General features: G+C 38.9%; 1 protein-coding gene and 1 pseudogene across 1 annotated transcript; both read right to left on the bottom strand.

Moving 5' to 3' along the window:
• Nucleotides 1-31,056: 31,056 nt before the first annotated feature.
• On the bottom strand, nucleotides 31,057-31,631 carry LOC138849194 (large ribosomal subunit protein eL21-like). The gene has a single exon (XM_070071570.2). The coding sequence runs from the start codon at nucleotides 31,579-31,581 to the stop codon at nucleotides 31,099-31,101; it is 483 nt and encodes a 160-aa protein (XP_069927671.1). The 5' UTR covers nucleotides 31,582-31,631; the 3' UTR covers nucleotides 31,057-31,098.
• Nucleotides 31,632-106,780: 75,149 nt separating this feature from the next.
• On the bottom strand, nucleotides 106,781-107,327 carry LOC149127522 (transcription factor BTF3 pseudogene; annotated as a pseudogene).
• Between the last annotated feature and the right edge of the window lie 181,031 nt (nucleotides 107,328-288,358).

Here is a 288,358-nt window from a genome sequence, read left to right on the forward strand (position 1 = left end):
CAGAGAGGATGAGAGAGAGCTTCCATATATTGGCTCAATCCCTGAATGGTTACAATGCCTGCTGGTAGGCCAGGTTGAACCTAGGAGCCTAGAATTGCATCCTGGTCTCCTATTTGGATGTCAGCATCCCAAGTACTTGGACCATCCTCTGCAGCCTTCCCAGGTACATTATCAGGGAGCACAATCAAAAGTGTATCAGCCAGGATTTGAACTGGCACTCCAATATGGAGACTGATATTGGATGCAGTGGGTTAACTAGTTGTGCCACAATGCTGTTCCCAATATATGCATGTATTAAAGTGAAGCTAATTAAATAATAGAATTGGGATTTATGATATGAAGAGAAGTGTGGTTTACCTGTAATGCTTATTTCTATAAAAATTATTCATATATTACATACAAAGAACAGAAAGTAATAGTACATAAAGTAGAAATATGCTATTAATCATAAGTAAAATAGGCTGAATCACTCATACTTAAATAAATGCAAAGTAAAATAGCAATTATACATTGTTTTGTCTGTCACAGTCATATGGACTAGAAGCTGCGGTTATATACTCAGGAAAGCTCTAATAAGAGGGGCTTTCAAAACTTCTTAGAAGGAGGGATGTTGCTGCAGCTTCTTTGGAGGGTGCATCTCAGAGTAACTTTCTTTGCAACATAAACACATTTGTAGTTTTTGAGATTTTTTTTTTCCTTTTTACAGTGAACATGTTGACAGAAAATATAAAAATTAAAATGACATTAATTATGACTTAAATAAACAATCCAAATCTAAACTTCAGAAAGAGAGCTTGGGTAACCATATATGGAAAAGACAAGGGCTTTACTGTTTATCTGAATATAAAACAAATAAATATTAAAAATCCAAAGACCCAGAGTCAGGGTTGAGCCTCAGAGTACCTGAGTTAAGTTTCCAGTTCTGGTTCCTGACTTTGATGTCTAACCAACACAGTCTTCCAGATATCATCAATGACTCAAGGAACTGGGTTTCTGCCACACACATGGGAGACCTGGGTTGGATTTCTGCCTCCAAGCTCCAGTGTCAGCACAGCCCTGTCCCAGTCCTAGACAGCGTGGACATTTAAGGAGTGAACCAGTGGATGCAAGATCTCATTGTATCTCTCTGTCTGTCTTTCTGTCTATCTCAAATAAAAATCAAACATTCATTAGTGTTTTGAATGATTAAGGATATATCTAGAGGGTGACATAAGATAAATATGCACACACACACATACAATCATAAATTATGAAAATGGCAACTAAAAAATTATGGTGGAAGCATTTCAATTTTAAAAACTATGTGGGGCATGAGTAATGGTTAAGGTTCTGCATAAAACCCCCAACGCCATATTGGAGTGTCTGGGTTCATGTCCTGACTCCGTTTCTGATCCCAGCTTCTTGTGAATGCAGGCCCTTGGAAACAGTGATGATGGTTCAAGTACTGAGGTCCCTGACACCCAGGTGCAACTCTTAGATTGAATTCACAGCCACTGGCTTTGGCCTGACCCATTCCTGGCTTTTGATGGCATTTGAGGAATGATTCAGCTGCTAAAATCTCCTCTCCCGCTCCTGCTCCTCTCTTTCCTTCTCCCTCTACCTTCTCACTCCCTTTCCCTCTCTCTCTCCTCCTTTTCCTCTCCCTCTCCTCTCTCTCCCTCTTCTTGCTCTCCCTCTCCTCTTTCTCTCTCCTCCTCTTCCCTCTTCTCCTTCTTTCATCTCCCTCTCCTCTTTTTTGTGCTCCCTCACCCTTTTCCTCTCCCTCCCATCTCTCTTCCCTCTGTCCTCCAGATCATTAAAATAATTAAATTATCTAAAAGTCAAAGAAATATGTAGAATGAGTAGGTGACTAAGTTCATTTGTGGCCTGCATATATTCTTTGTTTCTTTTGAAAATTTTATTAATATTAAGAGAACAGATTTTATGCATTCTGTAGCTATAGTTCCAGGAAGACAACCACATTTCCTGAACTCCTCTGTTCCTCCCAATAACCCTCCCTCCCTCCTCTTCATCAGTATTTGTAGGCATCACTTTAGTCTACTTTATATTCACAGGATTAATACACCCATAATTATAATATTCAACAAGTAAAAAGAAGGATGACCACAGTTTCACAGGAGTATAAACATGACTTAAAAATGACAACCATATTCCTAAATGACCATTTCATTCCTATGTATTTTTGGTATTTTGTATTTGCTGCCACATATCAGGGAAAGCATATAGTATTTGCCTTTTTGAGACTGGCTTATTTCAGAAAACAAAATGGTTTCCAGTTACATGCATTTTGTTGCAAAAGATGGGACTTCATTTTTTATGCCTGAGTAATATTCTGTAATGTATAAATACCACATTTGCTTTATCCAGTCATCAGTTGATGGGCATCAGGGTTGATTCCATATATTAACTATGGTGACTTGAGCTCTAATAAACATGGGGGTACAAATAACTCTTCATGCTGATTGCAATTCCTTTGGATAAATTCCCAGAAAGGAATGGCTGGGTCATGTGGAGCATCGATTTTGAAATCTCTGAGAAATCTCCATAATGTCCTCCATAATGGTTATACTAGTTTATGTTCCCGTCAACAGTAGCGTAGGATACCTTTTCCCGACATTCTTACCAACATTTTTTGTTTTTGATTTTTGGATTTTACCCATTGTAACAGGTGAAGTGAAACCTCATTGTGTTTTTGATTTTCATTTCCCTGATGGCTAGCTGTCCTGAGCATTCTTTCATGTGTCTGTTGGCCATTTGAATTTCATCCCTTGAAACGTGCCTGTTCATCTCCTTTGCTCAGTTCTTAACTGGATTGTTTGTTTTGTTGTTGACTCTTGAGCTTTACATAGATCATGAATATTAATCCTGTCAGTTGCATAGTTTGTAGATATTTTCTCCCTTTCTATTAGTTGCGTGTTCACTTTGTTGAGTGTTTCTTTTGATATAATCCTATTTGTATGTTTTTGCTTTAATTGCCTGCAGTTTTTCCAATGAGTCTTTGCCTATGCCAATGTGTTACAGAGTTGCCCTGATGTTTTCCTCTAGTAATTTAATGGTTTCAGGCTGTAGACTTAGATCTTTGATCCATTGTGGGTTGATGTTTTATAAGGTTTAAAATAGGGGTCTTTTTTCATATATCTGCACACATAGATCCAATTTTCTCAGAACCATTTGTTGAAGAGACTTGTCCTTTTTTCAGGGATTGATTTCAGCTTTTTTGATAAAGATGAATCGGTTATAGATACATGGATTCATTTCTGGAGTTTCTATCTAGTTCCGTTAGTCTACATGTCTGTTTTGTGCCAACACCAGGCTGTTTTGATTATAACTGCCCTCTAGTATGTCTTGAAATCTGGTATTGTGAGGCCTCCAGCTTTGTTTCCTTTGTTTATGATTTCTTTAGCTATCCACAGTTTCTTGTGTTTCCATATGACTTTGAGCATCACTATTTTTCTAGATCTTAGAAGAATCTCACTGGTATTATGATTGGGATTACAGTGAATCTTTAAATTGCTTTTAGAAGTATGGACATTTTGAAGATAATTCTTCTAATTACCAAACATAGAAGATTTTTCCACTTTTGTGTCTTCTTCTATTTCTTTATTTAATATTTTGTAATTTTAATTGTAGAGATCTTTCAACTCTTTGATTAATTTTTTTCCAAGAAATTTAAGCTTTTTGTAGCTACTGTGAATTGACTGATCTTAAAAATGCTTCTCAGCCATGGCATTGTCTGTGTATTCAAAGACATTGATTTTTTGTGTTAATTTTTTATCTTCCCACTTTACCAAACTCTCTAATGAGTTGCAATGGTCTCTTAGTGGAGTCTTGGTTCCCCTACTTATAGAATCATGTCATCTGCAAACAGGAATGATTTGACTTCCTCCTTTCCAATTTGCATCCCTTTGATTTCTTTTTCTTGCCTAATGCCTCTGGCTAAAACTTCCAGAAGTACACTGAATAGCAATGGTGAATGTGACCATCCTTGTCTGATTCTTGATGTTAGTGGATATGCTTCCAGCTTTCCCCATTCAATATGATGCTTTCAATAGATTTGTCATACATTGCCATGATTGTGTTGAAGAATTATCCTTCTATACCCAATTTGATTATGGTTTTATCATTTAATATCTTGTAATTTATCAATGTTTTCTCTACATCTATTAAAATAATCATATGGTTTTTATTCCTCAGTTTGTTAATGTGATGTATCACATTAATTGATTTGCATATGTTGAACCATCCCTGCATAAAAGGGATCAATTCCACTTGGTCTGGGTGAATGATCTTTCTGAATGTGTTTTTGGTGGACCAGCATCTTTTCTGATCAGTGATGGGTCCACTCTGAGTAGTCTGCATTTATGTCATACTCTTTTATACACACACCCACACACACATATATACATATATATATATATATATACACTCTATTATCTTGGACTTTGAGTGAAAGGATAGCTTCTTTTAAAAAAAATTACATCTTCTCACCCTGACCTTTAGTACAGATTTACGTTTTACTACAGAGCTAAATACCCTAAAAAAACTTTCAGAGTGAAACTTTTATTTTAGATGTGAGGTACAGTATTTATCTTACAAGAAAATTTTTTATTCTTTTTACAAAAATATCTTTTTGCAAAAAATATATGTATATAATAATATATAAAAATTATCTATCTATCTATCTATCTATCCATTAGGAAGGGAGAACAACAAAGAAGGGAGAACCAATAAGAAAGAGATCTTCATCCCCTAATTCGCTCTCCAAATGGCAAAAACAGCCTGGTCTGGACCAGGTCAAAGCCAGGAGCCAGGAACACCATCTGGATCTCTCATGCAGGTGGCAGGAGCCCAGGTACTTGGATTCTCTTCTACTGCCTTTCTAGGCTCATGATATGGATGTTGGATCTGAAGCAGAGGTGCTAGGACTTGAAGCAGTACTCTGATGAATTGAAAGTAGCAGCTCAACCTGCTGTACCCTAGAAATACTTTGATGAATCATCTGGAAGAGGGTGGCTCTGGTGTTGAGCACAAAGCAAACACAGTAGCAGTCAAGGAGCACTATTACACAAGAACATCATTTGAGGGAGAGGAAAAGGCCAAGGTGGCCAACATAGGAGGCAGCCGATGGTAAGAGGAAGGGCACCTGTGGGAGACTTTGTAATGGCCAGAAGAAAACGGGGCTGTGTGCTACTTGCCCAGGCTAAATCTGAAAACTGCGGCTCTACTGAGGGTAATACAGAAAGAGCACATGTCCAGAAGTACCAAGCATTGTTCAGGGAAATGCTCCCAGATGCTATTTAGACTTCCAGACATTTAGAGATCCACTAAAGGGAGAGGGATCCTCCAAGACCTGCAGGCCTGTCACCCCATACAGCAGAGAGAGTGAAACAGAGAGTTTCAGATTCAGCTGCTTATGTGTCCCCATGGACAGCACCAGGGTCTGGGGGACTTTGATTTCCAAGTCTCCAGATGTTGACAGTATTATTAATGATAACAATATATTTATGGGGTGGCTAAAAAGTAAAAGATCAATAAGATAAAAGCTAAACAAAGTTGACAGTTTCAACAGCCTGCAATTCTCTGACCACTGAACAAAGCATATATCAACTCAAATTGCACAGAGGAAAGTTAATCACCAGAAAATTGAAGTCCAGCCTACTCATCTGCTCTGCTTTTGCCAGTGCTGCACAAGTGTCAACACCATGGCAAGGGGGAGCTGCAAGGATCAATAGAGAAAGCAAGCAGGCTGAATGGAATCACAGCGTATCATAGAGACTTATCCCCTCGAGTGAACGGGCAGTTAGCGAGGCAGTGAAGCAGCAGGTGTATGTGTGTGAGTGGACTTGTGTTTCACAGACATGCATGTTTCGAAGTACAAGCTATACTGGGAAAAACAAACATTATGAGTAACTAAGTGGCAAGGTAGTGCCAAGTATCAAGGTTTTTAAAATTTATTTGAATGGCAGAGATACAAAAGTTCCCTTCCCCTGGTTTACTTCTCAAATGCCTCAAAGGTTGGTGGGATAGGCGTTGAAGGCAGGAGTTGGGAATTCAGTCCAGGTCTCCCACCCATGCTCGAACCATCACTGCTGCCTCCAGTGACTATATTAGCAGGAAGCTGGCATCCCAAGCTAGAGTTGGATGTAGAACCCGGATACACCAATGAGGGATGTAGGTATTCTAACCACTAAACAAAGGGTTCTCCCTTTCAGAACATTTTTTTAAAGATTCATTTATTTATTTGAAAGGCAGAGTTACAGAGAGGGAGAGAGAGAGAGAGAGATCTTCCATCTGCTGGTTCACTCCCCAAATGGCTGCAACAGCCAGAGCTGCGCAGATCCAAAGCCAGGACACAGGAGCTTCTTCCAGATCTTCTACATGGGTGCAGGGGCCCAAGGACCTGGGCCATCTTCTACTGCTTTCCCAGGCCATAGCAGAGAGCTGGATTGGAAGTGAAGCAGCCAAGTTTTGAACTGGCGCCTATATGGGATGCTGGCACAGCAGGCCACGGCTTTACCTGCTATGCCACAGCCGCAGCCCCCTTTCAAAACATTTTAAAGGTTTTATAGTCTCTATTACCTATAGGACTTCTCCTTTCTTCATTTGGTTCTGTGATTCTTTCTTCTTTACAAATACTTTTCACAAGACTACTAGGTGTTATTGCTAAAATTAAATTCGACAATATGAATGCACTGAAAGTTGTGTCAATCAGAGTTTCAAGGAAAAATCCTTTTCTTCATGAGTGTTAACAGTGTGTTCAGTTCCCCAAAAAGACACAGTTAAGATGTATTGGGGCATGGGATAAATGCCCTCCGTGCTCATATAAGTACACACTCATATTGACACCTGTAGTGCTGCAGTTATTTAAAAACAAACATACTCTTATAAATGGATGGAACTAATGAGGATTTGGGGCAGGCATTTTGCCTAATGGTTAAGATACTGCTTAAGATGGTTGCCTCCCATATCAGAGTACTTGGGCTTAAGTTCTGCTTCTGCTTCTGACTCTAGGCTCCTGCTAACAAACACACTGGGAACCAGAAGGTTATGTCTCAGGTACTGTAGTCCCTGCCACCTGAATAGGGATCCAGGATTATGTTCCTGGCTCCTCGTTACAACCTGGGTCATCTCCAACTATTGAAGGCATTTGGGGAGTGAGCCAGTGGATGGAGATTTCTCTCTCTCCCCCCCCCCCCAACCTCTTCCTCTCAGTGCCTCTGAAATAAAATAAATGAAAATTTTGAAAAGCAACAATGAGAGGCCAGCACTGTGGCACAGCAGGTTAACGCCCTGGCCTGAAGCGCCAGCATCCCATGTGGGCTCCAATTCGAGACCTAGCTGCTTCACTTTCTTTTTTTTTTTCTTTTTTTTTTTTTTCAATACAACTTTCTGCTGTGGCCTGGGAAAGCAGTAGAAGATGGTCCAAGTCCTTGGGCCCCTGTACCTACATGAGAGACCCAGAAGCTCCTGGCTCCTGGCTTCAGATCGGTGCAGCTCCGGCTACTGGGCCAACTGGGGAGTGAACCAGCAGATGGAAGACCTCTCTCTCTCTCTCTCTCTTTCTCTCTGCCTCTCCTCTCTCTGGGTAATTCTGACTTTCAAATAAATAAATGAATCTTTATATAAAAAAAGAAAAATCAACAATGAGCACCTCTTTTGGGATTAAAGGTGGACAAGCAAAAATTGTAACAGAAGTGTATTTATTGATTCTTTCAAGTAAAAAGAAACCACGGTAAAATATTTATTTTTTTTTTAAATGATATAAGAAAAAGCACTAGGGCTGGCATCGTGGTACAGTGGGTAAGGCCACCTCCTGCTATAACAGCATTCCATATGATCATTGATTCTAGTCCTAGTTGTTCCGCATCTGATCCAGCTTCATAACACTCCTGGGAAAGCAGGAGAGGATGGTCCAAGTATCTGGGCTTTGCCACCCATGTGGGAGAACCAGATGGAGTTCCAGGCTCCTTAATCAGCCCTGGCCATTGTGGTCATTTGGGGATTGACCTCTCTGTCTCTCGGTTTCTGTTTCTCCCTCCTTCTCTGCAATTCTGCCTTTCAAATATATAAATAAATCTTTCTTTAAAATTAAAAAGCATTAAATATACATTAAACAAACATTTCTAAGTAAATGCTTTGTATGTGCGCATGTGCACATGTGTTAAGAGAAAAAAGAAAATAGAAGCAGCTTGCATTGAATATACCATTTCAAGCATCATGCAATGTAGTTTCTTGAGAATCATTCTGTGCAATAAAATGAGTTACCTGTCTTTTACAGATGAAGGGACGGCTAAAGGCATTGTTAAGATGCTGGTAGTTTAACATTTATAAAATGTTCTGCTTGAAATTGAATTTGCAAGTCAGATTATTAGGTGGACACCATCTCCTGTGCTAAGTATTCACTTGTCAATTTATAAAATCTGTTCATTTTAATACTGAAGTCATAGAGTGGCCTAAATTTGAAAGGAAATAACATTTCTATCTGATGCCTCTCAAATGTAATTCTTAAAATATATAACAAATATAAAATGTCAACAAGTCACACAAAATGAATGACATGATGAAGAATGATTGGAAGAAATTCTGAAAATGCTGTCTTTGATAAAAAAGAAAATGCACTGCTTCCATGTGCTAGCAAAAGAGTCAGTTATGTCCATGGTACCCTGGTGGTCATTTTGAGGATTTGCTAATGAGAAGCATAAGCCTCAAGTTTTTAGGAGCCCCATATTGTGAAGCATCTGCATTTTAACTGAGTTAATGTATCAGGTTGGCTGAAAAAGATGAATATTGGTCAGATTTACACATCAGAAGGACCTCAGTCTTCACCCTTGCCCTTGTTCACATAGCTGCAAGGATGGAATTTAGGAAATGAGTCACTGGTTTTACCAAGGCATAGCAATACAAAGACAAAACATTCCTCAGGTGTCAGCACGGAATAACAGTAACCAGGGGGCAATACAAAATTACAACAGAAACAGAGAACAAGGGCAGGTTAAAAGGGACCAACATATAGGGAGCTAGCATTGTGGCAAAGCAGGGTAGCAGGTTAAGTCGCCACCTGCAGTGCCAGCATCCAGTATGGGACTGGTTCTTTTCCAAACTGTTCCACTTCCAATCTAGCTTCCTGCTAATGCTCCTGGGATAACAGTGGAAGATGGCTTAAAGTGCTTGGGTCCCTGAACCCATGGGCAAGACCTAGAGAAAGTTCCAGGCTCCAAGCTTCGGCCTGACCCAGCCCTGTCCACTGCGGCCATTTGGAGAGAGAACCAACAAAGAGAAGATTTAATGAAGAGAAGATTGATTCTCTGTCTCTCTAGCTTTGCCTTTCAAATAATTTTTTCAAAGATTTTATTTATTTGAGAAGCAGAGTTACAAAGTGAGGGAGAGACAGAGAGAAAGGTCCTCCATCTGCTGGTTCATTCCCCAAATGGCTGCAATGGGTAGAGCTGGGCTGATCAAAAGCCAAGAGCCCGGGGCTTCTTCTGGGTATCCCACATGTATGTAGAGACCCAAGCACTTGGACCATCTGCCACTGCTTTCCCAGACCATAAGCAGAAAGCTGGATCCAAAGTAGAGCATCCAGACCCGAACTGGTGCCCATACAGGATGCAAGTGTTGTAGGCAGAGACCTAACTTGCTATGCTACAGAACTGTCCCTTCAAATAAATTTAAAAAAAGAAAAAGAGACCAACAAATACTTCTCAAGAGGAAGATCTTAGAAGAAGGGAATGTCAAAGAGGGTGGTGATACTAAATAATGGACATTATAAGTGAGGGCTAGTGGTTAAAAATGAAACTGGAGGTGGACACTATGGGAAATGGTGGCTTGATCAGCATAGCCCTGACTGTTAATGAACAACTTAATACATTATCCCTCTTAGTAGTTTTTTTATCTGTTCTACTTAATATGACTGGTTTAGATCTGTAATTGATGCACAGTTATTCTTAAGTGTTGAAAATTAACTGAAATGTGATCCCTGTTGAACATGGTGGTGGGAATGGGAGAGGGAAGAGACGTATAATTTGGGACATGCTCAGGCTGACTTGCCCCAAGTGGTGGAGTTGGAAGCATACCAGGGGATTCCAATTCAATCCCATCAAGGTGGCATGTACCAATGCCATCTCACTGTTCCAGGTGATCAGTTTCAGTTCACAGTTGGTCATGGTGAAGGGACTGGGAGTCAAAGGGAGCACATAGACAAGTCTAGTACCTGCTAACGCTAAATGATGGAGTAAATAAAGGGGAGAGTGATCCAACATGGGAAGTGAGATACTCAGCAGACTCATAGAATGGCAGATGTCCTAAAAAGCACTCTGGCCTCAGAATCAGCCCTAAAGGCATTCGGAGCTGGCTGAAAAGCTCATGAGAGTATTTCAGGCATGGAAAGCCAAGACACTCTGGCAAAAGATCTCTGCGAGTGAGATCCCAGTGGAAAGAACAGGTCATCAAAGAAGGAGGTACCTTTCTCTGAAGGGAGGAGAGAACCTCCACTTTGACTATGACCTTGTCTAAACAAGATAAGAATCGGAGAACTCAGAGGGCTTCCATAGCCTTGGAAACTCATGACTGGAGCATAGGGAGATTACTGATGCCATAGACAGGAGTGTCAATTGGTAAAGTCAACAACAGGAGTCACTGTGCACTTACTCCTCATGTAGGATCTCTATCCTTAATGTGCTGTACATTGAGATTTAATGCTATAACGAGTACTCAAACAATATATTTCACTTTGTGTTTCTATGGGGGTGCAAACTGTTGAAATCCTTACTTAATGCATACTAAACTGATCCTCTCAAAAAAAAAAAAAAAAAAAAAGAAAGAAAAGAAATTATCAATTCCCAACTTGACTCTCACTGGGATTAAACATGACAATAGGTCTGATCTGATTTCATCATCATTTAAAAAAAAATCATCTATTATTTTTCACTTTATGTTTCTGTGTGGGAGCAAACTGTTGAAATCCATACTTATTGTATACTAAGCTGATCTTCTGTATATTAAGATAATCGAAAATGAATCTTGATGTGAATGGAAGGGGAGAGGGAGTGGGAAAGGGGAGGGTTGTGGGTGGGAGGGACGGTATGGGGGGGAAGCCATTGTAATCCATAAGTCGTACTTTGGAAAATTATATGCATTAAATAAAAGTTTAAAAAAAAATAAAAAAAATAAAAAATAAATAAAAAAAATAAAAAAAAATGAAACTGGAACTGGTGTTTGACACAGTGACGGAGTGGCCATTTGGGACAGCTACATCTCATAGCCAACTGTTGAGGTTGCAGTCCTGGTTCTGCTCCATTTCCTGCCTCCTACTGATGAACACCTCGGAGTCAGCAGGTGATGGCTCAAGTTCTTCAGTCCTTGCAATCCTTGTGAGAAAAAAACATTGATGTCTGCACTCTCAGCTTTGGCTTGGCCCAGCCGCTGCTATTACAGGCACTTGGGGAGTGAACTAGCTAATAAAATCAATCAATCTTTCTCTCTCCCTCTTTCTCTCCACTCTCACTCCTCTCTCCTCTCTAGCCCCTTCAAATAAAATTAAAAAAATAATTTTTTATTACAAAATCCTTTCAAAAGCATCTTTGAGGAATTTTTAAAGAACTGAATGTTAGAATATGTACATTTATTGTAACTGCAAATTGAAGTATGGTAGAATCAGAAAAAAAACACACATTTTTTGGAAGAATGTCTTCAAATATTTTAAAAATGAAAATATAAGTATAATTTGCAATTATCATAGTCTTGCTTTCCAATGCAGCACATGATTTTGGGGTGATTGAAAATTTCTTTCTTGGAAAGAAAGCACTTACCAACCTGTTTTGCCATTAATGTACTCACTAAATTTTATTTTACTACATTCTAAAAGAGATATTGTATAATTCCTTTCAAAATTATAAATATACATACACAAGCCATTGAAATCCAAATTAATGAGTTTCCACTATATTTCATTTATGACTCGGAATAAAAATCTACTTATTCACTAGAATAAGCAGAGAATTTAGTAAACACAGTGAGGCTTTGAGCATTCCATTGGGTGTTCCATGCTAAAAAATTTTTCACAGTAACTATCTGAACCTTTGCTGTTGTATCCACAACAGCATCTGGGTTCAGCAAGTACCTTTCTAAGGCACAGAATTTGTTAAACCATCTCATGTGTTCATGAGTTTCTGGATCCACAGGCACACTCAGAGGGTTCAACGTTTCTCTGAGAAAATTTAGTATTTCTCAGAAACGGCTCCTGCAAAAAAACCTAACAGTGTCATTATTTACCATAATTTCCCCCATCACCTATTTTCCTTTTTTCCCAAAGAGTGTAGGTGAAAAAAGTTGTTTGTAAATTTTTGAGCTGAGGCAATCACCAAAGCAAAGAAAATTCTTCATAGTATCTCTGTTGATGACATTAGCTGGCTGCCTCTCCTCTGTTTTAGACCTTCATATTTGCTGGATCCCTGCAGATTTCCTTTTGGAAAGAGCCAAGATTCATTGGAAAACATCTCTCTCTCTGGTAGTTACTGGGCATGCTCAGCAGGCAACATCATTTTTTTAATTCTCCCTGGATTCTTAAAAATTGAATACAATATTTCAGATAACAGGGTTTCTTTCTTCACTTATGAATGCCCTTCTTTGCAATGATTGCTATTTCCTACTTGGAACAAAGACTTGAAAATGTCCTTCTTCTAGTGAGCGATTCTTTTTTCACAGTCAAGTGGAGACTGAGCCCTTTCCTCTACATAGAATTGGTGTATTGGAGGGTGCTGTGGCACAGCACATAAAGTCACTACCTGCAATGCAGCATCCCATATGGGTGCCAGTGCCGATTTGAGTCCTGGCTGTTCCACTTCCGATCCAACTCTCTGCTATGGCCTAGGAAAGCAGTAGAAGATGGCCTGCGTCCTTGGGGTCCTGCACCTGTGTGGGAGACCCAGAAGAAGCGCATGACTCCTGGCTTTGGATCAGCCCATCTCTGACCATTGCGACCATTTGGGGAGTGAGCCAGAGGATGTAAGACCTCTCTCTCTCTCTCTCTCTCTCTCTGCCTCTCTGTAACTCTGCCTTTCAAATAAATAAATAAATCTTTAAAAAAAAAGAAAGAATTAGTGTATCATCAAAGAGATGACTGGGACAAATAGAAAAAAGAGAGGAACACTATCTCCTGAGTAAAAACTATTTAAATATGCCACATTATGAATCTAAAGAAAACATGCATTTCTTTGTGAAAAATGTCCATAGATTGTAGCTATTACTTTGCTAGAATAACTCCATAAGTCACCTAATAAATTAGGTGTTACTAAGAAGTCACAGCATCAAAAGTCACATGTAAATCAGGGAAGGGTGATACAATTCTAAAACTTACAAGCATTACACTATTTACAGAGTTTTCATAATTTTTCCAGTGAGACAGATTTTCCCCAAAGGAAGGGGAGCTGACAAAACAGTTTCAGAAAATTCCCTTCCTTTGCAAATGGAACAATTTTTGCCTTTGCGTTAGAATTTGCACGGTATGACTTTAAAGAATAATATTTTTTCCACATGTTATTCAGAGCATCAGCTACCTATGTATAGGTGGGATATCTCTTTCTAAAAGTTTTAACTTAAAACTTTAGTTTTATAAATCTCTTTTCAATGAACATTCTTTAAAGATTTATTTATTTATTTTATTTGAAGGGCAGAGTTACACAGAGAGGAGAGGCAGAGAGGGAGGGAGGGAGGTAAGGAAGGAGGGAGAGATATTCCATCCGATGATTCACTCCCCAGTTGGCCAACAGCCAGAGCTGCACCAATCCGAAGCCAGGAGCCAGGAGCTTCCTCCTGGTCTCCCATGCGGGTGCAGGCACCCAAGCACTTGGGCCATCCTCCACTGCTTTCCCAGGCCATAGCAGAGAGCTGGACCGGAAGAGGAGCAGCTGGGTCTCAAATTGGTGCCTATAAGGGATGCCACCACTTCAGGCCAGGCGTTAACCTACTGCTCCACAGCGCCAGCCCCTTCAATGAACTATTTAATACCACAGCAATTTATATGTAGTGGATGAGGGAAGGGTAGAGAAGTAATCAGAGAAAATGCAGAGCTGCAGTAAAGGACAGGAAAAGCAAGAGCTCTGGCCCAAAGAAATACAGGGAATCTGAGTTGTTATTTTTTTTAAAGGTTTATTTATTTATTTTAGAGAGTTAGGGAGAGAGAGAAAGAAAAATCTTCCATCCAGTGGTTCACTCCCCAGATAGCAACAATGGTTGGGGCTGGACCAAGCCACAGCCAGGAGCTTCATCCACATGGGTGGCAGAGGTGCAAGCACTTGGACCATCTTCCATTACTTTTTGCAGGCACGTTAGCAGGCATCTGCATCTGAAGTGGAGCAGCTCAGAACCAGCACTCATGTGCTGGTGCAAAAGAGAGCAGTCTTACCGGTTGTGCCACATCATCTTGGGAATATGTTTAAATTCTGTCTACAGTATTTTCTTTCTGCCATGTATGATTTAAAAGACCTCAGATATCTGAACCTCAGTTTCCTAATCTTGCACATGGGTAGAACCCTAGATTTCATGCCATGGTCTCCTTTGTCTTTTGAAGATTGCTTTCATGTTTGAACAGATTCCAGATGTGCTGGGTTATATAATCTGGGGGCTCTAGGTGTTCTTGTGGAGGGGAAGGCAGGCTCCTCTGTCATCTCAGGACCTTTCAATTATGAGCCTTATGTGCTGCCTGCTCAGCTCAGAGCACTAGGATTCTCAAGTGATGGATTTAAAGATGCGTTGGGTAAATCCCTTCAAGAGGATGGGAGAGCCTATATTGGCCAATGTGAACGGCTACAACTAAAGTAGTTAGATGACTTCAAATTACCTTCTAATGCAAACTAAAGTCACTTTTTCTTTAAAGACTTTTCAGATGTTGGTTTGGTTTATTTGGTTCAAAGTAATTACTGCTTGCTGAGTTGAATTGACTCAACATTGAAAGAGATCCCCCAAACTAAATGCAATTCCAGGTCTTAACTTATAACTCTCGTATGTTTTTTAAGATTTTTTTCTCTAATTTCTCTGCAACCTTTATGGGTGTCTGTTTCTAAAGCCCCAGAACTAGGTAGGCCTAGCTTCCTAAGTGTCAGTGGCACTTTAGGTAACAAATGTGGTCTATTTCGATGCATCTCTGGAGATATGAGCCCCCTTGGACTATGTTTGTATTTCAGTCCTGAGGGCAAAACAAATTATTTAATGTTATGGTATAGATTTTCTAGATTATAAACTATGGTTTGCTTTCATTAGCATTAGTAATGCTTAAGTTTTAGGGCTGCTTAGTTAGAATGGGCCACTTTCAAAGCCAGGCATCTATTTTTTTTTTGTAATTTTTATTTTCTTAAAAAACAAAACACCTAAAACTGCATAAGCGTCAGACACTACAAACACTAGATCTTTTCCAATCCAATATAAATGGTGCTTTCTCTGAGAAAGATTTCTGATGCTGTTGTTCCTGAAAATGACAATGTTTATTGTCAGTGAGTTTTATTATTAGTTCTTATTATCTATTTTCTGAGGCCCTTATATTTTCTGGTCACTTAAAGATGTTTTACAAACATCATGCCCAAATCACAGAGTAACCATTACATAAGTGTAAGAAATCAACAGCCATGACCCAAAATATAGTAATACAAGGATGTGGATATGACTCAATGCATGATCTGACTACAAAATATTTTTTAAGTCTTTTATACTACATCATCTTTCAATGTGATCATTGTGGCTACTTTAAAAAATCTATTTACATGTCACTAGGCACAAACTGAAAATCAATAGAATAGCAAAGTAAGTTGGCGTATGGCTTTTAAATTGTTTATTTAGTTATAGGTCATGCCATGTAAAATCACATCTGACTTTTACACACCAAATAATCCATTTACAAGTAAAGTAATAGTCTGTCAGGTCTGCATTCTGGGAACATTAGTGGAAGATGAATTAACCAGTCAACAAGGTGGTTAAATGTTAGCAGCTATATGATCCGAAAGGGTGAGTGTTAATTCAAATAGTGTTAAATGGTATTCATGGAATAAGTGAACTGTGTCTCACTCTTTCAAAGTAACTCAAGTATGGAATGGTCTAAAAATGCTTCCTTGAGGATATGTATAGGCACACCACAGTTTTATTTCTCATTTGAGGTGGCATTCCATTCAAGACATTACACTTAATGTGCATAGGAACATTTTGTGAATCTAGCCAATGGGAAAGATTTTCCATACATTTTTGAGTAATAAAAGTCCCTAAGTGTCTAGTAACCTTCATCATTCAGGCTCATAGAACTCAGTAGGTAATTAGCCAATGCTTATTAGCCCCATATATCTGGATAAATCATATTTTCTTAGGTAAAGATACTGATTTGTAAAGCTAGAATGCAAATTAATGTTGTTCCAATGAAAATCTAAATGCCAGCTCATTCCTACAAACTCATGTCCTATGGTCTGTTTTTCCATGTAGGAAAGCTACATAAAAATTTAATTAATGAATAAAATGACAGTATGATGGTATCAGAAAACGGATAGTATTAAAATTCTAAAATTTAGACTTAAGCTTTTTGGCACAAGAGTTGTGTTCAATGAACATTTTTGATGAACACATTCAGAAGCAAGAGCGAGTAAGGTACTCTGTCATCTGGGGCTTTCTTGTTTCATTTGGTTAGTTTTGTATTGCCCACATAGCCTTTGATCAAGACATAGAAAATCACTGCAAAGTCATCATCCACATATGCCTCTCTGATTCCCTCGCTTCTGCTTTCAGTCTCACTTATCCTGCTCTTTTTTATGTTTTGACACATAGAATTTATACATATAGTAGATACACTGTGATAATTTGATACGGGTATACTGATCAAATCCCAGTTAAGAGCATTCTCTCTCCTTAAAAATTTATCTTTTTTGTGTTTAGAGCTATACCATTCTTTATACAATATGTCATAAGTTATTGTAAACTCTAGTCACCCTACTGTGCTAGAACTTTTGTCTCCCATCTAGCAATAGTTCGATATTATCCAACATCCCACTATCACCACCTCCCCTCCCCATCCCTTCCAAGCCTTTAGTAATCTCTATGGTACTCTTCTTCTATGAGAACAACATTTTTAGTTTCCATGGATGAATGAGAATATGTGGTTATTTGTCTCTCTGTGATGGCTTACTTCACTTAACATAACCTCCTTTGGTTCCTTCTATTTCACGTCCAATTCCTTTTATACTCTGGATCATTCTGAATGCCTGCGACAGGTAGGGCAGAGCCACACGGTGGCCAGGAGCCTGGAACTCAGCCTGAGTCTCCCCTTTGGGTGACAGGAGCTCAAGTACCAGGCTATAACTGAAACCTTCTTGGGTGGCATTACCAGGAAGCTCCAATTGGGAGTGGAGCTGAGACTTGAACCCAGGTGCTCAGATATGAGATGCACAGATCCCAAGCAGTGTTGTATTACTGTAGCTCTGTTTTTATTTGTTTGTGGAAACTGCATGCTGTTTTCCAAAATGCCTTTTGACTGCTAAATTCTTTTTTTCTGTATAACTCCCTACTTGAGCCTCAAACTGTTGCATATTTTCTTTTCCCATGAATAGTAGCACTATTCATGTAAGTCTGAGAATCATCCGTTGCTCTTTCTTTTCTTTGCTTCCATCTAATTTATTCCAAAGCTGTCTGTTTTGCCTCATTCATTTCTGAAATCTGTTCCTTCCTCTTCATCCTGACTGCATCTGAATGAAGCTGCCATCTTTTGTTACCTAAATTATCATCCTGGCCTGCTAAATGTACCCCTGTGTGTACTCTTTCACTTTCTTCAATTGTCACACTACTGCTGGAGTGTTTTAATTTGTTCCAAAGGTAAATTGAACTGGGTCACTCCCCCAACCGCCCAGCTTTCTCCTTGTCCCACACTTTGATTTCATCTGTTTGGGGACTCACACAGACATGTATCAGAGCCTGTAACATTTGGCATTGTCTGGTTCCTGGTTGGATGCCGAGGAGTCCAGAGTCTGTCTATGACACCCAGAAGAATTCCAGGACAAAATATAGGTAAAGGTTAGCAGAGGAGGATGATTTATTAGCAAAGCAAAAGTACCTACTCAGATGGAGTTCAGGAATGCTCTACAGTGAGCCGCAACTAATGCAATTTAGGGGAACCTCTGTATGTGATCTGAAGGTACAAAGGGTGGTACTTTGAGTATTTTCCAGCAAAGGTTGGGAATTTCCAGTCATTTGGTAACTGCTGGATTTCTGGTTGTTAGGTTTTAGGATTTTAGGGTTCAAAAAAGATGAAGTGATTAGTTAAAGTAGAAAAGACTTTTTTTAAGGAGGGCAGAATGGGGGAGGGGGAGGGAGAGTGGGGCAGAGCCTGTCTGGACAGAGAGCGGGGGTTTGAAGCCAGGCTCATCCAGTTACAGCAGCAAGCAAAGTCCTTTCTTCAGCCGCTTTTGCGGGGTGGGAGGGTGCAGAGCACCATGGGGACCCCGATAAGGTGAGTGGGAGACGTGCAGAAAGGCTCCTTGGTGAAGTTTACAGTGCATCTTACCAGTTTGGAACGTACCAGGTGCAGGGCTTTCTAGAGCAATAGAAACCCCACGAACCTTTAGAGGATCTCTCTGCACCCAGTTTCAAAGGGCCTGAGGATTCAGGATGAGTGACTTAAAAGGTTCTGTCTGGCCTCAGTGGCCTCATAAGTTCTACCACTGGCCTTTTTAGGAAGTCTTGAAAGTGTGAAGAGGCCAGGAGCATGATGGAAGTAGGAGTGCCGCTCATGGTAATTTTACTCTAATGATATTACAATAGGGTGTTTGCCATCACACAGTCAGCAGCCGTGTTGTATAGCTGGGCCAGCACTGGTCTGGGCATAGGCTTCCCTACAATAGAGATGTGGGGTTGCTGGCCGTGGAAGGAGTTATAGGAGGCAATACTAGAGGGAGAGGATGAGGTGATATGTTTTCTCCAGCTCTTTTTACTGATCCCTGCCTGTCTCCTTACCTACAACAGCTCCTAGTTATCAATCCTACTCCAGGCTGCTCCTTGCTTCTCCTAGCTCCAGCCTAACTTGACTTCTCTTCTTCCCGTGGCCATATTCCCTTAGGCCACAGGACCCTTTCATTCTGCAGAAACCATACCTTCTTTCCCAAACTCAAACCCATTTGTAATTAATTCCCACTTTTCTTTCAGACCCCAGATCAACCTTCTGTGACAGTTTTTCCTTGCGACCCCTCTGACCTATGCAACATTTCCATTACATTTTCTCATACTGCTCATGGATCTCTCCTCAGCAGCAACTGTCCCAGTTGAGGGTTGAGTTCATCTAAAACAAAAATTTCACTGAACAACATTGTATAAGCAAGAGTGACTTTATTCAAGGAGACTGAAATGGAAGGACAGCACAGAGCTCAGTCTGATCTCAACTCTGCGAAATCAATGGGCTGGAGAGCTTTTCAGAGCCGGGTTGGGAGCTCTTAGGCCATCAGTGCATGCTAATTGACATGACCTAAAGGAAAAGTCAATTTTAGCAGGTCCTCACAGCAGGAGGTGTCTTTGCAGCCTGGAGTAAGGCCCTGCAGAAGTTAGGCTGTGCCCTCTCACAGAGCCTGGGAGACTGGGGCCCTATCTTCCTTGTCTACATTCCAAATCCAGGAGGTGAGGGGTGGCTCCCAGGTTTTTGGGGAAAGCAGGCCTCAGACATAACACTCAATGTGCTTTTAAAACTATCTGGACTTCAAATGGGGGTAGAAAAAGATTTTAGAAGGTTTCTAAAACATATCACCCTACAAGAGGGAAGTCTGGACCTACAGACAGGAGGACGCCTATCTCTAAAGTCCAGTCCAGCCCCAGGGATACATGAAGGTGTTTTGATCATTTTGTTAACTTCCCTGATTCAATTGCCTGAATGGCTTCTCACCCTACTAAAGATTGAATTCAGGAGACTTACTGTGTCTTAAAGGAACAGGAAGAGTTGAATCCTTTCTCAGTTACAATTCTCATCTCCTACTCTTTTCCCATTTGCTTGTAAAGCTCTCATTACCCTGACTTGCATTAAGTTCCATAACTTGCCCTGCTCATTCTTTTCTCTCTCTGTCTCCTCATGGGCCACTGAAGGCAAGGCCATTTGCATCATTTTCATTTTTGTTCCCTCTGTACTCTAAGCAGGGCTGAACACTTGGAAGGTGCTTAACGTTTGTTAATGACATACCTAAAAGACTAAATGACCCAATGACTGAATGAATTCAAAAGCATTTTATGATCACCACCTGTTGGCTATATGGTCATTCTTTTTATCTTAACTTTGAATTGTTCGTGCCCGTCTGATTATCAGTAGTTACTTTCCAACTTAAACGTCACTTAAAAATCTCATGTCTTTATACCTTACTTGGTTTTTTGTTTGTTTTTTTGTGAAGTCTCAAATCAGTCCCGATGTATTAAGTACAGTCCCAATATTTAGAGAGTCCACAATTTTAGAGATTAACATTGTGGCACAGTGGATTAAGGACTCTCTGATACTTGCATCCCATGTAAGTGCTGGTTCAAGCAAGTCCTGGCTGCTCCACTTCTGATACAACTCCCTGTTAACACACCTGGGAAAGCAGTGGATTATGTCCCAAGTGCTTGTACTCTTGCCACTCATGTGGGACACCTGGATGGTGTTCTAGAGTCCTGGTTTCAGCTTGGCCCACCCCTAGCTGTTGCAGCTATTTGGAGAGTGAACCAACAGGTGCAAACTATTTTTCTCTCCCTCTCTCTCTTTCTCAAATAAACAAGCAAATGTGTTTTTTTTAAAAAAAGAACCAAATTTAAAAAGCACTTTTAAGAAGGCAAAATAACAAATAAGTTACAAAAAAGTATATTCTGCAACACAGAGCAAATACACATCATAGGCCTGAAAAAAGGTGCTCTTGGCTACTCAAGCAACTTTCAAAGGATGCAGTAGGAGTCAAAGAAGTCAAAAAAGGAGTCAAAGAAAAAAAGCCAAAAATAAAAGTGGAGTCAAAGAAGTGACTGGAAATCAAGCTATGCACTTGCAACACTGATTCTATGATGCAATAAATTCTTTTGAACAATATCTATGCAGGAATACCATACCCTTATGAAGTGGTATCTAGACTCCAAACTCTATGAAATCTCCTATGGTCTAGCAGATCATGAAAACACAGCTTCTCTACCTTTCAGTGTTGTCTTCACCCAGAAAAGCATCAGAGCATAGAGGACATTGAATATGTGGTACAGTTCCTGCTGATGATGTAAATGAAGTGGGCTTTTTTTCGTTCAAAAAGTGCTGCATTCATCAACACAAAGCTTTGCTATTATAAACATATTGTCTCAGTAAGAAATTTGAGATGGGGATAAAAGCTTGGGTTGAAATAAACAAACAATTAAACTTAGTCATTCATCCAATAAATAAATCAAAGTCTGATATACTATTTGGATTACTGATTTTTCTGACTCGTTTTACAAATATTATACCAGGACTAAAACTGTATTTTTAAGTATTTTTGCTTTCGTGGTCATCTTTGGAGTGAATTGATATTAACAGCAAGTAGAACCATGAAGAGAATGAAGACTGAGCATGTTGGTCCACTGCTATGGCTTTGATACTCATCCCCCAGAAAAACTTTTCTATACAGAACTGCTGCCTGGAAATGAAAGGTCTGAGTGAACTTGACTCCTTACACAGGCAAATATCATTGAGAAATAATGAAGATAAGCATCCTTGACATTTCCTGGATCATTCAAAGAGGAAAAAGAGTGTGATCATTATATGAAATGTCACCATTAAGTGCTTAGATAAAGCAGATATGTCTTCCCTGTGTTTACTTTTAAGCAACTCATCAAAAAACTATGAATGGAGACAAAAGAGAAATATATTTGGTTATGAGGGGCTTCTAGGATTGACCAAAATGTGCTATACATTTAATTATATGAAAGTTTTTTCCTAAAAAGGAAGGTAGAGACTCTACTAGATATTTTTGTAATGAAGAATTTGCAAGTAAGTGACTTCTTGTCAGCAGCTTCTTTGAAAGCATCAAAACATGACATGGGTTAAAGGGTGAAAAGAGACATGAATAGCTAGCTAGATACGTGATGATGGTAACATGTTATGTGTATGGTATAGGCAATGATTATTTAAGTGTCTATAATTAAAGGTTATAAAAATTTCTGTATGTTTGAAATTTTTCATTAGAAAAATATTAGAAAAGGAAATATAGTATTAAAATTATTCTTAGAATAAACATTGACTCTATAGGGCATAAGGAGTTTTAATCAGTGCTAGGAACATTATATTTCTCATTCTGGGTGCTGTTCATTGCCAGAGTTTACTTTGTGAGTGCTTTCCAAAGTGAACAGTTAATAATGTTCAGCTTTTTCTAAATGAATTTTATATATCTCAATATAAAGTTCAGGGATAAAACAATAGCAATGAAAAATTACCAGTGCTGGGGCCAAAATTGTAATGCAACATATTAAGCCACTGCTTATGATGCCATTTTTCCATATTGAGTACTGGTTATATTACAAATATCCTAAGATAGGCCCTCTTCCCTTAGCAGGCCACATAACCTTCAGTGGCCACATAGATCACACAAACTTACAAACTTTGGGCTAGAGAAGTTGTTTATGGTGATATTTGGTTGATGGCCACAGGAAGAATGCAGCTTAGCTTGAGTCATTTACACTTGAGGAAATTAATACTGAGGATTTTGAGGTACTTGTATTGGCCTATACTGGTGTATTCTTGAATGTCCTAGAGATAGGCCTGAGAAGCCAACTTCACAGCAGGTTCAGCATGGAAAGGAACAGAATAAATTAGAGAAAAGCTGAGAAAAACTAGGAAACACACACACACACACACACACACACATCTTTTTTTATCTATCACACACTCTGAAATTGAAGCAAAAAATTTTAAATAGTGGAGATCTCAGGGGCCTGAATTCTGTGACAGCAGGTTAAGCAGCCACTGATTATATTGGCATCCTATGTCAGTGCCAGGTCAAGTCCCGGCTCCTGCTTCCAATCCAGAGTTCCTGCTAATATGCCTGGGAAACTAGCCAGTGATGGCCCAGGTGCTTCGGGCCCTGCTACCATGAAGGAGAACTGGACGGACTTCTTGGCCCCTGGATTTGGCCTGGCTCAGACCTTGCTATTGTGGCCACCTGGGGAGTGACCCAGTGCATAGAAGATAACTTTCACTCTCACTCCCTCTTTCTCTGTGGCTGTCTGTCTGACTCCCTTTCATTCTGCCTTTCAAATAAATACAACTTTTTAAAAAATGGTGATTTTGGGAAAAAAGGTTGAGATAAAAGGAAAATAATTTGGCATCCCAAACTTAGCCAATATCACCACCATTGTCTACACAAAACAAAATGAACTAAGCTGGATTAGACATTTAGTCTAGCACTTAAGGTACCTGTGTCCATGTTGGCTCATTTGGGTTTGAGTCTCAGCTCTGGTTCTTGATTTCAGCCAAACCTTGGCATAAAACCTATGCATTTTAGTATGGGATATGTGCATCCCAAGTGGTGTCTTAAATTCTACAATAAATGTCTCCCCCTACGTTATCTTTTAATGTTATTTTTTCCCATAATTTTTGAAGTACTGCTGTAAATTCCTGTACATGCATCCATGTATCAAATATTTGTTACTTTAAAATTTCAGTACTGTGAGGAACACTCTTCTTTTGGCTTTGCAGATAAAATGGGACTTTTAGTTTTAGAGATAAAGATTTTGGATCTCTTTCAATTATTTGCCCTAAGAGTTGCAGATGAGGAGAGAATAAAGAACTTGGAAAGCAAACTCAAATCTAAACAGACAGTTCAGGTGGTAGAAGGATTTATAAACCCAAATAAATACTGGGTTGGACTTAAAGATACCCTAATTACTTACAGAAGAAAATTTGGAATAAAATTAATGTCTATAAAAAATAAATAATGTGTGACTACTTCAAAAAGATAGCAATACATCCTGGGATTTATAAGTTAGACAAGGTTCTGCCAGCTGGAGTTGAGAGAAAAAAAGTGTTGTTGCCACATCAGTCCTATGATGACTATAATGATTCAGTCCTTCATTTTGCATAAAGAGCCAGATAATACTATTATTCCCAGGGAGGAAAAGACTATGTGTGCAAAAGAGACACCTACTCATCTGGCATCTGTATTGTTTTTATTCTTTTTTATTCTTCTAATATTTTATTGAAAAAAAAAAGGGTATAGAAGAGAATATAAAAATCACCTGGGTATTCAACAAGGTTAAAACAATCATTAAAATTACTATTGGTGCTCCTCGTTATACCAAATTAAATTTTATTTGAATGTTATGTACATTTATGTAAATGACATAATTAATGTCATCATTCAGGAATGTAGTGTTATAAAACTTCTAACTCTGGTTCATTTATTTCTATGGCTATATGGCATCCCATTACCTGTATAACCTGTGATTTGGCTGTCCATTATCATGCTTATTATTACTTAAGGTGACTGAAATCTTGATTTGATACTATTAAAGCCATGCTCATTTTATTTTGGTCATTATATACCTAGTACACTTTTTTATACTTTGAACATCTCTTTTATGGTTTATTTGAGTATGTATCTTTAAAATCTATGAGTGCAAGATTTTCTTTTTAATGAATATACTCTGAAAACTACTTTATTTAACTGATGACTTGATAAATTTATTTTTAAGCTTCTATTTATTTATTTTGTATTTTTTTGAAAGTCAGAGAGAGAAAGAGAAAAAGATGTCCTATCCGCTGGTTCACTCTCCAAATGCTGACAACAGCAGGATGGGGCAAACCTAGGCGCTAGGAACTCAATCCAGGTCTTCCACATGGATGGCAGGTATACAATTACTGAAGCTATTTCCACTGCTTTCCAGGGTGCATTTTAACAGGAAGCCAGAATCAGAAGTGCAGCTCAGACTCCATCCCTGGGAATCTGAAAAAGTATATGAGCATTCAAAGCAGTATCGTAACTGTTGTGCTAAACTTCTGCCCTAACAGATGACTTTATTTAATTTTGTTGAAAGCACAGTATATTTGTGGTGACATATGCCTGTTAGTTTTATTTATCTAGACTTTTCTTTATTTACCCTTTGGAAATGAGTCCCAATGTTTCTAATCTAATGATTTAATCTGACTACCATTTGTTGTTATATATGTCCTTTCTTCCCAACCTAGCCATTTAATACCACCCAATGCTTTCTTATATGTATCCATGTATATTTCAGTTTATAAACTTGTCATTTCTTCCTTCAAATTGTGCTCAATTATTCCCTTCATAAGGGATATTCTGTGGAAGCCCCTTTAATCAAGGATAATAGGAATAAATTTTCTGAGTTCTGAGTATCTGAACATTTATTTCCATTTCTTCCATGAATAATAATTTGCCTTGGCAAAATGCATGCATTTTCAGCAATTTTTCAGCTTTTTCAAAATACGTCTTTGTTAAAATTCCATCTTTCATTTCACAAGCTTTGTCATGCAGTTCTCTTTTTCTTTCTGGTTTCTTGTCTCACCTACCCTCCCTTTTCTCCCTTCCTCTCTTCAGTTTCCTTACGGAGCATTGTTTCCCCTTCATTCTTTCCTCGCTTTTCATTTTATTTCTATTATTGCTGACAACATAATTTATATAATCATAGCCATTTGCATATATTAATAGATATTGGCAACACCATTTGACCTCTCTTTGGATAAGTTAGTTCAATTTTTTCAGAATGTATTAAAATTTTTTTTCTTCTATGTATTACAGGAAATTTGCTCTATGACATAAAATCTAGACCTTTAGATATTGTATTTTAATTTTTATTTTACAGTTGCTTACATGAATCAATAAAGCTTAAACATTTTATACATATGAAATGTTAATAAAGTCAACACATCTTCACAATTCAAGAAATCAAATTGGAACATTTTAATGAATATAAATTTAATGAACAGGTAATATGTTAGTTTTTAAGAAAGTAAAACAACAGAGTTTAGTTTCTGACAGGGGTGTATTAGACACTCAAAATAACCCCTTTTTCAAAATATTAGAGAAAAATCAGATGCCAAGAGTTCTAGAAAATAAGTAACTGGATTTTTTAAGATACACACAGAATCCTAGTAAATCAGCCTCTATCATATTGTAGTGATCCTACAGAGTACTGAATATGATGAAAAGATCTTAAACCAGCCATGGAGCTGCCAGAGCCAGTTGATCAGGCTGCTTTACCCTGCTTTTCTGTAAACCAAAACAATTCCTTAATGAATGTATTTGAAGATCACCCCAATAAAAATAATGACAACGAATTGTTCTAGTCACTCTCTTCCTGTAAATCAGAACTTACAGCCACCTACTGCTCCAAATGCTGCTCAGAATTTAGTGGTTAGGTGACTTTGATGCATAGCTTTATGAAGCAGTCTCTCCACCAATATCCGTTGCTGACAGAATCTAATACAGTAAGGTGAAGAGAAACCTGTGGAATATTTGGTAAAAAACATGCATAATAGAGTTACTCTTTGCCACATAATCATACCAACGCAGTCTTCAGGATAGGGCTGCTGGCTCTTGGAAAATGCAGAATTGCTCAGTGTTTGGGATCAACGTGTCCTCCTGACTCCTTGATTTGACCCATACCGTGTTCTTACCAGCATTGATGATTGCACTTACTGCTCCCATTGTCTCACGCTGCCAAAGGATACTGCCAATGTGTGTTCCCCAAAGCTTGAAGATCTTGGCATCCCACGCTTACCAGTGCTGGCATGCCAGACCTATCTGCTTGTTGAAAATGACAAAGAGAAAGGGGGAAGGAGGTGAGGAGGAAGAAAGGCAGGAGGTGGAGGGGGAGAGGGAGAGGGAGAAAAGGAAGAAGGAAGGAAGAAGGAAGGAAGGGAGGGAGGGAGGAGGAAGGCAGGCAGGCACTTTTCCATTCTCACACCATATATATTTAGTATATACAGGCATATATTGATAATCGTCATGAAATTAATTGTGCTAGAGGTAGTATGTTCCTATTATTGTTGTCATCAGCAGCAGATACCTGCCTGTGGGCATGTGGTTGCAAAATTTTTTTTAGAAGAAAAAAGTTGAAGATGGAATGTTGAATTTTTTCCAATTTGATATTGTCTTAAATATCCCTAAGACTAATTTGTTCAATATTGTTTTTCTCTGTTCTATAAACGTATAATTTCTATTGATGTCTTCAGTAGCCTTGCATCTTTCCTCTGCCATTTCATTCTGATATTGTGCCCCTCTAGTAATTTTGTTAAATTTTTTCACATTCATATTTACATTGTGTCCTTAATTTATAATTTCTGTTTCTATGTCGATACATACTACATTTTCATTGATTAAGGAATTCAACAATATGTCATGACCATAGTTATAATGTCATCTTTAGAATCTTTATGATTCCAACTTTTACATAGTCTTATTTCATTTGTTGATAATAATTTCCCTTGGTAATTGCTCACATTTTCCTGGTGTTGTATATGAAAAATTTTAGAATATACCAAAGTCATTTTTATACTACCTTGTGGAACTTTAAAATCATCTGGAGAAAGGACATTTTGTTTTATGTTGTTTATGTGTCCATCAAGCTGGTTAGGTTCTAACTGAAGATCTTTGCCATCTTCTTAAAGCTAGGTTCCGCTGTGAGTTCAATTTTCTGACCTTTGTGCCACTGCTATGAGTCTATCTCATGCATGCCTATCGCCATGGGTTAGGCTGTACCTAGGATCTCAGTTTACACAATGAGTTCAGTCTTCGCTCCTGCACGCAATGCCTTGGGTCTGTTTTCATGCATGTGTATGTAAATCGTGAGTCTAGAACTTGTGTCTCACATGCATAGACTCATGGGTTCTCTTTCTGCAGCTCAGTTCTCCACAGTCTCTCTCAAACACTTAACAGCTTTCCAGGCTCTTTTACTCCCTCCTGGATAGGAACACAGCTTTTCTCAGCCTCAGCTACCTGCTCTGTTGATTCCTCAATGTTGCGTGACCAGGTCTATCCAGGGACACAAAAGTGACGAGGAAAATAATGGGGGTCCTCATTCTGTCACTCTGGGATTCAGGATCCTCATCTCCCAGTTCTAGTCAGAAAGACAGGTATGCTCTTAACAGCTTTAGGTCTGCTAGCTCTTGACATTGCAGCCCTATGATTAGGTCTACCCTTGAGGCAGAGCCAGAAAAACACCAGCAAAAAAAAAAAAAAAAAAAAAAAACAACCATATTCATCTTCCCACCCTCCCACCCCTGGCTCATGGCAGCTTGCACGGGCTCTTCATCCCCATTCTGTGGCCAGAAACCATTCATCTGAGAGCTTTTGTCTATTGCCTTACTGAAATTGTGCTGAACATATTAATTCCAAGTCAATATCATGCCTATAGTTCAAATGTTTCCTTGCAGATTCATGAAGAAGCTGCAAAGCTTTTACTGTTTTTTTTTTTTATTTCAGCAACATAATACAAAGTTATTAGTGTCTGTTTTGTGTTTTTTTTTTTTAACTGTTTACCAAGGAGATTATCTCCCCATCATTCCAAGAGATTAACAACTGAACACAGATAGAAAACAAATAATTAGAGGTGGCTAGAACACTAAAATCCATGGGTATAAATCAGAGGTGGAAATCCCTACTCATCATGGGGGCAGTCTTTCTCCAGAGCCCTCCCCACGGATCCACTGTTAGAACTGACAAAAACAATCAGTTAGTCTGCTTTTTCCTTTGCTTCGCTCAAGTGATGTGGTACCTAGTGCATTAAGCAATCAAATCAATCAACCACCCAACCGATACCAAAGCCATTCTTAATGCACTCTGAATATTGCAGAGGTGAAACAGAAGGAAAAATTGTGATTTTCAATTTGTACTCCTTTTCTTAACAGCAAAAAGTGAGAGATTGAGGAGAGCTCATTCAACCAGGTTGGGGAATACATTTTCACTCACATCTCATTTGTACTCTTACATACTTAGAAGAAAAAGTAGTCAAAGTCAATTAAGTGCAATTACACACAAAGAAACCATAATTACCTTTCAAAGGAATAATTTTTAAATGTCAGTTGGGTTCAAGAAATACACTTCTTGAATAAGCCAAGTTATAAAACAACAACTCTTACACTCAGTAATATATAATCTCTTTGGGAAACTCTACCTACTAGGTTAAAGTTAAAGTAGCAAATAACTGAAAAAAATTTATGACTATACCTTTTTGCATTCTCATCCCAGTTAGTTTGCATGCTTGCATGAATTGTCCTTGTCACTGCTTTAACTATTTCTAAAGTTATGGCATTCTAGTAAGTTTGGATTAGTATATTATTATGGTTCTGATTTGAATTTTTCTAATAGATTGTAGCATCAAACCTATTTTCATGTACTTATTTTTCATCTACATATTTGTCCTTTAAAGTACCTGTTCAAATATTTTGCAATGTTTTGATTATTTACTGTTGAGTTTTGAGAGTTTTTAAATATTTTCATGTACATTCTGTATAAAAGTCCTTTGTAGGATATGCAATTTTCATGGACTTTCTCCCAGTCTACAGCCTGCACTTTCACCCATGTAGCGATGTGTTTTGCAGAGAAACAGCTTTTTATTTTCATGAAGTCCAAATTAGTATTATTTTTTTTAGTTTGTGGACCATGATTTTTGTTGTCTTAGGGGCATTTGCCCTAACCTCAGATCATGAAAACTGTATTTCCTCAAAAAATTTTTAAAATATTATATATATATATATATTTAACAGAAAGAGTTACAGAGAGGGAGAGACAGAGAAAGAGAGAGAGATCGTCCTTCTGCTGGTTCATATCCCAAATGGCCCCAACACCAGGGGAAAGGCCAAGATGAATCTAGAAGCCCGGAACTCCATCCAGTTCTCCCACATAGGTGATAGGGGCCCCAAAACTTGGACCATTATCATCTTCTGTCTTCCCATACACATTGACAGGGAGGTGGGTCAGAAGCAGAGCAATCATAACTTGAACTGATGCTCATATGGAATTCCAGCGTTGCGGGCAGCAGCTTAACTTCTGTTGTCAGCAGGAGGAGGGTATGATCACTCCCGTTAGCATAATCACAGCCTTACCCCTCTCTTCCAAGGTGATCAATGCCCAGGGTCAGGCCACAGTAGGTACAACCGTCTCCCACAGTGGCACATGAACTGAACAAAGGAGCTGTGCTCTCCTCATTGCAAGCAATGACCCTCCCCAGTACATTAAGGAGCTCTGAGCCTCTAATGCCAGACACAGTGATTGCCTAGAGACCTAGCTAAACCCCATGCCCTATTATGCAAGCACAAAATTCCCATGGTCACAGCAAGCAAGGCTCCCAAAGTCATAGGGTACACACGATCCCCTGTCTGCCCTGTGAGCCTGCCCCATCCACAGAGAGAGCAGAGTTGTTTCCAGAGCCAGCTGCCTATAGGTACTCTGCCTTGGAAGTTTGAGCCCTGGAGCTTGTGATAGATCACAGTCCTATGTGGGAAATGTCACTTCTTCTCTCTGATAAAATCCCTTGGTCATTCTGCAAGAGCTACCGCAGCCTCTACTAATGTCAAGACGGTGCCTTCACCCCACCAGTTAGTTGCCATGTGCCATTGTGGGAGGATGGGGAGTAAGAAATGTATTTTTCCTTCCCTGGATAAGGTGAGTACCCTGCTCCCTGCTAGGGCTGCAGGCTTGGTTCTCCCTCATGCGATACCACCAGTGGCATGACCTGACGCAGTCTGCCCCCACCTCACTCGCAGAAGCTGACATCTCCCTCTGCCCCTGGCTGTGGGTTTCTTGCATGGTGTCTCTGCTCACTGCTGTGTGTATGCACTTTCCATGCTGCTCCATGGTGTTTTTTTCTTTCTGTAGAATTTCCACTGCAATTATCTCTCCAACTCTCTCGTGGGAATACATTTCCTACGCTTTTTTTCTGCTATCATCCCCTTGTCAAGAATCAATACATCCTTTCCATATTCAGCCATCTTGGAATAGGAGATTCATTCATTTTCTTTGGTCTTGGAAACACATGGAAGTCCCCATATTTAAACCCAATGACAGCAGGCTGCTGTAACTCTCTAGCATCACATCCCTGTACAGGGTCCCCTGAGCATTTTTTTTTTCAATTAGGTCTTGTTTATTTATCTTACATTTATCATGCCATGAATTCATAAGGAATGGGTTCCAGCAACTCAGGCTCCTTTCCATTGGTTCTGACAAAGTGGGCTTCTCTGGGTGGAGCAGGCTGACGCTTTAGTTGAACCCAGGTACCCTTCTCTTTGGCTTCCTTCTTCTTCTGATCATTTTCCTTCACACGTTTCAAGAAGCTATCTCGGCTCTTAGAGTGCTTAATGTGTTCAATACGCACATTTATTCTCTTGGCAAAAATCTTGCCCTTCACTTGTTTGTTTACAACAATGCCAACAGCATGCTGGGTAACATTGTAGACTCTTCCAGTTTTTCCATGGTAACATTTATGGGGCATTCCTTTTTGAACAGTACCCATTCCCTTGATGTCCACAATGTCACCTTTCTTGTAAATGCGCATGTATGTGGCCAAAGGAACAACTCCATGTTTTCTGAAAGGCCTGGAGAACATGTACCGGGTACCTCGCCTCTTTCCCTTTGTGTTCGTCATCTTGGCGAATTACTGGAAGATGGCGGCTCCGGCCGAAAGGAAGCATCCTTCCACTCCTCTTGGGTGAAGTTCACAGCCTGGTCTTCAAATGATGCCAGTACTTGCTGTTTTGTTCCTGGTCTTTGCCTATAATAATCAAATAATCAACTAGTATGTTAAGGAAGATCGGTAGACATGTGTATGTATGAAGGAGAAGAAGAGACCCACAGCAGTATTTTGAAGTTCTTATGAGCCACCCAAGCACTGTTTATTGATATGTGACTAAAAATGTGCTTTCCAAAATATTCCAGCCCTATTGTAAGGCATGGAAATACGAGCAGCTCTGGCCAGTGAGATATAAAGGGAAATGAGGTACGTCACTTCTAGACTAAAGCCTCAGGAAGAGGCTGCATTTTCTAAAGGGTACAAGAATAATACTGTGGAATCTCTGTCAGCCAAAGTTGCTGAGTGATATTATGGTGCAGGGACCTGCATTGATATTCATGACATCCATAATCTAAATAAGAAATTACCCTCTGCTGTGTTAATTCATTGAAATTTGGGGAATGATATCTTATTATAGCCGTATATAGTCTAATAGGACTAATGATATTTGGAAAAAAATACTATCTATTCTTTTAATGTTCCCTAATGCTTATATTTATTAAAACACGGTGAATCTAATAGACTCATCCCTAGAAAGAAACATATATGTAAATTTCCCATGCAATTATGTATGTGTACATATATATACACACACATCCTCAGAAATGCATTATGACTTATTCTTTTTAATATTATTTACATGAAAGGAAGTTACAGAGAGAGACAAACAGACACAAAGAAACAGAAAGAGACAAAAGAGAGAGAGAGAGAATCTTCTATCTACTGGTTCACTGCCCAAGTTGAAGCCGGGTACCAGGAATTCCATCCAGGTCTCCCACAAGGGTTCAGGAGTCTAAGTACTTGGGCCATCTTCCACTGCATTATCTGGCACATTAGCAGGGAGCTGGACCAGAAGTGGATCAACCAGGAGTTGAACAGGCACTCATATAGTATGCCAGAATCACAGGCAATGGTTTAACCCACCGGTCCACCACACCAACCCCAGCATACTGAATTTTTGACAATGAATCTAACCTTTGGGAAAGGGCTACAATAGGATTTAGGTATGATGAGGACATTGTCTTTTGTTTTTAATGTGATGCAGCCCATGTTTCTCTCCCAACACCATCCAAGCAGGCTCCGGTCTTGATCACTGTGTTCCTTGTCATGTATGTCTCCTCCATAAAACCCTGTTAATTTCCTGTTGCCTGCAAAGGTTTTCCCCAGGTAGCCATATAATAGCCTCACCCACTTCCTTTGGCTTTCTGTTAGAATCAGGTTAAGAGAAAGGCAACTCCCCTCTTTATTAAATAGCAACCTCCTCACCACCAACCTTAACACTCCCATTCCCTGTATTCTGTGTTTTGTTTCTCTAACATTATTTGCCACAAAGAGATAATATATTCTGTTTTGTTTATCTTACTCTATGATTTTATACTCACTGCCTGGCCTGCAAGAGCCATCCATAAATATTCATCAAATAAACGGATGAGTGAATAGATGATATTTTTCCTAGAATTTTGGTTTCCAAGTGTTATCTGCTGACCTACTTTTTTTAGAGACTAAATTTCCTGATATTTTATAATAAATCCCCTTAATTATTTTCCTATCAAGAATGAAATATAGTTTTTTTAAGAGAAGATTTTTGGCTAATTGTATAATACTTTGATAGACTAGTGACTGTTAACACCAAATTTACCACGCCATATAATGCTTCCTTTATATTTCTCTTATTTTAAAATTAGGTCCTTATTAAATTAGGTTCTATTACTTCTAGTCTGAAACTACAGCAATACTCCAAAACTAGCCTTCTTTCTCTGATTAATCTTCCTAAAATTAAGTATTTCTAATACCAAGACAAATTGCCAATAGAATGAATAGGTGGTAGACAAAGTAGCTTTTGACTACTGAACATATTAAAAATACTGTTATTTAATTTGCCTACATTTTGACTGACTATTTAAACAATTAATTACAATAAAATATCTTTAAATAAATATCAGAATTTGTGGTGTAAAAATAGAATAACAGAACCATTTTATAAGAACCTGCCAGTTCATATTTCAAGATGTATGTTGAAAATTGTATGGCTTACTCATTTTTATGAATTTAAACTGCCCCTCAAGAAAAAAAAGAAGATATATTGAAATCCTAATTCCCAGTATCTCAGAATATGACATTTGGAAATAGAGTCTGCTATGGTTTGAATGCTTTTCCCCCTGTAAAACTCGATTGAACATGATTTGCCATGGTAACAGTACCTGGAAATGAGACTCTTAAAATGCTATTAAAGCCATGTGAGTTCTGCCCTTAAGAATGGACTGAAGTCATTATCATGAAGTCACTTCACAACCTTGTGCAAGCATGCACTTGCTCTTGCTATCTCTCTCTCTCCCGAACTTTTCCTTCCCTCTTCCTTACAGTGCCTTCTGCTGTCATAGTGATGTAGCACAAATCGCTGGCCACATGCTGGGTTCTTAATCTCGCACTTGCCAATCTCCAATCCAGTGAGGAAATAAATATCTGCTTCTTATGAATTACCAGTCTGAGGTATTCTGTTATAGTGGCACAAAATGGACTAAGCCAGGTCCTTACAAATTTTGTAAGTTAAAAGAAGTCACTCTGGAGTGTGGTAGGTCCCTAACCCAATTTGACTGGTGTTACTTTATGAATGTTACAGGCATTCAGCCTAGCAGGTAAGAAGCTGGCTAAGACTCCTTGGTCCCATACAGGAGTATTTAGGGTCAGCATCAGGCTCCAGCTTCTGACTCTAGCTTGCTGCTAATGCTGACCTTTGGAGGCAGTGGTGATGGCTCATGTAATTGTATAACTGTCACCCATGTGAAAGGGCTGGATTGAGTGCTTAGCTCCCAATATGGCCCCAGAGCAGTCCTGGCCATTGTGGGCATTTGGATAGTGGACCAACATATGGGACCCTTCTCCCCTCCCTTCCTTTCCCCTCCATTCTCCTCCCCTCCTCTCTCTCTCCTCTTACCTCTCCCCTGCTCTTGCCTCTTTTCCCTTCCCTTCCCTCCCCTACCCTACCCTTCCCTATCTCAAAAAAAAAAAATAAATAAAAATTAAAGCAGAGAAGACATGAAGATACAGATATACAAGGAGAATATAATTTGATGATGAAGGCAGACACTGGAGATCTGTAATTGCAAGCCAAGAAAAACAAGAATTCCTTGCAAACCATCAGAGGATAGTAAGGGGCAGGGAAGGATTTCCATTTAGATTTCAGTAGAAGAACAGCCTTGAGGTCTTGATTTCAGACCTCTGATCTCCAGAACTGTTAAGGTAAGCATTTTTAGTTTACAGCCACCCATTGTACCACCTGTACCTGAAAGGTCCGTGCACAAGGCTTCAGGCAATTGCAGACTGACTGACAATATTCAGAAAAAAGAACTGCATCTGGACTGAACATGTACATATTTTCTTCTGTCCATTTACATAATGAATTATGTGATTAATCTAGAGATGATTTAAAGTATATGGGAGATTGTGTGTATCTTATATGAAAATACCCCAACATTTAATATAAGGCATCTATGGATTTTGGAACCAATGGCCTTGGATATTGAAGGACCATTGAAGTACCATTGTTTCATTGTAGCAATCCTTTTAAAAAAAATAACTAATACACTCTCCAAGCAGAACTGACATGTGGAAAAAAAATCATTGTCCATTTATTTGTAGTGCAGTCTCATATGGTAAAATAAATAAGAGCATAATAGTTAAACATTTTTCTAGAATTTGCCTGTATTGTTGAATGCAGTTTTGACACCAAAACTCATAAACAAATCCCACAAAATGATTCTGTGCTGGTATGAGGAAGTAAACATTAATGATGCTGATAGACATTTATTTACTTGTGTTTATAGGGAAAAAATTCTAAAGCAATTTGTTTCTTTGACATTTGTTCACAAAAGTCAGCATTATGAGTAGATTAAGTTTCTGTGTACCTGTGAGCGGGAGTTTCTAAGTTTGGACCTTTATGTTTCTGGATGAACATCTTTCTTCCATTATAAAAATATTATGGGCCGGCGCCGCGGCTCACTAGGCTAATCCTCCGCCTTGCAGTGCCGGCACACCGGGTTCTAGTCCCAGTTGGGGCGCTGGATTCTGTCCCAGTTGCCCCTCTTCCAGGCCAGCTCTCTGCTGTGGCCAGGGAGTGTAGTGGAGGATGGCCCGAGTCCTTGGGCCCTGCACCCCATGGGAGACCAGGAGACGCACTGGCTCCTGGCTTTGGATCAGTGAGGTGCGCTGGCCGCAGCGCGCCGGCCTCAGCGTGCCAGCCGCGGTGGCCATTGGAGGGTGAACCAACAGCAAAGGAAGGCCTTTCTCTCTCTCTCTCACTGTCCACTCTGCCTGTCAAAAAAAAAAAAATATTATGATCTAGGCATGGAAAACTCAATTTCAGAGCTCTGCCTGTAGCTTTTACTGATCTAAGCACACACAGGTAAATATTTAACACAATGGGATAGTCTTCCAAATGCTAAGTATACATTCTTCATCTTGCCTTTAAAACCTCTCTCTTCTTGTCGCTCCCCCTCTTCGTGGAGGAACGACACAGGACCCTGCGCTGTTCTTTCGTCTGCTCGCCCCTCCCCGGGTTTGCTGCTGGTTCTTCCCGGGTTGGCTACTATCCCCTCCACCTCCGTGGAAGGGCAGTTCCCCCTGGCCACATTCCCCACTTCCGCAGGGGAGCGGCACACCGCCGGCCGGCTCTCTCGGGGGCTGCACAGGTGTTCCCTCAGATGTTCCCCCCAGATGTTCCCGGTGCATGCCGTCTCTCTCCTCCTTTATAGTCCTCATCTGCCAATCCCAACTCGGCTGCCCACACGCCGAGCACGCTGCTCTCCTCCAATCAGGAGCAAGTCCTACAGTTTATTGGCTGAACTGGAGGCAGCTGTGTAAAAGCTGTTTTCTTCTCTCCCAGCGCCATATTGTGGGAGAGCAGATGCATAGAATAAGTCTTAATTCCAATAACTTAGTCTAGTCCGAGTTGCTCCCCACACTTCTTACCCCGCATGTAGGATCTCTGTCCTTAATGTGTTGTGCATTGAGATTTAATGCTATAGCGAGTACTCAAACAGTACTTTACACTTTGTGTTTCTGTGTGGGTGCAAACTGTTGAAATCTTTACTTAATCTATACTAAATTGATCTTCTGTATATAAAGATAATTGAAAATGTATCTTGATGTGAATGGAATGGGAGAGGGAGCGGGAGGTGGGAGGGTTGCAGGTAGGAGGGAAGTTATAGGGGGTGGAAGCCACTGTAATGCAAAAGCTGTATTTTGGAAATTTATATTTATTAAATAAAAGCTAAAAAATAAATAAAACCTATTTCTTGTTTTCCTAGATTATAGAGAAGTTCTGTCCAGTTATCTCAGAGCAGAGCTTGTACTTAATAGTCAAACAGTAAATATTTAGCCAATTGAAAATATTATATCTAATATTGAGTACAGAGTATATCTGTCTCAATGTGCTAAACACATTACGACATCATACATCCTTCTTATCTATAATAAACCATAGTAGAATTACATAGGTAGAGAAATATATAACTGTACTAGTGATTATATTTTTCCTCTCACTGTTAACATGAAATGGCCATCCCTTGTGCTGGTTACACTGGTTGCCCTAAAGTCTGCTTCCCGTCATTCCCTGCTTCTCTCAGTTCCTGGGGGTGCTGATCCCTGCAGACTGCATCTTCTGGGTCCCTTCTTGACTGGCTGCCCATGTGTTTTCCCAGTGGGAAGTACCTATTTTTTCCTTGCTGAGAGAGCAGCCTTTAATAGATGCTGAATTCTTAAATGATTACAGTTTCCATAGGAAGCCCTGCTCTCCATGGCTCTAACTTCATGCAGCTCTGATGATGGGCATTTCTTTCCCTTCTTGATTCAATCTTAGGTGAGGTAATAATGTCAGACTGTTATTACCTATGGGCACGGTGTTGTTGTTTTTCTTGGTGATGTTTTTCACATTTGTTTTTTATTAACAATGCATATAGTGCTGAAAAGGGGTTCTTTTTAAATAGTCCTCATTTGAACCATCTGTTTCCTGCCAAAACATATGACCTAAACATTCTTCACGGAAGTGACTTTGTTATATAAACTGAATTCCACATCATTATAATGTGTGTCAGATGTACCTCCTAGGTTAACCTCTGATCTTGATTTTGCTCATTTTCCACTTGCTCTTCAAATCCTACCAGGAAGCCCATAAGTGATTAGACTTAGTCAAAATAGCAAGCAGCTGTGAGTGTTTGGATGACTCAGTTAAAAAAAAAAATTCAAGTTCATTTAATTATGCAATGCTTGATTTAAACAATGCAGGCTATCTAATTTCAGCACACACAACCAAAGTCCTTTTATCACCCTCCTACACAGCTCCAAAATATTTTCTCCATTTACTTGGGATTGGAGTCTTCAGAAACAGTTCAGCCCAGTAAGTGTTAAATGTGAATCTTTAGGAAGCAAAATTTTTGACAAGCAGAGATTGTCCATACTATGGTTTTTGTAGTACATTCAAAATTGCATTAGGAAATTATTTCTGGGTCTGGAACTCAAATTATATTCAAGAGAGACACTTACATACTCCTACACTTTCAATTTAAGTTTTAAAGTATTTTTTGTACCCAATACATACTTTTAATCTTTTGTGGAAAAAGGCTTCTTGTGGGAGCAATTCTTCCTTTATGGATTCCCATCTGGGATGAAGATACTTGTCTTAATTGCATCAACCCATTACTATTCATTTCACTTTTAAAAAAACAAACCCTGTTTTGATATTTAATTAGCAGATATTTTTGATTGCATTCAATTGCAGAGAAAATGTTTCTTCTATCTTCCTTGATAACATAGGAATGTTTTCTTAATCCAATGTTTCTGTTCTTTAAATTTTGTAGACCTTTGTTTGGAAAGCATTTTAAAAACACAATTCAACATAATTACTATTCAACTGTTAATATTTTCAAAGGTAATTTTAATTTATGAAGCAGGATTAATTAAGTTCCTTGTGAGATTGATGGAAAAAGGCATGGGAACATTTTAAAAGGTGACAGAGTCTTTATGTTGACGGAATGTTGATCGTGCAGGTATATGCATTGCTTAGGGCAATAATATGAATTTGAGATTTGTATACCTTATTGTAAGCAATTTTATAATAAAATAAAATATTTTATTAATTTTCTACACATTAAATACTATACTTTAAGAAATTAAATTAATATTAACATAATTGCCAATATTACTGACATTTTATGAGCTAATTTTATGGAAAAATTTCTATTAATTATTAGAAGTCTCTGTTTTTATTTTAATTAATAAAAACTAAAAATCCACACCAAATCACAAAATGCCAGCATTTGAATACATATAATCACAGCAGGCATAAGTCAAATGTGTTTCTACATAAATATAATTTAAAAATGGATTCCACTAATCTACCTAAGTAGTCAGGTTAAAATAGCTGTACTATTTATACAGTCTTTTAGATTTATTTTTCCATTTTATATGTAAGATTTTCATAATCAGCATGAGCAAGGAAAAATAGGATCTTTTGAAGATAAAACATTTTTCTGTTTTAATGGAATATTGCAGCTAATAAGTTAGTCAGATGAGTCATAGGCAATTTTTTGGGTGATGTAAGATGTTTAATATGTACTGATAAGCTTTTTAACTGTGGGATGCTGTTTCCTGCTTAATATTTTTAGATCCAGAATATTCTCTCATAGATTGACTTATTATAAGCAAATACTTTATGGCAAACTACCTTAAGTAAAGGATTACACCATTCCTTACAGGATATTTAATTCTTGTTCTGCTTTCCAGATTTCTCAAGATCTGGTGATGTACTGATATTTTCCCTTATCGTGATCATGATTGATAAATAATCATTAGGATAAGAGAGTCATTCTTTCTCTGGTATTTTCACCAAGTCTTGGAGGCCTCCAGAAAATCTCTTGGACTCTGGAGATCTGCTACCCAATTCTTTTACAATTCAATAATCATCAGATTTCACCCTGGCTACTGCCTGCGTGGACTAGTGCTTTTTCAGTCAGAAATAACTCCAAGTCTTATCTAGTGTTGCTGACAAGAAGAACCCAGAGATGATTCCTTTTTCTCCTTCTCCCCAGTATCATTTCTCCAGTCTCCCAGGATATTGTTGACCAGTTTCCTTTCCAGAACCATGGCCACTCCGGCAGGAAATAACCATTGGATTTTCCTGTTTGTGGTTTACTAGTGCATTAAGATTGTATGGCCATGCCTGAGCACAGCAGTTTTTTTTAATAACATTTGTCTTATATGCATAAATGTTAGATAAATGGTATGAACAAGCATACCAAGTTCTGCATAATCTCCATACTAAACCAATGATACTCATGAAATTATAAAAAAAAATCAAGTCACTAGACAAAGCATGCCTGTGAACAGTAATAGATGTCAGGATCATGCTCATGAAAAAATGCTCCCTTTTTGACTCCCAGCATTTCATAAACGTAAATGAAAAATACTAAGGCAATATAAGTAGTGTTAAATATTTTATTTTTGGCCATTACTTTCTAAGGCACACAAGTTGAAAATGCTTTCATTTCAGAAAGCTACTTTGTGATAATTATATGCCATTACTTTTAATCTAAGTTTCTTGAGGGCTGTAGTTATTTCTTACTCATTTTAGTTACCCCTTCGACATAACATAGTGTCTTGTAAAGAGTAAGCAGTTGCCAACGGAATGAAATTAAATTAAACATAGTTGTTACTATTGCATCATTATTATTTGCAAATAATACATTTATAGTAATTTAACATTTTCAAATAACTTTTGCACTTAGTACCATTTTATTCATTCATTAATCAGTTCACCCAAAAATAATTAGAATTCAAATGCATAGGTAGTTTTAAGGACCTTGTACTCCACAGGAACACAAAATGGACACAGAGTAGATTCTGAGGGCTATAATAGAGCTCTTCAAAAAGCTCACAGAAAATGCATATTATGAAAAAATATTCTTGGGTTTCAATTTTGGAGGCATAAAAGCACTTTTAATTTTGCTTTTTTCCATGAGCTTTTTGCAGCTCCTCCATTCTGTATAGTCAATTATGACTTAGGGCATATGGCAAAGAACTGTAAGCAAGCTTCCCAAATAAAGGGAATAGTGTGATGCAATGGGTTAAGCTGTCATTTAAAATGCTGGCGTCCAATATCAGAGCATAGTTTGGGTGTTAGCGTCTCCTCTTCCAACCCAGCTACTTGCTAATATGCCTGGAAAAGCAGCAGATGATGGCTCAGCTACCTGGACCCCTGCCATGCAAATGGGAGACCAAGATGGAGTTCCTCTCGGCTTTGTCTTGACCCAGGTTTGACTGCTGCAGCCATCTGGAGTGAACCAGAAGATAGAAGATAATTCTGTCTGTCTGTCTGTCTCTCTCTCTCTGCGTGTGTGTGTGTGTGAGCTCTCTCTCACTGTACTTCCCAAAAAAAATTATTTATTTATCTGAAAGGCAGAAAGAGAGAGGAAGAATCTTTTGTCAGCTAGTTCACGCCCCAAATGACCAAATTGGCTGGGGCTGGGTCAGGCTGACTCTAGAAGCCAAGTGCTTCATTTAGGTCTGCCATAAGGGTGCTGGGGTCCAAGTACTAGGGCCAACTTCCACTGCTTTCCCAGGCACATTAGCAGGGAGTGAATCAGCGAGTATTTGAACCAGCATTGATATGGGATGCTGGCTTTGCAGATGGTGGCTTAATCTATTATGCCACAATCGTGTTATTATAAATCTTTTTTTTTAAATTTTATTTAAGGTATACAAGTTTCATGTATTTCATATATACATATTTAAGAACATAGAGATACTTCCTGCCCTACTCTCCCTCCTGCCCATGCTTGAACACTTCTTCCTCCTCCGTCTCCTATTCCTACCCTGAATTTTTACAAAGATCTATTTTCAGTATATTTTACACTCATAAGGATAACCATAAACTAAGTAAAGAGTTCAACAAATTGTATGAAGGAAAACACTGTACCTCAACATAGAGACAGGGAGTGTAAACAATCATTGAATCTCAAAATGTCCATTTAATTACAGTACATTACATTTTAGGTACTCTATTAGTTACCGTAGATCAGTGGAAACATATGTTCTCTGTCTTTTTGGGACTGGATTATTTCACAAAGTATAATGGTTTCCAGTTGCATCCATTTTGTTGCAAAAGAAAGCATTTCACTTTTTTTACAGCTGGGTAGTACTCCATAATATATGTATATATACCAAGATTTTTTTATCCAGTAATCAGTTGATGGACATTTGAGTGCGTTCTATGTCTTAGCTATTGTGAATTGAGTTGCTATAAACATGGAGTAGAGATAACTCTTTCATATGCTGACTTCTTTTTGTTTGAGTAAATTCACAGGAGTGGGATTGCTGAGTCATATGATAGGTCTATATTCAGATATCTAAGGTCTTACACAGTGGAAGCACCAATTTGCATCCACCCAACAGTGGATTAGGGCACCTTTCCCCCCCCCACACACACTCTCACCAACATTTGCTGTTTGTTGATTTCTGTATAAAAGCCACTCTAACTAGGGTGGGATGAAACCTCAGTGTGTTTTTTTAATTATTCAGTTCTTTTTCATTTATTTGAAAGAGTTACAGAGAGGCAGAGAGAGAGAGAGAGAGAGAGAGAGAGAGAATCATCCATCCCCTGATTCACTCTCCAGATGGCTGCAGTGGCGAGAGATGTGCCGATCCGAAGCCAGGAGCCAAGAGCTTCTTTTGGGTCTCCCACACGGATACAAGTGCCCAAGGACGTAAGCCAAATTCTACTGCTTTTCCAGGCCATAGCAGAGAGCTGGATCAGAAGTAGAGCAGGCAGGACTTTAACTGGTACCCATATGGGATGCTGGCACTGAAGGCGGCAGCTTTACCCACTACACCACAGCACCGGCGCACCGCGCTGATCCGATGGCAGGAGCCAGGAGCCAGGTGCTTTTCCTGGTCTCCCATGGGGTGCAGGGCCCAAGCACCTGGGCCATCCTCCACTGCACTCCCTGGCCACAGCAGAGAGCTGGCCTGGAAGAGGGGCAACCGGGACAGAATCCGGCGCCCCAACCGGGACTAGAACCTGGTGTGCCGGCACCGCTAGGCGGAGGATTAGCCTAGTGAGCCACGGCGCCGGCCCTCAGTGTGGTTTTGATTTGCATTTCCCTGATGGCTAATGATCCTGAGCATTTTTTTTCCCAGTGTCTGTTGCTCTTTTGAATTTCCTCTCTTGAAAAATGTCTGTTCAAATCCTTTGATCATTTCTTAATTGGATTGTTTGTTGGATTTATTGAGCTCTTTAAATATTCTAGATATTAAACCTTTCTAGGTTGCATATTTTACAAACATTTTCTCCCATTCTATTAGTTTTCTCTTACTTTGCTGAATATTTCCTTTACATTCCCATTTATCAATTTTGGTTTTGATTGCCTATGTTTCTGAGGTCTTTTCCAAGATTTCTTTGCCTATTCCAATGTCTTGCAAAGTTTCCCAATGTTCCTTAGTAATTTGATGGTATTGGGTTATATATTTAGGTCTTTGATTCATTTTGAGTGAATTTTTATATGTTAGGTGTCATTTTTCATCCTTCGCATATGGAGATCAGTTTTCCCAGCAATTGTTGTTGAGACTGTTTTTATCCCAAGGATTGATTTTAGCTCCTTTGTCAAAGATAAGTTGGTTGTAGATACATGATTTATTTTTGGAGTTTCTATTCTGTTCCATGGGCCTATACTTCTGTTTTGGTGCCACTACCAGGCTGCTTTGATGATAACTGCCCTATAGTACGTCTTGAAATCTTGTACTGTGGTTCTTGCTTTGTTTTTGTTATAAGTTTGGTTTAGCTATTCAGTATCTGTTGTGTTTCTGGATGTATATTAGCATAATTTTTTTCCTAGATCTGAGAACATCATTGGTGTTTTCCTTGGAATCACATAGAATCTGTAAAATGCTTATGATGCTATTGAGTCTTCAACGAACATGGAAGATTTTTGCCATTCAAACTTTATTCATTCTCCATACTGGCTGTATGTTTGTCATAAATTACCTTGATTTTCTTGAGGAATGTTCCTTCCATACCCAATTTACTTAATATTTTCATCATGAAAGGATATTTTATTTTACCAAATGCTTTCTCTATTGAGAAGGCCTCTATTGCCACTATTGAGATACTCATATGCGTTTTGTTCTTTAGTTCATTAATGTGATGTATCACATTTATTGATTTGCTAATTTTGAACCATCCCTTCATACCAGTAATAAATACCACTTGGTCCTGGTGAATGATCTTTATGATATGATGTTGGATTCGATTAGCTAGTGTTTTTGTTGAGGATTTTTGCATCTATATTCATCAGAGATACTGGTCTATAGTTCTCTTTCTCTGAGATATCTTTTATGGTTTAGGAATTAAGGTGGTGATGACCTTATAGAAGGAGTTTGGGAAGATTGTCTCCTTTGAAGTTGTTTTGAACAGATTGAGATGAATGGAATTAGTTCTTCTTTAAATATCGGATAAAATTCAGAATTGAAGTCATCCGTTCCTGGACTATTCTTTTTTTGGGAGGTTATTTATTACTGATTCAATATCCATCTTGGTTATTGGTCTATTTAAGTTTTCTGTGTCTTCATGACTCAGTTTTGGTAGATTATATGTATCTAGGAATCTCTCCATTTCTTCTAGGTTTCCCTGGTTGTTGGCATACAGCTCTTTGTAGTAATTCCTAATGACTCTCTTTATTTCTGTGGTGTCTATTGTACAATTTACCTTTTCATTTCTGATTTTATTGATTTGGGTCTTCTGCCTTTTTTTTTTTGGTTAATTGGGCCAATGGTGTGTCAATTTTGTTTATTTTTTTAAATTCCAGCTCTTAAATTTGCTGATATCTTGTATTTCTTTTTCATTTCAATTTTGTTTATTTATTTTCTAATTTTAATTATTTCTTCCCTCCTACTAATTAGGGGTTTTGTTTGTTTTTGTCTTTCTTGGTCCTGGAGATGCATTGATAGCTCATTTATTTGGTACTTTTCTTGTTTCTTTATGTAGGCACCAGTTGCTGTCAATTTCCCTCTTAACACTGCTTTTGCTGTATCCCATAAATTTTTATATGATGTATTGTCATCTTTATTCATTTCCAGAATTTATTTTTATTTCTCTTATGAGTTCTTCAATGACACATTGTTCATTCATGACCATGTTGTTCAGTCTCCATGTATTTTCATACATTCTAGAAATTCTTGTGTTGTTGATTTCCAGCTTCAATATATTGTGGTCAGAGAAGATGCATGGCATGATTTTTTGAATTTGCTAAGACTTGCTTTATGTCCTAGCATATGGCCTATCCTAGAGAAAGTTCCATACACTGAGGAGAAGAATATTTTTCTGCAACTGTGGGATGAAAGGTTTTGTAGATAAAAGTTAGGTCCATTTGGTCCATAGTGTAGATTAGCTCTGTTGTTTCTTTGTTGATTTGCTGTCTAGTTGATTCATCGTTGATGAAAGTGTGTTATTGAAGTCACCCCTTGCTATTGTATGGGAGTCTATATCTCCCTCAAGGTCCATTAACATTTCTTTAAAATAGCCAGGTTCCCTGTAATTGGGTGCCTATACATTTATTATAGTCACATCTTCCTGTTGAATTGATACATTAATTATTACACAGTACTCTTCTTTGTCTCTTTTAACAGTTTTTATATTAAAGTCTATTTTGTCTGTTATTAGAAAGACTAAATCAGCCCTTTTTTGCTTTCCATTAGCATGGAATATATTTTTCTATGCATTCACTTTCAGTCTGTCAGTATTTTTGTGGGTGTTTCTTGTAGGCAGCAATCAGATGGGTCTTGTTTTTTATCCATTCAGCCGGTCTGTATCTTTTAACTGGAGAGTTGAGGCCATTTACATTCAAGGTCGGCCCTGCCATTTTTCCATAAATATTCCTATTGTTTATTTTGGATTTCTTTTGTACTTTTACTGGGAAATTTATGCCTTCACATACATTCATAATGATGACATTCTTTCTGTGTCACTGTGTGTAGCACATCCTTAAGCATCTTTTATAAGGCTGGACAAGTTCAATCTCTGCTTGTTATGGGAGGTCGTTATTTTAGCTTCTTTCATAAATGAGAGCTTTGGAGGATACAGTGTTCTGGATTGACAGGTTTTTTTTCTCTTAAGGCTTGGAATAGTTCCTGCCATTTTCTCCTAGCCTGTAGGATTTCTGATGAGAAGTCTGCTGTGAGTCTAATTGGAGATCCTCTGAAAGTAATCTGCCATTTATCTTGTAACATTTTAGAATCTTTTTCTTTATGTTTTACTTTGAAAAGTTTGACTACCATTTGTTGTAGTGAAGATCTTTTCTAGTCGTGTTTATTAGGAGTTCTGTGTGTGTCCTGTACTTGGAAGTCCCTTTCTTTCTCCATATTGGAGAAGTTTTCTGTAATTATTTCACTGAATAGTCTTATAATCCATTCAATTTTTCTGTTCCTTCAGGAACTCCTCTAAGACCCATATATTTGATCATTTGATACTATCCCATTAATCTGAATCTGAACACTATTTTAACCAGCTGTCTGTTGGTACTCTGCCTAGGTGGTTAGAGCAAAAGATTCTGTGGTATTTTGGGAGGCTGGAGGCCCCTCCCATTCCTACGTGGGTACTAATTCCCTTTCAATCCCTCTAAATCTTTTTAAAAATGAAGAAAATCCTTCTGAATGAAGAGATACTCAAAGGGTGAGTTAGCCTTGAGAGAGGAAGCACAGGCTTCATGAATAAGATAGTACATGCCTGGGCCTTTAATAAAATTAGCTATTCAAAGAACTGTAGTAGATTTATATATTTCAATACCTTTAATCTAAAATGAACATAATAATACTTATATGGTGAAAATTGAATGAGGTGGTATATGTATAAGTGTTTGATAAAATCAATTAAGCAATGTATCTGTAATTTAGAATATGAGAAAAGACTAATTCAATATAATCAGATGCCAGACAATAAAAGAATGATCTAGTGAAAATTATACCACTTAGAAGTTTAAAGGGGCAATGGGAGAGAAATTTATCAGTACATTTAATTGGCATTCAACACATGTAGTAGGATTGGCAATAGAATGTTTGCATGGAGTGAGGGATACAGGAAAGAGAATTATATACATATTTTGATTGGCACAATATACAAAAAATGGTAATCAGGAATCCCCTAAAACAATCTCCTATTCCCTTCTCCACATTTTTTCTGGGGTATTATTTTCATATTAATTAAATTGAATTTATGTCTTTTCTCATAGAAGCCAATATTTCTTCCCTGCTTTGAGCTTCCACATGACTTGTTTGCCATTCATACAGATTCTTTCCTTCATTCCTACCCAACTTCATCTCAGCTTATCTATCATCTTTTCTGGTCTTGAAAGTTATCTATCATCTCTTCATATGTTGTGACTTCACTATCTCTTCCAGTTATAGCTTCTATTATAGGACACTGGAGAATTTTCATCATTTATGTGGTGATTTACTTACGGTTACTTTTCTTTCTAAAGTATAAACTATGGAAGTGAAGGAGGCATGTTACTTGTTAAAATGCTGTCACTACTACTTCCCCACTGCCTTCACAGTACTTAGCAATAATATGTCCTAATGAACATCTGTAGAATGACTGATTACTGACAGAAAAATGACCAGAGAAGTTGGTGATAAAGGCTGAAAAATTCAGATTTGTATCTATAAATTTTTAGGAGGCCATTGGAAATCCAGTGGAGAAAATTGTTAGGAAATTACATATTCAAATGTAGGAGTCTAGAAAAAGCTGTAAGTATGTAATTAACATATGCAATCCTCACTTTGCATGACATTTTGTTACCTACATTTTGCGCATATAGGAGATATGTGTACTTCCATGTTACCATACAATACAGAAGCTTGCTAAAGTATGCATCTGTTTGAATTAGCACCATGAAAAGCTAGGTCTATAGTTAATACTAATACCATGCACAGATACAGCTAAGATTGCAAAAGGACAAGGTGCGTAGTGGAATCTATCAGCACATAGTTTATACAATAAGGAAACTAAAGGGAACAGAATAAATGAGGTAAGAAAAAAGGAGAAGCCAGAAAAGGTAGAAAGAAACTCAGATTTTTTTCCCTTAGAAAAGTTAAAGGAAATGTTTTCTGTGGTTATGTCACTATGGACAGAATCAAGATATATGTGGGTAGAAGTTAGATTTCAAGTAGTTAGTGGAAATAAACTGAAAAAGAGAAAACTGGAGAGTGATTGCAAACAATGCAAGGAGTTGGGTTATTCAGTAATAGGAACGGGGATGACCTCTGAAAAGAAGAAAGGTTTTGTAGGGACATTTCATTTGGGGATTTGTTGGTTGCTTTAATGATTGATAAGATTTGACAGTACTTAAATAAAGGACTGTTTACTTTAGAAAGAAACGAGACAGTGAAAATAAAGAGGATAACACTAAAAAATAAGCTATCAAGCCATGAATAAAACATGGAAGAACTTTAACTGACTCTTACTAAATGAAAGAAGCCAGTCTGGAATGGAAACCTATTATATGACTCCAACCATGGGACTTTTTGACAAAGAAAAAAGTGCTGTCACAGGGAGAAGATCACTGGTTGATGGGGGGCAGCGTTAGAGAAGCGGTGAATAGATGGAGCTCAGGCAGTTTCGTGTCAGTTCATCTATACTTGATTTTACTACAATGGTGGCTGCATTTGTCAAAACCCATAAAATGTACAATATCAACAGTGAAACTCAATGTAGACTGTGCACTTTGGGTGATAATGATGGGTCAATATAGGTTCATCAGTTATAACAAGGTACCACATAGTAGGGGATGCTGATAGTGTGGGGGTGGCTACGCTTGTATGGAGACATGGACATCTCTGTATATTTTGTTTAATTTTGCTGTTTACATAAAATTGCTCTTTAAAATAGGTTATATTTTAAAAATCTAAAGATGATGACATATACAATGAAAGACATCATTTTCAGACTCAGGTCACTGAGCAATCAGGCAAGAGGGTACTGTAAGCACAGGCTGTTATTGACAAGAATGAGTTCATCTTTCTATTCTGGATTTTTTTAAAGTTTTTATTTAATGAATAAAAATTTCATATGTACACCTTTTAGGAATATAGTGGTTCTTCCCCCCATTCCGGCCTTCCTACCTCCACTACAATCATACCTTCTACTCCTCCTCCAATCATCTTTTTCATTAAGGTTTGTTTTTAATTGATTTTCTATACAGAAGACCAACTCTATACTAAGTAAAGATTTCAACAGTTTGCACCCACACAGACACACAAAGTATAAAGTACAAATTACAATTTGAAGACAAGTTTTACCATTAATTCTCATAGTACACCTCATTAAGGACAGAAGTCCTACATGGGGAGCAAGTGCACAGTGACTCCTGTTGTTGATTTAACAATTAACACTCTTATTTTTGATGTCAGTGAACACCCGAGGCTCTTTACATGAGTTGCCAAGGCTATGGAAGCCTTTTGAGTCCACAAATTCTGTCGGTATTTGGGAAGGGCCATATGCAGTGGAAGATCTCTCCTTTCAGTGAAAAGTACCTCCTTCTTTGATGGCCTCTTTTCACTGGAGTCTCACTCACAGAGATCCTTCTTGCAGAAGAGTTTTTGCCACTATGTCTTGACTTTCCATGCCTGAAATGCTCTCATGGGATTTTCAGCCAGATCTGAATGCCTTAGAGATTGATTCTGAGGAGAGAGTGCTGTTTAAGGCATTTGTCATTCTATGAGTCTGCTGTGTGAACTGCTTCCCATGTTTGAACTTTCTCTCCTTTTTAATTCTATCTATTGTTATTACCAGGCCCTTGGTCTTATTTATGTGATTCCTTTTGACACTTAATCCTAACTATTTGATCAATTCCACACTTAATATGATCACTTTATCATATAATATGGGATTAGTACCACCCAGCTTAATGGGAATTGGAGTCCCATGGCAGGTTTTTAGCTACACCGTTAGGGATAAGTCAGGGAATGTGTGCCATAATGTACAGCTCTCTCTCTTACTCATTCTTATTTTTAACTGGTACCTATTTCCAATTGACTTAATACATCTATGATTAATTCTATGTTAAGTAAAGGGTGCAACCAATGATAGCAATTAGAGAAACAAAGAATAAATAAAAAATAAAATGAAATAATAAACTGTTCCTCCACAGTTAGGACAAGGGCTGTTCAAGTAATTGCTCCTTGTAGTATCAGTTTCACTTCTACAGGTTACATTTCAGGTGCTCTGTTAGTCATCACAGATCAGGGAGAACATATGGTATTTGTCCTTTTGGGACTGGCTTATTTCACTAAGTATGATGTTTTCCAGATTCATCCATTTTGTTGCAAATGACTGGATTTCATTTTTTAACCTCTGTGTAGTATGCCATGAGTACATATCCCATAATTTATTTATCCAGCCTTTGGTTGACAGGCATTTACGTTGATTCCATGTATGAGAGGGATGGCTGGGTAGTATGGTAGGACTACATTCAGATTTCTGAGGTATCTCCAAACTGTATTCCATAGCGGTTTTACCAGTTTGTATTACTACGAACAGTGGATTAGGTTACCTTTTTCCCCACATCCTCACCAGCATTTGTTATCTGTTAATTTCTGTATGAAAGCCATTCTAACTGGGGTGAGATGAAATCTCATTGTGGTTTTGATTTGCATCTCCCTGATGGCTAGTGATCCTGATAATTTTTTCATGTGTCTTTAGGCCATTTGGATTTCCTCTTTTGAAAAAAAATGTCTGTTTAATTTCTTTGCCCACTTCTTGACTGGGTTGTTTGCTTTGCTGTTGTTGAATTTTTTGATCACTTTATATATTCTTGTTATTAATCCATTACCAGTTTCATGGTTTGCAAATAATTTCTCCCATCTTTTGTTTACCTCTTTACTGTTCTGTTTCTTTTGCTGAACAGAAGCTTCTCAATTTGATGTAATCCCATTTGTTAATCTTGATTTTTATTGCCTTTGCCTCTGGGGTCTTTTCCAGGAACTCTTTGCCTATGCCAATGTCTTGAAGGGTTTCCCCAGTGCTCTCTAGTAATTTGATGATATTGGGTCATAGATTTAGGTCTTTAATCCATTATGAACAGATTTTTTTTGTAAGTTAGGGGTCTTGCTTCATATTTCTGCATTTGGAAATTCAGTTTTCCAAGCACCATATGTTGAAGAGACTCTCCTTGTTCCAGGAAATGGTTTTATATCCTTGGTCAAGTATAAGTTGCTTGTAGATGCTTGGATTGATTTCTGGTGTTTCTGTTCTGTTCCATTCATTTATCCTTCTGTTTTTTGTACCAGTACCAGGCTGTTTTGATTATAACAACCTTGTAGTATGTCTTTAAATCTGGTATTGTGATGCCTCTGGCTTTGTTTTTGTTGTATAAGATTGTTTTGGCAATACAAGGTCTCTTGTGTTTCCAAATGAATTTCAGCATCATTTATTCTAGATCTGAAAAGAATGTTTTTTGGTATTTTGATTGGCAAATTATTTTCAGAAGAATGGACATTTTGATGATATTGATTCTTCCAATCCATGTACATGAAATTCTTTTCCATATTTTTGTGTCTTCTTCAATTTCTTTGTTTACAGTTTTGTAGTTGGCATCATAGATGCCTTTGACCTCCTTGGTGAAATTTATTCCAAGTTATTTTTTTTTTGTAGCTATTGGAATGGGACTGATTTTAGAAGTTCTTTCTCAGCCATTGCACTGTCTCTTTATACAAAGGTTGTTGTTTTTTTGTGTGTTGATTTTATATTCTATTTTACCAAATTCTTCTATGAGTTCCAGTGGTCTCCTAGTTGAGTCTTTTAGAACCCTATATATAATAATCATATCACCTGCAAATAAGGATAGTTTGACTTCATCCTTACCAATTTGAATGCCTTTGATTTCTTTTTCCTTCCCTGATAAAACTTTGAGGAATATATTGAGTAGCAGTGGTGAGAGTGGGCATCTTTGTCTGGTTCTGTATTTTAGTGGGAATGCTTCCAGCTTTTCCCCATTCAATAGGATTCTGGCTGTGGGTTTGTCATAAATTGCCTTGATTATGTTGAGACCAAAATTGCTTAGAGTTTTCATCATGAAAGGCTGTTGCATTTTATCAAATACTTTATCTGCATCTATTGAGATAGTCATATAGCTTTTGTTCTTCAATTTGTTAATATGATGTATCATGTTGATTGATTCACATGTTGAACCACCCCTGCATGCCAGGGATAAATCCCACTTGGTCCAGGTAAATGATCTTCCTGATGTGTTGTTGAATTGGATTGGCCAGAGTTTTGTTGAGGATTTTTGCATCTGTGTTCATCCGGGAAACTGGTCTGTAGTTTTCTTCCTCTGTTGGATCAATCTATCCGGATTTAGGAAATAAGGTGACGCTGGCTTCTTAGAAAGAATTTTCAAGGATTCCCTCCCTTTCAATTGTTTTGAATAGCTTCAGAAGAATTGGAGTTAATTCTTCAAACGTCTGGTAGAATTCAGCTGTGAAGCCATCTGGTTCTGGACTTTTCTTTGTTGGGAAGGCCTTTATTAATGATTCAATTCGCATCTTGTTTATGGGTCTGTTCAGGTTTTCTTTGTCTTCATGGCTCAATTTAGGTAGGTTGTATGTCTCCAGGAATCTGTTCATTTCTTCTAGGTATCCCAGTTTGATTGCATACAGCTCTTTGTAGTAATTTCTGATGATTCTTTTTCTTTCTGTGGTGTCTGCTGTTACATTTTCTTTTTCTTCTCTGATGAGAAGTCTCGGGTGGGTTTCCTTTGAATGCAATTTGTCCTTTCTCTGGTGCAAATTTTAGGATCTTTTCTTTTGTGTTATTGAGGAGAGCTTTGCCAATATGGGTCAAGGTGAGGCTCTTTTCTGGTCGTGTCTAGTGGGAGTTCTGTGTACTTCCTGAACTTGGAACGTCTCTTTCTTTCTCCAGAAGGGAGAAGTTATTTGCTATTATTTCATTAAGAAAGCCTTCTAATTCTTTCTCTGTTTCGATGCCTTCTGGAATTCCTAGGATCCATATGTTGGTTCATTTGATAGAATCTTGCAGATCTCCAACAATGTTTTTCAATTTCCTGATTTCTTCTTCTTGTGTTTGGTCTGACTGTGTCATTTCCAGAAATTTGTCTTCTACTTCTCATATTCTTTCTTCTGTTTAATTTATTCTATTATTGAGACTTTCCACTGTATTTTTATTTGCTCTTTAGGATTCTTCATATCTAGTATGTCATTCTGACTTTTCTTCAGTATCTCAACTTCTTGGGAACACTTTTCATTTAGATTATAAATTTGTTTCTGATTGATTCTAAGTAATCTGACTATTAATTTTCTGAATTCCATTTCTGGCATATCCTCAATCTCTTCTTCCACTTCTATTATTGAAGAGAAGATGTAGTGTTCCTTTCTGGGGCTCATACTGTCTTCCTTATTCTTATTAAAGTTTTTCAGCATTTCTGGTTCCTTTTAATATGTGTCTTGGTGCTTGTGGCAAGATTTCCCTCTGCTATGAGCTGCTATGTGTCTGTGCATTGCTAGTGGAAACATGCAGCCCTACATCTGTACGTCCTGCTCAATTCTGGATGTTGAAGGGCGGGGGGGAGGTCAGAGAGGAAAGCTCTGGTGCACTAAGCCCTGCCTACTTGGGCTGGGCTCTGATATGTGAAGCGAGCTAGGGATTTCACGTTTAGAACTTCTCCATTGTACAGCTTGTGTTGTAGTGGGGGGAACTTACTCTGAAATGTTGTGATCCATGTTTCTGGGTGGGGGGTGTGGTGAAGTGGCCCCCACAATTGATAGGCATGTGCACAAGAGTCAAATGAGGTAGCACTCTGTTTGTATTTGGAGATATAAACATACAATATGGCTTCTCCCAGCCAGCTGCAGGTCTGGTTGGGGGGAGAGGGAGATGTGGATGTGCACGGGTGTGCCAGAGTTCTCCATCTATTACCCTATTCTTCCAGCTTGGAACTTTGAACAGCTCACCCAGATATGCCGCCCACTGCTAATGGCAGTTCTGTAGATTCAGACCTCCTGTCTCATTTGGTCTGCCCAGGGAGGGGAGGGTGTGGCATCAGTCTTCTGGTTTGGCTTCGCCACCACACCTCTGTCGCACCTCTGTGACTCTTGGCTCCCTCTGCATGGACCTGCTCAGTCTCTGCTGGACTCCTGGGCTTCCCCTTGTGAAACTCTGGAAACTCTGTTGCCAGCCTGTGTCTCTTTTCCTTATTAACTATCTGTTTTCCCCCTGTGTCTCAGAACACCTTGTTGCTATACTGCCATCTTCACTATTCTGGCTTAAAATGGGGAAAATGTGCATGAGAATGTTAGCAATTTTGTAGACTCAAAACATAGCTGTGGAAGGAAAAACAGTAATAGCCAAATTTGTCTATGGTTGAAATTTTAACATCTAGCAAAATGACAAATTTGGAACAAGAAAGTCAAAGAAACTACCAAGATATTCAAGTGGCAAATCATAGGGAGATATAGAGGGAAGAATCAAAATGAAAATTGATAGAAAAGGGAGAGAAGTGAGGAACCAGAAAACCATTTATTCTGATTACATCATATCCTGCTAAAATCACTTTTTGGTCCTTGAAACAACCCTATGAGGTAGGTAGAAAAACTACCATGACTGTTAACCCTGAAGAAAAAATTGAAGAGCAAACACATGATTTGCCATTCAAATGTCACCCAATGTCCACTTGATTCAGAAGTGTCATACTCAAGGCTGAGTCCCAGACCTTCTGCATCTAGGCTTCAGACTTTGTTTTTCCCTGCAAGAATCTCTATCAAACAGTTTATGGGACTGTACTCACCTGACACACAGCAAGTTGTCCCTCTCTTCTTTAGAGTCATGGGAGTTGTCTTCATATGTGTCACTTCCATCCTTCAGGTCATTATCAGGGTTCTCCCACTGAAAACTTCCTCATTACAGGGCATGATACTGTCCATTCAATTCTAAAACCACTTACTTCATCCTTTTCATGTTATTGCACATTCAAATTGTCAAATTATTCTGAATAATGCAACTTTATATGCTGTAACATACTAGAAAGTCTCTCTCAGTGGTCAGAACCAATGTCACAAAGTCACATTTAATTGAGTCCCAAAGGCAAGAACCCAGAATGTCATTCCCAAAGCATAAATAGCAGGTGAAAAGAATCAGGAGCAAAAACGTGTTGTATTTGAACTAGAGACCTGGTCCGTATAGCTCACTGAAGGACTGGGTGCTCTGAGAAACAGGTAAGAGAAATTGACAAGGGGTGAGGCAGAAATATGTGGAGAGCAGCTGATGAACAGGCAACACAAAGGCTCAGAATTTATTATGTGGCCAGTTGGGAACCAACAAAGGAAATCAGGTGCCTGCAGCTAATAATCAAATGAACAAATAAATGAATTTATGCATCAGTGATTCTACATGGTAACACATTTAAAATATTTCTGTTATGATTGTCTTAACATGACACTTTCATGAACTAACCAAAAATTTTGTTAATATATTTCCCTGAATTTTTTTATCAGAGATATAATCATTTTTTGTTTCAAATATTATGTAGGCAAGACAACTTGAATTAAAATTAAAACCATATTAGTTCACATTTATCATATTTTCAGGTATTTCTCTTAAACTGAAAAACTGTTCCTTTGTTTCTTTACCACTAAAGTACAATGGCACAAAGAATCATGTGTTATATATTTGCTAATAATTTAAGCTCAAGTTTTTCAAGTGGATATTCTTTATTTTTATTCAAGTGTGCATCTTATGAAACTAAGAGCCCTAGACCTCTAAAGCCTGAATGTAATTTGAGATGAATTTTATATACCAAATAATGATCTTGTGGGAAGAGAAATTAAGAAATAAATCCCTTTCACAACCGCTACAGTAAATTACATATTTAGGAATAAATTTGACTGAATAAGTGAAAGATCTCTCAATGAAAATTATAAAACACTGAGTAACGAATTCATCAAGGGCATGATAAAAATGAAAAGATAGTCCCTGTGCATGATATGTAAGAATTAATATCATTAAATATCTGTAATTAATAATTTAGAGATCCAATGTAATTGTTATCACTATATCAATGACTATCTACAGATTTTTTTTTAAATCTGAAAATTCATATTGAACTGCAGAAGAATACAAATTGATCCTGAGCTTAAAAAAAATTAGACTGGAAGAATCCCAATACCTTATTTCAAAGCATACTACAAAGCTATGGTAATCAAAACAGCATGGGAGTGGCATAAAAAAAAAAAAAACCAGGATCAATGGAATAGCATAGAGAGCCCAGAAATTAATCCATGTACATACAGCTGACTTCTGACAAAGGTGCTAAGATCATATATTGTAGAAAGGATGTTCTTTTTTAACAAAAGGTTCTGGCAAAATTGGACATATATATATATAGAGAGAGAAGAATTAAGTTAGATCTCTACCAATCACAGTGTATAAAAACCAACTCAAGATGGATCAAGGATAGTAGGTAAGAACTAAACTGTGAAATTACTAGAAGAAAATATAGGGGGAACATCTCAGGATATTGATGTAGGTGATGATTCCCTGGGGATGCAAATAACAAAACAAACAAACAAACAAAAAAAACTAGATAAATGGATTTTATCAAATTGAGAAGCTTCTATACAGTAAGGGAAACAATCAATAAAATGAAGATGTATCCAACAGCGTGGTAGTGATACTTGCAAGTTACTTATCTGAGAAATGAATAATATCCAAAATGTATCAGAAACTGAGAAAACTCAACATTAGCCAAAAAGAATAATCCAGTCAATAATGGAAATAGGACCCAAATAGGCAGTTCTCAAAAGAAGAATTACAAATGGCCATCAGATATATGATAAAATGCTCAAAATCATTAGCTATCAGGGAAATGCAAATCAAAACCACGATGATATCATATTATGAATGTTAGAATGACTATTATCCAAGGGACAGAAATCAACAAATTCTGGAGAGGATGTGGAGAAAGGGAAGCTCCTATATGACGCTGGTGGGAATGTACATTGATTCATCCATTATGATAAGCAGTATGGCAATTAAAAACTAGAAATAGGTCCTTCATATGATCCAGTAACCCCACTACTGGGTATATATCCCAAAGAGATTAAATAATAACAACAGGATATCGGTTCCACCATTTTGATTGAAACACAGGTCACAATAACCAAGATACAGAATCAACCAAGCTTTCTACCATCAGATGAATAGATACAGAAAATGTGTGTGTATATGTTTGTATAATACAGCCATATAAGAGAATGACGTCCTATCATTTGTAGCAAAATGGATAGAACTGGAGGACCTCATGTTAAGTGTACTATGTCACACACAGAAAGACAAATACATGTTATCCCTCGTTGGAGCAAAAGGAAAATGCTCAATCTGAACACAGAATATTAATTGCTAGAGTCTGAGGGAATTGTTAACAGTAGAAGGAATTTAAAGAGAAGCTGGGTATAGTTCTTAAATTTTGATAAATCCACAAGGATAAGTTGTTAGTAATAAGAAGAGTTTTTTGGAGTTTAATGACTCTGACAAATGTATCATTCTAATATAAGAGTTAACAATAGGGAAAGCTGGTTGTGTAGTATTCTTGACTCTTGCAGTAATTTGACAAGTTGTATACACTGAAAACTGTTGTGAAATGAAAATCTTTCTTCTTTAAAAATTGTTCACATACTCATTCTTTAAACTATTCCAAAAACTGAAACAAGCATCAGTTTTCAAGGTCTGAATTACAATTAGATAACATCCAAAATTTCAGATTGTTGGTCACATGATGGAATTTCAAATACTCAGTGGCAACATGCAGTCAGTGTTTGCCATATTCTGCTTTGCGCTTTAGTTCAGCTTTGCTCAGGTGCTTCCCCACCCTATCCTGCTTCCTTTTCCTTCTCACATTTTCACTTGAGAGGACTCCTTTAGTAAGTCTCAGATGCAGCTTTTCTGGAATTCCTTCTACAGTCTTAATCTCCTCTTGGAGATTTGCAATAAAATTTGACATTTTAAAAAGCACTGGCCGAGAAGGCTGCTGGTGAACAACCCATGCTTAAAAGCTTTAATTGAGAGTTTATGAATGTATTTAACTGTTTCTTCTCACAACAGAGTTCTTAACATTTCTAGGAACTCTAATTTTCCAGGGAAGACACTTAGCAAATATACTAAAGCATTATTCTCAAGCAATTTCAAAGATACTTACAGCAAGCAAACTAACATATATGAAGTGACAGCAAAACCATTGAGAAATATGGATGTAAAATGACCAACAAGTCAACAATTATTTCCTTAGAACATCAGTCACAACTCTGCCAGTAACCTAGTGGGTGATTAAGGCAACTGCTGTTTTTTTCTTTATGGACTTAAGTTATCTCTAGTATAGAACAGAAATTTAAAATAACACATATGCTGACAGGTTATCATTTTATATCAAAGAATTTAATATTCTGGGAATATTTGCATACTGCATTTAGTTATCTGGTTGAACCATGTTGATATTATCATTATAATAAAATCTGCTAAACTTTAGCTAAGATATTGTTCCTATATGGCATTTTTGCTTGAATTTTCTGTAATATATACTCCATATTTGATAAATAGGGAGAATGGCAAGTGCTGCTAATTAAAAAAATGTCTATTTCCATTTAAATTATTGTTTTTTCAATTTTACGGTTCACTAGAGATGATCCCAATTCAGTGTCTGTTGCATATCCATATCTAATTTCAGGATAAAATGGTTCACGAATCATTTGTTTCATGCATGTCATCCTTCAAGTAAAGGAAATATTTGTTTAACATATCACACTGCATGTGCTCTAGGAAATGTTCATAATATTTGAGAAATTGATTTACATTCACTGAGAAACTAAGTTCATTTTTGTTAAAAAAAAAAAAAAGACCCTGAGACCTGCGGGAACAGGTGCAGTAAAAAAATTGTGGAACTGTGGAGTAAGAACTTCTCAAAAGCTATTCCTCAAAAGACAGATACAAACAATGAACAACATTATGAAAATCAACTTTATCAGAACACTACAGATTAACTGAAAAATTTCAACAGTGTGGGGAGTGTTAATTTTTTTTTTTTTAAAGACAGCATTTCAGTATGTGCAGAAGACCTTTTCCCATGTGGGTGCAGGGGCCCAAGGACTTGGGCCATCTTCTAATGTTTCCCAGGCTATAGCAGAGAGCTGGATCAGAAGTGGAGCAGCCGGGACTCAAAATGGTCCTCTTAGGGGCTGTTAACACTGCAGGTGATGGCTTTACTCACTTAGCCACAGCACAGGCCCCTGAAGCTTACTTTTGAAAATTTAAAAAACTAGCCATATAATAAATTAGCCCTAATGTACATATTTAAGAAATGTCAATCACAATGGAGAAGGAGATTCACCTGGAGGTTAAGACAATGGGTAGGACACCCATGTTCCATAATGATTGCATGGTTCGAATATCTGTCTAAACTCCTGATACCAGCCTCTACTAATACAGACATTGGGAGCAACATCAAAGGCTTATGTGATTGGGTTCCTGCCACTCATGTGGGAGATCTGTAGTGAGTTCCTGGTGCCTGGCCCCTAGCCAGGTGTCATTACAGGCATTTGGGGTGTGAAACAGATGTGAGCTTGCTCTCTCTGCCTCCCAATAATTGAATAAATGATTTAAAAATTTTATCAACCACTGTGCTGTGACATGAGTGGATATGGAAGATACTGTTCTTGAACTTGAGCAATTCAGTTTGAAAGGAATTGGCAACCAATTTTAAAAAATCAAAACAGTGATATAAACAGGACTGTGATGAAGGGAATACACAGGTTAGTACCTTGATGTAATTTTTTTAACAAAATCATTATGGAATATACATTAGAATGGAAAACTATAAGAAAAATGGTTGAGACCATGAGATATGGTAGCATTCTGTGGCAAGGCAATGACTCTGGAGATTGAGAGATATAAATCAATCAGAAAGAGTGTCTTGCAGACAGATTTAAAAGAACTTATTCATAAACAATTAAAGGGATGCATATTACAGCATATTTCAGGCATCTGTTATGCACCAAAATGTATCCCAAACTGTAGCCACAATAATTTCTGCATTTATACACTAAAGTTAGGACAGATTTAATAGATCGGGTTTGGTGTAATGAGTTAAGTTTTTTTATATATACACAACATACACCCCCACACACAGCAAGCCATGTAAACACATTCACTTATTTTACCTTATTTTTGAAATAATTTATACTCCAGAAGTTGATGAAAATAGTATACAGATTTCCCATATAAGGTTCACTTGGCTTTATCTGAAAATAACAACTTACGTAACTACAGTACAACCCTCAAAACCAGGTGATTAACATTGTTCTCACACTCTTAAAATAAATAGAAGAGTTTGTTCTAATTTCACTAGTTATTCCCCCAATGTTCGTTCTCTGCTCTAGAGTCTGATCCAGGATGACTCCCAAACTGTCCTTAGTTCGTGTGTCTCATTCTCCTTCAACCTGTTTCACTCTCCTTATCTTCCATGGTCTTAATACTTTTCATGAATACTGGGCAGACGATTCACAGACTGTCTCTCATTTTAACATTGCCTGATATTTTTTCCTGCTTAGACATACATTTGGAAAGATGATGATGGAAGTGATGTTATACCCTTCTCAGGGCACCTGTCAGGTCCCTGATATGGATGTTTCTCATCACTGGCAAGGCCACCACTGATTGTGAAGTGAAGCTGACGTGTGCTGGCTTGCTCACAGCTTCTTTCGTCCTTTCTAATTGTGAAATATTTAGAGAGAGATACTCGAATTCTATATCATGTCCTATTTTTCCTAAAACATTTACCAAGTGATTCAGAATCTACCAATGTACTTCCTGGAGCAATTAATATTGTAGTGTTTACAAATCTTAATTTTATTTCATTCATTCCCTCTTCTTTAAAGATGTATTTTTTTGAAAGGCAGAGTTACAGAGTGAGGAGTAGGGAGAAAGAGAGAGAGAGAGAGAGAGAGAGAGAGAGAGATCCACCTAATAAAAGAACCAGTGTTTGATGTTTTGATCTTGGTCACCTACTCCTAACTTGAATAATTTCTGAGAGTATAGGATCACACTAGATTCTTTTGCTATATATTTGTTAAAAAGGCATACTCAAAGCCAAGTAGGCATTCAGCTATTCTCTCTTAGAACACACCAGACTAAATTCAAAGACTACTATCAACTGCACCATGTCACTGCCACTGGATTAGTATGGTATGTGGAGATGTAAGGGGAATTGATTTCTCAAATTCTTCATTGTGTCTCTAGCCATCCTTGTTCTTTGACTCATTTTTTTATACTTTCTTCAACTCATTCCTAATCCAAAAGATCAGTGTACAGTACTTTCTGAGCCATTACAAAGCACTGAACATTGTATATAATCAGCTCCTTAAAGAAGCCTAGTATGATAACACAATCACTTTGGTTAAGAGCAACTAAAGCCAAGCCATGGAGGCATTATTTTTAAATGACTAAGACTCACACTTTGCTACATGTCATCTAAACTGGAGTGAAAGGAAATTCTGCTACAGTAACAAGATTATAAATCTTTATCAAACTGCCCAAAGAAACTTGAGTTAGAAAAGCATTTGACAGCAAAGACCATGCTAGCTGTTTTTCTAACTGCTGTTTTAAGAAAATTCCTCTACCCCTAATTACCTAAGAGTTTAAATAAATGGGCAATAAATTTTGCTATTAAAATGTTTTACATAGAATGACAATTTTTATATCTCTTAACTCAAAGTTCCTTTAAAAAACTTTTTGCAAATATTAATTCACAAATCCTCTAAATATTACCTAAAATATCACTGTGTCACCATTATGGCAAGTAATTTGTTTGATCAAATTTCAACTCACTATACTATACCATGAAATTTGATTATTGTTATATACCTTTCTGAACTACCAATATCTATTTTGCTCTTAATACTTTTTGTTTCACTGTCATGCTTATCAAATATAATAATGTTCTTAAAATCTCTTGGTACCTATTTTCAGGCATGCATTGATTAGAAATGTTGATGTTTTGGGTAAAAGTCATTTTGGAAATTATTAACATGCATTTTGTGAGAAATTATAAACTTTTAAATGAATGGCTTTGGAGTCACACTACCCACAGTATCAGTAATAGAATGAGTTTCTACTTTAGGGTGTCAAACTATATGTTCTGCCCTAACCTAGTCTTTTCTCCTGCTTCTTACTAGCTCACTGAATTTGTGCTAATAATGTCTTAAAGTTCTCATTTCCTCATTTACAATATGGAATGAAAATAGTACATAATCTCAGATCTGTGGTATTGTTGGAAAAAAAATCAACTAACATGTTCATGGGATTTTTCTAGCACATGGTATTTATTAAATGGTAGCTACTAAAGTGGAAGATGAATCTGATAAATAATAAATATGAATTTAATAATAAATACTTTAATCATATGTATTCCCCCATTTTCTAAGATACCAGGTTGGTGTCCTAATTACACCCAAGTTTAAATAAGGCATGGTCCTCTTCGTGAAGAATTTTGCAATCTAGCATCACAGAAACCAGTGTTAAAAATCAAGAATAGACCTTTTGCAGTACTTTCAATAGCGTGAAGGCAAACAAAATGACCCAGGGGCCAAGGAATGAGGATTCCTGAAATAGATAGCATTCGAGCTAGGCCACCTCATGAATAGATAAGAAAGTAGGAAAATGGGAGACAGATGGACAGGTTACTCAGTCAGAGGAAAACAGGACTCAAAGGGCAGAGAGGTAAGCAGGAAAGCTGGAGTACTACCACATTTGCTTCAATTGGTGGCGGTGCTGTTAATTACGATGGCTGCATTTGAAGACAGGAGTTAATACCTTGCTTTAAGAACCAATGTCAATAAACCGAGGGATGCTTTCTTGAATAAAACTTGTTTATATTATTTTAAAATTTTCTTAGCTACAGGTGTACAAAATAGTCAATGATTTTACTGGAACAACTATGCTTTCAATAAGTATTTATCATCTGCCAATGATAGCATTTGGAAATATAATTATTTTAGACACCATTTAGATACTTCAACTCCAGAAGCATCAAAGTACATAATATCTTTTTTCCTACTTCAAGTTCCCAGTGGAAATTGTAACTGTTTCCTATTTTGTGGCTTAGTGCCAAAAGTAATTTTATTAGTCAAATGAAGTTAACACATTTTCATTTTTAACTAAGGGCAATTTACTTCCTGCTGGTCATTTACAGTTTCCTCTCTTAATGACTGACTTAGTAAAAGTGAAAGATTGCCTAAGGCTGCTGCTCAGCAGGTCATTAACAAGTTGTAAATGAGAGGGGCATTTAAACTATCACTTCAGTCCTATGCACGCGCAAAATAATAGATGGTATTAGATCATGAGAACTTTTACCTAAAATATCAATTCCATTCTCAGTGTCATGATGCTCTGTGATTTGAATAATCTAAAGGATATCCTGGCAAGGAAAAGGGCCTTAAACTTCTATATTTCCATTTATTTTATCAAGGCATTATCACAATATGAACTCCATGCAATCATTACCCACATCAAGAGAAAGTGTAGCAAACAGCACTCTATGAAGCACAATTGTATCCTGTCTTATCCAAACCACTTGCCACCTCCTGCCCATACAAAGGTAACCACCATCTGGATGGTGCCTTCTGCTTCTCTTTAGAAAGCAAGTGAATTCATTAGAACCTTAGTAAGCATGTACTTAGATATTATGGCTGTGTTTCTTCTCAATTTGAATGTTAAATTTATAGGACCACATAGTATCGCTTCTTTTGTTTAACATTGGTTTTAAAAGTTTAACTATGGTGCTGCATGTAGCAATACTTGTTTATTAATTTTCACTGCTGCACAGCCTATTTAATTTAAAATAATTTGTATTATGCATTTTAATGTTGAAAGGCTATGCAGTGTCCCCCTGTTGTGCATATTGCTGCCATAGGACATCATTTTACACATCTCCAGTGCATATGTACCATGGATTGGGTCATTGTTAGATAGCTAGATATAGGATCTTGGCTCTTGGAACATGTGCAGCTTCAAATAAAGCTGCCAATGTGAAATATACCCAACATACCAGCAGTTGATGTGAGATCGCAATACTATTTTTCTTCAATGACACATGGCATTCCTCAGATTTTTAATGCTTTATCAGTCCTGGTAATTATAGAGGTACTTTTTTTTTTTTAATGCTCCCACCACTTTATTTTTTTAAGATTTATTTATTTATTTGAAAGTCAGAGTAACGCACAGAGAGAAGGAGAGAGAGAGAGAGAGAGAGAAAGGGAAGGAGGGAGGGAGGGAGAAAGGTCTTCACTGGTTCACTCCCCAATTGGCCCCAATGGCCAGAGCTGCACGGATCCGAAGCCAGGAGACAGGAGCTTCTTCCAGGTCTCCCACTTGGGTGAGGGGCCCAAGGACTTGGGCTGTCCTCTACTGCTTTCCCAGGCCATAGCAGAGAGCTGGATTGGCAGTGGAGTAGCCGGGGCTCGAACCTGTGCTCATATGGGAATGCCGGGAACTGTAGGCGGTAGTCTTACCCGCTACGCCATAGGGCTGGCCCCCTCAAAGAAGGTTTAATTTTCAGTTTCCTTCTTACTAATAAGATGCAGTATCTTTTTGTTCTGTTTTTCTTTTCTTTTACATTTATTTATTTATTTTTTTGACAGGCAGAGTGGACAGTGAGAGAGAGAGACAGAGAGAAAGGTCTTCCTTTACCGTTGGTTCACCCTCCAATGGCTGCTGCGGCCTGCTCGCTGCAGCCGGCGCACTGCGCTGATCAGTAGATTATTTTTAAAAATATGCGTCTTTTTGTGAATCAGACAGGCACAGAGAAACATACAAGCACAAAGAGAGAGCTCCCAGGCACTGGTTTACTCCCCAAATGCCTGCAACAGCCCTGGCTAAGCCAAGCCAAGTCTGTCATTCTGGAACTCAATCCAGGTCTCCCTCATAGATGGCCAGGAACCAATTAAGCTATCACCTGCTATTTCTCAGGGTCTGCATTAACAAGATGTTGCAGTCAGGCACTCGACTTGGATTTGAACCCATGCCTTCCAATATGGGAGGCAGACATACAAACCAGTGTCCTGATTGCACGGGTGAATGACTCCCCCTTGTATCTCTGTAAATTCTTGTAAGGAAATAAGGTCGTACTTTCAGTTTAGTCCAATTTACTTTATGTTTTTTCTTTTTGGCTTTTACTTTAATAAGTCATTTCATGACTTAGATTTTTGGAAAAATAATCTCAGATATGATTTTACAGAATCTTTATGATTTTACATTTTCATTTAAATCAACCTCTTTCTCCCCCAGCGTGATGTGGTTTAGTGTTTCTATCTAGTAGGGGCCAAATGTTTTTCTTCATAGAGATGTGCAATTGTCCAGCACTATGTGTTGACAATAGTGCTGTTGTTGGGCAATCTACAGTAGTTGTCTTCCCACAAATCAAGTGTCCTTATATGTGCAGGGCTATGTCAGAGTTCGCTATTCTGCTTGCATTGTTTTATACCACTAGCTGGTTTTCTTCATTATATTTGGCTTTTTCTATTTTGGAATTAGTCATTTTTTTTGAAGTTACCCACATACCTATACCTAAACCTGTAGACAGGCATTGGCTTTGTGGTGGTTTTTAAGCTGTGCCTGTGATGCCAGCATTCCACATAAGAGCACTGGTGTAAGTCCTAGCACCTGTACTTTGATCCAGGTTTGTGCTGATGTTCCTGGAAAAGCAGTAGAAAATGGTTCAAGTGCTTGTGCCCTTGCCAGCCAGGTAGAAGACCCAGATGGAGTTTTGGGCTCCTAGTTTTTGCATAGACCAGCCCAGCTGTTGTGGCCATTTGGAGAGCAAACCAACAGATGTGAGATCCTTCTCTTAGCCTATTCATCTCTCTCTCTGTTACTCTGCCTTTGAAATAAGTTAATAAATCTTAAATTTTAGAGAGAATCATATAACTTTTAAAAAAAAATGTAGAGATTCTTATTATATTTAATTGAGTACCTGGATCCACTTGTGGAGAATAACATCTTTAGGATATTGTCTTCCAGTTCATTAATAAGAAATCTCCCTAGAGATTTTCAAAAAGGACTTATTTATTTACTCATATATAGTTCATTTTTGTGGAGCCATCTTGTGTAGCCCAGGTACAGCTACCTGATTTTGTGTTTCCTGATGTTTTGTAGGATACAGATGAGTTTTGTATGATTGGTGTCCCTAGCAACTGTTTTTTACAGTCATTGTAATCCTACTAATTGATTTGTTTTATTTAAAAACTTTCATAAACATAATTATATCCTTTAAAAACAGTGTTTTTCTTTCACAAAAATCCTTATAACATGTGTTTATTTTTATTTATTTATTTATTTTTTTGACAGGCAGAGTGGACAGTGAGAGAGACAGGGATAAAGGTCTTCCTCTGCCGTTCGTTCACCCTCCAATGGCCGCCATGGCCAGCACGCAACCAGGACAGAATCCGGCACCCCGACCGGGACTAGAACCCAGTGTGCCGGCGCCGCAAGGTGGAGGATTAGCCTATTGAGCCGCGGCACTGGCCATAACATGTGTTTATGTGTATTACATCATTCTATTGGCAAGTCAAATATTATATAGTATTTGCAATAGCAGACATCTTTGTCTCACATCAAAATACATGGCAAGGTTTTTTCACTATAAACAAATACTAAATTATTTTTATTCCTGTAATGAATTATGAAATACATTTTATTTATCTATTGATATTATCTGACGGTTCTTCTTTATTTTGCTAAGATATGACTTTGATTTTCAGAAAATGTTAAGACAATTTTTATTCCCACAATCAACCCAACTATTCCATGATATTTTTATTATCTTCATATACTAGTAAATATTGTTTCTTAGCATCTTCTTAAAATTTTTGAATGTAGTTATTTTATGAGTTTGGCTCATGATTATACCTTACTGTGTTATTGATTTTCAATAACGTCAGTATATCTGATAAAGGAACACACATGTTTATATTTCCTTTAGACCATCTTGTACACAGACACACATATATGCATGAAATTTGTCCAAGAATCCCTGCAGAAATGTTCAGTCAAATCCTCTTCCATCATATCACATCATCATTTATTTAACATGAACTAGTAGGCTGTTTATAAATTATTATTTAACTTGATTCCCACTGAAATCTGGATTTAATGACAATTTTTGGGGCAATAGGGCAAGGATACAAGAGGAAGAATTCTGTAAAATTTAAATTCTGTTTTAAATGCCCTATTATTCTATAATAAATTCCCTTTATTGAACCATTAGTATAATGGCTAATAACATAAGTTTTAAGATCTATATGCTAATACGAAGTGTTCCTTTGGAAATTTTTGTATTTGCTTTCTATGCTCATATTCCAGTATTTTGTTATGATCCATGTCAACATATTGAAAAATGTGAAACAGAAGCATCATTTAAATGTCTTTACATTTGAAACAAATGTACTTAAATCACAATTAACTTTTTATGGTCCAATTGTGAATTAGGTCCTTCTTTTATCAGTAATTAGAATGAAGAACAGATGGTGTAGACTTTAGCAAAAAGTGATAATCTCGCCAAACTAGGATGTTGTCAACTGATTATTCACAAGATAAGGATCTAGTCCCTTGATCAAGTGTCTGTTTTAAAGGTTAGGAAATGAGACATGTGCTTGAACTACAAAAACTTGGAACTTCACAAACAGAATAGTTTCCCAGTTGTATGAGTCTTAGGAGTACTCTGTTGGTTGCCATTCATTGAGAATAACTTCATTAAGTCCTTGTATGATCATTTGGAGAAATTTCCCTTTACTGTCAGAAAACCATTGCTACAATATATCCTAACCATTCTTATCAGTTATTAGTAAGTTTAGGAAGAAACTCCCTCTGTTTTCATCATGTAACAACCCTAGACAACTCTTCCTTTGAATTCTCCACAGAAATTTTTCAGGGGATTCCAGGATCCTAGGAGCTGTAAAGAATTTACCAGTATCCAGAACATGTTCTCTTGCCCATGGACTTGGCCATGCTCCCAACAGAAAAGCAGCAGATGATCCAGGTGAGTAGGAGGCTCAGACAAGTGCACAGTGAGACTAAATTTATAAGTACCTCAAGTGATGCTGAGAATGAATCTCCTGATGAGTTGGAAAAAATAATCAGGTGAAACACTGACGGCAACAACTTGCCAGTGCTGATATTTAGAACTAACTCCACAGATCTAGGATTCTAGGGCATCATCTGTCTCAATCCATACCTCACCACTCTGAGGCCATACCATGTTCCCAATGACTGCCTATACTCCTGGCTATTAGAAACCAAATCATTATAATGTTACAGGTGGCTTAATCTTTCTAAATCATCCTGACTACCTTCTAGTATGGAGATACAAAGAGAAAAACAAGAGGGGGATGTGTTAAGGGATGCCCGTACATTTATGTATTTCTGTATAGAGTGTGACTGTGAATGTGTATGCAGGGTGATGAGTATGGCATATGGTATCAGACGGCGGAGGGAACACATGTTACTTATTACATCAGGCTGGCTGTTTCTGTGAAGCGAAAAATAAAGCAAAGCAATGGGTCATCCATAAATATTTAATTTCAGATCAGCTAAAATTTTTGTAACTAGAGAATTACCAGAAAGTTTGCAAATTTTAGTCTTTAAGAGATATGCATATGGGCTGGCACATGGCTCACTAGGCTAATCCTCCGCCTGCGGCACCGGCACACCGGGTTCTAGTCCCAGTCAGGGCGCCGGATTCTGTTCCAGTTGCTCCTCTTCCAGTCCAGCTCTCTGCTCAGGCCCAAGTCCTTGGGCCCTGCACCCCATGGGAGACCAGGAGAAGCACCTGGCTCCTGGCTTCGGATCAGCGTGGTGCGCTGGCCACAGCGGCCATTGGAGGGTGAACCAACGGCAAAGGAAGACCTTTCTCTGTGTGTGTCTCTCTCTCATTGACCACTCTGCCTGTCAAAAAAAAAAAAAAAAAAAAAAAAAGAGAGAGAGAGATATGCATATGAAGTTAAAATTAAAGGTATATTCAGGAAATTAATCTAACTTTTCTTGGAGAGGCATTACCTTCCTGAAACACTTAATACAACATCTGACAGAGTTTCATAACTCCTTTGTGTATTAAAGTTACATTGCTACCATGTGTGTTGCTGTTTGGAATTTCTTCAAATATTTGAAGTTAAGGAAATTAAGCTTAATGTCATCTAATTGGACACTCTCAAACTTCTCATCAAATTACCCATGGAAAAATGGTGAAAATATAAAAATATACAGGAGAAATTAGAAACAACAATCAACAATAAGCTAGGCTGGCGCCGTGGCTCACTAGGCTAATCCTCCGCCTTGTGGCGCCGGCACACCGGGTTCTAGTCCTGGTCGGGGCGCCGGATTCTGTCCCAGTTGCCCCTCTTCCAGGCCAGCTCTCTGCTGTGGCCCGGGAGTGCAGTGGAGGATGGGCCAAGTGCTTGGGCCCTGCACCCCATGGGAGACCAGGAGAAGTACCTGGCTCCTGCCATCAGATCAGCACGGTGTGCCGGTCACAGCGCGCTGGCCGCGGCGGCCATTGGAGGGTGAACCAACGGCAAAGGAAGACCTTTCTCTCTGTCTCTCTCTCTCACTGTCCACTCTGCCTGTCAAAAAAAAAAAAAAAATTGTATAACAAAATACCATGGCTAGTTAAAAACCTAATGAGCTTTTCACCATTCTTAATGTATACTCCTACTCAAAGACTAAGAATATTCACTGCTTAGGGGAGGGAAGGTATATACTGAAATGCATGGAAAGCCCTTCCAGAGGTGATCAGACAATTTCTCTTCATTCCAATAGCATCATTAAGATTCTGTCATTTTGTAGTTATTTGGGACGTTATAATTTTCAAAAACAAAATATGTCTTTAGTTTCAATTTGATAGTTTGGATAAATTGAAATACTGAGAATGAAATAGTTAGGAAATAAGAGGAAAATCTTGGAAGCAATGAATTTTAAGCATTCTACATGCATTTAATATTTTGGCTATGCTAAAATCTATAGATTTTCCAAGGGCTTCTAATTATGAAGAGATTAAGTTACAAAACATTTTGTATAAATATCTTTGTTGATAATTATAAAGTCCCAAAGAATTTTGTGAATATAATTATAAAAATTTCTAAAATACAAAAATTACTAACATAATTTGTTATGAAAGGAAGAGTTGATATTTTTGCTCCTCCTCACTTTTATGGAATTTATCAGCATTTGGAGTTTTATTTTTAAAAGTATCTTTAAGTTAACTTGAAAAACAGTGTTCCAGAGTTAATCATATTATTGGGGAAACAAACATTCAATCAATTCTCAGATTAATAAGGACACAGATAAATAGCTATCTGATTCCATAATTTTAAAGCAGATTTTGGGTCACTAAACACTGAAACCTATACCCAGCAAGAGAATAGATCAGCATCTTGATCACTGGTAAGAGAGAACAATGGGAAAAATGACCCAGGACTGAGAGACATTGCTCTTGCAATGAGGAATTCATAAACAACATTTATCTAGGTCCATTAGATGACAACATAACAAAATTCTTTAGTCTCTTCAAGTTTCACAAAGCAAACTATATTTTAAACGTGTGTTCATGTATTTTCATCTACTTGAAAGGCAGAGTAACAGAGACCTAAAAGATAAAGACTGTGTGTGTGTGTGTGTGTGTGTGTGTGAGAGAGAGAGAGAGAGAGAGAGAGAGATCATCCGTCCTCTGGTCCACTCCCCAAATACTGATAACAGCCAAGTTTGGGATAGACCAAAACCAGGAGCCTAGAATTCCCTCCAGGTCTCCCACAAGGATCATAGAGGCCCAAGACATTGAACCATCATCTGCTGCATCCCAGGATACAATAACAAGAAGTTGGATCAGAAGCAGAGCAGCCAGTACTCAAAGTAGGCACTGTGGTATGAGATATGAGCAACCCAAATGGCAGCTTAACCTGCTGTGCCATAATGCCCACCCTTCAAAATGTATTTATATGGGGGCTGATGCTGTGGCATAGCAGATAAAACTGCTGCCCTCAGTGCCAGCATCCCATATGGACATCATTTTTAGTCCCAGCTGCTCTACTTCCTATCCAGCTCTCTGCTATGTCCTAGGAAAACAGTAGAATATAGCCCAACTCCTTGGGCCCCTGCACCAACATGGGAGACCTGGGGAAAGCTACTGGCTTAGGATCAACCCAGCTCTGGCTGTTGCAGCGATCTGGGGAGAAAACCAGTGGATGGAAGACCTCTCTCTCTGCTTCCGCCTCTCTGTAACTCTGCCTTTCAAATGAAGAAAGAAATTGAATCTTTTAAAAAGAAGATTTACTATGTAAAAGAATATTATTTTTTAATTTTTTAAAATATTTAGAAAATTGAAGAAATTGATAAATATAAAATTAAAAAGCAAAAATGTGATAGAATGGTAAGAAACTAAAGAAAGCAATTTTTAAAATTTTTTAAATAAATTTTTAAAATTTATTTGAAAGGCAGATTGACCAAGAAAAAGGGAGAGATAGACACAGACATATTCCATCTACTGCTATATCCTTTATCAGTTGCCTAGTTTGCAAATACTTTGTCCCATTCTGTTGGTTGCCTCTTCACTTTGTTGACTGTTTCCTTTGCTGTGCAGAATCATCTAAGCTTGATGCAATCTTGTTTGTCTATGTTTGCTTTTATTGCTTGTGCTTCTGGGGTCTAAGTCCCCAATTAAACTTTTCAAAAAGATTTAGCCCTAAGTTTGGAAACATATCAAAGAAAATCAGTCAAAAAGTAAAAACAAGCAATAAATAAAATCACACCTTGTTTTAGAGGGAGTAACAGAAATAGTACATGGGGCCAGTGCCAGGGCTCACTTGGTTAATCCTCCACTTGCGGCGCCAGCATCCCATATGGGCGCCGGGTTCTAGTCCCAGTTGCTCCTCTTCCAGCCCAGCTCTCTGCTATGGCCCAGGAAGGCAGTGGAGGATGGCCCAAGTGCTTGGGTGCCTGCACCTGCATGGGAGACCAGGAAGAAGCACCTGGCTCCTGGCTTCGGATAGGCGCAGCGCTGGCCACGGCGGCCATTTGGGGAGTGACCCAACGGAACGAAGACTTTTCTCTCTGTCTCTCTCTCTCTCACCTGTCAAATAATAAAAAGAAAAAGAAAAGAAATAGTACAGAGACAAAAATATGTGATAACCTGTAATTATACACTGGAGTATTAGCACTGGCCCCAACAGACATGCAGGGAACTGGATTAGAAGTGGAGCAGCCAGGACTCAAACTGTTGCTGTGTTGTTGGATGCCATCACTGCAAATGGCTGCTTAACTCAGTGCCGCAATGCTGGCCCCAGTTGCAGATAACTGTTGTCAGGGAACTAGAGGCTGATCGTGACTATGATGAGTGTGAAAATTTTTTACAAAATAGACCTAGAACTCTTGCTTTTATGAGGTTTACCTATGGGAATCCAAGAGGTTCTAACAGTAAAGATATATGGAAGATCTCAGCATTGCTCTGTCAGGGGACCATTTAATAAACAGCTAAAATCTTTTCATTGCATATATCAATCCCACTCTTAGGTTTTTACACAACTGATCTGAAAACCCATTTGTGGACTTCCAAGATGGCTGAATAGGGTGGAGCCACAATAGCTTCAGCTTCTCTGGGATATGAAGAGAACGAAGGAAGGACAGCATTTCTAGAGGTCTGACTGATGGAAGTTTTTGGCAAAAAGAGAAAAAAAAAAAAAAAAGACTCTGGGGGGGGGAAAATAAGAGAGAAGACAGAGACGCCGCTGCAGCCAGTGACGTAGCGCAGCCAGCTGCCTTTTGCAAGCTTCCATCTTACCTCATCATGGCAGGAAAAAAGAGCTTCATGCCCCGCCATTTGGGTCTCACCGAGAGGGAATTCCAGTCTCCCACTGACTCTCACTTCAGCCGTGGGAACCAAGTGGGGTCTGAGGAACAGCCAGACCTGGAGCAGGGAAGCTGCTTTGATTCCTCCCCCACCCACACTCCCCAAGTGCCACATTCAGCAGTGCGAAGTTAGGCAGTCAGGAGGAGACAACAACTTCTTGTAAGTCAACAGTGTTTGGCAGCTTGTGTCCCTGTTGATATTGCCTCAGGGAGAACCTTGCTGACTTTTGCATCTGTCCTGGAGCACTAGCTGGGATGGAGGTGTAGGTCCTAGAGCACTAGATGGGATGGAGGTGGGGGCAGGGTGCCCACCTAACCCCATGAATAGAGAGTACCTTGCCTGCTTCTCAGTCCCCAGCAATGGCTCGCAGCAACAACCAGGGAAGAGGTGCCATCTGGAAAATGCCAGTGAAGGCAGTCCCTGATCATGAGCTTGCAAGGACGGGTTTTTACCTGACAGATAAATTCCCAGTTCCTACTAACTCTGAGTCTAGCCTGGAGGGTTCACAGGGGGAGGGGCTCCCACGTAAGCCTGTGAAGAGCTCTCTTCCCCTAAAGCCAAGGCAGAACACTGGCAAGCGCAGGTTCTGGGAGCAAAGAACAAGCGGGTTCCTGGGGCTGAGTGGATCCCCTGTTCCCTGTGACTGTGGGAGCCCTGCATGCTATGTGGGAAATCTGTGACTGTGTGATCGGTTATGGCGTGTATCTGGGTCTCGGACAATCACTGTGTCTGGCTGAAGAGGCTAAGAGTTCCCTGAATGCCTGGGGTAGGTCACTGCAGAGTATTCTGTGTTTCCACCGAAGACTACACAGATGCTCTGTGTGGTTTCTGTGCAAACCTTTTCATCTATGTCATGTGTGGGTTTATTTACCCCAAGAATTTGCTGCTCACTGTTTTTGCGTAATCTTATGATCATCTTTTGCATTCCTTTTCAGTCATTTCCTCAGTATCCTCACATTCTAATACTGCAGTGTTGTTGTGCTCTTTTGCGGATGTCATAGTCTCTTCCTTGTCCATGTTTCTCTTACTTCTACATTTACTTTTAGGCATTTGTGGAAACACTTGTTGGTTTTCTCCTCCGATGGCTTCTACCCTTGAATCATGCATCTGTGTCTTAGTGCAATGCCTGCTCCTTCAGTGGATTTCCAGAGGCATGTGCTGGCCGGGACAGGCAGCAGGCAGGTGTGCTCCAAGCATCCAGGCTGACACACAATTTGGGCGTGGTAGATGTCCTCTAATGTCAGCAGCAGTGAGGATATGCTCTCATCAGCTGGTGTGATCACTGTCTCACCTGCTCCCTCCCAAGGTGATTGATGTCCATGGCAAGCCCATGGTACCTACACACCCCACCAACACAGGCCCATGACGATAGAAGCAGAGGGAGAGATGGTTCAATAATTAAAATGGATATCAATGAGGTTACTACTGGAATGCCTACAAGTCAAGCAATGTTGGCACACTCTTATAAGCTGGAGCAGACAGGAAGTACATTCTCTTCATAGAATATTCCACAGAACACAACTCAGTTGACAAAGTGATTGTAGCCTAAGAGATCCATATTTATACTGATAACTTCCAAAAAATTATGTGTTTAAGCTACCAAATTTGTAGCATCTCATTAGAGCAATAAAAGAAAATGAATACAGAATATAATAAAATCAGTCATTGCCAATTATAGTATGCAATTACTTTTCTAAATCAGTGACTTAGCACTTAGAAAAGACTTTTTAAATATATATTAAATATATGTATAATAATTATAATGTATATTTTATATGACACTTTGTAACATATATTTGTGTTATGTAATTGTATTTATATGTGATATGTATTATTTTATATAATTGTGTTTATATGTGACATATATGATATGTATGAGGTATTAAATATATACAAAATTGTATATGTACTAATGTCATACCACATAATTATAAATATATTATTTATAATATATAATTGTAATTACAATTATTACTATATAATGAATAATATATACAATATACAATATTATATGTAAATCTACATGTAAAATATTTAAGATAGAAATGATTATATGTAATATATACTCTAAATTTAATACAAATACATATTTTCACAATGTATATTAGATAATGTATGGATTTTAGCATAATAAATATTGAGTATAAAAAGTCATATTTATAATATATAATCTATTTAATATATTAATATATAACAGTTATATATAATGTACAATATTAATATATTGCTCTTTAATGTATATATTATATATTCAATATATTATTTAATACCTAAAATATATAATTAATAAAATGTATATTATATCTGTTGCAAATATATAACATGTGATGAATAATATATAAAACATAAATTATATTATAATACAAATATATGGTATGTTATATTAATATAAGAGAAAGGTACCTCCCTCTTTGGTTATCCCATTCTTTCTGCTGGGCTCTCACTCACAGAGTTCTTTCATTTAGGTAACTTAGGTAACTTTTTTTTTTTTTTTTTTGCCACAGTGTTGGCTTTCCATGACTGAAATACTTTCATGGGCTTTTCAGCCAGATCTGAATTCCTTAAGGGCTGATTCTGAGGCCAGAGTTTTGTTTAGGACATCTGCCATTCTATGAGTCTGCTGTGTATCCCGCTTTTCATGTTGGATCATTCGCTCCTTTTTAATTCTAAAAGTTAGTATTAGCAGACACTAGTCTTGTTTATGTGATCCCTTTGACATTTAATCCTATCACTTGGACTAGTGAGATTGCATTGGTACATGCCACCTTGATGGGATTGAATTGGAATCCCCAGGCATGTTTCTTTTTTTTTTTTTATTTTTTGACAGGCAGAGTGGACAGTGAGAGAGAGAGACAGAGAGAAAGGTCTTCCTTTGCCGTTGGTTCACCCTACAATGGCCGCCCCGGCTGGCGCGCTGTGCTGATCCGATGGCAGGAGCCAGGTACTTATCCTGGTCTCCCATGGGGTGCAGGGCCCAAGCACTTGGGCCATCCTCCACTGCACTCTCGGGCCACAGCAGAGAGCTGGCCTGGAAGAGGGGCAACCGGGACAGAATCTGGCGCCCTGACCGGGACTAGAACCCGGTGTGCCGGCGCCCCTAGGTGGAGGATTAGACTAGTGAGCCGCGGCGCCGGCCTATTAATAGATATTATCTTACATTTATTATAAATCAATATATTAAATGTATATATTTAAAATAATATAATTATATTATGTAAAGTATACTGTGTCTAATAGTATAAAATTTATATATATGGTATATAATATGTGTACGCATGAAAATATATATTTAATGTATATTATATCTATATAGTTACAAAATATAAAATATATGTAAACATTTTGTTAGCATTATACACATCGTATATATAATATTTGATCATTATAAGTAAAATATGTTACCTATATAAAATAATACATAATGTACTTATATATATTACACATTCATATGCATTACATATGTGACATAATTATATACATAATTATACATAAATTATAAATATTTTGAAATTATACTTTATATTTCTTACATGCAATTTTAATTATTATATATGTAATATGTAATATATAGTGCATTTTATATATAATATATGTATATCTTTAAAAACATGTAAATACAGCATGTGTATTATAAAAATGTCATTTATAAATTGTTATACATATCAATACTATATTTTATATTTTTGATTTTATGTTAAATTTATGTATATATTTATGTAGGCCTATAATTAAAGCATGTGTTAGATATTATATATATTAAATATTGAATATATAAAATTAATATACATAATATATATTTCCATATGTAAAATATTTAATATGTATCAGCCCTTGTCCTGTCAAGGAACAACTTTCTACTTTATTCCTTTTAGTATTTTTTGTACTACTTAATACCATTGGTTGAATTCTTTCATTAACACACAATTATTCTTAAGTGTTTAAATCTAACTGAAAAGTGATCTCAGTTATATATAAGAATGGAAATAAGAGAGGGAGGAGAGTTACAGTTCGTCACATGCTCAATCGGATGTACACCTAACGGTAGAGTTAGAAACGTGCCAGAGGCTGGCGCCGCGGCTCACTAGGCTAATCCTCTGCCTTGCGGTGCCGGCACACTGGGTTCTAGTCCCGGTCGGGGCGCCAGATTCTGTCCCGGTTGCCCCTCTTCCAGGCCAGCTCTCTGCTGTGGCCAGGGAGTGCAGTGGAGGATGGCCCAAGTGCTTGGGCCCTGCACCCCATGGGAGACCAGGATAAGTACCTGGCTCCTGCCATCGGATCAGCACAGCGCACCAGCAGGGGCGGCCATTGGAGGGTGAACCAATGGCAAAAGGAAGACCTTTCTCTCTGTCTCTCTCTCTCACTGTCCACTCTGCCTGTCCAAAAAAAAAAAGAAACATGCCTGGGGATTCCAATTCAATCCCATCAAGGTGGCATGTACCAATGCAATCTCACTAGTCCAAGTGATAGGATTAAATGTCAAAGGGATCACATAAACAAGACTAGTGTCTGCTAATACTAACTTTTAGAATTAAAAAGGAGCGAATGATCCAACATGAAAAGCGGGATACACAGCAGACTCATAGAATGGCAGATGTCCTAAACAAAACTCTGGCCTCAGAATCAGCCCTTAAGGAATTCAGATCTGGCTGAAAAGCCCATGAAAGTATTTCAGTCATGGAAAGCCAACACTGTGGCAAAAAAAAAAAAAAAAAAAAAAAAAAAAAAAAAAAAAAAAAAAAAAAACAAACCTAAATGAAAGAACTCTGTGAGTGAGAGCCCAGCAGAAAGAATGGGATAACCAAAGAAGGAGGTACCTTCCTCTGAAGGGAGGAGAGAACTTCCACTTTGCTATGTCTTTGCCTAAATAAGATCAGAGTTGGCGAACTCAAAAGGCTTCCATTGCCTTGGCAACTCACGACAAGAGACTTGGGTGATTACTGATGTCATAAATAAGAGCATCAATTGTTAAGTCAACAACAGGAATCACTGTGCACTTACTCACCATATAGGATCTCTGTCCTTAACATGTACTATGTGAATTCACTGTATAACTACTACTCAAACAGTACTGTATACTTTACTATACAATATACTACCTTATATATTTTTATCTTATACTATATACTACTTTATACTTTACTATACTATGTATTACTTTATACTATAATTACTATAAAATATAGAATTATATATTCATCAATTATATATTATCTATATTAATAATGTAAATATATTCAATTAATTACATATATCATTATATATTATATAATTATATATTTACACAATATTTATAATTACATATATCATTATATATTATAGACACATAATGATATATGTATAAAATATAGAATTATAATTACAGAATTCATGTATTTGTTTTATTATATTTATGAAACATTCTAATATTATATCTATAAATAATTATATACAATAATATATATGAATATCTATGTTATAATATATATTATGAATGATTTATAACATTCTTATGTATAATTTAATATATAAAATGATTATACACATATATTACATAATCATATAACTATATAATCATACTTTGATATCTTTTATCTGTAATACTAGATATATATTATTTAATTTTATGTAATTTTAGAAATGTATGTACTTATATAGATGATATATAAATATGTAAATATAATTTGTTATATAATATGCAATGTTTTATATTATCTTTGATTTTATATTATATTCATATGTATATATTAATCTAAATTATTAATCTGTCATAGCATATTATATAAGTGAAATCACACTAATATATATTAATGCAGTTATATTCATTCATTACATATTACATAATAGCTAATATATGCAATTTATTGCCAGTGCCGTGGCTCAATAGGCTAATTAAAAATTCAAAAAAATTAAAACAAAAAAATGAGACAAGGGTATTTTGTAAAATCAGAGGAGAAAAAGGACACTACAGAAATAAAAACAATCATCAGGAGTTACTACAAAGAGCTATATACCAAGAACTGGCAAACCTCAAAGACATGGATAGATTCCTAGACACATACAATCTACCAAAATTGAGTCATGAAGATATAGAAAGCCTAAATAGACCATTAACCAAGAAGGAGATTGAAGCAGTACCAAAGGCCCTCCCAACAAAGAAAATCCAAAACTGGATGGCTTCACTGCTGAATTCTCCCAGACTTTTAAAGAACTAATTCCTATTCTCAAGCTATTCAAAGCAATTGAAAGGGAGGGAATCCTCCCACACTCCTATGAGACCAGCGTCATCTTAATTCCTAAACCAGAAAAAGATGCAACAGAGAAAGAGAACTATACACCAATATCCCTGAGGAATATAGATTAAAAAATCCTCAAAATGTCTAAACTCTTGAAGAACTGATTTTTTCTACTTACTACTTGTTGAATTCTTTATTTGGTTGAAGGTTATGCTTGTGGTTGTACAATAAACTTGAAAGTATGTCAATTTAAAATCTAAAATAAAAAAATAAGGAAGGAGAAGGGAGCATGGGAGCATTGGTGGGAGGTAGGATAGGATGGGAAGTACCATTATGCTCTTAAATGTATATTATGAAATACAGGAAGTTTGTTCACCTTATATGAATTTTAAAAATTAAGAAAATTACTTGTGTTTGTTTGCATGTCTGCAGAAGCTCTATTAATAATTATTAAACACTTCAAACAACCAAAAGATCCTTAACAGGTGAATGGAAAAGCAAATTTTGGTACTCCCATGCAATGGAATACTATTGAGGATAAAAAGTAATGAACTGTCAATATTGAAAATGCATTGAATAATCATCAATGCATAATATTGATTGTAAGAAGTCAATCAGAAAAGATTAAATACTGTGCCATATAAACATTTATATGGCAAAAATATGCATACAATAACTAGATCAATGAATCCTTTAAGGCCAAAGGGAGGATGGGGTATGACAAGTACAGGGCATATTTTACAGCAGCTAAACTATTCTGGTACACTGTTATGGTGAATATATGACAGTATGTGTTTTTAAAACCCACAGAAATTTAAGAAAATAGAGTGAATCCTAATGTGTGAAAATATTTTTAAAAAGAAACATAAACATTCAGAAATCTCAAAATGGAATGAAGAATATGAATGGCAAATATGTAAGTATATTTATATCTATTTTTTTGACAGGCAGAGTTAGAGAGAGAGAGACTGAGAGAAAGGTCTTCCTTCCATTGGTTCACCCCCCCCAAATGGCCGCAACAGCCGGAGCTGTGCTGATCCGAAGCCAGGAGCCAGGTGCTTCTCCTGGTCTCCCATGCCGGTGCAGGGCCCAAGCACCTGGGCCATCCTCCACTGCCTTCCCGGGCCACAGCAGAGAGCTGGACTGGAAGAGGAGCAACCGGGACAGAATCCGGTGCCCCAACCGGGACTAGAACCTGGGGTGTTTGCGCCGCAGGTGGAGAATTAGCCTAGTGAGCCACAGCACTGGTGTATATCTATTCTTAAATATATACAGACAATTGTAACAAATAAATGTTTTACAAATATATTAAGCATCCTAACTGAAGGGAAGAGAAGAGTGCAAAGTTTTTTTTTTTTTTTTTAATGTATTTACTTAAGAGACAGAGAAAGAGACAGAAAGGCAGAGAACTCACACTCCACTGGTTCACTCTCCAAATGTCTAAGAACAGGGAATAGGCCTGAGCAAGTATTGGAACTAAGTATTTAATCTCCGTCTTTCACATAGGTGAAAGGAACTCAAATATGGGAGCAATGACTGTAGCGTAGAGTCTGCATTAGCGGGAAGCTGGAGTCAAGAATCAGATTCAGGTGTGGAACGAAGGTACTCCGATCTAAGATGCACTTTCTTAACAGATCTACTGCTGGGTCAAATGCCCACCTTTAGACCAGAAATCTACCCAGTAAGTGTTTGTTATTTAAATGAAGTACCAAGAATAAGGCAAAAAGGACCACAAATAAGTACTGTACTCCACTTGATTGATTTGTTTTTCAAAGAGGTAAACGACCTAAAACCACTGCACTACATAGTCTGAAATGAATAAAGTATATTAACAGGATGGTGAGGAAAGACTTCTCACCATTAGTGTGGTTACAGATAAGCAAGAAGAGAAGGCTAGCCTCATCCACCTGGTTGAAGATATCAGTGTAAACTCCTGTTTAACTTAACATATATGCAGATGACTACATACAGAAGCATTTATATACCTGTATATGTTACACACACACACACACACACACACACACAGACATACACTTGCTTCCCTTTCAACTGAGAGGCTCTAGAAACAAAAATATACCAGTAGCAATGAGAACACTTAGCACTGAGATCTTTGTCCTCATTACCTTTCTTAAATAAAAAGAACTGGGCTCCTTGAAGAAGTGCCTAACCCTAGCATGGAGAAGGAAATATGTAACATGAGGCTGAGGCATCTTGCAATGCTAGAAAGTAAGAAAGTACTGTATTCAGTATCTTCACAGTCATGAGAGGATGTTGAAGGGACACAAAATTGCAACCAAAAGAACTTCTGTCTGCCAAAGCTGCTACAATTTGGGCAACACATAAAGCAAGCACTATTTAAGCCCTCAAATATAAGGTAAATTCTCATGAATCCATAATTATATGTAAAAATCAATTAAATACATGGAGAGATAAGACTAATTGTTTATGCAAAATTTTTCAAATAATCCCATCGATATACTTACCTCTAAGATCTCTCTCCAAAACAGAATAACCCCAATCTGAACACAAGAAAACACAAATCCACGCCAGTTCCACAAAGTACTTGAACAGGACTGTTCTAAACTTTGAAGTTCATCAGACAAGACAGTCTGAGAAAAGTTCATGTCAAAAAGAGCCTAAGAAGACATGTCAACTAAATGCTGTGTTATATTTTAGATGGAATCTTGAAACAGAATAGGTTCCTTGAGTAAAACTAGCAACATTTGAATACAGTATGGCCTTTAGCCATAATAATGTGTCAATATTGGTTAATTGATTATAACAAATGTACCATATTCATGTAAGATATTAATAATAGGGTAGACCAAGTGTGTGGTATATATGAACTCTATTATTTTTATAATTTTCCAGTAAATCTAAAAATATAAAAATAAAAAGGTATTTGAACAAGAAATGAAAAGAAATACCAAACATTCTCACCTTTGACAAACACAAACCTTGGACTGAGTCACTGCATTCATTTTTTGACAGCAATTAATAAAATATCAAATGATTTGCACTCCTATGTATTACTGTGAAATTCCAGAGCACCAGAGTTTTTACAGCACCGTATAAGTTCCCAGAGAGTGCTAATTCAACACAAATACAGACATACACAAACACACACTCTCATGTAAAAATATATACATGTAACATCAAATAAGAGATCAGACAGATATACATATTACTAGAGACCAGAATATCGTCACTTTCTTGATGGTAAGATGCTAGAGCATGATGAAATATTTTTAAAATTAAAGAGAAATTTTTTTCAACACTGTATTCTATTTCTATGTAAATTATCAATTGTGTCTGAGATTAGTGCTATCCCCAAAACAAAGAATATATATTTGTATATATACATATATAGAGAGAGAGAGCAAGAGAGAGAGAGAGACTCCAATAATCTACTTAATACATATAGTTTGTTGGAAAGTGGGTGACATGCTATAATAGCAAAGTAAGTAAAGTGTACAATATGAAATTTTAGAACCATACAAGAACAAGAACCATACAAGAACAACCGTTCTTGTAACTTGACTTCTGAAACAGTTATTAAATTGTTAAAGAAGTAATACATTAACTATTTTACCATCATCCTGGATCTACTTGGTGAATACAACAGAATCATTTGTTTAAGTATTGTTTTTAGTTTAAATTCTAACAACTAAAGTAAATTGTTAAAAAAAAAAGTGGATCCTGTGGTATGTCCTGGAGGTACTGTTGATGTCTTCGAGTAGTGAGGACTAATGAATTCATTAAATCACAATCAATTATTTTATAAGGATGTAATTTATTTGATTTATATAAGTATTTTCCAATTGGTGGTAATTGAGACCATTAATGTAAAAATATTAAAATTAAAATATATATAAAAATATATATTTATTAACAAATTAAAACATCTTATTGCACTTTAAAACACTTTAGAAATATAATTTGAGTCACTTTTTAAAAATATGTGAATAGCATGATACCAACTGAATATTTCTCAGTAACCACTCTCGAGCCAAGACTGCCTGTCCATCCACATTTTTTAAAGATTTATTTTATTTATTTGAAAGACAGAATTCCAAAGAGAGAGAGGGAGAGACAGAATGAAGGATCTTCCATCTGCTGGTTCATTTCTCAAATTGTTGCAACGGCCAGGGCTGGGCCAGTTGCAAGCTAGGAACTAATTCCAAGTCTCCCATATGGGTGCAGGGGCCCAAGCACTTGGGCCATCTTCCGTTGCTTTTCCAGGCACATTAGCGGGGAGCTGGATTGGAAGTGCAGCAGCCAGGACTTGAATCGGCACCCATATGGATGCTGGCACTGCAGGTGGAGGGTTAACCTTGTGCACCACAGTGCTGCCCCATCCATCCACATTTAAAGCAATCGGGGAAGGCATTTTGATCTAGTGCCTGGTTAAGATACTGGAGTGCCTGAGGTCAATCTCCAGCTCCAGTTACTGACTCCACTTGCCTGCATACAGGCCCTGGGAGGCAGCAGGTGATGATTCAAGTAATGGAGTCCCTGCCACCCATGTGGGATACCTGGATTGTGTTTCCTGGCTCCTAGCTTCAGCCTTGGTCTAGCCATTGCCATCAATGGCATTTGGGAAATGGATTAGCAGGTGGGAACTCTTCTGTCTCTGTCCCTGTATGTCTCTCCACCACTCAAATAAGTAAATGAAAGTCAGAAACAAATAATAAAATAATAGTCGTTCATTAAAAATTTCATTTCAATAATGAGGGAACACCCTTCATCTTCCTCCTCAATAAGGACTTATGTAACTTTTTTTTTTCTTTGTGAATTTTCTTCTCTGTAACAGCTGTGCCTTGTCCTCAAAATATCCCAGGGGAATGATTTTAACTTGATAGCATCCAATATCCTGCTGGGTGGTATTACTTTCAAAACTAATTACAACACAAGCTAAAAGAATTGCTTTGTCTCAAACTTTACACATGAAAAATGAGACAAATTTGGAGTAAACACTTTACATTCTCATCCTGAGGAAAAAATGGTGGTAGAGGGTGTGAGGCAATGGAATTAAAACATAGAATACTAGAATATCAGCCTAAAAACTGATATCCATTTTTTAAAAATACAGTCATTCGTGTTTATTTTTATTTGAAAGGCAGGAGACAGAGAGGTGGATGGAGATAGATCTTCCACTTGCTAGTTCACTCCTCAAATGCCTCACACAGCCAGGGCAGGACCATGCAGAAGCCAGACGCCCACAACTGAATCCTGGTCTCCCACCTGGGTGCAGGGAGCCAAGCACTGGAGCCATTTTCTGCTGCCTCTGAGTGTTTACATTAGCAGGAAGCTGGATCAGAACTTAGACTAGTTGTAGCCCAAACCAGGCACTCTGACATGGGGTGCATGTGCCCCAAAGTGCTTATTAACTGCATTGCTACAAACCTGCTTCTTTACTCATTTTTAGTAAACTGTTTTGCAGAGGAGATTAGAGGAAGGAAAGAAAAGTTTTGTAGTCAGGCAATGGGGAAACGATGTTAGTCTTTAGAAGAGGATTAAATGAAGAACGGAGATGATGGTAATAACATAGTTTATGAATTCATAAAAGCTCAGGTGTGGAAGATTTCTTAAATATATATTTATTAGATAATGATTTCAGAATATTTAAATTCCATATTAAATATGATTAATGAGACATTTCTATTTCATTCTAAATCACTCCTCTTTTTATCTCCTTCAAATTATTAGCATCCCTCATTTAAAAACACTTTAAAAAGTTTTTTCTACAATATGAAGCACAAAATTATACATTCACTGCACCAACTCTTGCATGAGGAATGGCTTACAAAATGTATTTATTATTTCTGATTCATCATCTTCATTATGTTTATTGGAATTATTAAGTTTATATTTTGGGGGCAGAGCTGTGGTGCAGTAGGTTAATAATCCACCTGCAGTGCCGGCTGCTCCTCTTCCAATCCAGCTCTCTGCTGATGCCCTGGGAAGCAGTAGAAGATGGCCCAAGTCCTTGGTCCCCTGCACCCGCATGGGAGACCTGGAGGAGCTCCTGGCTCCTGGCTTTGGATTGGCATAGCTCTGGCTGTTGCCGCCTTTTGGGGAGTGAACCAGCGGATAGAAGACATCTCTCTCTGTCTCTACCTCTCACTGTCTATCACTCTACCTGTCAAAAAAAGTTTGTATTTCTCACTTGCCTTGAAATTATTTTTTTTTAAAGAGGAAATTTTACTTTTTATGGTATATAAAAGAAAATGTTATTTTTTAATATTAGAATACTTTCCTCATGTGTCAAGTAAATGACAATAGAGAATTGTATTTCCATATTTTACTGAAATTTGATGACAGAAGAGGAAACATGGTTATAGTAAAAAGCACTATCATTATAGATCATGAACTATTTTTATTAAGGCTCAGGTATGAAGCAGTATCTTCAGATTTTAACACAGATTTAGAAATGATACAAGTTAATAAGTAAAATGATAAGATAATATAGAAGCAAGTACATATTTAGAATAGAAAACTTCATACTCTGTATAACAGAGGTAGCATTTTCACACCTGATAATAGGTATATCATTTATGCCTTAATTTGTAAAAATCTTAATGTTAGTTTCCTAAGGTAGTGACTGAACACCTCTGGACACTAATTAATGAAGGACATACTCTTGCCCATGATATCTTTAAAATAATTACAAGTCTAGTTAAATCATATATTGTTCTTGTCCAGTAGAATATGCAGGGTGAAAATGAATTGAGTAGAGAAAAATTATTCACACATATGAAATGACGATGTTCTTGGCAAAACTATGGGACAGACTTTGTGAGGGGGAAAATGGGATATAGTCCTGTGGACAGTGATACTAACACGTCTCATTATAATTTTGAAAGAGTTGGAATTAAATTTTGGTTTTATAATCTTTTGTTATCTTTCTTTGCTTTATTTCATTAGTATGATCATTTTGAAAATCTCTCTTAGTGTTCATTAAGAGGGACAAAAAGAGTGTGAATGTAGACGTTTTTATTCATGCCTAACCCTGAAAGGTAAAGAAAAGAATTAGTCGTGAAAATCAGAAATCAGATTCATGAAGAGCCTGTCATTTAGAATCTTATTTAATATTAAAAAAGTTATGAGGCCAGCGCTTGGCAGGTAAGGCTGCTGCCTGTAATGCTGGCATTCCATATGGGCGCCGGTTCGAGTCCTGCTTCCTCCACTTCCCATCCAGCTCTCTGCTATGGCCTGGGAGAGTAGTAGAAAATGGCCCAAAGTCCTTCGGCCCCTGTACCCTCTTGGGAGACCTGGAAGAAGCTCCTGGCTTCAGATTGGTGCAGCTCCAGCTGTTGCAGCCTTCTGTGGAGGGAACTAGGGGACAGAAGTCCTCTCTCTGCCTCTACCTCTCTGTAACTCTGCCTTTCAAATAAATAAATAAATCTTTTTTTTTTTAAAAGAAATATACAGGGACCTGGAATGAGGATCACTGTTTCTCTAGGAGTTATTTCTCTTTGCCAGTTCATTTAAAGATATTTGAGATGTAAATGATTGCAGTACTCATGATTTACTCCTTTCCAGGGGTCTTCATGGCTCCTATATGGACTGTCATCTTGTTATAATATTTGCTAAGTCTAGGCATAATCTTGAGTGTTCAACATTCATTATTTCACTTTCACCTCCCAAGAATTGGAGACATAGTCTTTATATTATCTACATTTTATATTTAATAAAACAGATTTAGATATACTTCTACCAGTTAATGAGGCATATGGGAATTTTGCTGTATTCAAGGCAATATGTTAGTATATTTCTAGTCATCACATTGATTGAAAAATATCCTACAATTCATATTTTTTAATTTTCACTTCTCTTTTAATCAAGTGCTTTACATAAGTATATTTTTACTACTTCCAAAAATCCCAGAAAATTAACAGTTAACATACACGATTTAGAATAACTCTGTATGTAACCTTATAATTATCTGAAAATAATTTTAATTTAGGATTAAATTTAAATTAATGTCAACATAAATGATCTATTCAAGTAGATGTCAAAACTTCCAGATATTGGATTTTCAGCCAAACTTATATTTTCTAAATTTACTGAAAGAGAAATTTGCTTCCTCAAAAGGGTTAACAACTCAGGGAGATCATTATCAGGTAAAATTTAATTATCCCTAATTCTTGTTCCAAATACTTTCTAGTGAGTAAGTCAATAATGTTAGAAAAATACAAAGATTACACTTCTAAAAATAAATATTTGCTGTATTCTACACTCTGAGGAGTTTGGCATTAACACAATCATTTCTACATAACTATAATCAGACAGTTTACATATAATAATGAAAGATTACTTGTTACTGTATATGAAATTGGGTGTTGTGAACTTTTCAGGAGTACTGTGACACTTACACTGGGATCATATATATTGACTTTTGGGAAAAGGAGCCATAGAGAGGCATTCATTCATTCACTGGATAATTATTCATTTGGTATGGCCATTGGGCTAGAACTTTTACTAGACTTTGAGGGTATTCACACAGTCCAGGAACCAAGAAGTTAGCAGGGACCAGCATTGTAGTATAGTGGGTTAAGCCATTGCTACTAGCAATGTGGGCATCCCACATCAGAGTGCTGGTTCAAGTCCCAGTTGCTTCATTTCTCAAGTCAGCGTCATTGTAATGCACCTGAGAAATCAACAGAAGATGGCCCAAGTACCTATACTCTTCCCACCCATAGAGTAGACCAGGATGAAATTCCTGTGTTAGGATTTGGCCTGGCCCAGGTCTGGCTTGTGCAGCCAGTTGAGGAGTGAACCAGTAGATGGATGATATTTCTCTCCCCCCCTCTCTCTGTTGCTCTTTTAAATAAACAAATAAATCTTATTTTAGAAAAGAATTTGGCTACTAGTTAAAGTGATCAGTTTAAGTTCATAACTGATCATAAAGATAGGTGTTAGGGACCCATTTGCGGAGAAAATAACCACGCTATAGCGCAATTTGAAAGAGGAAACGGCCTAACCACAAAACCGTTATAATGGCCTAACCACAAACCGCAAATCAACTGTCATAACCGTCGTTGCTATGACTTCAGGACCCTGGGAGGTCAGCGCAAGGGTGGGGCTGACCTCTAGAAACCATATATAAGGGGACCATCAGACACTGTAAAGCAGAGGTTGCTCAGCCTCTCTCCCTGGTCCATAGCGCCTTGTGCCCGCAGGAGTAGGCTTGAGAGATCTCTCTCCCTAGTAGCCTAGAGTACCAATAAAATGTGTTTAGCTTGACTTTCCTCAGTCTCTTCGACACTTTCTTCGCAGCAACCAGGCTAGTTCCCGGAGAGGGAGATCCTGGCAGATAGGATTAAGTGTCAAGGGGATCACATAAAAAAAGACCAGTGTCTGCTAATAATAATTGATAGAATTAAAAAGGAGAGAACAATCCAACATGGGAATTGGGATACACAGCAGACTCATAGAATGACAAATGCCCTAAACAGCACTCTGACCTCAGAGTCAGCCCTTAAAGCATTCTGAACTGGCTGAAAAGCCCAAGAGAGTATCTCACGCATGGAAAGCCAAGACACTGTGGCAAAAAATTACCTAAAAGGAAGTTCTCTGTGAGTGAGATCTTGGTGGAAAGAAGGGGCCATCAAAGAAGGAGGTACCTTTCTCTGAAGGGAGGAGAGAACTTCTACTTTGATTATGGTCTTGTCTAAATGAGGTCAGAGTTTGGGAACTCAAGAGGCTTCCATAGCCTTGGCAGCTCATGACAAGAGCCTCCGGTGATCACTGATGTAATAAAGGAAGATATCAGTTGTTAAATCCACAACAGGAGTCACTGCACTTTCTCCCCATGTAGGACATTTTATGTGTTGTACTATGAGAATCAATGGTAAGACCAATCTTAAAACAGTACATTATACTTTGAGTGTCTGTGTGGATGTAAACTATTGAAATCTTTACTCAGTATAGAGTTGATCTTCTGTATATAAAGCTAATTAAAAATGAATCTTAATGAAGAATGGGATGGTAGAGGGAGTAGGAGATGGAATGGTTGGCGGGGGGAGGGTAGCAATGGGGGGAAAAATCACTGTAATCCAAAAGTACTTTTGAAATTTATATTTATTAAATAAAAGTTTATATTTTGAAAAAAAGAAATTGATATTCTGGTGGGTAGGAAGTAACCTAACAACTACAATGAGAGCTAGCAATTAATTTAAATTAGTAAAATGTATCATGAAAGTAGATAAGCATTACATTGTACATCAACCGTCAGGACAAGAGCTGATCAACTCACTGTTTCTCATAATGTCCATTTCATTTCAACAAGTTTCCCCTTTGGTGCTCAGTTAGTTGTCGCCGATCAGGGAGAACATATGATATTTTTCCCTTTGGGACTGGCTTAATTCACTCAGCTCTTGTCCTGACGGTTGATGCACAATGTAATACTTTATCCATTTTAGTATTTTTTTTTGTTCTAGTACCATTGGTTGAACTCTGTAATTAACACACAATTATTCTTAGGTGTTTAAATTTTAACTGAAAAGTGATCCCTGTTAGGAATTTGGAAAACATTATGCTGAGTGAAATAAGCCAATCCCAAAGGGACAAATACCACTTGTTCTCCTTGATAGGTGACAACTAACTGGGCACCAAAAAGGAAACCTGTTAAAGTGAAATGAACACTAAGAAATGGTGACTTGATCAGCCCTCACCCTGACTGTTGATGAGCAACTTGATATGTTATCCCTCTTAGTATTTTTTTTTGTTTGTTCTACTTAATACTTTTAGTTGAATACTGTAATCAATACACAATTCTTCTTAAGTGCTGAAACTTAACTGAAAAGTGATCACTGTTAAATATAAGAGTGGGAATAAGAGAGGGAAGAGATGTGCAATTTGGGACATGCTCAAGCTGACTTACCTCAAACGGTAGAGTTAGAAACATACCAGGGGACTCCAATTCAATCCCATCAAGGTGGCATGTACCAATGCCATCTCACTAGTCCCAGTGATCAATTTCTGTTCACAATTGATCATACTGATAGGACTAAGAGCCAAAGGGATCACATAAACAAGAATAGTGTCTGCAAATACTAGCTGATAGAATAAAAAAGGGAGAGAATGATCCAACATGGGAAGGGAGATACACAGCAGACCCATAGAATGGCAGATGTCCTAAACAGCACTCTGGCCTCAGAATCAGCCCTTAAGGCATGCGGATCTAGCTGAAAAGCCCATGAGAGTATTTCAGGCATGGAAAGCCAAGACACTCTGGGGAAAAAAAAAAAAACCTAAATGAAAGATCTCCACGAGTGAGATCCCAGTGGAAAGAACGGGTCATCAAAGAAGGAGGTACCTTTCTCTGAAGGGAGGAGAGAACTTCCACTTTGACCATGGCCTTGTCTAAAAATTATCAGAGTCAGTGAACTCAGGGGGCTTCCATAGCCTTGGCAGCTCATGACAAGAGCCTAGGGTGATTACTGATGCCATAAACAAGAGTGTCAATTTGTTAAGTCAACAACAGGAGTCACTGTGCACTTACTCCTCATGTAGGATCTTTGTCCTTAGTGTGCTGTACATTGAGATTTAATGCTATAACTAGTACTCAAACAGTATTTTTCACTTTATGTTTCTGTGTGGGAGCAAGCTTTTGAAATCTTTACTTAATGTATGCTAAACTGATCTTCTGTATATAAAGAGAAACAAAAATGAATCTTGATGTGAATGGAAGGGGAGAGGGAGTGGGAAAGGGGAGGGTTTTGGGTGGGAGGGACGTTACTGGGGGGAAGCCATTGTAATCCATAAGCTGTACTTTGGAAATTTATATTCATTAAATAAGAGTTTAAAAATAAATAAATAAATAAAAAGAAAGTAGATAAGCAAACACCATCAAAATTTAGACAAACACTTCTTCCACAAAAGTAAAACTGGTACGTTAGATGGAGGAGAAAAAAAAAAAAAAACAGCAAAGGCATTTGGCAAACAGCAAAATATAAGTATATTGTATCAAAATAAATTCTAAAATCTAAATGCAGCTTTTATAATTGGAAAATTTAAAGTTCTAAGAAACAGGAAGTAGAATGAGATGGTAGACTGAGATACTCTCATGGTCATCACACAATGATTCACCAACTTGAACAACTATGTACAAAGTCATCTTCACAGAGCTATGGAATCCAGGTGAGACACTATGGAATTCAGGTAAGTACTATAGTACCTGGTTTTATTATAATAAAAAGAAAGGTTTCATTAAACAATGCAGGAAGTAGAATTGCCTATATAACCTCTGGCCCAGCTCTAAGTGGTGTAGCATGCAGAAAAAGACCTCACACTTTGGAGAGGGAGGAGGGAAAAAATCTACTCTTGAGACTTCACTCCCAGTGCCAGGAACACGGTGATAAAACTCAGAATCAAACAAAGCCCCAGAACCTTTTCCCTAAAATCAGCACCTGCAGGCTGAGTATTTGGAGACCATCCTTAGCCAGGCAGCCTAGAAAAATTCTCTGTCATACTTCCTGCAACAAAGTGGAGCAAGACTTGCACCGCTGTGAAATGGGGTAGAAGATCGGGCATAGGACCCTGCCTAGGAGCTCAGAACTGACCTGAAGTAGAGAGATCTAGCACTCATTAAAGCCCAAACATCTCCTGCCTCAGGCCATTGCTCACAGATGGAACCCCTATATTTTCCCAGCACTGAAAATAGCACTGGGGCAGGTGTTCTGGCATAGTGGGTTAAGACAACATCTCAAGTGCCAGCATCCCATATGGGTGCTGGTGGGAGTGCCAGCTGCTCCACTTCTGATCCAGCTCCCTGCTAATATGCTTGGGACACCAGTGAAAGATGGCCCAGGTGCTTGGGCCCCTTCACCTACATGGGAGACCTGGAAGAAGCTCCTGGTTCTTGGCTTCAGTCTGGCCCATTCTGGCCATTATGTCCCTCTATGTCTTGAGACGCAGTAACAGGCTGGAAAACCCCAAAATTGGACAGTTTCAGAAGGTTCCTGCTCTCAGGCCAGTACCTGCAGACGGAACCCCTGAGCCTGTTCTGGTACTAAGCAGAATTCCATGGCCCCAGTTTATCAGTCCTATATCCTTACCAGCATTACGAGTTGCTGTTAGGAGTGGCATCGTGTGACTCTACCCCAGCAGCAAGCAGACCCCAGTAAAGTGTGTTTCAGCCCTACCTGCAGGCAGTGCTGGTCTCTTCGGTCTGTGAGTTGGGGTCTGATGTAACATGGCATTGGTGACTACAGGGTAGGCATCTCAGCTAATCTCAACCCCAGGTGAAGGCTTGTAGGGATAGATGGCATTGTTTAAGGTTTTTCCCCATTTCATAACAACACTCCAAATGTGACCTGGGGATGAATCTGAGCTTGGGGATTATTTTGGTACTGAAATAGTGAGAGCACACCAACGAAAGTCTTGGAGAAAACCTCAGCTCAAGGAACCAGGTAGTGCTGAAATAATAGCAGTCTACATAGGCGCTAGGATTTCTGGAAACATAGCTTCAGAGGAAGCCATAGTACTACAATTAATACCTCAACGCACACACAATCTCATAAAGCATCAAGCATCAAAAGATTCAAACGAATTTCTTGAATTCACATAGATTAAGGTGCCAGAAAACTATCTAGGAATTGAAAATGTCAGCGTCTCAGATGAAGATTTCAAAATACCTAATTTCAGGAAATTCAATGAACTTCAAGAGAACAGGGAGAATTGTTTAATATTGTAACAGAGAATTGAAAGGAGATGGAAGTGATTGTCAGAAATCAAACAAATCCTTCAGCTAAAAAGTATACTAAGCAACATTAAAAGTAAAAATTGAAAGAAAAATAAAAAAGGTAGAAGGATGGGGGATGGGAGGGAAGGAAAGTAGGAAATATCTTAAAATTGTATATATGCAATGCAGGAAATCTGTTCTCTTTATAAAAATAACTTCATATAGAAAAAATGATTTGAAGCATCAATAACTGCATAGGTGAAATAGGTAAAAGAATCAATGGACTCAAAGAATTTGGATTTGAAAATTCAGAATTAGAAGGATGCCTATTCTTATTACTATTATTCAACATATCTCTGGAAGTTTTAGCCAGAGCCATTGGGCAAGAAAAGGAAATCAAATGGATACAAATTTCAAGGGGAAAGTCAAATTTTCCCTGTTTGCAGATGGCATGATCCATTATATAGAGGAACCAAAAGATGTCATTAATGGGCTCTTAAAAGAAAACTTGGCAAACTTCCAGGATATAAAATCAACACACAAAAATCAATAGCATTGCTACATACAAACAGTGCTCTGGCTGAGAAAGAACTTATAAGATCAGTTCCATCCACAGTAGCTACAAAAATTAAATATATCAGGATAAATTTAACCAAGATCATGGAAGATCACTACAATAAAACTACAAAACATTAATGAAAGAAATAGAAGAAATAGAAGAAGACATAGGAAAAAAATGGAAAAAAAAAAAAAAAACTATGTTCATAGATTGGGAGAATCAATACCATCACAATGACTGTACCACTCAAAGCAATTTAAAGATTCAATGCAATCCCAATCAAAATTCCATAGATGTTCTTCAGAGAAGTAAAAAAAAAAATCATAAAATTCAAAGGACCTCAATACACAGTTCTCAATGACTAAATGCCAATGGCTAACAAATTGCTTGACATCACAAGCCATTAATGAAATTCAAATCTAAAAATACAATGAGATAGTACCTTAACCCTGTGAAAATATTTGTTATACAAAAGACAGAGTAACAAATGTTGTGAGGATGTGGAGAAAGGGGAATCCTTAGGCACTGCTGATATGAATGTAAACTAGTCCAGCCACTGTGGAAAATAGTATGGAGATTTTGTTAAAAAACACACAAACAAACAAAAACTAGATACAGACTTCCTTTACGATACAGCAATCTCACTGTTGGGTGTATTCTCAAAAGACATGAAGACATTGTATAAAAGAGATACCTGCATCACCACGTTCACAATCGCCAAAATGAGGAACCAACCAAGGTGTCTATCATCACATGTATGATAGAAATATAATTCAGCTGAAAAAAAAAACAATGAAATTCTATCATTTGCACCAAAATTGCTGCTACCACAGGATACCATATTGACTGAAACAAGGCAGATACAGAAAGGTGAATAGCACATGTTCTCCTTTATATCTGAAGGCTGAAATTAAAAAACAAAAATACCTGTTTGTATCAGTTTTTCTTCAAATGTAATGTTTTGCAAATTTTGTTTTAAGTCTTTGTAAAAAATTGTCAGGAATAATATATTACCATAATTTAAATGATCTGTGAATATTGTAAAATCTACCATATCTGAGTGAAATGTATAACTTTTCATTTATCGATTATAACCCTTACCTACATTCCTACTGAACCAGTTTGCCTCTATATTTTGTGGACCATTAAGCCTTTGAGTATCATGTAAAATAAAAATGCTATCTCAAAAACTTTTCTTAATGAAAGCGAAAGACTAAACTAAGAACCCTGGGACTTATACTTAGAAGTTGTAGGGGCCTTGCTGTGTTGTAGCGGGTAAAGCCGCTGCCTGCAGTGCCGCCATCCCATATGGGTGCAGGTTCCAGTACGATCCAGCTCTCTGCTATGGCCTGGGAAAGCAGAGGAAGATGGCTCAAGTTCTTGGGCCCCTGTACCTACATGGGAGACCTGGAAGAAGCTCCTGGCTCGCAGCTTCAGATCTGCGTGGCTCCAGCCGTTGTGGCCAATTGGGAAGTGAACCAGTGGATGGAAGACCTCTCTCTCCATCTCTCTGCCTCTCCTTCTCTCTCTGTGTAACACTGCCTTTCAAATAAAAATAAATAAATCTTTAAAAAAAAAAACTTGTAACATTTTTGTCATGGGTAATTAAAAAAGTTTAAGAAGTTTCTGAAAAAAAAATTTATGTGGAAACACCAAAGACCCCAAATATGCAAGGCAAAATTAAATTAAAAAAAAAAGCAGAGCCATCACAATCACTGCTTTTTTTTTTTTTTTTTTTTTTTTTTTTGGACAGGCAGAGTGGACAGTGAGAGAGAGAGATAGAGAGAAAGGTCTTCCTTTGCCATTGGTTCACCCTCCAATGGCCACTGCGGCCGGGGCACCACGCTGATCCAAAGCCAGGAGCCAGGTGCTTCTCCTGGTCTCCCATGGGGTGCAGGGCCCAAGCACTTGGGCCATCCTCCACTGCACTCCCTGGCCACAGCAGAGAGCTGGCCTGGAAGAGGGGCAACCGGGACAGAATCCGGCGCCCCGACCGGGACTAGAACCCGGTGTGCCGGCGCCGCAAGGCGGAGGATTAGCCTAGTGAGTCACGGCGCCGGCCGACAATCACTGCTGTTATAATCAAAACAGCCTGGTACTGATACAAATATACACACGTAAACCAACGGAACAGATGAAAAAACAGAAATTAGTCCAGGCGTCTAACACCAACTAATCTTTGACAAATGAGCTGAAAATCATTCCCTGAAGAAAGGCCAGTCTCTTCAATAAATGGTGTTGGAAAAATTTGGTTTTCACAGGCAGAAGTTTGGAACAAGACACCTAACTTTTGCCCTATATAAAACTCAACTCACACTGGATCCAGGGCTAAACTTTATACCTGAAACCATCAAATTACCAAAACAAAACATACAGGAAATACTGCAAGACATCAGCACAGAGAAAGATTTCTGGGATAAGACCGCAGAAGCACAGGCAAAAATAGACAAATGGGATTATATCAAGCTAAGAAGTTTCTGAACAACAAAGGAAACAATTAACAAATCAAAAAGGCAGCTGACAAAAGTGATAAAATATTTGTGAACTATATATTCAATAAAGGATTGGTATCTGGAACATATAAGGAACTCAGGAAACTCAATAACTACCTAGCAAACAATCCAGTTAAGAAATGGGCTAAGAATATGAATAGGAATTTTTCCAGAGGATGGCCAATAGAGACACATTAAAAAATGCTCAGGATAAGTAGCCACCACAGAAATGCAAATAAAAACAACATGAGGCATCATCTTGCTCCAGTTAGAACAGCTATTTTTGAAAAATCAAAAAAATAACAAATGCTGGCAAGGTTGTAGAGAAAAAGGTATGATAATATACTGTTGGGGGAGTGTAAATTGGCACAATCATTGTGGAAAACAGTGTGAACATTTCTGAGAAAATTAAAAGTAGATCGCCCATATGACCCAGCTATCCCACCCCTGGGAATATATCTGAAGGAAATGAAATCAGCACATGAAACAGATACCTGCACTCCCACGTTTATAGCAGCTCAATTTGCAATAGCAGAGGTATGGCATCAACCTAGTGCCCATCAACTGATGACTGGATAAAGAAAATGTGGCATAAATACATGGTGGAATACTACTTGCCATAAAAAAGAATGAAAGCCTGGCATTTGCAACAAAACGGATGCAACTGGAGATCGTTAAGCTAAGTGAAATAAGCCAGATACAGAAAGACAAATATTGTATGTCTTCTCTTATCATTGCAAGTTCACACATAGAGATTATATAAAAACTGTGTGGCTGTCATATCATTTGGTATATATTTATCAATATTGCTGCACTGAATCATACTTTGTAAATGGCAATACATTCTTCTTTCCCCTCTATTATAAAAAATAAATGGAGAAGCCAGTGCCGTGGCTCAATAGGCTAATCCTCTGCCTGTGGTGCTGGCACAATGAGTTCTGTTCCCAGTTGGGGTGGATTCTGTCCCGGTTGCTCCTCTTCCAGTCCAGCTCTCTGCTGTGGCCCGGGAAGGCAGTGGAGGATGGCCCAGGTGCTTGGGCCCTGCACCCACTTGGGAGATCAGGAGAAGCACCTGGCTCCTGGCTTCAGATCGTTGCAGCATGCCAGCCGTACCAGCCACTTGTGGGGTGAACCAACGGAAAAGGAAGACCTTTCTCTCTCTCTCTCTCTCTCTCTCTTTCTCTCAAACTGTCTAACTCTGCCTGTCAAAAAAAAAAAAAAAAAAGAAAGAAAGAAATGGAGAGAGACAAATGTGAGGACTCTCTGGCTACTAGTAATTGCTCTTCATTTGGGTATTGGTTATGAACGTGCTCAGAGAACAACAAACTCATTTATCTGTATACCTATGTGCATTTATTGGTATGTTGCTATGTATTTCACATTATGTATTTCAATAAAAATAATAAAGGCAATATATTCAAAAACAAAAAATACAGAATTGAAGGAGAAAAGGTAATAATAAAAAAGCTTATAGAATATTGGGACAGCTTGAAAAGAGAAAATATTTGATTTATTGAGGTTCAAGAGTGACTTGAGAATGGCAAATGTGTATAAAGCATATTCAAAAAATAATAATATAAAACTTCTTAACCCTGGAGAAAAGCACAACTATCTATTACAGGAATCTCTGAAGTCACTAAATGCATTCAACTCAACCACGTCTTCCCCTGGCCAAGTTATAATCAAATGTTCTGAAGTTGAAGATATGATTTTTAAACCTCGATGAGAAAAGAAGCAAATATCAAAAGGGCTCACAACTCACTGACCGCATGCTCCCCAGCAGAAAACTTTCAGGCCATGATGGAGCAGGATGAGAGTTCCCAGGACTGAAGGGGAAGAGAAAGAAACTGTCCGCCAAAAATACTAAAGCCAGCAAATCAGTTCTTAGGCTATGAAGGTTGAATAGACACTCCCAGACAAGTAAAACCTGCTAGAATTAATCACCATCAAACTTATCTTACAAGACATGTTAAATGGATTACTTTAAAGTAAAAGAAAGAGACGTTAGCAAGAATAACATATCAGAAGGTTGAAAATGCATTGGTAATAGTGACTACATAGAGGCCAGCTTGTAGTGTAGCAGGTTAAAACCCCAGCCTGCAGTGTCAGCATCCCATCTGGGTGCCCATTTCATTCCCAGCTTCTCCACTTCCAGTCCAGCTCCCTGCTAATGTGCCTTGGAAAGCAGCAGAGGATGGACCAATTCTTTGGGTCCCTGCACCCACGTGGGAGACCTGGAAGAATCTCCTGACTTCAGCCTGGCCCAACCCTTGTCGTTGCGGCTATTTGAGGAATGAGCCAGTGAAAGGAAGACCACTCTCTCTGTCTCTACCTCTCTCTCTAATTCTGCCTTTCAAATGAAATAAAATAAATCTTAAAAAAAAATAAAGTAACTATACTCCAGAGTGCTTGTACGCATGGTGCATAATCTATACATATCTTTAGTAGGATGCTAAAGGAAGACAATGAAACATAAATGTTACATTAATATGTTATGAGAAAATATAAAAAGATAAAATGCAACACGAAGAATTCCAAACATGGAGAGGAATGCAGGACAGAGTTCTTTATTAGTATTCTTTAAAAAAAGAGATTTATTTACTTATTTGAATTGTAGAGTGAAGACAGAGAGAATCTTTTGTACCTTGCACTGGTTCACTTTCCAGATGCACACAACAGTTATCCTTAGCCAGGCAAAAGCCAAAATCCAGGAACCCTATCTGTGTATCCTAAATGGGTTACAGGAATTCAGGCACTGGGCCATCAGGGGCCAGTCTCCCTAGGGAAATAGCATGAAGTCAGATCAGAAGCAGAGGCAGGACCCCATCCCAGGTATTACATTGGATGGAAGCCTGCTAAGTGGTGGTTTAATCTTCTGAGCCACAATGCCAGCCCCATTAGTATTTATTACCTCATTTATGGGAGAATTCTTTTTAAATATGTATTTATTTTATTTGAAAGACAGAGTTATAGTGAGAGAGAGAGAGAGAAAGAGGAGGGGAGAGAGAGATCTTCCATCCACTGGCTCACTCCCTAAATGGTTGCAACAAATGGAATTGGGCTAATCCAAAGCCAGGAGCCACTTCCGAGTCTCCCAAATGGGTGTAGGGGCCCAAGTACTTGGGATATGTTCTCCTGCTTTCCCACACACATTACCAGGGAGCTGGATCAGAAGTGGAGCAGCCTGGATTCGAACTGGCACCTTTATGTGATGCCAGAGCCGCAGGTGACAGCTTTACCTGCTATGCCACAGCACCGGCCCAGATGGAAATTATTTTCTATTACTAAAATAAATGCTAAGCTAAGCTTATAATTATAAAATAAAATTAAAGTATGTCTTTAATTGTAAAAATTAAAAGAAAAAATAAAATAAGAAAAGACAGAAGAGCTAGGTTGGGAGTATGGGCAGAAGGGACGGTAGGGTGGAAAGTTTCACTATGCTCTTAAATCTATACATAAGAAATACATGAAGGTCTAAGAGTCCAAGGGATCACACAAACAAGACTAGTGTCTGCTAATAGTAACTGATAGAATAAAAAAGGGAGAGAATAATCCAACATGGAAAGTGGGATACACAGCAGACTCATAGAATGGCAGATGTCCTAAACAGCACTCTGGCCTCAGAATCAGCCCTTAAGGCATTCGGATCTGGCTGAAGAGTCCAGGAGAGTATTTTAGGCATGGAAAGCCAAGACACTCTAGCAAAAACAAACAAACAAACAAAAAGACACCTAAATGAAAGATCCCAGTAGAAACCAGTAGAATGAACGTGCCATCAAAGGTACCTTTCTCTGAAGGGAGGAGAGAACTTCCACTTTGATTATGACCTTGTCTAAATAAGAGCGAAGTCAGCGAACTCAAAAGGCTTCCATAGCCTTGGCATCTCATGACTAGAGTCTAGGGAGATTACTGATGCCATAAACAAGAGTGTCAAATTGTTAAGTCAACAACAGGAGTCACTGTGTACATACTCCTCATGGGGGATCTCTGTCCTTAATGTGTTGTCCAATGTGAATTAAAGCTATAACTAGTACTGAAACAGTATTTTACACTTTATGTTCTGTGTGGGTGCAAACTGATGAAATCTTTACTTAATATATACTAAATCGATCTTCTGTATATAAAGAGAATTGAAAATGAATCTTGATGTGAATGGAATGGGAGAGGGAGCAGGAGATGGGAGGGGTGTGAGTGGGAGAGAAGTTATGGGGGCGGGGGGAAGCCTTTGTAATCCATAAACTATACTTTGGAAATTTATATTTACTAAATAAAGTTAAAAAAAAGAATTGTACAATTGAAACATCAATTAACAACAAAATAAAAGGTTTTTGTTTTATGAAGAGTCAAATAACATGCCTGCAGAATTATATCCTAAAAAATAAATAAATAAATAAATAAAAGAAATACATGAGGCCAGGGCAGCGGCTCAATAGGCTAATCCTCTGCCTGTGACGCTGGCACTCTGGGTTCTAGTCCCGGTTGGGATGCCGGATTCTGTCCCGGTTGCTCCTCTTCCAGTACAGCTCTCTGCTGTGGCCCAGGAGTGCAGTGGAGGACAGCCCAAGTGCTTGGACCCTGCACCCACATGGGAGACCAGGAGAAGCACCTGGCTCCTGGCTTTGGATCAGCGTGGCGTGCCGGTAGCAGTGCGTCGGCCACAGCAGTCATTGGAGGGTGAACCAACGGAAAAGGAAGACCTTTCTCTCTGTCTCTCTCTCTCTCTCACTGTCCACTCTGCCTGACAAAAAAAAAAAAAAAAAAGAAATACATGAAATTTTTTCACCTTTTATAAGTAAAAAATATTTAAAAATCAATGCTAAGGTGCTATAATTTAAAAATATCCTATTATAACGAAAATATTTTTATAAACTTTATAGTAAACACAAAACAAAAAAACAAAAATAGATATATCAGAAACAATAGGCAAGAAATAAAAATATGCTACTAAAGAAAAAACTTGACCACAAATGAAGCTTTCAAGAGAGGGCTCACTTGGTTAGTCCTCCGCTTGTGGCGCTGGCATCCCATATGGGCGCTGGGTTCTAGTTCCGATTGCTCCTCTTCCAGTCCAGATCTCTGCTGCGGCCTGGGAGGGCAGTGGAGGATGGCCCATGTCCTGGGGCCCTGCACCCGCATGTGAGACCAGGAAGAAGCACCTGGCTCCTGGCTTCAGATCGGTGCAGCGCCGGCCGTAGCAGCCATTTGGGGAGTGAACCAACAGAAGGAGCACCTACCTGTCTCTCTGCCTCTCTCTCTCTCTGTCTGTACTCTACCTGTCAAATAAAAAAAAAAAAAGAGGGAGAAACAGAAGAAATGTAATAAAACTGGAAAACAGGTATCAATACCTCTGAATGATTGTCTTAAATATAGGTGGATTAAATTCTCTAATTTATGATGTAGAGTACTCAGTGGACTAAAAACAACGACTACAAACAAGGCTTAACTATATTCTGCTTATAAGAAGCTCATTTCTCCTGTAAGGATGTGCTTAGTTCAAAAGTGAAGGGAAGAAATAAATTGAAACTTGCAAGTGGAACCAAAATAAAGCAAGAAACGCCATAGTTCTATCAGATGAAATAGATTTTAAGTAAAAAACAATAAAAAGAGACAAACAATGTCATTTTATAATGACAAAGGGATCAATCCAGGACAAAAATGTAACAACAGTAAATGTTAAAATGTACCCTTTTACAGAGCAGCCAAATATATAAAGCAAATATTGACATAAAGGAAGATATAGATTCTATAGGAGCAGTGTGTTTCAACACTTTCCTTTCACAAATGGACAGTCCAGACAGAAAAATCAATGAAGAAACAGCAGAGTTAAATTGTACCTTATTATCAATTAATCCTGATAAACTTGTAAAGACTATTCCATCTAACAGTTTCAGAATACATTTTCCCCTCAATAACATGGACCATTCTCCAGGACAGATTATACAGTAGGTCACAGAAAAACTCAGCAATTTTTAATATCAAATTAATATCAAATACCTTTTCTGACCACAAGACAATAAAATTAGAACTCAACAACAAGAACAACTTTGTGGCAGTTCCTCGTCCTTCAAGCTTCCCTGCATTTGTTCCTTGGGTATGTATTTTGCTTTTAATAAACCTTGCTTCTCTACTTGCCTTTAAAAAAGAGGAGATGAAAGAGAGAAAAATAAAAACTTGGGCAACTACATAAACACAGGGAAATGAAACATCTTATTCTTGAACAAATGGATCAAGGAAGGAACTAAAAAGGAAATTTAACATATATTTAAATGAATAAAAATGAAAAGATAACTTTCCACAAGCTATGGGACACAGCAAATGCAGCACTAAAAGGAAACTTTATAGTAGTTGATGCCTATATTTCAGAAAGTTTAAATATCTCAAACAGCTTATTGTGGCACTTCAATGTACTAGAAAAACAATAAACAAGTCAAATCCAAAATTAGTAGAGGGAAAGAGATACTAAAATTCAGACATCAAATAAATGATGTCTAGACTAAAAGCCATACCAGTATATCAATGAAATAAAAGGTGTCTTTTTTGAAAAAATACACAAAATTGACAAACTCAGACTAACTTTGAATAAAGAAAGAATATTCAAATACATAACATCAGAGATGCAGAGAGGGATACAACGACTGACACCACAGAAATATGAAGTGGTATTAGCATCTACTATGATCAACTATCTGGCAACAAATTTCATGCATTTCATGATCTAGAAGAAATGGACAGATGCCTGTACACACACATCTTAATAAAATTTAATCATGAAAACATAGAGTTCCTTAAACAGACCAAGAACAGATAACAAGATTGAATCATTAAGTAGACTGCTACCATCAAAGGGAAGCCCAAGAACACATGGCCCCACTGCTGAATTCTATATATTTATATAATTAACATCATCCTTCTTAAATTATTCCAAAAAATAAGAGAAAGGAATTCTTCCAATATCATTTTATAAGGCCAAAATTGCCTTGACAAAAAAAAAATGAAGACACAATAAGAAATAATACTAAAGGTCAATATTCTTGAGGAACATAGTCTCAAAAATGTTCAACACAATGTTAGCAAACTGAATATTATAGCACGTTAAGAAGGTGATTCACCATGTCATTTCAGGGATGCAAGGATGGTTCAACACACAGGAATGTTTAAATGGGATATGCATCATACAGAGAAGGACAAAAATCATATGATCATCTCAACAGATACAGAATGGCCTTTGATAAAATCTATTGTTTATGATGAAGTTTCTGAAAAAAAAAGGAGTTAGGATAGAAGGAATGTACTCCAATACTGTAAAGGCCATACATAACATTATAATATAATATCTAATATCATACTGAGTGAGGAAAAACTAACGGTTTTCTCTGTAAACATCTATAATAAGGCAAGCACGCCAAATTGCACAACTTTGTGTAATAACTTTTGTGGAAATCCTAGCTAGAGCAATTAGACAAGAGAAGCAAATGAAGGGCATCCAAATTGAAAAGAAGGAAGTTATGGCCTAAGCTGTGACACTGCAGTTGTAGCCACTGCCTGTGACGCTGGCATCCCATAGCAGCATCAGTTACAGTCCAGCTTCTCCACTTCCAGCTCCCTGCTAGTTTGCCTGGAAATCAGTGGAAGATGGCCCAAGTGTTTGGGGCCTTGCAACCCATGGGGGAAACCTCAGTGGAGTCCTAAGATCCTGGCTTTTATCTGGCCCAACCCTGGCTATTGCAGCTATTTGGAGAGTGAACCTGTGGATAGAAGATTTCTCTCTCTCTCTCTCTCTCTCTCTCTCTAATTTTGCCTTTCAAATGAATAAATAAATCTGTAAAAAAAAAAAGAGAGAGAAGAAGGAAGAGTTAATCACTGTTGTCAGATGGCATATTGCGTATATAAAACCTCAAAACTGGGGCTGGGAGCCAGGATGATGGCTGGGTGGGTAAAAGCTGTGGTGTGCAGTGCCAGCTTCCCATATGAACAGCAGTTTGGGTCTTGGATGCTCCATTTACAATCCATCTCCTTGTTAATACATCTGGGAAAGCAGTAGAGGATGGCCCAAAAGCTTTGTCCCTTTACCCATGTAAGAGACCCGGAAGTAGCTCCAGGCTCCTGGCAGTGGCCTGGCCCAGCCTGGATCACTGCAGCCATTTGCATTATGAACCAGCAGATGGAAGATCTCTCTCTCCTTCTCTACTTCTCCCTCTAACTGACTCACCAATAAAAAAAATAAATCTTTAAAAAAATAAAAACTGTTCTGAAAATCTCTCTGCCAATATACCCATGGCACAACCAAAATTTGTATGGAACCCAAGAAGACTCTGAACAGTCAAAGCAATCTTGAGTAAAGGAATAAAATGACTTCAAAATATATTATAATGCCATAGTAATTAAAATAGCATCATATTGACATTAAAGCTTATCTATAAATCAATGGAACAAAATGGAGACCCTAAAAGTAAGCCCATTCATCAACAGGCAACTGATCTTGGACAAGGGTGCTAAGAACATGTGTTAAAAAAGGTCAGTCTATAAATGATGCTAGGAAAACGAAACCTCATGCAAAAGAATGAAACTATATATTTTTATCTTAACAGGTAAAAAATTCAACTTGTTTTTTTTATTTTTATTTTTTATTTTTTTTTGACAGGCAGAGTTAGACAGTGAGAGAGAGTGACAGAGAGAAAGGTCTTCCTTTTCCATTGGTTCACCCTCCAATGGCTGCTGCGGCCGGCATGCTGCGCCGATCTGAAGCCAGGAGCCAGGTGCCTCTCCTGGTCTCCCATGCGGGTGCAGGGCCAAGGACCTGGGCCATCCTCCACTGCCTTCCCTGGCCACAGCAGAGAGCTGGCCTGGAAGAGGGGCAACTGGGACAGAACCGGCGCCCCAACCAATACTAGCACCCAGAGTACCAGCACTGCAGGCAGAGGATTAGTCTGGTGAGCCATGGCACCAGCTGAAAATTCAACTTGTAACAGATTAAAAACCTCAGTTTAAGACCTGCGAATTTGAAAATAACAGAAGAAAACATGGAAGAAATGCATTATGATATTTTTATGGGAAAGAACTTGCTTGTTTTTTAGATTAGAACTCAAATGCACAGGAAACAAAAACAAAAGTGGACAAATGGGATTCATCAAACAAAGGAGTTGCTGTACAGCTAAGCAAACAATCAATAGAGGGGCTGATGCTATGGCATAGTGGGTAAAGCTGCCGCCTGAAGCGGCATCCCATATGGGTGCTGGTTCTAGTCTCAGCTGCTCCACTTCTGATCCAGCTCTCTGCTATAACCTGGGAAAGCAGTAGAAGATGGCCCAGATCCATGGGCCCCTGCACCTTCGTGGGAGACCCAGAAGAGGTTCCTGGTTCCTGGCTTCAGATGGGCACAGCTCTAGTTGTTGCAGCCAATTGGGGAGTGAACCAGTGGATGGAAGACCTCTCATTCTGCCTCTCCTTCTCTCTGTGTAACTCTGACTTTCAAATAAATAAATAAATAATTTAAAAAATGACAAGCAATTGCATTAATCAAAGATGATACTGAATTATAAATGCAGTAAAACTATAAAAATAAATACATAATTAAAAAGGTTTGTGACATAACACTATAGTTAAATAATATTCAAAAGTCAAAGAAAAGGATATATATTGAATATATATAAGTTGCAGGCAAAACATATATTTTTGTAAAAGAATATGCTGTAGTGTTAAAAAATTTGTAATATGGTGTTTCTATGAGCAGAAAAATTGGTAAAAAAGAACTACTAAACCAAAAACATAGATTAGCTAGTAAGAAATGTTAAATATATCAAATTCAAATTATTATGAAAACAGACCTATGGAGTCCTATTCATAAGCACTTTAAACTTTTCAGCTATACAGAAAGAGCTTTCTTACATGCCTATAGTGTTATTATATGGAAAAAATCTTTGTTATAAATATATTCAAGTATAAAAGCCTTTGGAATAAAGTCTAGTCAAAATATGAATTTATTTTGTAGAAAATGATAATTTCTAAAATTTTAAACAGTATTATAGAAGAGGATTGAATAAATTAAAATAATCCATGCTTTTTCGTGTGCATTCCAATATTTGTTATTTTTATCAAATTAATGCATATAATAAAAGCTCCTCTGACTTCAACAATTTTCTCAAGTGATTTATGTTTAATCAATGCAAACAAACTAAATGAAAAGCTTATGATAGAGAATTACATGCCATTGCCTTTTGCAAAGTGATCTGCAATAGAAAGAGCCTGGTGGATGCCCCCAACCTGATCCCTTCCAAACAACGGTGTTCACAGTGTCCCTGGCACACTGACTCAGGAAGCAGGAGACTCTGCCAGCTCTCTGTGTTGGGGTCCTCTTGTTGACCAGTCACTCCTTTAGATTGCCAGAGTCAGGAGCCCCACCTTGCTGTCTCTGTTCATCAGTCTTCATTTTTTGGCCAAGATGATGTTAGTAATCCAAAACCATAGAACTGCCACCTCCACTGCTGTCTTCTACTTTTGCAACTCCATGGGCAGTGGGTCTCACATGCCCACTTTTTTCGTATCTGCAAAAATATTTGTCTCGCCAATTAATGCATAGGTCTCACAGTTCTCTTTGTGCATGGTCCACAGGTATGTAAGTAGACTGATGGTTCTGGCCCCCACAGTTCTGGATCAGGGTAGAAGGTGGACCTCTAGGGCCCGGGCCACAGACCTTTGTGGTCCTTGTTCCAAACCAGCCATGGCCTCAGGATTTTTTTCTGTGAAGCGATAGGTCAAAGCCTTTGCAGAGGCACCAAATCCCAGATAGCAGCTGAAGGGCCAGCACAATGTTGTGACACACTTGCATGGCATCTTGGAGGTTGTGTTCTGCTTCAGAGAGAATCTCTTTGCTGACTCCCTTGATGAGAGTGGTGCAGGCAAAGAAATTTATTGACCTTGTTTCAAACTTTATTCCCAGGCTTCTTCAGCTTAATTAGTTGGAAAGAATGAACTGTGTATATGCAAAAACAGAAAAGAGCTGCACTGTCCAAGGGGCATGGGCTTAAAAGCATAAGAGGTCTAGATTTTATTGGATCCCAAGCAAAATATCTTTAAAACACAGTCCTAATGTAAAACATCAGCTCCTGGGAACTTCTTCAAGTTTTACTTTCTTCGGAAGTGAACTCCCATTTTGCCTCATTCTTACAAGTCTCAACAAAATTCTCCAGGAGATCTCCAGCCTCATCATCATCATCATCATCATCTTCATCCTCTCCAGATGTAAGTGGTGCTTTTCCAGCCACAGTTGTTTGCGCAGAGCTTCAGCCAGCCTCCTGAATCTGTTCAGATGTCTGACCACGCTGGTTTCCGACGCTGGAGAGCATTTCTACCAGCTGCTTTGTCTCATCACGGCCCATAATGGTGAAAGTGTTTGCTGCCAGAGAAGCCTGAATTTTGGGGGTTGTTACAGTGGAGCCTTGTTCTTTGATGTGTAAACATATTCACCTCTTCAGTATCAGAGATGTTGTTTACCTCGATTTCTTGAAAGAGAACTGAAGTCGTATGTTTGTTATTTTTTTTTAAATCATCTGCAGCTGCTGTTCTATGAACCACCTTCTTTCTGCAAGCAGTTCCCTTCCCACCAATACGCTCTTGTGCCTGCAGGTTGTTGAGTTTTTCCTGGTTCATGACAGTTTCTTCCATCGTGCCTGAGTGGAAATGGTGCTGTGTGAAGGACTAGCGTTGGCACACAGGGGTCTCAGGCAGACCAGCTGAGATGAAGTGCACACATGTGGGGATGCAAGATGGAAGCTCTCTTCTTCTATTGGACAAGTCAGGCATAATCTTCTTCTTGTATAATCTATGTCAGCCTTGCTTTCTCCTTGTACTCCAGAGAAGAATCCAGCACCACGTGCAAGGATTCCTGATACAGCACTGCATTTGTAAATGGGTCACATCCTTGGTAACCAGGACTCCACATAAGTCATAAGACACCCAGATATCTTTTCCACCATTTCACACTTTTTTATGGCATTCTCTTTCCGACCATTCTCCTCTAACAGTCCAGTCTTGACGATTTCTGGGGCAATACTGCCAGCCAAAGAGGTCCACCACCTGATGACGTTGGCATTAATGGAGCTGTGGATAATTTTAAGCATCATATCACAGTTGTTGATGTTAACAGCTGCACTGATTTTCTTTGGGGTGCTGATAATATCAAACCCATGTCTTGCAATAAGCACCGATCACCACCGCCGGGTGCATCTGTTACTCTAGGAAGATGTCCCACACACAAGGCATTTCTCCTGAAAGAATTACTGATGTGGTCCCAGCTCCAGATCCATTCTTGGTGTTCTGCCTGAGCCCAAGCCTGGTATGATGGCCTATCATGGTGGTGTGATGCATAGCTGGGGACAAAGAGCTGGGGGAGCCAGCAAACTTTCTGGAGGGCCAAACTCAGTATTTTTTGGAGTATTTTATTATGTAAAGTCATTTCTTTAGAAAAGAGTAACAGAGTCCATTCGCACAGATGGAACGAAAATACTATGCATGAGGGGGACTTCAAAGAGTTTGTGGAAAATATAGTGAAAAAGTTTTTTATTTTTGTAGAAAAAACTTTAAATCCACATACAGTTTTTTTTTTTTTTTTTGACAGGCAGAGTGGACAGTGAGAGAGAGAGACAGAGAGAAAGGTCTTCCTTTGCCGTTGGTTCACCCTACAATGGCCACCGCGGCCAGCGCGCTGCTACTGGCGCACCACGCTGATCCGATGGCAGGAGCCAGGTACTTATCCTGGTCTCCCATGGGGTGCAGGGCCCAAGCACTTGGGCCATCCTCCACTGCACTCCCTGGCCATAGCAGAGAGAGAGCTGGCCTGGAAGAGGGGCAACCGGGACAGAATCCGGCGCCCCGACCAGGACTAGAACCCGGTGTGCCGGCGCCGCAAGGTGGAAGATTAGCCTAGTGAGCCGCGGCGCCGGCCCCACATAGAGTTTTGTCACAAAGCATAGTCTCCATTACACTTCTCCCAATTCTTTATACAGCTTCAAAATATTTTGCATCTTGGAAAAATTTTTCCATTAAATTTGGAGTACCCTTCACATACTCTAATAATGTTAATGAATCAGAAATATAATTTCAAAACCACGATGAGAGAGAATCTCACACCAGCTAGAATAGCTTTTATGAAAAATACAGTCAATAACTAATGTTGGTGAGGATGTAAAGAACTAAGAATGCTTATACACTGTTGCTGGGTATGCAAATTAGTATATACCCACTGTGAAATAAAAACAACTTACAACTAGGGTCAGGCATTTGGCACAGCAGTTAGGCGCTGTTTGTGATGCCTGCATCCTCTATCAGAGTGCTTGGGATCAAGCCCTGACTCTGCCTCCAATCCCAGCTTCCTGCTAATGAGAACCTTTGGAGGTAGCAGGTGATTGCTCAATGACTTAGGACACTGTCACCCAACTGGGATATCCATTCAAGCTCCAGGCTCCTAAGTCCTGGCTGTTGCAGGCATTTGGGGAATTAACCAGCAGGTGAAAAGATCTCTAACTTGGTCTCTTTTTTATCTCGCTGTCATTCAAATAAGTAAAAAATATAGAAATATATATATATATATATATATAACTGAAAATACATCTACTATATGATCCAGCAATTCCACTCTTGAGCATATTTCCAAAAGAAATGACATCATTACATCAAAGAGATACCTTCACTCCCATGTTTACTGCAGCACTGTTCACAGTAGCCAAGAAATGAAATCAACCGAAGTGTCCTTAAACAGATGAGTAAAGAAAGAAAACATGATATATACCCAATAAAATATTACTCAGCCTTGAAAAATGAAACCCTCACACTGACAGTAAAGTGGAAGTCATTACATCAAGTGATTTAAGCCAGACAGAGAAAGACAAATATTACATCCTCACTATGTACAAGCTAAAAATAGTCAATCCATCTGGCGCTGCGGCTCACTAGGCAAATCCTCCACCTGTGGCACCGGCACCCCGGGTTCTAGTCCCAGTCGGGTCGCTGGTTCTGTCCCAGTTGCTCCTCTTCCAGGCCAGCTCTCTGCTGTGGCCTGGGAGTGCAGTGGAGGATGGCCCAGGTCCTCTGGCCCTGCACCCACATGGGAGACCAGGAGGAAGCACCTCGCTCCTGGCTTCAGATCAGCGCAGTGCGCCGGACACAACACGCCAGCCATAGCAGCCACTTGGAGGGTGAACCAATGGCAAAAGGAAGACGTTTCTCTCCCTCTCTCTCTCTCTCTAACTCTGCTTTTCACCCCCCCCCCCAAAAAGAAAAGAAATTAAAAATAGTCAATCCAAACACTGTGATTAGGAGAGGCTGGAGATGGCGGGGGGAGGAGAGATATGAGTTGGAAAAGGGGAATCAAAACTCAGTTATATAGAAGTAAAAAAAGTCAGTGTTTTGCAGCACAAGGTGCTACAGTTGTCCACAGTTTACTGATGAACTAGAAGAGAGGAACATGGCAACGCAGACCAGGTAATGATAACAAAATCAAAGTGCTAAGTGCTCTGATTTTATCGATGCATGCTGTGTATATGTGTTGAACTCACACTGTATCCCTTAAATGTGTACAATTGTTATATATTAATAAAAGTAAGTTTCAAAAATTCAACTAGAAAACTTAAACTAATGTGTACCCTATCTTGGCATAGTAGTTTTTGTTTTTTTGTTAAAGAGGCAGAGAAAGAGAGAGAGAAAGAGAGGAGAGAGAGAGAGAGAAAGAGAAAAAGAGAGAGAGAGAGAGAGAACACTCAAGGGAATGCCTCAAATGTCTGCAATACCTGGGGCTGGCTCAAACTAAACTCAGGAGCCAGGAATCTCATCCAGGCCTCCCACATGGATGGCAGGAACCCAAGTACTTGAAGCATCACTGTCTGTGTCCCACAGTACACATTAGCAGAAAGCTGGAATGGAGAGCCAAGCTGGGACTTTAATTAGGCATTTCAATATGAAATGTGGGCATCCCAAGTGGTAGCTTACAAGCTGCGCCAAATGCGTACTCCTAAATAATTTTTATGTCACTATCACTAAGTAACCGATCAGACAAAAAGATGATAAAGTGTGAATGCCTAACAGATAGGATCAGCCTTCCATTCATAATTCCATTCCTAGGTCTAGAAATGCAAGTTTATATTTTAATTTAAACAAATGTGTTATTGAGGCACAGCTTACATGCACCAGCATTCAATGTCAAATTGTAAAATTAGATTTGGATTGCACACTTCAGTGAGTTCTGACAAAGACACAGCCACGAAACTACCACTGCAAGCAAGAAATAAAACAATTTCATTACCTTCAAAATTCCCTTATTAGTGTTTGCTGCATACTAAACATTTCATTCTGATTTCCATCTTTTGCATCTGTGTTATTTTTTAAATGAAAGGTATCTTCCCACTAATAGATAAACCATTGAAAATCCCTAACCATTTTCTACTCTTCAACATATGAATACATATTAATTTGATTTTGTACAAATTTAGTAGATACATATATATTGTTGAGATTGATATAAGGCTATAACAGTAAACCCAAACCCTCTTTTTCAAATTTGGGTCTACCATTTATTGCATAGAAATAATGTATTTATTGGTAGAATGTATTATTAGAATACATAGAAATAATGAATTAAACATTTTTTCTAGATTTTCTTTCTAACTAGGCAGAAAACTATTATGATAGTTTAAAATCTTATGACTTAATTAATCTATTAACACCTATATAAAATCTTTGCTTAAAAGTATTCCTGCCATTACATGTAAAAAATAATATGTTCTCGCGTGAAAATGGCAGTGGCGACTCACTCTGGGTTGCTTGCATCATGACCTGGCTGAAATCTAAGCAGCTGCATTAGTCAGGGATATACTACCCACTGGCTCCCCACACCTCTGGTGATCTCTTCCACCCACTAGGACGACAGAAACACCCCATCAATCAAAATGTGCTGAGCACATGCTCTTTGCATGGAACACTTATCTGTGGTGCCTGCAATGCCCTCATGGTAGCATGACTGTGATATTATGGAGAGATCAGGGGACTTGTCATTTCTAGTCTCTTATTGCCACTGGCCTATGTACTAGTTCCCACTAATCTCATTTTCAATCATGAAGTATGATGTGGATTTTCGTAAGCCAGTTATCTAGGATCTACCTGGCATAAAAATGCACTGTCATGTTATCTACTTGAAAGTATCTATGGCTCTATAACATTTGTATGATGCAAAAAAAAAGTGATTATTTTTTCTTCTTTTTTTTTTTTTTTCTTGAGATGCACATAAAGAGAGAGAGAAAATGAAGACAGGGAGTCCTCATCATCTGGTTCACTCCCCAGATACCCAGAAGTCAGGAACCCAGTCCAGATCTTGCAGCTGGAGGTAGAGAGGCAAACGCTTGAGTCATCGCTCTTCACTTCTAGTACACACATTAGCAGGAAGCTGAAATTGGGAGTCGATCTGGGACTAGAACCCAGGCACTTTCCAATGTGGGATGTGGGCATTCCAACCAGTGTCTTAAACACTGCTTCAAGTGCTGGCCTCAAAGTGGGTCTTTCTTGTTCCAAAAGGTAACCGTGAAGCTATCAAGTCAATATGATGGAAGAGGCCTGACTGCTGCTCATGTAAGTCTATGGGAACTTTCTCTTTTCTCTGGTTATAATTGCTATTGTTGTATGATAATGAGCCTGGAGAGCATGTTTCTGAAAGAGTTTCCAAGTTGATTACCTTCAGTTCTTGTTACAAGATGTAGTTAAACTTCAGGAAATGGACATTAGTGCATTGAAAGATGATTTTAGGGGCCAGTGTCATGGTATCACCTGCAATGCTGGCATCCTATATGAGTGCTAGTTCAAGTCCTGGCTGCTCCACTTCTGATCTAGCTCCCTGCTAATGCTCCTAGGAAAGCAACAGAAGATGACCCAAGTGCTTGAGCACCTACCTCCCACATGGGAGATATGAATGGAGTTCCTAGCTCCTGGAATAGGCCTGGCTCAGCCCTGGTACTGTGACCATTTGGGAAGTGACCAGTGCTGCTCGTCATGGGACAGCAGGTCCGATAGAGCTCCTCAGGGCCAGCCTGGGGAGCTCGGGGGCTGAGCGAGATGATGAGTGTCGGCGGCAAAGGAACCACACCAGAGCCAGGAGATCAGTCAACGCCCAGGGCGCAGCCGGGTTCTCGACTTCATTGGGAGGGGAAGAGCTTTTATAGACACAGAAAGGGGGCTGTCCAGGGCACAAGGGAACCGAGCCAACCAGCTGAAAGGTAAGGCAGGACACCAGCCGGGCATGCCCTCAAGGGCCTATCACAGCCCAGGACTTATACTGTTCATGAATACGGAAGTCTCCTGATGGGCTAGGTACCTCCCCTGGGAGCCATCTTGGATTGTTGGAAATGCTGAGTCACTGGGATGCTGGGATGCGGAAGTGCGGCAAATTTGAGCAAAGGCTCAGCGGCCTTGTCGAGCGAAGGCTTAGCAACTTTGTTTCCTTTTCTATTGGAGCCCCCAACCCTGCAAACCAGCAATTGGCAAATCTCTCTCTCTCTCTCTTTTTGTATGTGTGTGTGTCTCTCTCTCCCTGTGTGTGTGTGTCTCCCTTTGGCACTCTGCCTTTCAAATAAATATATCCAAAATAGCAATATTAATGATCCTTGAATTACAGATGGTAAGTGTTAAATTTCTCAAATAATCTTTACCTGTGATCCTCAATTTGGCTGCACAGAATCACCTGGGAAGAGAGGGTGGTGATGCTTTTAAAAATGCAGAGACCTAGGCCCCCTTAGGGCGGTTAAATCAAGCTGTCTAGATGAGACCAGAATACCAATGATTTGACAGCCTCCCCAGATACTCCTAGTGTGCAGCCAGTGTTGAGTTTCTGATGTATGAGAAAAAAAATGTAAAGAATTTGCACAAATCAGCTCCCAAATTTGACATGAAATGCACAAGAAAAAGAAGAGGTGGATATGAGCCTCTACAATATTTTATAAGAAAATATTTTGGAAAAATTTCCAATGACTTACATTGTAGAAATATTTAAAAATAGGCAAAGGCAAAAGGTCAAAGTCCAACTTTCAAAGAATTTGTATAAATTGCAAAAGGGAAAAAGAAAACAAACTAGTAGGAAAAAAATCAAGATAGATTAAACAGAAAATTTACAAAATAAAATAATAGTTGGTTTGGTCCAACAATTCACATGTACAAAAGGAAGTATAGAGTGCTATTCACTGAAACAATGCAAGAATAAAAATTTGAAACTGAAATAAATGGCACTCATATATTGTAATGACAAGACGCTGCAGGTTTTAATGTCTCTGGATAGGGAAGATGTGGAAGCAATAAACATCCCAAACCTTGTGGCTTTTAACACAAGTAATATATCTTATCAGTGCTTCTAGGTCTTTGAGGCACAAGAAACATATCTGGGGAATCTGTTACCAGCGATTGAATATCCTGGCCAGGAGGTAGCACAGGCTGTTTCTATTAATAGAATGTAGTGGTACTATGTTTACAGTGAGGACAACATTAATACAGGGTTAAGGAAACAATGCTAACTTGTATGACAAGGTAGAAAGTGTAGTAATATTTCTGCCTTCTGTGTATTTGTGCGTGTTGTGTGTGTGAGTGTGTTCACATTTGAGTGACATTGAATCCAGAGGGCCACTTCCTATTGCCTGTCAAATGATAGCTGAGGTGAGATCCCTTTCCTGGGATTAGTAAGACAAAGCAGAAATTCTCTGAAGCTCCATCTCCATCTGCCCCTCACTCTCCCACTCTGCTCTATGAGGACAGAGTTGAGAAGACAAGAGAGAAGAATGGGCACCTTGCTGTAGAACAAAGGTGGTATTCATGAGGGGGCATTAGAGGTCAATGGCCACTTTATCAGGGTAGGGAGTTTGCATCCCAGAAAAGATAGCTCTGGTAAATGAGCTAAGAGACTCTGAAGATGATTCTCATCGCACATTTACCCAACTGCTGAAACCTAGGCCTCTCTCTTGCTGCCCAAACAGTGAAATGTGGTGACATAGTATGTGAAAGAACAGTACTGTGCTGCTGGAGTTTGGGGGAAAGTATGGAGTTTAAGACTGGGGACATGGCCCATGCCGTGGCTCACTTGGCTAATCCTCTGCCTGCACACTGGCACACCGGGTTCTAGTCCCTGTTGGGGTGCCGGATTCTGTCCGGCTCCTCTTCCAGTCCAGCTCTCTGCTGTGGCCCGGGAAGGCAGTGGAGGATGGCCCAAGTCCTTGGGCCCTGCACCCGCATGGGAGACCAGGAGGAAGCACCTGGCTCCTGGCTTCAGATTGGTGCAGTGCCGGCCATAGCAGCCATTTCGGGGGTGAACCAACAGAAGGAAAACCTTTCTCTCTGTCTCTCACTGTCTAACTCTGCCTGTCAAAAAGAAAAGACAAGACAAGACTGGGACAAAATCTTGAGCAAGGCTTTTGAACATAGAAACTTTTTCCATCACATTGGAAAAGCTCCCTGGAGGATAACATCCCAGAGAAGGTGAAGGCCTCAGACCTCATGGCCATCTGTGCACCTGTTGGGAAGAAGCGGGTGTCATAGAGCAGTGCAGAGCCTGTGGCATGGGTGGGACCTGCATGTCCCCAGGGAGGTTATGCCGTGCAGAAGGCACGGATGCTGATCAGGATCGAGAGAGAGATGGGCCCTTCTCTCCAAGAGGCATTTGTTCAACAACCAGGATTCACAGTGAAGCTAACATTCACCTTCAGAAGCCACGCACATTGTGCAGTCAGAAAGCACACAGCAACAGAGAGAGCCTGAGGAAACAGGAATAATTGACTTGCGCCAGGGAAGTCTCCCATCCCTATTATAAGGGACACCCTGGCCCCCACTTTTCCTCTTTCTGTCCCATTCCAGTGTGTCTAGACTCAGAGGGGTGCAGGCAGGGAGCGGAAGACCAAATGGGTGTCTCTCTTCTGCCTGATTTCGTCTCATGGCTTCTCCCTCCTAAAAACCATGAGAGAAAAGAAAATTCCTGAGGAATGCTAGAGAAAGCAAACTTTTGAATTAGATGCACTATTAGAATCTTCAAATGCTCTGAACACTGACAAAAAGTTTGATAAGTAAACAGAAATTTCAGAGATGAATTATGTGGTAGGAGGGAGAAGAACAGAACATTTATTTTGTCAACATTCTATTTGCAGGGAAGTGAGCATGCTCCCATCTGCTGATTCACTCCCCAAAGGCAGGACTGGGCCAGGCAGGGTCCAGGCTGAGAGTGAAGCCAGAACTGAGAATGGAACCAAGGCGCTCCAGTGGTGGACGGGGGCTTCTTGATTGCTAGGCTAAACAAGTACAGTATTCATCAAGAAGGAAGAAGCACACCTAAAACTGCATTATGGTCAACATCGAGTAATCTTCCAATAAGCAAGTTACCTTTTAGGTAGGATTACCATGTTTCTACATTCGTGGGGAACATTCTGGCAAGTTCCACACTGAACAGTTAACAGTGGTTGGTGACCAGCAGACAGTGGGATCAAAGAGGGTGCACTGTGAAAAGAAATGATTGTATTTCCAAGTGTTAAGACTACTGTGCCGTATTGATATTTTTACAGCAAAATATGTGTTTACAGTTGCAGATTATTAGAAAAATGACTTCACAAATTCAATTTCAGAAGGAATGGGATAATGTCTGCCCCCCCCCGAAATAGTTGGATTTTTTTACATTTAAGTATTCACTGGTGTAATAAAAAAGGATAATTCTACAAACTGAAACTGTTAGAGTCTTAGCTAATGCATTAGTTTCGATTGTTTACAGAAGACAAGAAGTTTTTTTTATTAGCACCTTGTCATGAATGGCTACTTCTCAATTATATGCAGTAATGAGAGACGAAAATTGCATGGATAATTAAAAACCACAGATAATCCCCCAGTGTAATTTTAGATAGTATTTTCAATCTTTTCTTCTGCCTAAGCTCTTTACAGGACAAGTGTCATTAGCGACTGTAAACACTAACTGGCTGAGGTTTTACAGCGTCTCTGTCATTCCCTTCCCACACTTTGATAAACCCATTGGCATGAAGTGAAATGATCAGAAACAGCTATTGACAGTGAGGAGGGGGAGAAGGCAAGGCTCTGTGAGCACACAACCATGTGGTCAGGCTATGAAACCCAGAAGTTAAATGTAAAACCTTAATTGTCCTGAATGTATGTGACTATTTCTCAAAATTAATAGTATGCAGATGTCAATAGCTCACTTACATTTTATTACTCAGGCGGTTCTCTAGTTATCTACAGCTTCTCACATCCCTGTTGTGGATTATGGCATCATACTGCAAGGGGTAGTCTTAATGATGGTAAATTTAATCAACGGACAATATTTTTGATTGCCTATTTCCTCCATCAATTCGGTTGTATCAATTCCGGCCCATATGAAATCAACCATCGGTTGGTAAAATGGCTTTTTGAGTGACATATCCAGTGAAATGAAAACAGCATGTCAATAATTGTCTCTTAGCACTAGGACATTCTTTTCTCATGACGGCAGATGCTCTCTCCTTCTGTCTCTTATTCTATTGACTGAGTTTAATTGTAATGACTAATTCATCTAGCCTCAGCAGCCTGGTTTTCATAATCTTTCAATATCTGCTTTTATTTCCTGTCCTCCCTTTCTCATTCTTTTTCCTCATGAATTTGAAGTATATGAATTATTCTGGCTTTTTTCCCCCTTTTCTTCAGTTCCACATGAAAATATATGGCAATTTTCCCTGGTGGGTCTCCTGGGGACAAGTAAAAAAGGACATTCCCATTCCTTTTGCTGTGCTTTCTTTGAAAAATACTAACCAACTTATTTGTATTCAACTCTCAAGTAAACAAATAACTTCTCTGCATATAAATGCCAGTTTCAATGATTACCCTGTCATCAGGATTAATGTAAAGGCTTATCCTTATATACTAATAGAACTGAAATTTAAAATACAGCTTTTATCTTATTTCTTTGTGTCCAAAATTCTAGCTCCAATGTGAACTCCACTGTTATCACTTCAATTTAAATGACAGAATTGTTTTGACTTAAGGGTCAAGTATTAAAACACCCTACTACTATCCACCTACTACCTAGGGCTTCAAAAACATTGGTGACACATCACAAATTCATTTGACTAGTTTTAAGAGTCACAAAACAAAACATTCTAATAAGATGTGTTTATTAAGAAGTCATCATCTTAATGCTATAGCCTTTCTAATTTTGTTTTCTTTTGACTGATCTTCCACGATCACCTGATGTATAACATACAAGAAGTACCTCTCAACAGGGTCTGCCGTCTAAATAAAAACTGGCATAAACCAATACATTGAAAAAGCACACCCTGTGGATTTGAACACAACATTATTTTATTATTAAACTGGATTCAGTAGGAAAAGTTGTTTGTCCCCCCACTGGATTAAATTCTGTATTCAGTCGTGTTGCATCTAAGACAATAAATACTTGTAGCCTTACCTGAAGTAACAAAACATGATCTTAATTTAGAGGTCAAAATTATTCAGATTAAGAAACTAATCAGTATTTCAGTCTGCCTTCAAAGCATTTTAACTGCTCAATTACACACACACACACATACATACACAAGCTTCATCAAAACCATTGTGTATCTCCAAATCTGACACCTTTTTTTGCTCTTTTCTGAGAGGTTCTGAGAGGTTCTGAGAGTCTTGGATCCAAATCCTTTTTTCCTGTGTTGGCACAACTGACCTAGAATCTTTCTTTGTGTTGCCTAGACTGAAATTCCAGTCTTGACATCTTTTTAAACGGACATTTTTATGGTTTGCAAAAACTTCTTCACCTCTGAGTGTACAGGATTCATATTTCAAATATCAAGAGAAACCATTTAAACTACACAGATATGTAACACATACAATAGCAGAAAATGAAGTGAATTTGTAAGAAAATCTATGTATGAATTTAGATGCACCAAATCATTTATAGGCTATACAGTTATAAAAGCCACAGAGTCAAAGTTGAATCTGGCCCTATAAAAAATAAAATATTTGTATATCACAGGGAATAAATTCAGATACCTAACGCTTCATCTTATAAACATTAAATGAAAGTTTCTAGGAAAATTAATAGCTTGAGTATCAAAACGGGGACAAAATGTCACACTCACAAAATCTAAGTAGACTACAATGACTAGCACAGTCATAAAAATCAACCAGCTTTCTGAACTTGAAGTTCAGAGAAAATAAGCAATAATGTAACCTAAAGTCGTTCTATAAAAATAAAAATGTCTGTTGATCAGTTGAAGGTTAAGGAGTGTTTGCCTTAATGACAAAGCTTCGACAATAAAAAATTCCAGAACTTTAGTAAAAAAGGACTCACCCAGACAATACATGGATTAGTTCAATAAGACACAGATTTCTATTATCATACATAAAAATGGAGAGAGTAGCAGACTTCAATTATTACTATAATTGTGTAATATAATTTTATATTTTCATTATAATTTTATATTTTCATTATAGCAATTTAAAATGCATTTTTTAACGGATATGCTTGGGGTCAGTACTGTGACGTAGCTGGTAAAATTGCCACCTGCAGGGACCAGCACCACTGCTCACTAGGCTAATCCTCTACTTGTGGCACCAGCACCCCGGGTTCTAGTCCCAATTGGGGCGCCGGATTCTGTCCCAGTTGCCCCTCTTCCAGGCCAGCTCTCTGCTGTGGCCCGGGAGTGCAGTGGAGGATGGCCCAGGTCCTTGGGTCCTGCACCTGCATGGGAGACCAGGAAGAAGCACGTGGCTCCTGGCTTCGTATTGGTGCAGTGCACGGGCCGTAGTGGCCACTTTGGGGGTGAACCAACGGAAAAAGGAAGACCATTCTCTCGGTCTTTCTCTCTCACTGTCCACTCTGCCTGTCAAAAAAAAATAAAATAAAATAAATTGCCACCTGAAGTGCCTGCATCCCTGGCTGTTCCACTCCAGATCCAGCTCCCTGCCAATGTGCCTGGAAAGTAGCAGGAGATGTCCCAAGTGCTTGGACCCCTTCACCCATATGGGTGACCCTGAAGAAGCTCCAGGATCCTGGTTTCAGATCGGCCCAACTCTAGCCATTGCAGCCATTTGGGAGTGAACCAGCGGATGGAAGATATTTTCTTTCTCTCTCTCTCTCTCTGCCTCTGCCTCTCTCTCACTCTTTCAAATAAATAAATTAAAAAAAAAAAAAAGTCCTATTTGCTAAAAAAAAAAAAAAATGTCCTTGTTTTAGCCAGGGTTTTTCCAGGTAAAGAAAAAGCAAATCCCGGCCGGCGCCGTGGCTCACTAGGCTAATCCTCCTCCTTTCGGCGCCGGCACACTGGGTTCTAGTCCCGGTCGGGGCGCCGGATTCTGTCCCGGTTGCCCCTCTTCCAGGCCAGCTCTCTGCTGTGGCCAGGGAGTGCAGTGGAGGATGGCCCAGGTGCTTGGGCCCTGCACCCCATGGGAGACCAGGAGAAGCACCTGGCTCCTGCCATCGGATCAGCGCGGTGCACCGGCCACAGCGCGCTGGCTGCGGCGGCCATTGGAGGGTGAACCAACAGCAAAGGAAGACCTTTCTCTCTGTCTCTCTCTCTCACTGTCCACTCTGCCTGTCAAAAAAATAATAATAAAAAATAAATAAATAAAAAAGAAAAAGCAAATCCCACTCAAAAGGAGATAGAGCAGTGTGTGTTAAGGATGAAGAGAATCTCATGGATCCGAAGGGCATACGTTTTCAGGCTTTACAAAAACGTGCATGGAAGCACGGCAATTCTAGCATGAAAGAGCTGCACAATAATGAAGTTCCAAGTTTGCTTTCACATGTGCTACATACTCCTTGTTCTTCTAATTGACTATTTTCCTTTTTTTTTTTTTACTTAGGCATCTACATACATTTATTTTGCATATTTTTGCTCTCCACTGACTCCAAATTACCATGTTAAAAATCAGTTATCTTTCCTTTTTTATCAGTCATTTATAATTTTTTTCAATGAAATAGAACCAATGACAATGTAACATCTAAATATTTCCTGTATGGATGCAAGATAATAATTAAGTTCATTTAAACCTTAAGCCATTTCCTCTCAACAGTTTATGCACAGGAATAACTTTATGCAGATTGCAATGCAAATACTTATACACTATTTTTTGTACTGTGTTACCGAAGAACAGGGAAAACATGGTATTTGGCTTTTTAGGACTGGCTTATTTCACTAAATATAATGGTTCCAGTTGCATCCATTTTGGTGCAAAGACAGAATTTCATTCTTTTTTATAGCTGAATATTAATAGTCCATAGAGTATTTATACTGCATTTTCTTTATCCAGTCATTGGTTGATGAATCCTGGGTCGATTCCATATATTAGCTAATGTGAATTGAGCTGCAATAAACATGGCGGTACAGATAACACTTTCTTATGCTGATTTCATTTCCTCTGGGTAAATTCCAAGGAGTGTGATGGCTAGGTCATATGGTAGGTCCATTTTGAGCTTTCTGAGGGATCTCCATACTGTCTTCCACAAAGGCTGTACTAGTTTGAATTCCCACCAAAGGTGGATTATGGAACCTTTTATCCCACAGACTCACCAGAATTTATTGTTTTTAGTTTTCTATATGATAGCCATTGTAACTGTGTTAAGGTAAAATCTCACTGTGGTCTTGATTTGCATTCCCCTGATGGCTAGTGATCCTGAGCATCTTTCCATGTGCCTGTTTCCCATGAGAATTTCCTCTTTTGAAAATGTCTACAGGCGCCAGCGCTATGGCACAGTGGTTAAAGCTGCTGCTTGCAGTGCTGGCATGCCATACAGATGCTGGTTTGAATCCACTTCCAATCTAGCTACCTGCTGTGGCCTGGGAAAGCAGTAGAAAATGGCCCATGTCCTTGGGCCTCTGTACCTACATGGGAGACCCAGAAGAAGCTCCAGGCTCCTGGCTTTGGATTGGCACAGTGTTAGCCATCTGGGGAGTGATCCAGCAGATGGAAGACCTTTCTCTCTCTGCCTCTGCCTCTCTGTAACTCTGCCTTTCAAATACATAAAAAAAAAAAAATGAAGGAAAATGCCTGTTCAAGTCCTTTGCCCAATTATCAACTGCATTGTTTGTTTTGTTGTTGAGTTTCTTGAGCTCTTTATAACTTCTGGATATTAATCTTTTGTATATTCATAGTTTGCAAATATTTTTTCCATTCTATTGGTTGCCTCTTCACTTTGTTATATGTTTCCTCTGCAGTGGAGAAGTATCTTAGTTTGATGTAATCCCATTTGTCTATTTTTTCCTTTGATTGCTTGTGCAACCAAAAGGGTCTTTTCCAAGAAATCTTTGCCTATGCCATTGCCTTGCAGAGTTTCCCCAATGCTCTCCTCTAGCAATTTGATGGCATCAGGTTGTGGATTTAGAGCCTTGATCCATTTTGAGCTGATTTTTATAAGGTGTAAAGTGGGGTCTTGTTTCATACTTCTGCATGTGGAGATCCAGTTTTTCCCAAAATCATTTGTTGAAGACTGTCCTTTCTCCAGGGATTGAGTTTAGGTTTTTTTGACAAAGAGCTGATTGTACATGCGTGGATTGGCTTCTGGGGATTCCACTCTGTTCCATTGATCTACATGTCTATATCTGTGCTAGTACCAAACTGTTTGGATTATAATCGCCTTGTAGCATGTCTTGAAATATGCCATTGTGATGCCTCCAGATTGGTTTTTGTTGTATAAGACTGCTTTAACTATTCAGGGTTCCTTGTGTTCCATATAAATTTTAGCAGATTTTTTCAAGATCTCAGAAGAATGTCGTTGGTACTGTGATTAGAATAGCGTTGGATCTGTAAATTGCTTTTGGTAGTATGGACATTTTGAGTATATTAATTCTTCCAATAAATGAACATGGAAGATTTTTCCAATTTTTTGTGTTTCTTATATTTCTTTATTTAGTGTTTTGTAATTTTGATCATAGAGATCTTTCTTCTCCTTGGTTAAATTTATTACATAGCATCTAAAAAGTTTTTTAGCTATTATGAATGGGACTAATCTTACAAATCCTTTCTCAGCCATGGCATTGTCTGTGTATACAAAGGCCGTTGATTTTTGTGTTTTGATTTTATATCCTGCTACTTTAGCAAACTCTTTTATGAGTTTCAATAGTCTCTTAGTGGAGTGTTTTGGTTCCCTATACATAGAATCATGTCATCTGCAAATGGAGATCAGAAGTTGAGCAACTGGAATTCGAACAAGTGCTTACATGGGATGCTGACACTCTAGGCAGCAGCTTTACCTACTGTGCCACAACACAGCCTCTGTTTGCTTCTGATTCAACTTCCTGAAAATGCACCCAGGAAAGCAGTGGAAGATGTCTTAAGTACTACTTGGGCCACCGCCACTCATGTGGGAGATACAGATGGAGCTCCCAGATTCTGGCTTCAGCCCGTCATACTCAGCCATTGTGACCATGTGGGAAGAGCCAGCAGGTTGAAGATTTTCTCTCTCTCTCTCTCTTTCTCTCTCTCTCTCTCTTTCTCTCCAATACACCTACTTTCTTTCTCTCCCTTTCCCCCATCTCTCTCTTTCACTCTGCCTTAAATAAATATTTTTTAAAAGTATTTATCTCATATGATTTTACCTTTAAAAAACTATATCAATTAATTCAGCCAGTATTTGAGTGTCTTGGAGGAGAACAAAGAGGAACAAATATCAGCAACACATGACCTCTGGTCTTGAAGAGTAGAGAAGACATAAAATAGTTACAGGACAGAATGATCAGTGCTAAAATACAGTTTGAACTGAAAAGTAAAGTGGGCGTTGTGGATACAGAGAAAGTTTCTAAGCAAAATCCTCCAATCTGAATGTTGAACACATAAGTGAGATTGCTCATAGCTGCTTAACCTACATTCTTTAAAATACAAGTAAGTACTCTCTGGACCTGCATTAATTACTTAACATCCTTAAATAGCAAAAACAAACAAACAAAAAAAAACCAATCATCAATTAAGTAGTTATTAACCCCTACATGAATACCATGGTTTTAGAAACTACAAAAGATTCAAAATATTTTAAAGCAAAATTATTATTCATGGAAGTGTTCCTGTAGTTCAACACATTTAGTACATTATTCTGTAGTTTCATCCACCAAGGACAAATATTTGTAATGCATTTGATTTAGATATATCTGTTTGCTTAGCAAATGTCGCCAGGAGGACAGTGAGATGATTCAAATTTGAACATATCTGATGACTGCCAGATTTTTGGCCATGTTTCCCTTGTGAAACTGCCTCTTTATCCTCTTACATGTTTATAAGCCAAAGAAAAACCAGAAGAGGGCCAATGAGCCAAGCAGTACTAGCCTGGATATCCTGCCCCAAACAGAATCACAAGGGGTCTTGATCTGTTGAGGCCAGCAGCTTTTACAGGCTGCTTTTCCAGGATCTGGTAAGAACTACCTCCACAAATTCCAGGGACTAAAAAAAAACTATCTAGAATGTAAAACTGAAATGAGACATTTTATAGATTATCCTGGCAATCTACAACAAATAATCCTTTGCAGTGATGACACATCATTGCTAATATTGATGCATCTGAGTGCTGACAAAGACCTGGCACTCTTATGAGCATCTTACATGTACTAACTCACTTAATCTTCACATCTACCCTATGAGCTTCATAAATTCATATTACAATCTCAATGGCAGAGATGTGTTTTTAGAGGTATATGTCACACAATAGAGTTAGAATTAAAGGTCCTAATTCAGAGAAGGCTGCAGACTTGCCAATCCAGAAATATTTTGCAGAACTAGGTAACTTAAATACACATAGTTCTAGTCTGAACCCCTGGGGACTTCTAAGTCAGTTAGTCGGGGTTAAGTTCCAACAGTCTTTTATAAAATTGATGAGAGTGATTCTGAGGTAGTCAGGTTTAGCTGGCTCTGTTAAACTGCCATACTCCTGAGGCCCTGCTGTTGGAAGAGAAGCAATGTTGTAGAATCTATCATGCTAGTAAAGAAATGAACCATGCACCTCATCTAATTTTACCCTCAAACAAAATGATGGAAGGAAATGTTGCTGAATATACTGAGAACTAATTACAAAAAGACTCGGAATCTAAGGTGTTAGCCATGAAAATTCCAGAGACTTTTCTGCAAAATATAATATGGGTCTTGATATGGAAATGCAACATTCAGCACAACCCTGTGGAAAAAAATGCGTGGAATCCATAGAAATACGTAAGTAGAATTTTAGATGCTGAGCAAGAATTGTGGAGCAAATTAGAAAAAGAAAAGGTCTGTCACTTTTTCTGGACAGGTATTGTCACTAATCCTAAGGGATGGGAGTTTTGAAATTTATATAAAAAGCCCACAGCATTTTATTTGTAGAAATAAAAGCAGTAATTATATTAGCATAAGCTACCAACTTGTGAGTGATTACTGTATGCTAAAGTCTGAGAATTAGCAGGTGGCTACGGTGATCAGAATTGTGCTTTTGAAAGATCTAGTGGAAATTAGATTGGAGAAAGGCCAGAATGGAACAGGGAGAAAAAGATGGAGGCATTTTCACCATTAGAAATACAGTGAATGATAGAAAGGAATAGGGAATAACAATTGGGATGGGAGGAAGTGAATAGACTTGGGAAATAGCTACGAGGTCAAACTGAAAATATATAAATGGATTAGACATGGTTTTCTGTGGGAAAGAGAAGACATGGACTTCCATGGTTCTGTCTCAAGCACTTAGATAAATGATGGTGCCATTTCCTGGTTTGCTACATTAGGTATAATGTTCTATGGAAAAACGAATGAGAAACCAAGGAGACAGCTGGATTGTGGGCCTGGCGCTCCGGAGACACTACTGGAATAATAATTTGGAATTATTTTATAAATTATGGTTCATGCCAAGTGAAAAAACCAGACCCCTCCTAAGGAGATATGAACAGAGTGGGAAGAACATACAAACTCATTCTTCATTACCATAGTCTGTGAGATATATTTGCTAGATCTAGTTCACAGTGGGCACATGGGTTCAGACAGGATTCAATGAGGTAGTCAGCGATATGTCTGAGACACAACCCAACATAAATTTGATTCCAAAGTCTATACATACATGTTGTGACTAAATTTATACTGTAACATAAATCTAATTCTTATGCTATAGTTTACAGTCAGTTACACTTAACAGATTACTGTTTTCATTATGAAGATCTGAATTAAAGAATTCAGTCAGGTTTTTTGATAGTTCAAAATCTGACTTGAGAAGTTATGCATATTCCAATCAAATTCCTAGAGCCAAGGACATACTGCTATCCACTTCAACAGGGTCTATTTTCAGTTTCTATCTATCAAGCACAAAATAAATTCAGCTCTCTACTCAGATTTTTTAAAGATTCTTCATAGAATTCAACCCATAATTGAGAGGAGCAGGCATCTCTTCTAATGCAATGGTGAACACACTCTGTAATGACTGACCAAGATGACCTGAATGTTCTCCGCAGTGTGACTAAAGTTCAAACAGATTGACTCCTGAGAATAAGTCCCTGACCTCTCTTTTCTTAGAGCACTTACTTCAGAACATTTGCAAATGTGAATTTTTCCTCTATTCCTTTGAAATGCACCTGCATATTCTTTCCCAGTCATTTGCCAGGTTTACAAACCAGGGAATGTCTTTCTCAAGAACCTGCAAACCACTTCTTTGAAATGTAAACAGAGAAGGGGAAAGTGAGCCTCTCTCCATCTCTCTGTGGAAGTACAGAAGTCTAACTTTAATGGGTGACATTTACTTAAATCGATGGCCTATTCACAGAGAAAAACATGGAAAACTCAGAAATAACTTCATGTGCTCTACACATTCCACATCCCATTGATGAACTTGTTTAGTCTGCCTCAACCTCACCCCTGGAATGAACTCCAGTACTTCTCTGCTAGTTAGCCCCAAAACTTAAAATGTCATCCTGCCATTTTGTTTGTTTTGTTTTGGTTTCGTTTTTCAAATACAATGAGTTCAACCTCTCTCCTCTATTGCAATAGTCTTGAAAAAAAAAAATCTTCCTTGCTTACCTAGGGAAATGTTTACCTTGACATGAAATTATAAACACAGCTTGAGACAAAGGATGGCAGCAAAAAGTGTCATAAAAATCCTAAGGAGACAATCCTCAAAGAACACATGAGCCTTAGCTTCTCAGATAAAAGTGGGAAGAGCGTGCTAATTAATGAAAAAAATCTAAATAAAAGTACAAATCTCTAAAGGAATATGACAAATCCATAAAACGGTACAGAGAAAAGGGATACTAAGCAAGGAGGCGCATGTTAAAGATGAAGAGTTTTGCAGTCCCCACACGTTAAACATTTTGTTCTAAGGGTCTTTCTGTGCGTTGTAAGAAGTTTAGCACCACCCATGGCCTATGTCCATTAGAAGCCAGTAGCATATCTCAGTTGTGACAGTCAAAAATGTTTCCAGACATTGCAAAATGCCTCCCATGGGACAAAATTGCCAAATTGAGAACCATTGGTATAGAGTGAAACCCAGCTTTTATACGTATGAATTGTATTCCCTACAGTGGTTCCAATTTTCACAACTGTTGGAACCCCTCAATGCCTCGCAGTGTTCCAAGTGATCTGTTTCTATAAGGAATGCAATGATCCATGGCACACACAAATGTGAAATAAAACAATTCCTTAATAGAAAAAAATTAAAACTATTTACTTATTTTGGGGCAGGCACTGTGGTGAGTGGATAAAGCTACTGCCTGCAATGCCAGCATCCCATATGGGTGCTGGTTTGAGTCCTGGTTGCTACACTTCTGATCCAGCTCTCTGCTATGGCCTGGCATAGCAGTAGAAGACGGCCCAGGTGCCTGGGCTCCTACACCTGTGTGGGAGACCTGGAGAAGCTCCTGGCTCCTGGCTTCAGATCGGCGCAGCTCTAGCTGTTGTGTCCATTTGGGGAGTGAACCAGCAGATGGAAGACTTCTCCCTCTCTGCCTCTGTCTGTCACTGTGCCTTTCAAATAAGTAAAAAAATCCTTAAAAAAATTACTTACTGTATTTGAAAGGCAGAGTGACAAACAGAGAGACAGAGATCTTTGCTTTGCTGGTTCACTTCTCAAATTGCTGCAATAGCCGCAGCAGAGCTGGAAAGAGCCAAAACCAGGAGCCTGGAACTACGTCCTGGTCTTCCACAGGGGTATTGTGGTCCTAAGCACTTGGACCACCTTCCACTGCCATCCCAGGTACGTTAACAGCAAGCTGGGTTGAAAGAATAGTAGGCCAGACTCTATTTGAGAAGCCAGCATCACAGTAGAGGCTTAACACACTAGGCTACAATGCAGGTCCGTGGAATTTCTTCACTAGTTGGCACAGTCCAAACGGACGGCTTCCAGTTACTTTGCAGTCATAAATCTGTGCTCATGAAACTCCGATGACTCAATCAATGCAGTAGATTCCCTGGCTCAGTACGAGTCTGATTCTGTGATGGAGTCTAGAGTTAGAAATATTTCCACGCATTCAATCCCATCAAGGTGGCATGTACCAATGCCATCTCACTAGTCCCAGTGATCAATTTCTGTTCACGATTGATCATACTGATAGGACTAAGAGCCAAAGGGATCACATAAACAAGAATAGTGTCTGCAAATACTAGCTGATAGAATCAAAAAGGGAGAGAATGATCCAACATGGGAAGTGAGATACACAGCAGACCCATAGAATGGCAGATGTCCTAAATAGCACTCTGGCCTCAGAATCAGCCCTTAAGGCATGCGGATCCGGCTGAAATGCCCATGAGAGTATTTCAGGCATGGAAAGCCAAGACACTCTGGGGGGAAAAAAAAAACCTAAATGAAAGATCTCCACGAGAGATCCCAGTGGAAAGAACAGGTCATCAAAGAAGGAGGGGCCTTTCTCTGAAGGGAGGAGAGAACTTCCACTTTGACCATGGCCTTGTCTATGATCAGAGTCAGTGAACTCAGGGGGCTTCCATAGCCTTGGCAGCTCATGACAAGAGCCTAGGGTGATTACTGATGCCATAAACAAGAGTGTCAATTTGTTAAGTCAACAACAGGAGTCACTGTGCACTTACTCTTCATGTAGGATCTCTGTCCTTAGTGTGCTGTACATTGAGATTTAATGCTATAACTAGTACTCAAACAGTATTTTTCACTTTATGTTTCTGTGTGGGAGCAAACTGTTGAAATCTTTACTTAATGTATGCTAAACTGATCTTCTGTATATAAAGAGAAACAAAAATGAATCTTGATGTGAATGGAAGGGGAGAGGGAGTGGGAAAGGGGAGGGTGCGGGTGGGAGGGATGTTATGGGGGGGGGGAAGCCATTGTAATCCATAAGCTGTACTTTGGAAATTTATATTCATTAAATAAAAGTTAAAAAAAAAAACTCACAGGCACACACACACACACACACAAAAGAAATATTTCCACGCTCAATAGCTTTTCTGAGAACAGGTGTGTACGTTTGCAGTAAAAAAGCAGCTTACTGGCGTCACAGCTCTTCAACATTGTTTTCTAGAATATCTATAATTATCTTTTCAAGTTACCTATTTTTTACTTTTTAGGTGCTGTAACTAAGCTCAAATCAAATGAATCCTAATCTTATTCCCTTCGGATGATTTCTCTCAAAGGAGACAGTCTGCTAGGAACTAACTTTGCCTATTACCTTTTACTTTCCAGGATGGCTTAGAAAAATCTCCATATCAGAGAGCGAGTATTGTGGTGCAGATGGGTAAGCCTCTGTTTGCAATGCCAGCATCCTGTATTAGAATGCTGGTTCCCTCCCAGTTGTTCCCCTTTCTATCCAGCTCCATGCTAATGCTCCTGGGAATCCAGCAAAATATGGCCCAAGTGTTTGGGCCCCTGCAACCCACGTGGGAGAGCCAGATGGAGTTTCTGGCTCCGGGCTTCCGCTTTGCCTAGTCCTGATCATAGCGGCCATTTAAAGAGAGAACCACAGGGTAGAAGATATGTATCTCTCTCTCTTTTAAATAAATTAAAAAATGAATGAATAAATAAATACATAAATAAAATCAACCTGTAAAGAAAATACCTTCATATCAGAAAAGATTTTTTCTTAATCTGCTTCCTCTGAAACAGTGACTGAAAGTTCAGTGACTCTTTAGCTGATAAACAGAACTTAACATGCCTGTAAAATGATTCCTTACTGATTTACTGAACTGCTATACATTTCTGAGTGATCATGTCAACATCTCATTTAAAAGGCTATAAAGCCTCAAATATTGCAGTTAAAATTCTGCTAACATGACTTTCTTAAGACTCTTCTTGCAAAGTAGAGTTTCCAGTAATGCTTCATTTTAAATAATAGCCTAACCTTTGGTGTAAATTAATGTTTATGCCATTAAATTGGCTGCACTGCTGACTGTGAAACAGAATTGCTAATTTTTACAAAAAGGGGAATGTAAATGCAAATAATGTGCTTGATCTCAGCAAGCAGAACTAAAAATAATCCAATAACAAATAATACCACATCAGCAACTCTGAGGTGTGGAGATTGCTGGCTTCCACTACAAATGCATTTCAGAGTACTCATATACACTTTGTGGATGATGAATTTCCCAGACCAATAAAGTACTTTGTACTTAGAGAAAAGATAGGCTTTTTATTTGTGTTTTTCCAGTGTTTTGAAAGAAAAACTGTATTTCCTACTGGCTTATAATACTTTTTGGAAACAGAACAATTAGAGGTATATTGAAAGCATTGCGCAGATTTGTATGAGAGAGAATCAGACGCTATTTTTCAGTGGAAATGAAAATTCATGTCTGTTATACTGGCCACTTCAATGTCATCATACCCAGGTATGAACTATTAGTCATCTCCTGAGTAATCCAAATGAAGTCTCCTTGAAATAAGGTCATCCAGAAGAGCAATTTCTCTGTGCCAACTAAGAAATGATTGACCTTGAATTTTTTAAGATACCATTAAGAGAGACTTTTATGTTTTGGTGGTTGGGGATACCATTAACAAGGGATAAAATGGAGAACCCATTGAAGGTCAAGGTTATGTTCCTCAGCAGTTCATGGAAAAAACAATGCACAAGTCGAAAATGTTAAAAATCTATTCAATCTCTACATAAAGGCAATTTTTCTTACCTATTGAAATGGAAAAAAAGCCATAAAATATTATACCAAATGATGTCAAGAATGAGGTGACATGAACAGTTTTATTCCCAACCACCACAGTAATCTGTGCAAATGTCTTAACTTAGAGACACTATTTTTTTTAAAGATTTTATTCATTTATTTGAGAAGTAGAGTCACAGTGAGAGGGAGAGACAAAGAGAAAGGTCTTCGTTCCGTTGGTTCACTCCCCAGATGGATACAACAGCTGGAGCTGCACCGATTTGAAGCCAGGAGCCAGGAGCCAGGTGCTTCTTCCTGGTCTCCCACATGAGTGCAGGGGCCCAAGGACTTGGGCCATCTTCCACTGCTCTCCCAGGCCACAGCAGAGACCTGGATTGGAAGAAGAGCAGCCTGGACTAGAACCAGCGCTCATGGGATGCTGGTGCTGCAGGCAGAGGATTAACCTACTGTGCCACAGCGCTGGCCCCAAGAGACAGTATTTTTAAAAAATTCTAAGAAAATAACCTCATTATTGGGCAATACATTTTTTTTTTTTTTTTTTTTTGACAGGCAGAGTGGACAGTGAGAGAGAGAGACAGAGAGAGAAAGGTCTTCCTTTGCCGCTGGTTCACCCTCCAATGGCCGCCGCTGCAGCCGGCGCACCGCGCTGATCCTGGCAGGAGCCAGGAGCCAGGTGCTTTTCCTGGTCTCCCATGGGGTGCAGGGCCCAAGCACCTGGGCCATCCTCCACTGCACTCCCTGGCCATAGCAGAGAGCTGGCCTGGAAGAGGGGCAACCGGGACAGAATCCGGCGCCCCAACCGGGACTAGAACCCGGTGTGCCGGCGCCGCAAGGTGGAGGATTAGCCTATTGAGCCACGGCGCCGGCTGGGCAATACATTTTATAAAAGATGGTAAATGATATAAAGGATACAGCATCGTTTTTTTTTTTTAAAGATTTATTTATTGATTTGAAAGTCAGAGTTACACAGAGAGAGGGAGAGGCAGAGAGAGAGAGAGAGAAAGGTCCTCCATCCACTGGTTCATTCCCCAACTGGCTACAACAGCTGGAGCTATGCCGATCCAAAGCCAGGAGCCAGAAGCTTCTTCTGGATCTCCCGTGGGGATACAGGGACCCAAGGACTTTGGCCATCTTCCACTACTTTCCCAGGCCATAGCAGAGAACTGGATTAGAAGTAGAGCAGCCTGGACTCGAAGCAGTGCCCACATAGGATGCCAGCACTACAGGCGGTGGCTTTACCTGCTATGCCATAGTGCGGACCCAAGGCATAATTAATCACAAAACACTAGGGGCCGGTGTTGTGACTCACTAGGCTAATCCTCTGCCTGCAGCACCAGCATCCCATATGGGCGCCTGGTGGGTTCTAGTCCCAGTTGCTCCTCTTCCAGTCCAGCTCTCTGCTGTGGCCCAGGAAGGCAGTGGGGGATGGCCCAAGTGCTTGGGCCCTGCACCCGCATGGGAGACCAGGAGGAAGTACCTGGCTCCTGGCTTTGGCCACCTGGCTCCTGGCTTCAGGTCGGCATAGCTCCGGCCGTAGTGGTCATTTGGGGCCGTAGCGGCCATTTGGGGAGTGAACCAACGGAAGGAAGACCTTTCTCTCTGTCTCTCTCGCTCACTGTCTAACTCTATCTGTCAAATAAATAAAACAAACAAAAAAGCAAAACTAGTAGTGCAGCTTATTTTTTAATTTTCTAGGGTTTTATTTTTGGATTTTTATTAATATAGAGTTCACGTACCTTAGAGGTACGCTAAGAAGGTAACCATAATTCCTTCCCTCCCTCTTACAATTTATTTTATTTATTTGAAAGCATGAGAGAGAGAGAGAAACACATTTCCATCTTCTGATTCATTCCCCAATGCCCACGACAGCCAGGGTGGGGCAAGGCTGAAGCCAGGACCCAGGAACTCCTTCTGGTCTCCCACATGGGTGGAAGGGACGAAAGTACTTGAGTGATCATCCACTATATCCAGGCACATTAGCAGACAGCTGGTCAGAAGCAGTGTAGCTGGGACTTGGACTGCACTCCAACACAGGATGTGTGCAGCCTGATCATTGTCTTTTTCTTTATGATTTGTTTTTTTGAAAGAGTTAGAGAGAGAGAGAGAGAGAGAGAGAGGAGAGACAGAAAGAGAGAGAGAGAGATTCTGCATCCACTGGTTTACTCCATAAATGGGCCAGGCTGAAACCAGGAGCCAGGAACTTCTTCCTGGTTTCCCACATGTTGAGTGCAGGAGCCCAAGGACGTGGGCCATCCTCTGCTGTATTGCAAGGCACATTAGCAGTTAGCTGGATTGGAATTGGAATAGCCAGGACTCAAACTGGTTCCCATATAGAATGCCAGCCCTGCAGGCCATGGCTTTAATCAGCTGCGTCACAGCACCGGCCCTAAGCAGTGCAATGTGCCACAACACCTCCTCCAAAAGCCTGCTTTTAGTCATTTAAATCATATATACAGAGTATTTTTTATTCAGAGTATTTTTAATAAAACATTAGCATCTTTATGCTTTAAGGAGAAATCCTGAATAAAGTCTTATTATTACAAAAATTTTAAGAATTCAAAAATATTTTATAAACAACAACAAAAGGAATACAAAGAAATACATCTGCATGCTATAATTTTGTATCTCAAATGAGATAAGAGATGATTTCGTTTTTTTCTTTATTGTACCTTTTCTATTTCTACAAATATAAAGCAATAATTTGTTTTATTATTTTCCATATATATGCTATTTGTATATAACATGTGTGTGTATGTGTGTGTGTCTTTCTTTTGAGAGACGGAGAAAGAAATCAACAGAGAGCTTCCATCTACTTGTTCACTCCTCAAATGGTCCAAGCAGCTGGGGCTGAGGCAGGCTGACATAAGAAGCCAGGGATTCAATCCAGGTCTCCCACATAGGTGGCAAGACTCTAATTATCTGAGCCATCACCACTGCCCCCCTGGCAATGCAATGGTAGGAAACTGGAATCAGGAGCCAGAGCTGAAGCTGTGCATCAAACTGCAGTACTCCGACACACGACGCAAGTATCAAAGCTCCAGGCTAAACACCAACTACCTGATTTATTATTTTTCAAAGAAAACACCTTGATAAAAAATAATAAAAACTAATTGTATGTTTAAATGAAGGTCTGAAAAATGATTTAAGATATGTTTCATACAACGGACAATTATACAATTTCCAGGATGTGTGCCCCAGTTAAACCTCAGATTATATGAGGTGATTTCAATTGAGCATTAAAAGCTGGTCTCTCGGAGGTAATTTGCATTCTTTCCAAAAATCAATGAAGATAAACAATACCCACCTGCTTGAATGTGTAACAGCATCTGTTTGTTTGTACTTTAATGTATACCTGAAGAGCTGTCAATATCTGTTGCATTTCCATATATGTGTGTGTATATACACAAATACATACAATGGTTTATATATTATATATTTTACATTTCTGCCAACATAAATGCTGAAGAGCGTGGCTTGCAGAAACAATCAGTTGAAAACAGGAGACACATTCTTATAGCAGTTATGCAATTATTGTGAATATGTTGTGAACTGCACGCACTTGATCATACTGATTTTTTGTCAAAAGTTATTTTTAATGGCCAATCTGCAGATGCATCTACAATTATGTTCTCTGAGGTAAGTCTTAATATAATTCCAAAGATTCATTCTGAAGACTACCGGGTCAAAGTATTAACTCGAAATATTTTAAAATGTGTCTGACTATATAATGCATGATTATTAGCCTCTTACCAAATATGACTCTATCGGTAGTCCAGGAAAGAGCAGAGCTCTGTGCTGCTGGAGTCTGCAGGGGCAGTGATGGGCTTGGGAAGAAGGGGCCACACGCAGGGAGAAGTTTGTGAAATGAAGATGCACTATCCATGTGATAAATTTACCCTGAATCTTTTTATTAGAAGACCAAATCTAGTTGAGACTTTAAAAAGGATCCCCATGGACTTTGTGATGGACAAGACTGAAGATAAACCTTGGATCTCTTACTCTAGGCGTCTATTGTCATACAACATAAAAGTACCAACATTGGGGCCTGTAATCCCTGTTCAGTGTTCATGAAATAATTTCCAAATAAAATGTGGAACAGTCTCCCATTTATTCCAAGGGCCACTACTAGATATTACGGCGTCTTTCCTTTGTAACACTACTACTACTTCCTCTCTCAGACAGTTTGTGTCTAGTTTTCTTTCTCTCTCAGTAAGATAACTTGCAGAATTGGATGAATAAATTAATTAACATACATTATTTTCTGCTTTGTAGTATCAAGCTTAGGCCAAGATTAAAATGCATGATCTGGTACCTCTGATTTGAAAAGTGATTGCTTTTTGAATTAACAGGTCCAGCTGGTTGCCCACTTTACATCATTTCTATTCTAACTATATCCCACAAAGAATCAATTAAACACTTTCTCAACAATTTTATATATTACAACTCACTATTTTCTTTCAGATAGAACTTTGAAAAATTTTCCTTTTCCTCAGTTTTGAAGGATTCTGCTATTTTCTTTACTAATAAAAAGGAAAGATTTTTATATTCAGAATCACTCATTGAAAGGGACTGGCTTCTGCTATCTATAAATTAATCTTACTACAGTTATTTCCTTGAGCAGCCATCAAATACACAGGATTAGCATAAAACCATAATTTTGCTTTTCACTTTTGCCAATATTAAAATTATGCTGCCATCTGATTCATAGGCAGGTTTGCATGCATCCATCATGTTAAATACACTTTAGACTCTAAGAAATTACTCCTCAGCTTTTTATTAACTCATGTTGTATATATTCAGATGCGTGGGCATGTGGTCAAAACAGGCACTGCTTCATCTTACAAGAATATGAAGGATTTAAATAAAATCTGTGTAGGTTGTGTAGCTACTTACAAATCAGTTACAGAGGAAAACATAATCTTGAAAAGGAAAAAAAAATTATATTGTGGGTGGGATAACAACGAAAACATGAGTGTCTTTTGCAGATAACAAGGTGCATGATTGAATTTCTGAGTAAACTACTTAACTGATTATGAGAATGGAACTACATATATTTGTTATAAGCACATAATAAAAGTAAGGAGAAATCATGTATTAGGACCCTGCTAAAATTTGAGACTATATTAAGCTTTTCTTCCACACCCACATTTCAGTATAACACAAGTGTGATAATGATGGCTGTTTCCACCTTTGACTAACAACATGACTGTCTTAAATATATAATGATAATGACATCAATTTTTGCAAAGAGATACTCATTTTTAAAAATAGCAATATTTTAAATACATTGGAAGATACATCACATAGTCAGGAGATTAGTAATTAAAATTTGTTGAGTCTTTTTCCACATGTCATAAAGCAAATGAGAATATGAAGGAGTAAATTCATCTATCCATTTAATAATATGCTTGATATGCACCAGAAACTCTTCAAATGTCTGGAGGCACATTGTACTACAAAACTGCTAAGATTTGGGGCCCGGTGTTGTGGCATGGTGGGTTAGGCCATTGCCAATGATGCCGGCATCCCAAATGGGTGCTGGTTTGAGTCCCAGATGCTCCACTTCTGATCCAGCTCCCTGCTAATACACCTGGCTCTCTGTGACTCTGCATCTCAAATAAATAAATATTAAAAAAACCAAATAGGATTCACAGCACTTGGTATTTATGGAAAAGAGAGGTAATAAGCAGATAAAAAAATGAAATTTCAGGGCCAACGCTGTGGCATAGCAGGTTAACACCCTGGCCTGAAGCGCTGGCATCCCATAGGGCACCGGTTTGAAACTCAGCTGCTCCACTTCCAATCTAGCTCTCTGCTATGGCCTGGAAAAGCAGTAGAAGATGGCCCAAGTCCTTGGGCCCCTGCACACCTGTGGGAGATCCGGCAGAGGCTCCTGGCTCCTGGCTATGGATTGGCGCAACTCAGGTCATTGAGGCCAATTGAGCAGTGAACCAGGGAATTGAAGACCTCTCTCTCTCTCTCTCTCTCTCTCTCTCTGCCTCTCCTCTCTCTGTGTATCTCTGACTTTCAAATAAATAAATAAATATTAAAAGAAAAAGGGCAGTTAACAAGTTGATTTTCCAAAATGTAGTATTATTTTTAAAGATTACTTTTTTTACATTAACAATAAAATAGAAAATTAAATACTACTAAAAGAATTTTGAGCTTAAAGTAAGATAGCAAATACATTTCATGAGAAGGAGAAGTTCTAAAAAGCCTACCCAAACTTCTGAAAATTTCTATTAAGTTTACAGGGAGTAATTAAAAGTAATTGGAGCATGTAAATAAAATTCACACCAGTCAAAGAAAAAGAGTGGGGTGCTTATTCGGCTGAATTAGTTATTGTTTTTACAAGTAATGAAGATTTTAAAAAATAAATCTTTTAAAATAAAGACATTTTCAACACAATCAAAATGCAAATTTGGTGCAAAATTAATGGGGAGTCAGAGATGTTGAATGTGATACCAGAATGCAAGTGATAAATAACAAATCTATTACCCCAGAGCTACCACCATAGAAATGACTTCACTCAGTAAAAGTCAAAGATGAATTACCATCACTACTGAGTCTTTAGAATACAAAACAGAACTATTATGTTTATAAAAAATCTACCTACAATACACATAAACTAGTTAGTAATAATTGTTTGGCATTAAACTCCAAGAAAAATCGGAACATAAATACATGGATGACCCAATACCTACTACAGATGTGAATACTAAAATGCTGTGTTTGGGACACACCTAAAGTATTTATGAGCTTGATCGTTGTCCGTTGGTATCAAATTCCTATTGTGTTAGTATCTTCGCATTTAGAACAGATCACATAATATTGCTAATCCAAGACTATTCTAGGCTACAATCTCACACTTGATCTTAGCCAAAAGGCTGAGAAGCGAGAGGCTACAATCTCCATGTACAATTGACTCACTTTTTTTTTTTTCAAAAAAAATCACTACATTGCTTGAATAACCAAGAAATTTAAAATCTGATTAATTGAACATTTATTCACAATGTTGTTGTTTAAATCACAACAATCTTTTAGCAACCAAGAAACTTAGAGTCAAATTGAGTATGGTAACCATTTATTCTCAGAGCCTTATTGAATTTTGTTATTTTTTAATATTCCATTTAATTTAAACCTATTGTTTTTACACATTTTATTCATTCTAACACGAAACCTTTTGAAGACAAGTGTAAATGACGGTTAGAAATAATCTCATTTTGTATAAAACGTAACATGTGCACAGGCATGTTTTTAAAACCTTAAAGCTCGGGGCTGGTGTTGTGGCACAACAGCTTAAGCCATTGTCACAACGGCAGAATCCCATATCGGAGTGCAGGTTCCAACCCAATTCCCAGCCAATGTGGCTGAGAAAGCAGTACAAGATGGCCCAGGGCCCCTTGCCACCCATGTGAAAGACCTAACTGCAGTTCCAGACTCCTGGCTTCAGATTGGCACAGCCCTGCCTAGTGTAGCAATTTGGGGAGTGAGCAAGCAGTTGGAAGATCGTTTTTTCTCTCTGACTCTCCCTCTCTCTCTTTGACCATGCCTTTCAAATAAATGAATCTTAAAAATTAAAAAATAAATCCTCACAGCTATAATGTGATTAGAGTAGTCAACAAAAATCAAACAGAGGCTGAAAAGGACAAAGCACTTGCTGATGGTCAGAAAAACTAATTGTGGATGGCATCAGAATACAAAGCCAAGTGTTTGATATCCTAACCAAAATTTATTTTTGTCATTTCTATTGAGGACTTCAATGGTGTAAGAAAAGAGGACGGCTAATATTAGAACAGGAGGTGATTTTATATAGTGTGATTTTTAAAACTAAAATTGACCAGATTAAAAAAGATTGTCAGTGTATCAACTATGTCATTTAATACAAGTAGATCTTTTTGAAAGAAAAATAAACTATGAAATATCAAAGTATGAACAGAAGAAATTTACACAAATTACTTTAAAATTGACAAAAATTATAAATACGGCATATATCATGGTGTTTAGATATATGTTTACATTGTGGAATGGATAAATCAAGCTAATTAAACATACTCATTACAAACATTTGTTTTTTCAATAAGAGCACTGAAAATCTACTGTTAGGGCCTAGCACTGTGGCATAGCAGGTTAAGCCTCCACCTGCAACACTAGAATCACATACAGGCACCAGTTCAATTCCCAGCTGCCCCATTTCCAATCCAGCTATCTGCTAATGTGTCTGGTAAAGCAACAGAGGATGGCTCAAGTCCTTTTGCCCCTGCACCCACGTGGGAGATCCAGAACAACTTCATGGCTCCTGGTTTCCATCTGGCCCACCTTTGGCCATTGAAGCTATTTGGGGAGTGAACCAGTGGATGGAAAATTCATTCTCTCTCTCTCTCTCTCTCTAACTCTGCCTTTCAAATAAAAAATAAATACATCTTTGAAAAAACCTTACTCAGCATTTTAAGTATATAAATGGAATTAACTATGTTCACCATGATGTACAAAAGATCTCTTGAATTTATACCTCCCAATTGAAATTTTGGGTGTTTCAACCAGTACCTCCTCAATTCTCCCACCCCCTTGCCTGTAGTAACCACCATTTTAGAAGATCTCTAATAATTATTTTCTAATTCAAACAGTCTAATTGTGGGTTAAGAGGCACAATTGTTCTTCACCCAATCCTTAGTTGTTAAGCGAAGATATTGTAGTTTCTGGACTGGAATTAGTGTGTCCTCTTCTATGGAAGTCCAGTACCAGATTATTCTTCCACATTAGGAGAACCGATTCCTGTTTTATGAGTACACAGGAAGCTTCCTCACGTTGCCTAAGTGGCTGCATCATTTGGCCCATGTCCTATCCCATCAGCATATCTCCCCTGTGGAAGAGGGATGCTCACAGCCCATGGCTGACAACCTGATGTCCATGGGTGATAGGTATACTATCATCACTGATCTCACTGAGCCTTTTCTCTCAATGGGTAATGCCTTATAACAACCAATAAACTGTCTGTTGAATTCTTCTCAGCAACTCTAAGTCCATAGGACAAGCAGGGGCTGACATCTGGGGGCTACTGCATTGGCAGCTGGTGCTGCGATGATCTTTGCTGATCTCTGCAATAGGAGCCCGCACATGGGACTGCTCACTGCATCTTCCTACTCAACAAAAATCTTTATTAACTTGGTGAAAGATTACTGACCTCACCTGGGAAACCACTTTCCCTGGATAGCAGTCGCATCACCAAAGAGAATGCACTCAAAGAAATGGAGATGGCTTCATCTGAATTGACAGTACAGTGTATGTCAGTGACGTTTGCCTTGCCAATGAATGGGTAACAGAGAATCCTTCTGGAAGCAGCGAGAAGGCACTGCTGAATTTAAAGGACAGGACAAAGGAGAACTCAGTTTCAAAACAGGAAGAAATATTTCAGGCTTGCTGCAATACTAGGTTCACATTATACCACTCAATAAAATTTACATCATCACTACAGATGCAAAGATGAGTGGCCAAAGTTTCTTAATGGCCATTCTAAGTTGTCATCAAGGGATCCAGGCAGGGCAGGGAGTCAGGCAGCAAGGCTAGCACATGTTTGCATCTCCATCATGCCAACTGAGAGGTTATGCTCAGTCAACACATACAGTTTATTTGAGTGATGAACTAATTAGCTTATTAATGAATGAGCTGAATCCTAAGCTCATTACATTATAATTATATTAAAGGATTATAAAAATAAAAATGAATATTATTAAAAGCTGCATACATTTTAATGACCAATGATATCAAGAATCTTATTTCTGTACAACAAATAAAGCTTAATCCTAAATTTTTCACTGCTTATGTGGTTTATCAGCTTCAACTTGAGTATTCTTAGAGACAATGGTTTCTGAATGATTGCCAGTGTTCTCTTGAAAAATCCAATCATGATTAAGGATTAATGTATTTCTTGGCTTTAAAAAAAGTCTAAAAATATTCTATAGAAAATATGAAAGAACGTCTTTACAAAATTAATATCATTGAAGAATCCAAAACAGAGATAATTGCCTGTTTAATGTTTGACTTAGTTTCAATTGAAGTACTTCTTATCACACAGCTGGTTACTATTAGCAAAGGGCTCTTCTATCTGAGCCCATTCAGTCTCTGGTATGCAGCTATAATTCTATTACATTTAAACACCAGTTTTGTAATGTTTTCAAGAATGTTGAGTGCAAAGAACTATTTTACTATTCAATTTAATTCCGTAGATCTCTAATTCTTATTTGAGAAACAACAAAAAATGTCAAAGGACTAGAAGCCCGAGTTGGTAGACATAATTTGCTCAGATTTATCTCTTCCATGTATAAATAAGAGGTTTCTTTCAAAACAAAAAACCACGAGAAATATTGATAGATAACATAATGATTATTATAATACAAAATTATATGTTATAATTTTGATTATGTTAATATTTTGAGTTTTCTGGTTGCGTAATGAAAATCAGCCATTTTTAATATGCAGCCTGGCACTATACTTCAAACATTAGACACTCTTCCATAAATGTGAATTCTGATTGAATAAAATGTGAACTGTAGTGCTAACACTGTCTTCATCGAACAGATGTGATCACAGAAGCTAAAGAGGGCAAACAACCTGCTGATGTTCAGAAGAAATAATGTTTGCATGGCATCAGAATGCAACCCCAAGATTTTGAATTCCTAGAGCCAATATTTCCCATGACCATTCAAAGTTGCCTGTCAAGGAAATTGGACAAAGTTTGTGGATGTTTGCAACTCCACCATGCTTTGCTTCACATAAAATAAAGTATTTTGATGAATGCCATCTCATGTTTAAATGCAATGGAAATGCATCGCACTACAGGTCACAAACATAGGGCAGTATAGCAGTGTATGGAACAGTTATCCAAGTACAATACAAGTATAAATATGAAATTGTAAGGCAATGAAAGTATGCTGACGCTGACATTATCAAATGCAACAAGAATGTAGTCCTCTTTATGAAAAGAATTATTCAACTCCATAGACAACTTCAGTGAATTAGAAAAAACCAACTGCTGGTCAACATGGTATGAACGAATGCAATGAAGTCATTGTAAGAATTTTTTTTTTTTATTTGACAGGTAGAGTTTTAGACAGTGAGAGAGACAGAGAGAAAGGTCTTCCTTCCGTTGGTTCACTCCACAAACGGCCGCCACGGACGGTGCTGTGCCAATCCGAAGCCAGGAGCCAGGTACCTCTTCCTGGTCTCCCATGTGGGTGCAGGGCCCCAAGGACTTGGGCCATCCTCCACTGCCCTCCCAGGCCACAGCAGAGAGCTAGACTGGAAGAGGAGCAACCAGGACTAGAACCTGGCACCCATACGGGATGCCAGTGCCGTAGTCGGAGGATTAACCAAGTGAGCCACCGCGCCGGCCTGACATTGTAAGAATTTAAAGCATCTGACCAGGATTCAAATATATATTTCCAAATTCTCTATTTAGCAACAAATACCACTTGAATGAATAAACCTGGAAGATGCAAACATATGTGATGGCTCTTGTCTTTCAGCTCTTGGCCACTGGCCAGAACCAGGGTGTCACTTCAGGGACAGATGCTTACAAGTTGACTCCCAAAAAGTCACAAAGGGGCCTTTTATTACCTTAGTGACTTTCTTATAACACAGAACCTATTAGCAACTCCGAAGACTCTGCAATCCAATTGTTTCAAAACACTGAGTACACCACTCTCACAGAAAGCAGTTCTCAATAACCAAGATGACCAGACTAATTTATGAAAAGCAGAATGGCGATTTACTCATTTATTTATTTACTTAATGTAAAAAATTATTTCAGAAGCAGAGAAGGACAGAGGAAGACAGAAACGGAGACAGGCAGAGGACTCCCAACCACTGATTGACTATCCAAATGCCTGCAGTGACCAGGGCTGGACCAGGACAAGAACCAAAACCAGGAACCATGAGCTCAAACTAGGTCACCCATATGGGTGGCAGTAGTCTAATTAATTGAGCTTTCACTATGGCCTCCTAGTATCTGAATTGTTTGAAAACTAGAATTAAGAACCAAAGCTGGGCTTCAAATCCAAACACTCAGATCCAGGATAGCAGTGTCTGAGTCAGCAGTTTAAATGCTAAGCTGAGTTCCCACTCCCCAGTTTACTAATTTTAAATAAGGTATTTTGTCACATGATTTTCACATTCTCTTATTTTTAAAAATTGAAAGGCAGAGTTACAGACAGAGAGGGAAATACACACACACACAGACACACACACACACACACACACACACACACAGTTCTTCCATCTGATGTTTCACTCCCGCTTCCCAAATGGCTACAATGGTTGAGGCTATACCAGGCCACAGCCAGGAACCTGGAACTCCTTCCATGTTTTACAGTTGGGTGACAGGGGCCCAAGTACTTGGGTCATCTTCTGTTGTTTTACCAGGCACATCTGCAGGGAGTTAGATCAGATGGGGAGCAGCCAGGACTGCAACTCATATGGTGCTCATATGGTGTGCTAGCATCACCTGAGGCATCTTAACCTTCTGCACCCCAACACAGGCTCCACATTCTCTCTTTATTCGTAGTAGTTTCATGGAGAATACCCAATCATAAGCCTTGATTACAATACAGAATCAAAGAAGTCCATTTTGGAACCAGGGATCTCATTCTTAACAGGACAGGCCGTTGAGAAACGTGGCAGCTAAAGCACATTCTACTAGATCTCATGACCAGAATTTGCCACTACAAAGATATTTGTTTTTAGCATTGCAATCACCACTCTTTTTGATTAATGCATTTTTCATTGAATGTCTAATGAGTAGTATCAGGTCTTATTACCCAATCACCTACAAATTATTCATTCTGATCCATATTCTCTCCCTCTCTCTAATGCCATCTAACATTTTTCTATTGCACTGCTCTCTATGAATATTGGTCTGTCCACTAAGGCTACTAATCTAATTATTATTACAAAACCTGCATTAAATGTCTAGCCATAGTTACTCCTATTCTTGTTTTTAAAGTTGTTGATTAAAATGTAATACTTGCACATTTTCATAGAGTGTAGTGCAACATTTCAGTGTAAATTAATCAAACCAGGCATTTTCAGTTGGTTCTCTGCATTTTTTTTCCAGGTCTTGATACAATATATAATATACTGTGCTCTTACTGTTGTATCTACAACTGTAATTTAAAATGCATCTCCTTAGATGCTAAAATACACCTTTTAGCAAACTCTTCTTATTCTTCTCAGATTACCATATCTGTCTCAAAATGGAATATTTCTACATTGCGTCCTGTGGAATCATTAGTATATTTGCATGTCTAAAATTATCTACCTCAGTTGGCCCTGTGGTATAATGGTTTACACCGCTGCCTGCAGTGCTGGCATCCAGATGGGTGCCAGTTCGATTCCTGGCTGCTCCACTTCCAATCCAGCTCCCTACTAATGCTCCTGTGAAAGCAGTGAAGGATGGTCCAAGTGCTTGGGCCCCTGCACACACAGGAGACTTGAAGAAGCTCCTGGCTGCTGGTTCTGATCAGCTCGGCTCCAGTTGTGATCACTTGGGGAATGAACCAGCAGATGGAAGATCTACCCCCCCCCCTTAACTCTGCCTTTCAAATAAAAAATACATCTTCTACAAAATTATCTATCTCTATTTATAATATCAGCATTATGAGAGACAAATAGACAAATTCTAAAGTCATTGACATCAAAAGTTCTACCTCCATAAAGACTCTCCGTGTATTTCTGGATATTCTCATCCTGTTCATTTGAATTGTACTAACTGGAGGGAAGAAATAAAAAGTCAACTGCTCTCTCAGCTGCCAGAAATTGAGGAAGAAGTAGAAAAAAGTGATGATCACTCACTAACCAATTGACCACCACATTCATTCATGGCATATATGTCATCAGTGTGGTACAAACCACTTTTGGTTGGAGGTCAGACTATCACAATGAAGTCTTTTCTGTCTCTGAAAAAAAAGATGTTTGACCCTAGATATACTATTTAATCTCACTTGTAAATGGAGTTACAAATTATCAGAAGTTCTCCATAGTATCATATTTGTGTCATTCACAGAATTCTATCAGTAACTTTGGCCAGTGAAAGCAGTGATTCTTGTTTTTTGTTTTATGTTTTTTTTGAAAGGCACAGTTACAGAGAGGTAGAGGTAGATAGAGAGAGAGAGAGAGAGGCCTTCCATCCTCTGGTTCACTCCCCTAATAGTCACAACAGCCAGAAGCCTCTTCTGCGTCTCCCACATGGGAGCAGGGGCCCAAGGACTTGGGTCATCTTCCACTGCTTTCCCAGACCATAACAGAGAGCTGGACCAGAAGCACAGCAGCCGGGACTTGAACCAGCATCCATATGTGATGCCTATAATGCAGGTGGCAGCTTTACCAAGAATTGATATGAGATAACAAATCGTGGCAGGTATTGGTCTCTCTACATTTTCTCAATTATTACATTTCTGCTTAAAAATCGCTGAATATACTCACAGATTGATTGTTCTATGTGAGATCTTGATTACTTATAACCCATGGGTTAAAATATGTGATGGTATAAAATGATATATTTATAATGATTTTAAATCAAACTAAATGTGGATTAAATTCCACTGAAAAGATATCTTTTTTCCTTGAGGTATTTTCATTCTTAGGACAAATAGATGAACTGATATATAAACACAATTTCTTGTGAAATACATGGACATTTAGTTACATCGCTTGTGAGAGAAAACAGCTTTCTTTGATTACATTATAATTGGTTTCCAAAAAGGAGCAGAGAATCACATGTGAGACAGAGGGAGTTAGAGTCTCAGAAATAATATTTTCCAGTTTGCTACATCAAAGGCTAACCAATAACCATTTGGCCTCAGTTCAGTCCTCAATAAAGTATTGAAAAATTAAGAGAAACACAAAGGAATATTATAATTTCTAAATTTTAATAATATTTATAATATATGTTAAGTAATGCCTAGCAAATAAACAATTAACATAAGGGTTGTTGTTTTTTTTCTTTTTCTTTCTCTTCTTTCCCTTTCACCTCCTTATATAAATTATTATCAAGAATATATCAAATTTGAGTTTGGCAGAAAAGAATTATACTAATTTAGTGCATCACATTTCTGTAAAGATGGGCGAGTTTGATCAGTCTGATTGGAAATAGTAGTTCTTATTAAACTGAGTAGCTCCATCTGGATAACTAACAAAAGGTGAACAACCAAAAGTATTTTGTACCACTGACCTGCATGCATTTGGAAAATAGCTTTCTGCCCAAGTAAACTCTGCTGTCTGAAGGCCCACTTTTTGGTAATTATATAAAAAGCCTTCTACCCCTGAAGATTAAAGACCCAAGTTTATGTTTGACTTTATTTCTTTACTCTGTAGACTTGCAATGCCTGTAATAATTAATCAGTGTAGTTACAGTTACACCCTCCTTTCACATCCCACAGGCACATCTGAGTTCAGGCACTTTTTCTCAACTGGGCATTCACAAATAGCATCCTCAAGGTACTGTTTATTAAGTGCTGGCTCGCTTTATGTCCTTGTAGGCAAGAAAGCCAAACTGAAAAATAATTCCAGAGACAGACTTATAATTGCTAAAAAGATCAGAAATAAAGACTGATAACAAGATAGTCAGGCTTTCACGCATGCTAAAAAATTGCCTCTTTAAATGCTTAGTAAAGCTGGTTGGGAAACTTCTAGTAGTATATGTTTAATAGGTCAATTTTTATTAATTAAATTTTTGGCAATAGAAAACAAAATCTTCATATTTTGGTAATTTTTAATAAATTGGTGTTAAGATTCTGTGTCAAAGAGAACTTGTATTTATACCCTGTTCTTATAGTCCCTTATATTTTGAATGTGCATTGTCATTATGTCCTTAGGATCTGGTTTTCCTTTGTTGCAATTTTACACTTCACTCCAAGTCCAATTTATTTCAGTGGTGTCACAAAGGTAGAAATTGGAAACACATTACTGTGCAGTTTAGCTGACTGAATTAATGTTTGACAAATAAAGGTCGACACGTACAATAATTATAGTGCGATATATTAGCACATGCATTCGATTGCCCTACATAAGAAACAAATTCAAAATCTCAGTGACTTAAAAAATAAGAGGTTAATGGTTGCACCCAGGTTCAGTGGATCCAGCCTTGGCTGGGCCTGGTGGCACTGCTTCATGTCAGGAATGTCTGGGCCTGCCTCCAAAATACTGGCTGGAATGAGCTCTGTTCTCTGTTTCTCTCATCCTCTTTTTACCAGTGGCCACCTGGGGCGTGTTCTTCTCATGAAAGATGGCACGGGTGCAGAAGAATAAGCCAAACCACACAGGCACATATAAAACCTTTGTGCACCTCCGCTCATATTCCACTGTCAAGATCAAGTCACATAATCACGTGTGTGTACAACCTTATGAAAGAGAGAGAGGACTTAAGGCCTGCCAAGCAATAACTCAATGCATAACCACACTGTGATAGCAAACGGACCCCTTAAGATCACTGGCAGCTAGAAGTTAGGCTTTCCTGTAGAGTGAATAAAAGGTTTTGAAAGATAGTTGCATTACCTCGCCTGCCATGGTTGCTACTTTGAATGAAAATCAGATGGAGTTCCATTCCAGGGTATGGACTAATCCACATTTCTTGTGGATTTTGGCAAACATCTGTGGTTCTTTCTCTATTATGTTTTACCCAGTCTAGTCCATCTATTAAATTGTCTCTGATGATGCTCTTCCACATCCTGGCCCCATGATAAACTGATCCAGGAAGAATTAGTTTATAGCAGGATATGTCACCTCAATCATTTTCTCGCTTTTCATTCGTTGAACACGTCCATAGTCGTTGCTTGCTGTGATCTGAATGTTTGTGTCTCCCAAAATTCACAGAAAGTAGGGTCTTTAAGAGGAGATTTGGAAATGCTTCTTTCAAGTGCACTTGTATGCCACTGCTCTGAACAAGTGGCAGGTTTAAGCCCATGTAGTACATGAGTGTAGATAAGCCTCAACAAGGAAGGAGAGGGAAGACCTCATGAACAGTATTAATGCTCTGATAAAAATAGAGCCACAGAGATTCCACGACTCTTCTACCATGGCAGGGTAGACAGAGATGCCGTGTATGAGCCAGAGAAACCCCACCAGACACTAAATATTCTGGCAGCTCGATTTTAGATTTCCCTTTCTCCAGAACTGTGAAAAATACATGTCTATTGTTTAAAAGCAATGTAGTTTGTGATATTACATCATCTGGACATCTTAATGGAAAAATTAAACAGAACTCAATCTTTCGTTGAGTGTTAAGCAGAGGAGAGAAAAGAATTGATTTCTGATTTCTAATATTTCCAAAAATAATCATGATGTAGTGTGAAAAGCAGAGACCATGGAGGCAAGGAAATCATTAGGAAGTAATCAGGTACTTAAAGTAAGAGTAAAATGAAAAGGAAAGGGGATATTTAAAAATTAATGATGGGGACCAGCACTGTGGTGCAGAGTGTTAAAGCTGCCACCTCCAGTGTCAAGCATCCCATATGGGCACCAGTTTGAATCCAGGCTGCTCCACTTCTGATCCAGCTCTCTGCTATGGTCCAGGAAAGCAGTGGAAGATGGCCCAAGTCCTTGGGCCCCTGCACCCACATGGGATACCCAGAAGGAGCTCCTGGCTCCTGGCTTTGGATCGGTACAGCTCTGGTTATTGCAGCCATCTGAGGAATGAACCAGTGGATGGAAGACCTCTCTCTGCCTCTGCCTCTCTGTAACTCTGGCTATCAAATAAATAAATCTTTAAAAAATAATGAAACTAACTGTATTTAAAAAGTGGTAGGTAAAGAGGTATGAAAACTCTCAAACTTTAAACTTGGATTACTCTTTTGTATTCAGTAGCAACAAAATATTTTCAAAAAGTTCATTCATATTTACTACTCAAACCAGTAGTATCTTACAGGTTAGAAATACTAATAAGAGTCACCAAATGGGGCCAGCATTGTATTACAGTGCATTAAGGTACTGCTTATGAAGGAAATATACCATATGAGTGCCAGTTCTAGTCCCAGTTGCTCCACTTCTGATCCAGCTCCCTGCTAGTGCATCTGGGAAAGCAGAAGATGGCCTAAATGCTTGGGCCCTGTCATCCATGTGGGAGACCCAGATGGAGTTCCTGGCACCTGGCTTAGGTCAGGTCAGGCCCCAGCCAGTGCAGCCTTTTGGGGAGTGAACCAATGGATGTAAAATCTCTCTCTCTCTCTCTCTCTCTCTTTCGTTCTCTTTCTCTGACTTCCTAACAGATATTAAAAAATCTTTAAAAATTTTCTTAATAGAAAATCACTAACTCAGTACTTCACTGATGTAAAAATTCCTTCCTAGCATCCCAAAGATATTTATATTTTTGTACAAAGTGTTTTTCCAAGGATGGGAAGCTAATTTTTATTGTATTGTTCCTTATTAATTGGTTATTTTAACTGATACTTAAACATTGTAATAAAAATATGTTTTTAAAAATATAACTTCCAGCTCTCCCATATAGAATTGTTCAAGAATGAGACTTATGAAACCAAACAAATCACTTCAAAGCCAACTACTTTCTCTTTAAATTAAATGGCTACTCATAGATTTAGATGTATAATTCTTGCAGAATTTTCAATATCAGTTATTTTCTCTAGAAACCAATACCATATTTTTCCTACATATTGATGAAAATTGTTGGTTCATATCTCCTTCTCAGATTGAAATGATCTTCTTATTATTTCTTCTGAAGTTTCAGTTTAATGTTCTATATGAGAAACTCATTTGCTTCCTCTCCAAAGTCTGATCTGTCTGCCCATTCTGCTTTGGGCTGTCTTGTTAATCTCATTAGTATCTGTGATTCCTTGAAAATTTCTCAAAAATTTCTTGGAGTGTGTTTAACTCTACATTTTATTGTGTTGTCTGTGCTATTCCTTATCTTGTCATCCTCTCCAGTAAGCCAAGTGGAGAGTGTCATTTCTTATAAGTTTCCCTAGCTTCCTTTGGGTAAATTATTGTCTCTACTCATGACACTTGGGCTCATTTACAAACAAATGCCACACATCCGCCAGGGTGTTCACGTGTGAACCTGTGTCAGATGATTTTAGATTGGCTCCTGGTTTCCTCAGCTTCCCTTCTAAAGAATCATGGGATTTGTTGTTCTTGTTCTCTGGAAGTATTTTAGAAAGCTGTCTTTCATTAATTTACTCATATTTTCATTTCTATCGCATGTTACCTGCTAATCACAATCCTAGACACTGGCACAGGAGGTTAGGGAGACAGACTTCACTCAGGCTGCAAACACTGTGGCACAGTGGGCGAGACCACTGTCTGGGAGTTTGCCCCCCACATCAGAGATACTGACATCATATCCCACGTCTTCCTGTCCTTCCAGTGCAGCCTCCAGCTAGTGAATCTAGGAGGCAGCAGATAACTGCCCAAGTATTGAGTTCCACGTGGGAGCTGGGATGGAGTTCCTGGCTCCAGGCCTCAGCCAGGCCCACTCGTGTACATTGCAGGCATCTGGACAGTAAACAAGCATACAGAAAATCTCTGTCTCTCAGGCTTTGGGTCACTTTGCCTTTGAAATAAATACAAATGAATAAACTTAAAAAACAACAGATTTTATACCAAGGGAGTTTGGATCTTCATAGGGCAAAGAAACTGAAACGTGCAATAACAAGGCAGCAGGGGTACGTGATAAAATACACAGGGCCGAACAGAGAACTCAGCGAAGGAGCCTCCCGGAGGAAGGACTTGCCTACGGAAAACAAGGCGTTTGTCTGTCAAAGGAAGAAAGTTCCCGACAAGGTGGCTAATTTGCACTTACTAAGTACCAGTGTTTCCTCATGCAGCGGACTACAAACATATAAAATAACATTCTAAAGACCTTGTTTTCTGTCAGATTTTTTCATGCTATCCCTGGCCCATTTGCCCGGTTGCTTGTCATCTTCCAGTTAAAGAAGTGGTCAGGACATTTATATATGTTGTCAAATTCTGTCACTTTATCTCATATCACCTGATTTAGAATATCACAAAAATGCTTGTCAGGAACAAAGATATTTATGAAAAAATGCTTAATATAATTTGAAGGAAATTCGGTCATGATTTTAATTTGGTCATATTTTTGATCAGAAAGAAAGAGGGAAAGCTACTTTGAAGAATTTATTCCTGCTTTCTAAAATAAATATCTCCAAAGAGCTTGGTTCTCCTTTTGAAAGGCTGTGCTGAAATGCACAGTTCTTTTAGTTTAATGTAATCGTTTCTTTATGTATGAATTATGTCTGTGAAGCTGCGTCCACTTAACTGCCTTGTTCACACACCATCATACAGAAAGGGACGCCAGTAGGCGAGGACTAAAAAGCCTGCCTTTGCATGTTCATGACAAAACAAAGCAACAAGAAAGCAGCATCAGCAGAACATACAAAAGCAGCAAAACGGAACTGCCAATCGTCCCATAACCTTAAGAACATTCAGTCATTGAAAATAAAATGAAAATCCATCCTTAGCTCTGGCGGAAAAGAACAGCACTCAAATTTAGGCTCCTCTTGGAATGAATGGTTTCTTGACAGGGTAACAAATGAAAATTGGATCAGGGACACATTTTCAGCAAAAAAGACACAGTGCCAGATGGCTTCTTGGCAAAGGAAAGGGAAGAGTTGATTAAACTGTCACGTGATGACTTCAAATTCCAAAAAGTACAGCTTAGCAACTTCTCCCGGAGAAGGATAAAGGAGCACATTCAGTCCTAGCCACGCTTTTGACATTATTAAGGCTTAAAATTACTTTCCAGTTTCATTGGTTTCCAGCCTTTGCTTTCAATAAAAAAAAAAAAAATAGAAAACTAATCTCAAACAAGAAAAAAAAATTATCTGCGAATAGATACCTTGAGTTTCTTTGTCATTAATTCTTGGAAATCTTGATGGATACACACTCCTCAAAGAGCACATTTCAGTTATCAAAACAAACATGATGTACATGTTGATTTACATGTACTAGTCTTTCAAAGCCAATTGGGATATTGTACCCTTATCTTAATAACAATGAAAGGTACTATAAATTATAGCATGTTACCTGTGTCTGTCTCCTCTCTCCTTTCTTCTGGTGGGAGATCAGCAGTTAACTTTCATGTATACTGGATCCATCCGTGGGAGTTTTTGGATTTGTAATTTTCAACCCACCTGTTTTGGGAGAGGCAAGACAATATTCGATCATCTTGGGTTCAGTGCTTGTTCCAATGCTAGGCATATCATTTAGGTGGACCTATCAGTATCAATCTCGAATTGGACTTTGGGAGAAGGTCCTCTGCTAATTACACTTGTAGGCACTAAAGTGTGTGTTAGCTCATTAGCCAAATAGTGAAAGTCTGCCTGAGAATGAAGAAATACCTAGCAAAAGAGATAAAATCTGAAGAAAGAGAAAGACCTTGTTCTGATGGAATTTTTGCTTTGCCAGGCTGGTCTTCCTTGAGAGCATCTCTGACCATATCATTTACAACTACAGAAACAGTAATTTTGGGACTGTCATTAGACAAAAATCGTCTAGACTGCTTGACTGATATACTAAGAATCTGTGGGAGGATCTACAAATTCATTTAAGAGGACGGGATCTATAATGGAGCTAAGTAAATAGCATCCCAAAACAATCTCACAAAAAGAGGAACATTGATAATCTTCGAAGTGTATACGTAATCCGGATAGTCTAAGATAATTGATGTTAGAGACTATATCATATGCAAATGTGTATGTTTCCATAAGTTGGGCTCATAAGACTTTTTTAACGTGATTAAATACAGATTTCTGTGTCCACAAAATATTATATTCAAACTCATCAGGGAACACAATTTGTACCCATTATACTCAAGAGTCAACTTATTTTCATTGCAGTATATTTCTATCTTGTTTTCTTTTTTTAATATTCTTTCTGACTCCCTAATAGTTGGCAGTGGAAAATTAATTAGAAATTCAATTAAATAGTGTCTACAAGACTAAAAATTCTTCTATTCATACTCTTCCAGAGAAGAATACATAAAAATATTAAGGGGTATTGTCATTCACAATTATGATAATACATGGTTATTGTCATTATACTGCTGTACTTAGTACTTTCTCCCCTTCTTAAAGCAGTTTTATATGACATATTTCATTTGCCTTCCACACTGTCTTCTCAAGGAATCTACTGCTTTGGAATAAAATAATTAATAGAGTATAATCCCGGCACAAAATCTTTAACAAAAAACACTTCTCATCCGGCGCCACGGCTCACTAGGCTAATCCTTTGCCTGCGGTGCCTGCACACCAGGTTCTAGTCCCGGATGGGGCGCTGGATTCTGTCCCGGTTGCCCCTCTTCCAGTCCAGCTCTCTGCTGTGGCCCGGGAGTGCAGTGGAGGATGGCCCAGTGCTTGGGTCCCACACCTGCATGGGAGACCAGGAGAAGCACCTGGCTCCTGGCTTCGGATCAGCCTGGTGCTCTGACAGCAGCGCACTGGCCGCAGCAACCATTGGGGGGTGAACCAACAGAAAAAAGGAAGACCTTTCTCTCTGTCTCTCTCTCTCTCACTGTCTACTCTGCCTGTCAAAAAAAAAAAAAAAAAAAAAAAAACCTCTCACAGAAAGCATTCTTACATAGTTTGTGCTGTTGTTTTGGTGTTCCACAGTATAGCTATATTTTTTTCCTGGAGCTTCCATATGGAGGTAGAGAGAGCATTTACATTATACACCACTGTATTTCAACTGAGAAAGTCCTCTCAGAAATCTTTTCTCAATTTTCAATTCTCATTTTGAGGTCAGAGTCTCTGTTATCTTCTGCCTTTATGGGGCATGCTTTGTCTAATTTCTCTTTCTTTTGTACCTTCTGTGTTTTATTTATATACAGAAATTTAGCTTCAAACTAACTCTTGACTCCTATACCTGCATTCTTCAGTCATCCAAAGGATCCTCATATCTTAAAACCTTTTTGTCAAAGCGTGTGTGTGCATGCGTGCATGTATGCGCATATCAGTCTCCTGGGAACCTATGAAAATAGAGATTCATACTCAATATATTTGGAAAGAGAACCCATCCGGGGACTTCTGATTTCTAGCAGCCTATGTGGCACCAATGTCTTTGAGCAGCAAGGATTAGAAAATTGAAGATGACCATTAATTGCTGAAACCCAATTTCTCCCTTTCTAAACCACTTTGCACCAGTCAATTTATATGAAACACAAGTCACACATCTATAAAATAAGAATAAGGTGCTCATCCTGCTCACGGTAATTGTGAAGTTAAAACATGCTTTTGTGCGAAGAGTGCTTTGAAAATCTTAAACAAGTGCACAAATTGCCACAGGAAGCAACTGATTGAGGCCCTTGCAGCAGAGCAATCAGAGTGAGTAGATTTACTGGACACACTGCAAGAGTGCAGTGGCAAGTCAGTTGGTACATGAACTAACACATGCTTCGAACTGCGGTATCTTTGCAGTAAGGATGAGTTTTTCTTCCCAGGATCCAGCAGATTTTCCCAGGTGTGGGGTTGCTTTTCTGGGTGCAGTGGGGCAGCCTGCATCACCCTTAGCATTGAGACTTTCTCAGTGCCCTGTGGTGAGCCTCCACATAAAGGTAAGGTGCTACACTATTTAAATTCTATTTATGTAACCTTACAATCATTTAATGAATAAAGCATCTACACATGTGAAGTCCTGGTCTGTGATAAATGTGCTTCAATGCCCAAGACGTGTTCTCTCTCTCTATGAAATGTGTTATAGAAAAAGCTCCAAACTGGCTGGAGGAGTTGCTATAGAACTCCCCAAACTAGGTCTGCTTGCCCGACAGGCAGAAAGTCAGTCAATGACATGGGGTGATGGGAGAAAGGACACGTTTATTGCAGAGCCCAGAACAAGGAGCTGAGCAACTACACTTAATTCCCAGGTTCCCCAAGAGAGTAGGGAAATATATCTCAAGTCGGGGGGGAAGGGGTGCTTCTTCACCACATGCCCAGGTTCCTGGTTGGGCGGTGGTGCTCATGGACCATTTCCATTACTCCACAGTCCTGTGTTCTTTAGGAGGGAAAAGTGAGCTTCAGGCAGTCTAGGGACTACATGCCAAGCGTGGTTGCTTCCGCCCATGGGCCAGCTCCCCCCAGATGTGAGACTCCGTGGAGTGGGGTTTAACATGCTACACCACTCTCTCGGTTTAGTGAATTACCTTTCCCTGCGTGGAATGGCAAAGACACCTTGAGCTGAGGCCTTGGCCCTAGGGACACCTGTGTAGGAGTTCAGTTTCAAAGTCATACTCTTACAGGAGAACAGGTGCTGATTGCCATAAAATTAGTGTTGGGATTATACATTGTGGTATCTTTTAGTGAGAACAAGCATGCGACAGCACTTAGAAGTCGCTTCCTCAAATAACTCTAAAGTGACATTTGACCTTTCTATAGACAGATGAGTATTAACCAAGAGAAGAACAGAGAATATTCAGTTAGAAGGGAAATAAATATGCAAGTATTCTGCAATGGAGGGACAGGATTTTCCTACAACAGTTAAGATACCTGCTGAGACAATCACATTCAATATTCAAATGCCTGTATATGGGTCCTAACTCTACTTCTGATCCAGCTTCCTGCTATTGCGCATCTTGGATAGCTGTGATACTGGCTCAATTATTTGCATCCCTGTCAGTCCCTGGCTCTTGGCATTGGCCTAGCCCAGACCTATCTGTCATAGACATTTGAGGAGTGAAACCGTGGATGGAAGATTTCTCTTTCAGCCTAACCTTCAGTTCAAACAAAAAAATTAAATTTTTAAAATCTGTTCTGTGATTGTTGAATCGCATGGCTTATTCACACAGCTGTTATGTTCAACCCTTCATGATTTGTGTCTTTCACACTTATTATAGTTTTAAATATTTATTTACTTATTTGAAATGCAGAGAGAGAGAAAGAGATCATCCATCTACCAGCTTAAGTCTCCAAATGGCCTCAATAGCTGGTATGAAGCCAGAATGAAGTCAGGAGCCTGGAACTCCAACTGGGTCTCCCTCATGGGTGGCAGGATCTCAAGCACTTGGACCATCCTCTGTGGCTTTCCTGAGTGCATTAGCAGGAAGCTGGATCAGAAACAAAGCACCTGGTATTTGAAATGGAGCTCAGACATGCAACGCCAGCATTATAAGCGGTAGTGCCGCAATGCTGGCACCTCATATGTATTATTATGACACAAATTGTAAATTCATTCTTTTTTGGGGGGTAACTATGAAGTCCTTCTACCACAAAAAATAGCAGAATGGTGCCCAAATCATAATTCATCTGACAGATTATTAACTGTCCACAACATAGTTTTCTAAACATCTGCATCTATATTTTATAGCAGACTCACTTTGCTGTAATAATATTTATTTATTTATTTTTCTGAATTCTTAAGTTTAAAATTCTTAGAGCCTTATTTTAGGAACAATTGGAGGAAACTTAGAAAGATTTGGCAGAAAACAAATGTTTACTGGGAGTTATTCACAAGGAAGATAAAGAAGAGAGAGAGTACAAATGGTCAGGAAACCTTCAGACCAAGATGTCCATGTAAAGATGGTAAATTTAAAATAGAAGGAGAGAGAACTTTCTAAGAATGGCTCTGAGCAAGCCAATGCAGTTCAATGGAGAAAGATGATACAAAACCTGTAATATCTAGGGAACAACACCGTAGCTGAGCTGGTAAAGCCACCACCTGCAGTGCCAGCATTGCACTTGGTGCCAGTTCAATTCCCAGCTGTTCCATCTCCTTGCTAAGGGTTTGGGAAACACTGGAAGACAGCCCCTGTGCTAGGGCCACTGTACCCACCTGAGAGACTTGAAAAAAGCTCCTGGCTCCTGACATCAAATTGGCCCAGCTCCTGTCATTGCAGCCATTTGTTGAGTGAACCAGCAGATGGAAGATCTCTCTCTCTTTTGTCTCTCCTTCTAACTCTTTCTGTAACTCTGCCTTTCAAATAAATAAATCTTAAAAAAAAATACATGTTATGTGCAAGGCAGAAATAGCAATTATTGTACGATTGCTGTGAAGAGCTGTGTGGTAACAGAAATGGATCCAGAAAGCATTTTCAGATAAGGTTGCTGCTATATGTCATCACTATGGAAGGTTCTTTCTTGAAGGAAACTGAAGAGCAATGACTGAATGCTCATGACAATCTCCTTCAGCAGCTTTTCTCAGTTGGGTTGTTAAGTCAACTTTATGATTTGGGTGTATTTTGTATACTGCCATGTTTTATCTTAGTATTCATTAAAAATTTTTCTCTGTGGTATATCATTTGACTTCATATATATATATATGTATATATATATATTTAATGCATTTTGTTTATATTTATACTTTGAAAGTCTCTAGTTTAAGAAAATATTACTTGTTCTCAAATTATACAATTTTCAACAAATATTATCTAAAAATTATTATAATTTAGATATTTATTTTATTAAAATTAGTATCTTATGGTATTAATATTTTTGGTAGATTTATTTTACCCCATTTCTTCTGGAGGGATAGCCACAATTTATTAAATAAACTACCCTTTTATCTATTTTAAATAATACACAGTTTGAGCACACATAAAGCAGAAGTTTTCCAGTCAGAATTGTATAGATTGGACAAACTGTGATGTCTATGCTATTGGCTATTTGTCTGTTGCTACTCATTAGACTACTCCCACTAAGGCGCAAGCAAGATAATTTTCCTACAAATTGTTCTGAATGGTCGGCTGTTGAAGCTTCATTTTCTCTATTGTCACCTTCTTAAAAGAATTATCTACTTGCAAACCTGCTTTCTTTGAGGCTTTGGGCCCACAATCTTTTTATAATTATCTATGATTTCACCTATCTTTCACCCAATCTTCACCATAAATTTTATGTTTGTTCTCGCTTCAGTTCTAACAGAAAAAGTCATGTTGCTCTGATTCCAAGTTCTTTTCAAGCTGAAATCTTATCCTTTCTTAGTGCCTTAATCATTGCCTGTTCAGAAGTATTATAACAAGCCAGTTGGAGTTTATTTTGATGTAAAAATGTGAAATCTTTGCATAGTTTTGCATAATATATACTCTCAATGAACATTTTAGAAGATCTGTCATATAACCTAACATGTCTAGTGTACAACAAGATTATGACATATAAAGAAAGAAAAATATGACCCATATTCAACAAATAAAGCAGCCACATAAATTTTCTCTGAGGTACAGATGTTGGAAAAGAAGCCATGTATAAAAATTAGAAGAAAATCAGTGGCCAATGAAATCGCCAAATAAAGAACCTCAAATATGAAACAATCTATTTAAAGAAGATTAAATGGTATTCTAAAGCTGAAAACTACTATAATCACAAAGAATAGATTGTCTCAACAGCATAATTTAGATGACAGAAAAATAACAGCAAAGCTGAATGTGGATTTATTTAATATTTACACTTCTAATAGAAAGGAGAGGTTTTTTTTTTTATATATATATAATAGAATGAAGCCTCAGAGTTATATGGGAAACACTAAGCATACCAGAATGCATGTACCAGCAGTTGCAGAAGAGAGAAAATAAAAAAGAAAAAAAAATAATGACCTAACAGGTCTCACATTTGACAATATTATTTTACAGAGAGGCAATAAGATAAAAAAATTCACATAGGAGAAAGATCTATATCTAGACACATTATAGACGCAAATACACAAAAATCTTGAAAGCAGCAAGAGAAAGAGGATTAATCACATACAAGGAAACAACAGTTTGATTAATGGCTGGCTTCCCATCATAAGCAATGGTATCCAGAAGGCAGAGAGATGCCTTTTTCACAACACTAAAAGCAAAAAACAAACAAAACTGTCAACTCAATGTTTATCTAATAACATTGCCCATCAAAAATGAAGAAAATAAATATTCTCAGAGATAAACATAGATTAAGCAATCATTGCTACCAGATATGCCCTAAAATATATTAAAGGATTCTTTTCAGGCTCAAAGGACATGGCATCATATGGTAACTAAAATCTATAGGAAAAAGATAAAGAACACTAGAAAATGGAAAAAAAAATGGATAACCATATACATCTGTAATTATTTGTTTTTCTGTCTCCCCTTAAATGGTAAAATGTTATCATAAAAACCATTAATTATAGCACTGTATTATTGGGAATATTGTATGAAAAATTATCTATAAAATAATAGTTTAGAGGATTTAAAAATAAAATTATACTTAAGAAAATTTGTTATCTACTTCCAGAATTAACTTAGTATTGTGAGATCGATTATGATAAGATTCACACTGTTTGGGCTGGCACCGTGGTTCATCAGGTTCACCACTGCTTGGGAAGCCTCCACTCCAAGTTGGATCACCAGCTGTAGTCTTAACTCTTCCACTTCTGATTCAATTCCCTGATTAAGCACCTGGGAAGAAGCAGATGTGGGCTCCAGTTTGTTTGTTTTTTTTTGTTTTTTTTTTTTTTTTTTTAGATATATCTATTTTACTTGAAAATCAGAGTTACACACAGAGAGAAGGAGAGGCAGAGAGAGAGAGAGAGAGAGGACTTCCATCCACTTGTTTACGCCCCAGTTGGCCGCAAAACCTGGAGCTGTGCTGATACAAAGCCAGGAGCCAGGAGCTTCCTCCAGGTCTCCCACACAGGTGCAGGGGCCTAAGGGCTTGGGTCATCTTCCACTGCTTTCCTAGGCCATAGCGGAAAGTTGGATGGGAAGTGGAGCAGCTGGGACTAGAACCAGTGACCACATGGGATGCTGGTACTGCAGGTAGCAGATTTACCTGCTATACCACAGCCCCAGCCTGGCTCCAGTTCTTATTGCTACCCATGTGTGAGACCTGGAAGGAGTTTCTGCATCTTGGCTTCAGCCTGGCCTAGTCTGACTTAGGGAGTAGAACCAGTGGATGGAAGCCGTCTCTCTCTCCCTCTGCTCCTTTTCTTTCTCTCTCTCTTCCTCTCTCTCTCTTTCTCTCTTTCCCCCCTCCCTCTCCCTCTCTCACTCTCCCTCTCTCTCTTCCTTCTTTTCAAATCAGTCTTTTAAAAAACAAAAATATCTGATTCACACTATAATCCCCACAAGTGACCACTAAAACAGTAACTTATTTTTTTTTTTAATTTATTTAATGAGCATAAATTTCCAAAGTACAGCTTCTGGACCACAATAGCCTCCTCCCCCCCCTCCCCCCGTGTCTTCCCTCCCATCCACAACGCTCCCCTCTCCCACTCCCTCTCCCCTTCCCCTTCACATCAGAATTAATTTTCAATTATCTTTACATACAGAAGATCAATTCAGCGTATGTTAAGTAAAGATTACCACATTTTGCTCCCACACAGAAACATAAAGTGTACTTCTATGGTTATTATCATTGTGTCTTCTAAAAGTTCACGTGTTGGAAACTTAATCCCCAAATGTCCATGTTGATGATATTTGAAGAGAAGGGAGGGCAGTGGGAGATAATGAGGTTTGGATAAGGTCGTGACTGCAGGGCTGCTCTTGCTGGAACAAATGGCTTCACAAGGAAAGGGGGAGAGACCTGAGCTAGCATATCCCTGCGCTCACGACGTGATGCCTTCTTCCAAGTTTTAAGGGAGTAAGACGGCTCTCACCAGATGTGTTCCCTTGATCGTGGGCCACCCAGCCTTCAGAACTGTGAGAAATCAAATTTGTCTTCTTTATAAATTATACACTCTCAAGTACTCTTTTTTATTTTCAACAAAATGGACTAAAACAGAAAATTGGTCCTGAGAAGTGGAGTTGTTCCTATAACAAATATCTAACAAGTTAGAAGTGGGTAGTGAAGAGTGGGCACAAGAACCTGGGAGAGTAGGCTAGGAAAAAGTCCTTATTCTGGAAACAGAATGATAAGAGTGACTCTGGTGGACGCTCAAAACAAGAAAAGATTAGATAAAGTCTAGAACTTCTTCATGATTCCTAAGAGGTAATTTACCTAAGAGGTAATACTGATAGAAATATGGACAGGAAACGCCATGTTAATGTGGTCTCAGATGGACATGAGCAGCAGGGTACCCTAAACTAGAGTAAAGGCCATCAGTATTACATAGCTAGAAAGAACTCTGCGTTCTGTGTGCTAGCACTTCGTAGAGTACAGATATTAAAAACAGTGAACTAGGATATCTGTGCAAGAAATATCTAAGCTTCAGAGCTTTTAAGCTGTTATGTGGCTGTTTTTAATTCCTTGTTTAAAGACAGAATTTATAAAGACATGGAAAACAAACAGAAGGACAATTGAAGAATTTGCAGCCTGGCCATCTAAAGAGTTAAAAGGCATGTTAAGGAGAGAATGCTAAGGGTGTGGCCAAGTGAATTGTTCCATAAGAGATTAGCAGGACAGAAGGAAGGAAGCCAGATGCTGTTCAGGGAGACAAAGGCCTTCAGATCATTTCAGAAATGTCAGGCTCTGTCTGAGTTCTAGAAGCGCAGCATGGTTTTGGGGGAAGAGCCCAGGGCATTCTCTGTGGGTCACTGACCAGAGTTGCCCAAGAATTCTGTTTCCCACATTTGGGGACGGTGTACACAGCCACTAGTTAAGGTTTAAGTGGGTCAAGCTGTGGCTTAGGCTACCACTCTAGAGGGTGCAAATATAGCCCTGAGTGGTATCCACTTGGTATAACTCTGTAGGCATGCAGAATTCAAGAATTTGGGGGCCATGGCTTCTTCCACCTGGATTTCAAAGGATGTTGTGAACTACCTGTGGGCCTTTGGTAGAGACTGTCTCAGGAGAGGAAGTGCTAGGTCACCGCTAGACTGTCTGGGTGACCCCTGGGTGTGACACTGCTCTCCAGACTCCAGAACTATAGAACTGCTACAGGGATAATTGCAGACACAAAACTCCTCCCTTACTTGATGGTAAAAGACTAAATATTTTCCTCCTAAGACTCAGGGAGAGAGTCAAAGCTATCCCAACACTGTTTTTATTCAACCTTGATCCATAAGCTGTATCAAGAGCAATAAAGCAGCAGAAAAGAAGAAAAATCCCAAAAAGAACAAAGTAAATCACAGATACTAGAAAATAAGAATATAATAAAATATAATCCCACATTCTATAAATTCAAAGATCAAAATAAAAATTACTATAATCACATTTAACAATGTCATGGGATCAAATTCCAATATAAAACACTTTATACTACATAACCAGAAAAAATAAGATTAACAAAATATTCCGCTTAAGTTTCTTTACTGTCTAGAGTCCTATTTCAAAATTGATAGAGAACTACAATAAAAAGAATTAACAGTTCTATGCCATTATATTTGGTCAATTAATTCTTGACAAAGTCAGTGGAGGGATGGGTTATTTTTTCAATAACCCCTGCTGGAACAATTGTGAATCTCTATGGAAAAAAAAAATGAACTTTTACCCTAATTCAAACAATAAGCAAAAAATTACTCAAAACATGTCTTAGACCTTCCTGTAAGGGCTACATTTCAAAAACTTGCAGGAAAAAAAAAAAAAAAAACAGTAGAAATTCTTTGTACTTTTGGTATGGTGAAATGTTGAGTAAGGTGAATAGAATAAAAGCATAATAAATTAAAGAGAAAAACAGTAATAACTTGAATCTTATCAAAATTAAAAGATTTTTAAAAGACAATATTAGAAAATACAAAGACTTGCCACAGGCATAGGCTATCACCATAGTTAAGTCACTCCCTGAAACACCCAAATCCCATACCAGAGTACCAAGTTCAAGCCTGGCTACTTTCAGTGCACATCCTGTGAGGCAACAGATGATGGCCCAAGCTCTTGGGTCCCTGTCACCAATATGGATTTTGGGCCCCTGGCTTAAGCCTGGTCCAACCAAGCCTGTTCTAGGCATATGTGGAATTAGTCAGATGACAGAGGTCTCTATCTCATCGCTTTTTCAAATAAAATTCAAATAAAAAAGCAAGTTAGACTGATAGATGTACAACTTAAAAATCTTGCATTCAAAATGTATAAAAATTACTTTCAAAAGATGTAAGACAAAAAATATTTGAAGTTGGGATTTTCAATGTTTTCACTTTCAATAAGTATTTGTTTTTTGAAATAATAGGCATATTTACCAATTAGACAATACACGTATATATGTATCACCCAGTACCTCGGAAATATGTACAATTTTATGTGTCTGAATTTTTAAGAGAAGAAATTGAAGCAGCAAATTTGAATGGACATTTTGTTGAAGAATATATATCCGTGCTGGTAAGCACTTGAAAAAATTTCCACCATCATTTGTCAATAGGGATGCAAACTAAAATGAACCGTAATGAAATCTACTATACATCTCTAGAAAGATTATGAAAAAGTCTAAAAATTCCAGTTATTGGTAAGGATAGAAAAAACCCAGAAGCCTTATTTAGCTGATGAGAATCAAAACTTGTGCGACTACTTTGAAAAGAACTAGACAGTTTGTGAAAACATTAATCAAACAATCAAGGAATTTCATTTATAAGTATCCATCCAAGAAAAAAAATTTAAAAATCCACATAGAAATTTGTATGCAGATGTTCACAGCAGTGTTATTTATAGTAGTCCCAAACCTAAAGCAGTATAATTACTCATGAATAGGTACATAGACAAATACTGTATGATGTATACATATAATAGAGTATTATGTAGCACTAAAAAGGAGAGAATTACTAATGAGTGCCATAACATGGGTGATTTCCAAACATGCTAATGGAAAGAAAATAGATAGCAAACACTATATGCTTTATCATTTTCTTTATATTATATACTCAGAAAAGGCAAATCTTTAGAAATGGAAAGCAAATCAGCAGGTTCCTGGAATTGTGCTATATAACATGAGAAGTTTTTGTTTGTTTGTTTGTTTGTTTAATTTTTGTTTTTGCTTTTTGTTTTTTTTTTAGGGTACTGGAAATGTTAAAAAACTGAATTGTGGTAATGGGGACACAATTTTGTAAATTTACCAACAATCATTAGATTGTACTCTTGTAATCAGTGAATTTTATAGTATATAAATCATACTCCAGGGGCACGGGTTGTGGCATACAGGGTAAAGCTGCAGCCTGCAATGCCGGCATCCCATATGGGCACTGGTTTGAGTCCTGGCTTCTCCAGTTCTGATCCAGCTCTCTGCTATGGCCTGGGAAAGCAGTGGAAGATGCCTCAGTACTTGGTCCCTGCACCTACGTGGGAGACCTGGAAGAAGCTCCTAACTCCTGACTTTGGATTGGCCCAATTGTGGCCACTGAGGCCATTTGGAGAGTGAACCAGTGGATAGAAGACCTCTTTCTCTCTCTCTGCCTCTGCCTCTCTGTAACTCTGCCTTTCAAATAAATAAATAAATCTTTAAAAAAATTTATACTTCAATGAAACTTAAGAAAAATATGTGTTGTATGTGTTCCATTTCTGTTGCTATGCAAATACCTAAATGCAGGTACTTTATGCAGAGGTTTATTTGGCTCACAGTTGTGGAAGTTGCCCCATGTATCTGGCACCTGTTGAGGGCTCCTGGCAGATGACATCAGGGTGGCAGCACAATATTCAAAGGGGAAAGATCGCATGGTGAGACAGAAAGCCAGGGATATCCGGGGGCCGGACGTGCTCCTTCTTTAAGGACTCATTCCTGGAAAAAGGAACCAGGGTCTTGCAAGAACTACACTAATTGCTGCTGACGGTGGCACCCCGAGTGACCAAGTAAATTTCCGCTAGGGCCATCTCCTACGGGTTCCACTGCATCAATACTGCAACAGTGGGGTGAACTTCCCGCATACAAGCTCTGGGGGATACACTCACAGCTGACCCACCACAGCAGCTTCTGGACGTCTCCCCTCTGTGTGCATTTCAATATGATTGAGACCAGCTCCCAATAGTCATTAATTTTGAATCTGAAAGATAATAAAAATAAAATGAGGATGTAAACATATCCTTAGTGCCTGAATGTGGAACTTAAATAATTCAGAATTTGAATTTTATGTATAAAGTTCTTTTTTTACTTTATTTTCTATATGACTAACAAATATACACTTCTAAATCTAAGAGTCCCTTCTACTCCTGTTGTTTCTCATGTCTGTGAACTGCCTTAATGGTTGCTCTGTATATATTTATTTCATTTTCAGTTCTTTAATTTTTGATTTTTTGGCCTATTGTCACTATTAACTTTTTTCCAGCTGTCTCATCTCGTTACTGGAATATAACAAGGTTCTTAGACTTTCATTTTGAACTACTTTTAGATTCACAGTAGAGACACAAAATTATGGAGAGTTTGTTCCCTCATTCAGTTTCCTCTAAGGCGAACTTCTTAATTTATAATGGTATAATTGCCAAAACTAAGAAATTCATGCCACGTGAATATTTTTAACCAAATGAACTAATTCAGTATTCATCAGGTTTGTCCCTAATGATTATTTCAATAGGATCCCATCCAGGCTTTCACATAGTATCCAGCTGCTATTTTTTTAAGATACATTTTTATTTATTTGAAAGGCAGAGGTAAATAGAGAGAACTGGGGTGGTGGGGGAGAAGAAGCAAGATTCCATCTGCTGGTTTACCCCCCAGAAAGGCCACAATGGCTGGGAGCCCAGCCAGGATGGAGCCAGGACTTGAACAGGGGCTCATATGGGACGCCAGCATCACAGGCAGCTGTTTAACTCACTGCACCACGCTGGCCCATTTGTTGTTATTTCTTTAGTTTCATTCCATCTATAATCGCTTTGTCTTTGTCGTCAGCAACCTTGGCACTTTAAAAGAATTCTGAGGCAGGCTTTGTGATGAAGCGGGTTAGACCAATGGTTCAAACGCCTGCTTCCCATATCAGAGCACTGGAGCGCACATTTGAGTCCTGCTGCTTCTGCTTCTGATCCAGCTTCCTGCTAACGCATCCTGGGCAGCAGCAAATGACGGCTCGGGTGATTATGTCTGTGCCACGCATGTGAGAAGACTGGAGAGGGCTCCAGGTTCCCGGCTCGGACGCGGCCCAGCCCTGGGTACTGTAGACGCCGAGGAGTGAACTAGCAGGGAGATCTTTCTCTCTGACACTCTGCTTTTCACATAGTTGAAAATAAATAAATAAGCATTAAGGGAATACTAGTCAATTTATTTATCTCCTGTTCATTTTTATAATTTTATTTTCTACATTTTGCATTAATATTTATATATAAGGATAAAATAATCACAAAAAGTAAATTATTGGGAAAGTAGTAAAGTCTCACACATAATATATCAACATAAGTTATGGATTGACTTAAAATGAAAAAACAAATGAATTATTAATATGTTAGAGGAAACACAGTTACATGATCTTTGCTAGAACAAGATTTCTTATGCTGAAAATGTCAAGACTATCTTTTTTATTTTATTATTTATTTATTTATTTTTTGACAGGCAGAGTGGACAGTCAGAGAGAGAGACAGAGAAAGGTCTTCCTTTGCCGTTGGTTCACCCTCCAATGGCTGCCGCGGCCGGCACGCTGCGGCCAGCACACCGCGCTGATCCGATGGCAGGAGCCAGGTACTTATCCTAGTCTCCCATGGGGTGCAGGGCCCAAGCACTTGGGCCATCCTCCACTGCACTCCCTGGCCACAGCAGAGAGCTGGCCTGGAAGAGGGGCAACTGGGACAGAATCCGGCGCCCCGACCGGGACTAGAACCCGGTGTGCCGGCGCCACAAGGCCGAGGATTAGCCTAGTGAGCCGTGGCGCCGGCCAAGACTATTTTTATTTTTTAGCAATATTACATTATGGATATCTACCACATTTTTCTTATCAAGCCATCCACTGATTGGTGCCTAGGTTGATACATTTCTTGGCTACAATAAACATGGGAGTGCAGGTACCACTATTCCATTGAACTACATGTCCATTTTTATGCCAGTTTCAGGCTGCTTTACAATAGTGCATAATATGTCTTGAAATCTGGTATTGTGTTGTTCTCATTTGTCAAGATTGCTTTGATTGTTTTGAGTCTTTTGTGTTTCCACATTTATTTTAGGATTACTTTTCTAATTTTGTGAAGTTTGCTTTTTCATGGAGATTGAGTTGTACCTATTCATAATTATGGGAAGTACATTTTTATATTCAATATTTAATGATATTCTTATAATCCTTGAACACAATAATTCTTTTTGTTTTTGTGTGTGTTCTTCAATTTCCTGCTTTAATGTTTTGTAACTTCATATTTTTTTAAGTTTATCCCAAGGTATTAAATTTTTGCAACCATTGTGAATGCAATTTCTTTTATATTTTCTTTCTCAGGAAATTCATTCTGTGTAAAATTGCTACTGATTTTTGTGTGTTGATTTGCATCCTGAAATTTTACTAACTTGCCTCTCAGTACTAAGGGACTCTTAGTGGAATGTTTTGGTTCTCTGTAAAGAATCTAGTTTTTTATGCAAACTAGAATAATTTCTTTTCTTCCTTTACTATTTGTGTGCCTTCTATTTCCTTCTCTTGCCTAATGACTCTGGCTAAAACTTCGAGAATTATGTTAACTAAGAGCAGTAAAATTGCACATCCTAATCTAGTTCCAGATCTTAGTGGAAATGCTTTGAGCTTTTCTCCATTCAGTCTGATATTGGCTTTGGGCTTGTCAAATATGACCTTCATTATGTTGAAATTTGTTCCTTCTACACCCAGTTTGTTCAAGGTTTCAGTCATTACTGGATTATGTATGTTAGTAAATGCTTTTCTGCCTCTGTAGAAACGGTCACATGATTTGGATCCTTCATTCTGGTCATGTGATCTGTTAGGTTTACTGTTGAAACAGCCCTGCTGGAAGTGGGGGATAAATCCTACTTGGCCAGAATGAATGGTCTTTTTAATGTATTGCTTAATTCAATTTTCTAGTTTTTTTTTTTTTTTATAAATTTTACATCTATATTCATCACAGATTTTGGTCTATAGTTTTCTTCTTTTTTTTAATCTGATGTTGGAATGAAGGTAATACTGGCCTCAAAAAATGACTTTAGAAGGATTTTCTCTCTTTCAATGCTTAGAATAGTTTGAGATGAATTGTTGTTAGCTCTTCTTTAAAAGTTTAGTAGAATTCAGTAGTGAACTCATCTCGTCCTGGGCTTTACATTGTTGGGAGAGTCTTACAGATTCCATGTCATCTCTCAATAATGACCTATTCATATTTTCATGATTCACCTTTGGTTATATATATATATATATATATGTGTGTGTGTGTGTGTGTGTGTGTGTGTATGTATATCCAGAAATTTATTCATTTCTTCTAGGGTTTCCAATTTGCTGGTGTTTAATTTTTCATAACTTCCTATTCATCCTTTACATCTTTGAATTATCAGTCATAATATCTGTTATCTTGAATTGTATTGATTGTAGTCTTCTGTCTTTATCATTTCAATGAACTGTTTTATTGTTCTTTGGTTTCTATTTTATTTGTTTGTTCTCCAATTTTTGTTATTTCTTTCCTTTTACTGCTTTGCAGATAGACTTTTTTCTTCTTTTGTCCAACTCTATGGGGAGCATTGCTAAGATATTTATATATCTTTTCCTTTTTTAAAAGTAAGCAATTAGGGGGGCCAGCGCCATGGCTCATTTGGCTAATCCTCCGTCTGCAGTGCCAGCATTCCATATGGGCGTTGGGTTCTAGTCCCGGCTGCTCCTCTTCCAGTCCAGCTCTCTGCTGTGGCCTGGGAAGGCAGTGGAGGATGGCCCAAGTGCTTGGGCCCCTGCACCTGCATGGGAGACCAGGAGGAAGCACCTGGCTCCTGGCTTCAGATCGGTGCAGTGCCAGCCATAGTGGCCATTTGGGGAGTGAACCAATGGAAGGAAAACCTTTCTCTCTATCTCTCTTTCTCACTGTCTATCTGTCAAAAAAAAAAAAAGTAAGCAATTATTGCTATAAATTTTCCCCTTAGTACTGTTTTTGGTATAGCCCATATGTTTTAATAGGTGTGTTTCCATTTTCATTAGGTTTCAGTAGTTTTAAAATAGTTTAAATTTAATTAGCAATTTAAATTTATACCACAATGAAGAAATCAGTTCAGATGTCTTTACTGGTAATCCTACCAAATATTAAAAGATCATCATATGTTGCTCACAAACTCATCCCTAAAACATTGGGGAAAGAATACTTCCCAACTTACTCTACCATTACCTTGATTCCAAAATTTGACAGTGATATCTCAAGGAAAGTAAACCATAGACTAATGTTTTATGAATATAGATGAATAAATAACACATTAAAATATCATGACTAAGAACATAGAATGCAAGTTTGATTTAAATTATATATTATAAATTATATATTTACAATCAATGTAAAATTCTGTGTTAATAAAACATGGTCTTCTTAACAAATGAAGAAAAAAGTGTTAGACAAAGATCTAATACTTCTTCATGATAAACAAAACCACTACAAACTAGAAATAAAGTTATTTTAACCTGATAAATAATACTTATAAAATCTTATAGATAACACCATCATACAATCAAGAATAAGACAAGGTCAAGGTCATCTGCTATCCATTTATGTTGAACATAATATTTGAAGTTCTATCCAGGTCAAATAAGAAAAATAGATAAAAAGAACCAGGGAGACCTTGGTGATGATCCTATTGCATCCACCTTAAAGTCACAACACTTCTTCATAAACTGGCACTGATTAGAACACTGTGGTACTTACAGACACTACTAACATTGATTAAAGCAAAAGCAATCACTCAGAAGTTATACCTCTGGGCTTACTTAGAACCAAAGCCAAAACAACAAACCAAGTGCTAACCTGCATTTGGTCTAACCAAACAAAACAGGATTTTTAAAATTTCTCTTTTGATTTCTTTAAGTTACTTCATTTAAGAGTATGATGCTCAATCTCCATTTATTTGTATATATTTTAGTTTCTTTTGTTGTTGATTTCTTATTTTATTCCAAGGTGGTCAGAAAAGATATGGTTTTAATTTTTTTTTCAATGCCATGAGATTTGCAATGTGGCCCATTTTCCTTGAGAATGTTCTCTGCGCTATGAAAAGTATGTGTATTCTGCAGCTGGGGCATAGAACACTGAAAATTTCTATTAGATCCATTATTTCTATACTGTACTTTAAATCTTTTTTTGTTGTTTTGATTGTTGATGTTATGTCTGGTTGACTTATCCAATGACGAAAGTGTTCTATTGAACTCCCCCAATATTATTGAATTGGTGATTTTGGGTCCTTTTAGTATAACAATCATTTCATAAAACTGGGTACTTCTTTATCAAATGCATACACCTTTACAGTGGTCATAATTTCTTTTAAATTTATCCCTTTATTAGAACACATTTAATTTCTATCACTATTAAGTTATGTCTATTTTGTCTGATATAAATATAGCTATTCTTGCTCACTTTTGATTTTCATTTTTGTGGGGTATCTTCGCTATCCTTTCAATTTTTAAGTCTATGTGTGCCTTTATTGATGAAGTAAGTTTCTTGTAAGCAGCATAACACTGGGGAATTATTTTTTAATACATTCAGGCAGGCAGTCTGTATCTTTTAATTGAGGAATTTAGTCCAATTACATTTAAGGTTATCTTTGATAAGTAATGATTTGGTTCTGCAATTTTTATTTAAATTTTCTCCTACCTTTTAAATTCCCTTTGTTCTTTTTCTACTGGGCTTTATAATTTCATACATTTTTATGTTAAGGTTATCTTTCCTTGTTTCTGAAAATAGGACATCCTTAAGTATTCTTTATAAGTCTGGTCTAGTGGTGCTGAATTCCCTCAGCTTTTGTCAATCTAGAAACTCCTTTTTCCATCTCCACTTATGAAAATCACTTCACTGACTACAGTGTTCTGGGTTGGTAGAGTTTCTTTCTTTCATAACATGGATTTTACCTCTTTATTCCTTCCTGGCCTACGAGGTTTCTGCTGGAACATCTTCTGTAAATCTAATGGGAGTTCCCACAGAGGTAACCTGGCAATTTTCTTTTAAATGATAGTATTCTCCATGCTGTACTTTTGAAAGCTGGATTATAAAATGTCCTGGTGAGGTACTCTTCAGATCATGTCTATTTGTGGCCCTGCAGAATTCCTGTATTTGGATGTCCATGTCTTTTTCCAAATTGGGGAATGTACAGCTGTTATTTAACTCTATATGTTTTCTCTACCTCTCCTTTTTTCCATTCCTTTGGGAATTACCGAAAGTTAAATATCAGTTTGCTTAACAGTCTCCCAGGGAGCTGAACGTGTTCATCCTTTTCAACTGTTTTTGTTGTTGTTGTTGTTGTTGTTGCTGTTGCTGTTTTTCCTTCTTTTTCTGAGGGAGATGTTTCAAAAACCTATCTTAAAGATCAGATAGATATTTTATCTTCTGCTTGCCCTAGTCTGTTATTAAAGTTTTCAACTATATTTTTAAATGGCTTACTGAGTTCTTCATTTCCAATATTCTTTTCAGAATATTGTTGAATTTGTCATTCATATCTTGCATCAGTTCCTGATTTTGTTTAACTCTAAACCTGAATCCTCATGTTTTTTGAGTAACCTTATAACCACTATTTTGAAAAATTTTATCAGGCATTTTGTAAATATTTTTCTTCATAATCTGATATTAAGCATCATTTTGTTCCTTTTAGGGTATGTTACCTGGATTTTTCTTACTTCTGTTTCTACATTGTTTTTTGCCTACATGGGGAATTGGTTATTTTTGGCACTTTTGATAAATGGTTTGTGTGAAGTTTTGTCCCTGAAGATGATGTATCTTTGAGTGCCAGTTTGATTGACTGCTTTAGATTTAGGTCCAATTGGATGAGTTTAGTATAGTTTCCCTACATGTATTTTCATTGTGGTTTATGGTAGCATTAGCAGGGATTGGGGACATTCCTGGAGGCAGTGGTGTTACCCAGAGCCCTGTCATGCGGTTCCCCAATCACTTCCTGATGAGGGACTGGAGTCAGGAATCGGGTTGGGAGCAGGCCTAATGGTTCTGCACGTGGGCCTAGCACAGAGACCCCAGTCACCACCTGTGTCGGGAGCTGGAGCTGTGACAGCAGGCTGGTACCAGGAGCAGGCTGAGCTCAGCCACTGGCCTGCTCTAGAGCCCCGACAACAGTGCTAATGTTTAACAGGGCAGAATTGTCACTGTGGTGTACCCCTAATCAGGATGTTGCATTTTCGTTTTTTTTTTCTTTGCATGTTAGTAATGTTAACATTTTCAAAAAGAGAAAATATTTTACACATGTAAATCTTTTAAAATTATTTTTATCAGCATCCTCACTAATACTTATTTTGTTCTGTGAATTAACATGCCAACTATCACCTTGTATGTTGTTATTCAATTTTTTTCCAGTTCTGATACTTCGGGAACTGCTTCAGGTTAGCTCCTGAATTCTATTGATAAGCTCTAATTCTTTCTGAACACTTATTTACTGTTTAGAATCACACAATGTGTTCTAGGTTCATTTCGTATTTTCCTTGCCCTAGTCCTGGACTCAATCACCCGTGCAGATGAAGAGGAAGTTAGGCTGTGAGCAGAGACAGGGAGAGACAAGAGCCCTGAGGAGGAAAGATGGCCTAATCTTTATTTACTATAGCCCGATTCCAGTTTCCAGTAGGTATTGCATACGTCTGGGCACTCACCCAAATCTCTGTTCCTCATAGGTGTCACCGTGTCTGGGTAGGTGTCCTAACCCCGGTTTTCCGCCACTCCCTGGTTCCAGTTCCATGTAAGTGTGCTCTCAGGTTCCTCATAAGGGGTGCAGAGTCCCACAGGCTGCAACTAAGCCCTCCAATGCCATACCTGTCAATGCATGATGCTGATGGACCTATAAACATTGTAAGGAACCTGGATTGGATGCCCTGTCTTACAAAGTGATTCCACTGTACCCACCAATGTTAATAAACTACTTTTGCCAATCCTCCACCCAGCCTCTGGTGCCAGTTTGAACTAAGGGGATTTTTCCAATCCAATTTTCTGTAACACAGTGAGTCCGTGTTCCTTTTACTATAGAACCCTATTAGGAAACCAAAGTCTGAGGGACTGGCATTGTGGTATAGTGGGTAAAGCTGCAGCCTGCAGTGCCGCCATATCATATGGGCGCAGGTTCGAGTCCCGGCTGCTCCACTTCTGATCCAGCTCTCGGCTATGGCCTGGGAAAGCAGTAGAAGAAGGGCCAAGTCCTTGAGCCCCAGCACCCACTTGGGAGAGCCCAGCTCTGGCTGGGGATCCCAGCTCCTGCCTTCGGATTGATGCAGCTCTGGCCATTGTGGCCAAATGTGGGAGTGAACCAGCAGATAGAAGAGCTCTCTCTCTCTCTGCCTCTGCTTCTCTGTAATTCTGCCTTTCAAATAAATAAGTAAATGATTAAAATGAAAAGAGACAAAAATCTGGGTACTTTAATTAAGCTTTCAAACCAACTACTGACAATAATCATTTTATCAGAATTATATAGTGATCTCACCATTACATGTCAATTAATTTTAAACATTTTTGAAGTGTCTATTTCTGTATTACTCATGTTTATCCAAAAACACTCAGATATTTCAGTTTTCAAAAATTAATAGAAAAAAAGGTGTACATAGTCAACAGAGATAGTATTGATTTTACCAAGCCTGCAAATTTATTTGCAATGTATAATATCACTTTGTTCTCTTTTTATTTATTTTAATTTTAAAGAGGCAAAGACACAGAGAAAGATAGAAAAAGAGCTTGCATCCATTGATTCACTCTGCATTTGCCAACAACAGCCAGTTCTAGGCCAGATCAAAGCAAGAAGCTTAGAACTCTATGCAAGTATCCCATGTGGACGACCTATACACAAAATATTTGCCTGCTTATGTAATACACATGCTTTTAATAATCAGAATCAATTAGTTTAGAAGTAAAAGTACATCCCATCCTTAAACAAGAAAGCAGATTCTTCCAGATCATAGCTAATGAAGTGATATATTAACGAGGTTGTCTAGTCTCTTCGTTTTCTATGCTAATTTCAATACCTTACCTAGAAGACTGAAGCCCCACCGAATTGTTGTAACTATAACATTTAGTTAAAATAATCTGCTGCCTTCTATCTTCATTGATGAGACATGGGTTGTAGGAGAAAATGATATAAATTTCTAATGGAAATAATCCTTAAATCACAGTTTAATTTTAGTCCTAGGGATTATTTATTGATTCTAAGTATATAGCACCACATTAAAAATGGTTGGAAGTTGGTAATTTATTTTTTACTTCACTTCTTTTTTTATCAATATAAATGAGTTAGCTTACAAAGCAATGTAATTTTAAATCACTATTATACATGCTCTAGTTCACATAACAAGTATTAAAAATGTGTATCTGGGTGCATCACGGTGTGCTTAGGTATCATCTTGTCTTCCAGAGTGAAAAAAAAAAGCACCTTTGTCATACTGTATGAAACAAATGCACTAGTTTCTGTTAACTAAGTGATATTTTTAGACATGAAAATGCAATAATATTTCAAAGTGTGTGCTCCCTGATCAGCAGGTGCAACAACTCTACTGTGCTTTCCTTTAACCAATGTTTCAATGCCCTGTCCATGTGTACAGTACATTCAAACAAAGAAGCACCTAGCTAGTCAAATCAATGGAATCAACTCTGACAATAGTGCCCATCAGACATCCTCAAAATAAATAGGGGAATTAATCACTATTAACTTCCAGATTCCCGAGGTGAAGTTTATTCTGATGATGGTGAGAGGACAAGTAGGGAAATACTGCAATCTGCAAACTGTCCAGAATATTCCCAAATCCAAACATTCTTCCTGTAGGAGGATCTTGACCATCATGGATGTAAATCCAAAGCCTCTCTGTGCACGAATCACAGCTGTACTGTCTAAACTGCCAACTATGGGGCAGGCGTGCGGCATGGTGGGGTGACATATGGGGAAAAGGCAGCTCAGTGAAGCCAGCTATTTCAAAACAGAGGTGTGCATTAGAGCAGTCGCAGGTGGTGACTAGCAGTCAACAGATCCCGCCCTACGTGGTCTCAGAAGCAGTTTGCCACATAAGAATTAACAACTCACTCTTAATTGGCTTATTTATCACTGAAATTTCACCCCGTGAAGTGAAGGACTACTACTTTTGGCGAAACTATTTTATTTTGCCTGAGAGGACAAATTTACTGAGACTGAGTAAAAGAAAATATACTGCCTGAATACAGGCTTACTTTAATTGCTTCAAAGGAGTGCACCCAAAATATTTACACTTGTTCCTTTTTCCCCAAGGCAAGTTTGGAATATCAATTCTTTATGAAAACACCTTATAATCCATCAATCTCTTTTGGTTTGATTTTCTTTATGATAATAAACATTTCTTAAAAACACGGCATATGACTTCCTGAGCTATCACAAAATGGTACTCTTAGCACTTAATGTTATTTATTTTCTTATTTTTTATTCAAACGTCTGTGGCATGATGAGTAATAGATATTCATAAGATGTGAACTAAAAAAAAAAGCATATCTTTTATATAAGAAGAAGGAGCTTTATCAAATTTAACTAACAGGCATGAGTTGAGTTCATAAACTCAGGATAAATATTTCAGATCAGTCAGACTGTAGGAAGATAGAAACTAAAGAAGAAAAAAAAACAGAACTTTGCAAGCTGCTGTTCTTACCATAAAAATGAGTGGCAATTGGAGCTTCAAAGAAAACAATACAAGAAAAGTTTTGTTCAAATTTGCAACGGGATTAAAAGGCTCTTGCTGCCACAGAAATGGAAAAAATCTCACATGGTATCAACATTGTAGAGTAAAACAATCAGTATGCCTCCTTCTACAAATAGGTCTTTCACTGGTGCTCAGTGTTTGATGCAGAGGAACGCTGAGCAGCTCTCACAGACGTGGAATGAGAGCTCAGACAGCTGGGCACACCACCACCAGTCTACCACAGAGCTCTAAGGGCCTCAACAACACTCCCCCTGGCCCCTTGCTTAGCTTTCCTAATCCTGAATGTCTTATAGTTACATTGCAATTGTGATTTTTTTTCCCTCTAGGTATAAACACTATATATCAATAAAACAAGAGTGAAAAAATATTTTGTTTTCGTTGTTAACAAAGTCAAACAAGTTTAGTTCATTTAAGTGATTCCTGAATTTATAACATTTTTATAAATATATATTTATTTTGAAAGAGTCACAGAGAGAGAAAGATAGAGGGAGCGAGTCAGTGAGATCAACAGAGAGAGAGATCTATCTACTGGCTCAGTACCCACATGGCCACAACAGCCAGGGCTGGGCCAGGCCAAAGTCAGGAGCCAGGAACTTCATCCAGGACTCCCACTCGGGTGGCAGGGTACTTGGGTACTGAGGCCATCTTCTGCTGCTTTTCCCAGACCATTAGCAGGGAGCCAGATCTGAAGTGGAGCATTCAGGACATGAACAAGCACTGATGTGGGATGTTAGCATCTCAGGCAGCAGTTTAACCACTGCACCACAACTCCTGGCCCCAGAAAGTCATATATTAATCAGAAACAATTATAAATGAGTGAATAAACACAAGTTTGTTTTTTTTTTTTTTTTTCCCTTTTGAGAACCATGAAATGTTCAGGAATGGTAACTATTTTGGCAGGTACATTTTCCAAAGTTGCTACTAGAGCTAAGCATTGTGTCTGAGTGAGTAATATAGAATACATTTTTGGGGTTGCAGTTTTTATTTTTCATATATTTTTTCCTTTCTGACGAGGGAATTAATTTCCCTTGCATTCCGTCGCGAGACTCAAGTCAGAGACTGCAGCTATGTACCTCTCTATCCTGGAGCCTAGCAAATTGCCTGGCATGTAAAAGGTGCTCAATCAATATTTTTCAATAAAAATGAAACATACCAAGGACATTTTTTTTCCTTTTTCATAAAAATAAAGCTGGTGATTTTGCAGAAATATTTTCAAAATGTCTTATTTTTGAGGACTATGGCAGTTACTGCCTATGTCCTACAATTTTTTTTAAAGAGAAGGAAGAAATAGCTAACAGTTCTTATTATATACAGTAATGGGTTTCACCATGTAATTTGAAAATAGACTGATTTCCTTACATTTTCAGGGCTTGCTCCAGGCATCGAAGCACATATTTTAAAATAAAATGCAATTAGTGATTTTCATAAAGCAAGAAATCGTTGCCTTCGCTTTATACTCCCCTGTGAGCTGATGCTTGGTGACGGCTCCTATTCTCCACGGACTTGTCTAACAATTCTGACTAGGCAACTTTATATTGGAACAGGGTTGGAGTATAATTGTGCTCTTGTTAAAACATGCTGTAATGTCAGGCACACTGAATTTTAATTCCCATGGTGGATCCAGATATCAGGAAATTCTCCAGCTGCCGGAGGACTTTTAAATAGCATGTGACATTTTTACATCTGGCCATAATTTCATGCTTTGCCACCTCTGATCAAAGTGTCACCTTAAATGAAGGCAAGGAGACAGAAAATGCAAGTGTGAAATCTACAATGTAACAGATATTCACCTGAATTGAAAAACACATGCCATGATGATCACTCCCCCCATGGAGTTAGGAAATTTCTATAACTAATGCTTTATTTTAAATGACCCTAATTTTATAAGATTAATCCATCACAAGTAACCTCAGTGTGTGGGAATTACTGAAAGGATATTCCAATTAACAGAGAAAGGCACATCATTTATATACTGGAGTGCTCACATGAGGCATAAAAAAATTAAAAACACAATCTCTGTGATCAATATTAAATGAGTAAGCAGTTTCCAAACTACAACTATTACCTGACAATCCAGCACTTGAGGAACAAGCCACATGTATTGATTCTTTCCTGTAAAAGTGGTTCTCATTGGAAAATTTTCAAGGGTTTGTTTAGGAGGACGAAATATTCAAGAGTGCAAGAAGTTTTAAGGTACTGTGTTACTGAGTGGTAGAGGAAGAAGTTATTTGTTCTAAACCTCCTAGGTTTGGTTTACATTTGTATTGCAACATGTTACAACTCCTGCAATCTAATGCCACAGCAGAGGCTGAGAGATTTTTTTCAGTAGTTGGAAGCTATCTTATACATAGTCAATGAAATGACTCCTTTTATATGTAAAGTAATTAAGACCCTCAAAGGCAGCAGCTGCATCAAAATTTCCAAGCTTACATGTAGTGGAATAAATCTTTTATCTCAGAGTTTTTGACAGAGAGCTGTCTTAGTCCACCATATACTTCTACAATAAAATGTTGGGGACTGGGCATATTATAAAGGACAGAAACGTGTTTTTCAGAGTTCTGCAGGCCAAGACTAAGAAGCCAATGTCTGATGAGGACCTTCTTGCCGTGTTAGAAGACAGAAGGGCAAGACAGGAAAAGTGCTGGCTCCTCCTTATCCTGCAGAGGAGCGAGAGATAAGCCACTCCTAGGAGCCCACCTTATAGCAGCTGGCATCTCCATGAGAGCAGACTTCTCACATCTCAAATGCCTCCCAGAGGATTCCACACTCCAACGCTGTTGCCTTGGAGTTTAAGTTTGCAAAACATGAATTTTGAGAGACAAAAACATTCAAACCATAGCAATAGCCTAGTAATATTTTCTCTAAATATAATATGCTGCCCCTCTAAGTCTCCTGTTTTCCTATATTATCTCATCATTTTTACTACCTTACTGTCAGTCTGGTTTATTAAGGGTATGCCCCCACCACCTATCCCTGAAACTTGGTGGGGAATAAGGCTCTGGTCTGGAGAAAGCTTGGCAGGAAAGTGAGCACAAGACCTTGCTTGGAGCCTCGCTCTGGTCCCACTGCAGTGAAACCCAGCACCCCATAGAGTCCAAAGGCTCTCAGGTTGCTGCTCACACACTGAGTCTCAAGACCCTCCCTGGTATCAGGAAGATATCTGTACCTTGATGGAACAGATGGGTGTTTCAGCCTACATCACTACCCACTGCACACAGCCCTGGTGCATAGTCCTGGGCCGCACAGGGCCCTGGGAGTGTAAGAATCAGATAAGACCCAGCTTAGTGTGAGCTCAGAAAACTTCCCACAACCTTGGACTGACAGAAAGCAGCAAGAAGCCAGCAATTTTTGGAGTAGGGCAGGAAAGTATGCACAGGACTGTGTTTGAAAACTCAATGATTAATGGTTAAAAACTAACACTGGCAGTCCCTATTCCCAGGCCTCTGAACCTGACCCAGTAACGAGTGGATACCCATGGTCCCAGCTGGTGAGACTTGTAGTCTGGCTCAGCATCACCTGTTCTGGTTACTGTACTTGTGGTCCAGCAGGCCACCTCAGCAGCAGAAGGCAAGAGCCAGGTAAGCGCTGGCCCTACCCTTGTGCTAAGGTGTTCTCAGTGCCTGGCAGTTCTGAGTGTGATCTGGCGTTCCTTGTAGCATCGTTTATCACAAGATAACTCATCATTTTGCTTGCTCAAACCCCCAAGTACCGAGATGCTAATTGTCCACTTGGAGATACCAAAAGGAAGTAGCTATCAAAGCCTTGCCAGGAGCTTGAGGTCCCTCCACAATGAGGTGGAATGCCACAGTGCTTGACTACAGGCTGGTGTCTGTAGGTGAGGTATCTGGGCCTGACTTGGCCATGGGCAGAGGCCTATGGGAATGGACTACCTTTGCAGACCATCCCCTGTTCAGTATAAAAAGCACATCAGCTGCAGATTTGGGACCACCTTGGACTTGGGGCATTCTGTGGCTTGAAACGACAACACAACTGCAGAGTCATGGCAAATCTGGGCTTAGGATGCCATCTAGTTCTGTAATAGCAGAAGTCTGCAGCTTAGAGAAAATAGGCAGATTGTTTTTGGAATTCCTGGAAGAAGAGTCAAAAACAACCAGGTTATGAAGTCTGAACCACGCACCTGTGTAGATCACATAACACACTCACAGGCATCAGGGACATGTAAGAGACCATGGCCTCACTTACAGGAGAAAACAAAGCAGCTGACTCTACCCATGCAGCCAAGGTAGAACACAGAAAGCAAAAGAGCTGCTTTAAAGAAACTCAATAAGCTTCAAGAAACACAAAACAATGATAAAATACTCAGAGAAGATAAACAGTAATGGAGTTCCTAAAAGGGATCAAACATAAAGTTCTCGAGCTAAAATGTACAGTAAGCAAAATTAAACACAATGGAAGTTATCAATAGCACAACAGATAAAACAGAGGAAAGAATTAGTAACCTTGAAAATAGAGTGCATTAAAATAAGCAGTTGGAGGAGGAAAAAAGAGTTGAGGAATGGATAAAGCTTATGGGAATGCAGGGACAGTAAATGACCTGAGTTATTGGGGGTTAAGAGATCCTTAATATGGGAAGGGGGAGGCTGGTGCTGCAGCTCACTAGGCTAATCCATTGCCTGCGGCACCGGCACACCAGGTTCTAGTCCCGGTTCAGGCACCGATTCTGTCCCGGTTGCTCCTCTTCCAGTCCAGCTCTCTGCTGTGGCCTGGGAGTGCAGTGGAGGATGACCCAGGTCCTTGGGCCCTGCACCCACATGGGAGACCAGGAGAAGCACCTGGCTCCTGGCTTCCGATCGGTGCAGTGCCGTAGCAGCCACTTAGGGGGTGAACCAACGGCAAAGGAAGACCTTTCTCTCTGTCTCTCTACCTCTCACTGTCCATTCTGCCTGTCAAAAAAAAAAAAAAAAAAAAAAAAAAAAAAAAAAAAAAAGGAGGGGGGAGAACCACTATATTCCTAAAGCTATATTCCTAAAGCTGTACCTATGAAATTTGCATTCATTAAATAAAAGCTTTCTTAAAAAACATAAAAAATTAAAAAAGAAAGTCCAAGGAGTTGAAAGAATATTTAGAAGTAATGATGGAAAAGTTCCTAAACTGAAACACACACACTGTCCAAGTATTGGAGAGTTAAAGGCCACCCATCAGAATCAACCAGGTTTACCCCAAGATACATTATACTAAAGCTCTGAGAAGCTAAAGAGTGGATTTTCAAAACAGCAAGAGAAAAGAAACAACACACAAAGAAATGCACCTGAATGCAGAATTCTCAGCAGAAACCTTACAGGCCCGGAGAGATCGGAGTGAGACTTTCACAATACGGAAGGGGAAAAACTGCAGGCCAGGGGAGACAGAGATAAATAGGAAGACAAAAGAAACACTCAGCAAAGGGAAGAGGCAGCCAACAGAATGCGAGAAAATATTTGCAAATTATGCAACTGATAAAGGGTTAACATTCAGAATCTATAAAGAGCTCAAGAAATCCAGCTACAACAATACAAACAATCCAGGTAAGAAATGAGCAAAGGTCTTGGATATGCATATTTCAAGAGAGGATATTCAAATGGCCAACAGAACATGAGAAAATCCTCAGGAGCCCTAGCTATCAGGGAAATGCAACCAAAACCACAATGAGGTTTCAGCTCACTCCAGTGATAATGGCTCTCATACAGAAATCAACAAGCAACAAGTGCTGGTGAGGATGGGGGAAAAAGGCACCCTGGTCCACTGCTGGAGGGAATGCAAACTGGTACAGCCACTGTGGAAGACAGTGTGGAGATACCTCAGAAACCTGAATATGACCCAGCCATTCCACTCCTGGGAATTTACCCAAATCAAAAGAAATCAGCATCTGAAAGAGTTATCTGTACCCCCGTGTTCACTGCAGCACAATTTGCAATAGTGAAGATATGGAATGAACCCAGATGTCCATCAGCTGTTGACTGGATAAAGAAATTTTGCTATATATACACTATGGAGTATTACTCAGCTGTTAAAAAAAAGATAACATCCTGTCTTTTGCAACTAGATGGTCTCACCTGGAAACCATTATACTTAGTGAAACAAGCTAGTCCCTAGGGGCTGGTGGTGTGACACAACAGGTTAACACCCTGGCCTGAATTGCCAGCATCCCATATGGATACCGGTTCAAGTCCCGGCTGCTCCACTTCCTGTCCAGCTCTCTGCTATGGTCTGGGAAAGCAGTAGAAATTGGCCCAAGCTCTTGTGCCCTGCACCCACATGGGAGACCCAGAAGAAGCTCCTGGCTCCTGGCTTCGGATTGGCACAGCTCAGGCGGATGCGGCCAATTGAGGGAGTGAACCAGCGCATGGAAGACCTCTCTCTCTCTCTCTCTCTCTCTCCTCTCTCTGCCTCTCCTCTTTCTCTGTCTCTCCTCTCTCTGTGTAACTTCACATAAATAAATAAATATTTTGTCAGATAGCATGTATTTTCCCTGATCTGAGGTAACTAGTAGAGTACCTGAAATGTAATGTATTAGAGTGAAATAGACACTTTGAGAATCGATGATTCTTTATAGCCCTTGTCTCTTTCATTGAGGAACAGTGTTTTTTTTTGTTTGATTGCTTTTTCTGTTCATACTGTCTGTTGAATTCTTTTACTTAGAGTAGAGTTAATTATATGATCATTATGTATATTGAAAATAGATCATTATAAAAATTAAGAATGGGAATCCGAGAGGGAGGGGAGGAAGGGTTGGAGTGTTGACAGGAGGGAGGGTGGGGGTGGGGAGAGAATAGCCACTATGTTCCTAAGTCCGCATATGTGAAATATATGAAACTTGGAGAACTTAAATAAAATTTTTAAAAAGTAGTCTGTACAGTATGGCATCAATTCTAAAAAGAGAAATATTGTATATAATTCTGTAAAGAGTGTCATTTATTTTATGTGGTTTCATTAAATTTATAGATTGCATTAAGCATTACAGACATTTTAATGATAATCTTCATATTCACGAGCAGGGAAACTCCATTTTTTGTGTGCTGAATTATAATGAGCGACTACCTATAGAAACCAATAAGGAGTAACAAATTTGAATCAATAATAAAAAGTGTGTGTCAAATACAAACCTAGGACAAGATACTTCACTGTTTGATTCTACCAAACATTTAGAGAACAAACTTCAATTGTTGATGAAAGTATTCAGAAAAAATAGAAGAAAAGGAAAACTGATCAAATTCAGTCTATGAGACCACCGAGTCTTTGATACCAAAACCAGGTAAGGACACACCGATCACCAAAAGTGTTACAGGCCAAAGTCTCTGATATGTGATGGAGACCGAGGGGTAGGCAGTGTTGCCCAGAGGGGTAAGCTGCTGCCTGGAACACCAGCATCCGAATTCAGAGTGTTGGTCCAGGCCTGCTTCCTCTGCTTCAGCTCTAGCTTCCTCACACAACACAGCTGAAATGCGGCAGGTGCTGGGTCAGTTACCTGTGTTCCTGCCACTCACGTGAGAGACCCAGATGGACTTCCTGGTTCCTAGCTACAGGCTGGCCCAATCCTTGCTGCTCTGAGCATGTGGGGTGTGAACAACCATCTGGGAGAGATCTGTGTGTGTGCACATTCGAACGTGTGTGTGTGTGTGTGTACATCTTTCCCTTTCTGTCACCCTGGCTTTAAAATACATAAGTAATTCTCTTTAAAACTAGCTATAAATAAAACTGAGATTGAAGCAAGATTCCACTTCTGGTTATTTTGTTGAGTCTCTACTGACAAATTAAGTAGAACAGATCAAATATTGCAGACATCGAAGTTTCAATGTGGATTCTGATTTCAAAACAGTAGTTTCTGACTTCATATTTATAACAAAACAGTTACATGGGTGGTTTATTACAAAAGCCCCTAACTCAGATTGAGCTTAAGGGGATTATGCTGTGATGCTTCTGTGGCAGACCCTGTCCCAGGAAACAACTCTAACCAAAATCACATTTTCTCTCATGGAAGATTGTGAAACCGCTAGAAACACTAATAATATCCAAGGAAACAGTTAGGTGATTACCAAGGCTAATCAGGATTTCTAAGGACTCAGATAAATTTGAGACTATAATAGGATTACATCCTCCACTACTCAAGGTGCCCAAGATTTGCATATTACACGGTAGGGTTTTGAAACTGTGATGACTCTAATAAGCCAGATTAGTGCCAGAAACAGCCAGAACTTTTCTTGAATTTCCTTTCTGCAGAGAAAATACAGGAGAAAACTAAGCCTTTTCTAAGGAGTTGTTTTGAATCCTCATGATTAGATAGGACTCCACCTGATACCAGGGCAGATAGCACGATAATCATTTCAAGTTGCTAGTTGCAGGGAATTCAAAATTAGAGAAGAGTCAGAGTATACTTTTGTTAAATGAAACATGTGATTTTTAAAATTACAGTACTGACCAAAGTCACGTGAGGCAGAATTAAAATAAAAGATAATTTTGTTTTATACTAATAAGTGGAAAAACAAACATTGTAAGACATTATATTGAAATATCTGTTACTGAATTAAGAGTGCATATTTTATAGAAATATTTTAACACATAATAGTAAAAAATAGAATAGCATGGCATTAAATATTATGAGTTATTTCTTTATCATTAACCAATGAAATTACATTAGAGAATACTTTAGCATCTAAATGCAAAGTCTAACTGCAGGCAATACATGACTATTCAAATTTGCCCATAAATTCATCAAAACAAATAACATCAACTTTTTTTTTTTATTTGCACAGAATTTATATAGAACTTTTGTAATAATGATAATTTAAAGCCCAGGCAGTAATTATAGTCCCAAATTCCATCAATAAAGAAATATTTCTGGAAGGATATTAAGATATAGAGTGCTGATGAATGTCAGAACCTATTTTCTAGAATAATGTTATATCATTTTTATGTAGAACAGATGTACCTTAATGACACAGTTAATTATGTTTTTCTTGAATATTTTATTTGAATTTTTTAACATATTCAATGTGATTTGTAGATACCATATTAAGAACATAATAATATTCCCTTCCTCCTCCTATTTCTCTCCCACCCTCCTCCTTTCTCCCTTTTAGTTTTTGAAATAACATATTTTGAAATTTCATTACAGCAAAAAGGCTTACTACTTCATAGAATAAGTTAAGCAAATAAAAAGCAAACAGACCCTAGTTTAGTATGAATATAGACAATGGCAATATACAACAATTGAATGGAAAAATGACCATTTTACCTATATATAGTAAGTTATAAAGCAATCAAAGATCATTAAAACTACAGTAGTATAAAATTCTTAACTATTGGTTTGACAAAGATGTAAAACAAAGTTACAAAACTAATCTGCAGTGCTGGTGTGCCTGCAGTGCCGACGTCCCATATGGGTGCCAGCTCATGTCCCAGCTGCTTCTCTGTTGATCCAGCTCTGAATTAGAAAATGGTCCAAGTGCTTGGGCCCCTGCACCCATGTGGGAGACCCAGAAACTCCTGGCCCCTGGTGTGGGATCAGCTCAATCCCGGATGTTGAGCCACCTGAGGAGTAAACCAGTGGAAGGAAGACATTTCTCTCTGTCTCTCCCTCTCTCTTTCTGTAACTCTACCTCTCAAATAAATACAAATCTTAAAAAAAAAGACTATATTTCAGCAATACAGATACACACAGACATTTCTTTTTTGTTTGTTTGTTTTTAAATTTTAGCTCCCACATATATGGGAGAACATGCAGTATTTTTCTTTCTGGGTACCACATATTTCTTTTATTTTTGCTTAAATATTTATTTATTTGAAAGCCAGAGTTACACAGAGAGAGAAGGAGAGGCAGAGAGAGAGAAAGAGAGAGGTCTTCCATCCACTGGTTCACTCCCCAGTTGGCTGCAAAGGCCAGAAATGTGCCGATCCAAAGCCAGGTGCCAGGAGCTTCCTCCGGGTCTCCCACGTGGGTGCAGAAGCCCAAGGATTGGGCCATTTTGTACTGCTTTTCCAGGTCGTAACAAAGAGCTGGATCAGAAGTGGAGCAGCCAGGACTTGAACTGGCGCTGATACAGGATGCTGGTACTGCTGGCGGCGGCTTTACCCTCTATGCCACTTCATTCAATAAGATGTCCTCTAATTGCGTCAATTATACTGCAAATGGTAGAATTTTGTTCATTTTTATAGTCGAATAATATTTAATTGTTTATATATACCACATTTTCTTTATCCATTGATCTGTTGATGGACACCTTGGTTCGTTCCAAATTTTGGCTATTGGGAGCAGTGCGGCTCTAAGCATGGTGTTGCACATATTTCTGATACACTGTGTTCGTGTCTTTTGGGTATGTTCCCAATAATCGCATCACTGTATCCTATGGCAAATCTACTAGTTTTTGTTTAAGAAATCTCTACACTGTTTTTCATAGTGACAGTACTAATTTACATTCCAACAGCGTGTAAGGGTTCTCCTTTGTCTACATCCTTGCCAACATTTGTTACTCTCCGTGTTTTGGATTTCAGCCATTCTGATGGGGTGAGGTGATATCTCACTGTGATTTTGATTTGCAGTTCCTTAAATAGCTCGTTATGTTGAGCAGTTTTTTCAAAGATTGGTTGGCCACTTATATTTCTTCTTTTGAAAACTATTAAAGTCCTTTGCCCATTTCTCATATGGATTGGTTGTATTTTTTATTATTGTTGCTGAGTTTTTACGTTGCTGATATATTTGGCATAGTAATCACTGGTCAGCCAGTTGGCAAATTTCTTTTTCCCATTCTGGTGGATTCTCTTCACTCTATTGATTGTTTCCTTTGCTGTGCAAAAGTTTCTGAGTTTGATATCATTCAATTTTTTTTCAGATATATGAAACTGTTTTATTAGAATGATAGTTATGCAAATGCTTTTTTAACTTTTATTTAATGAATATAAATTTCTGAAGTACAGCTTATGGATTACAATGGCTTCCCCCCTATAACATCCCTCCCACCCGCAACCCTCCCCTTTCCCACTCCCTCTCCCCTTCCATTCACATCAAGATTCATTTTCAATTCTCTTTATATACAGAAGATCAGTTTAGCATACATTAAGTAAAGATTTCAACAGTTTGCTCCCACACAGAAACATAAAGTGAAAAATACTGTTTGAGTACTAGTTATAGCATTAAATCTCAATGTACAGCACACTAAGGACAAAGATCCTCCATGAGGAGTAAGTGCACAGTGACTCCTGTTGTTGACTTAACAAATTGACACTCTTGTTTATGGCCTCAGTAATCACCCTAGGCTCTTGTCATGAGCTGCCAAGGCTATGGAAGGCCCCTGAGTTCACCGACTCTGATCATATTTAGACAAGGCCATGGTCAAAGTGGAAGTTGTCTCCTCCCTTCAGAGAAAGGTACCTCCTTCTTTGATGACCCGTTCTTTCCACTGGGATCTCACTCGTGGAGATCTTTCATTTAGGTTTTTTTTTACCCTCCCAGAGTGTCTTGGCTTTCCATGCCTGAAATACTCTCATGGGCTTTTCAGCCGGATCCGCATGCCTTAAGGGCTGATTCTGAGGCCAGACTGCTGTTTAGGACATCTGCCATTCTATGAGTCTGCTGTGTATCTCACTTCCCATGTTGGATCGCTCTCTCCCTTTTATATTCTATCAGCTAGTATTTGCAGACACTATTCTTGTTTATGTGATCCCTTTGGTTCTTAGTCCTATCATTATGATCAATTGTGAACAGAAATTGATCACCAGGACTAGTGAGATGGCATTGGTACATGCCACCTTGATGGGATTCAATTGGAATCCCCTGGTATGTTTCTAACACTACCGTTTGAGGTAAGTCAGCTTGAGCATGTCCCGAATTGCACATCTCTTCCCTCTCTTATTCCCACTCTTATATTTAACAGCGATCACTTTTCAGTTAAGTTTCAGGACTTAAGAATAATTGTGTACATTCCATTTGTTTAGTTTTGCTTTTGTTGCCTATGCTTTGGGGGTCTTGTTGTAGAAGGCGTCCCCTATACCAAGGTCTTGGAGTGTGTCCCCTACATTTTCTTCTAGCAACCTCATAGTGTCAGGCCTTAAATTTAGGTCTTTGATCCTCTTGAGTTGATTTTTGTATATAGTGAGAGATACAGATCTAATATCATTCTTCTACATACATAAGTTCATTTTTGCCAGCAACATTTGTGGAAGAGACTATCCTTACTCCAATCTATGGTTTGAGCATTTTTGTAAAATATCAGTTGGCTATATGCATGTGGATTAATTTCTGGGCTGTTTCTATTCTGCTCCCTTGATTTATGCATGGTTTTTATGCCAGTATCAAGCTGTTTCTTTCGACAAATAGATGTGAAGAATAGATTTTCTTAATTGGATAAGAATAAAAGAGGTAGAAGTTTAAATAGTAAACTAGAATATGAAAATATGCACAGTATAATGCATAGTCCCATAAAATAAAGTTAACATCTTAATAGTGTCTTTTTGCAATCTATAAGTTTGGCACTTTTTAAAAATTGTTATTTTTGGGTGGCGTCGTGGCTCACTTGGTCAATCCTCCGCCTGTGGTGCAGGTATCCCATATGGGAGCTGGGTTCTAGTCCTGGCTGACTCCCTTCCAGTCCAGCTCTCTGCTGTGGCCCGGGAAGGCAGCAGAGGATGGCCCAAGTGCTTGGGTCCCTGCATCCGCATGGGAGACCAGGAAGAAGCACTTGGCTCCTGGCTTTGGATCGGCATAGTGCCAGCCATAGCAGCCATTTGGGGATGGAACCAACGGAAGGAAGACCTTTCTCTCTGTCTCTCTCTCACTGTCTGCAACTCTACCTGTCAAATAAATTTTTTTAAAAATTACTTTTTATTCATGATTATGGGGATTAATTCAGCAGTGCTATTAATTAATTAGTTAGTTAGATGGAGAGAGACACAGACATTGGGAACAATTTTCCTAGGCCTGGCCCCCAGCACCCCTGGCCCCTTGCACCAGGCACCACCTCTTAAACATTTCACCACCTCCTAACAAAACTACCCTAGAGACCAGCCTTTTTCACCTGGGCCTTTGGGGAACATTCAGCATCCAAACAATAGCACATACTCATCTGTCTCAAATAGTAGCATTGAAGAGATGGCACACAGATACTTTTCAGCTTACACAAAGCAGATCAACATGATCAAATTACATGAAACCTATGTATGTCCTTAGACCTCATCTGTTAGAGTGAAGCACGTACATCCTTCAAATAATAAAAATAAGAAAGGAAATGGGGAGCACTGGCAAAGCCAGAAAGGGAAAGGAAAGTACAGAAGGGAATAGAGGGGCATACGGGGGAACAGGTTAACATCTTCCTTTTTCCAGGTGGGGAATGCTTGTTGAAAACAGGTTATACTAACTTACAAATAGTGAGGCACAAGTGTGTGAAGCATCACATTGTTATCATAAATAACCTGAGGTAGATATGTGCAATATTTATTCAGAAATATAGTCATATTTAATTTTTAAACTTTCCTTAGCTTTTATTTATTTGAAGGACAGGGAGCTGCAAAGGGAGACAGAGACAGAAGAATTCACCATCTGCTCATTCCAACTGCTCAACAGCCAGGGCTAGGCCAGGCCAAAGCAGAAGCTAGGAATCCAATCCAGGTCTCTCACATAGGTGGTGAGGACCCAACGACTTGACCAATGTCCTGTTGTCTCCCAGGTTGCACGGCAGCAGGAAGCTGTTAGAAGAGCAGAGCCAGGACGGGAGCCAAGGCACTGAGATATGGTGTACGCAGGTGTCCCACGCAGCTTCTTCCATTGCTCAACCAAATGCCTGCCTTAAAGTTAACATTTTTAAAATAGTAATGAATGAACAGGAGTAGAGGGTTCTTTGGTTTACTCCAACAAGTTAACATCATTCAAGTCATTTATAAACAACAGAAATGTATTCCTCACAGAACTGGGGCTGGGAATCCCAGACTAAGAAGCCGTCAGATCCTGTGGTCTGTGAAGTCCACTTCCTGATTTACAGCCCGTGCCTGCTCAGGGTCTCCTCACAGAGCAGAGGTGAGTATCCAGGGTCTATTCTACAACATTATGTTGTGATCCTATTCATGAGGGTTCCCTCTAACGACCTACTCACTCCCAGCGGCCCCACTTCCAACAGCCTGGGCGCCAAAGCTGAGGCTTCAAGATTTTCAGTTTTGGGGGAACACAAACATTCAGCTCATAGCAGTGAGATATTTAATTTCTCATACAGAATTAATCAAGTCAATCCCCCAATTAGTTGTTCATCATGCTAAGTTATATGGGATTATTTCACCTCTATTTAACCATTGATAAATATTGTCATTCCCTAAGGGAATTTTATTTATTTACTTAATTTATTTGAAACACAAAGGCAGAGAGAGAGAGAGAGAGAGAGAGAGAGATCCCATCTAATGATTTATACCCCAAAAGCCTGCAACAGACAGAGTTAAAGGGGCCAGGCTGAAGCCAAGAGTTGGACACTCAATCCAGGTGTCTCATGGGGGAAGCAGCGACTCAACCACACAAAACATCAACTTCTGCCTCCTAGGGTCTGTACAAGAAGATTCCTGAAATCAGGGGCAGAGCTGGAAACCAAAGCCAGGCACTGTGACTTGGGATGTAGGCATCTCAAGTGGTAACTTAACCTGGCATCAAATGCCTGCTCCAATATTATCATTGTTTACATTGGCACCATTGAGCCGGCGCCGCGGCTCACTAGGCTAATCCTCCGCCTAGCGGCGCCGGCACACCGGGTTCTAGTCCCGGTCGGGGCGCCGGATTCTGTCCCGGTTGCCCCTCTTCCAGGCCAGCCCTCTGCTGTGGCCAGGGAGTGCAGTGGAGGATGGCCCAGGTGCTTGGGCCCTGCACCCCATGGGAGACCAGGAAAAGCACCTGGCTCCTGGCTCCTGCCATCGGATCAGCGCGGTGCGCCGGCCGGCCGCGGCGGCCATTGGAGGGTGAACCAACGGCAAAGGAAGACCTTTCTCTCTGTCTCTCTCTCTCACTGTCCACTCTGCCAGTCAAAAAATAAATAAAAAAAATAAATAAATACATTGGCACCATTGAAAACAAAGGACACTGAACATGAGCCATTGAGAACACCAACTGAAAAGGACTACAGCACAACACTATGTGCCTTCCATGGATATGGAAGCCACCTCTAGCTCAGCTCTGTCATTTGCTTTTAGTTCAGCCTCTCCTTTCTTTGTAGTCACCATGGTAACGGGGTTAGTATTAATGAGACAGTTAGCAAGATGCTCATTTACCCATAGAATTACTGAAAAATTTCCCATAGGAAAAATGGGCTGAAATATAGTGCCTGAAACCTGTGAGTCTCATTGACAGTAAAAGAAGACAATGAAAGGTAGAATAGGGAGGAAAAGAAAAATAGGACATGCAGGGGCCAGCATCGTGGCATAGCTGGTGAGGCCACTGTCTGTGACACTGGCATCCTACATGGGTGTCGACTTGTGTCCCAGCTGCTCCACATCTGACTCCGCTCCCGCTGGTTGCCTAGGAAAAGCAGTGGAGGCTGCGTGTTTGGGCTCCTGCTACCCATATGGATAACTGGCTCCTGGTTTCAGCCTGGCCCAGTCCTGGCCATTGTGGTCATCTGGCAAGTGACCAGCAGATGGAAGGTCTCTCTCTCTCTCTCTCTCTCTCTCCCCCTCTGTGTAATTCTGCTTATCAAGTGAATAATTCAATATTTTTTCTAAAAAGGGCATTTGAGGGCCAGTGCCATAGCACAGTGGGTAAAGTCACCACCTGAGGTGTTGGCATCCCAAATGAACGCCAGTTCAAGTCCCGGCTGCTCCACTTCTGATCCAGCTCCTTGCTGGTGACATGGGGAAGCAGTGGAAGATGGTCCAAGTACCTGGGCCCCTGTTGCTATGTGGGAGACCTGGAAGAAGCTCCTGGCCTTGAGACAGCCCAGCTCTATCCCTTATGGCCATTTGGGGAGTGAACCAGCAGATGGAAGCTTTCACTTTCTCTCTCTGTGCGTGTGCGTGCGTGTGTTTGTGTGTATGTCCCTGCAGAAATGCCTTTCAAAGAAATAAATTTTTTTGAAAAGGACATTTAATTAAAATTCTCCAAGTGACTGAGAAATCTAACATCTTTGATTTTCCAGGTAATTGCCACCATTCAATGCTGACTGCATTAGTCTTAGCATAAGCTTTCAGTTGAGTTCTTTTGTTTTGTTCACACAGGTGTTTTCCAATGGCAGCATGCTCCAGGAAACACTGTTGGAAATGAATGTATCATGTGTCTTGTTTTTTTGACAGGCAGAGTTAGTGAGAGAGAGACAGAGAGAAAGGTCTTCCTTCCGTTGGTTCACCCCCCAAATGGCCAAGCCATGTGCTTCCTCCTGGTCTCCCATGGGGTGCAGGGCCCAAGCACTGGACCATCCTCCACTGCACTCCAAGGCCACAGAGCTGGACTGGAAGAGGAGCAACCAGGACAGAATCCGGTGCTCCAACCGGGACTAGAACCTGGTATGCCAGCGCCGCAGGCGAAGGATTAGCCTAGTGAGGCACAGCACCGGCCATATAATGTGTCTTAAAAAATAAAAATGAAGAAATGGTGACCTCATGAACAAAAAAAGATAAAGATAGTAAACTGTCATAATGAAACCCAATATTTAAGCTCCAAAGAATGAGAAAAAGAATTGGCATTGTCACATTTGTAGACATTCCAGTGTGGGTTCCGTAATACACGACAGAAATAACTGAAAAGATAGTTTATCCTCATTCCACAAAGCCTCATGTCATGCTGTGGATCCATGTAATTCCAGTTTCTTTGTGTTTTCACATTCAGATGGGAACAACACAGCTGCTAGTCGAAAAGGGAAAAAGAAACAAGAAAGTATCCTGAAGATTTTATGAAATATTATTTACAGATGTAACTTGGAACACAGGAGTAAAGGAAAATTCAAACATTATTGCTGAACTCATGAAAATTTTCTATTTCTGTAAGCGTGAAAGACAACTGTTTTAAAAAGCAAAGTGACACACAGAGAGGGTGAGACAGAAATAGAGAGAAGTCTTCTGACCACTGACTCACTCTCCCTGATGGCTGCAACAGCCAGGTCAGGCCAGGCAAAAGCAAGAAGCCAAGAACTCTGTCCTGGTCTCCCACATGAGTGGCAAGGGGTCAGCTTCCCCTGTCTTCCCAGGTGCATTAATAGGGAGTTGGATCAGAAGCAAAGCAGCTGGGACATGAATCAGCACTCCCATATGGGATGCTGTCTTGCAAGCAGCAGATTAACCCGCTGTGGCACAACACCAGCCCCTATGGTAAACATTTTGTTGTCTTCAGAATCACTTGTTAATGCTGTATATACTGCACAGATATTAGATACTGCATCTATGGAGAAATAAAACCACATCTTTAGTTTTAACAGTAAAAGTTGAAAATTTACATTCTAATTTCCGTGTGCAATACAATTTTTACAATGACTTACTGGTACCTATTATCATAGATATGAGATTTCATTTTTCCCATTTTAATGTCTATTACACCTTGGTTGCAGATTTTCTCTAAGTTATGGAAGTTGTCTACTCCATATTATTCATTCTGGGCATAGTTTTGAGTTTCTGTAGCTTGTTAGGCCGTCCTGGATTGTAATTCTAGTGCCAAGAATCTCCACATTAGAGGGATCCTTGGATATTGAGGACCCTGGGGATATAGAAATCTACTCTCTACCTCTCCACTCCCTGACACTGAGTTGGAAAACAATTCTGGAAAGAGTCAAGTCTTGGAACTGACAATCCTTGTTAAAAACTACTAAACTATTCTTAGCATTCTAATTTCCCTAATTAGTATGATTCTAATTTCTATAATTAGTATTATTACAATATCTTGTGTATATATTTTATAGCTGAGTTTTATCACTCAATTATTTCTTACAATCTGTATTGTTCCATGACAACAGGGAGATTCTGTTTCTTATTCATGGTTCTGGCAGTGGCATATTTATGAATGAATTAAAGAAGGGGAATCTGAGTGTATTATAGAATAACAAAAAAGAACTATATTCAAGGCAACATTGAGGGAGAGAGGAAAAGAACAGAGCTTACTTTAGCTGAAGGGATATTTGAAGAATAAAGGCAGGAAGACACTAATGCTTATGGCATGTTCAGAAAGCTGTGAGAAGATCAACCTGACAAGCAGAAGTTTTCGGTAGAAGCAAAAAGAGATAGACTTGAAGAACTAACATATATCCAGATTACCAAGAATGTATTAAATCAATTGATTTTTTAAAAAGTTATGTATATAGTCTTATATGTATGTATTTGATAGTCAGATAAAGATCTTCCATCCATTGGTCTATTTCCCAAACATGGAAAATAGCTAGGCCAAGGCCAGATCATAGTGAAGAAACTAGATCTCCATTCGGGTCTCCCACATGCATGGCAGGAACCTGAATATCTGCATGGTTATTGATGGCCTCCCAGGCACATTAGCAGGAAGCTGAATTGGAAGCAAAGAGTAGCTGGGACTTGAACCAGGCAGTCTGATGTGGGATGCAGGCTTCTCAAGAAGTGCTAGAATGTCCACTTCATGAGTCAATTTAAATATCTATGATTATATTATTCTATGGGAAAAAGGGTAGTATATACTAAATTAATCTTTCATATGTAAAGATAATTGAAAATGAATCTTGATATGAATGGAAGGGGAGAGGGAGCGGGAGATGGGAGGGTTGTGGGTGGAAGGGAGGTTATGGGGAGAAAAAGCCACGGTAATCCAAAAGCTGTACTTTGGAAATTTATATTTATTAAATAAGTTAAAAATAATTTGAAAAATATTAACTTATATTTACCCTTCATTATAATTTTTCTGTATTTAAGTCTTAAAATATTTCAATTCTTTTCAGCCACACATCAGTTTATAATACATTTGTTAACTGTATATGAGTGAACATGGTTGTTGATCATGGAAGTGTGATTAAAAAGGGCAATTGCTTAACAGTTGAGTAGAAGAACTTTTAATGGCCAGTTTGGAGAAGGACTGTTCATCCTAGTAATAATTTGAGTATATTATCCTGATACTTTCTGGCAATATCCTTTTATTTCTAGTACAAAACTGAAGAGAAAAACAAGACTTGAAAAAAAAAGACCTATAACCACTCTTTTCAATAAAGCTTTTAGCACCATGTGTGTAGTATAGAAGATGAAATTCTGAATTATGAACACTTTAAGGGTCAATCTCAGAAGGTTTAGTTTTAGACATGTCTACATGATTCTTTGTTGCTTACATTTTCTTACAATATGCCAACAATGCTATATGATAAAGCATAGAAGATTAAAAAGTTTTTTATATAAAATGGGGCAGACATTGTGGCACTTGGGACACCTACAGCCCATATTGGAATGCTGGTTTGAGCCAAGCTACTTTTCTTTCAACCCAGCTTCTTGCTAATATATCCTGAGAGAGACCATAAGATGGGTTATGTGCTTGGGCCCCTGCCACCCATGTGGGGATCCAAAATGGAGTTCTGAGCTTCTGGCTTCAGCCTGGCATAGCCTCAGATGATGCAAACATTTCTGTGGAGTGAATTAGAGGATAAATAGAAGATATTAGATAGAGAGATAGAGAGCTTTCAAATAGATAAAAATAAGTAAACATTAAAAACATAAATGAGCATAAAATAAAATCTCTGAGTGATTAGGAAGTATCATCTCAAAATATAACTTCAAGAATCTCTTTTTCACACATCGCGGAGACTCTGCAGGACATTGGCATAGGCAAATACTTCTTGGAAAATAACCCAGAAGCACAGGCAATCAAAGCCAAAATTGACAAATGGGATTACATCAAGCTGAGAAGCTTCTGCACTACAAAACAAAAACTCAGCAAAATGAAGAGGCAACCAACAGAATGGGAAAAATGTAATTTTTTACATTTTGGGGGAAAAATGTAACTTGTAAAAGGTTAACATCCAGAATGTATTAAGAGCTCAAGAAATTCAACAGCAATATAAACAACCCAGTTAAGAAATAGGCAAAGGAGTTGAACAGACATTTTTTCAAGAGAGGAAATTCAAATGGCCAACAGTTGAAAAAATGCTAAAGGATCACTAGCCATCAGAGAAATTCAAACCAATACCACAATAAGGTTTCAGCTCACTCCAGTGAGAATGGCTATCATATAGAAATCAACAAACAAATGCTGACAAGCATGTGGGGAAAAAGGTACTCTGGTCCACGGTTGGTGGGAATGTATACTGATACAGCCACTGTGGAACACAGTGTGGAGATGCCCCAGAAATCTGAATATAGACCTACCATATGATCCAGCCATCCCACTCCTGGGAATTTATCCAAACCAAAAGAAATCAGCATCTGACAGAGTTATATGTACACCCCTGTTCATTGCAGCACAATTCATAATAGCTAAGATATGAAGTCAACTCAGATGTCCATCAACTGTTGACTGGATAAAAAAACGATGCAAAAATATACACTATGGAGTACTACTCAGCTGTAAAAAGAAAAAAAAATGAAACTCTGTCTTTTGCAACAAGGTGGTCTAAACTAGAAACCATTATACTTAGTGAAATAAGCCAGTTCCAAAAACACAGACACGAGGTTTTCCCTGATTTGAGGTAACTAATAGAGTACCTGAAATGTAATATATTGCAGTGAAATAGACACTATGAGATTATATGATTGTATATGCCCCTTGTCTCTTCCTTTGAGGAACAGTGTTGTAATTTCTTAATTATCATTTATTTTTATTTTTTCTTTTGATTTTTCTTCATACTATTTGTTGAAATCTTTTACTTAGTGTAGGGTTAACTATATGATAATTAAGTAAACTGAAAATATATCTTTGAAATTAAAAGTGGGAATGTGAGAGGGAGGAAGAGGAAGAGTTGGAGTGTGGGTGGGAGGAAGGATAGGCGGAAAATGTCACTATGTGCCTAAATCTGTAATGTATGAAATACATGAAATTTGTATAACTTAAATAAAATTTTAAAAAGAAGCTCTCTTTCCTGTCAATATATATTAATAACTTCTGTATCATAGTCAAGAATGTCTCAGATTTGATTAAGTGTAGTATATTAAAAATTGCAATGAGATTTTTAGGTGTTTTTGTTATATGCTCATATTTAGTCTATATTTACACTAATATTTTCCCAGTGTGAAAAATGAACTGAACAGACCAGAGCCATGCAGCCCGTGACAGGGCGCACCAGGAACCAGACATAGATGAACAGAATAATTGATAAGTAAACTTCATGATCAAGGAGAAATAAGCATTCTTTATCATTGGAAAAGTAGAAAATAGATAGCAAGTTATGGTTGTTTCATGAAATGTCTTGAGAATCAAGTGAATACGGGGTCTGATGGAAATTTTTGGCAAGGAAGCAGAAAAATGTAACCAGGACTCTGTGGGACAAAAGGAGAGAAGACAGAGACACACTTGCAACCAGCTGCACCACACAGCCAGCTGGCAGCTCAAAGCAAGAAATTGCCATGCACCCCACCGCTCACAGTATTAGCCAAGATGGAATTCCACAGTCACCCACGGACTTCTACTTCAGCCTGGAGAGCTGGCTGGGGTCTGAGCAACTGCTGAGCTTGGAGCAGAGGAGTGACCTTGCTTTCCTCTCCTCCACTCCCCATCCCTTCACAATTCTCCTCTCTTCTGCTCCTACCAGCATCATATTCAGAGTCTGGGCAATGTGTGGAACAAAGGTCAGATTCCTTGCATCCCGCATCTGTAAGAGTGTTTGGGCATTATCCCCAGAGCCACGCTCATGGACTCTACGTGAGCAGTGCGGATTCACTATTAGCTGCAAGGGGCTAACACCAGGAGCAGCCCATAAAAAAAAAAATCTCCTCCCACCCTGGGAGACCTGGGTAATGACCCCATTATACCCTGCAAAATCAAAGCTGTCACAATTCATTCTAAATTTCTGGTTGCCACTGGGATCTACCAATTGGACATACAGAAGAACCCACTTGCATTCCACCTCTCTTGACTCATACCCTCCCTGGTAAAATCTAATGTACATCTTGTAGTCACTCTATAGTTCTGCAATAGGATTCCCTTCACATCCTGTAGTCCTAGGACTAGGGCTGTTGATATTATAACTTACAGCATCAGTTGGATTCTCCAAGCAGGACCTGAGGAAGGGTGCATCTGTATGACATAGTCGTACAGCCACAGCAACTGGTATCACAAGTCCTGGCATCACGCAGGCTTGTTAGTAGGACAAGAGTGCAGCCACCCTTGTTCTCCAGCAACACGAACAAGGTCCTGGCTATGACATTCACCAGAGAGAACAATACCAAATTCTCTGTAGGCCAAAGATACACAACCAATGAAACCCTTATTTATCTGAAAGCCATACTTCTGTCCCATCACAGAGCAGACTAGTTCACTGTGTCATTTATAGACACAGCGACATTGAGTAAGACAAAAGAAATTACTCAGAGACTACACTACTGGGCCCACGTAGAAAACCAAAGCCAAAGTAACAAGCCAAGTAATACCTGGTATTCCAGCTAAATTATAAGCTCTCTTCCAATAAAACCTACTCCATAAAGAAGAGATGAACACTCCAGATGTGCTGACATCAACCTAGAAACACAGGAGACACGAAGCAGGAAGGCAGTATTATGTCTCCAAAAGAACACAATACTCCTCTAAAATTAGATCCTGACCTAAAGGAGATCTGTGAAATGACAAACATAAAATTCAAAATAATGATTGTAAGGAAACTCAGTGCGATGCAAGATAATACAGATAGACAGATTAAAGCAATGAGGAAATCAAAGAGTGACATGAATGAAAATATTACCAAGGAGATAGACAGAACTCATTAAAAAGAACCAAATAGAAAGTTTGGAGATGAAATCTTCAATCAGTGAAATAAAAAATATGATTGAAAGCTTTGACATCAGAATAGACCAAGTGGAAGAAAGAATTTCTGACCTCAAGGAGAAGAATTTTGAAATGATCCAATCAGGCAAAACAAAGGGAAAAGGACTAAAAAGAATGGAGAAAGTCTATGAGAAATATAGGATACCATTAAATGGCCAAATGTGCATTTTATAGGTATACCTGAAGGAGACATAAAGGAAAAAGATATGGAGAAATCACTAAATTAAATAATAGTTGAAAATTTCCCAGGTTTTGAGAGAGACATGAATATCCAGATACAAGAAGCTAAAAGAACAAACAAACTAAAAAGGTCTTCTCCAAAGCATGTTGTCAAATCATCAAAAGTTAAAGACAAGGAAAGAATCCTAACAACAGTAAGAGAAAAGCTTCAAGTTACATGTAAAGGAAAACCAATTAGATTAACACTGAACTTCTCAGTGTAAAACTCACATGCCAGAAAAGAGTGGCATGACATATTCAAAGCCTTAAAAGAAAAAAGAATTTCCAATCATGAATATAATATCCCCCAAAGCTATTATGTAAAAATGAAGGGAAGATAAGCAAAAGCTGAGAGAATTCACAACTAGACCAGTCTTACAAGAAATTCTAAAGGGTGTCCTGCATTAGAAGTAAACAGGAGGCGCTGGCGCTGTGGTGTAGCAGGTAAAGCCTCCACCTGCTACAACATATTCTACTCCCATATGGGTGCCGGTTCGAGACCCGGCTGCTACACTTACAATCCAGCTCTCTGCTATGGCCTGGGAAAGCAGTAGAAGATGGACCAAGTTCTTATGCCCTTGCACCCACGTGGGAGACCTGGAAGAAGTTCCTGTCTCCTGGCTTCAGAATGGTGCAGCACCAGCTGTTGCAACCATTTGGGGAGTGAACCAGTGGATGGAAGACTTCTCTCTCTCTCTCTCTCTGCCTCTGTCTCTCTGTAACACTTTACTTTCAAATCAGTAAATAAATATTAAAAAAAAAAAAGAATTAAACCGGAAACACATGTCACCACCAAATTCATTGCCAAAGCCGGTAGAATCATCCAATCAACAAAATGGCAGGTCTTAGTTCTTATCTATCAATATTAACCTCAAATATAAATAGGTTAAATTTACCAACAAAGACTTAGGTTGGCTGAAATCCATTCTATAAACAAAACAAAACCCTGTGACCCCACTATATGCTGCCTACAAGAAACTCATTTCACAAAAAAAAAAAAAAAAAAAAAAAAAGATACACACAGACTGAAGTGAAGGGAAGGGTTGGAAAAAGATATACCACGAAAATAGAAACCAAAAATGAGGAGGCATTGCTATCCTTATATCAGATAAAGAATACTTTTTTTTTCAACTTTTATTTAATAAATATAAATTTCCAAAGTACAACTTTTGGATTCTAGTGGCTTTGACAAAAGTGCTCAGACCATACAGTGGAGTAAGGATAGTATCTTCAACAAATAGTTCTGGCAAAACTGGATTTACATATGGAGAAAAATGAAATCAGATATATACCTCTCACAATACAGAAAAATCAACTCAAGATGGATCAAAGACCTAAATTCAAGACCTCAGACTATGAAGTTGCTGGAAGAAAATGTAGGGGAAACACTGCATGGCATTGGTGTATGGTATGGCTTCTTGGATTAGACTCTTACCCGCACAGGTAACAAAAGCAAAACTTAAATAAATGGGAAATATGAACTCTGAAACTTTTGCACAGCAAAGGAAACAATTAATAGAGTGGGGAGACATCCAACAGAATGGGAAAGTATATTTCCAAAACACCTATCTGACAAAGGATTAACATCCCAAATATATCAGATATATAACACAACATAATATATAACATAAAAACTCAACAGCAAAAATAACAAATTCAATTGAGATATAGGCAAAGGACTTTAATAGATGGTTCTCAAAAGTAGAAATACAGATGGCCAAACAGTATATTAAAAAAATGTTCAGCAAAACTAGCTATCAGGGAAATGTAAATTGAAACCACAGTGAGATATCACCTCACTCCTGTCAGAATGGCTAAAACCCAAAAACAGAGAGTAACAAATGCTGGCGAGTATGTGGACAATGGGGGAATATTATACTGTTGGTGGAATGGAAATTAGTGCACCCATTGTGGAAACAGTGTGGAGATTTCTTAAAAACCTAGATGGAGACTTGTCTTATGATATACCCAAAAGATATGAATACAAAGTATCAGTGATAGCTGCACCACCATGTTCAGAACAGCACTGGTCACAGTAGCTACTAACCAAGGTATCCATCAACAGATGAATAAAGAAAATGTGGTATATATAAACAATGGACTATTATTCAGCTATAACAAAGAATGAAATTCTAGCATTTGCAATAAAATAGATGCAACTGGAGGATCTCTGGATTACTTTAAAATTTACTATAGATAGATTAAATGGTAATTTTTCCAATGTTTATAGCCATTGTCTGCATTCCACTAAACTAGTCTTTATGATTTTTACTTTTATTTGGTGAAGTATTAAGCTTAAAATACGTTACCTCAACAACTAAATAATAAAGAGCCAGGGAAGAAGGAAGGAGATTAGGAGGGAACGAGGTGGGGGGAGAGGAGGATGAAGGGAGGAAGGGAATATCATTATGTTCTTAAGATTTTATCTACAAACCACATTGAATGCTAAAAAATCAAAATAAAAAATAAAATAATGAACTGAACGTGCTGTCAATTCCATTTTCCATATCTAGAAAGAAGCACAGTTATCTCCTTCTTTGATGACCCGTTCTTTGAAGGGAGGAAAGAACTTCCACATTGACCATGGCCTTGTCTAAAAATGATCAGAGTCAGTGAACTCAAGGGCCTTCCACAGCCTTGGCAGCTCATGACAAGAGCCTAGGGTGATTACTGAGGCCATAAACAAGAGTGTCAATTTGTTAAGTCAACAACAGGAGTCACTGTGCACTTACTCCTCATGTAGGATCTTTGTCCTTAGTGTGCTGTACATTGAGATTTAATGCTACAACTAGTACTCAAACAGTATTTTTCACTTTATGTTTCTGTGTGGGAGCAAACTGTTGAAATCTTTACTTAATGTATGCTAAACTGATCTTCTGTATGTAAAGAGAATCGAAAATGAATCTTGATGTGAATGGAAGGGGAGAGGGAGTGGGAAATGGGAGGGTTTTGGGTGGGAGGGACGTTATGGGGGGGAAGCCATTGTAATCCATAAGCTGTACTTTGGAAATTTATATTCATTAAATAAAAGTTAAAAAAAAAAGAAAAAAAAAAGAAGCACAGTTATCCTAATAACAGTGCCTGCATATACTCACACTTATATGTATAAATCATCACCTAGTAAACTTGCTAAATATTTAGAGTTAGGAACTATTTTCCATGCTATTCTGCTTTAACGGGTGTAGTTCACACTCTGGAATCTGTATTGGCAATGAACATTTTGCAGCAGGATGTCTGAAAACTTTGCTATTCTCTTCTAAATCAGATGATGATGAAAAGAACATAGTCCCAACGTAGATGGTGCATGATCAACAATATACAACAACAAAACAAACTGGAGTCCTGTTCTCTAAGTTCTTTTTCCAAAAACAAGATACTTACTAGAATCTGGGGAAAAATAGTAAAGGTGCAAGCAAAAATTCCAGGTACATATAAAAACTGTATAGATAAGGCCAGCGCCGTGGCTCAATCCTCTGCCTGGGCGCCGGCACCCCAGGTTCTAGTCCCGGTCGGGGCGCCGGATTCTGTCCCGGCTGCCCCTCTTCCAGGCCAGCTCTCTGCTGTGGCCCAGGAAGGCAGTGGAGGATGGCACAAGTGCTTGGGCCCTGCACCTGCATGGGAGACCAAGAGAAGCACCTGGCTCCTGGCACTGCGCCGGCCCCAGCACGCTAGCCGCGGCAGCCATTGGAGGGTGAACCAATGGCAAAAGGAAGACTTTTCTCTGTCTCTCTCTCTCTCATTGTCCACTCTGCCTGTCAAAAATAAATAAATAAAAATAAATTATATAGATAAAAGTAAAAGTTGAAGGACACTAGCTGCAGAGGTTAGTAAATTGAAGAGTAGATAGACAAATTGTACAACACTTCTAGCGAGCATAAATAGACACTATCAATGATTTTACCCATTTAGTGTGCATACAACCCACAAAGATGTTAAAAATAAATCTCAGAATATTTAGAAAAGTTTAAAGTCACTGATTAATTTTAGGTTATGGGAGCAGGGGAGATGTTGATCAGATTGTCCTGTTACATTTTCTTACTATGTATGCAGAAAATGTTTTAAGATTGTAACCCTACCATTCAACCCAGCCATCCCACTCCTTGGAATTTACCCAAAGGAAATTAAATTGGTAAGAAAACAAGCTGTCTGCACATTGATGTTTATTGCACCTCAATTCACAATAGCTAAGACCTGGAACCAACCCAAATGCCCATCAACAGTAGACTGGATAAAGAAATTATGGGACATGTACTCTATCGAATACTATGCAGCAGTCAAAAACAACGAAACCCGGTCATTTGCAACAAGATGGAGGAATTTGGAAAACATCATGCTGAGTGAATTAAGCCAGTCCCAAAGGGACAAATATCATATGTTCTCTCTGATCGGCGACAACTAACTGAGCCCCAAAGGGGAAACCTCTTGAAGTGAAATGGACAATATGAGAAACAGTGACTTGATCAGCTCTTGTCCTGACTGTTGATGTACAATGTAATACTTTATCCATTTTAGTATTTTTTTTGTTCTAGTACCATTGGTTGAACTCTGTAATTAACACACAATTATTCTTAGGTGTTTAAATTTTAACTGAAAAGTGATCCCTGTTAGGAATTTGGAAAACATTATGCTGAGTGAAATACCATATGTTCTCCCTGATCGGTGACAATTAACTGAGCACCAAAAAGGAAACCTGTTAAAGTGAAATGAACACTATGAGAAACGGTGACTTGATCAGCCCTCACCCTGACTGTTGATGAGCAACTTGATATGTTATCCCTCTTAGTATTTTTTTTTTGTTTTTTTCTACTTAATACTTTTGGTTGAATACTGTAATCAATACACAATTCTTCTTAAGTGCTGAAACTTAACTGAAAAGTGATCACTGTTAAATATAAGGGTGGGAATAAGAGAGGGAAGAGATGTGCAATTCGGGACATGCTCAAGCTGACTTACCTCAAACAGTAGAGTTAGAAACATACCAGGGGATTCCAATTCAATCCCATCAAAGTGGCATGTACCAATGCCATCTCACTAGTCCCAGGGATCAATTTCTGTTCACAATTGATCATAATGATAGGACTAAGAACCAAAGGGATCACATAAACAAGACTAGTGTCTGCAAATACTAGCTGATAGAATAAAAAAGGGAGAGGACAATCCAACATGGGAAGTGAGATACACAGCAGACCCATAGAATGGCCGATGTCCTAAACAGCACTCTGGCCTCAGAATCAGCCCTTAAGGCATGCGGATCCAGCTGAAAAGCCCATGAGAGTATTTCAGGCATGGAAAGCCAAGACACTCTGGGGAAAAAAAGAAAAAAAAATGAAAGATCTCCATGAGTGAGATCCCAGTGGAAAGAACGGGTCATCAAAGAAGGAGGTATCTTTCTCTGAAGGGAGGAGAGAACTTCTACTTTGACCATGGCCTTGTCTAAAAATGATCAGAGTCAGTGAACTCAGGGGCCTTCCATAGCCTTGGCAGCTCATGACAAGAGCCTAGGGTGATTACTGAGGCCATAAACAAGAGTGTCAATTTGTTAAGTCAACAACAGGAGTCACTGTGCACTTACTCCTCATGTAGGATCTTTGTCCTTAGTGTGCTGTACATTGAGATTTAATGCTACAACTAGTACTCAAACAGTATTTTTCACTTTATGTTTCTGTGTGGGAGCAAACTGTTGAAATCTTTACTTAATGTATGCTAAACTGATCTTCTGTATATAAAGAGAATCGAAAATGAATCTTGATGTGAATGGAAGGGGAGAGGGAGTGGGAAAGGGGAGGGTTTTGGGTGGGAGGGACGTTATGGGGGGGAAGCCATTGTAATCCATAAGCTGTACTTTGGAAATTTATATTCATTAAATAAAAGTTTAAAAAAATAAAAAAAAATGTTAAGAAACTGAATAAGATGTCTACAAACTCTTATCAAAGTATCTACATGCTTGAGTCAAATCTGCTCCTCTTTCTAACTTTCCTGGGATGCTGATATGTACCCTAGGAGGCAGGCAGCAAGTAATGATTATAGTGGTTAGGTCCCTGATACGAAAGTGGGAAACTGGACTGAGTTTCCAGCTCCCAAATTCAGGTTGTTCCAGTCCAAGTTGTAGTGGGCATTTGGTGAGTGAACTAATGGATTAAATATTTTCTGTCTCTCTTTATGTGCAATTGATATAAATATTAATAAAGAAGAACGTAGCTCTAAAAGAAAGTAAGTCATGCCAGATGTGAAGGTGGATGTTCAAGAAAGGTTGAGAGGTGAGTTTTCTCAAAGCAACGATTTGCAGGACATAGGCAGTCACATGCTGAAATGATGAGAAAAACTGGTTGGAATTTTTAAGCCATCTAATTCAAGCTATCTAAGAGTTTCTCAATTTTTAAAAGAGATTTATTTACATATCTGGAAGGCAAAGTGAGGGAGAGAGAGAGAAAGAGGGAGAAGGATATGCCACCCATTGGTTCACTCACCAAATGGCTGCAACAGCCAGGGTTGGGCCAGACTGAAGCCAGGAGCCTGGGACTCAGTCTAGGCCTCCTAAGTGGGTGGCAGAATCTGGGCCACAGTGTGTTTCTTTCCCAGGAGCATTAGCAAGGAGCTGGATAGGAAACAAAGCAGCCAGTATACGAATCCTAGCTCCAATATTGGATGCCTGCATTTCTTTCTTTGGCTTAGCCCACTGAGCCACAATGCACAATGCTGACCCCCAACAGAAAGCTTAAGTCAGTATCTTAAAGAAATTTGAAGTCCAAAAGGAAAGTATGATGTTAGATGTTGTTTTTCCCAACATGCTGACTGGTCACTCAAAGCTGTTACTGAGATGATGAAAACCTAAGTAGAAGTCCTTATCCTTTCATGGGATTGGGTGTGCATAGACAACAATTGAGAAACAGATCTGCCCATGAGTCAAAATTCTGGTAAAGAGCAAAGGCTTGGGGACCTAAAGGTTCACAACAGATAATCAAGATTGAACTGAAGATAAGCCAGAGTCAAGGCCAGTTGTGATAATTTCAAATGCTGATTGTACTAATCAGATTTGTCATCAGCCTCCCAGATGAAAACAATTCCACTCTGGAGAAATTTAACATTATCTAGTTCAAGATATGTCTAAAAATTTCACATGCAATATTTAACTTACAAACACAAATCAGTAGGTGTAACCAACTTTTAAGGAAAACAGCAACACAGAAAAAAAAAAGAGCCATATGACAAACAAACACACACACACACTACACACAAAACAAAGAACTATGATTGCTTTTAGGAGTCTTGAAATATTCCATAAAAATGTATATTATGAAAAACCTATGCATGGATTTCAAAAATCTTTTGTAAAAAACAAACTTATCTTTAAATTCTATTTTCTGTGAACTTTCTGAAACATCCATAGCCAAGATTGTAAAACACAAAATGGAGACTTTGGGTCCAGAAATGGAAATATATACACAAAAATTGCATAGATCTGTTACAAGTGCATGAGGCAATCATTGAAGGACTGGGAATAAAGACACTAACCTAACTTTGGAAATTAATGACGTTTGTAAGACTAAAAGCACAGAAACTTTACAGAAACACTGTTCTCTACAGTTCAGCCATCTGCTTTGCACTGCACTCTACGATGTTCACTGCACTCTGATAAATTTGTTCCCAAGGGCGCGAATTAACAAGTAGAAAACTCTTATAAATCCATCCTGGAACTGAACAATGAATTCAATGGTTAGCAGCAGACAGCCAGATTCTCAATGGTGGACATGCTGTGACAGAGAGGAAAGGAATGGTTCACTTGGTCATGGCTAAGAGTTGGATGTGTAGTATTAATTCATGCTTCTTTAAGGTAGATATCTAATTTGTGATAAGTCATATTGGTCATGTATGTCTTTGATATGCTGCAGTGAGAATGGTATTTTTCTTCTCTTGTCTTCCTTCCAAAATGCATAGTCCCAGTCCAATTATATGGAAGTATTGTACCTGAGGGACATTCTACAAAATACCTGACTGGCAATCATCAAAATGTTAAATATAGATCATCAAAAATGTACATTCTGAAAAACTGTCACTCTAAAGACAAATCTAAGAGACACGATGATTATAACAAAAAAGTATACAGCTTGAATTTAGTATGAATTTAGTTAACAACAATGTATCAATATTGTTTCATTCATTATAGTAAATTTACCATTCTAAATTTAGGGCAATTACAATGGAAGACTCTGAGTAATGGGTATATGGAAACTTACGCACAGTCTCCATAATTTTTCTGCAGACCTAATGTGTTACAATATTTTAAGTTTACTTAAGAATACAATAAGCATAATATCATTCAAATTAGCACCCAAAATGAATATAATACTCAGTATATATATATATATATATATATATATATATAAAATATATATCCAAGATATAAATGGGAAAGATAACAAAATACTGATGAAAGAAATGAAACAACGTAGATTAGAATGTGAATAGGATATACAAGAATATCACTTATCATATATAAATGCCAAAAATATACTTATGATTGAACATTTCTTCACTGGCTAGAAATACAATTACAATCCTTTAAGTGATTAAAGTATATGTACCAAAAATAGTTGTTTTCTTAAAAAAGTTTACTTATTTATTTATTTGAGAAGTAGAATTATAGACAGTGAGAGGGAGAGACAGAGAGAAAGGTCTTCTGTCTACTGGCTCACTCTCCAATGGCCACAACCACTGGAGCTGTACCGATCCAAAGCCGAGAGTCAGGAGCTACTTCCTGGTCTTTCATGTGGATGTGGGGGCCCAAGCTCTTGTGCCATCTTCTACTGCTTTCCCAGGCCTTGGCAGACAGCTGGATCAGAAGGGGTGCAGCCGGGATTTGAATGGGCACTACAGGTGGTAGATTAACCTACTGTGCCACAGTGCTGGGCCCCACAAAAAGTTTTAAACTCACTAAAACCAACAAACACAATTATATGTGAAAAGTCTTCTTCCAAAAATCAGGAATAAGGTAGCTATATTCACTTCCACCACAATTTAACAACAATATATTAGAAGTCATGGGAAAAAAAAAAAAAACAAGATACAATGAATGTATAAAGATGATTCATGAATGACAGTATTATATAGATATAATGTCTAAAGGAAACTACAGATAATCTGTGAAGTTTAAAACCACAAGTGAGAAACCTGCACTGCAAATTGGTATGACTGAGTTTAATGCCCATCTTTGGTTCCTGACTCAGCTTCCTTCTAATACAAGGCCTGGGAGGCACACTAATGGCTCAATGGTCAGATACTTGCCACTTGCGGGATACATGGACTATGTTCCTAGCCCCTGGCATTGATGTGGGCCAATTCTGACCACAGTGGGCATTTGGGTAATGAACTAATATAAGGGAGATCCTTGCCCCTTTTTCTCTCTCACTTTCTGTCTGCCTCCCCGTCTGTCTCTTAAATAAAATACATAAAATTTCTTAAAAATATTTACGTGAAGTCAGCAAGGATGCTGTAAGCAAAGGCAACAAAAAGAACATTTTTTTTACATAGTTATCCTAATCACATAGACTGTGACACATCTTGAAATAGGAACATTGTGAGAGTGAAGAATAAATCAGATTTCATCAGAAAGTTGTTAAGTTAGGAGAAATTTCAATGGTATTAGTTATTTAAGACTAAAACTATATGGGTTGATACTTTTTTGCTCTGTTTTAATCTTTAATATTGAGGGAAATGTGCTCTTTTGTTTATTAGTTTCTTTTTGACATGAATCAAAGTCAAAACTAAAAATGTCATTTTTGACTCCATAAAAAAGTACATGTACCAAAGTAAAACTAATTCTCCTCTAATAAGTTATAAAAATAAAGGAAAAACTATTTTCAGAGGATAAAATCCAAATTCATTTCATCTGAAATAAGAACCAGAGATACTTTTTTGCTAATATTGCACATTTTTTAAAAAAGGTTATCAAATACACTGATAATGTAAAGCAATGAAAATCCAAGAATTCTACTTGTGGAAAGAAATTTCCTTATGTCTATGAAGATAATATCAAGTAACAAATATTCAGAAATTTCTCCTTTAGACATATAGCCAAGGAAAATTCAGACAGCTCTTTATGAAGACACTCACAGGTATTTATAGCACCATTAACTGCAGTGAAGAACAAAATTCCTGAACCAAACTTAATCAACAGAAGGAGTAATTCATAAAATTAGCATCATCTTACTATAAAAATACTAAAACTCTCTCTACAAATCAGTACAGAGACAACCTAAAAGACTGAATTTAAGTTGCAGATGAGTAAACAAGCTATGATATCATTCATAATAGTTTATATAAAAATATATACTTTGTAGGGATATGTTATACTGATTTTATTACACCCCCACAAATTCTCTGACAGTGGGTGTGGAAATGCTTTGTTTTCCAAATTCCTAACAGGGATCACTTTTCAGTTAAAATTTAAACACCTAAGAATAATTGTGTGTTAATTACACGGTTCAACCAATGGTACTAGAAAAAAAATACTAAAATGGGTAAAGTATCACATTGTATATCAACTGTCAGGACAAGAGCTGATCAAGTCACTGTTTCTCATATTGTCCATTTCATTTCAACAAGTTTCCCCCTTGGTGCTCAGTTAGTAGTCCCCGATCAGAGAGAACATATGATATTTGTCCCTTTGGGACTGGCTTAATTCACTCAGCATGATGTTTTCCAAATTCCTCCATCTTGTTGCAAATGACCAGGTTTCGTTATTTTTGACTGCTGTATAGTATTCTATAGAGTACATGTCCCATAATTTCTTTATCCAGTCTACTGTTGATGGGCATTTGGGTTGGTTCCAGGTCTTAGCTATTGTAAATTGAGGTGCAATAAACATTAATGTGCAGACAGCTTGTTTGTTTACCAATTTAATTTCCTTTGGGTAAATTAATACTCATAGACAGTTTTCTCATCAGTGTGTCATACTTATAACAGAAAATATGAAGGAAAAACTTGTTGAAAAATGCAGTACACCTAGAAAATCATTGTAGAATTAACATTACAACAAAAAAGTCATCATGTGTAAGTGAAGAAGAAAAACTATGAAGCTTTCCTGCAAGTCATAAAAGAGGACCTCAGTGAACTTAGAGAGAACATATTCCTGTAAAGGAGAATTCACCATTGCAAAAAATGTCATTTCTCCTTCCATTATGCTGTAAATCCCTACCAGACTTTTATGAAACTTCCCAGGCAGAATTAAATGTATCTGAAAGTGCAATGCACAATAATAGCTAAGTAACTTAGAGAACAGTGAGCAGAGTGTTCTGTATCACAAACCAAAGCAGATGATCTATAGCTCTCTTTTTAGATTTATTTATCTTGAAAGGCAGTGAAGGAGCCAGAGAGAGAGAGAGAGAGAGAGAGACTTCCATCAACTGGTTCATCCCCCAAATAACTCCCATGGCTAGTGCTGGGCCAGGCCAAAGCAAAGCATCTGGAAGTCCATCTGGTTTTCCACATGGTCCCATTGGGCCGTCTTGTGCTTCCTGTGTGCTTAGCAGGGAGCTGGAAAAGGAGCAGAGCAACCAGGACTCCAATCAGCGCTCTGATGTAGAATGCTGGTGTTGCAGGTGGCGGCTCAACCTGCTGTGCCACGATGCCAGCCCCCACATCTACAATATCTTTTTTAAATATTTATTTATTTATTTGAAAGTCAGTGTGACATAGAGAGAGAAGGAGAGACAGAGAGAGAGAGGTCTTCCATCTGCTGGTTCACTTCCCAGTTGGCTACATTGGCCAGAGCTCTGCCGATCCGAAGCCAGGAGCCAGGAGCTTCTTCCGGGTCTCCCATGCAGGTGCAGGGGCCCAAGGACTTGGGCCATCTTCCACTGCTTTCCCAGGCCATAGCAGAGAGCTGGATTGGAAGTGGAGCAGCCAGGACTCAAACCGGTGCCCACATGGGATGCTGGCACTGCAGGTGGCAGTTTTACCCACTATGCCACAGTGCCAGCCCCCACATCTACAATATCTATTACAGAGTAGTATTATCAAAGGCATACCCACTTCATCATCCCATACCCAAATGAACCACACATCAAGCAAACACTGTTTAAAACGTTAGCTTCCACAGTTATGCCTTGAGGACTCAGCTGTCTTGTCAATAGAGTGAATAGCTACTTTGATCAGATGCAGATTTTACAAATCCCTGCCTATAGCCAACTCAACTGAGAAATAAGCATTGTTTATTTACTATTTGTCTGCTCTGGTCCCTGTTCATTCAGTCCTATCCATCCCAGAACTCTCCATTAGGAACTAGCTGTCTTCATTTTCTGGAGCTCTTCCCCAGCTGCCTGTTAGGACAATCCTAAGAGAGCTTCATCACTGACGTGGGAGTTCAATGGTGCAATGGAATTCTGACAAAAGCAAACTTTCAAATCCTTGAACCTCACGAACTGCGAGGAGTTTTGCATTGCTGCCAAGACTCTGATAATATAGCCAGAAATGGCCTCCCTTCAAACAAACTCTGGTCAGGAAGGCCGTCACCAGGTCAGCACATCTTAATTTTATCCAAAGCTTCTATGAAAACTATAACTGAATGATTGATATAAAGATATAAAATTTAAAAGTTTCATATTGCCAAAAAGCAAAATAAGGTGTATGACATGGCTAGGGTAAATGTTTACAATAAATAAGAGTATTGACATCTTTACTATGTAGGAAATTCCCATAAATTAATCAGGAAAAAATAAGCTACCAATAAAAATGCTCCAGTATAAAGAAATAATACATAAAAGAAATTCAAATTGCTAACACATAAAAATAGCTAAAATCAATCCATTTTTGATATTTGAAGGAATCTGGGCAAGACCAATTTTAAAAATAAGGTACAACTTTTAACTAGCCATTCTAAACCTGAACATAATCAAAAATAATGCTGATAAAGATAAGACATTACATTTTCCGGCAAGATGGCGGAATAGGAAGGGAGCACACTGATAGTCTGGGGAGAGATAGTTTAATAAAAGTGGAGATACTGCAGGTTCAAGGAAGAGTAGGGGAGGAAACAGCAGAAGAAACTCTTCCGGAACGCGTGACTCACAGCAGACCTGCGTGGAGAGCGTGGGAGCCCACAGTTCGGGACATCAGCGGCAGACTCAACACACCAGCGCAGGAACGCGAGGTGAGCCGAACCTCAATAGCCCGAGACACTGGCAGGCAAGCGGAGAGAGGAGACTAGAGGGAACGACCCCCGGGGGGGGAAGTTCATAAGGCTAACTGGAAGAGAGAGAGAGAGAGAAAAAAGGGTGACTAGTACAGACACGGGTTTCTCTCTCTCCGCTCACCTCTCAAGGGCGAGCAAGACAAAGAGCAGGCACCATCTTGGACATACGTCATAAGCAGAGCGACCTCAGGTCTGCACCGGCCCTGAGCCTAGCAGAAAAACCTGACTCTGGGTGGGGCGAATTAACAGGAGATTAGGAGCTAGTAAATTTGTGGTGCTACTGAACTGAGACTGTGAAAAAAGAGACGGTGGGGGAGAGAACTCACGGAATTCACGTGAGCACTCTCCAGAGACGCTACAATTCCGTAACTTTGGCAACCCAGTGGGAGGCTGAAGGAGAATTTGAGCCCACTCTGAGGGCCGAACAGATTCCCTGTGGGGATCTTGGGAAAGAGCTTCCGATCTCTGGCTCCTGTGGGTATATCATTTGCCTGCTAACTACCTCCAACTTCGTTCAGCTGTGCGGAATTACTTCCCTTTTGAATCAAAAAAAAAAAAAAAAAAGAGAGAGAGAGAGAGATTTACCACGCCTAAACTGGGAGTGTCACCTTTGGCACACCAAACAGAGCTCTCAGGCCACACCCATCTCAAGCCCTAAGGCTCCATCAAAAACAGATAGTCCACTTAATCTAGAGTCATAGTATAACAAGAAAAAGCACCACAGTGAAGAAACCAAATATCTCCAATATGCCAAATAACAAACGCAAAAACCAACGTAATAAAAACAAGGAGGTCACCATGACGCCCTCAAATGAAAAAGACACCCCAATTCAAGAATATGAAGATGATGACATAGAAGAAATGCAAGAAGCAGATCTCAAAAAATTGATAAGAACATTAAGAAGTTCTCAAAAACAAATTCTGGAACTACACAAATCCTTAATGGACAAGATAGAAAATCTCTCTCGTGAAAATGAAATACTAAGGAGGAATCAAAATGAAACGAAACAACTAGTACAACAGGAAACTGGGATAGTGACTGAAGTGAAGAATTCAATAGATCAAATGAAAAACACAATAGAGAGCCTTACAAACAGAATGGGTGAAGCAGAAGAGAGAATATCGGACTTAGAAGACAGAGAACAGGAAAGGATACAGTCAGACCAAAGAAAAGAAGAGGAAATTAGAAATCTGAAACATATTGTCGGGAATCTTCAGGATACTATTAAAAAAACCAACATTCGGGTTCTAGGAGTTCCTGAAGGCATGGAGAGGGAGAAAGGATTAGAAGGCCTTTTTAGTGAGATATTAGCAGAAAATTTCCCAGGTTTGGAGAAGGACAGAGAAATCCTAGTACAGGAAGCCCACAGAACCCCTAATAAACACGACCAAAAGAGATCCTCACCACGACACGTTGTAATTAAACTCTCCACAGTGAAACATAAAGAAAAGATCCTACAATGTGCAAGAGAGAAACGTCAGATTACTCTCAGAGGATCTCCAATCAGACTCACAGCTGACTTCTCATCAGAAACTCTACAAGCTAGGAGGGAATGGCGAGATATAGCCCAGGTACTAAGAGAGAACAACTGCCAGCCCAGAATATTATATCCTGCAAAGCTATCATTTGTGAATGAAGGTGAAATAAAGACTTTTCATTGCAAACAGAAATTGAAAGAATTTGTTGCCACTCGTCCAGCCCTGCCAAAGATGCTTAAAGATGTGTTACACACAGAAACACAGAAACACGGTCATCAATATGAAAGAAGGTAAAGGAAGGAAACCAAGGAAGGAAACCTCACAGCAAAAGATCACAGGGAATTCAAAGCATATATTAGAACTTATCTTTGGCAAATGGCAGGGCAAAGTTACCACTTATCATTAGTCACTTTGAACGTGAATGGCCTGAACTGTCCAGTTAAAAGACACCGATTGGCTGATTGGGTTAAGGAACAAAACCCATCTATTTGCTGCTTACAAGAAACACATCTTTCCAACAAAGATCCATACAGACTGAAAGTGAAAGGCTGGAAAAAGATATACCATGCCAACAGAAATGAAAAAAGAGCGGGCGTAGCCATCTTAATATCGGACAACATAAACTTTACCACAAAAACTGTTAAGAGAGACAAAGAGGGACACTATATCATGATTAAGGGATCAATTCAACAGGAAGATATAACAATTATCAATGTATATGCACCTAACTACAGGGCACCAGTTTATCTAAAAGATTTATTAACGGACTTAAAGGGAGACTTAGACCCCAATACAGTAGTACTGGGGGACTTCAATACTCCACTCTCAGAAATAGACAGATCATCCGGTCAGAAGATCAACAAGGATACAGTAGATTTAAACGACACTATAGCCCAAATGGATCTAACAGATATATACAGAACTTTCAATCCTACAGCTAAAGATTTTACATTCTTCTCAGCAGTACATGGAAGCTTCTCTAGGACTGACCACATACTAGGCCATAAAGCAAGTCTCAGCAAATTCAAAAGAATTAGAATCATACCATGCAGCTTCTCAGACCATAAAGGAATGAAGTTGGAAATTAGCAACTCAGGAATCCCTAGAGCATACGCAAACACATGGAGATTGAACAACATGTTCCTGAATGAACAATGGGTCATAGAAGAAATCAAAAGAGAAATCAAAAACTTTCTGGAAGTAAATGAGGATAACAGCACAACATACCAAAACTTATGGGACACAGCAAAAGCAGTGTTAAGAGGAAAGTTTATATCAATAGGTGCCTACATCAAGAAATTGGAAAGACACCAAATAGATGAGCTTTCAATTCACCTCAAGGATCTAGAAAACCTACAGCAAATCAGACCCAAATCTAGTAGGAGAAGAGAAATAATTAAAATCAGAGAAGAAATCAACAGGATTGAATCAAGAAAAAATTCCAAAAAATCAGCCAAACGAAGAGCTGGTTTTTTGAAAAAATAAAGAAAATTGACACCCCATTGGCCCAACTAACTAAAAAATGAAGAGAAAAGACCCAAATCAATAAAATCAGAGATGAAAAAGGAAATGTAACAACAGACACCACAGAAATAAAAAGAATCATCAGAAATTACTACAAGGACTTGTATGCCAGCAAACAGGGAAACCTATCAGAAATGGATAGATTCCTGGACACATGCAACCTGCCTAAATTGAACCAGGAAGACATCGAAAACCTAAACAGACCCATAACTGAGACAGAAATTGAAACAGTAATAAAGGCCCTCCCAACAAAGAAAAGCCCAGGACCAGATGGATTCACTGCTGAATTCTACCAGACGTTTAAAGAAGAACTAACTCCAATTCTTCTCAAACTATTCAGAACAATCGAAGAAGAGGGAGTCCTCCCAAATTCTTTCTATGAAGCCAGCATCACCTTAATTCCTAAGCCGGAAAAAGATGCAGCACTGAAAGAGAATTACAGACCAATATCCCTGATGAACATAGATGCAAAAATCCTCAATAAAATTCTCGCCAATAGAATGCAACAACACATCAGAAAGATCATCCACCCAGACCAAGTGGGATTTATCCCTGGTATGCAGGGATGGTTTAATGTGCGCAAGACAATCAATGTGATACACCACATTAACAGACTGCAGAAGAAAAACCATATGATTATCTCAATAGATGCCGAGAAAGCATTTGATAAAATACAACACCCGTTCATGATGAAAACTCTAAGCAAACTGGGTTTGGAAGGAACATTCCTCAATACAATCAAAGCAATCTATGAAAAACCCACAGCCAACATCCTATTGAATGGGGAAAAGTTGGAAGCATTTCCACTGAGATCTGGAACCAGACAGGGATGCCCACTCTCACCACTGCTATTCAATATAGTTCTGGAGGTTCTAGCCAGAGCTATTAGGCAAGAAAAAGAAATTAAAGGGATACAAATTGGGAAGGAAGAACTCAAACTATCCCTCTTTGCAGATGACATGATTCTGTATTTAGGGGACCCAAAGAACTCTACTAAGAGACTATTGGAACTCATAGAAGAGTTTGGCAAAGTAGCAGGGTATAAAATCAATGCACAAAAATCAACAGCCTTTGTATACACAGACAATGCCATGGCTGAGGAAGAACTTCTAAGATCAATCCCATTCACAATAGCTACAAAAACAATCAAATACCTTGGAATAAACTTAACCAAAGACGTTAAAGATCTCTACGATGAAAATTACAAAACCTTAAAGAAAGAAATAGAAGAGGATACCAAGAAATGGAAAAATCTTCCATGCTCATGGATTGGAAGAATCAATATCATCAAAATGTCCATTCTCCCAAAAGCAATTTACAGATTCAATGCAATACCAATCAAGATACCGAAGACCTTCTTCTCAGATCTAGAAAAAATGGTGCTGAAAATTTATATGGAGGCACAAGAGACCTCGAATAGCTAAAGCAATCTTGTACAACAAAAACAAAGCCAGAGGCATCACAATACCAGATTTCAGGACATACTACAGGGCAGTTGTAATTAAAACAGCATGGTACTGGTACAGAAACAGATGGATAGACCAATGGAACAGAATTGAAACACCAGAAATCAACCCAAACATCTACAGCCAACTTACATTTGATCAAGGATCTAAAACTAATTCCTGGAGCAAGGACAGTCTATTCAATAAATGGTGCTGGGAAAATTGGATTTCCACGTGCAGAATCATGAAGCAAGACCCCTACCTTACACCTTACACAAAAATCCACTCAACATGGATTAAAGACCTAAATCTACGACCTGACACCATCAAGTTACTAGAGAACATTGGAGAAACCCTTCAAGATATTGGCACAGGCAAAGAATTTCTGGAAAAGACCCGGGAGGCACAGGCAGTCAAAGCCAAAATCAACTATTGGGATTGCATCAAATTGAGAAGTTTCTGTACTGCAAAAGAAACAGTCAGGAGAGTGAAAAGACAACCGACAGAATGGGAAAAAATATTTGCAAACTATGCAACAGACAAAGGGTTAATAACCAGAATCTACAAAGAGATCAAGAAACTCCACAAAAGCAAAACCAACAACCCACTTAAGAGATGGGCCAAGGACCTCAATAGACATTTTTCAAAAGAGGAAATCCAAATGGCCAACAGGCACATGAAAAAATGTTCAAGGTCATTAGCAATCAGGGAAATGCAAATCAAAACCACAATGAGGTTTCACCTCACCCCGGTTAGAATGGCTCACATGCAGAAATCTACCAACAACAGATGCTGGCCGAGGATGTGGGGAAAAAGGGACACTAACCCACTGTTGGTGGGAATGCAAACTGGTCAAGCCACTATGGAAGTCAGTCTGGAGATTCCTCAGAAACCTGAAGATAACCCTACCGTTCGACCCAGCCATCCCACTCCTTGGAATTTACCCAAAGGAATTTAAATTGGCAAACAAAAAAGAGGTCTGCACCCTAATGTTTATTGCAGCTCAATTCACAATAGCTAAGACCTGGAACCGACCTAAATGCCCATCAACGATAGACTGGATAAAGAAATTATGGGATATGTACTCTTTAGAATACTATACCGCAGTAAGAAACAACGAAATCCAGTCATTTGCAACAAAATGGAGGAATCTGGAACACATCATGCTGAGTGAAATAAGCCAGTCCCAAAGGGACAAATACCATATGTTCTCCCTGATCGGTGACGACTGACTGAACACCAAGAGGGAAACCTGTTGGAGTGAGGTGGACACTATGGGAAATGGTGGCTTGATCAGCATAGCCCTGACTGTTAATGAACAGCTAAATACATTATCCCTCTTAGTAGTTTTTTTATCTGTTCTACTTAATATGACTGGTTTAGATCTGTAATTGATGCACAGTTATTCTTAAGTGTTGAAAATTAACTGAAATGTGATCCCTGTTGAACATGGTGGTGGGAATGGGAGAGGGAAGAGATGTATAATTTGGGACATGCTCAGGCTGACTTGCCCCAAGTGGTGGAGTTGGAAGCATACCAGGGGATTCCAATTCAATCCCATCGAGGTGGCATGTACCAATGCCATCTCACTGTTCCAGGTGATCAGTTTCAGTTCACAGTTGGTCATGGTGAAGGGACTGGGAGTCAAAGGGAGCACATAGACAAGTCTAGTACCTGCTAACGCTAACTGATGGAGTAAATAAAGGGGAGAGTGATCCAACATGGGAAGTGAGATACTCAGCAGACTCATAGAATGGCAGATGTCCTAAATAGCACTCTGGCCTCAGAATCAGCCCTAAAGGCATTCAGAGCTGGCCGAAAAGCTCATGAGAGTAGTTCAGGCATGGAAAGCCAAGACACTCTGGCAAAAGATCTCTGCGAGTGAGATCCCAGTGGAAAGAACAGGTCATCAAAGAAGGAGGTACCTTTCTCTGAAGGGAGGAGAGAACCTCCACTTTGACTATGACCTTGTCTAATCAAGATAAGAGCCGGAGAACTCAGAGGGCTTCCATAGCCTTGGAAACTCATGACTGGAGCATAGGGAGATTACTGATGCCATAGACAGGAGTGTCAATTGGTAAAGTCAACAACAGGAGTCACTGTGCACTTACTCCTCATGTAGGATCTCTATCCTTAATGTGCTGTACATTGAGATTTAATGCTATAACGAGTACTCAAACAATATATTTCACTTTGTGTTTCTATGGGGGTGCAAACTGTTGAAATCCTTACTTAATGCATACTAAACTGATCCTCTGTAAAAAAAAAAAAAAGAAATTATCAATTCCCAACTTGACTCTCACTGGGATTAAACATGACAATAGGTCTGCTCTGATTTCATCATCATTTAAAAAAATCATCTATTATTTTTCACTTTATGTTTCTGTGTGGGAGCAAACTGTTGAAATCCATACTTAATGTATACTAAGCTGATCTTCTGTATATTAAGATAATCGAAAATGAATCTTGATGTGAATGGAAGGGGAGAGGGAGTGGGAAAGGGGAGGGTTGTGGGTGGGAGGGACGGTATGGGGGGGAAGCCATTGTAATCCATAAGTCGTACTTTGGAAATTTATATGCATTAAATAAAAGTTTTAAAAAAATCTTTAAAAAAATCTTTAAAAAAAAAAAGATAAGACATTTGGTATTTCATGAAGTTGAATGAAAGAATGACTTGATGCATTTATTGGGGAGGTCATTTTGGCAGAATCTATCAAAAATTAATACAGCTTCTAAAGTAGTCCTTTTCAGGACTTCCAAGCAAAAGTATGTGTGCAATGATGTTTACTAACCCACAGTTTGCATGAACAAAATATTCCAAACCACGCCAAAGTCCATCCATGCAGGAATTCCTAAATAAAACAAAAGATTTCAGCACTGCGGCTTTTTTGTAAGGCAGTGTGCCAGGCTGTATTAAAATCCTTTTAGCACTGCTCTCTAACACCTGTGCAGTCCAAACACACATATATTGGATTTTCAGCAGAAAGAAGAGACCATATAGTTAAAGTAAATAAAGCACAGTTTTAATATACTTTTCACACATGTACCAAACTTTTCAATTCATTTAAATCTAATGCCTCCCAAAGAAGTCTCCATTGGAGAGATCTTAATGCTGGACACTTTGGTAAGTCCAGATAGGAAAGACTGATTTCTTCCTTCCAGGAGACTCTGATTCAATAAACATCACTCGAGTAAACCAGCTTCATCCTAGAAATTTTCAGGTTAAAACAAAAGCAAATGTTTATGATGAACTGTTACATTTTTCTCTCCAGTAAGATGAAGTATTTTATTTATTTATTCTGACTTACTCATGTGGATGTCTTAATGTTTCTGGACTTATCTATGGAAATTTGGGACAGGCAGTTCATTTTTCTCAGCCTTAGAGTCTTCTTGTATAACATTTCATAGGCTTAACTACATAATGTCAACATCTTTTTTTTATCATGAAATGTTAATAATTTTATACTTCTTCAGATCACTGAGACCACATATTTTTAAGTGAAACCCACTATGAATAATTGAGAAATAAATTAAGATTACCATCTTGAAATTTTTATCCTGTGAGTCCTTAAATATGATAATATTTTGTTAATAATCTATTAAATCACAATTATAATATAGATTCATGTATGCCAAAATTTGGGACAAGTGGGCTAGGTTTAAATCAAACTCTACCTTGTGCCTCAGTTTCTTATCTACAAAATATGGGTAATACATACTTTCTCTATCAAAGGGATTTGTAGTATAATTCAATAATTTAATATGTTGATATTGATACACAAGGGGTCTTCAAAATGTTCATGGAAAATATGTTTTATAAGAGTACTATGTATGAATTTTAAATCTTCTGTAACAAATAAACCCACCTTTTAATTTCATTTTCTATAACTTTTTATATTATATGTATATACGTCTCAAAGGAGGAGAGCACATGTGAGTTCAATATACAGAACTTTTTATTTTCTTACATTAAATATAAATACTTGTGAAAGTTGAGTTAAAATGGTTTAACATGAAACTATGCTCTTTCCACAAATATTTGTTAGAAAAAGATTCTCCACAACTATGATTTATATTTATTTGATGATAAGAGAGCTGAACATTAAATTTATTGTTATTGAGCATCTTGCTTTCATTAAGGTATAAAAAATACAATATAGTTATCTATGTAATTAGATCAGTAAATTACATGAATCAAATAAAAACCCTATCTTTTGGACCAGAAAAAAGTGATGGACACATAGGCAGCCTAGATCAGTTGCTGTCCAAAGAGAGGAGCCCTTCATGGTGGGGCAGCAATTTAATATAGGTCGCTGAAGCAATCCCCAAGGAAGATCAATCACCAGTGCTGTAAACTGAGAGCCTGGACTGGAATCCGAATGACCACCAAACACAGCAAAAACTCGCTTATCATGAGAATTCCTCCATATGTCTCAGATTTTCCTGAGAAAAATAAGAATTTGTGTAGTGTTGCAAATCCTCCTAGTATTTGGAACTAGGGAATCTGTTAGCATTGAGTTCGATGTTAAAACATAGCCCAAGAGCATGTCAGGCTCAAGCCCAGAGAAGATCAAAGAGATGGCTGCTGAGGCACAGGGTGTTGTTGGTGAGGTTATGAAGTGAGCTCATTCTTACTGAAGCCGAGGCCAGAGCCACCTTAACATGAATCTTGATGAAATCTGAATGATCAACTTCTTCCCTTAGCTGCCAGATATCAGAAAGAGGTCATGTTCTCTGGGAAAAACCAAGCAGCATTACACTTGAAAGGCCTCTCTTGTATACACAAAGTCCAATGCAAAATGAAAAATTTCAAAATGCAAGGAACAGAAAGACTGATCCTCTGATCTAGAAAATAAATCAACGGGTCTTTCTACAGATAACTTGGGTGTTAGAAGTAATGAAGATTTAGAAAGTAGCTACTATATAGGTTTTTATGAAATTCCAGTAGGAAAAAAAAGAAAAAACAATAGATGTTTTAAAAATGTAGTTTCTTTTCCCTTATTCCTCCTGTTAACTGCAACTGAAGACCCTGAAAATTATACATAAAGGAAATTATAGGACTGGAAAATGTGGTGAAATTAAGAAGCAACATGGTGATAAGCTCCTTTGGTTTTCTCTTTATTAAACATGCCATTTTGGATATGAACCAGATTTGAATTTAGAGGTTTTCTAAAGATGATGATAACTGGGAAACATTCATAAATATAGTATAGGTATAGGCAGACAAAGCCCCCAACAAAAGTTCATCTTTTTGCAAAAAAGGAAGAAAAGAGATAGCCTAGGAAGGCACAATGCTCTCAGATAATAGCTAGTCTACTTCAGCTAAACACCTACGGAAACACGTTGGTTCCACTGTGACCTAAAACAACGGTTGTCACTTGGAAATCTCAGACTTCCATACTGGCTATGGTACAACATAGCCCCCGTGCCAGGCCAGGGTTGTGTTAGAGGAAGGCAAGTAAGGAGAACAGTTTCATCTCTGCCAGACCATAATGAGCCATCCTCCTCTGTGTCTAGGAGATCACACTGCACCCTGGATCTCAGTCCCCACCCAGGGGTAAACTCATAACCTCTCCCCATCTCTGCTGGGCTGGGAAGCCTAGCAAAACATCGCGACTTTCACCATCCCCTACCATAGGAAGTTCATGCTTCACCCACCCAACCCTCCCATCTAAGAAGCAGGAAGACTTTTAACAAAAGGAAAAAAATGCAAATTGATAGATGTCAAAGGACAGAGGTATTAGAATTATCATAAAAAATTATTTAACAAGTAATCATGAATATACTTGAAACAAAGGTAAAAATAGAATATCTCAGTAATATATATACACACATACATACATATATTATATTATACATATCATAATATAGATTATAATATATGTATTTATTACTGATATATTCAATTACATGCATATAATTCTTCAATTATATGTATATATGTTTATGTATAGATATAGGTATATATACATATATGTGTATATACACATACATATGATATATACATATATAATGTATATGTATATATAACAAGTAATCATGAACATACTTGAAACAAAGCTAGAAATTGAATATCTCAGTAATATATCTACATATATATTACAATATATCATATATTATATATACATATATTACATATATGTATGTACATACATATGTAGATATAATTATATATAATTATAATATGTTATAATATATTATACATTATATCATTATTTATATTTTATATTAACATATTACATATTATATATTATTTATATTATATTATATTAATATATTATATACTATAATGTATAATTATAATTATATGTAATTATTCAATTATATGTATATATGTATATAGAATATATAGAATATAATATATAGAATGCATATTATATATTACCTAAAGAACTTTCTGTATATATAGATTTCTTTATATTATATATCATGTATAGTATATAATTATATTTATATTATGTAATGATATTACACATTATAAATAATATAACATTATATCACATATTATAGAGCATATATATAATATGCAATAAAAATAGAATATTTTATATTTATATTATATTTATATTATGTAATTATGTATATTATGTAATTATATTATACATTGTAAATAATATAACATTATATTACATATTATATAACATATATATATAATATGTAATAAAAATAGTATAAATATAATATAAATACATTGTATATAATATAATACATTTATATAATACAATATATATTATATACTATATAATATTTCATATAGTATATTATATGTATTTATATTACTATATAGTATGTATTATATATTTATAATATATTAAAATATATTATATTATATAATATATAAACACTATGATATATATTATAAATGTATTATATATTATACAGTATTATATATTATATATAATTATATACACTATATAATATATAGTATATTATGTAAATTAATTATATAAATTATATATGGCATATTATATAATATATAATAAATATTATATGATGCTATATATGTGATATAATCTATATTATATATTTAAAATACAATATTATATATAATAAATTATATATTGCTTAAAGAACTTTCTTTCTATAATATAAATATATGATATATATTATATACTTATACAAATTTTTATATATGTTATATATAACATATATATTTCTTTATATATATTATATATATTACCTAAAGAAGAAGCTCTCTTTATTGAATTCCTCCCTCCCCCAGATCCTCCTTCCACTGACTGTGTCACTGTATTAAAAACTATTTAGGTGGGTGTATTTCTAGATTTATTTTTAGTTAACCTAGAATATTTTGGTGCCAACTATCTTAATTATTCTGCTTTTTATAGTCATAATGTCTACTAAGGAGAAAAAGAAACTTTTTTTCCTTCTTATTCGGTAATATGTGAACTATTCTTACGCATTTGCTTTTCTGTGTAGTTTTAGAACCAGTTTCTCAAGATGTAAGCAAAGTCTATAGATCTGAGAAGAACTGGTAACTTCAAAATCTGTGCTCATTAAATAAAAGGTTTCTTTGGGAAAAAAAAAAATTAGTCTTGGGGCCGGTAAAAGCAGCAGAAGATGGCCCAAGTTCTTGGGCTGCTGCGCCCATGTGGGAGACCCGGAAGAAGCTAATGGCTCCTGGCTTTGGATCAGCTCTGCTCTGGCCGTTGTAGTCACTTGGAAAGTGAACCACTGGATGGAACATCTCTTTCTGTGTCTTTCTCCCTCTCTCTCTGTAACTCTGCCTCCTAAATAAATAAATAATTCTTTAAAAAATATTTACTCTTGCTGTCTAAGAGAATAGCATATCCAGCTCTCCAGTTATTTTTGTAAAGATTCATTTATTTGAAAGGTGTAGTAGAGAGAGAGAGAGAGAGAGAGAGAGGCAGGAGAGAGTGAGAGAGAGAGAAAGATCTTCCATTCATTGGTTCAATCACTCAAATGGCTGCAACAGCCAGAGCTGCAACAGGCTGATGCCAGGACCCAGGAACTCCATCCAGGCCTTCCATGTGGGTGGCAGCAAGCCATTTGCTTGGGCCACCTTCTGCTGTTTTCCCAGGTGCATTACCAGGGAGTCTGATCAGAAACTGGAGCAGCTGGCACTCAGACTGGTGCTTATATGGATCCCAGGGTCACAGGTGGTGTCTTAACCCACTGTGCCATGATGTTGGTCTCCATCTCTCCAGTTATTAATGTCTTCAATAAAGTCTTATAATTTCCCACACCAAGAGGTTGCATATCTTTGCTACTGTATATTCATTCAAAATCTACATATAGGCATATGATATTCAAGCTACAAAAATCAAGGGCAATGAGAAAATCCTTAGAGTTCTCCCTCTCCCTAGAGTCTGATCTTTTTGAGGAACAAAGATAAGAATTAAAGAGAAGTTATCATCAGAATACATGTAAGCAAAAAACCCTGCCAACCTTTAAATATATACCCAGTGAAATGCATAAAAAGCAAAGGGAAAGAGAAGTATTTCACAAACAAATAATAATCAAGGGAACTCAGCAGCAGCGTTTCTGCATTCTAAGAAATGTCAAAAGCAGCTCATTAATGTGCATAAAAATGATACATGTCAGAAAGTCACCTATATGTAAAGAAAAGATCATTGCAAAATGAAGGAATAGAAGTAAAATATCTTTTATCCTCTATTTGCATAGCTTATGCAACATTTTGGAGAAAATATGTGCTGGACAGCCACAGATTTTAAGATATGCTTACCCTAACCAATCATAATTAGACTACTAAAGAACTTTCCATAAATACTCATTCTCCAACCAGCAATATCATTCATTACTGTGTTTACAAGGGATTTGACCTGGTCACCTTCCATTTTTTTTCCTAGAAAACAATAGTATGCAGTCATCTACTGCTAAATTTTTCCTTCCTAGGAATCAATGACAAAACCAATATATTAAAAATTCACAAATATTTGTAAATTAACAATGCATTTTAGATATTTCAGAGGTCAAGGAAAATGAAAGATAGGAGTTAGAAAATAAATTGAACTGATAAGGAATGAAAATATGATAGACCAGAATTTGTAAAGTGCAGTTAAACTGTATCAGGAGGGAAATTCATAGCTTCGAATTTCTAAATCAGAAAGAAGAAAGGTTTAAAATGATTGAGGGGGCCGGCGCCGCGGCTCACTAGGCTAATCCTCTGCCTAGCGGCGCCGGCACACCGGGTTCTAGTCCCGGTTGGGGCGCCGGATTCTGTCCCGGTTGCCCCTCTTCCAGGCCAGCTCTCTGCTGTGGCCAGGGAGTGCAGTGGAGGATGGCCCAGGTGCTTGGGCCCTGCACCCCATGGGAGACCAGGAAAAGCACCTGGCTCCTGGCTCCTGCCATCAGATCAGCGCGGTGCGCCGGCCGCAGCAGCCATTGGAGGGTGAACCAACGGCAAAAGGAAGACCTTTCTCTCTGTCTCTCTCTCTCACTGTCCACTCTGCCTGTCAAAAAATAAATAAATAAATAAATAAATAAATAAATAAATAAATAAAATGATTGAGGGAAGCTTACATTGTAATGACATGAATTTATAATATCAAACTCCCACAAATAAAACACTTTAATACAGCAGCTTCCCAGGTACATTCTATTACATCTTTCCTTTAAAAATATATTTTTTAATTTTATTTGAAAGGCAGACACAAAATGAGATCTTCTATCCACCAATCACTTCCTGAAAGCCTTTAAGAGCCAGGTGTGGACCAAGTCAAACTCGGGGGCCTGGGTCTCAATCCGGTTCTCCCTGGTGGGTGGCAGGGACCCGGCCACCGGAGCAATCACCTACTACCTTCAAGGATGCGATTAACAGAAAGGTAGACCAGGAGCAGAGCTGGCCCACAAACCCAGTCATTCTGCTGTGGGATGGCGTCATTACATCCGGCATCTGAACTGCTGAACCAGACACTCGCTCTCTGTCAAGTCTTTAAGAAGCAATTAATACCAATCTTACACAAAATCTTCCTGAAAAAGAAGATTGAAAACACACTGCCTCGTTTTAAGAGAGTAAAACATCCTATACAAAAATCTGGAAAGGGCATTACAAGAAGTGGAAAATACTAGTGAGTGTCCCTTTTGAACAAAAATATAAAAATGCCTTAACAAAATCTTAGGAAATAATTTAGTGAAATAGTAAAAGAAAAATACATCCTTTCCAAGAGGAATTGATCCTAGGAACGCACATTTGCTTTACATTAAGAAATCAGTTAATATGCGGCCACGCGCCTCTCCCACCCCCAGGGACCAGGGGGGAGGAGCGGGGCGCCAGCCAGCCCTGTGCCCGCCGGGAGGAGCCGCCGCCTTCGCTGCCCCACGGCTTTGAGCAGTTCTGCGTGCTGCTTCGCGGTGGCCAGCACACCCGGGGCTCTGCCTTTTGCGGGAAGAGGACGGAGCTGGGGCCGCCGGGGCCGGAAGATGCTGGCAGAACCCTGCCAGGTCGCAGCCCTGGGCGGCCTCTGGGTCCCCTGCCCGGGCTGCTGCCATCCCCAGCTCAGACACATGCGATTGCCTGTTCCCACCAGCCCCCTACTTCACGTTTGTGCTTTGTTTTGGGGGGAGTTTTAAGTAACTATTTAAAAGAAAGCAAGGGGTGCCTCAGTCTAGAGTCAGAGCCGCGGCCAGGTGCGGGGCTTCGGCAGAACCCCAAAGTCCTGAGTGAAAGCCAGGGCCCGCTAGGGGTGCCACTTAGCTGCTGTGGCCCTGGCCCTGCCCTGCGGTTGGGGCTGGGGGCTGAGGCATGGGAGACCCAGAAGAAGCTACTGGCTTTAGCTCGGCATAGCACTGGCCACTGTGGCCATTTGGAGAGTGAACCAGCGGATGGAACACCTCTGTCTCTCTCTGCCTCTACCTCTCTGTATAAATAAATAATTTTCAAATAAAAATAAATAAATCCTTAAAACAAAGTAGATCATTGTAAAAATTAAAATAAAGAATAAGAAAGGAAGGAGGAGGGATGGTGTTAGCATGAGTAGGGTGGGAAGGATCACTCTGTGCCTAAATACATATATATAACAAATATGAAATTTTTTCACTTTAAAAATTAAGTAAATTTTAAAATAAAATATTAAAAATGTGACTGTTTTCAGGGTAAATTGATATACTCCTGCTTTATTATTCAGGCTCCTATTAATGTGTAAAGAAAAGAAAAAGACATTTATGGTTAGACAAAGTCAGAACAGATTATAAAAAATGCTCTACCTGACTCAGGGTGCACTAACTGAAAATATGAGATCTGAAATAGAGAAGTTGTGTTGATAAGATGGCATACACCCTAATTTGATATATTTTGTATCATTGTCTCTGTGATGGCTACTCCACACATTTAAAATCACTCAATAGATGTTTCTGAGCCCCAATATGTAGGGACCACGATAGCACACTACAATGCTAGTACTGACAGAGATAGTGAACAGGGTCAAGTGGAAGGTTCTTGAGAAAAGCCCCGAGGATTAGCTGTAGCTGTGATTGGTCCTTGGCCTGCACTGACTTCATAAGGACCAACTGCCATCAAGTACAAATTCATGCCTTGCCATTGGACCGTTTCTTGCTCTGACTTCATAAGCAGCCCTATGGTTACGGAATTCCACGCGCCTATATAAGTGGCTGCCCAGCCCAGGTTTTTGTCCATTTTGCCAGGGAGCTAGTGCAGTGACCTGAGTGATTTGGACCCGCTTTTGCGATTGGTGGTGGTGGTGGTGCGATTTTGCTTATTTGTTTGTTTGTCTTTTGTTCTGTTTATCCTTTTCCCCATGTTGTGTTAGTTTGTTTTTTTTTCCCACCCATTTGTTGTTTTGCCCACTTTGTCTTTGTTTGTAGTTTTATGTCATTTTTGGTTTCCTCCACCTTTAGTTAAGCAGTGTTGGTAGATTTCATAGTGTTAGAATAGTTATTTAGCGTTCGTGTTTTGAAAATTTTTCTGGTTGTTGTGTTCTGTTTTGTTTAGATAGTATTTATTCTTGCCATTGCATTTCATTAGAGTAGTTACTGTAGATAGTTTGATATAGTCATTTTCATAGAGAGTCCCCTTGTTGTCCCTTTTTCCTTTTTAGATATCATAGTAAGGATAAGTCATTAGTTAGTATTTGCATACGTATAAGTTAGAGAGTGTAGAGAGCGAGTGTAGTGAGTGCCATCACAATGGAAGGCCGTGACAGCAAGGAGGCTGCAGACAGACCTCGGCCTGAGCTCCAGCTGCTGTCCGTCCTGGGCTACGGCAGCTTCAGCGCCGTGTTTCTGGCCCGCCAGGAGTCCAGACAGCAGAATGTAGCTGTGAAACTGTTCCAGCGAGATATCTGCGACCCCTTTAACATCATGCGGACGCAGAAGGAAGCTGGCATCATGCAGCTGCTGAACCACGAGAACATCCTGCAGCTGCTAGAGGTCTGTCATGTCCGGGGTCACCGGTGCCTCGTCTTAGAGCTGGCGGACAGAGGCACCCTCAATGATCTTGTCATGGGCCGGGGAGGCCTGCCAGAGCCCGAGGCCATGGCCTTATTCAAGCAAATCCTCGCGGCCATGAGCCACTGTCACGGCCAGCGTGTGGCCCACAGGGACCTCAAGTTAGACAACTTGCTGCTGAACTCCGAGCACAAAATAAAACTGTCGGACTTCGGGTTCAGCTGCCACCTGGCCGAGGGCGAGTTGGTGCACAGCTCCTGCGGCACGCCACTATATAGTGCCCCCGAGGTTTTTCAACCTGGGGCCTATGACCCCTTTCCAGCTGATGTCTGGAGTCTTGGTGTCATCCTGTTCACCATGATGGCGGGGGCAGTTCCCTTCAGCGGGGAGGATGAGGAGGAGCTTGAGCAAAATATCAGGAGGGGCTATCATGAACTGCCCTGCCCAGCCAGCCCCGCCCTGGAGGGGCTCCTGAGCTCTCTCCTGAGCTTGGACCCACGGGAGAGGCCTTCAGCCAAGCAAGCAAAACACCATCCCTGGTTCAACACCATTGGGGAAGAACTTGAGCAGGAGGCGTTGACCCAGGTGCCGTCCCTGGGGGTTGCCAAGGACCCAGAGGACCAGGATTACCCAAGCTCTGGAGCCTCAACATCTAGCTCTGGGCTGCCCAGGTTCCTGTCCCTGGAAACACACTCACAGAGCCTGGAGCAGATGAGGTCCTACGGGCAGAGTGCCCCTGTGGGCGTGCCCACGCAGCACAGCCTCCCGGTTCTACAGGGCGCACCTCCACACGCCAACTTGAGGGAGGTGCAGAGTGCGCCTGCCCTCCTCAACTGTGAGCCCATGTCACCCCAGGGCTGCGGGGAGCCCGAGCCCAAGTCGGAAGAAGCTCCTGAGGAGAGGAGCCCTGATGCCAGCCCGGCCCCCGAGTCCACCCCCGTGGCCGCCTCCTCCACACCCTCCTCAAGGAGCAGTGGGGACCCGGTGGTGCCAGAGGACCCAGGACCTGAGCCTGAGCCTGAACTTGAGCCAGAGCCTGAGGAGGCTGAGACCTCAGCAGCAGCCTCTGTCCGGAAAGGGTTTGGCAGGATTCTCAGAATCCTGCTGTGTGCCTGCTGCCTGCCAGACCAAGCCAAACCCCCGGGCCCCTGCAGCCGAAATGTGGTCCTCCAGGAGCCTACCTCGGGAGGAAGTATAACTTCTGAGGTGCGTGACATGGAGCATGAGCCCAAGCCCGAGCAGGAGCTGAAACCTGAATCCACCACCACCGACCCTCTGGTTGCATCTCTCCACCTTGCACTGCCGCAAGACAAGAGGAGCCCTGGTGCCAGCGCAGCCCCCGAGCCCATCCCGGTGGCCGCCTCCTCCACGCCCTGCCCCAGAGGCAGAGGGGACCCGGTGGTGCAAGAGGTCCCAGCACCTGAGCCTGAGCCGGAGCCTGAGGAGGTTGAGGCGTCAGCAGCTGCCTCTGTCCGGAGCAAGGGCCGGCAAGGGGTAGGCAGGAGGCTTCTCCAGTGCCTATGGTGTGCCTGCTGCAAGCCAGCCCCAGCCAAACGCCCCGGTCTCCGCAGCTGAAAAGTGATGCCCCAGTAGAAAAGTCACGGCATATCCAGTAAAAACAGGAACTATCTGAGGGGCCTGAAATGGAACCTGAGCCTGAGCCCCAGGAGCAGCCGGATCCTGATTCTGCTACCGCTGCCACTCTGCTTGCATCTCTCCTCCTTGCACTGCTGCAAGACAAGAGGAACCCCGGGGTGCAAACCCAGGCCCCGAGCCTGTCCCTGTGGCCGCCTCCTCCACCTCCTGCCCCAGGAGCAGTGGGGACGCGGTGGGGCCAGAGGTCCCAGCACCTGAACCTGAGCCTTAGCAGGAGCCGGATCCTGATTCCGCCACCGCTGCCACTCTGCTTGCATCTCTCCTCCTTGTACTGCTGCAAGACAAGAGGAACCCCAGGGTGCAAACCCAGCCCCCGAGCCTGTCCCTGTGGCTGCCTCCTGGACCCCCTGCCCCAGGAGCAGAGGGGACCCAGTGCTGCCATACTTCCCAAGCCTGAGCCTGAGCCAGATTCTGCCACCGCTGACCCTCTGCTTGCGTGTCTCCACCTTGCATTGCTGCATGACTACAGAAGCCCTGGTGCCAGCCCAGCTCCTGAGCCGGTCCCTGTGGCTGCCTCCTCCATGCCCTGCCCCAGGAGCAGTGGGGACCTGGTGGGGCCAGAGGTCCCAGGACCTGAGCCTGAGCCTGAGCCTCAGCAGCTGCCTCTGTCCAGAGCAAGGGCCGGAAAGGGTTTGGCAGGAGGACTGGCAGAATTCTCAGATCCCTACTGTGTGCCTGCTGCCTGCCGGACACAGACAAAAGCCCCAGCCCCTGCAGCTGAAAAGTGGTGCCCCAGGAGCCTACATCGGGGCACATCCCGAAAAGATGTGTAAAACTGAGATGCTTGAAAAGGAACCTGAGCCCGAGCCCGAGCAGGAGCCGGAGCCCGATATTTTCACTGGTGCCCCTCCGCTTGTGTCTCTCCTCCTGGCACTACTACAGTAGGAGAGGGAACCAGGTGCCAGCCCACTCCCGAGCCCGTCCCTGTAGCCACCTCCTCCACCCCCTGCCTCAGGAGCAGTGGGGACCTGGTGGTGCCAGAGGTCCCAGCACCTGAGCCTGAGCCCGAGCCTGAGGAGGCCAAGGCCTCAGCTGCCTCTGTGCAGAGCAAGGGCCTGAAAGGGTTTGGCATGAGGACTGGCAGGAGGCTACACAGATGCCTACTGTGTGCCTGCTGCCTGCTGGACAAAACCAAACGCCACGGCCCCCGAAGGCAAAAAATTGGTGCCCCAGTAGCTTATGTCGGAGACTTCTAGAAAAGAGGTCTACCATCTGAGATGCCTGAACTGGAGCCTGAGCCTAAGCCTGAGCAGGAGCCGGAGCCTGATTCCACCACTGCTGAACTCCGCTTGCGTCTCTCCTCCTGGGACAGCAGCAAGAGGTAAGGAGCCCTGGTCCAGCCCAGCCCCCGAGCCCGTCCCTGTGGCCACCTCCTCCACCCCCTGCCCCAGGAGCAGTGGGGACCCGGTGGTGCAGAGGCCCCAGCACCTGAGCCTGAGCCTGAGCCTGAGGCTGAGGTCTCAGCAGCTGCCTCTGTCCAGAGCAAGGGCAGGAAAGGGTTCAGCAGGAGGATGGGCAGGAGGCTTCTCGATGCCGACTGTGTGCCTGCTGCCTGCAGGTCCCAGCCAAACACCCAGGCTCCTGCAACCGAAAAGTGCCCCAGGAGTCTATGTCAGGACACATCCAGAAAAGAGTTCTACCATATGAGATGCCGGAACTGGAGCCTGAGCCTGAGCCTGAGCCAATGTCCTCGCAGGAGTCGGATCCTGATTCCACCACCGCTGACCCTCGACTTCCGTCTCTCCTCCTTGCACTGCTGCAAGAGGTTAGGAGCCCTGATAGCAGCCCAGTCCTGGAGCCCATCCCTGTGGCCGCCTCCTCCACTCCCTGCCCCAGGAGAAGTGGGGACCCGGTGGTGCCACAGGTCCCTGCACCTGAGCCTGAGGAGGCTTCAGCCTCAGCAGCTGCCTCTGTCCAGAGCGGGGGCTAGAAAGGGTTCGGCAGGAGGATGGGCAGGAGCATTCACAGATGCCTACTGTGTGTCTACTGCCTGCAGGTCCCAGCCAAACACCCAGGCTCCTGCAGCCGACAAGTGATGCCCCAGGACCCTATGTCGGGGCACGTCCAGAAAAGAGCTCTACCACCTGAGCTGCCTGATCTTGAGCCTGAGCCTGAGCCCGAGTAGGAGCCTGGGCCTGATTCTGCCACCGTTGACCCTCTGCTTGCATCTCTCCTCCTTGCACTGCTGAAATTGAAGAGGATCCCTGGGTGCAAACCCAGTCCCCGAGCCCATCCCTGTGGCCACCTCCTCCACCTCCTGCCCCAGAAGCAATGGGGACCAGGTGGTACTGGAGGTCACAGCAGCTAAGCCTGAGCCTGAGCCCACATAGGAGCCTGAGCCTGATTCCACCACCACTGACCCTCTGCTTGCGTCTCTCCTCCTTGCATTGCTGCAAGACTACAGGAGCCCTGGTGCCAGCCCAGCTCCTGAGCTCATCCCTGTGGCCGCCTCCTCCACCCCCTGTCCCAGGAGCAGTGGGGACCCGGTGGTGCAGAGGTCCCAGCACCTGAGCCTGAGCCTGAGCCTGAGCCTGAGGAGGCTGAGGCCTCAGCAGCTGCCTCTGTCCAGAGCAAGGGCCGGCAAGGGTTTGGCAGGCAGATTGGCAGCAGGATTCTCAGATGCCTATGGTGTGCTTTCTGCAAACTGACCCCAGCCAAACGCCCCAGCCCCCGCAGCCAAGAGGTGATACTCCAGAAGCCTTTGTTACAGCACATCCAGTAAAGAGGGCAACTGAGATGCCTGAAATAGAACCTGAGCAGCACGTCCGGTAAAGAGGGCAACTGAGATGCCTGAAATGGAACCTGAGCCTGAGCCCGACCACAAGCCAGAGCCTGAATCCGCCTCCACTTCCCCTTTGCTTGCATCTCTCCACCTTGCACTACTGCAAGAGAAGAGGAGCCCAAGTGCAAGCCCAGCCCCCGAGCCCTTCCCTGTGGCCACCTCCTCCACCTCCTGCCCTAGGAGCAGTGGGGACCCGGTGGTTCCAGTGGTCCCAGCACCTGAACCTGAACCTGAGCCTGAGCCAGAGCAGGAGCCTGAGCCTGATTCAGCCTCCACTGACCCTCCGCTTGCATCTCTCCTCCTTGCACTGCTGCAAGACAAAAGGAGACCTGGTGCCAGCCCAGCCCCCGAGCCCATCCCTGTGGCCGCCTCCTCCATGCCCTGCCCCAGGAGCAGTGGGGACCCGGTGGTGCAGAGGTCCCAGCACCTGAGGCTGAGCCTGAGCCTGAGGAGGCTGAGCCTCAGCAGCTGCCTCTGTCCAGAGCAAGGGCCAGTAAGGGTTTGGCAGGAGGGTTGGCAGGCAGCCTCTCAGATGCCTTCTGTGTGCCTGCCACCTGCAGGTCCAGCCAAATGCCCTGGCACCCGCAGCCGAAAAGTGATCCCCCAGGAGCCTACGTCGGGGCACATGCAGAAAGGAGCTCTACCACCTGAGATCCCTTATGCCTGAGCCTGAGCCCGAGCAGGAGCCCGATTCCACCACCGCTGACACTCTGCTTGTGTCTCTCCTCCTTGCACTACTACAGTAGGAGAGGGGCCCTGGTGCCAGCCACTCCCGAGCCCGTCCCTGTAGCCACATCCTCCACCCCCTTCCCCGGAGCAGTGGGGACCCAGTGGGGCCAGAGGCCCCAGCACCTGAGCCCGAGCTTGGGCCTGAGGGGCTGAGGCTTCAGCTGCCTCTGTGCAGAGCAAGGGTCCGAAAGGGTTTGGCACGAGGATTGGCAGGAGGCTTCTCAGGTGCTTACTGGGTGCCTGCTGCCTGCAGGTCCCAGCCAAATGCCACGGCCTCAAAGCCGAAAATTGGTGCCCCAGTAGCCTATGTCGGAGACTTCTAGAAAAGAGGTCTACCATCTGAGATGCCTGAACTGGAGCCTGAGCCTAAGCCTGAGCAGGAGCCGGAGCCTGATTCCACCACTGCTGAACTCCGCTTGCGTCTCTCCTCCTGGGATGGCAGTAAGAGGTAGGGAGCCCTGGTCCAGCACAGCCCCCGAGCCCATCCCTGTGGCCGCCTCCTCCACCCCCTGCCCCAGGAGCAGTGGGGACCCGGTGGTGCAGAGGCCCCAGCAGCTGCCTCTGTCCAGAGCAAAGCTGGAAAGAGTTTGGCAGGATTGGCAGCAGCATTCTAAGGTTCCTAATGTGTGCCTGCTTCAATCTGGCCCCAGCCAACCTCCCAGACCCTGCAGCTGAAGAGTGGTGCCCCAGGACCCTACGTCGGGGCATGTCCAGAAAACAGCTCTACCACCTGAGATGCCGGAACTGGAGCCTAAGCCTGAGCCCGAGCAGGAGCCTGAGCCTGATTCCGCCACTGCTGACCCTCTGCTTGCGTCTCTCCTCCTTGCACTGCTGCAAGACTACAGGAGCCCTGGTGCCAGCCCAGCCCCTGAGCCCGTCCCTGTGGCTGCCCTCTCACCCCCTGTCCCAGGAGCAGTGGGGACCCAGTAGTGTCAGAGGCCCCAGCACCTGAGCCCGAGCCTGAGGAGGCTGAGGTTCCAGCAGCTGCCTCTGTGCAGAGCAAGGGCCAGAAAGGGCTTGGCAGGAGGACTGGCAGGAGGTTCTCAGATGCCTCCTGTGTGCCTGCTGCCTGCAGGCCCCAGCCATACTCCCGAGCACTCCAAGCCAAAAAGTGTTCTCCCAGTAGCCTACATCGGGAGGTCCAGAGAAGCTGTCTACCACCTGAGATGCCTCAACTGGAGTCTGAGCCTGAGCCCGAGCCCGAGCAGGAGCAGAGCCTGATTCCGCCTCCACTTCCCCTCTGCTTGCATCTCTCCACCTTGCACTACTGCAAGAGAAGAGGAGCCCAAGTGCAAGCCCAGCCCCCGAGCCCTTCCCTGTGGACGCCTCCTCCATGCCCTGCGCCAGAGGCAGAGGGGACCCAGAGGTGCAGAGGTCCCAGCAGCTGAGCCTGAGCCTGAGCCTAAGGAGGATGAGGCCTCAGCAGCTGCCTCTGTCCAGAGCAAGGGCCAGCAAGGGTTTGGCAGGAGGATGGGCAGGAGGATTCTCAGATGCCTCCTGTGTGCCCGCTGCCTGCAGGTCCCAGCCAAATGCCCTGGCACCCGCAGCTGAAAAGTGGTTCCCCAGGAGCCTACACTGGGCATGTCCAGAAAGGAGGTCTACCATCTGAGATGCCTGAAGGTTTTCATTTTCTAGAGACTTTCTGCGTCTTCTCATAAATAAAAACCATAACTGTATGTAAAAAAATAAATAAAATGTACTATTCTCATCATGTTCCCCCCTCCAAAATAAATGGTGATGACAAAAATTAATTCTGATCATTTGGGTGTCAATACTCAGTTTGGACTGCATAGGGAGAAATGCAGGCATAAGAAAATATTATGTTTAATTCTTTATTGTTGGGGGCATAGACATAAAATTGATCCTGAACAGAATTATTCTGCAAATAAATCACATGTGTTATTCTTCTATTGTATAAAATATAAATAATCTGAAACAAATCTGAAATTAAATACTACTCTTATAATGCCATAACAAAATAATGTTATATTGTATAAACACCAGTACATTAAAAAAATTCATAATACCAACATATAAAAAGAATTAAATCTCCATTAAGGAGCAATAACTATCTGACTTGCACAGAAACAATAAACTTCAGAAATGTACTGCTTATATGAGAAGTATCTAAAGCACAAATGCAAAAAAAATGAGATATTAACACAGTTTTAAAGACAGACACATGTTTAAATATGGTGAATTTATAAGAATAGATGTAGATAAATACCCCCCTATATCTGTACCAGTTAAGATTATAGCTGATTTTTATTTTGTGATGTGTAATTTTCAGTTTTTCCTTAAAATGCATAGACTTTGTTTAGGAGAAAGACAAGATTTCATTTTTGAAAACAAAGATTTCTGCATTGCTTACTATTTTTTTGTATACTATTTCTCTTCTTCCTCACCTAATTAACCAGTCGGGTTAGCAAAGATGAATAGATGTGGGAATTCATGATTATGAACAGGAGTATTTTTAGTTATCATGACCTGATTTTATTGTGTCTCTGGCAATATCGGATATCAAATTAACTGGAACTTGTTTATTTTTCATCATCTGAAAGAATGTTTATTCTTACCTGATTACTTGTCCCCAGAGCTGTTGAGATGCACTGTTCTACTTTCTGATTAGCTATCAGCTTTGAAGTGTTTGTTTCATGAAACTCCATCACAGGTTTTAATACGACAGAGAAAAATGATTCCATCTTGAATCTAAACTTGAATTTTACAATTGGTATTTGAATCATATTTTCAAGATCACTGTGGCTAGGTTTGAGCTCCCTCACATATTCTCATTCCTGTGGCCACGCAGTTTTGTTCTCCATTGGGCAGCGAAGGACTCTGTTGGCCAGAAGCATTTTTTTAAAAAGATGTATTTATTCATTTAAAAGTCATATTAAAGAGAGGTAGAGGCAGATAGAGAGAGAAAGGTCTTCCATCTGCTGATTCACTCCCCAAATGGCCACAACAACTGGAGCTGAGTCAATCTGATGCCAGGAGCCAGAAGCTTCTTCTGGGTCTCTCACATGCATTCAGGGACCCAAGCACTTGCAACATCTGCTGCTGCTCTCCCAGGCCATTAGCAGGGAGCTGCATTGGAAGTGGAGTAGCCTGGACTTAAAGCAGTGCCCTTATAGGATACCAGCGCTGCAGGCAGTGGCTTTACCTGCTACACCATAGTGCCAGCCCCTGGAAGCATTTTTGACCACTCATTCTCTCCAATACCCATAGCTAACAACTTAAACATCCCTTATACATTGTTCTTTTCCTAAAATCCAACTTAGGAATACCACTGCTAGAGATTTATTTTGGGTTCTTTTCCTGTATCTGTGTCAGTGTTTCCTGGTCTCTCTTAATTCAATTTATTCCCAAAATCTTTCCATTCTTCATCCCCTTTTCATGCTGAGAGATTAATTTCAGCCCCAGTTTTGTTCTGTAGACCTGCATATCCTAATGCATGCAAAACAAGAGGGCTTTTAATGAACAAGACTGTCATGAATTAGATAGCATCTTATTAAACACTGTATACTCTCCCCAAAGGACATTTAGGTGAATTAGGATTTTTCTATATGCTTCTGCCACTATAATATAACCATGCTGTTGGTATCAGCATCACCTATGACACTAATCCATGCCTACTGAAACTGAAATTTTGGAAGTTTCTCTAGCAATCCTGATGCACACAAAAGTGAAGAAAGACTGAATTTAGCCTGCAGCCACAGAGATAAAAGATGTATGAGTTCATTAATTTGTGATCAGGCCATGGTAAGAATAGAGGTGGAAACAGAGATAGGGCAGTGGGGAGATACCTGCTGTGATCTCATGGCGAATTTTAATTTTCGATGTCAACTTGACGGGTTAAAGGATATTTGTAAATTTGGAGATGCATTATTCTGTATGCATCTGTGAGGGTGTTTCCAAAGAATATGAAGCTGTGAAATCTGAGTGGACTGAGTGGATCAGACCTGCCCTCAGTGTGGACAGGCAACATCTCATTGGCTGAGGGCCCAGAGAACAAATGCGAATTGCAAATGAGTATTCCTATCCCCAATAGAACTGAGACACTTTTTTTCCTTCCTTAGACATCACCATTCCAGGCTTGCCTGCCCGTGGACTCCAGGAATTACACCACATACCCCTTGAAACCATGCTTTTCACATCCCAAGGTCTCCAGGCTACAAACAATCTGTGATGGGACATCATAGCTGCCATGGTTTGCGAGCCAGTTCCCCAGTAAAGCCCCTTTTATGCACCTGTACATAATCTACTAGTTCTGTCTCTCTGGAGAACCATAATAAACCCAAACATTGAAAATTACAATTGTGGTGTGGGTGTGTGGCACTGTGGTTAAGTTAGCTTGGTATCAAAGTGCCTGGTTCAAGTCCCACTTATTCTATTTCTAATACATCTCCCTATTAATGCACACCCTGGAGGCTTCAGTACTTGGGTTCCTCTCACCCAAATAAAAGACCCAGAGTGAGTTCTGGACTTCTCACTTTGACCTGGCCAAGCCCTGGCTATTGTGGGCATTTAGGAAGTAAAAAAGCAGATAAAGGATCTCTCTTCATCTGCCTGTCTCTTTGGCCTTTCAAATAAAATTAGTTTTTTAAAATAAAAATAACGAAATTAAAATAGAGTTCTGATTATGCTGCTCCACACATGTCTAATTTCCAGATTTGATATTCAATATGTCCTTTAACCCAGTTTGTTGCAACCCCATACTATTCCTCCAGTCACACAGCTTGTTCATTGCTGGGTGCCTGCACACCTTGGCTAGATTTGAATCTGCCTCCCCCCAAACTTTTTCTGTGCTTTACATGCACAGTTCATCTCCTTCCCATGTGACACTCGCCTCCGCAAAACACAACTGGTCTTCATGTGCTAGTCTGATAACAGAGATTTGGTCTAAATAGGGGCACTGCCCTTTGATCTAATTAACTTTCTTTTTTCTCCTTCCTAAACTAATTCTTGCACCAAAAAGGTTATTTTGGGCCAGATTGCTCAGAACCTTGAAGGCATAATAATATTTTATCTTAGGCACTATGGTCAGAGTTGAGGATTTTGAGGCTGTCCTTGGGTTAAGGGGCAAGAACTACTAGCATGGAAATAAAACTGAAGCCTTTGAATGAGTTAGATGAGAGATTATAATAATGGCAGCTTTGTCTGGGGTTTAGAAGGTAAAGCTTCAATTCAGGAGATAAAGGTGAGTTGCTTATGAAGGAAAATACATGAGGCCCTTGTTTATACAGAGGTTTGAGGTAGAGGTACCAAAGGGAGTTCTCCGACTTCTACCTCAATCTTGGATGACAGTGGAATGATTTGATGAAATGAGAAATCCTGGAAAACAAAGTTATTAGGATATGTGTTTTTCTGCAATAGTCACCTAACAGGTCCTTCTTGTCTGCCCTCTCCTACTTACTGGAGAAACAGCAGTCCCCACTGCTTTTATTGATGATTTACTAGACACAAATTTTTGATGTGTTACATAAGAACCATAGATTCTCCTTATCCTCATGAGAAGCCTAAGTATGTGTTTCTAACTGCAGTTCCATAGAAGAGAAAATGGAAACACAGAATGAAATGGCTTGTTCAAAGTCGCATAGCTAACACATGGTAGAACTCAAGCTTTACAGATCCAAAGTCTAAACTTTGGCATCTAAGCTCCTTAAAATCTACCCCTACTCTCAAATTGGAAACCGATGAACTTTCATTGTTGATGAAACTAAGTCTAATATTAACTGATTACTTTCCTGTAATGTCTCTTTTCTGATTATTGCATCTTGTCACCAGTGTCCTAAATAAGATGTCCCTATCCATATTGTTGATTCTTTCAGATTTCCTCATACTGAACTTCATCAATTAAAAAAATATATGAATTATCACATTTTTCTTTCTTTAAGGGCACATCAATTGATACATCTTAAATTCTGCAAAATAGGATATATTCTTCTCTCTAAATCCTGACATCTTTAGATATGCTCAAACACTAGCATTAAACTAATTGACATCTGAGGTTATTGAGCTACTATAAACTCAAGTGGCCATAACACTGTCAGACAAAGGATCAGTTTCTACAATCTAATTTAATCTAACCTAATCTAATCTGTAATCTAAACAGGTCCCTTTTCCTGTCTCTTCAGATTTAAAGTAATGTGCTCCCTATGTTCAATCAAGTTTAGCAAGAAAATAAAGTAAGTTAGCATGCTGAGGCTGTTGGACAGTTTTCTGCATAGCAACTACATACCTTTCTTAGTTGTGTTCCTAGATGCACCCATTAATATTTTCTATTTGTTTGATTCAGCTATTGATGACAATAAACAGACATCTCCCAGAATAGCTATAGATGATTTGATGTTTTTTATGATGTTTTTTACTTGACATGTTAAAAGCTGTGGCTTTACAAGTCCATGCTTTTATAATTTTAATATGCTTGTAAGTTGAAATGTTGCTTCAATCATTTCAAGTATTAATTTATTTACACTTAATGTAAGAATTGACACTATGTGGTTGTAATCTACTATCCTACTTTATTTGTCCCACCTCTGCCTTAGTCTTTTGCTCCTGGATTTTTTTTTGTTATTATTTGATTTTTTTCTATTTTTCCATTGTTGACTTTAGTGCTAGCTCTATTAATTGCCTATCACAATATAATTCTCACACAGTATTTTACATAAAACATAAAAACCTCCATACATTTTGTGATAAAGTCATCAGACTATCTTTACATATCAATTGTATAATATATTAATTATTAATAACTATATACAATATCTATATATTTATTTATGTATATAAGTATATACATTTATAATGTATTACATATAAATAATATATATAATTATATATTTATAGATTATATATAATTAAGTATTATATATTATATACACATTTATATATGAATATTAATTATATAGTGCATTCATCTGCTCAGGTTGCCATGACTACCATAGACTTGGTAGCTTGAACAATAGAAATTGGTTCTCCCCAGGTCTTCAAAGAAGGAGGTACCTTTCTCTGAAGGGAGAAGAGAACCTCCACTTTGACTATGACCTTGTCTAAACAAGATAAGAGTTGGAGAACTCAAGGGGCTTCCATAGCCTTGGCAACTCATGACTCGAGCATGGGGAGATTACTGAGGCCATAAACAAGAGTGTCAATTTGTAAAGTCAACAACAGGAGTCACTGTGCACTTACTCCTCATGTAGGATCTCTGTCCTTAGCGTGCTGTACATTGAGACTTAATGCTATAACGAGTACTCAAACATTATATTTCACTTTGTGTTTCTATGGGGTGCAAACTGTTGAAATCTTTACTTAATGTATACTAAACTGATCTTCTGTAAAAAAAAAAAAAAGAAGAAGAAGAAATTATCAATTCCCAACTTGACTCTCACTGGGATTAAACATGACAATAGGTCTGATCTGACTTCATCATCATTTAAAAAATCATCTATTATTTTTCACTTTATGTTTCTGTGTGGGAGCAAACTGTTGAAATCTTTACTTAATGTATGCTAAACTGATCTTCTGTAAAGAGAATCGAAAATGAATCTTGATGTGAATGGAAGGGGAGAGGGAGTGGGAGAGGGGAGGGTTGCGGGTGGGAGGGACGTTATGGGGGGGAAGCCATTGTAATCCATAAGCTGTACTTTGGAAATTTATATTCATTAAATAAAAGTTAAATCAAAAAAAAAAAAAAAGAAATTGGTTCTCCCAGTTCTGGAGGGTATCTGAGTGTCATCATGGCTGCATTTTGGTTAGGGCTGTCTTCCCAGCTCACAGAAGGCCACCTTCTTGCTGTCCCTCACATTTGGGCCAGATTGCTCAGAGGGAGAGGGAGGAGGGAGAAAGGAGAAGGGAGCAGGCTCTCTGAGGCTTCTTCCTGTTATAAGGATTCTAATTCCATCATGAAGACCCTGCCCTCAGGATCTCATCTAACCCAAATTACATCACAAAGATCCCATCTCTGAATACCATCATATTGGGAGTAGAGGGTCAACACACAAATTGGGACATGGTGGTAGAAGGAGCACAAGTCAGCCGACAGCAACAATGCAATCCAGCTCTGTTTCCATTCAATTAGTCAACGGCTATTTGAATAACTTGAGAAGAGGAGTAAAAGTGAGTCTCTGCTGTTTGCTAGTATATTTATATTATCTCTTTTTATTTTTACCTGTAGATTTGAATTTCCACCTGCTATGATTTCCCTACAACTTAACCTCATTTAACATTTCATGCTGTGCAGTTCTCAACAAGAAGTTCTTTCGGCTTCAGTTTATCAATTCAATTTCTTTATTTTATATAGATTCTGTAATGGAGTTTTACTGGATACAGAATTACAGAATTTTGAACTAAGTTTTTGGGTTTTCTTTCAGTATTTTAAATATGACATTCATCATTTCTTGAGAGACTGATCATTTATTTTGTTTTACAGATATGTATAATTAGTGTATCCTTCCTTCTGCTAACTGCTCTTGTCGCCTACCTTTGTTTTCCAGGACGTCTCTACCTCATATGTATTTTTCTAAGCCTCCTCAAATCCTCATTTGATTAATACTTTTAATCAAATGTGGGAATCTTTTCACTTATTGTTTTTATGATTTTCTGACCTCTCATCTCTTTTCTTATTTCTGGGTTTAGACCGTTTGCTCTGGTCTCAAAGGGAGATGATGACACATCCTTTTTTCTTCCAGTCTGTTCTTCACCTTGGATTATTTCTATAGATGTGTCTTCAATTTCACTATTTCTGTGGCATGTTCAATTTACTGTTCATATTTTTTTTTCCATTATGGGAAGACATGTTTAGCTTTATAACTTCCATCCCTCTACTGAGGCCCCTCAGCTTTTCACATGCCATTTCTATATCTCCTTCATGTACATTACAGATTTAGAACAGTTGTTTTAAAGTCTTTGTGCTAATTCTGTAATCTGGATAATTTGTGGTTGGCTTTTACTCACTGCGTTGTCTATAGGCCATGTTTCTCCTGTTTTTCTGTCTAGTAGTTTCTAGTGGTATGCTGGATAATGTGGGTGGTGCGTATTGTACAGTCTGAATCACACTCTCTTCAAAGGTCGCCATGTTTAGTTACAGGAAGCCATTTGATTACTGAGGATCCTCTTGATTTTGTCAAAGGCTTAGCTTTACGCTGGAGGGCAGGTTGGATTTTGTCTTATCCTTAGTCTTTAGATCATGCCTCTAGGGCATAATCCTGATTCCCAAGGTCTGATTGTTATGGCTTCTCAGCTGGATGGTTTAGGTCCTTAGAAATTTTTTTCCCTATGGCTGCATGGGAGCTTGACCAGTCTTGCACTGCAGAGTTTCTTGTATCTTCAAGCCGCTTCCGTCCGCAGCAGGCAAGCTCTACTAGTTCTTGCTGAGTTGTTCTCTGTGTGTTCACAGGCCAGCCCGTGGCCCAACACCTGAAGGGAAACCTCTCACAGACATCCAACGCCCTCCTCTGCTCAGTGGCCTTTCCTCTCCTACCCTGAGCCACAGTCTCCTCACTGGCTTCACGTTTGGATCTGTGTCTCTTCTGCTCGGTAGAACTATCACTTTCCTTTCAGGTTTTACCTGTACTGTCAGAGGGATCCCCAGGGAAAAAGCCAGGACAAACAGGAGAGGTAATTTGCAGGTTTCCCTTCCCTCAAGGATCACTGTGCTCCACTGTCTGTGGTCAAAGGACCAAAGTCAGATACCAGTTACCCCACAGAGCCCGAGAGTGAACAACTGAATATTGTTTGGAATTGTTTGTTTCCAAGCTATGGTTTTGCTTTGAATTTTAACCTTACCTAACAACCCACAAAATGCTAATTTGCTAATTCTGAACTATTTTACAGTCATGATACTTTTTCGTGATATGATTCTCTAGAAGGAGAGCTTGTTTTTTTTGTTTGTTTTTGTTTTTGTTTTTGTTTTTTGACAGGCAGAGTGGACAGTGAGAGAGACAGAGAGAAAGGTCTTCCTTTGCCGTTGGTTCAACCTCCAATGGCTGCCGCACCGCGCTGATCCAATGGCAGGAGCCAGGTACTTATCCTGGTCTCCCATGGGGTGCAGGGCCCAAGTATTTGGGCCATCTAGAAGGAGAGCTTGATCTGAGAAGTCTGTGAGAGCGACCTATCAAGGGAAGGTTCCCAAGCAGAAGAGCAAGAATGAAGCTGCGACAGGGAAGGAAGCAAGACAAGCAGGCATGGATGTGGTTCCAGCTGGAGGCTGGCTTCATCCTGGAATGCAAACTGAACCAGCAAGAACCTAGCTGTTCTCTGGCTGGAGACAAGGGCATAAGGATGAGCTACTCTCCTGCCAGGAAGTCGTTGGCTGATGGTTGTCCTGAGCAACAAAAGTGGGAGTGTGAAAAGTGGGGGTGTGAAAAGCCTCCCAGCAGGTTTGCTTGATGGAAAGGGGGGACTTGGCTTGCTTTTTGTGGCCAATTTTCATCTTGCAAATAAAAGGATCTTGAGTAGAAACATAACCAAAAGGCACCTAATCCTGTCTTGGAAGTCAAATAAGGAAAATTTGGAGTGTATAGACATAAATGGATTCTAATTAAAGGCAGTACCAGGGTACTAGGACTTAGCATTAGGCTTTTTTATATATATAAGAAGCAGTCATTGCAATTCTAGGCTAATTCTATGAGTTTGTGGGGAAAGTGCAATGTTATCATATATATCTTGTGCAAATATTTTTATAGATGTCACTATAAGCCACATTTCTAGTTAGTCAGAGTGCTTCTGAATTATTCAAGTCAAACCTGAATATTTTATCTTGGAATATCTGAAGTACCTAATACAGAATGTCAGTTATCTTTGTTAAACACCACAGAAAGTTTTATATTTCTGTTTCAATTGAATAAAGTTTTGAATTTTAATAATTTCTAATTCACAAGTAATTTCCAATTCAGAATTTAATAATTTCCAATTCAGAAGTAAAAATGTCTCAGAAACCGGATAACATCCACTACTTAAAATTAACAATTCAGATTTTTACAAGGCTAGCAGAACCATCAATTTTCTTTATCTATCAACATACATTGCCTCCATAAATAAATGATTTCCAGAGAATTCTTGAGTCGCTGTCTTCCCACAAGTTGTAGGTAACTCCCTTCTTACCTAGCTTTGGCATTATAATTTGCACCAGTGTTGGTGATAGTTGCCATCATCAAACTACTTATTTCTCATGTATTTAAAATGCTTATGACTGTCAGTCTTCTTTTTAAACACACTGAATATTTTGGAAAACCCCAAGGGCATTTTTATGTTTAATATCATAAAAGTTAAAAATATTTTTAAAATCAGGCTGATTATGACTGATATTTACCATTTATGGCGCATTTGCCATGCTGCATTCAGGGCTATTGTCTGTTTTTTTTTTTTTTTCCTACCCAAAAGAAACTGAAATCATTCTTTGAAGTTCAGTAAGAAAGGGAGAATTCTTCCCAACTGTGTATGCACTTACGCATACTTAGAGTCTTCTGAGGGTGATCTGTAATACCCGCTTTCAATTAAAGTGCAGAGAACACCCTGTTTAATGCATGTTCTGTCAGAAAAGCAATATGGGAAATGAACACTAACATTTCCTGAGACTGCTACATCACTTCAGATTGAAAAGGTAGATCTATAAATCTTTGAGCAAAAATGCTGGTGTTCATTCTATGTAAAACTTTATAATGTATGTGTAAAGTGAAAGAGAGAACCTACTTTTCAAAGTTCTTGCATTGTAATTAGTGGTATCCTAACATGATTGGAGTAAAAACAAGAAAAATAACAACGCTTCATTTGGAGACTTGAGTTGGAAGAAATAGGCTTGACAGAAAGAGAAACTGGAGAGAACCGGAGTAAAAGAAAGCCTAGAAAGGAGAACAGGTGCCTTTCCTATCATCTACTTAAGACTGAAGTAAAGAGATACTTCCTAAAATAAAAAACTCATCCATCTATCAACTTGTAAGAGACAATAAAAACCTCAAAATCCATTTCACAAAATAAGTAAATCTTCACACACCCTAGCCTGTCTTGAAAATGGAACTGTATGAGTTTCCAGAGTTAAACATTGCATGGGGCACAATGCTGCAAGCCCTCTAAGAGGATCTACGAAAGGAACACTCACAAGTCAGCCCCATGGCTTCTGAGACTTTTCTTGAGAGGCTTCTGCAAACATTAATCCATTTCCCAAAGGGGAATCTGGACAGACTCAAGAATGAAAATCAAGGATTGGTCAATGATCATTGGCTAGGCTTCCCCCGCAGCTCATTTGGCTTTGTGCAGACCTGTACCTAGAGCTTGGCATGAAAGGCATTCTGAAGAGCACTTGAAATTGAAATGTTTGAAAATTTCAAAGGACTTAAATGAAGTTGGGTTAGCCTGGCCTCCTTTTCCTGGTCAGGAAAGGCTTTTCAGGGAGCTAAGCCTTCATTTTCATAATGTGTTCCATGTAAATAAAAGAATCTTCACATAAGGCATCTGTTTTAATTAAAGCTGGAAAAGAAATGCTTCATTGGAAAAACAAAGCTATCTCTTTTCCCAGGTTTCTAGTCTGCAATTACTTCCCTGAATTCAAAATCAGAAATGTTAAAGTGGTAGGGTCAATCCCTTGGCAAATTTCCCCAGCCCTTTGAAATGTGGAGGGTCATTTAAATTTGAGAGTGTTCCTAAGTGCTTAGTCTACCATTTAATTAAGGAGCTAGAGGGTCTTTCTAAGAATTCTGGCAGAAATTTGAAAAGGCACTATTTGTTAGCTGTGATGTTTAAGCATCTAACAACTAAGGACTTTGTCATCATACAGGGATTCCAGATAGATCCTGACATGGGGCCAGTGACAGGTCAAACAATGAGTTGGAACCGAGTATCTCACCTAAGGAGCTAGGAGAGAAGAAACAGGGATGGCACTCAGTCTCCATCCTGAGAGAACATTGGTTTCAAGTCTAGAAAAAAAACAAAATCAGAGTGTAAATCCAAAGGCTTGGAGAGGGTCAGAAAAATGCAGGCAATGTGGAGGGGGGACCCCTGCAATGGGAGAAGGGTAGTGAGATGGATGTGACGCTCCTGCCAGTGTGGTTGGACTGCCCTGAGTTACTCTTCTTGGCAGCTGAGACAGGCACCAAGTTGCAAAGAGTCAGATCGGATTGAAGGTATCAAGTTGACATACACAGGTAAAAGGCAAGTGTGAAATCTAGAGATTGAATAATCTAACAAATCTTCAACTATGACACATTAAGCAGCCTAGTGAGAAAGTTAAATTTTTTCTTGTTCTACTACGTAAATAGATTTTGGAGCATCTGTTAATGTTAATGTTCTTATTTGCTAAACTGTTTTAATTATATATCAGTCTTCTTTAGCTAGTAGAGAGGTTCATTTTTAAAAATTTAACAACAAACAGTATTCTTTAATATTTCCTAAAGGAATGCTGCTTTCCATAGTTTTCCACAATATCTATTATCATAGTAGTCAGATTTGAAGATGGGGCTATCAGTTTTGGAGAGAGGGGTAACTATTTCACCACCTACTGGACACTACTTCAAATTACAAGCATACCCAGATTACAGAGGATACTGCTAAAAGAATTCAATTCTGTGCACAACGACATAATGTTGAAACATCTGGTGAACAAAACTGGTAAAAATAAGCACAGTGTGATAGCTGCTTTCATTTCCAAATGAGTACAAACAGCCCGTGTGAATTTCTTCCTCCGATGTGTCTGATGTGATTCTGCTGGGGCAATCAACACCTCAGCACCTGATTGTTCTAAATATTTTATTTTTGACACATCGAGGTTCTTTAACTTTTATTAATAAAAGCAAAGCCAGCTTGAATTTATTCCATATGTAAAATTATCAGTACCTCCAAAATTCATGGTTCATTTGAAATGTTAATATTCTGATGTTATGTACTCTCATCATTCTTTTCATGATGTTTACATAAGTGAAATAAAAAAGAAATGCTATGTATCATAAAAAGTATGATTTAAGATAAATAACATAGATAATTGAAAATCATGGAAAACATATCAAAATGTAGACTTCAAAATTTCTGTCATTTTATTATTAATAATTTAGAACTAGAACAATATAAAGATAAAACCACAAATGTTTGTGGGTAACCTTCAGGATGAGAATGTTAAACCTAGAAAAATGTATGCTATAATTTAATCTCAACCACAAAAAATCTTCTCCTTTCATCAAATTTTCTCCTGATAAGAACTTCAGTATCTGGAAATTAAAGAAATCAAATTAAATAATATTTGGGGGATACCAACAATGATATGCATTTGTCTATAAAAGGAGTAGGATTCTTGTTTTTACAAAATTACACTGGTACCAAATTAGATGTATCAAAATTATTTCATTATTACGCTAGACTTTGTTTCATATAATATAATCATCAGTGAGTTTAATATATTTGGGATTTTATGTTCTTCTTCATCAGAGACTGACAAATGTTAAGAAAGCAAGATCTCAATATCCTCCATCTATCCACATTTGTAAATATTGCAGGAGTGATCTGTATTCATAGCAATGCTCCCTATCCTTCTGCCTTCTGAACCTTGAATTATGTTTCCTAAAATATATTGAATCAATCTTGAAGGATTATATGACGGCAAAGATCCTTGAAAGTGTAGCTGATTCATCCTGTTGGCTTCAGCTGGAAATGCATAAAAGTCATACCAGAGAGGTGAGTCTTATTATTCAATACCTACACAGAAGCAGAATCCACACATTCTTTTCCAAATAAGTCAATTTTTGAATTTGTTGACCTTTGCCATCACAACACTCTTCAATATATGTGGCTGAGTTTATGCTGCTATATCATAAATTTGTCTCCTCAGGGGGAATAGAGTACAACATGAGAATACATTTAGGATTTTACCTAATATTCCATGATACCTAATCACAAGAATTCACTCTAAAAGTCCCTGTGATGTTAAAATTAATGTTCAAATATTAGTTCACACTGTATGTGAGTCATAATTTTTTCTTATAAAGAATAAACTTGTTCATTTATCCAGATTGATCCTATTCTGTATTGTAGGATTAAGCTTGTTTTCAAGTTTAAGCAGAGTTTCGGTGTTGTTTCTGCTTTCATATTCCAAGGAACAAATTATGAGTTCTTTACCTGGATTTCAGTATATTGATTTTTTTAGCATTTTGAATTCAATTTTCTCTGTAGCAAGAGAATTGTACACTCATTACCTGGGTAGATTTGCCCTTAACCACATGTTGGTTAGTGTTATAGCAAAACACTCCAGAGAGTGATATCCCCCTAAAAAGTCTGAGTAGGAGAGAGAAAGGCTGGGATGCTTTTCTAAAGGTTCTACTCAACTTGCCTGAAGTCATAAAGAAAGGAAGTGACAGTGTCTTTCAAGTGTTTCTCAGTGATATGGAGCACCAACCAGCCATACAGACCTGATATTTAAGAGTAATGCCTATGTTTTATTTGGGAGAGGTGAGCTTAATGACATGCTTCAACGGAAGTGAATGATCAGAATTTGGAACAATAGTTTCTAGGTTTATCCAGCCATTCTTTCACTGATTTATGTATTCACACAAGCTTTTCATAGTTTTCTTTTAATGGTCTAATGCTTTAATTTCTAAGAGAAACAATGCAGTTTTCCTAACCACATCATTGTTTTTGAGCTGGCTAGCATACAGAAACTCTTTCCAAATGATAATCCTTTTTTCAAGAGCAATAATGCCACACACTTTGTAGCAGGGTATTGCTTTTTATTCCCTCCCCTTCTATTCCTTTTTATTTGACTCTATCTACCGCAAATGCAAAAATGCGTAGGTGCATTTATATACCAAATCTGGACCAACTATCATAATAGAAATCACTCCCTAAAACATTTGTCCAAGCAATAGCAAGGTTTTCTATGGCATGTTATATGTAGGACATTTTGATATGTATAACAACTTTGCAGATAAATTCTTTGAAAATTTATTTTGAAAGTCAGGGTTACAGAGAAAGATGGAGAAATGGAGATCTTCCATCTCCTGTTTTGCTCCCCACATGGCCACAATGGCCAGCACTGGGCCAGGCCAGGCCAGAGCCAGGAGCTTCATCTGGGTCTAAAACATAGCTGGCAGGGGCCAAACACTTTCACTACATTTCCCAGGCTATTAGCAGGGAGTTGGATCAGAAGTGCAGCAGCCGGAGGCTGGCGCCGTGGCTCAATAGACTAATCCTTCGCCTTGTGGCGCCGGCACACCGGCGCATCCCAGTCGGGGTGCCGGATTCTGTCCCTGTCGCTCCTTTTCCAGACCAGCTCTCTGCTGTGACCCGGGAGTGCAGTGGAGGATGGCCCAAGTGCTTGGGCCCTGCACGCGCATGGGAGACCAGGAGAAGCAGCTGACTCCTGCCTTCAGATCAGTGTGATGTGCCTGCCGCAGCTGCCATTTGGGGGGGTGAACCAATGGAAAAGGAAGACCTTTCTCTCTGTCTCTCTCTCTCACTGTCCACTCTGCCTGTCCAAAAAAAAAAAAAAAAAAAAAAAAGTGCAGCAGCCGGGATACAAACTGGCACCCATATAGGATGCTGGCATTGCTGGCTATGGCTTTATCTGCTATACTACAACACCAGCCCCGGTAAATTCTGTTCTATGTACACACATATTGGAATACAGTTTTACCTGAAACATAAATGTGCATTTGTTCCTTTGAGTTAATGCATTCTTTAAAGTGTTTATTTTGTGTTTGGATCTTTTAATCAGCATTATGCTTTCAGAAAATATCCATGTTGTTTGTGTAGCTGTAGTTCGATGCTTTTCGTTCCAACATTTCACTGAATAATTATATCACAAAATTTTATCCACTCTATTCTAGAAGGTTGTTTGCATCACACTCAGCTTTTAGCTACACTGTCAACATTTTGGGCATGCCTTGCTGCATATGAACATCATATATGTTGCAAGTGAAATGGAACTTCAAAATCACAAAAATATTTACTTTCCAAAATCAATAACAAATGGTGTTCCAGTATACCAAATTTTAGTTTGACCAGCATTGTATGAGAGATCCTTTTGTTCCAGATTCTTAGAGCAAGTTGGAATTGTCACTCTGTGTGGTTACACTGTAGAGTGTCATATATTGCTGTATTGTTTTGATTCTCTCCCAAAGATTAATGAGGAGGCACATTTTTTCATATTTTTGTTGGTTAATTCGAAATTCTATGTCTTTAAAAAATAATTTTGTATTTGAAAAGCACAGTTAGAGGGAGAGAGACATCAGAGAGATAATCTTCCATCTGCTGTTCGTACTCCTCAAATGATTGTATCACCTGGAGCTGGACCAGGCCAAAGCCAGGGACCTGAAGCTTCATCTGGAGGGGGTCCGTATACTTGGGCCATCTTCTTCTAATTTCCCAGACACATTAGCAGAGAGCTGAAGTGGAAATGGAGCAGCCAGGACTCACATGGAATTTTAGTATTAACCCACGAGGCCAATACGCCAACCCCAAAATTGTGTTTCTTGAGGTGCCTGTTCAAGTTTCTTGCATGTTTTCTTTTGGATTCTGTCTTCTTCCTATTGATTTGTGATTTTTTAAATATTCTGATTATAAACCTTTTCTAGATTAAATAGGTTGCAAATATTTTCCCATATATCATCTTCTCTTTTTGAATGATGACTTTTGATACATGATTATGTAGTCGGAGTCATCAATATTTTTATTTTTAATACTTTGAGAGTTTTTAAATGTTTCTTCATGTCACTCATTAAATGTTCCTCCATATTCTCTAAAATTTTTCATGTTTTTCCTTATACATTTAAAGCTGCAATGCACTAGTGATTGTGACTTTGTATATGATATTACAATGGGTCAAGCTCTTTTTTAATATGAGCATCCTGTTAGTACTGCCCCTCTTTGAAATCATCTTTCCCCACTAAATTTCAGTGTCACCTTTATCATAGCTATATCTTACATATTTGTGATGTGTTTTGATTATTCTATTAATGTATTAATGTATTTATTGTTCTTAGTCAATATCCTCTATTAATTATTATTGATTAATATGAAGTCTATCACCTTATTACATTCTTTAAGGCAATATTGGCTTAGAAATACACTCTTTGCATTTTCAAAACTGTATTAGTTCACCGAAGTTTGTGAATAAATCTGCTGGTATTTTCATTGGCATTACACTAAATACACAAGTCAATTTAGAGAGCAATAGCATTTTAAATAATTGTTTATTAAATTCTTAAGAGGTACATGCTTCCACTTATTTGGATCTTCTTTAACCTGTCTTCATATTTTCTATTGCCTTCCGTGGCAGTCTTTCATAGAATTTATTCTAGTGCATTTGAAATATCTAAATGTTGTTGCTAAGGTTATATATGCATGAATATGATTCCCTTCATACATTTTGACACTGTTCCAGTAGCGTCAAATTCACATAAATACTAATAACACATGTAATACATGAGTATTACAATCATTCTTCATTATTTAATCTTGTTTTTCTTTACCACAGCTAAGATTTTTATTATGCTTATTATACACGTGTAAATTGAGGGCATCGTTGTTTGGCTTTTGATTTCTGAGAGAAAGTGCTCAATGCTTTCATTATAAAATTCAAGAATCTTTGTTTTATGCTGCACTCATTATCAAATAAAAGTTCTTTTATCTATAATTTACCAGAGTTTACCTTTTAAAGATTATGAATTAATGTTTAATTTTTTTTTGACAGGCAGAGTGGACAGTGAGAGAGAGAGACAGAGAGAAAGGTCTTCCTTTTGCCGTTGGTTCACCCTCCAATGGCTGCCGCAGCCTGCGCGTTGCGGCTGGCGCACCGCGCTGATCCAAAGGCAGGAGCCAGGTGCTTCTCCTGGTCTCCCATGGGGTGCAGGGCTCAAGTACTTGGGCCATCCTCCACTGCACTTCCGGGCCACAGCAGAGAGCTGGCCTGGAAGAGGGGCAACCGGACAGAATCCAGCGCTCCGACCGGGACTAGAACCTGGTGTGCTGGCACCGCTAGGTGGAGGATTAGCCTATTGAGCTGCGGCGCCGGCCTAATCAATGTTTAATTTTATCAAATGCTTTTTCTATATTAATTTAGTAGATGACTTTTGTCTTATGTATTTAATATGGAGAGTTAATTTGACTAATGAAAGTAATGTCAACTTTGCATTCCTGGAATAAACTCAACTTGATCATAATACAACATTGTTTTCATTTACGGCTAAATTGTACATGTTTTTGATTTGCTTAGAATTTTTTTGTTTATGTTTAAAGTAAAATTGGTCTGCAGTGTACACTTATTTAAATATCTTTATTGAGTTTATGCTCAAAGTATACCCTTGCTTCATGTAATGATATAAGAAATTTCTCTTTATCTATATCATGGGAGTGTTATTTCTTTCTTAATCTTTAATGGCAATGGGTAAACCAGCTAGGAACTACTGCTTTACATATTGACAAAGTTATATATTTAAACATTTCAAAACATTAAATTATATACAATTATTTTTTCTTCTAATGTCAGGTTTATACACAGTGTAATATTGTTTAACAGCTCCTCCCTTTTTATTTTATTCTACTTGAAAAATGATGCATTCAGATAGAGAGATCTCCCTCTGCTGGCTTATTCCCCAAATGTCCAGGACCTCTGGGGCTAGGTGGAAGCCAGGAGCTGGAACTCAATCTCGGTCTCTCACTGAAGCGACAGGGACCCAGGTATTTGAGCCATCACCTGCTGCTCCCAGATTGCACAGTAGCAGGAAGCTGGAATCAAGAGCAGAGCTGGGCCTTCCTAGGTACTCCAGTGTGCATGGCCCAAGTGGTATCTTAACTGTTTCTGAAAAAATCCACCCCTCTCCTCCCTTTTTGTGTTTCTATTTGCATATGTTGTTCAATACTCCACTACTGCTCGTAAGTTTATCACTTTCTGTTGTCTGTAGTCCATCATTCCTTACCCCCCTTTCTGGGCTTTCTTCTGACCATATGCTTCTGATTTGTTTTCCAGTTTAACTTCATCCTCACTTCAATTGTATATAATATGAAACTGTATCAATTTGCATGGAATTTAAATTTTGTTCTTTTAATTTTTAGTTCTGTAGTTTCAGTTTACCTTTAAAATACCCTTTATTAACACACATACACACACACACACATGCACACGCACACATGAGGCTACTTCAATATTCATAGAAATACAAAGTGCAAAGGTATGATTAGGAGTAGGCATTTGGCCTAATCATTAAGTTGCTGTTTGGACAACTGCATCCCATGTTGCAGTGTCTGGATCACAGTGCTGGTTCTGTTCCCCTTTCCAGTTTCCTGATTAGACACACACCCTGGGAGGCAGCAGATGATCCTCACATACTTGGGTCTGTGTCACTCATATGAAAGCCTGATTTGAGTTCCTATTTCCTGGCTTCGGGCTGGCCCAGCCAAGGCTGGTTTGAAAATTCGGGAAATAAACCAGTGGATGCTATATCTGCTTGTCTCTCTGCTTGTCAAACACACATACACAGTTAAAGATAAATTTAATTTGGTGCTAATCCATGTATTTTATAATACACATTTCTATGAATTTTCAAAAACCCTGCATGCGCATGGCTTTCAAAGTTTGGATAAAAACTACTTATCTTTTAACTTAATGTTTAATGAACTTTTTAAAGTAACTATATATAATTTTCATATCCTACAGTGCTAACTTTCTTCTTTATTTTATTGAATTTATTAATAGTGATTGTATATTTTGTGTCTGGCAACTTCATTAAATAAACACCCCATGGGTCTCTTTCTATATCCCATCTGTCTTCTTCTATACTAATTTTGTTTTTACTTTTCAAAATTTATCTACTTATATGCCTGCTTTCTTGATTTCACAAATAAATATGCTGAAGCTGAGGTCATGCCATTATAGTGTTACAAAGTGGGGCTACGCTTGATATTAATACATGGGGTGAGGCACAACCAAATCAAATTACTTTGTTCTAACACTGGAAATAAAGCTGAAATACTTCAGATGTCAGTTTTCCACATTTACCATTACCCAAAGGATACGGGAATTACCAGTCTCCCTTGATGTTCCCTGTACACCAATTTTTGCCTCCAAATCTTACAAGTTTATCAAACTCTGCTCATGTTCTCAGCTTTTGAGATTTAGCTATAGAAATTAGTATGGCCAAATACGAGGCCACATATTTCTGTACTGTATGATTTTGGCCCCATGATACTTCACTGCCTTGATAGTTTATATCAAGCTGAGTTTTAATAAAATTTGCCACTAAGTCTGAATGTTTTAGATTAATTGCTCTGATTGCCATTACACTTAGGTAAAATTAAGAACGGTGGGTAAAATAAAGCAAAAGAACAACAAAGATATTTATAAGGTCATACCCCTAAAATGTAGGATATAATTTTCCTTACTGTATGATTGATTTTCCTTTGAACCAAAGCACTTTCTCAGTGTGTTCTCATCCTAAAATTAACCTTAAAAGTTGCTAATTGCAGCAACTTTCTAGAACTATGTTTCCCAATTTGCATTATGCAATGATCTCTTCATGGCACAAGAAGTTCATATTGGAGTTTACAAAATCCATATCCACTTAGTACATTTGCCAGATTTACTGTCTGTTCCTCCTGGAAATATTCCAACTGATACATTCAGTAGACTCTTTTTAATGTGCCCCTGAATGTCCACACTCATCAATGTGAATGATGTACCGTAAACTGATGACATCTGAGAAACAAATGTTACTTTTTTCACCATTTTCTGTAGATTCAGCAGTGTTCCTGAACTTCTTTCTCTAATAAACTCCAAGAAAGGAAGAAAGTTCGGGCAAATGCTTGTTATGCTTCACCAGAAAGAAATAATGTGAGCGATTTATGTCGTATTTGGGGGTAACCTGAAGACACTATAAGCATGTGACTGTCCACAAACACATACAGGCACACAGATTTTTCACCCCATGATTCTTTCACTGCGTTGATAGCTCTACAATGGCTTCAGCATAAGCACACACACACACACACATTCTACAGTCTCATCTTATTTTTCTACTACTTTTTTTTTTTAAGTTGCTACCAATTCTGTGCTCCTGACTTTCCAAAGAGCTTATTTTTTAACATATTTTTCCTTTTTTGTGGGATTCTTTATCCTGTGTACATGGGCCTGAACCTTAAATAATACTTTTTTTTAAAACAACATACATAGTATTGAAATAAATTCTCTAGATAAATATATAAACCTGTAACAGTTCTCTAAAACCTGTGCTTCCAAATGTTCTTTCAGATTAAACACTATTGCTAAAATACAGTTTAAATGCACACATGATTCATAACAGGTGACTCCAACTTTCTGAAAATTCAAAGCTTACCTGATACTTTAAAAAGCTTTCTACTTCATCTGTTTAATCATTTATAGTCTACTCTTGAGAGTCCCACTGTGTAATCTGATGTAGTATAAAGTTAACATTTATGGTAAGATTCAGTGAAGCTATACTAAAGGTAAGTCAACCTTCAGAATCAGAGGTACCTTAATTCCATCATGTATAATGAGGATGATGGTCTTCTTTCTCCCTATAAAATGTGTGCTATACTTTCGTTATCCATAAAAATGCATTAAAATCTCATCATGGTGTCAGTAATGATGCCTTTCAAATAGTGCTAAAAAGTTTAAAGTACAAAACCTCTCAAAAGGCTTATTTAGTATGCAAAATAAATTATTATGCCACTTCATTTAGTGAATATTAAGTAAGCTTCTTTAGCTACTTGTGCCATCAGTTTATTTCACTCAGCTGAATAGTCTAATAATATTTTCATTAAATATTTATATGAACAATCAAACACTGCAAATGAAGAGCATATCCCTTGACATTCAAGATGGTTTCCAGGCTGGTATCAGCGGGCTGTTATATGGGTAGAGCTCGTTTCTATGGCTTCGAATGATGGTTTCCATTAGCTTTGAGTGTCTTATGTCTGACCTTAGAATAAGGACTATTCATCATGTCTTCTAATTTTTCAATGTTGTTCCTTCATCTGGGAAGTACTGAAGATAGAAACTTAAGCACATTTAAAAGCTGGAGTCATGTTATGCAAATTTAACCAAGAAAATTCTTCAGTACAGGTCATTTTTTAAAGCAATAGAAAATATACTCTCTGGTTTTATATGTTAAGCATCACCCTGTTCATACAATTTATATTTCCATTAAATAAAGACAAATCTGATGTTTGGCTTTAGCTTTATATGTGATTTCTTGATTTATTAATACTTGATAACAGTGACTATAACAATAAAACTTCATTTGAAATATGGCAGAATCCAGGCACATGCTGTTGTACATTTCTGCCCTGAAATACTTGGCTCTCTCTAATGGATAGTATTTTGAGATCACTGGAAGCTAATACCGAAGTGATTGAGTCTATTATTTAGATTTTAAGTCCAGGTGTTAGATTCACTTCACAAGTTTCAAACTAACACTAAAAATTCTTTGGCACCCATTCTGAGTACACATCCTCCCACTCACACACTAGTTTACATTTCCCGTTTTATCATAGTCACAGTTCTTACACTCGGATGTCTTAAGGAAAGTGAGATGTGAAATTGTGTTAACAATAGAAACCAGGCTATGCTTTGGGCTTCATAGAGCTCCTGAGAAAAGAAGAAGCAAAGATTTTCTGAAACTGGAAGGAAAGGGGTTCTTTGAGACATCATAAAAAACAGCATATACTCTCACCCACCCACAATTTTACATCCCAGTACATTTCCTACCACAAGAATTAACTGGTCCATATATACTCTGCATTTTCTAGATTATGGAAATCAATTTATTCCTTGTAGGCTACTTTTAATTGACAGAAATGAAAAGGCCATGTAACAAGACTACTTGCTTCATTTCCAGACAATTTTTGCTATAAATAGATCAAACAGGCACATTACTTAATGCGTGAACAAAAGAGTAATTGGAATTTCATGTGGCACAGAAGGCAATGGTTTTTACAATTAAGAGCGAGAAAACTCAGGATATGACAGAAACTTGGAGTATGCTTCTGTTTCCTTTTAGGTTCTTCTTCTAATTCCATATTCTGAACTCAATGTATAGACATCTTAGATAATTAGTATACTAATTACTATTGGGATTTTCCTCTCACCCTAAGGACTTTTAAAGTAAATTATTCTAGAAATTAACTACAGTTTTGAGACTCTTGGGAATGACCAAGGAAAAAGCATAATTAAAAGTTGTTTCCAAGTCCTAAAAAGGTATTCCTATAACACGTAGATGCTCATTCATCAAGGTAGAAACCTCATTACCCTAGTTATTATAATTTAGTCTATATTCTATCACTGAAGTTAAACGCCAATGAGTTTGATGGCTTTCTCAGTACACATATGTATGTATTATGTTATAGTACATGAAATAGTTAAAAGGCCAGGATATCAGTTGACAAATTGAAGACATTCTTCTTTTTTCTTCCCAAAGAAACCTTTTATCTAATGAGTACAAATTTCATAAGTATAACTTTAGGAATATAGTGATTCTTCTCACCATACCCACCCTCCCATCCTACTCCCACACCACCTGCTCCTCCCTCTCCCATTCCCAGTCCCATTCTCCATTAAGATTAATTTTCAATTAACTTTATACATAGAAGACTATACTAAGTAAACATTTCAACAATTTGCACACACACACACACACACACACACAAAACTGAGAACTAGTTTTACAGTTAATTCTCATAGCACAGAGGCCCTGCATGAGAAGTAAGTGCACAGTGACTCCTATTGTTAACTTAACAATTAACAGTTTTAGGTATGATATCAGTGATTACCAGAGGCTCTTGACATGCGCTGCCAAGGCTATGGAAACCTTTTGAATCCATAGTCCCCATCAGTATTTAGACAAGGCCATGAGCGAAGTGGGAGTTCTCTCTTCCCTTCAGAGAAAAGTACATCCTTCTGTGATAGCCACTTCTTTCCGCTGGAGTCTCATTAACAGAGTTCTTTCATGCAGGATTTTTTTTTTCCACAGTGTCTTGGCTTTCCATGACTTAAACGCTCTCAGAGCTTTTCAGCCAGACCAGAATGCCTTAAGGGTTGATTCTGAGGTCAGAGTGATATTTAATGTGATTGTCATTCTATGAGTCTGCTGTGTGGACTGCTTTCCAAGTTGGAACATTCTCTCCTTTTAATTCAATCTATTTTATTACTAGAAACTTGATCTTATTTATATGATCCCTTTAATGCTTAATTCTGTCTCTATGCTCCCTTTCACACTTAATATCACCATTTTAACACATAAGATGGTATTTTTACTACCTAGTTTAATGGGATTTAGAGTCCCATGGCAAATTTTAAAACTATACCCTTGAAAGTAAGTCCATAGGAATGTATGTAGAACAATACAGCTTTACAGTTAAAAACTCCTCCTCCTGATCTCAATTAAAAAAAAAGAGATTTTTTAAAAAAATTTTAAGAAGATTTTTTTAAAAAGATTTTTTAAAGATTTTATTTATTTGAAAGTTACAGAGAAGTAGAGACAGAGAGAGAGGTCTTCCATCTGCTGGTTCACTCTCCAGAGGGCCACAACAGCAGGAGCTGCACAGATCTGAAGGCAGAAGCCAGGAGCTTCTTCCGGTTCTCCCACGTGGGTTCAGGAACCCAAGGACTTGGGCCATTTTCTACTACTATCAGAGAGCAGGATCAGAAGAGGAGCAGCTGGAACTAGAACCAGCGCCCATATGAGATGCTGGCACTTCAGGCCAGGGCTTTAACCCACTGTGCCATAGCACTGGCCCCCAGACATTCTTATAAGTACAATATACCCCATGATGATGAACCTTAATTTCAGTAATAATGAGAAGTAGCTTTATGTCCATCACCCTAACTGGGTTGTAGACATCAAGGTGAGTCACAGTCTATAAATCTTCCAGTCTTCACAGTCATAGGAAAAAATGCATGTGAGTCATTGCAGAGAATTAAATGGTCTTATACAGGGAAAAATGGGGCAAAATGTTCCTAAAGCAGGAAAAAGGAGAGAAGAAAAGGAAAAGCTTGGTCTCTCGTAACTTATATGGTCACCTCTTAGCTCAACCTGCCAGGTCCATCTTGATGTAACCCCTATTTCCTCCATATCCTCATCCCCAGGAGTCTCTATTTAAGAAAGCTCCACTACAGCAACTCTGAACATAATGTCCTGTTTCCCATTTATCTTAAATAGAAACTGCCCCGTCTCACTCGAATATTATCACTATAAACCTTTCTTACCTCGCTTGGCCAATAACTGCTTAGGCTTTAATTCTGTATTCAATGAACACACTCCAGGGAGACTTCTCTGTTTTTTCCCAGTCTTGGAAAGGTACATTTAATCCATTTATCCTTAAAGCCCAGTGTTTAAGCTATATTGATAACTTCATGTACTGATTCACTTATCCTAGTTTTGTATCTCATTCCCTGGAGAGGAACTTCTCAGACAGAAGATGAAACATTATTTATTTATATTCTCTAAAGTTAGCAGATTATCCAGAACACAGAGGAAAGTTTCTGTAATAATGTATGGAATGAATGAATTAGTGGCAAAGACCTTGGCTCACCTCTGCAGTTTAGAGAAAATGAGCTAAGAAAGAAAAAAATATTGTTAGATAAAAGAAAAAAAATTAAGGCTTCAGTTTAAATACAGATCTATTTCAATCTAAGTTGATCCTTAAATAAGGCAGTAATGTAGGTAATTAGTAGCTTAGAGATTCATAATACACTATATCACTGCCACAGCTAAGTGAGTCCTTGAAATTCATGTACAGTTTTTTACATCTCCACTAATAAGAATTTATAGCATACACAGCTTTTTACAACTATTTTAAATTATTGTTTTGCCTATTTATATCCATGTGCCCCTCAGTGTATATATGTATGTGTATAAAGATGAATTATTACAATAATTTTACTATGAGAATTAAATAGTGATCATTCATATGTGTGTGTGTATGTGTGTGTGTGTTTAAGAGAGAGAGCTTTTATGCCTAAAAAGCTGAGCAACACAAGAATGTTTAACTGTTGTGGTTGCATAATAGTTTTAGAGTCCCCCAAGGGTGAATATATTGAAGGCCTGGTCCATAAGGTTTTGTATCAATGGTTCATGGGTCAGTGTTAATGGATTAAGGGTGAGGACTTCATGCAATTATGGGATGTAGGAGAGGGGCTGCTAAGAAGCCTTGGGATCACTGGGTGCTTACCCTTGAAGACAGTTCTCAGGAGAGGGCTGGACTTTGAAGTCATCTTACAACTTTTTGTATTATTTGAAATATTTTAAAAGAAAATTTTCATTTACATGAAAAGCAACTATATCCTAAAAGAAAATTTCCATTTACATGGAAATAAAGTTACAGTCTAATGAGGAGAAAAACAAGAGTTTTCCTAGGACTAACCAATTTAGAACTAAGTGCCAGTTATTAAGGAAGCCTGTCATCAAAGCATGAGACCATTACTTTCTCTTACTATTTAATTAGAATATGGTAATTGTCATTTTACACATAAATTAAATTCTTTGAGGCCCATTAGAGGATACTCTAACATTTAAATACAGCACTCCATCTTCAATATAATTTATAAATATGAATTCAGTAATCTACTAAAGTGGCTGTTTGAAAATTTTATTTCCCTTGAAAGTGATTGTGAAAGTGAAAGTGCCTAAAATTTTTACTTAGTGGCATCATAGTTAATTTTGCAACCATAATTCTTTACAACTAAACTGATCCATCACTTTCTCCCCAAGTACAATTTAGCCTGCTACTAAACAGAATAAATAATAAATATGTAACTAATTTTATTGAAGAATTGGGCACAGGTCAGTATCATGCTTCATTTTGTAGTTCTTGATTTTCTGGGAAGTTTCCCAATGGTGCAATTCATTTTTTGGAATTAAATGGACAAGGGCCATTTATACCTGCTCTTTCCAGAGAAAAAATGTTCATTATTGACGTTATCATTTAGATGCCACATCACTGGTAAAATGCAAGGGAGACCTGCATTATCTTTCTGGTCTCATTGAACAGAGACACATTCGGGTAATGCAAATAATAAATAATTATTATGAAGATATACTGGGAAGTAGGTAGAAAAGAAAATATGTTTGTTAGCATCACATTTAAGATTCCCCAAAGAAGAGATATAATTAACCTTTGGTCTATCCCTACCAAGGTCATAGGCTATTAGCTCTTGGCATGGTCAAATGGTTTAAACGCTGGCCAGAACGAATTCACATGGCACAGGCTGTGGCAACATTTGTATAAGAGTTGTGCTTCAGCTTTCTATCCTCAGAGGAAGGATGAATAACCATCAAGTAAGTCATTAGCAAATTTCTTTCTTTCTTTCTTTTTTTTTTTTTTTTTTTGACAGGCAGAGTTAGACAGTGAGAGAGAGAGAAAGAGAGAAAGGTCTTCCTTCCGTTGGTTCACCCCCCAAAAGGCCGCTACGGCCAGCACCCTCTGCTGATCTGAAGCCAGGAGCCAGGTGCTTCCTCCTGGTTTCCCATGCAGGTGTAGGGCCCAAGCACTTGGGCCATCCTCCACTGCCCTCTTGGACCACAGCAGAGAGCTGGACTGAAGAGGAGCAACCGGGACAGAATCTGTCGCCCCAACTGGGACTAGAACCCTGGGTGCTGGTGCTGCAGGCGGATGATTGGCCTAGGGAGCCACGGCACCGGCCGTCATTAGCAAATTTCAAGAGGACAAAATAAACAGCAGGACTTGGGTTTATCTGAAGGGGGGTAATGCAATCAGTCGCTGTACTCTATCAGGATATTCTGGTACAAAATTAATCATTTTTGCAGCCCTACTATGTGTGAAATATATCATACATCTTACATATGTTAATCAGTATAGCAATAGATGTATGTTAATCAGGATAGCAGTAGAGATAAGCAGATGTTGCTAGCTCCCTGGTACAAATGGGGCCCGGAAATTTAAAGAACTTACAAAAGGTCACACAACTATAAAGTGAAAATTACAATATCAACCAAGGTTTAATCCATTATGAAATTGAGTGATTTCTTCAATAATACCACACTGCCTTTCACAGTAATTATTATGGAACTAATTAATGGTTATGGATCAAATCTCATGCTGATTAGTCCTATGCATATGCAGCAATCTCTCCTTTTTGCTAACTTGGAATATATTAAAGTTGAAAAATATTTCTCTTATTTGTGGAAGGGTGACACAAAACTTTTTCTGTGTTGTTGAGGATAAAGGAAATAACTTTTTATTGTGTCTCAGAAATAATGGAGATTTAAAAGTTAGGTGTATGCAGTGACAAGTGTTATGGTATGTACAGTTAAGCCACTGATTGTGATGCCAGCAACCCATATGGGAGTGCTGGTTCAAGTCTGACTGCTCCACTCCTGACCCAGCTCCCTGCTAATGCACCTGGGAAGGCAGCAGATGATGTCTCAAGGACTTGGGCCCCTGCCACCCATTTGATAGATTCCTGGCTCCTGGCTTCAGTTTGAACCAGTCCGGCTAATGTGGCCAATTGGTGAGTGATCCAGAATATAAAAGATCTTGATCTCTGTCTGTCTCTCTCTCTCCCCCCACTTCCACTTCCCTCCTTCTCTCACTGTCATTCTTCTTTTCAAATAAAAAAAATCTTAAAGAATAAATAACAATAAAATGTAGAGTTACTCAAGAGAGAAAAAAAATCATTAGGAATAGAACCAAGAGACCCTTGTCCCTGGTTTCCTGCCTCATGTTACCTCTTAAATGAACTCATGCTGCCTTTTCCTGCTGCCCTCCTGGCTGGAGGAGAACAAAGATTGATAGTGTACTGTGGGGAGCAACTGGGAGCAACTCGGACTAGACTAAGTTACTGGAATTAAGACTTATTCTATGCATCTGCTCTCCCACAATATGGCGCTGAGAAGGGAGAAACAGCTTCTACACAGCTGCCTCCAGTTCAACCAATAAACTGCAGGACCTGCTCCTGATTGGAGGAGAGCAGCGTACTCGGCGTGTGGGTAGCAGAGTTGGGATTGGTGGAAGAGGACTATAAAGGAGGAGAGAGACAACATGCACCAGGAACATCTAGGGGGAACATCTGAGGGAATACCTGTGCAGCCCCCGAGAGAGCCGGCCGGCGGTGTGCCGCTCCCCCGCGGAAGTGGGGAAAGTGGCAGGGGGAACCGCCCTTCCACGGAGGTGGAAGGGACGGTTGCCAACCCGGGAAGAACCAGCAGCAAACCCGAGAAGGCCCGGGCAGACAAAAGAACAGCGCAGGGTCCTGTGTCATTCCTCCACGAAGACGGGGAGCGACATAATGGTGCCGTGACTCGGATATGAAGCCTAGGCAGGGTTTAGTGTCGTTCCTCCATGAAGAGGGGGAGCGACAGTGTACACCACAGATAAATCCACTATAAATTAGCATGATGCATATAGCATTTTTTTATTTTTTTAAAATTTTTTTGACAGGCAGAGTGGACAGTGAGAGAGAGAGACAGAGAGAAAGGTCTTCCTTTACCGTTGGTTCACCCTCCAATGGCTGCTGCGGCCAGCGCGCTGCAGCCGGCACACCGCACGGATCCGAAGGCAGGAGCCAGGTGCTTCTCCTGGTCTCCCATGCAGGTGCAGGGCCCAAGGCCCTGGGCCATCCTTCACTGCACTCCTGGGCCACAGCAGAGATCTGGAGAGGAAGAGGAGAGACCGGGACAGAATCCAGCGCCCTGACCAGGACTAGAACCCGGTGTGCCAGTGCCACAGGTGGAGGATTAGCCTATTGAGCCACGGCTCCAGCCTCATTTTGTTATTTTTAAAAAGAAATTATGAATTAGTATCTTGTAGAAAATTATATAAGAGACTACTTACATAAGTTTCATGGAAAACAGAATCAAAAGCTAAATTTGTTTTGATGCAGAAAAACTTTTTAAGTTTATGCATAGCTTATATATATATATACAATGCACATTTTCGATGAAACATTCAAAGTTCTTTCATACAGCATCCATTGAATCCAAGAAGAATTTAGACAAATTTATCTCAGGTCAGAACATGCTGAATATTACAGAGGCCTTCTCAGTAGAATTCACTAAACAGTTATAAAACAATAAACTCTTAGCTTTGCTTAGTGAGGTGAATCTATGGATTCCCTTTATTACAATTGAGTTTTTATTCTACAGTAGCCAACAGAGATGGTAGCTATAAAGTAAAAATAATTTAAGAGTATAAACAAATGGTCTATTTCTGAAGCATACCCTATTCTGTTTTTAGTGATACAGATTTTGAAATTTAGCTATTTGGGAAAAATCATAAAAACTATTGACTATAGTGTGTAGTTCTTAAAAGCTTAATTTGTTTATTTTAGAGAGAAAACACAAGTGAGCGCATGTGCTTCCACCAACTGGTTCACTCCCTAGATGCCCACCAAGATTAGGCGTAAGCAGGGCAGAAGCCCGAAACCAAGAACACAATCCAGGTCTCCCACTTCACAGCAGGAACATGACTTGAGTCACCGCTGTGCATGCCACAATCTGCAAAGGCATTTAGCTGGAGCCATGCAATCAAATCCAAGGACCCCCAGCTTGGGATGCAGGTCTTAACTGCTAAGCTAATGCCCACTCCTATAGCATATATTTATGAGCATGAAGGTTTCAAAAAACCCCTCACCCCCAAGATGCTTGCTTGGGAGGTGCATTACCTTTAAACAAGTACTTCTAGAAATGTTATATTTTACTGCTCTTTTTGAAAATGTGTATGTATTTTTATATTTTTGACACCTGACAGAAAATCCATAAATTCCATACACTACAGGATATGCTTGATCTTACATAGTCCAAGAGCTTTCCTGTTTTTCCCAGTGGCTGCAGAAAATCTAGTTCTTTGTTAGAAACACTGCCTTCTCAGCTTATGGAATTCTGTTTAAAAGGTTTTGGCTAATGGGTAATGTAGCTTCATCTGCTACCTGCATTTGTACAAGATACCTTACGTCTATGATGCTTAAAAGCATTTAGTCACTCCAGACCCAAGCTCTTATCTCTTTGAACGATGCCTCTGGCGAATACTGTTATTAATCTATTCCATTCTCTGTATCTTCTCAGCTCCTGCTCTCTCTTCTCTCCCATACTCCCCTCCTCGTCTCTCCTTTTTGTATTTTTCATCTCTTGTGTTCTCATACTGCCTATTGATCTTATTCTTTTAAAATGAATTCCATTAGTGACTCATTTAATGTCATAATTTGCACGATTTGTTTAATGTCATCTTAATATGTTGAATATTAATTGTACAGAAATTGCAGTGGCAATGGTAGCATAAATGCAAGGATAATTCCTTTTAGGTCTATGTGATTTATCTCATAGCAACAGTAAAACACGTAATAAAACAAAGGGAATCCACAAACAGCAGCCACAACTTAGATTTATCATATACTCCTGCTTCATTCCTGTTTGCATACTGAAATAAAATCCAGCAAGGAATTGTTTAGGAAAATAGATGAGTAACTTAGAAGCAATATAGAACACATTTTTAGTAGTAGCTACATTGAGTAATCAGTTTGCAAGCTTTTTTTCCTTCACTATTTTTTGTTCTTTTCTAATTTTTCCTTTATTAAATTTTATTATCTATTTGAAAGGCAGAGTTATAGGAGTTGGAACACATACAGGGGAAAGAGAGAGAGAGAGAGAGAGAGAGAGACAAAGAGAATGACCTTCCATGTGCTGGTTCACTTCCCCAATAACCACCATGGCCAGAGCTGGGCCAAGTAGAAGCCAGAGCCTGGAATTCTTTCAGGGACATGCACATAGCTAGCAGGGGCCCAAGTACCAGGTGCATCTTCTGCTGCTTTCCCAGGTGCATTAGCAAGGAGCTGGGTCAGAACTGGAGGGACTAGAACTGGTGCTTGTGTGGGATGCTGGTGTCGCAAATGGCAGCTTAACCCCTGGTGCCACAATGGCTGGCCCCTCTAATATTTTGGAAATAAAGATAAATGAGTTATAATATATACATTTTTTATACTTACTGACTAGGTATTCATAATATCATACAAGGGAAAACAACTTAAACAGTTTTTCCCTAGTCTATCCTGCATATAAACAATATCACTACTATCTTTCATCTTAACCAATATGATTTAAAAAATTTTCATTTATTTTATTTACTTGAAAAGCAAAGAGGGAGAAAGAGACATATCTTCCATATATTTGCTGTTTCATCCGTAAATGCTCACAATAGCTGGGGCTGGGCCAGGCCAAAGCAGGAGGCTAGAACTCCATCCAGGTCTCCCACATGGGTGGCAGGAATCCAACCTACTGAACATTCACCTGCTACCTCCCAGGTACATATTAGCAGGAAGTTGTAATTGATAACAGATCTGGACCTGAATCTAGTCACTCTGATATGGGATGTGGGTATCCCAAGCTGTGTCTTAGTTACCCTGCCAACCACCCACTCCTAATGTGTGATATGTTTAATATATTCATCTGACTGACAACCTGAACTAGCCTGAGGGAGGCAGAATTTATCTCATTTTCCAGGTCAGATGTGGCCTAATTTCTCCACACGAGCTGATGCGAGATGACCTTAGAGATGGAGAGGTAACTAAGGGTGGGTATCTTAAGCTCTGAACCTAATACAGGGGAAGGGAAGTGAGGCAGCCTCATGGACATTGCTATCACTCTCCCCTGGGTTCCCCTGGCACACATCTGTGGACCATCCGCTAGAAACATGAGAGGTAGCAACTTGATGGTTTCCACAAGAGGACAGCTTTACAACTCAAGCAACTGCAGCTTCCTGCCACTCTATGTGCAGGTTTGCTTTCTCTGGCATAGAGGAGCTTGCTACACAATGGACAAGCACTACCTGGTTGTAGGAGGAATTTAGTATTGGGGGCAGCCACAAACTTCCGGCAGATAAGAATGAGGAGACTGTGTCCCAGAAACCCCATCTGCTGGCATGACAATTACGAGGCATGCTCCACACAATTTTCAGAGTCCCTCACTGGAAACAACCCACAGAACATTTCTGTATCAGTTCACTGAATAAATAAGGGGAGGCATTCCCTTAAAGACCACATGATCAGTTTTACTGCACCTGAAGCTTGGACATTGAGAACTAGAGTACTTATTTAAACAAGATCACGGAGTGATTACAAAAAATAAGCTACTCACTCCAAGAAGGAAGTTAGTTACAAATGTCGTCTATTTGCAGAAGAAAAATGGCCAAGTGAATAAGTGAAATTTTCAAATACCTCAATTGTGAGAAGGTCTACAATGAACAGTCTACTGACTATACTGAAAGTTACAGGACTACATGGCTGGCAAAGGCATGGTTTCTGCTTCCACACAATCAGGAAAAATGAAGGGAGCATTGGGATCAGGCAGCATTGTTGGGCCTGTTATGGAACTGTGGCAGGAATCCTCTCCTGCTCCAGCTACCACAGGAATTCAGCTATTTCTCTCTTGCAAACTCCAAGTCCCAGTAGCTTTGAATCCTTGCACTTCCTTTTAATTCTTCTCTCTTTCATCCCAGGCAGTGCAGGAATTTTAAACTAAGGCTCAAAAAAAAAAAAAAATCCAAAAACCCAAAAAACTCCCATCCTTCTGCCATATGGAATTGTCAGAAATACAAAGAAAAGAAGTTTCCATCTGTCTACATCTCAAAATATTATCCTCACATGATTATTCAAATTGAAGTCTTTTCTGCTGCAGCAAAGATAGCTTTTTCTGCCGATATTTTTGCCTTCCAGAGAAAAAAGATGTCATAGAATTTGGGGCTGTTGACATCTACTTATATTGTAGGTGCTTTTAAAATTGTCTAGAGTTTTTTTTTAAAAAAAAAAAAAAAAAAAAAACATGATGTGAAGTCCACAGCATTGTTTTGGAGACATGGTAAATGCTCAATAAGTGAAGCACATTCTGCTTTATTATGGTTTTAAAACTGGGTTTACAATTATTTTGAGTAGGCTCTGCCACCAAGGGAATGCAACCCAACTTTAAATTCGGCTTCTGTTTATTTCCCAAGGTGCTCTACCTCTGAAATCATCTTCTTCTCCGACTTTCAAATCTCTTCAGCTGAATTGTCATTTCCTCTTCGACTTATCCATATGGTTAATTTATTCAAATATTCAGTTGGGTGGCAGACACTTTGCTAAACAAGCATAACATAATGAGCAAAGTAACACAAACCTGGCCAAATAGAACCATGGTTTAGTGATTGAGATTGCTATTAACCAAATAATCACCCCAATGTTAAATTATTAGAGCTGGGAAAGAAAATTACAAGACTGGATATTTGTCAGGGAAACATGTACCCCTTGATCTATAGTCTCAAGACTGTCCTAGACTCCTTCAGATAATAACTAGTTGAAGACAGAGGAAATAATGCTCCAGAAAGTGAGAATGTGCAAAGGCCCGGTGGTGGGGAAAACAACATGACAGGAACAATGAGTTGTAAGAAGGCTAGCAGAGAAAAAAGCACAGTGCAGGATGAAGGTTGGGACTTCAGGGATGGATGGGACCATGCAGATTCAGAGGCCTTCACTTGAGATTCATAATGTGACTGGGGAGAGAAATCAGAGAAGCTGCATGGTAGTGATACAGAGTGAAATTGCAAGGGAACAAGTGGACATGCATTGGCCTTGAAGAGGAACTCAACTTTTCCATTGAATATACAGAGGTCTGAGATGTCAGCTCACAAAAGGGGTAGAACAGTGTTAGATTAAAATGATGGAATCTGGAAATACCGGAAAATGAAGTCAGCATCACTGCCAAGAGATCACACATGAGAGAATGCAGGACAGGGAGGTGTTCGGGATGACTACCAGATTTCTAGTGTGGGATCCAAATTGTAGGGCATGGGAATTGTTAGGTTGAGAATCAGAATTTTTAAACAAGAAAATAGTGTAGGCAGTAGCTTTGTACTTGGGCTATTTGACTCATATTTGCAAACAGTTACTACTCTGATGGCTAGAGGGTCATGGTTTCCTATATAAATATTCTTCTATTAGGAAAATATAAAGCTTAGATTCACTTAATTTCCTCTCCACATTATGCTATTATTCTATAATAGATGAGTGATTCGATCCATTTCACAGAATCATATAATATCAGCAACTTAAATCATCTTCGGAAACCTCTTCTGACATTTTGAAGGAGGAAAAGGTTGAGACATTTCTATAAGTACTGGCAAATTCTTAATACACATTAGATATATTTTCCTTGACCAACATCAAAGAACAAATATATAAGAGCTATCCATTTTTTTTCTTGGCAAGTTATGAACAGACAGGAATGGCCACAGTAGAAACTTATCATTTATTTGTGAAATTCAAATGCTTGTAGAGTAAATAAGCCAATGTCCATCCCTAAACCCCTGACAATGTCTTTACTGGCTAAATTTCTGTTAGCATTTTATACTAACTCAACCTCACAGCTCTCAGAGGATGGCATGTAATATTAAGCTGTTGGTTATACTCAATGTCAACAAAAACTCTGAATAAAGCTTGATGGTAGCCCTATAAGGAATATCATAAATCCATACAAATACATGTAATATAGTTCAAAATATTAAAGATGCCTTGTACTAGAGAATGGTCAGCATGTGTAATTCTCTTACAAATATGCTAACAATTAGCAAATAACTGAATATCAACATTCCACCCATACAATATTACATATCCCATATATATTCCTCACTTCACAGTATCGTAATCCAAGGTAAATCTCATCTCCGCAAATGTGTGATGTGCCTTTATGAGCATAGATATGATGGTTAAATTACTTATTTAGGAATTTCACTGAGAAGACTTGACATTTACACATTGTGGTAGAAACAACCTGAGTAATTTTTCTGCCTTGTGAAGACAAACCCACTATAAAAATCAAATGTTCTGGGGCCAGCACTATGGCACAGTAGGTTAATCCTTCGCCTGTGGTGCTGGCATCCCATGTGGGCGCTGGTTCTAATCCCAGCTGCTCCTCTTCTGATCCAGCTCTCTGCTGTGGCCTGGGAAAGTAGTAGAAGATGGCCCAAGTGCTTGGGTCCCTGCACCCACATGGGAGACTCGAAGGAGGCTCCTGGCTTCAGATTGGCGCAGCTGCAGCCATTGCAGGCATTGGAGAGTGAACCAGTGGATGGAAGACCTCTCTGTTTCTCCCTCTCACGGCCTATAACTCTACCTCTCAAATAAATAAATAAAACCTTAAAAAAAACATTCTTTCTCTGCTTTCAATGAAGCACACTTTCTATTTTCCAATGTAAAGAGTTTCTCCATCTTTCTCACGTGTATGTAAAATAAGGGAATCATAAATACTGATAATTCTATCAATCAAATTTTTACAAGTAGGACACATTAACTCTTGGCTGGTGGCAATTTAGAAGACGAGTCATGGGCGGGTGTTGTTCCATAGCATCCCTTTTGGATGCCCATATACCATGTCAGAATGCCAGTTTAAGTCCTGGCAACACTGCTCTGATCCGGCTCCCTATTGACATCCTGGAAAGCAGTGCTTGGGGACTGAAGTACTTGAGTTTCTGCCATGCACCTGGGAGACCTCAATGGGGGTCCCGGCTTCTGATTTTTGCCTGACCCAACCCTGGCTGTTGAGGCCATCTGGGGAGTAAATCAATGCATAGAAGACCTTTGTCTTTTTCCATGCCCCCTCTGTCACTGTGCGTTTCAAATAAATACATATTAAAACAACACAAGTCATTTGTTTACTTAAACAAAATAAAATCACTGGAACAATTCTCTTGGCACAATTTGTGTTGTTATCGCTGGGATGTCCTGCTGAAGTAGACTTATTCATGATGCAGGTTATCAGTATTGCTGAAAGCTTCAAATATAATTTTTCATTCTTAGGCCAGGGTCCTTTACATTGTTTAAAAAGCAACACAGGAACTAGCACAATGGCGCAGCAGGTTAACACCCTGGTCTGAGGTGCTGGCATCCCATATGGGTGCTGGTTTGGGACCTAGCGGCTCCACTTCTAATCCGCTCTCTGATGTAGCCTGGGAAGACAGTGGAGATGGCCCAAGTCCTTGGGCCCCTGTACCCACGTGGTAGACCTGGAAAAAGTGGCTGGCTCCTGGCTTCGGATCAGCGCAGTTCCGGCCATTGCATCCAATTGGGGAGTGAACCATCGGATGGAAGACCTCTCTCTCTCTCTTTCCCTATCTGCCTCTCCTCTCTCTGTGTAACTCTTTCAAAATAAATAAATAAATCCAAAAAAGAAAAAAAACAATTCAGGAGCCGGTGCTATGGCATAGAACAATAAACCTCTGCCTGCAATGCTGGCATCCCATATAGGCGACAATTTGATTCCAGGCTGCTCCACTTCTGATCCAGCTCCCTGCTAATGTACCTGAGAAAGCAATGCAGGATGGCCCAAGTTCTTGGGCCCTGCACTTCTATGGGAAACCCAGAGAAATCTTCTGGCTCCTGGCTTTGGATTGGTCCAGCTACAGCTATCTTTGCCATTTGTGGGAGTGAACCAGCAGATTGAAGATTTCTCTCTCCATCTCTCTCTCTCTGCCTTTCAGATAAACAATTTTTTTTAAAAAAAGAGCAATGCAGTAGATTTCTGTGTGAATATGAATGATACTGGAAAGTCAGTACTGGCTAGTTTGTTTTTGCTTCTGTTTTTTTTCACATGTTGGGCCACAAAAGACAGGCTGACTTTCAATTCTACTTTTTCTCCAGGACAGGGAAGTATGAATTCGATGCTATAAAATCTTCCAGTCACAGCAGTGAAACTATACTACTGCAGGATGCTTCAGATTCTGCATTATAAGGAAAGCATCATGGTAGAATATCTGTAAATTCTTGGCACTTCAATAAATAAACCATGTGTAAAGGTGCGGAGGGTGGATAGCTAGTGACTGGGGGAGGGGAAATATGACGAGTTACAGCTTTAATGGGTAAAGAGTTTCACTTTGACAAAGTGAGAACTTATGGAGGTGAATTGTGGTGATGGTTGTGTATCACTATGAAAATATTTGGATCTTTGGAAAAATTAAGAGTGGGAATAGGAGAGGGAGGGGGAAGGGTGGGAGCATTGGCAGGAGGGAGTGTGGGGTGGGAAGTATCACTGTGTTCCTAAATCTGCATATGTGAAATACATATTTGTATACTTTAAATGCAAGTTTAAAAACTATGACAAATATTTAGTACTACTCAACTGTACATTTAAAAATGGTTTAGCAGAAATGTCTAAATGTATTTTACTACAATAAAGAAAATTACAAAAAAAGGAGTGTGCATTCCTTAGTTACAAATAATATTATTTTCGTCATATCAAATTGTTAAATATTCATCATCTAAATCAGAGACTCCTAGGTGATGCTTTCTCTTTAGTAGGTTACTGCAATGTTGTACTGAGACAGGATTCCTTACTATCCAACTTTCAGTTTTCATCTAATCATTGAGACCTTTGGGGAAATAAAAATGCAAATGCTAATTAGTTGACAAGCATCTTGGTTTTATGACAAGATGCATTGTTTGTAATTCTGGGCAAGAAAGCTGGAATCAAGCACTAGAGCATCCAATGCAGTGGAGGCCTCCAGGATTTCCACCATTTGTACTGCCATCCCTTACTCATTTCTTTTTTTTTTTTTTTTTTTTCTACCTCCTTAAACAGCCTTACTCATTTCAATGAGCCCATTCTAGCACAGGTGTAGTGGTGCCTCGGGTCCTTGTAGCTCCTTTATTGGCATTTCTCTGCTCACTGGTAAATTCAGTAATCCTTGTAAGATGTACCTAGGCTTACATTTTAGCTTTCACTAAAATGGATAAGGGCATCTAATGCTCAGTGTTACTATAAGGATTAAATGAGACATCAGGCTATATTAATAGAGTGCTTCAAATGATATGAATATCTAAATAATGGAGAGGAATCCTTAATGTTCAGTAAAACATTAAAATATAAGAAACTTCAGTTTTGGGGGTAAAATCAATATAGATGTAAAAATCAGCAGTGAAATCATTACACCTAATTGCCTATATGGTACAACTAATACAGTGCTTAGAAAAATATTGATTATATTAATAATAAATATATTAATAATAGATATGTAACCTAAGAAGTTAAGAGAATAAGGAAAATAAATATTTTGAGAATATAATAAAAACTACCAAAAATAACATGAGAAATAGAATTTTGTTGAAGGTCCTTATAAATGAGTCCATAATGAAAATTTATTCAATAAATTATCATTTAACTTAAAAGGGGAAAATATGCAAATAAATTGAAATGAACATTTTTTACAGAATGGACTATAGTTATCGATTCATTTTCTCAGCTTTATGAAAACTTGAAAATGTAAGTGAAAACATTTGAAATTTACAGATCATAGAAGAACTAGAGAAAGTTGTCAAAGAGCAATTCATCTATCACACTTCCTCAGACACATCAATCCCCTATAAAATAACATGCTCACCAAAACATATTCTTCTGGAAGTTCAACAATGCAACCATTTATTTAAGTAATATAGATGTCCTATGCTATTTGGATTATGTAAAATCATCTTTAATAAATCTAAACATAGCTAAAAGATAAAATTATAAGGCAATTTCTATTTTTGGACAGAAACTCTAAATATTTGCAAATATAGTACAGGAGGCTAATCAAATAATAATCCATAATAAATTATATTCTGATTGGATTTGAATACAATGCAATATTTAGGAAGTATTTCAATGTAATTTGTCACAATAACATCAATTCAAAATGCTTTTGATACTTCTTCAACATTATAAAAGTATTTGATAAAAATTGGACATTCAAGTTTGACTTAAATAGCCAATCTCAAATTTCAAGTCATTTATTCTTGGCTCTGCTATATTGATATAAATTGAGACACAGTTATATATAGATATGGATTGTAGATTTAGAAATGCTGCAATGATATTCACTATCACCACTCTTGTTTAACACTGCTTTGTAAGTAAGACCCAATTAGAGATAACTGAGATAATAGGTAAAACTATCATTGCTTATCAAATAGTATGTGACGAGAAAATTAAATTGAATTAACTGAACACTTCTTTTTACCAAAGTGCAGTCTCTTAGAGGTTGCAATTTATATTGTCATCCTCTACCAAAAATTAAATGTGTTTGAAAACTGCATTTATAGTAGCACTAGGAAAGAATTAAGAATAAAAAATATAAATTGAAGAAGAGATGCACAAAATTCGTAGAACTACATTTTAAAACCGCCTTATGGAATATAAAATTTGAATAATTTAAAAGGCAACATACTAGGACCAGCGTTGTGGTATAACAAATAAGCCACCATCTGTGACGCTGGCAGCCCCATAGGAGTACTGGTTCAAGTGCCAGCTGCTCCACTTCCAATACAGCTATGTGCCCATTTGCCTGAGAAAGCAGCAGAGGATAGCCCAAGTCCTTGGGCCCCTGCCCACACATGGGATACCTGGAAGAAGTGTCTGGCTCCTGACTTCAGCTTGGCCCAGCCCTGGCCATTGTAGCCATTTGGGGAGTGAAGCAGCAGATCCAAGATCTATCTTACTTTCTGCCTCTCCATCTCTCTCTGTGACTCTTTCAAATAATTAAAAATTAATCTTTCAAAAAAAGGGCAATGTGTTGTTCCTGTTAACAAAGTCCCAACAAGAAAAAATTTTAATTTTCCCTCAATTACTATTTGAAATCTAATTTTGTATCAACTAATTTGAAATATAATCTTTAAAATTGTTATTTAAAATGTTATGATTTACAATGCTGATAGACTTACTTTTTATTTACTGTTTTAAATTTATTTTTTAAGAAATACAAATTTCAAAAGTACAACTTTAGGAATACAGTTATTCTTCCCACCATATCTGCTCTCCTACCCACACTCCCACCCCTCCTCCTCCCTCTCCCATTCCCAGTCCCATTCTCCATTGAGATTCATTTTTAATTAACTTTGTATACTAAGTAAAGATTTCAACAACTTGTACACACATACATACACACAGACACATTCTGTTTGAAAACTAGTTTTATAGTTAACTCTCATAATACAACTCATTGAGGGCAGAGGTCCTGCATGGGGAGTTAGTGCACAGTGACTCCTGTTGTCAATTTAACAATTAACACTCTTATGTGTGACATCAGTAACCACCTGAGGCTCTTGAGCTGCATAGGCTATGGAAGCCTTCTGAGTTCACAAACTCTGTCAGTATCTGGACAAGGCCATAAGCAAAGTAGAAGTTCTCTCCTCCCTTTAAAGAAAAGTACATCCTACTTTGATGGCCACTAATTTCGACTAGGGTCTCACTCACAGAGATCCTTCCTCTAGATTTTTTTTTTTTCGCCACAGTGGCTTGGCTTTCCACTCCTGAAATGCTCTAGGCTTTTCAGCCAGACCAGGAAGACTTAAGGGCTTATTCTGATGTCAGAGTGTTACTTAAAGCAATTGCTATTCTATGAGTCTGCTGTGTGGACTGCTTCCCATGTTGGAACATTCTCTCCTTTGTAATTCTATCTACTATAATTACCCCCACTTGATCCTATTTATATGATCACTTTAACACTTAATCTTATCTATATGCTCACTTTAACACTTAATATGATCACTTTAACAATTAATATGGTGTTTTTACCACCAAACTTAATGGGATTTGCAGTCCCTTAAGTTTTTAAACTGTACCCTTAGAAGTAAGTCTGTAGGAATATACGCAGAACTATACAGCTTTACAATTAGAATTTAAAAAAATAAAGAAAAATCAAAGAAAGAAATGGAAGAGGAAGGGGAGGCAAATCAGGAGGAAAAAGAAGGAAGAAAGATGAGCAAATTCCTAAAAATCCTACCAGTTAGATACTGGTACAACATTAGACAGAATAATCATAGAGGGGAAAATAGGGGTCATCATGGGTACAGATTTTAGCATAAGACACAAATCACTTCCTTTAAGCAGTGGAATTGATGATTGTTCAATGGTGTTAGAAAAATTCATGCAACATCTTGAAAAAATGTAGTTACTCTGTCATACCTTCTCTTAGCATTAACTCCAGACAGCTCCAGGATTTAAATATGAAAATAACTATAGCAGTTCAAGAGGAACATACAATTTCAGATTCAGAAATATTTTATTAAGTTTAATGCTGAATGTGAAAACCCACCAAAAAAAGTGTAAATGAGAATAAAGTAGTCTCTTTGAAAACATTCCTTTACAGAATCAAAAGCAAACATCAAAGTAAAACAAGCAAAATAAATAAATAAATAAAAACCACACAAAGGGATAATTTCCTTAAGAGTTCTTAGTTCATACCAAAATTGTCAGGACTTAACTGGTAATTTGTAAATGGCAGTAAAGTGGTAATTCAGAGAAAAAGTACGTATATTAATAATAAAAATAAAAGAAGCTAATCTTTCCCTTTCTTTCCACATAAAAGTAGTCTAGGATCCTTTGAAATATGTACATTTTGAAATCTATTTCTAAGTTTCTAAGAAATTAGTGGAAAATCCCAAAGAAACTATTTAAAAGAATAGAAATAATAAGTGGAAGAAATAAACAAATATTATATAGGGAAAATATGTAATCAGTAAAATAAAATTAATTAATAATCTTAATAGTTATTAAAGCACTAATGAAGGGGTCACCTGAAACAAAAGAAACAAATGTTTGATAATGGGAGGTAAGGGAATCAAAACCTTCCAGCAGTAGTGCCCAAGAGGACTTTGTGTAGATGTTCTTGATCTATTCACTTCCAAATACTGGTCACTAGTGACATGAACCCATTGAGCATTTGAAATATGCCTGATGCGACTTTGGATTTAAAAGTTTAATTTTATTTAATTTGGATCAGGCATTTGATGTAGTAGTTAAGATGTCACTTGGATGTTGATAGCTCATATCACAGTGCCTAGTTTCAATCCCCTGTTCCATTCCAGACTCCAGCTTCCTGCTGATGTATGGCAGGTAATGGCTCTAGTAGCTTGGTCCCTGCCACCTATATAATAGATCTGTGTTGAATTCTAGGTTTCTGACTTCAGTCTGGCCCAATCCTTGGTACTGTATTTGGGGAATGAACAAGATGATTTCTGTGTTCTCTCTCTCTCTCTCTCTCTCTCTCTTTCAAATACATAAATAATTTTTAAAGCAATTTATATTAATTTAAATTTAGTAAATTTAGAAGGCACACAAGGCTAGTATCGTATTGGGCAGCACAGTTAAGGGTCTCAACATAATAAAAGATAGGGTTATAAGAAGGAGGTCTTCTCATATTAAGTGGAACTAACATAGAAACGTGAGTAGCTCTGTTGCAACACTAGGTGGAAAAAGCAAAGCAAATACTGGATTAGATATATATTACTCATTGATGATGGGGATCTTAAGTCACTACACTAAAAGAGTCCAATCTTTTGACTTGAGTTTAAAAGAGCTAAACTACCAGATATTAATTCCATTATTAGGGGGAGAGAGAGAGAAAGAGAGAGATAGAGAGAGAGATAAGTCAATAAAACATGGAATTTTCAATCACTCAGACACTGGTCAAATCTATAAAACAGTAATATTTAATATTCATAGTTGAATTTAAAATAATGCTAATGAAAGAATACAAATAAAATTAGCAATTTCAAACATAATACAAGGGGAAATACTAAATGGAAACCAGTAATTAATGATAAAATATGAAAGAAGAAAAAAATTAATATTGATCAAAAAGTGAGGTATCACAGGCAATCTTGTTTCGTATCAGGCACTGGAAAGTGACTGTTGATACCCAGCAATTTTCAGTAGGTACCAATAAAGTAAGATTTTGGCACCCAAATCCTGACCTGCGTTCTAGTTTCTATTTAATTTAGCTTCCAATATTTTCAAATGGACATTAATGTATGCAGAGAAATCAAATGTAAGGTTGGGAAAGATGATTTTTTAAACTACACACTGCAACATTCATGTAATACAAGAGTCAAAAAGAGTACTGGCAACTAAGAAGTTCTATTAATTTAGGCGGCTAAAGGAAGACGTTGTAGAGAGCAGGATCTGATTTCACAAAGTTCCAAAAATGAATATTTATAGATTATACAACTTCTGAACACCACATAATTAACTTAGAAAGCAATTACTAAAACTAATTCTTTACATAAACAAAATTCATACCAAATGCATTGAAGTCTTCTTAGAAGATTATAAATAAATATCAGAGAATACTATTTATTTATAAATATATCAGCATTTCTTAGGTACAAAAATGTGTAAATTAAAATGTTGAAAATCTTGATTACATTAAAATTGAGAAATGGTTATCGAACATAACATCATGTAAAAGACTAAAAGCATGAGGAAAATATTCCCAACAAAAATGAGCAAAATTAGTTTATATTTAAAATTACAATGAACTTTTACCAATAATATAGAAAAAATATACATACCATCACAGAAATAATTATACTTATTTTTCTTACTCTAGGTAAAAGCTTATCAACTCTATCTTTTCAAAAACTCAGCTCCGGGCTTGTTTTATGGCACAGCAGGCTAAGCTGCCACCAGTGCTGCCAGCATCCTATATCAGAGTGCCAGTTCAAGTGCTAGCTCCCCTGCTTCTGTTCCAGCTTCTTGTTGACAGCAGAAGGTGATAGCCCAAGTGCAACGGCCTCTGCTTCACATGTTGGAGACACAGATGGAATTTCTGGCTCCTGGCTTTGGCCAGGCCCAGCCCTATTGTGGGTGTTTGTGAAGAGAACAATTTCTCCCTCTCTGTCACTCTACCTCTCAAACAAACAAATAAATCTCAAAAATAAATCAACTTTTCATTTTGTCAATCTTTTGTTATGTTTTTATGTCATTTCTTTGTTCTCTAATTTTTAATATTATTTTCTTCTACTACCTTTGGGTTTGCTTTGTTTTTGGTTTCCTGGGACCTTGGGATGTGTTATTAGGTTGTTTATTTGATATTTGCTTTTCTTTAAGATTCATTTATCTATTCAAGAGCTAGAGTCACAGACAGAGCAAGGGAGAGACACAGAGCTCTTCCATCTGTTGGCTTACTCCTCAAATGGTCGCAATGGCCTGAGCTGGGCCAATCAGAAGCCAGGAACTGGGCCCTTCCTCCAGTCTCCCACTGGGTACAGGGGCCCAAGAGCCCACGCCACCTTCCACTGCCCTTCCAGGCCAGCAACAGACAGCTGGACCAGAACAGGAGCAGCCAGGACAAGAACCAGGGCCCACATGGGACTCTGGTGCTGCAGGTGGAGGCCTAGCCCACTATGCCACAGTGCCAGCCTCGTATTTTCCTGTTTTTTTTTTTTTAAGTATATATTTAGAGTTAGAAGATTTTTCCCTTACATCTGTTTGTGTGTTTAATATGTTTTAATATTTTTGTATCCATTTGCACTAGTTTCAAGGAATTCTTGATTTCACTTTTGGTTTCTTCAAAAGCCAGTTATTCATGAAGGAACATGTTGTTCAGTCTCCATGTGTTTACATAATTTCTAGAGCTTCTTTTGCTGTTGATTTCCAGTTTTATTTCATTGTCGTCAGAAAAAAAATAGGATTTAAATTTTTCTGAATTTGTTGAGACTTGTTTTGTTGCCTTAAATGTGATCTAGCCCAGAGAATTTTCCATGCATGGAAGAAAATATTGTGAACTGCACAGCTGCTGGATAGAATGTTCTGTAGATATCTGTTATGCCAATTTGGTCTCTTGTAGTTTAACTCTGAGGTTTATTTGTTGATTTTTTATATAAAAGATATGTCCATAGAGGAGAGCAGGGTTTAAGTCCTCCATTTATTGGAGCTAATCTCTCTCTGTCGATCTGCCTCTATTTCCAATCTCTGTTTCCATTTCCATCCCTGTTTGTTTTATGAAACTGGGTTCTTTGACATTTGATGCAGAGACACTTACAATTGTCATACTATCTTATTGATTTGATCCTCGGATTATTACATAGTGACTTTGTCTCTTTTTACATTTTTACCATGTTCTACTGCTTTCCCAGGCCATAAGCAGAGAGCTGAATTGGAAGAGGAGCAGCTGGGACACAAACTTTTGCCCACATGGGTTGCTGGCACTGCAGTTGGAGGCCCAGCCTACTACGCCACAATGCTAGCCCCCATCCATTCACTATTAATAACTTTCAGCCTGTGTATTTGTGTGTATGTGTGCAGGTGTGCATATCTTTCTTCATAAAGTGAGGTCATGTAGAAAGCATATCATTGGCTCCACTTTTATTTTATTTTTTTTTAACTTTTATTTAATGAATATAAATTTCCAAAGTATGATTTATGGATTACAATGGCTTCCCCCACATACCGTCCCTCCCACCCACAACCCTCCCCTTTCCCACTCCCTCTCCCCTTCCATTCACATCAAGATTCATTTTCGATTATCTTAATATACAGAAGATCAGCTTAGTATACATTAAGCAAGGATTTCAACAGTTTGCTCCCACACAGAAACATAAAGTGAAAAATAATAGATGATTTTTTTTAAATGATGATGAAATCAGATCAGACCTATTGTCATGTTTAATCCCAGTGAGAGTCAAGTTGGGAGTTGATAATTTCTTTTTTTTTTTTTTTTTTACAGAGGATCAGTTTAGTATACATTAAGTAAAGATTTCAACAGTTTGCACCCCCATAGAAACACAAAGTGAAATATATTCAGCCAGTCTGTGTCTTTTAATTGGGAAATTTATCCCATTTACATTCAAAGTTATTAATCATGACTAATGATTTAGTCATGGCATTTATTCTTTAAAATTTCTTCTGTTTGTTTTGAATGTCATTTGTTATTTTTTATGGTTGGTTTTATACTTCCTTGTATTTTCATGATGGAAGTTATCTTTTTCTGTATGTTTGACACCCTTAAGCATCTTGTGCCAGGCTGATGGGGTAGTGATGAATTCCTTCCATTTTTTGCTTGTCTTAGAAAGTCTTTACTTTTCGTTCATTTATCAAAGACAGCTCCAATGGTTAAGTATTCTGGATTAGCAATTTTTCATTAAAGCAGAAATGAAAAGAGATATTATAAGTGATACCACAGAGACACAAATGATCATAGGAATCATTATTTGTAACCACAAAACAACACATTGGAAAACACAAGAAAAAGACAAATTCCTGGAAACACATAACTCATCAAAATTGAACAAATAAATAAACTGAACAGACCAGAAACAAGTAATGAGATTGAATCAGTAATAAATAGTCTTCCAAGAAAGAAAAGCTCAGGATACATGGCTTCACTGGTGAATTTTACCAACTTTTAAGAAAAAAATACCAATCACTCTCAAATTATTCCAAAAATTTACACAGAGAGAACTCTTCCAAATTCGTTCTATAAGACCAGTATTACCTCAAGTTCGAGTGCAGACAAAGACACAAGATAAAAAGAAAATTATGGATAAATATTGCTGATTAATAAAGATCCAAATAATTATCAACAAAATGCTAGCAAAGTAAATCTACAACACAGCCAAATGTCATTTATCCTGAACAAATGAGATTTATTCTAGGGAAGCAGAGATGATACAACATATGCAAATTAATAAAGAGAATGAATGGCAAAACTTGTATGATTATCTCAATGATAACAGACGAAGCAGCAATAAAATTCTAAATTGTTTGATAACAAACTAGAAGACACGAGGTGTAAAAGTAACATATTTCAGGGCCAGCACAGTGTGTTAAAGTGCTTTCCCTATGGTTTTTTCTAATATTCTCAAACATTTGGGTATTGGGTGGGGGTTTTAGTCGCTCTCTTTTTATTAGTGTTCTAAGTTTTATCATTTCTTAAACTTCTCCGAGCTTTGTATTTGATTTGTTCTTGCTTTTCTAGTGACAAGTTTTTATTTAAGTTTTCATTTTTTTTCCTTTGGTGCAGGCATTTTAGTACTACTTCTGTTATATCCCACTAGTTTTGATATGTTGGGTTTTTATTTTACATTTATTCAATTAAGATTTTTCCTTTATTTCCTTCTTGATCCATCATCATTCAGGAGTAATCCATTTAATTTTCATATTTCGGGATAGTTTCCAAAGTTATTCTTGTTATCAGTTTCCAGTTTCATTGCATTATGGTCAGAAAAGATACCCCATATAATTCTTTTTTTTTTTTTTTTGACAGGCAGAGTGGACAGTGAGAGAGAGAGAGACAGAGAGAAGGGTCTTCCTTTTGCCGTTGGTTCACCCTCCAATGCCCACCACGGCCGGCGCTCAGCGGCTGGCGCATGCGCTGATCCGAAGGCAGGAGCCAGGTGCTTTTCCTGGTCTCCCATGGAGTGCAGGGCCCAAACACTTGGGCCATCCTCCACTGCACTCCCGGGCCACAGCAGAGAGCTGGCCTGGAAGAGGGGCAACCGGGACAGAATCCGGCACCCCGACCGGGACTAGAACCTGGTGTGCCGGCGCCGCAATGCGGAGGATTATTGAGCCACAGTGCCGGCCATACCCCATATAATTCTTATATTTGTTGAGATTTGTTTTGTAACTTACCACGTTATCTATACTGGAAAATTTCACATGTGCTGTTGAGAAGAATGTGTGTTTTGCAGGTGTCACATGGGAAATTCTTTATATCACTGTTAGGTCCAATTAATGCAGAGTGAAATTTACCTCTGCTGTTTGTTTATTTCTGCCTAGATGATCTGTGCCTGTCTGAAAGTCGGTTGTTGAAGTCCCCTACTGTTATTGTATGAGATTTATTTTTCCCTACAGTTGTATTAATATCTATTTTGTGTACTTGGGTGCTCCAACATTAGGTACATATATGTTTATAAACATTATTTCCTCTTGCTGGAAAGAACCCTTCGTCATTTTATAATGACTTTCCTATCTCTTTTTACTGCTTTTGAATTAAATCATATTTTATCTGGTAGAAGAATGGCTACTCCTAGTGTTTGAGGGTTTTCCATTTGCATGGAATATCTTGCTCCATCCTTTCACTTATAGTCAATGCATATAATTAGAGGAGAACTGAATTTCTTGTAAGCAGTATATAGTTCAGTCATGTGTTGTAATCCATTTGGTCACTCTATGTCATTTAATTGGAGAATTTAGTTCATTCACATTTACAATAATTACTGATAGGTGAGGTCTCAATAATGCCATTTTGATACTTGTTTTTTATTGGAACTCCTATCTTTCCTCCCTCTGCCTCTTACTATCTTCATTTGTAAATAAGTTATTTTCTCTAGTGGGTGTATTTTGGTTCCTTGTTCATTATTTTAGCTAAGTCTGTTATAAGGATCCTGCTCTGTGATTATCATAATGTTTATAAGAAACTTGTTTTAACTATTCAACTATTTAACTGTTCAAGCTATCTTGAAATGGTAACAACTTAATGTTGATTATAAAGACAGGAAAAGAGACAAACAAAATACCAAAAAGATAAAAAAAATCCTAATAAAGAACTCTGCATTTGTGTTCCATTCCTCCATGTATTTTGAATTTTTTATGTTACCGTTGATCTCTTTAAATTTTGCCTATCTCTTAACATTGCAGTGTAGATAATGGTTTTTTTAGTCTTCACCGTAAAGATAAGACTCACACACCACATTTAAAATATTACAGCAGTCTCAATTTTTTGTATAGTTACTCTTACCAGTGACTTTTCTAACCTTCTGATTTTTTTTGTTGTTGTTAGCATCTCTCTATTTCAGTTTGAAGAACTCCCCTCAGCAATTCTTGTAATCCAGTACCGATGGTGATAAATTCCCTTAGTGTTTGTTTGTCCGGGAATGTCTTTTTCTCACCCTCACATCTGAAGGATAGCTGTGCTGGCTACAGTATTATTGGCTGGCATTTTTTTTCCTTCAGTACTGTAAAGGCTCAGCCCACTCCCTCCCAGCCAGTAAAGCTGCTGCTAAGCCAGCAATCAGGCAAATTGGGACCCCTTCTTGTCTGATTTCATTTCTTTTCTCTCATAACTTGGAGGATTCTTTCTTTAAACTTGGGGAGTTGATTATAATATATCTTGCAGTGAACTTGTTCAGGCTGAATCTTCTGGTTTACCTTCAATCTTCCTGTACCTGCAGAGGTGAATCTTTCTCCATGTTTGGGGAATTCTCTGTCATTATCTCTTTGAAAATGCCTTCTACCTCTTTGGCATTATCAGTTCCCTCTTGAATCCCAGTAAGTCAAATATTTTCACTTTACATGCTATTCTATATTTTCCATGAACTTTCTTCATTTTGTTCTTTTGTTCCTCAACTGCATACTTTAAACAGACTGTCTTCCAGCTCACTAATTCTTCTATTTAATCTATTCTGCTACTTATGCCTTCTATTGTGTTCCTAATTTCACCTAGTATACTTTTCATTTAGAAAATATTTGCTTGATTATATTTAATTAGTTGTATCTCTATCAAATCTTTCTGCCAGAATATTGAATTGTTTCTCATGGTCCTCTTGAATTTCCATGAAGTTATTTAGAGCAGTGAATCTGAAATCATCCAGGCATTTGGAAATTTGACTTCTCTGTAGGGTGGTTACTGGCACTTGACTTTGCTCTTTAGTGAAGCCATGGTTTCCTGGAAGTTCCTAGTCCTTATTGGTGTACACTCTTGTCTGTACACTGAATGATTATTTACAGACATCTGTAGTAATCTGGCTTCATTTGCAGCTGTCCTTTGAGAAATTCTACGCAAGTCTTTGTTTGCTCCGAGCCTGTGGATATGTCCACTATTTTATTTCTAGGTAGCATCCTAAATCACCGTTTCACTGAGGTATGCAGCTAATATGTTTTCACTGATTCAGTCTAACAATACTCCCTAAACTCCAATTTTTCTCCATACCTGCAATTGATATGGTTCAGTATGCACTGGAGAGGTTTCTTAAAAAGCAGTAGTCTGTCCCTACAAGGGTCTTCCTGGGACTGTGGTGTGCTCTGCCTCTTTGTCCTGTGTCCACAAATGCCATGCTCCCAGATCACCTCTGGAGCCTTAGCCCACCAAAACCAGTAGAGCCTGGGGCAGAACTAACACTCACCCTGCTATGGTTTGTCCATTACCCACTGCAACAGATCTAGAGGCTCTATCTGAGGGCCTGGCAGCAGCATTGATCAGGGTTGTTCAACATTGTTTTTTGTTTGTTTGTTTGTTTCCCAAAATGGCATTCTGTCTCAGACACAAGACTCTGGCCTCCTACTGTCTGCTTAAGATTGGAGAAGAGTGTCACAGGCACCCTTGTGCCACCCAGATGGGTTCAAGGTCCAGCCACAACTGGATCCCATAGTTACAGGTCCCCACAAAGTCTTGTGGGCACCTACCAAGTTCACCAGATGCCAACAGTGACAGAGGGCAAAATGCATCCTACCTGCAAAGTGCAAGTTTTCATTGGTGCCAGGCAAGTCTAAAGCTACTTCTCTGGTATTATCAGTTAATTCTGGGTACATGCATTGAAATATTGCCTTATATCCCATACAAATGGAAAAGTATCACTTATTAATCTAAAATTTAAAATATGTATTTGTATTTGAAGATTTTTTTAATCTAATACTTTTTCATGTTAATGTGAAAAGAAAGAGAACAAATTGAAAGTAGTTTAGAGATACAATTCTAAGAATATAACAACATTCCCATCCTCCTTCCTTCCTTCCTTCTTCTTTATGTTTTGAGATAACATTTTTAATTAACATTACAGTCAATGGCTTAAAGTTCCAGTAAATAAAGAGTGCAACAATAAAAAAAAGACCCCATTTTAGTGGGAATATATACAAGAGCTACCAATGATAATCCAATAGATTGATAATCATCCAGCCCATATATATTAAATTTTAAAATAATCACAGATCATTAAAACTATAGTAATAGAACACTGTTAACCATTGGCTTGACAAAGATATAAAATAAAATTTAACAAACCATATTTGCAGAAATACTGACACACACAGGCATTTTCTTTTTTTGATTTTGTTTGTTGACTTTGTTTTCTTTTTTAATTGTAGTTCCCACACATAAGGAATAACATATGGTATTTGTCTCTCTATGTCTGGCTTATTTCACTCAATCTGAGGCCCTCCTGTTGCGAGAATTTTGATGCAAATAATATAATTTCAGTGTTTTTTATAGATGAATACTATTCTATTACATATATGTATATCATATTTTCTTTACTCATTCATCTGATGATACATACCTTGGTTGATTTCATATTTTGGCTATTGTTAACAATGCTGCTATAATAATGGTGGTGCAACTATTTCTTTGATACAGCATATTCATGACTTTTGGGTATATATCTCATACTGGGATTGTTGGACCATATGGCAAGTCTATTCCTAGTTTTTAAAGAAATCTCCACACTGTTTTCCACAGTGACTGCACTAATTTATATTCCCACCAACAGTGAGTAAGTGTTCCCCTTTCTGCACAACTTCTCCAGCACTTATGACTTATTTAATATGCATTCTGAGGGGGGTGAGGAGATATCTCATTGTGTTTTCGATTTGCATTTCCCTGAAGGTCAGTGGTATTGAGTATTTCTTCATATATTTGTTGGCCATTTGTATTTCTTCTTTTAAGAATTGTCTATTGAGTCCCTTTGCCCGTTTCTTAAGTATGTATTTTTCAAAATAAAAAGGAAAAAAGTGAAAAAATACGAATAACCTATCCCAAAAGGGGAAACTATATGATCAATAAATAAGCAAGAAAAATTGCTTTAGCTTCTCACCATGCTAGTTCTGGAGAAAATAGAGCAAAGTTCATTTTCACAACTATTAATAACATGAACAGTTTCACACATATACATGCAGTTGAAAAGCAACCTGTCATTATCTAATAATATGCAAACAAAATGAAAAAGATTATCTTTTTATAAAGTAATTTGTTCTTATATCAATGATTGGGTTCTAAATGGTTGGAGGTAGAGAAAACACATATCAAAAGCAATAGTCACTAATTAAACTGATATTAATAAAAATAAACAAAATTGCTTCATGACCTGATTAAAAGGTTTACTATAATCATCTGAGTTATACCATCCACAAGAAATAAGCTATACCACCAATTACCTGTCATATTTTATTAAATTAGCAAAATTGTCATCATTTGTTTCTGAACTCTTGGAAAAAATGAATAAGCATGAAATTGAATTCTTTGTATGTATCCTTTCTACAGCCAGAAAAGAAGCTATCAATGTGATTTGGAAATCTGGCCCATTGCACCTCAATTGCTAGAAAAAAATGTAGCTTTTTATCGATAATTCAAACTGATAAATATATGTGCAAAGCTATGAAAAATATAGTGAATTCATTAATAAAAGATCATGTAAGAGACTAAATTTTGAATTTTTTGAGTAGTAAACATAAAATGTAAATATAACAATGGAAAAAGCAATATTTATACTTTTGAAATGCTGAGGCGGAGCCAAGATGGCGGATAGTGAGGGCGCACACTGATAGTCCAGGAAAAGATAGTTTAATAAAAGTGGAGTTACTGTAGCCTCAGGAAAAAGCTCAGGAAAAAACTGCAGAGGAAACTCTTCCGGATCTAGTGGATGTGACACGGAGGACCTATGGGGCGAGCAAGGTTGCCCACCGCGTGGAAGCCAAGGCGCAGGAGCCGAGCTGCAGAAGCTGAGCCTCAGAGTCTGCGCGCCAGCGCTGGAAGGGGAGGTGAGACAAAAAACCTCAGTAACCCGAGACATTGGCGGGTAAAGGCAGAAAGAGCCTGGAGGGAATGAGGCCTGAAGCCCCACTGAGGAAAGTTCACCAGGCTGACTGGAGGAGAGAAAAAAGCGAATAAATAAGGGGAACCGGCATGGACAGTAGCCTCTCTCTACACTCACCTTACAAAGCCAAGCAAAACAAAGAGCAGGCGCCATTTTATGTTTGTAAAGCAGCGCCTGACATTAGCCAAGCAGAAAAACCTGACTCTGGTGGGGAGAAATAACAGGAGTTTATGACACAGTGAAAGTGTGGAGCTAACGAACTGAGACTGAAAATCTGAGGGGGTGCGAGAGA

The sequence above is a fragment of the Oryctolagus cuniculus genome, chromosome 3 (assembly GCF_051225735.1).
Source record: "Oryctolagus cuniculus isolate XC-2025 breed Fujian yellow rabbit chromosome 3, ASM5122573v1, whole genome shotgun sequence".
Lineage (NCBI taxonomy): Eukaryota > Metazoa > Chordata > Mammalia > Lagomorpha > Leporidae > Oryctolagus > Oryctolagus cuniculus.

Coding starts and splice junctions, on each gene's coding strand:
- LOC138849194 (XM_070071570.2), bottom strand. CDS start 31,581: ATGACGAACACAAAGGGAAAGAGGCGAGGTACCCGGTACATGTTCTCC.